The following is a 251,430-nucleotide window of genomic DNA, read 5'->3' on the forward strand; positions in this document are numbered from 1 at the left end:
CACATGGTTTTGATAATTTCTGCACTCCTTCTTTACAAGATATATCATACAATGCTGTGAGGCAGAGCAGAGCCAGCTGGGAGTTGTGGCAGCAGCATCACCTCCCAGCTCTGCTCAAGACTGTGGAAGAGAAACATGAGTCTACAGACCAGGCACTTAGCCCCAGACCAGCTGCACACACTTCCCTGAGGGCACACAGGGTTCCCCCTGCCAGCCAGCAGCTCCTGCCTTCCCTTCATGCTGTCCCCAGCCTGCCATCAGCTGGAGCTCAGCCCACCCTTCTGCAGGGCGAATCCTCAGAACTGTCCCCCAGGACAAGCTCCATCCCCACTGCCTTCCTCTGTCCCTTCAAGTCACTTGTCACCCATGAGCCGCAGGGACCCAATTGCCCCTTGTTTCCATCCTTGCTTATCCTGTTCTCCATCCTGCAAGCCCCATGTCCCCGCTGTCTCTGCCCGGAGGGGACCAACCCTTTGCAGGGGGCGAAAAGCCTGCGCCAGCGCTGCCAAAGGATGTTCCATCACAGTGCAACATCAGGAGCAGCAGCAGGTGTGTAATACCTTCGTCTTCCCTCCTCTCAGCGCCAAAGTTTTTTCATTACTTCCATGCTGCTCAGCTCTCTTATCCCTTATTTTTAGCCATGAGCCCCCCATCCCCATTTATAAAATACTCTTAAGAAGGTACCTGTCATGAAAGCAGCTCCCTCTCTGAGCCCCTGCCGCACGCCAGGGATGCAGACAGCCCCGACTGTGGCATTTCAGCATCAGATTTATTATTAATTATAGGTGTCATTATTACACAGCACCTACGAGCCCTGGCCATCTAGCAAAGCCCCACGCAGAATATTAAAATGCTAATTTCCCTCTGAGATGAGAACTTGCTGGTGTCTCTCTGCTCATTTGTTTGCAAATGTCGTTTTCCTGCTGAGGCTGTATTCCCAGCAGGCACGGCAAGGAAATGTTTGCATAAACAGCCCCTGTTTAAGAAACCATGTATCTCACACACTCATGCATTATAACCCTAATTGGGATTACTGTGACACTATAAGAAAACTGCTTCGTTTTGTCTGATGCATTTTTAAGATCTTGTTGTGCCTTCAGAAACCTCGATGAAAGCTTGAGTATACATAGCGGATGACGTATTAATAATTTTCTTCTGTAAAGCATGGCTTATCTGGCTGTAAAAAAGTTATTTTAAGGCACAGCTAAGGTTTGTGCCCCTCTGCAAGTCTCCAAATGGTGCGCTGGTGTGTGACTGCTGCAGCTGTCCCGGGTTTGCCCTGGTATCTGGTTCTCACTCGGAGGGCAGTCAGCAGCGCGGCTCTTGGCAGTGCTGGCTGTCCTGGGCCAGGAGCCAGCGCTTGCTGTAGCCGATGAGACCCCTTGGACCACTGCCAAAGGGCTCAAGGGCTGCGCTCCTGGACAGAGATACCCTCTCTATTGACGCAAGACAGAAACCCCTCTATTTTTAATGACAGGGATTAATAGGTTATGGTTTTTAATGCTCATGATAAGTAAGTGGGAAGGTAGCTCAGGGAAAGAAGAGTAAAAGGTTTCAATGAGGATTGGGCATGAGGTGAATTTTTTCCAACATGTTTTTACAGTACATCCCTCATTCTACAACAGATTAGAGCCCCTTTGCTCAGTGACAGTTGTGTCAGTACACAGCAGCCATGTTTTACTTCCTGTTTCACGGTATCCTCGCTGCTGGTGGGACACTCTGATGAGCCTCCACAGCAGAGGAGGTAAGTGTGGCAGCTGAGGAGGGAAGTCCCAGCTACTGGTGGGAAGCGTGTAACATCTCAGCTCAGCTACACCAGCTCTGTGGCACATGAGCAAATCTGCTGCTCCTGCTGATGGTGCCAATTGTGCCTGACCCAGCAGGCTAGGCGCTTGGGATGCCTTTGCTCTGCACATTAACTTAGTCTGCAGCATTATCTGACAACTCAGTCATAAAGGAGCCAAAATATGTGCCCACTAATCTAGAAAACAGGTTCCTTGTGCAAGCAGCAAGACTCAGGCAAAACACTGCTTATCTCCATGGCAGAGATACGGGGCAGGGAGGCACTTGCTGTAAATCACGGTGTTGCTCTTCCTGCACTGGGAACACGTACAGATCCTCTTTGCGTGGTTGCCTGGGCCCCAGACCACAAGAGCACTCTGGTATGTAAACAGATTCAGGCACTGCTGCCCAGAGGCACAAAACTCCCAGACAGCCAGTGTGAACCCCCTGACACCTGTCTCATCTCATCGCCGAAGTGTCCAGCTGCCTGATCCCCCCTGGCCCAGACAGACCCCATTGCTCTGACTGCCCCAGCCAGGGTTCTCGGCAGCTCCTGCCCAACCTGCGGGACATCAGCCTCAGCTCTGGCCTTGGTCCCAGTGTGGGCAGGTGAGGAGCCCTTCCCAGGGGCTGCTTCCCTTGGTGGTCTTGCCTCGTTGGCCTCACAGCCAACACTCTGCTGTGGGACCATCCTCATCTCATCCTCCTCCAGCCCTAGAGGAAAAGCACTGATGACATCTGCTTTGGCAAGAAAGTGCTAAAGCCCTGAAGCCAGCACAGCTCAGGGATCCAAAACTCTGGAGAGAACAGGCTGACTGTGGGGTGGTGTGTGTGGGACTGTGTGGTGGTCACTACAGGCCCTGTTGGAGGTGGGCAAATGTTGGACACAAAGGTGAGGTGTTGGCATCAGAACTTTTGTGGTTGCCAGGCAATGGCAGATCAGGCATTTCAGGGCTTATTTTGCCAGGGCCACATCCTTCTGCCGCCCAGCCAGAGCAATGGGATTGTGGAAACAGGTTGGACGGTACTGCAGACTTCATCCTCGCCAGCTGGAAGCATCACTCTGATGGGCCCCTGGCCCCTGGTCCTACTAGAAAAGCATAGCATTGTCTCTGGCCAGAGGGATGCCATCAAACCACAACAAGCTTTCCTTTTTGAGCTCCCTCTGGGCTCCATCCATCCCAAGGGATTTGCCAGCAGATGGCAGGCAACCCCTGGCAGAGGTCCGGCTAGCCACAGAGATCCTGGCAAGTTGCACTTGGCTACTGAGCTCCTCTGTCCCATGCCAACAGCAGAAAGGTCTCCTCCCAGCTCTCCTGTCCCTTCCTCAGGCACCCCCACACCTGTGCCTGCACCGGTCACCGCGCTGAGCCAGACCACATGGACTGTGGGTGCAGTAACACTCTGTGTGAGTTTGCAGCACTGTAAGGAGGTGGACAAAGAAGAGCCAGGGTTTAGCTAAGGCTGCTTGGAGGTGTTCGGTTCCCACACCAGCAGCACAGAGAATAGAGCTGCATTCAAGTACCTGATAGCCATTTAGCCCAGAGAAACACTTTTACATTAAAATTTAGAAGAAAAAAAAGAGCAGGCTTCTGACTCCATGCAGGATTATACAGGTCAGCCTTTGATTTTTTTTTTTTTTTTTTTTTTTAATTTAAGGAAAAAGACACCCATTATCAAAGACACCTTGTCAGCACCAAGGAACAAACAGATACTGCACCACAGACTTCAGATTCAGGGCCCCTGAACCTACTCACCTTGGTCAGGTATTGCCAAAGACACAGGCAAATGACACCACATTTACAAACCCCATCATAACACCGTGGGGGCTGCTGGCAGAGAGATTTGCCAAGCAGAAAACAGCAAGGGCTAGGGACAGGCATTTCAATTTCAAGCCTCAAGAAGCTGTCTGCAAAAGCAAAGTCAGACTGCAACAGCTTTGCTTTGAAGTCTCCCAGTGAAACCAGTGACAAGACTGCTCTAAAAGGCTCTAGGAAAGGAACTGGCTCAAACCTGTGCTCAAATTGTTTGAGATTTATGTGAAGGAGAGCATTTAGAGAAACTCCTGTCAAGAGATGTGAATTTCAATGTTTGTATGTATCTATCTATAAGAGGGAAAAACCCACCAAACAAATCAATTCCACTGCTGGGAGGGCTGCAAATCCTGGCTGTCCTGCAGTGTTCCTGGGCTCATGGTCGGCCACGGCTGGTACCAGTGAGACGGCACCGGCTTCATGGCCATTTTGGCTCAGCTGAGCAGCCCCAGCTCCGCGAGCTGCTGGGCTGGGCAGCAGGGCTTCATGGGTCTTTCCCCTCCTCCAGCTTGCACGTATTCTCACCAGCTGCCAAAGGGCATCGTATGTAGCCTGCATGTTACTCATGGTCTGGCAGCTGGGGTGTGCAGGGCCTGGGTGAATCTCACCGCAGCTCTCCCCTTGCAGATGCACATGTAGCAGCTCAGAGGAGTTAAACATCTCTCCCAGGCTTTGGTTGACCAGCATGGCCAATGGGGTTTCGCCCTCCCGTTGGCACTGCCAGGGCTGGGTGGCACTGCTGACCACAGCATACGCCAGCCTGGCCTTGTCTGCCCCGTCTGCCCGCACACAGCACGCAGGCTGGCGTGCTCCCCGTGCAGCTGTGGGGCTGCTCTCCTCTCCAAGCATGACGAGAGCTGTGGCACAGCCCTTTCAGGGCCAGCTCTGCCCGTACAGGGTGCATGCTACCTCATATCTCTCGTCTTCTACTCATGTTCTCCCAGGACCTTCACCAGCTTCTCCCAGCCAGGACAGCCATCACGCCTGCGGCAGTGCCCAGGGGGCACTCCTCCTCCTAGCAGGTATGGGGTTTGGGACAGTGACATCTCTACTGTCCTGATGAGTGAGCTCATTGTAGCCCAGCCCTGGGCAGACCTACATCTTGTCTCCATGGTCCTGAACCTTCAGTGGCTCAGAGAGATTTCAGGCCCTCTGCTCCCAAGATCAGGTTGCTTTTGGAGCTTCCAATAACCCTCCTGAGAGGGGGTTTGCACCTAGTGACAAGCAGCTTCATGGAGGAGCTTCTAATGAACACTGTCATATTGCTGCTGTGGACATTACCACAAACATCTCTCTTGGCCTGGGCATGCCTCCAACTGAGGTCTTGGAGGTGTGTTCCCCTAAACACAGCAGTGTAAGATGATAATCCCATCTCCTGACTCTAAATCCTCATCCCAAGATGCTGCTGCTCGACACAGCCCTGCTCACGCGTAGGTAAATTTAGTTACGCTCTTAATATTAGACAGGTCAGAACTGACTTCCTCCTTTACACTTCATAATACAACAGGCAAGAAACTTTTAGTCTACATCTCTCTGGGTAGTGGGTGGGAACCACGGGTCTGTGGTGATGACACCACCACTGAGGTCCAACAGCAGTGACTGCTGTAGCTGCCCAGATACACAGCAAGGAGAATCAGCATGCTGATGCTCCAAGAGTCCAGTGAAGGAGTCAAAAAGGGGCTCCTAACCCCTCACTGCAGAACCTCAACCTGTGTGAAAAACAGAAGCTGGGAGAAACTCTTCCAGACTGGCACTTGCTCATGGTTCAAGCTGAGACAAAGTCAGCCCAACCTCTCCCCACCAGGCTCGCTGGGTCACACACACACACACATGCACACACACACACACACACACGGCTGTTAAAGCATGTTCTGCTGATAGAGAAATGTGTGATTCAAAAGAAAACAATGAAGACACTCCCACCTGCCCATGTGAATGTGAATCATACGGGCCAAAACCCTAGCCAGATTCAAATCAACAGATCATAAACAAAATTTAAAGAAGTACCCCCTGAGGCCTGGCAGCCTGTCCCACCTCTCTCCCCCTCCCAGGACGTCAGTGCCTCTAATGGGCTCTGACAAGGTTTGTTCACATCCTCCCTAAATAATGCTGTGCTTGTTCCCTGCCAGCACCTGCACAGGGAAGCAAAAGTGTTGATTTTCCAGGGCTTTCCCAGAAAGGCCCAGTTCTTGCCCTGTTCTGGAGCAGGAAAGTCATGTGGATCAGCGTAGGTCTTTTGCTGGTGTTCCGTGCCCAAAGCAGCTGCCACCTGGGACTTTGGGGTGGGTAGGTAGGGCTGCAGAGGGAGGACAAGAAGATGTCCTCTTGGGTGGGGTGCTAAGGGTCCCTCTCTGCTGAGCAGAAGGGACAGACAGGCCAGCAAGTCATCCTGCAGCCCAGCAACGTGACACTGGAAACTCCCTTCTTGCTTCAGCCCCTCCGCTGCCTCCCCTCCATCATCCGGACGGGGCTGCCAGCCCAGCAGATGATTTAGTGAGGCAGCAGTTTGCACCAGCCGCACTAATCCAGAGGGGCTGGTGGGAGACCTGCATCAGTACAGCATTTGCAGAATTTCTTTTGCTTGTCACAGCCAAGGAACCCAAGTTTCCACCAGCCTTCTGTTTGACTTGCAGGTTGATGAAATGCATTTCCTCAGCAAAACTCATGTCCTACAAGCACAGGTTCCAGCTTCATAGCAGATGTCTGCCATACTGCTGAACTGGCTGGCCGGCTGGCTGCTATGTAAGATTTTTGTCTTCTTTCTAGCTACCTCAGTAGTCTCCCATGAGGCACACAACACTTCCATTCACACTGGTAAAATATGTAAGAAATTCTGAAGACAATAATCCCAGGAGGGCTCAGGCTGAGCTCTGAAATATGTGTTGTAATGTTAGACAACCTGATGGACAAACACCGGAGCTGTCAGACAGCTTCTCAGGACCCAGGCAGCACTGGCAGCAGAAAAAACCTCCCCAGCAGTAAAAACAAAGTGAAATAAACCACTTAAGGGCTCTCTGAATATACCATCTACCATTGACCATAAAATGGCGTCCTCAGGTGCAGGCTGCAGTAGGTCTGGAGAAGAGAGGGTTTGTGTAGGACTGCCCAAGCTGCACCACAGTATTTAGAGGGGTATTTTAGCCAAAGCTTACAGCAGCCCTAGCAGGTGAGAACGAAGTGGGGAATATCAGAGGGGATCACATCTCTCCCAAATCTGAATTTGATGAACTGCCAGTTACTGTGTGACCTTCCAGCAGGACAGACCTTAAACACAGCAAAACGAAGTCCGGATCTGGGACACGGTAAAGAAGCAGTAGGATACACTTCAAAAAACTTCCAAAATTCCTACCCTCACCCACGTGTGGGACTCGTCAGACCCTCTGAGCAATGTCAGAGCCTCAAACGGGTTGGGTACTGCAGACCCACTCCATGGACACACGCAACCACGGAGCTGCGGCAACTCAGTGCATCACCTTTTCACAGTCAGGAGTGAGCTGGTCCTCACGTGGCACCTTCCACCTCTGCCTGTCCCACCTGGAGGCCCTCAGGAGGGGCGTGCGTGGGGAGGAGAGGCAGTGTGCAACATGCCCATCGCTGTGCTGGCTGGCACCTCACTTCTGGCTCCAGCCTTTTCCATGCTTTCAGCTGCTTCTGCTCCAATTTGCAAGGGCGTGAATTGCGATCAGGCTTCGGGGGGTTCAGAGAGTTTTTCTGAAGCACCACATTTTTTCCACAGCATCTGAGAAAGCAGACCCCACTGCCAAGAGCCTCTCTGTACCAGGGAGGAGAGCAGCACAGCAGCAGTGCTACCCTCTCCTGGCTCGCCCCAGGTGCTTCTGGCACCTTCTCGAGACGCCCACTGCCTGCAACATGTACTGACAGCTTGTGTAAGGTGGGTCCATTGCTCCTGGGGGCTGGATAATCTCCCTTCCCATCTCCACACGTGGGCCTCATAGTTGGAGCCGCCCTGTGATGGCACGTTGTGTTCACCACCACTTGCATTCGCCACTACAGCTGCAGCCCAAGAGAGGACCTCTGCATCGACCCCACAACTTCCAGACCTTCTCAGAGGACCCACTCACTCAATACTTTGAAACATTCACAGTAGCAAATATCCACAACAGGTGGGTGCCATGGCCCATGGAGAAGCTGACAAAAAAGCTGAGCCCCCACCTGCCGTTCTGTGTCCAGCTCTGGAGCCTTCAGTACAGAAAAGACACGGACCTGCTGGAGAAGGTTCAGAGGAGGCCACAAAAGTGATCAGAGGGCTGGAACACCTGGGCAGACACCAACCATATGAAGTTCAACAAGGACAAGTGCTGAATTTTGCACCTGGGACACGGGAACCCTGGCTGTACATACAGACAGGGCAACAAGATGCTGGAGGGCAGCTCTGCAGAGAGGGATCTGGGGGTTCTGGATGATGGGGAGTTGAACGTGAGCCAACAGTGTCCCTGGCAGCCAAGAGGGCCACCTGTGTCCTGTGTGCATCAAGGACAGCATTGCCAGCCGGGCGAGGGAGGTGATTGTCCCACTCTGCTCTGCACTGGTGCGGCCTCACCTGGAGCACTGTGTGTAGTTCTGGGCACCACAGGATAAAAAAAGATACTAAGCTACTGGAGAGTGTCCAGAAGAGGTTCACGAAGTTGGTGAAGGGTTTGGAGGGGAAACTATATGAGGTGCAGCTAAAGTCACTTGGTTTGTTCAGCCTGGAGGAGACTGAGAGGAGACGTCATGGCGGCTACAGCTTCCTCACAAGGGGAGGAGGAGGGGCAGGTGCTGTTCTCTTCTCTCTGGTGACCCATGACAGAACGCAAAGGAATGTCAGGAAGATGTGCTGGGGAGGTTTAGGTTGGACATTAGGAAAAGGTTCTTCCCCCAGAGGGTGGTGGAGCACTGGAACAGGCTGCCCAGGGAGCTATCACAGCCCCAAGCCTGACAGTGTTCAAGAAGAGATTGGACAACACCCTCAGGCACATGGTGTGAACTGTGGGGTTGTCATACGCAGGGACAGGAGTTGGACTCGATGAGCCTTGTGGGTCCCTTCCAACACTGTATGATTCTATGAGGACAGGCTGACAGAGTTGGGGTTGTTCAGCCTGGAGAAGATAAGGCTCTGGGAAGACTTTACTGTAGCCTTTCAGTACTTAAAAGGGGTCTATAATAAAGATGGGGACAGACTTTTTAGCAGGGCATGTTACAACAGGACAAGGGGTAATGGTTTTAAACTAAAAGAGGGGAGATGCAGGCTAGACACAAGGAAGAAATTTTTTACGAGAGTGGTGAAACACTGGCACAAGTTGCCCAGAGAGGTGGTAGATGCCCCATCCCTGGAGACATTCAAGGATGGGGCTCTGAGCAACCTGACCTAGTTGAAGATGTCCCTGGTCATTGCAGGGGGTTGGACTAGGTGACCTTGGAAGGTCCCCTCCAACTCAAACTATCCTTTAATTCTATGAAATTTGCCCATGGCATAGATCACCTCTTCTTGCAGGTGGGATGGTTCTGGCTGGGAAGAGGTGAGTCTGGGTCAGGTAACTGTGCTCCCCACCAGCAGCTGCAAGACTGGGAGAATGTCCCACATCCAGCTGAAGGAAGAGGTCATGTTACGTGACGGGGATGCCTGGCCCCTGGCCATCCCAAGCTGTGGTACGTGGTGTAAACCTGAAACCTGCTCGATGAATGCTCAGCACCATTAGATTTAGTACGCACAGCCATTCCGGGTACAGGGGTATCCTGTTCTATCGCGGCATTTCTGGGAAACGGAGTAATCCTTAACTCCATATTCGGATATGTGCGTGAGAGGAGCAAGACATAGGAAACTTGGTTAGTCTTTTTTTTTCAAATTTAAGAGGTGACAGATGACTGTTAATGTTGACATGGTGTTATGAGCCAAGCTGGCCTAAACAAACCTAATAATTAAAATGAGCATAGTGCTGGAGTTCACCTGTCTGGCAAGATCCTGAAATCCAAAAGCAGGAACATGTTTTGTTTTGACATCAACATGCAGCATACCCAGAGACCACCCTTGACCCCACACAAGTGGGGGTCTTTCCCATTCTCTTCCCCCGTCCCCTCCATAAGTAAGCCATGTCGCATGCACTGGAACCTCAGTGCACACGAGAGCAAGTCTGAACACTGTGCTGTGATTTCATTTTCAAGGCAGTGTGGAGACTACACAGAGTCACAGACCAGTGAATTTCTGGTCTCCCTATAGTCAGGTAAAACACCACGAAGGAGCTAGGTAGAACACAAATGGATTACCTCAGCTCTGATACGTGAGAAGCTGTAGTGATAACGCTGTCTTGGAACAGCACAATCACTGTATTTTAATAAAAGCATGACGCACTATGACTGGTACATGAGTTTGGCACGTTATGTGGGAAAGAACACGCCTGTTTCTGATCTAGCTGGCAGGTCGTTTCTTACGTCCTCCAGCACACACGATCCACTGACAAGTATTTTATAAGATTTACATTAACAAGCCACGGTTGAGCATTACTCCACAGACAATATACGTAAATGTTATCATGTGAGATTGAGTTCTTGGAGATGAAAGCATATGGCCACTGTGCAAGTATGATACACTTCACAATCTCAGATGACTCAAATACACTTAAAAAGCTCTAATATCACTCTGGGTGATAACAGAAGTTATAATACTTCATTCCTGCTTCCCAGAACTGACTGTCTCAAAGTCACAGGGGACTTATAGCTTTCATCCAGGAGCAGCACGATGTACAAGCAACTCTTGATAATCCCCGTTGGGACATACCCACCAGGGCATGTTAGTAGATGTCCCTATTGTTTCTTAAATGGGTAGGGATTTATTTCTATGCTTGTGGGATACTGCGAGCTACAAGAAGCTTTTAAATGTTTAAACAAAAGCTCCATTATTACCAGGAGCAGTATTTTGAAACCATAAACTATGCAGATTTTTATGCATTTATGGGTGGCTAAACCCAAAGTCTATAAACTTCTTGACACGATTGAGCCAGCCCGCTTGTTATCTGCAGGGAATTTTGTAAAGGTGACTCACTCCTGTCAGCTTCACTAGTTATACCTTCTACAGTTGCGATGCTGTACTTATGAGATAAACATTTCTCTTTCAAACTCAAATGTTTCCCAAGAACTGTAGTTACTACACAACACTGTGATATGATCTGCCTGCTCAAATCTCCTCTGCTGCAGTGAAAGGAGGCGACCAGCCAGAGAAAAGCCTGATCCCTTTTGGCTCCTCTTTGTTAGCAAGTTAATGTTCTGAGTTTTACTGCCAAAACCAAACCATTGGAAACTGTCCTTTCTTCTGTACCACTGCAAGAACAAATCATACAATAGGTTGAAAGCAGAAAATCATAATTATAATTTCGCAAACTACTCATTCTACTTCACATTAGATAATGGCAAGACTAGCAACAGATGTTTTTGAACTGCACAGCCTAGCAATAATAATGTGATCTGACAATTTACAACCATCTCATAGCACTATCTGTCAAACTGCAGGACTAGTGGAGCGTTTTGCTGTGAGACTTTAAGCCTTGAGATTTGCAGTTCTCTGGCTCACCTTTCAGCCAAGGAAGTATGTTTTCTTTAAAAGCTGATTGCTTTTCCATAGACCTGTGTGACCTGAGCTTACAGGTTAAAGTTCAGTGTCCACTTGTGTAAATTTTCTGCAAGACTCTGAGTTGACAACCGTGTCCCTGACCAGGTCAAGCATGCAGAGTTAGAGGTCATCTTTCCAGAGCAGGGCTGTGCCACGTTGCCCAGATAAGGCTAGAAAGCATTTTTAACAATATAAATGTTAAATTTACACATTTAAATGTATTTAAAAGTTCATAATGTTCTGGAGAACCTCAGACATGTGAATTTGACAGCACTAACACTGTTACAAAATCAAAAGGCTGCACATTTCTACGTCTTTTTAAATTTTACTTTTGCTAACGTGCCAAGGAATTACTACTTGTGGGTGTAGGGAATGATCTTACCAATGTAAGCCATGGAAGGAACGTCTGAGCCATACATCATTCGGCAGGACCTGGTCCATAATTAAACTTTCATCTGCTGATGATAGGTATGAGGAATTCCTTTCTTCAGTGCTTCACGAATTGGGTTTTTTGTTACTTAAGACACATGAGCGGTCTCATGGGATGGAGATCACATAAAATGCATTATGCTAGCTACCATGTCACATGCAAGACTCATTGACAAATACGTGAATTTTTGTTCCTTATTTTTAAAAGTTATATTTAAGAAATAATGCAGAGTCTCCTTTACTGATTTATTTATAATATTAACTGCTAGTGTAAGCAAAGCAAAACTCCATTTTGGCAATGGACTGGGGCAAAGTTATCCTTTCTGCAATGACTTCAAACACTATTTGGAGGCTTCACATAACTTTTTACTAAACATCAAAAGACATTTTAGCTAAAGGACTGTATTGCTGAGTATTTCATCCGGCCATGTGTTCAATGTGTGCAATGTACATATAAAAGTTCCATACTCTCAAGCTCTCTGTCCTCTTCCAGATACTTTGAAGAACACAGTACAAAATAATCACAGAAATGCTCTGTTACAGTTTGTACAATACACTTACCAGTGTGCTGGTATACAAAGCTGGAAAAACGGATCCTACAGCAGTATTCCAAGGCAAGCACGTTATGTAAAAATTATTAGGTAGGCTGGCATTACTTTGAGACTTCAAATAATAACAATCATCATTATTTTTTTAAACACCTACTCTGGATTATCTTGGATCTCTGTTACATAAGAGCCATGGTGCTCCCACAGCCCTTTCAGCAGCTCAGCTGTGACTTTACACACATCTTTCATAACCTTGCTAGTGGTGTTAATCTATCTCGAACAATTACCGTTCTCATAAATATTTCTTGCAAATGAAAGAATCATTGTAGTAATCATGCAATAATATTTTTCTACATTACTATAAAAATACCAAAATAAACCAAAGCTTCTGTTTTTTCTGCGATATTAAACAAGGGCATGAAGTTCTCTGGAATGTAAAAAAGCAGTACCTACCTCTTAGAAAAACATTGAAAGTAAACCATCGTTAACCTTCGCTGGCTATAGAAACAATGCTTGCTCAAGTGCCATGTTTAGCCAGATCAAATTGCTACTTGGCATCAACATGATGCTTTCTGTGGTCAAGCAGCACGTGGAAATTACTCCTCACGCTACTGCTGCGTATTGTCTAGTAGTAAAAAAGCACAATATTACAGTGACTGTTATTTGCACTACAGAGCGCCTGCAAGCGCCAGTCATGAAGTTGCTTTATCCAGACAAAATTACCATTTCTGTCTCAGGAAGCTTCCAACGGGTGTGCAGGGAGGTGGATACAGGTAGACTGGAGGGTGTAGTGAGACATGGGGACAGTTCTCATTAACACAATAGGCACGACTCATAGCACAGCAGTAACTTACAATATTAAATTTTTGTAGACGTCGAAGCCAAAGGGTTTTAATGAGTGATGCAGAAGGTCTTCTGCAACAGGTCTTCAGGAATAATGGGTAATTGGAATCGGACCATAAAAATTCTTATTTGGGAATCTAAAATAGGGGATGTAGAGGCTGACCTGGTGGGATGGTCAGATGAGAAGGTAACTTAGATTAACTTATTGATTTGAGTAAGAGGGATGGGGTAACAGCAGGCATTGGCAATGATGTGCAAGGGAGGAGAGCAGCTTTACATCTAACATACCAGAGATGGCTGAGCCAGGGCAGTAACACAAAGCAGGAAGAAACAAGTCAAAGCAAGAGACTAATAAGCAATCTGCTCTGCAACCTTCTTAATGGATGTGAAATATAAGTTGTTTAACTGTTAAGAGCAGAAAAAGAGATGACACAACAATTCAGATCAGTATAATGAGGCTGGATTAGACAGTAAACAGCATGACCAGGTAGGAAAACTAGTGAGAGATGCTGTAGAAGAACGAAGACTGGGACAGAGGAAACATAGGAGGTTTTAAGGACATTCAAGTCAAAGCTACTGACTAAGCACAGTCTTATCAGCACAGAGGACAGCAGCAGAAGAACGGGAAATATGAGGGGTATAGAGCTGGGGATGCTCAGTTGCGTTCAGGCTGAAACAACAGCTCTTTATTTAGGAGGTATCGGAGGTGCAGAATAAGCTTTTTGGCAAACGGTTACTTCTATTTTCACCCTTGTGCAAAGTGAAGCCTCTTTCTTAACACAATTGGTAGCGCAATTAAATCCCAACCACTCTTACCCATGCAACTGTTATGGAGAAGACAAGTGGGATTTTTGGAAGGAGTGTATAGGGTTTGCATGGCAAGGTTTTGGTAGCACGGGAGCTACAGGGATGGCTTCTGTGAGAAGGCAGTGTTGTGGATTGCTCCTCCCGCGGGAGACCCAGTGTGTTCCTCAAGGAGATTTAACCTTGTGGGAAAAATAATCCACGATGTGTGTTGGATGTTGTAGGATGTAATGTAGCAGGAATGAAGGGTGAGTTCCACAAAGAACCAGATGAGGGCACCGATGACGCAAAACAAGCTGATGCTAGTGTTCAACAATCCAACATACTGCTTCTCCTGTCCTGAGCACTCATCTCGACAGATGGGCCCCAAGTCATAGTCAGTTCTCAATGAACATCTGGAGGAGTTGAGGAAGCCCGTGGAATGGGCTGTTGAAGGAAAGGGGATAATAGTTAATGAGAATATATGAATCTGTATGTTGGGTATAAAGATGGTTTAAGTATGTAGTTTAATTTGTTCAATGTTGGTAAGAAGGGATTTTAGTAATGAGAATTAAATACAATGGGATGGTTAGAAGACAAATACATATGTATTAAATTATGTGTGACCTGAGTATGATGCCAAGGGGTGGATATTGTAATGGGACTGGCTGAGATGAAGTTAATTTTCCCCATAGCAGCCCTCATAGTGCTGTGCTTTGTATTAGTAGCTAGAAAGTGTTTCGGCTCCTGCTGAGCAGTGCTGACACAGCATCAAAGCTCTCTCCAACATTCCCCCACCACCAGTAGGCTGGGGGTGGGCAAGATCTTGGGAGGGGACACAGCCAGGACAGCTGACCCAAACTGCCCAAAGGAATATTCCACACTATTTGATGTCTGCTCAGCAATAAAAGCTAAGAGAAATGAGGAGAAGGGTATGCACTTCTTACTATGTTTGCCTTCCAGAGCAATCCCTACACGTACTGAAGCCCTGCTTCTTGGGAAATGGTTGGACATCACCTGCTGATGGGAAGCAGAGAATAAAATGTTTATTTTCCTTTGCTTCCACACATCCTTTGATTTTGCTTTATTAAACAGCCTTTATCTTGACCCACGAGGTTTTTTCTATCTTCTTTTCTCCTCCGCCCCATCCTGCTGAGGTGAGCAATATGTGGCTTGGTGGGAAGCTGGTGTCCAGCCAAGGTCAACCCACCACAGCCCTTTTAGGCATTGATGGCCTTACTGTGCTGGGGAGCTCTTTTGTGGGGAGGATGAGGGAACTTGGGAACATGCTAGCACAAAGGCTATGTGCTTTGCCCCAGCATTGATGGCCTTGCAGTGCTGGGGGAGCTGGTTTGGGGAGAGGATGAGGGAATACATCTCCCTCTTCCCACCCAGGATTGATGTGGACAGTTGAAGTGTGCCCTGAGGCGGCCAGTCCCTGGGTGACAAGGTGTGTGTCGAAGGATTTGGGCAGGTTGCTAGGGCAGTTATGACCTCTCACAACCTGGGACTTTACACCTGACCAGGTAAGCAACCCTGGCAAACTCACATGCCACCTCAATGAAAATCAGCAGCTTCTAGCACTGTATCGGGGCCTGGCCTGTGCCCATCGGGCCACAGCTCAGTCCTGTCAGGGGACTGTGGTTGAAGCAGGGACCCAAACAACAACTACAGCAATTGCCCCAGTAGCAAAAACGCAATGGTGGATAAGGGAAACAACAGGCCCATATAATCAATCAGCAAGGGGGGAGGAGGGTGAGGAAAGATTTGATCAAGAAGCCGGTCCTTCAACAAAGAAATGGGAGGAAGGAATGAGAGAATTCAGACAGGAAGTGGAATCTACCCAGTCCCTGACCTCATCAGGACTTCAAGACATGTGGAAAGATTACAGCCAAAAAGAGGCAACAATTTGCAGTCTCTGGAGATGGCTCCTCTCAAGTGTGAGGGAAAGATATCCATTCAAGGAAGATCTTGTTAACTCCCCAGGGAAGTGGACTACTGCAGACGAGAACCTCCAGTACCTGAGAGAATTAGCGGTGCTGGACGGCAGCTCCAGTGATCTAGACAATGATGAGGTCTCCAAAGATCCAGAGGACGTCCTGTGCGCATGGGCCATGTGGAAGAAGTGCCTCAGTGTAAAACCAGATTTTTTTCAGAAGACACATCTACAGGATTGACACTTAAGTAATAATGAATCTCAACAAGCGGCACTGGTGTGGCATGCCAGAACAATTTGAAGCAGAGGGCAAAACCTAAAAGAACTACTCCATCGATTCTGTTTTCCATAAGGCTTCGTTCTATTTTGATAGACACATACCCATGAATATCCTTGTGGGCATTTTAAAAGCTGTAATTTCAACTCTGAGGTTTTGCAAGCTTTGTTTTGTGTGGTGTATAATATCATAAACATCCTGAATATAATTACAACTGCAATTTTGTGGGCTAAATTTTCCCTCTTGGTAGCCCAAAGCCAATGTTTATAAAAACTTTCCAGCGCACTTATTTGATTTGAACTTTTTATTATTATTACAAATGTATATTATTTTATTAAAAAAATTCACACTGAAGCAAAGTCAATTCCATTTCATTACAACCGAGAATATAAAATAAATGCAATGAACTCATAGTTTAGTATTAACAGTCATTTCAAGAGTGACATCAGGACAACTTAAAAGCAGTAAACTCTCAACTCTAGAATAAGAAACAAGTATTTTGCTTTGTTGTTTCGCTAGCCCATTGGCACGAGCACTGCCAAATGTGGCCACCACGGAGCTAGAGCGGCAAAGTTTTGTGGCGGCATGAGGCGCATACACGGTCATTTCTAATGAAATTTCTACAAAAAGGAAAGATGCGTGCACAAAAATATTAGAAAAAAATAACTGAATAGAGACAGGCACACTTCCACAAATAGTAAACATGGGAAAATACAACTAGAACAATTTGAAAAGTTACTACCTTACATATATAAAAAGTTATTTAAATTGCTGTTAAAAAGGACATGTTCTGTCCAGATTTTGTGTAATACTTTTTAGTGTCTACACAAGACAATTTTTTAAAAAAATTAAATAGTATTAATTTACTACTAAATATTTAGGAGATAACAGTGCATTAAGGACTTTTTTTTCATATAGTAATACACATCGCTCCTGTCTGGCGACATTTTTAGAAGATTACGTATGGCCTTATGTACAATACATTTATTTAATCCTAAAACAATTCTTTGCTTAATGGTGTTAAAGTACCATTCCTGAAGATTATGAAGGGGAACTAAGCTTATTATGCTTATATAAAATATTATACATATTTGAACACTTCTAGCTTCCCACCACCCCTCCCGCTACCAATGCTCTTCCCTCCCCCTCCCCCAGATACAGTGTCACAGATACAGTGCAGGACTCGCAGCTTTCCCTATATTTTTTCCTTCATTGTGCAGTTTGTGCTACATAAGCTTCACCGATGCAGACCAGGCTGCTCATCCCGCTCGTTCCCCGCATGTTTGTTTCCTCTGAGTCGCGATGGGAAAAGCTCTAACTCTGTGTCCTGCTCTCCCACCAGGAGACCAGGATGGAGAAGACAGCCCTGCCGGTGTCACCCGCCTCTCTCGGCACCGGTGGGAAACACTTTGGTGAGGGTGTAAAGGTTATGGGCAGAGACAGAACTATGCGTACTAAAGAAACTGCACAGGCAAAAAATAACATAAAATAAATGACGTGGTCCTGGCTTCTCACGACACACCGCACAATTCACTTCTGAAAGCGCAGTATTTTGACCTCATGGGATGACCCCTGGGAAGCAAGGCTTCTTCCACCACGACTGCCATCCATCCTGGCAACACACATCAAGCTCCCCAGCAAAGGCAAATTATTTCCCCACCAGGAAGGAACTAGAAGTGTGTGCACAGCCTACATTTCACAGCAAACACTTTTGCTTTTAATCATTCTCCTCCCAGTTGTGAGTTTGAAGGCAATGGAAAAAGTCATCATGGCTTCACGTCTGCACACAGAAGCTGGAGAGGAGCAGCGTGTGGTCATCTGCCAGACCCAACCAACGCAGAAATGCCAGTTCAGCTCAGTCGCACTAGAAACTGGAAGCTCACTCAGTTAAAGCACCTTACATTGCTGTGAAGTTTCACACTCTAAACACAGATTAATCTACACTGTGACTTTGCCTTATTGGCACAAGTGCCCACCTTAATTAACTGTACAGTAACTTGTCTCCCCGCCACCTCCTGATGTTTGTGAATTTTGGTCACAGTAGGGAGAAGAAATGTTAGGTAACTACAATGGAAAAGACAAAAGGATTTTGAGAGAATGGAAGGGTGAAAACAGGGTGAAACCAAAAATTTCTCTGTCAAAGGTTAACTTCTAGAAATGTGACATTCAAGTCACAAAATATAAAACGAATATTACTTTATGGCATTGGCCAAATATCCATTAGCTCAGAGGCACCTCATCCTAACATCAGTAAGAGTGAGACATTCCACTCACAGAACACAACCACAGACTCACTGAAATAAAATAAAGGAATAATTAAAATCTGTTCTTTCAAATATGCTACTATGGTACATATTAAATGTAGCATTTCAAGGGTTACACAGTGAAAGTATCCTTTGGGAGATTATTATTCCTCAGAGCTAATTTTTTCCTTCCAATTGCTCCATTTCTTTTTTGCCTCCTTCTTACCCATTTGATGACAAAAGCAGGTTTTATTTGCTTTTCCAGAGAAGCTGGGTGTTGTCAAAACCACATGATGGTAGATAGGGCCAAAGCAAGCCAACTGTTCACAAAAGGTATGAAAACAACACATCTTGGGGGGGGAAGGGGCGCACCAAAGGTGACCTGGAGATCAAATCCAGCAGAAACATGTATGTGTCTAGCTGTGATGAAAAGCATTCTCCTCAGAGCAAACAGATCTACTCCTCTTGCTAGGTCTGACCACAACTTCAGCGTGAATGTCTATGGGTATATACAATTTTTTTTTGCAGGGACACGGGGCACAAGAGAACAAACACACTGCCGTATAAAACCCTGTAACATTAACCGTTTACATATAAACTCTTCTCACTTCACCTCTTCTCCGGACACCGGTTGCAGCAGCTCGCTGAGGTTACGTTGCCAGGGGTTTTCTAAATGCGTTTTTCCAGGGTTTCTGCAACAAGAGCCAGCCTCATTTCTGAAGGCAAAACGAAGCCGTCCTAAATTACACGTTGTGTCTCTCTGAATAACTGTGGTTGCAGAAGTTAGACAATGATCCTCTGATTATGCTTCTGAACTCTTGCTTATTTACAGGGGATTTTCTGCCAGCTACCCATCCACTTACAGTCCTCAGGCACAAGCAAAACATGTTTGCTCTAGGGAAAAAGAAACATTTCAGTGCAATCAAGCGCATCTGGTGTAACTAATCTGGGTTAATCACAGCAATGTGAGGGACACGGAATATGCATCATAAACATGAAAAAGGAACAATTTTCAACATGCTTTTGAAACTGCACAATAACTTCTCTTAGTCATTAATTCTAACAGAAAACAAAGAAATGCACTTGTTTTCACAAGTCGTAGCATTTCTGTCACCTTTATATTTAGAAAACTGACTCAGGAATGTGAAAGAAAGCTAAATTTATAGAACTCTCACATACATTATTCAGGTGCTTAACAGAAAAACAAGCCCATCATCCACATTCCTATTGAGACGTGAGGGCAGTAAATACATTTTCCTGACTATTTTGGTGTCCAGCCTGGGAAGACATTCCATTCTTCTGTTCCAACAGATCCTGAAAGCATCTCCTTTTTATTTGACTGTCCTGGTTTCACTTAAAATAATGCTTAATTTAAAACTAGTCAGCGCATGATCACTGTGATCTCAAGAATTCAATGTGAATGAGTTAAGAAATACCAGCAATCTTCCGTTTGGCGTTCAGTCCAGTAGCATGAAGCATATTTGTTGCTGCAAAGACCTGGGTGGGTTTTTTTCTTTTTTCCTTTTTCTTTTTTTAATTTTATTTTATTTATTTTTATTTTTTTTTTTAATTTTTAAGACCTCGCCTGAAAACTAGACTAATAAAAACAGAATAGTAAAATACTCTGGAACAGTAAAATTTTGCTGTTCTTGACATCCATGAGCAAAACAGTAATATCCTGTGAAAATAACATAGTGCTTTAAAAAGGTGCAATATACCTGTATAGCTAAACTGGTTTGCCTAGTATAAAACTAACTATATACAAGCTTGAAAGCCTGGGAGTTCAAGATTTTAAAACTTTAAAATCCCATCAAAGAGATTGAAAAGACAGATTTATGGCAATCACTACAGCATAAGGAAGGTGCACCAGGAATCCTTCAAAATTCCAAAGGTTAAAGAAGTTAAGTGCTGGGTTCAGATCAGAAGGGTTCATTAGAGTAACCACAATGAAGCACATGCAAGGGCAGGGAGGAAGGAAAACTTCACGAGGATCTCCTTTATGGCAATAAAGGGACAGGGACGGGGGGGGGAAAGTCTTCAGTGAGTGAAGTTTTCCTTTTGTCATCGCGAATTTTCATTCTGCATCACAATCTGTATTTTTGGTTCTTCTCATTGTTATGAACTTCATATTGCTGGAGTCTTCTGGCTTTTAGTCCGTTCCTTTCCGAGTGCAGTCCGTCAGCTCTCTCAGTACCTGTGAGACTGGTGAGACTGGTGATACTGGGAGCTCTGCTGAGACGACGTAGAATAGCCCATTGTACTCTGGGACTGAGAAGATCCCTGAATGTTGCTTTGGTAACTCAGGCGTGAGCTGGAGTGCTGCAGAAAGAGAGAGTGGCATCAGGGGAATGAAAACCAACCCATCAGGACTATGCAGCTCAGGAAACTTTTAACCTCTCTGAAGCTCATTAAAATGTGGCTGTCGGAGAAGCTGCCTAGTGGTGCTGCTTGAGGTCCCATAAACCAAGTAACTTATCTGATCCGCAGTCAGCTGTAACACAGCACATAAAATCCAGGCATCTAGAAGTACAGCACGTACACACCCATCTTTTGAAGGAAAAATACATAAGACACAAGAGAGAGCAGACCCCATTTCAAAATTCAGCTGTTTCTTAATCTTGCATCTATCATTCTTTTAAGTGTTATTAATGCAAACGCAAGCTGCTAAGGCCACAAACACCCTTTCCTAGATAGGTAATACTAAATGTTACAGGGAAACAATATATTATTTTCCTGAGAAAGAGACAACCACGACCTAAGGGTTACTCAATTTATCTAAACGAAAAAATGCCCAGTAGGATAAAATAATATGATTTTAATTGAGTCCTTCAGCCTGCTGCCTTATCTACTGGAAGCAAGGACAACTGCTTAAAGATGGGCATGTGTATGTGCGATAACATAACATTTATTTTCCTGAATGCTTTTTTTTCCCCTCCACTGTTAGCTCAGTGGTCCCCATTCTCAGCAAGTGAATTCATGGATCACTTGTGATCTCCAGCCTGTTGAATTTGCCCTTTTATTACCATATCCGCTCCCTGTCCAGAATTAATTAGCTGCAATAATGTCAAGCTGCAAAATAATGCAAGCTGCAAAGCCACTTTGCATGAAGAGTACTGCTCAATGGACAGGAGACTCTCTAGCAAGGTCAAACTCACCTCAATCCAGAAGAAAAGTCTACAAAACAACCCAAAACTACTTGGAGTCAGCAAACAGTTTGTTTCCAGTCAGGTTAAGTGCAGGGTCAGACAGCTAGTCAACAGAGTTCTGTCCACTGTCTAATTGATGGTTCTACTTGGCTACATCCAAGGGTCATCAGCGAGACTGTGGCCAACAGCAATCATGTAGGAAAAGTGTTAAGAACCTACATTCTGATTAAATATCAGGATTATGAATTACAGAAGGCCTCGGGAGAAGTTTGAGTTCCAAACGGAAACTCCATGGAGACAGTGGGTCTGTAATACCATCATAACCTCCACAGACCAAGAATCTGCCCCATGAAGGCAAGACCCTGGTCAGTGGTCTCCATCTAACCACTGGATACCAACCAGGTGAGCTGCGAAAGCCTCCTGACAACTTTGCAGCTGGAGGATGAAGAGCAGAAACCTAAGGCTGAGGCAGCGTAAAACACTTCTGCCCTTTATTTCTGTACATAGCTTTACACCTTCAAATTTTACATATATTGTAAAATGTAAAACCCTAAAAATAACAGATTACTTTTTATGTGTTTTGTCTAATGCAGGAACATGAAAGTTGCTTTCAAGGTGAAGTACAGTGAGGCTAACAAGAGAGAGATAACAGCTCAATCTTGCAGACCTCTGTATCTCAATATCATATCAATATAACTAATAGTTGTACACAGTAACCTCACTCATTTGTAAGTGTCAGTTTGGGAGATAACAGCTCAGCACAATGGCTTTGGAAGAGACGTCTCCCAGCAGCATGTATGCTGTTAATAACCACATTATGGCTGGCCTGCATGGTTAGCCTGTTGATGGAGTGTCTGAAACATCAAATTTGTCTTCAAAATTCTGGAAGTTTTTGCAACTTCTCACAGAAAATAAAATGAACTGTGATAAATGCTATGACGTTATAGGAACTCGGTCTGGACGAAAAGCATCAGCTCACCATGCTAAGCAAAACACCCAAGGTCACATAAGGAATGCTCAGTATTAATAAAATTCAACAAGGAATTCACACTGTCATTTGTGGAAGCAACATAGATTGAGGTTGGTGAACTACAAAAAAAATTCAAGAGAGACTTTGGATCATAAGCTTAATGAAACTCAAAGCAAAAGGAATCTTCTTCCTACATCTGAACGCGATATAACAGAGTAAAATTAATGCCATGGACTATAAGAAAGCATTAACTTGCCCATGCTTATTTTTGCTCGACAGAAGAGAACTTGTTTTTAAAGAAGTCAGACTTGGACAAATTGCAGACATTCCTTTCTAGAACAGAAGACCATCAGTTAGAATTTAAGGGCAGATAGCCAAACACAAGTGTAAAAATGGATAATCAGGCCATACAATTTAGCAAGTGACGTAAAGGAAGCATACAGACCATCATTTTGATGCCTGTGCTGTTAAAGCTTAGAAGGAAAAAGTCATAAGCAGCAAAAGAAAAATCTGACTGAAACAAAACGATATTTTGACTGCTAGCAACTTCTAAGGGGGAAGTTTGCCAACAATACAGAGAGCTGTATGAGGGTTTTATAATGGAGATCATCAAATGCAGCACACCAGGCCTCAAAATACAGACCGAAACAGGCCAGCCATAAATACCGTGTAGTCAGACAGCTGTAGTGATCTGTCCAGACCTCAAGCCTGTCTGGAACTTTTCAAAAAAGAAACCTACTTGTCTTTACCCTTAAATTGCCCTCAATGCCTTCATGGTAATTTGTAATTAAAAAAGTAAAACAGAAATGGGAGAAACATGTCTGGCACTAAGAAATCAATTGTCTGTGGAGAAGGTCTGGAGGGCTAAGTCAAAGCAACTCCAGATCCGAGTTTTTTAAAAGCTACTTATTTGAAGTTTAAAGCGGCCTAAAAAGACCATTCTCCAAGGTGGGAACCACTCGAAGGCTCATAGTAGACAGAATCCCTAACATCTTTTAAAATCTGCCTTTAATATCTGCCTTTTTTCTTATTCTGCTTTTAACTCATTACTGTCCCGGCAAGTACAAACTCGCAAGTATTGAAGATCCTGGTAAGTTCAATGCTTTCTATGTTTAGTGTAAGTCACTTTTTCACTGGAAAATATAATTCTAGTAAGCAAAGACAAGTATGTAAATAAAAATAAAATTAAGTGATAGTGCTTTTACTTATGAATGCTACTGTGCTGTCAAACATCAAATCTGTTCACCTTCGGTCACATTAGAAACCTCGTGTGTCTCTGTGCCCTGCTTCGGCATGAATCATACTGAGGAACCAAAACAGCATTCCTGTGCTAACATGCATATTTTATTTTACATTAGAAGTAGACTTAGCAAGATACTAGAACAGACTACAGATCCACCCCATACATGGGATGATATGAGGTCAAATGAAGCAGGAATCAAATGAGAGAGCCCCGTTCTAACTTTGATTCTGCTTCTCAGGACCTTGTCAGATCTGCATCTTGCAGAGGATTTGATGTTGCAAAGAGCTGAGTATCCAGAACTTGCTAACGCAGAATTTACGTGCATGAAATAGTTCCACTGGCTTCAATAAGATTAATCTGAAACATAAAGTTAAGCATATATTCAAGTGCTTTCCTGGTGTGGACTAATCTGCAACGCTTTATAGGGTGCAGCAGATACAGCTCTTACTGGTATTCTATCAAAAATTACTAACCACAGAACAAAACCTTTAAACCCACATTTCTGTCTAATATATCACAGCACGACAGCTCAGGTTACAAGAGAAATTCATTAAAACATTATCTGTTCTTGCAGTGGGGAAGGGTAAAAACGACATTTTGGGCCTATGGTATCAGAAGCAGCAAAAATCCAAGAGGTACCTGATAATCTGAAGGCATGACAGGCCCGCCTGAGTTAGCGCCTGAAGGCCCTATGCGTGGTTTCTTGTTGGGAGGCACCTGGTTGAGGCTGGAGTCTTGGCTGTGCTGGAGCCCTGTGCCCGCGCCCCCTCCTCCCGTGCCGGCACCCCCGGCCGTCCCGTTGGTCTGGGTGCTGTTCTGCTGCTGCGGCGGCTGCGGCTGCTGCGGTGCTGCCTGCGCCTGCTGCTGCTGAGGTGCTGTTTGCTGCTGATGTTGGTTCTGCTGCTGTTGATTCTAGGGGAAGAAGCGACACGAGAGGGTCACTCGGCTCTGATCTAGGCTGGGAGCTTTATGGAGTTGCCCACCCCAGTGCCATCATGCCTGTGGAGAAGGACGCAAATCTTGACAGGCAAACACAGTACGGCTGTGTGTCAGGAGAAACACGTCCTCGGTACCCTCTTGCATACTTTGCGGGGGTCACTCATTTGCGGTCATTTTGTTTTTTTTAACAGAGGGTGGTGGAGCACTGGAAGAGGCTCCCCAGGGAGGTGTCACGGCCCCAAGCCTGACAGTGTTCAAGAAGAGTCCGGACAAGGCCCTCAGACACATGGTGTGAACTGTGGGGTTGTCATATGCAGAGACAGGAGCTGGACTTGATCCTTGTGGGTCCCTTCCAGCTCAGGACATTCTATAATGCCAGCTAGATTAAAACTGGAAGAACAGTCTAGTGCCTCCCACAGCTAGCGAAACACAGAGAGCAGGATGGAAGGAACCATTTATAAAGCAGTAATTGCCTAACTGACTGAATCAAAACCCCCAAAATTTCACTTGTGCTCAGAGGCAGATGTGGTGAACCACAGTAAACTATTCCAAGTGCTTCAACAGCTTTCTTCACTCAGAATCAAAACCACTTTTCAAACTTTCACTAACAAAATTTCACATTATGATAACCAAAGGAGGTTGGCATCATTACTGCCAGAAAGGTAAGCAAATCAACACCAGAGAAACAATACCGTTTCTTCCAGGTTGTGAAGAAATTCTGTGGCAGAATGAAAATTGGGTTTCATTACCATTTTATGTCTCCTGTGCTTTTAAGTACCTTGTAATGAGTGGTATGTTGGGAATACAGTCTAGAATGGTGCACTAGGTATAGGACTAGGTATAGCGTCAGAAAATCTTATTGGAATAGCAGAAAAGTGAAAATTGACCAGAAACAAATAGTTGAATGCAAAAGAGGAGGAAACAACAGGGGGAAGAATCTGGCAAGGGAAGAAGACTAGCAAAGCAAGAGGAGGCAGGCAAGTAAGATGACCTTAGGACCTGGCAGGAAGAAAGACAAAGAGAAAAGTACCACAAAAGGGAGAAAAAAAATTAAGAAGGGGGACACAAGAGCAAAAGACATTGTGCTCTTCTGGCTTCAGAGGGTTAAAGCAAGTACTAGCGAACAGAGGGAAGGAGTGCGAATCTGCCCTCTGTGGTGGGACAGTTGCAAGGAAACACCACCCATGTGTCAGCTTTTGAGCACCAGGGATGGCTCCTCCATCCAAGCACTGAGGCACAAAACAGAATTGCAAAGAAAAGCAATTTCACTCCAAATGTGAGACATATTACTTGTTAATCACAGAAAAAAACTACAGATGTCATGGTTTGAATTAAAAAGCTTTACTGCTCTCTCCCCTCCAATACACTGTATGAAACAGTTCAAGACAGTCTTTTTTTTCCTAGGATATCTGCTTCTATAATTATCAAAGCTTTGAGTATGGCAGTCTTTTATAAAAACCTGACTTTATTAGTTTCTCAGAAATCATGACAACCAGTTACCACTAGTGGAAAAGTCTTGATGCCCCCAATCACCAAAAGGCATTTAGTTACCTCCGAGAAATGACAGAAAACATCTGTATCTATGCCATTCATCACAACAGTCTCCCAAGATACATTTAGATCAAATCTGCAATGATGTATTTATTAAACACTACAAAGCAGCCTTGAGTCTTCAAGTACTTAGAGGTGGTTTGAATTTCCATTTCACATTTAGCAAAACCAATGAAGTATCCTCCTGCTTGTAGTCCTCGAATCTCAGATTCTGTTTCTCAGGAGATTTAAACTTCAATAATTTTTAAAGTTAATCAAGCCAGCTTGTAAAGAAAAACTGTTAAGAAGCAATTTGTCTTTTCATAATGGTTTGAGCTTCACTTATACAAACAAACCTCAATAACTAAGGTGGTATTTGTGCTAGAATTCTGAAAATTGTCTTTTCATAGGGGTGTTTGGATGTGAGGTAGTTGTTACTGTGAGAGCTGACTGCAATTTTGTTACGTGTAGACAAATATTGAAGGAACTCTCACAATTAAAGACAAGGGTATGTCGTAGGTCCCCTGTTTTGTGCTTTGGATATTAGCACAAAATCTACCTGACTAGTCTGAGCTTGCTCTTCTGTGCAGCTATTGCTGCTGCTGCCTGGGCAGAGACCGAGCTCTGCTCTGTCAGACTCCGGCCGGGCTCTACCTGCACCACCTGAGTGCACAAAAACAGCTCATGCAGCAAGAACACTGTCCTCAGGCTGGTCTAGTTCATGGTGTTTCCTAAATAAATAAACTTGTAAAAGGTCTACAGTTAGTAACATATTGCCACCTGTCACCTCCCAGGTACAAATTACCAAAAGGAAGCTTGGGTCCTCCCTAGAAACCAACCCAGTAGAAACTTGCCTAACAGAATCTGAATGAGAAAAGAATCTTTACACTTTGTTTTACAAACATTCATTTTAGTTTTGATGGCTAACAGTTAACCATTTCCAAGAATGGATGCTTACATTAAAGGTTATCCAATTCAGGTATAAGTTCCAATTAAACAGACTCAGAAAACTAATCTAGGTTTCCAAAGGACTACAGAGACATTTATGGTTTTAAAAACAAACCACAAACTAACGCTATTAAAAGCAAAAAACTTTTCTACTTGCAACATTATTATAAAGAAACAAAACATGGCACAGATCCAACTTCCAGAATACCCTTTACCTTCAAATTTTCTACATTGTGGGAACACATTCAATGAGTAATGTGTGACTTATATTACTTAAATGGTCTGAAAATAAGTTTAATTTGGAGTGTACATAAATATGTCACTGTCCCAAACAATCTCAAAGACCATTTATATAATGGCTGTTTTGAATATAAACATGCCATTGTTTCCCACCCACCAACACTCCCAGGAAAAAACACAGATATTTACTTTTAGATACACTGACTTAACAGAAGCCAGAGTCATTTTAATTCTGTGTCCTCTTTTTGGGAAAAAAAAAAAACAAAAAACAAAAAACAAAAACCCAAACCCAAAACTATCTGGACACAAAATTCCAGGATGTTACCACTTGTTCTCAGTACAGAAGAATCTACAATATCTGTTCTAAAAACAAAACTTGCTGTTTCAAATGCATTGTCATAGGTTTACTTTTAAATTTGGCTACTTTCTCATGTTACACAGAAAATCTGAAAACAGAAAATGCATCTAGTCAAATGGTCATTCCAAAAGAGTAACACCCCACGTTGTCCTCAGATAATTACAGTTTAAGGCTGTTTTCTTCACATTTTGCTAGCTGTAGCTTACTGTTGGTGTCTCGCTGTACACTTTTAAGTGAAAATAACAAGCTGTATTGTCTACCCTTCACAGGACGGGGCAATCACTGCGGTCACATAGCACAGCTGAGCTACACGCACAAAGCAGGTCAGATTATGTTGCAAACACACCAAAATTTACTGTGCACACAAACAAGTTCTTGCCCATGTCTACAGGGCTATGGGAAAGGGAGTATTCAGAGCAGATTGTTGCTACCAGAACATTTCATTGTCCTTATTGCTCCTTTGTCTGAGGGCCCTTAAAACACGATCAGGAAACCGCATGCAGAGGGATGAAATGTTCTGATGTAGTGCCAGAAGCAGGCTGCCACTATTGATTTGAGACCCTGACAGCCACCTACTTTCAAATGTCTGGATATATGCCAGTCATACAATGCAAATGCCATTCTTTTCATGTGATCACAATGTATTTTCATCATGCGATGCTGGAGGAGGTAGCAAGGTCCTCTTGGAAGGATGGCAGCTGAAAGCAAGCTACTGTTGACAGACCAACCCGTCCAGCTCATTCCCCACAGGTCAGGGCAAACTGTGCTGGTGATACCGCCTGAGACGCCCCGACGTCATCTGATACTTCTAATCTGCATGGGAAGCAGTTTTAAGAGAGCCTTGCCTGGAGAACACATTTTGGGTTAACTCTTCATGTTTCATTATTTTCAACTGGTAGCACCATGAGTCTTCCTTATTGCATACTTAAAAGAAAAAGGAATAAAATGGTGTTTTTTTAATACCTTATCCCCTTTCTCTTCAGGTTCATCTTCATTGAGGAATTCTCTTTTAGGATATGGAATCTGACAGCCAGCAAATACACTGAAACACAGTGAACAGTAAATACTCAACAAACATGTACACATCACACACATTTACTTCATGCTATATTAAAAACAAGTTATATTAATATGCTGTATTAATAACACAATTTAATTTTTTGTATTTCACGAGTCCTGTTTTCATAAGTGAGCAACACTGTGAGCACCCAGATAGCAGCAGATACCAGCAGTCAGGTGCTGATCATAATGTAGGATCTCTTTGCTGTTGGCACGAGGCCATCACTTAGAAATCATGGCATGGTTGAGCATGCCCAAAAGCCAGAACGACCACTTGTTGATCCAGATGGCAAAATGAACAAACACGGTGTCAGAGGTTCCACAACACCTAGTTGGAACATGCATGGCTCACTGAACAAAGGGCCCGATCTGAAGAGTGTTCGTGTCTTATGAACTCACCTTGGCTTACAACAGGCTTAAATATATTTGCCAATCACAGCTGCAGAGTTACTTTCAATTAGCTTCTCACGTCTTACTTAGAGAAAAAGAGATAGCTTTTAAATTCAGCTGGTTAATAGGATTTGGAACATTCCTTAATGTTTATGGCAGAGACTTTATCATAATGCTACCCTGTAATCCATGGGGAGCTATAGCTCTACACAGGATACTATCAGATAAACACTAGATAGAAAACTACTGGTAGATATGACCACTTAGATTTCTGTGCCAGCATCCAGAATTGCTAAAGGCATTTACAATACAATAAATGTGACATGATTTTTTAAAGTGTGTAAACAGTTCCTAATCTAGCTGCTAAGTAGTGTTTGGCTTATCCAAACAGAGAAAGAAAGTAAAAAAAAAAGCCCAACTAGTCTCAGCTAGACTCCTTTTACACTCCAGTGGCTGTTGCCTCCTTTTAGTGTCGCCTGCTAGCTGAGGAAACAGTGAAAGCGAAGGTGGAAGATCCCCTGCATCCAGCTCCTGTGAACCATAATGCTATGAACCACCATGCTTCTGAAAACAAAGTCAGACAGTAGGAACTGAATATATCTTCCGAATTTTTCATGACAGTAGAATATACAGAGATATAAAATCTGTACTGTCAAGTCTTCCGAACAAGAGACCTGTGGGATTTTTGGCAGACACAGGTCTCTTCACCCTTCTCTTCTCATACTGCTACTGGGTACATGAGGGCACAGGAAGGGGCTGTAGGTCAGAGAACTCTCCTAGTCCTAGGGAGAGGCCCAGTGACACCCGGCAATGGAGAACAGGGCTCTGTGAGGCTGTGTAAGGCAGAACAGAACAGGGCACAGATTAATTCTCTCAATACTGCAGTAATACTGTCACACTAGCTTTGGAAGTACATTCAGAATTAAAACACTAGTGTGGTACTGGGTTATTGTCCATGACGACTTAGTTCTGGCACCAGCAGATGCAGACACTTCAGTACTACACTAATAGCTTCTACTGAGCATGCCTGAGGTACTACTTCTTGTGGATACAGCTAGGTATCTGTGAATTTTTCAGCCATCATCTCATTTCGGGGATTAGCATTTAGCAGAAAGACACTTCTGAAGAGCACAGACGAGGGAATACATACTCTGATGTAGGCAGAGGATCCTCTTGAAAGTAGGGGTCCTGCAAAGCCTGCTCTGAGGTAATTCTCTTTGTAGGGTCCATAGTAAGAAGCTTCTGAAGCTGCAAAGCATAACATTGAAAACAGCAAAAAGTTTATAGAACTATCATTTTTCTAACTATGATTTCTATGTCTTGGATTGTGGATTGTTAGATTATTTGTGGCTTATCTAGACAAGCCCAAGTTAGCATTGCTTGTTCAGAAAAGTTTCCAAGAACTAGCATGTACATCCATCAAAGCACTGTGGTTGTGAAATACTTCTCACGTAAGAACTACAGTTATCAGGCAATGTAAATTGCTAAGGCTGAACCCCTGTGCTAAAGTGACACTAAATGCAAGTACTACGGGTTCATAAGGCATAATTTCTAAATAATGGTGTTTCGTTGTGGTATATGTATAGATTTTATAATGTTCTGTACTGCTGATGCAACAGGAAAAAAGTGTCAGAAGAGAGTGAATGTGATCAGGACTCTCCATATTGCTTTAGGGACAGAAACAATAAATCTTCATCTCTCGTGCTGGTGTCATTCCCCAGTCAGAACCCTCTGCCACTCACGCAAGTTCCCAATCCCAGTCTGATTGGTAATGAAATGAGAAAGAGGAGGAGCAGACCCTTCCTAGTAACCTTTCTTCCCTGCTAGGAGGAAAGCAATAATAAATTTATTAGCTAGAATGCTGTTGACTGCAGCAGGCTTTAAAATAGGATTAGAATATATTAGTCATATAAAGCAGGTATTACAGGGATAATGTGCCATTTCTAGTTATTTATTTATCACATTCTGGTAAAGTCACAGTAAGAGATTTGGTTGCTCAAATTACGTCATACAGGATCCTGCTCTCACACAATACTCTCGTAATTCAACAGTGAAAATTAAACTCCTTCTGCAGAGGGCACCTTAGCTCAAACTCTGTCTTCAAGATCTGCAACAAAATTCCCATGATATTCAGCAAAAGAATGCGATTTTGGTATGGGTGTTTGGGGCTTTTTGTTACAATAAATCAAAAATCTGATATACAATTCTATAGCTATGGTAAACAGCTTCAGTGAAAGCACACATGCTCATCAAGAAAGATAATTCTGTGTATTTCCTTTTTCAACAGTTAATCCTACTTTGTAGATAAGGTCTTAGCAAATTCTCTGTACTTTTGCCACTTCCTTCCCTCCTTAAACCCATACTTTATGTGCCATAGACCCCAACAGACTGACAACACATCAAAGAGTCACTTGGGCTGTCACACCATCTATCAGTTCGCTTGAAACCAGCTCCTGAATTGACTCCTGCATCTTGTCCAGAAAAACACCTCAAGATGGTCCTGCATTGCACACACCTGGAGAATCTGCACGGCACACTTATTTACTGTGGTTTGTGTTGTCAGACAGCCCTTAGCCCTATGTTTCTCGTGTACCTTGACAAAATTCAACCTGAAATGTGCTACCAGCTCTCTACACAGTGACCTCACGTGTAACAATGAACACAAGACAACATTTGGCATCTTTATTTCAAATCACCAACTCTCCCTATGTGTAAAATTTTTGTTAGTTTTAGTGGCTTGCGACACCATTACAGATGATACAAATTTATTCTCCCCTGTTCCTCCACAGTGACAAACACTCATAGAATGTTAGGGAGTGGAAGGGACCTCGAAAGATCATCTAGTCCAATCACCCTGCCGGAGCAGGAACACCTAGATGAGGCTACACAGGAATGTGTCCAGGCGGGTTTCGAATGTCTCCAGAGTAGGAGACTCCACAACCCCCCTGGGCAGCCTGTTCCAGTGCTCTGTCACCCTCACTGTGAAATGTGTTCTGTATAAGGCAACTCCTGGTCTTCGGTACCAAATGTGATCATGGACAGAAGAGTACAGGGCACCAACCTCTGTCCCCTGGACTCCTTCCTCAGAACTGGTTGCTGCAATACTAGTCAACAGAAAGCTCCTCCAACTTTCTGCCATATAGCACCTTCATCACAAGCTGGCTCCAAATGTGACCTGTATTCTTCATTATTCAAAGATAAGGCTGTTGTATCACAGCAGAAGACCTATCTAGAAGATGTTTGACCTTTCAATGATGTACTCATGCCCTTAGTAATCCCCCTCCACCCCAGAGGATATGATCAGTTTGCCCATTCCAGGTGTTACCACACATAACATCACTCCAAGCAAGATAACCTGCCCATCAGTGATGCTACTGTGAACCAACTTTCTTTGACAAAGTCTGGTTTTCTGTAGCTTCTGTTGCTCCTAAAAAAGTGAATAAAAATGTCTGGATACATTTTTTTTTTCAGCGTAGCAGCTCCTACCACAATATAGAAATCCTGTGAGACTGGGCTTCATCAGTCTCATACTTCTCAGCAGCTCTCAAGATTGCTCACTGTCAGGCTTTACTGGCCTGACACAGCTATAAATACTATGCTTGTAACTTTTCCAGTACAGTAAGAACAGATGCCTCTTCCTGGATGGAAAACATTCTGCCCTTCATGTAGCTACTAACATTCAATGTCAATCAGCAGAACAGCACAAAATGCTCCTTTTTGTCAAGAATCACTTGATGTCCTGCACTGGTCTACTTGATGCCACATTTTCTCCATGCATCGCACTTTCTGTACTCATTAGTGTGAAGTCTTGACCAACAAAAGTTACAAAGTAGATGTGTTCTGAGATCACCTTGCAAGATGGAGGTTACCTCAAAAAAATAACAACTACTTTGGATATGAACAAGGAGTTTTAGGGAGTCTGCTTCAGAATACATGTACCTCCAAGCTCATTAGCAGACACATTTCTAGTATCTTGATTTGGGAGAGCAAAGCATACCTTTTCTTCAAGATCTGCTGGGTTTTAGGATCTTTCACAATATAAGGCAGGAACTGAGCCTCTTGGCTACAGCGTGGCTGTGGCAATTTAGGTACATGGACCTCCTCAGTGCAGTAATGAGGTGCTAAGATAATTGCCCATGTTCCTGGGCACTCTTACGCAGAGCTCTGGGAGACTGACCTATTTGAGTCCAGTCTCCATATCTGTGGTTGATGACTAAACCACCATTATCCATCTCTAATTACAAACAGTGAGAAAAAAATGACTCAGGGAACCTACCTTTCTAAGCGAACTGTCTTCACGATGTTCAGAAACAGCCCTTAGATTTCTGGATATCCCACTTCTCATCTTTACAATCATATAGGGGAATACATAGGTAGACAACTATCTGTTTCTTCAGTCACCCTGTAATAACTTATTTTCACTACTTCTCCATCATATAAAGTTCCATTACTTCTATGTATATAAACATACATCCTATGCCATATATTTTGCCACCTTATGGTTAGTTTTATGTTCTTTACAGATCTGGTCAATATTGGCCCCTGGAAAAGTAGCCTACCCACTCAAGATGACTCTAAACTTAGTGTTCATAGCTTTGACGAATTTGCCATATGAGCTAACAGCAACCTACCTGCTTCTTTGCCTTTCCACCAGGCTTTCTGGTGGCTTCCACCCTTAGTGGGTAAACAGAGGGAAATTCAGATGCTAACTAATGAGGTCTCTTATGATTGTTGTCTTTTCAGTTCGACTCTTCCTCCTGATCATTCCAGTATGTGCCCAGTAAGTTGAGTTTCAGAAATTTTAATTATTTTTTCTTGAAGTCTCATACTTCTTATGTCTAAGAGCAAATCTTTGTCAGGATCTAGAGAGAAGACTGCTAAGCTGAATCTGTAACTAGTGATGATCACCCTGATAGCCTTCTATGATGGTATGACTGGCTGAGGAAATGAGGGAAGAGCAGTGGATGTTGACTACCTTGACTTCAGCAAGGCTTTTGACACCATCTCTCACAAACTCCTCATAGGCAAGCTCAGGAACTATGGGCTGGATGAATGCATGGTGAGATGGATCATGAACTGGCTGGATGGCAGAGCTCAGAGGGCTGTAATCAACGGTGCAATGTCTGGTTGGAGGCCTGTAGTTAGTGGGGTTCCCCAGGGGTCAGAGTTAGGTCCAGTCCTCTTCGACTTGTTCATCAATTACCTGGATGAAGAGACTGAGTACACCCTAAGCAAGTTTGCTGATGATACCAAACCGGGAGGAAGGGCTGACACACCAGAAGGCTGTGCTGCCATTCAGCGAGACCTGGACAGGCTGGAGGACTGGGCAGAGAAGACTGTAATGAAGTTCAACAGGGGCAAGTGTAGGGTCATGCACCTGGGGAGGAATAATTCCAGGCACTAGTACAGGTTAGGGGCAGACCTGCTGAAAAGCAGCTTTGCAGAGAAGGACTTGGGAGTTCTGGTTGAGAACAGGTTGACCATGAGTGAACAAGGTGCCCTTCTGGCCAAGAAGGCCAACAGTATCCTGGGGTACATTAGAAGAAGTGTGAACAGCAGGTCAAGGGGTGTTATCCTAACCGTTGACTCTGCCCTGGTGAGGCCACATCTGGAGAACTACGTCCAGTTCTGGGCTCCCCAGTTTAACAAGGGCAAGGAATTACTGGAGGGAGTCCAGCAGCAGGCTATGAAGACAATTAGGGGCCTAGAGCACCTTTCTTATGTGGGGAGATAGAGAGTTGGGTGTGTTCAGCCTGGAGAAGGTTGAGAGGGGATCTCATCAATGTTTATAAATATCTCAAGGGTGGATGTCAAGAGGATGGGACCAGACTCCTTCCAGTGGTGCCCAATGATAGGATGAAGGGGCAACAGGCACAGACTGAAGCGCAGGAGGTTCCATCTGAATATGAAGAAAAACTTCTTCACTTGGAGGTTGTCAGAGCACTGGAACAGGCTGCCCAGAGAGGTCGTGGAAGACATTCAAGACTTGCCTGGACATGTGCCTGTGCAATCTACTCTACGGGAACCTGCTTTAGCAGATGGGGTGGACTAGAAGATCTTCAGAGGTCCCTTCCAAACCCAACCATTCTGTGATTCTGTGATGGAAACAGACCATTAGAACTCAAGCTGCACTAAAGGACTCATTACAGAGGCTCCCTTTTCACTTTGAACTTCATTCCTAAATTTAGACAGCACTAAGTCATCACAGAGGCATCCAGAAATGATGTTGTATTAGACACAGCAACCCTGTAGTCACTTACAATGAATGACTCAACTAGGTAACCAGCAAATACATGTTTAGAGATACTGTTTGGAATCACCACAGAGCAGGGGTGGACTATCATTAGAGGCAAGAAATAAAAAATAAAGAAAAAAAAAGAAAGAAAATTACTGCAGGAAATAATTACATTTCTTCAAGATGTTTTGCCACATGCACATTCTCTTTCTTCACAAAATTCTTTAGCTCTTGGGAGCCTTTGATAGCTCTCTGAAACAAAATGGACTCAAGGGATATATAATACTCATTTTCTTATTTGCACAGCAGACCTAAGGGTAAGGCTGCATATACAAGTGCCTTGCAGATCTTAATTAGATAAAAGCTTCAGATGTTGAATACCGGGAGTTTAAGAACACCTTCAGCGTGAATATATATGAAGAAAACAAATCTCAAAAATGGCCAGTTAGTGAGAACTTGCTTTCTTTAATGCTGGTGTTCATTAGAATGAGATTGAGGAACAGACACAGATATCACCATCAGAAATGCATTTAATTCCTATTATCATAGTGATTCTCAGGTTGTACTTACCAAAAGAAAAACTTTACTGTCAGGCTTGACTTTGTGTTTCTCCATGTATTTTATGAGGCTACTATTGGCATATCTGAAAAATACAGTTAAACAAAGACATTTCTGAAATAATACAGCATTAAGAATATGGAACTGCATCAAGTGATCACAAAACCATTTACCAGCCCTTATTAAGTAAAGCATAAAAAACCTGCTGTCAGAAAAAATGTCAGATATTTATCTAGAAGTTGACACTCTAAGTGTGACACTCTAAGCTTTTCACTAACAGTAATAGTATCAACTGTGTACAGATTATTTCTGTGGAACATGCAGCTTTTATAGTATATAGATAAGTTGTTGATATGGGCATATGACAAAGAAAATCAAACTTTATACGCTAGTTTTCTAAAGCAACTCTGCCACAGAAAGCATACAGCAGTTTGTAACAGCACAACAACTCAGCTATTAAGCTGTTTCCAGTTGCAATTTGGCAGAGCAATTACTTTACCATTCTGTCTCCCTGACCGCAACCTGCAGCAAACCACACAGTCCTTATAGTTCCCTAGTTCAAAAATGTCAAATATGCATGATCTATTCCTTGCCTTCAATCTACAAATCCACAGGATACCTATAGACATTTTCAGAAGGAAGAACCTTCAAGCACAGACAAGCTTCATATCTTGTCTAAAGCCAGTGTAATGAATCCACGGCAGAGCAGGAAACAGAATCTAAAACTCCTGAATTCCTGTCCTCTGCCTTACAACTGAATCTATGTTGCTCCTTACACCCTCTGATCTATCACCACCACTTGACTAATTTAGACAAAGCACCAGGAAACACTAGTAGTGGAAAATTCCCAGACCCCAGATAGGCTTTGGATCACAACCTATTGACAGATCACCTTCCACAGGAATTTCTGCCCTCTGCTTTACTGTCTCCACGTATCTGCTGGTAAAAAGGACCAGGGCGGTGCTTCCCTATTTTTTCCTCTCACAAAATGGATGAAGTAACAGCAAATAAAGTGGTTTAACCAAGCTCATTTGTCTGTGCCTGCCATAGATTAAATGGCACTTACAAGGACCCCTTCTAGGGAAATGAGGAGGCCACTCAGTTGATGCTTTTAACAAGCAGCTGAGGGAGAGAACACCAGTCAAGCAAAACAGCTAATTCAAAACAGATCAGCTGTCACAGTGTGAACCCAAACACTCCAGAATCCCCTCCTTGAAAAGCCAGAGGATCGAAGGCAATATCTGCTACACTCACTGAACTGTTGTTGCATTATCATCACTTACGTTGTTCTCCTGAAATCTTTCTGAAGAGTTGGATATTCTGGCATCTTCCTTATGTCTTCCCAGTCTTTGTCTTTGGTAGAGTGGGAAAAAAGGAGAAGCATTTACAACTCTCAAAGTGTAGTTTAAGTAATACATGAGAAGAAACAACAGCAGCCATTTGACTTTCTGGTTTTTGGCTAGTGAAATTGTTCCATAATTGTCAGCGTTTTCAAATCCGTCAGACTGACATCATCTTCATAACTGCACAAACAACTCATCATTTCCTACAGAAAAAAATCAACTCAGTTGCATTACATCTGACGCTTTAATGAAAATAAATTACCTGCAGGGAATCCCATTACACTGAAAATGCGATCTAGCTGGTCGTGATGAAAAGGATTACTTGTTTTGATGTCCTCCTGACGACAGTGAAATATAGGTTCTGAAGTCAATAGTTCAGCAAATATGCAACCAATTGCCCAAATATCTACGAAAGAAAGGGGATAATGAATGCAAATTTACTGTATTTTGTCACTCTGGTTTTTGTTATGCGCAATTTCTCAACAACCTGTATAACCACAGTAAGATAAAATGCCTCACCATACAATCACATACAGTACTTTAAAAATAATGCATTAATATATTAGATTTTAAAAGGGTAAAATGTGGACACAGAGGTTTTTTTCAGTCAAAGTGAGAGTCTTCAAAATCTTTTTCAAGCTGTACACAGGCAGTCCAGAACTTATATTCACAGCTATGGCAGAAACCTATGTAATATTTGCTGATGACACAGCTTAAAGGGCATTCAACTGACCATCAACACTAAATGATAAATTCTCCATAAAGATACACTGAAATAAAAGTTCTATCACATATTTCAGAACAATTCAAAATAGATAAGTTATAACCAAATAAATACTAATAAGGAAAAGACTAATGACACATATGTTCAGCCAAATAGTGCAGGCTAGTTCAAACGCAGAAACAAGAACCTAACTTCGATCGAGAGTAGAAGAGTAATTACCCAACTTAAAAAAGTCTCCTACTTGACAACTGACTCCCACTGGAACAATACCAGAATTGACTCATCTACATCTCATGTATCTACAGAAAACAACAGCATGATATACTGATGTTTTAGGGAAATAAAGTAACTTGTATTCATGAATTTATCATTAACATGTCTTTCAAAATTAAGTCTGTTGTGGACAAGAGCATTTATTTTGTTTTTAGGAGAAGAAATTTCTAGATTACATGTACTCAGTCTAGTTACTATTATCACCAGCCATCTTAGTGTTCTGTATGGCCCAAATGCTTTATCATTCATCTTAAAATGAAAGTGTGAATTTGTCAGCGAGAAGGTGGTTACTAGCAGAAAATAAATGGATTGACAATGGATTTACAAATACGTGTCTGGGATATAACTCTGGAAAAGATGTTGAGATCAAACAGATTAGGAACGTAGACTGCTGAATACAAGAGTGTGAAGACTTGCTTAGTAGCTGAGATTAAACAAGATGACACTGGGAAACCGTCTGGATTTTATCAAATTTAATATCATAAATACAGAAAACAATTTCCCCCTATTTTATAGGTTTAAGACAGGAGCGTCAAACTAATTTTCACCGGGGGCCACAGCAGCCTCGCGGTTGCCTTTCAAAGGGCCGAATGTACTTTTAGGACTGTATAAATGTAACTACTCCTAAAATGTAACTACAGTTACATGGTCTAAGAGATTAAAAATTACCTTATCGGAGTTTGGTGGTTTTTTGGAATTCAGGCTAAAGAGAACACCAAGAAAAGCCTCTGATTTGTTACCTGCACGCAACTAATGCGAGACTCAGAAGCCCAGTGCGGGTGGTTGGCCCAGGCTGCCTGGGAGATGTGCTCCACTGAAGAAAGAGAAAAGCGTGGCTCTCCTCATTGGTTTATGTAGGGAAGGAAAAAAGAGCCATCGCACTCTCTTGACCAAAAGAGGTCAGTTCTGTTTTGACCGTGTTACAGGTGTGGAGCTGTGGGTGTCCCAATTTATACGCTTTTCTCTCTGCTCCCCTTACAGGAAAGTCTGATAACATTTCACTCATACTTCACAGTTTCAACAGGGTATAACTTGCTCTGTGTATTACATCACTTTCTCAAGGTTTCATCTTCCTTTCATTTTCTTATTAGCATTATCTGCATGAAAACAAGATCTTTAGCTCTTGAGATTTTATCTACTCAAGCAGCTAATGCAGCATATTAATCAAAATTCCTGCCTGGGTAGTAGGCATAAATTATCTACTCCAGCATAGCAATCGCTATTTGAAGAATGGCATCTTCCTTTAACAGTACCTACTCACGCTTTTTCATACTAGATAGCAAACCATTTTGGAGATGTTTTTTCTAGAGGCCAAAGGGCTTGTAGCCCTCCTGGTTTTCATGGCTTTCTGCAGTGCTCACCATCCATCAAATTCTGAGGGAGAGGCTGGGCCACTGCTCATTCTTCTATTCACTACTGCTGTATCCAGACTGACCTTTTCCTCTTAAAGAAAAAAAAAAATCTAGTATTCTTGTTGACAGCAAAGCTGAACTGGGAAATCTCCCTGATGTGACAACACAGCAAACTTCAAAATTCTGGTCCTCCTTCATAAGCTGAACTGTGCAAGAGCAGGACCACTGTGGCAACACATTCCCATCTCCCGACAGAGAGCACATTTGGAGAATTCAGAAAGACAGACATTCTACCAACTGGAAGTTACATCTGAATAAACACAGGTCACCCCCAAGCTGGTGTTGCATTTTCTATGGAATGGCATTAACTGAAGAGACTGGACTCTAATGAGTCACTGTATTATCCACTAGTTCATAGTGCTGGGGTTCAACCCTTTAGGTTTCTTGCCAGATACTCTTCAGCTTCAAAGAACTAATATAAAGTAATCCAAAATACTTACTACAGAAAACCTGAAGCTTTCATTTCCGTAGGCAGCTCAAGCAGGTCAGGGTTTTCTCTCTGCAAATCTAACTTTCATGTAACCTGATCTCAAACACATCCTTGGCACATATTGAAACCATTCTTACATTTAATGATCTGCTGGCAAGTTTGGCTAATCCTTTTTTTTTAAAATAATATTCATAATTTACAGTAATTATTTACCACATGTGGCATGTTTTCTAGCCAGAATGCCTTGTTAAATTCTGGCAAGTTTAAAAGCTTCATCAATACAAGCCCTCCTAAAAGGTATTTATTTCCTGCGTTGTTCATATTAGTCAACCGAATATAGCTCTAACTATGGAAAAATGTGTCAAAAATTATCCATTTCCCTACGCAGTGCCATTTCATACGTTTTCAGTTTATGGTCCCTAAAAGAGATTAATGATTATTACATCTCATCCAAATAATAAGTACTGGCCCTCTGAAATGGACATTTACAGGGGCAAATCTTAAAACACACATGCAGTATTTTTCCAGTATAGTACATGATTAGTCTAGTGCACATCATCTGCCTCTAGCACAAGAGGAACTTCTCATAATGTTGTATAACAATTTCATTACAAATACAATTTCTTTTTAAAAGCAACCACCAAAACTAAGTGGCAAAAATTATCCAATAATTGGTTCTCTGCTCCCCTTGCTACTAATGATCAAGAAGGTGAGTTGTCTCATTGTTCCCGAGCCAAAGCAAAACTACAGACAGTATCCACTTTAACTTGTTATATCCTGGGAAAAGCCTAATAAATTCACCAGAGTAACACAACCATTCCTGTAAGGATAGTTCTGTTTCCTACAGCCTCTTCAACTATCATTAGGTTTCAGGAACAATCAGTGGTTTTTACTGCCCTTTTTTTTGGGTTTGTTTTACTTTGACCTCAAAGACAGATTCCTCAGGTTCAACCAAAATCTATTCACCAGTGAAATATCCTTCCACTGTGACAATATTTCTTAAGTACTACGCAACTTTATAAAAATAAAAAATAGCCCTTTAAAGATGTTTACTTGTGGTTGTTAAACAGACTTTCCATATATATGCCTGGGTGTACAGATTATTAGAATAGTTGTAAGGCTGCCCATGTCCCAGTTTTAAAACCTGTGACTCTAATAGCTTTATAGGTCAGCTACTAAAGCTGAGAAAATCCTGCATGCCCTGCTCTACTTCAGCACTGTAGCCAAGGAGCAAGTACAAAAGGCTGCTGACATAGCTGTTTCAATGATAGGGCTGATTAAGCACATAAATGCTCATGTATTCTTTCCTTTCTATGGCACAATAATCTCATTTCTGTATTTGTTCCAATATTTTGGAAACACTCTTTAAGAATATTATGAGCACTTAGACAATAAGACAATTTATTGAGCAATAGCCTTGATTCTCAAAATGAAACATCTTTTCCCATGCATATTAACTAAAATGTTTCACAGAGTCCAAGATTAAACACTTTGTGTTTCTTAACTACATTCAAGAAAAGAAATACATAAACAAGCTCTTAGTCTCACACAATTCTTTAATGAAATTCCATTAAAGAAAGTAAGCCAAGAATTGCAAAACATCTATTTAGCTGCAATCGATCTGAGGAATTCATCATTAGTGAGGTTTGGTTTAGTAGCATCTGTACGTCAAACAATCTGGGTTTTTTTTTAGTTTTGAACATAAAGTCTAGACTTTAGGACATGTCTGAATGCTGGTAAAGGAAGTGAACAGTGGAGGGACACCAAAATACAGCTTCTCTATGTCCACCAAGGGCTAACGCAACTACCAGGGTAACCAGAAGCCAGTGAGTGAGGCCTTAGCCCAAACAAGGCCCCAGCCAGGTCATCTGAAAGAGCTACAAGATCCACCCAAACTTTCAAACCAAGGCAAGGACAACAAATACCTCAACAGACTGGAAACCTGAATGGGGGCTGTGCAGACAAAAATGATATTTATTCGAAAAAAATAGGCACAATTGGTCTAACAAAAATCTTGCACCTCTTATGCTGAGCACAGCAGCAGTTTCTAAATTTATCTGGAATTCTTATACATGGTCACCTAGGGACATGGAGATACTATAGAAAAAGAGTTTATTAATTTTCACACTGATTTTAAATACCTAAAAGTTAGATTTAAAAGAACAATTTACCTTTAGAGGGGAATTTTTCATTTCTTTGGTCTGATAACATGAACAGAATATACCTGTTGCTATCATACACACAGGGAAGATCTTCTCTTTTGTATGGCAAGGTCTCAATTTTGGTATGTTTCATTTAAACTTCAGTCAAGAAAATAGAAAGTCAAGGAAAGAGTAGTTACTAGCCTTTTAAATTTCTCTGTTTCTATGAAGAACTGAGAATGGGGTCAAATATTTACATGTGACAGGCTTTTCATGGGGAAGCAAAAAACGGTGTCAGTGGGCTAAGGGTCAGAAATTTGCTATCACTCATTGGTAAGTTAGGCAATGTTTACTGATCTTTAACAAAGATGAGTAAACTTGACCGAAGAACAGACATTTATTCTGTAAAGCCACAAAAATGAATGTTCTGCAGACAGAACAAAAAATACCTGCTGGTAATCTGAAGGATGCTCACGGACAGCCAGACACATGTCTAAGAGCAATGTTTTATTTCAAGAGCATGTGATCTCCTGTGCCATGACATAGGGTCAAGGTAATACAAAACTTTTAAAGGCAAAACCATATTCATTCAAATGAGTCATGAAATCTATTATCCTCACACTTTTTTTTTACCTGTGTGCCTCCATCCCAGCCTTTTAAACTAAGCTGCCCTCCTTTCATGTCTGTACTTAGAATTTAATTAATTTCAATTACTACAACCTTAAACATTTTCAAGCATCTTGACGATATTCTGAGTTCACTGAAATCAACTGTAATTTTCTACAGGGCTTTAGTGGGCCAAGACTACTTCATCCTCTCTAAACAGTTACTTTATGTTGTTGAAATATTCATCTTCCCACTTGAATTTCTCCTCCTCTGTATATCAGCATTAATTGAAGATCCTGGATCATATGACTTCAGGCTTCTGCTGTGCATTAGACACATGATCTAGCTTGCAACATTACACTTAAATTACTGTGGTAAGTTGACAACACAGGTACAATAAATTTAATACAGTAAGTGGCAGTAGGACCAGGGGTAGTAATCCTCTCATGCAGCAAAAACATGATTGCAAACAAAGAAATCCTGTTAAAGAACTTAAATCTTTAATGTACAGAACTGCACAATCAAAAATGTGGAAATTCCAGGTTTATGGTTCCATATGCAACCTTGTATTTTCCTTCTGCAGCTTACATACTGAAGCAGACAGGCATCCTCAAAGAGAGGAAGATGCAATCTTAACAACAATTGTACTACAGAGCACAAGAGCTAAACTTTTACCAACATTACACTGCTTTTGTAAGGATTTTCAGTACTTATCTTCCCAAATGCTTACCCCCCTAGATACCCCAAATCCTATATACCACATTTTCATCAGCAATTCTTTCAACTCTTCACTTGCATCTCCACGACTACTACTGTATAAACCACAGATTAACTACATTAGCTAGCAGCAGAGCAGGTTAACATCCTTGAGAGACAGTATAAAGCGATGGTTGCGTGAATGCAGAACAGAATGATGGTTCCCTCTTCCCAGAAACTGAGGTGGGCTCCAGCCTCAGGTGATGTTGCTTCAGGGCAGTGAATTAGGTCACTGGGACAAGCACTGCGTTCTGGCAAGGACAGTGTGTTACAGCCTCATTTTCTTTCTAATCCTAGGACTTCAGGTGCGTCAGAGGGGCTATTATTTTTCTGCCAACTCCAGTATCTCCAAGATGTAGTAAAGAACGTACTGTTAGTTTTGTTCCAGCAACAGCAGTGCTTATACCTCGGAGGGTCCATGAGGTACTCTGGCAGGCTGACAAAGCTCTTCACAGAAACAAAAGTAAAAAGCAAAACGTTCTTTCAGTGACAATTCATGGAAAGCACAAGGAATGTAACAGCTAACACAAAAGGCAGCTTTGTAGCCTCAGGGCTACTTCCCCCTACCAAATATCAAACAACTGCAGCACGTAAAGTAATTATGAAAGCTTCTCATTGCAAAGGTCACAAGCCTCTTTTCTACTGCAAAGTATTAGGCAGGTCTAACACACAAATTGTTACCGTTTCCTCCAGTAATGACAGAATAATTAAGAACAGGCAAGATATGTCACTGTTTGGTAAAACAGTATTTACAAACCTTTTCAGAAACATACACAGCTTTGCATTTACAATTTATCATGTGAAAAAAAAAAGACCGATAGTATCATCTGATCATAGGACTGGAAAGCCAGGAACACCAGGTTCCTAACTATGGTGCTTTAGCAGTAATTTCCCCCCTCCTTCTCCATTTTTTTCCATCTTATTCCACCACCGCAGGTAAGTGTCTAACATAATATAATCTATATTGTACAGATAGCATACCATATTAGCAAATCGTTGCCATTTTTTGTGCTCTTCTGAAGTGTAGTGAATGAGAAGAGAGCAGTACATATTCTTTGAGAGGGAAATATACCTTTTTTTTTCCCCGAAGTAAATGCAGAATATTTTAACAAACCAACTTTTCTGTACACAGTGGAGCTCTTTGGAGGTTAACTGCAAGCTAAATGAAGAGGGACAGTGAGTTTATAACCTGTTGTGTGCTCTCACTCAGCTTGTGTCATTAACTATTACAACTTTTTACTAGGTCCAACACGTCAACAACTTCAGAGCTAATACAAGGTGAGCAAAAGGCCTGCTATCTGGAAGACTGAGTCATAACAAGGACCATGTGTGAAGAGTACTCCCCTGGCCTGTTCCAATCCACAAGGCAAGACAGTCTTTTCAAAGCTTTCGATGTCTACCATATTTCAGTCAACAGAGGAATGCACACAAATAAGCTTTGAGTTTTGGCACAGAGACTTATTTGTCCTCCTAAACAGAGTACTTTACAATATCTTAACATTTCTCTTACTAAGGGGTTCAGCCTAACAGCTATTTCTAATAAGGCACAGAGAATAACTCCTACATAATTACAAGCGAATCTATCGGATGGGCAACAGAATAAACTGCTGTGAAACTTAATCCTGCTGTCAGTCACAGCTATTGCCAAGAAGCCTATTTGTGAAGCAATCCTACCTGTCCTGAGAACAAGTCATTCTACTCAATCAGTGCTGTAGTGATGAAAGTTTCAGTTGATATTGCTGAAATAATCGTACCTCAAGATCAAACTGATGGATTAGCTAAAAAAAATTCCTCTGCATCAGAAGTATGCATCTTGTTACAACAGCAAGTACTTGGTTTTTAGCCAAAATCAACTTTTGTAAGTGAACTTTTCAGACAGGGTAGTAAATAGAGCATATTAAAAGCCTTTGTTACTCCGCTAGTTAGCTAGGGTAAAGTGTTTATGGAACCAAGGTTTTACAACCAACAACCTTTTGGATCTTGAAATGTCAACCTCGTGTTTCATTTAAGAAAATGAAACCAGCCTTTACTCCACTGCTTTGTAAAGAAAGCCTTAAAAAATAAAACCAAATTAAACACCTTGGAGATGCAAGTTCAACTCTGCACCAAATTACTCACATGCTCATATATAAAAGGAACAATATATTCGCAGTATATCCTGAAGAATCACAATATATCCCAACTAACATGTACAGAATGGAATTGAGTATGAAGAGAAAATGGGCAAAATACACCTCCTGACCTTCTCCAAATGCTGAGTCTTGCTTTTTTGTGTCATCATTCATGTTCCATTTCCATATTAGGATCCATTATTTGCTCTGGATTACGTAAGACATTGCGAGAAGAACTCCTGCCTTACTTCCCTAAATATTTCTTTTTTTTTTTAAATTAAGTTCAGTGTAGGTTGCTCAGGGAGCTTAGAGAAACAACTTTGCTGCTGCACAGCTCATCTGCCTGGTAAAGTGAGACACCAGGGAAGGAAAAGCTAATCCATATAAGTGGCCCTATATTTATTAACACTTGGGAAGAACACAGAATTGTAAGGAAAAAACAATTTGAAGGAAAAAGACATGAAACGGGGGGTTTGGCCCACAAATCGCTAATGATTTTCGATGTACATGGAGCTAAGCACAGACAGAGTTTTGAAAGCACCTCTTCTTCAAGGTGATTTTTAATGACAAAGCTCTTACTAAAGAAGATTTTCTGCCAACTAAGTATTTTTATGTTATTTTTCCTGCTCTAAAATAAACCACATACAGTTAAGTCATAGTAATCATCACACAATAGCAAATCTGCCAAAATACTGAATAAAAAGGCAAAAGGTTCTTCTTTTCATATGTTTTGCAAGAGGAAAGAATCATGAACATATGAGAAAGTATTGTGTGACTATGAGTGAAAGTTTACAGGTTAATTTACAGAGCAATCTAAATCAGGACAATTAGCAGATTCTAGTTATGATTGAAGATTCAGTGGGTTTGTTTTAATTTTCTTTTGTAATGTCCAGAATGTGTATATTAATATAACAATCCTGTGGACAACTGAGTTGCTGTCAGCACTCTCAAGTTTCCCAAAATACTAATTAAAATGTAACTTTAAAATGTTCTATTTAAGTGACCTAATAATCCTCTATATAATTTCACATTTCTTACGTGACTGCAGTGATAAGATTGTGGAGTGCAGCATTTTTTTTTTAAAGAAGAAACATGCATAGTATTTTAAAGATCACTGTCAAGCAAGAGGAAAGAGCAGCAATAAATCATCCAGCACCTGCAATAACTAGATAAGACAGCAACAATTAATCTTTGGTATTAAAATATTTTGCCTCTCAGAAAAAGCATGAGAACGGCTGTGATAATCAAAATGAAGAAAGTTTACCACATGCCAAAATAAGTTTACCACAAAGTATCATCTGAATCCAATTACTTCCCATGTCATATAACATTGCCCAGGGCATGAACAAGGCTCCGTTCTTGGCGTAGTCTGAGTTTTTCTTTTCAGAGCGAATAAATGAACATTTTCCAAACTTCTCTACTTCTCTTGTTTTTCCGCAACTCCTCCTCCTCAAATCAAAATCTCTAACAAACAGGAATGTGGATCCCTATGCAGCAAACAGAAGCTGACTGACTATAGATTTACTTTTCTTAACTATCTCTCGTGATGTTTCAAAGCTGTCCCCACAACCCCATGGCTCCACAGACTACAGGTGGGGAACCTTCCCTGTGCATTTTTGCTAAGGACTTTCCAGTCTTCTGGTTGGCTCCATTTGTAATATTTGGTTTACCAGATTTTCCAAATAGGTCTTGTTTTTCCTCCTTCCTCCCAACTCTCCCAGAGTAAGAGATCAGAAGAGCTTCAGGCACCGTTCCAAGATTTCCAGAGGCCCCACAGCCTGGCCAGCGTGCCAACAATCTGTGCGCACACAGTAAGGACATCTGATGCACTCAGAACGTGTGGGACTCGCTGCATAGGCAATATGGAACACATATGCACATATTTCCATCCTAAATCCTACATAATACACCCCTCTTCTCCCTCCCCTCACATAAAGTTGTATGGAGTTGTTAAAACTCTGAGGGATCCCAGCATTCGTTATATAAATTAATTCCCTTTGATACGGCTAATATTTTCCCATGACGTTTGCTTTTAAAGGCATTTGGATATTTGTTTATACCTTTCACACATTTCCAGCTTCCATAACCATATGTTATTCTGGAAATAGGATGAGGTGACAGTGTACTGCCCAAGCTTTAAATTACAGTTTCTCTATACCTAAATCTTTTTCGGGCTCGTGAATGCAGTTGTCACATGGCCATTTATGACATTCCTGACGACTTATGATCTAGACAAGTGAGGAAAGATAACCACGCAATAGAGATTTCTCAGGTTCCCAGACTTTCTTTTTCACAATAAATAATCCCATCCCTTTTTGGAGCAGGACAGTGTTTTATCCTTGCTGGAGGAGCGGCTGGATGATCATTCTGAAGAACTCTTGCCAACAAAACCCAAACCACCGAAAATACTCTAAGCCGTCTGATGCCATTTATCAAATATACTATTTAATTAAGGTAAGTGCTAAAGAGAGGTAAGATAACATGTTCTTGTTTGATAGCACTGCTAACTATACAAGCTGCAACTTGATAAAAACCAAGTCATAATTATGCTATTCCCTTGATGTTATGCTACAAGATGTCCCAGAATGAGTCACAGTAGACTGCCACATGCTTACTTAAAAACCTGTGATGAAAATGAGTTCTTACTACTTTACTTACTAAACCATTCTATTTTAATGCTCTGAGAGTGAAAAAAAATCTGATTCATGTCTCCTTTCAAGCTGGAAGCCAGCTTACCTTTCCCTTCATTTTGCCACAACCATTTCCTTTACTTTCCTTAAAATTATAGTGCAGAAGCCTTTGCCCATCAATGAAAGCAGCATTGTACCTTGTCACTTGCTTCAATCTTGTTTCCTTAGTATTTTGAGTAAAAAAAAAATCATTTTCAGTTGTGCTGCAGACTTTCTAAAAGTTCAGTAATTTCACTAACATTTCCATGATCACAAATATTTTTCATTTTCCCGCATTACTTGGTTTCACCTGAAGCTTGTTCAAGTTACTTTCATTTGCATGTTTTACCTCTTTCCTAGAGTATCTGATGAACACAGAGGAACAGATTCTGCTGTTAAATTATGGTGGTGGAAATGCAGACCAACTTCCACAGGCTGCAATGAATTTAGTACAGATTTATATTGTGGTAACACAGAGTGACCTTTGGCTTCTACAACACTATATTCCCAGTTTGTATATTCACCTGGTAAGTTAGTTGGCTATAACTACAGTACCAGGGAGGAAGCTTTATTAACAAATAGGAAACTTTATTAACAAATAGGGTTTAGATTATAAATATACACAGTTCAGGAAACTAAATATTATTCCCCATGAAAACTTAACATGGACTTTTAATGATCCTTTTAACATGCAGAAAGCAAAAGCTATTTCTGTTTTGCAGCAACAGTATTTCCCTGACTCCTGTATCTCCTTAAAACATGATGTTATACACATGACGAACAACTACTTGTTTGGCAAGCAAATAAATGAGAAGTAGAATATTACACTAGTATGAAGGTACAAATTAAATAAATGGAGAAATGTCACTGAAAAACTACCTCTACAATAATGCAATCTGTTGTTTTGTATAATGCATATAATTATTTCTAAATAGTTTGTATTTAGTTCAGTCTTTCCCCAAAGTCAAACCCACAAGATGCAACTAAGATCAGATTCAGAAAACACAGACAAAAATCCTGAATGAGACAAAAGTCAAATTCTAATTTCATTCTTTGATCATGTATGAGAATTACTTACATGCAAGCAAGCCTACGTCAAGGATTTTTTGCTACAAGAACAAAACCAAATCGGACACTATAGCAGACAGTGTCCAGGATATTATGAATACACTGCTAATAATTATATGTGAAGCTAAGATAACAAAGGGAGTATTAGATACAGTATATAGAAGATATATTTAAAATAAAATCACAGTATCACAGTATGTTTGGGATTGGAAGGGACCTCAAAAGATCATCTAGTCCAATCCCCCTGCTGGAGCAGGAACACCTAAGTGAGGTCGCACAGGAACATGTCCGGGCGGGTTTTTAATGTCTCCAGCGAAGGAGACTCCACAACCTCCCTGGGCAGCCTGTTCCAGTGCTCTGTCACCCTCACTGAGAAGAAGTTTTTTCTCAAATTTAAGTGGAACCTCTTGTGTTCAGCTTGATCCCATTACCCCTTGTCCTGTCATTGCCACCGAAAAATCAAGACTAACCCACTAAAAACCTAAGCAAACATCCAAATTATGTAGCAACTGCTGGACAATGTTCAGCATGTTGCAGTAGAGAACTGATGACAATGCATTCCTTGTAAATTCAAACAAAAATATTTCTCACAATGCCAAAATTGGAAGAGAATAGACTAAAGCTGGCATGACGTTGCTTTTAGCGTTTTATTGGTATTTACTAATTATACAAAATTATATATTATATAAAAGACATAAGAAAATAGCTATGGAAAATAAGCAGCTATATGAAATAGCCTGTCATTTCCTTTTTCATAAATTGTTCTATCTAATCACCTTTCTTCTCAATTATTTCCAAGTGAGGAGTAGTTAAATGAGAATCTTTTATAATTTACAAGTTATTACTAAAAACTATACATAGGGCTCCTGAGAATAATGTAATATTAAGAGATGTTAAAATTATATGTCTTGCACAGAGATTTAAGAGAGAGCTTTAAGCCTTAACATCCTTTGCAAAAAACATTAGCATTCACATTAAACTCTCACTATCACACTTAGCTCATAACAATTTTTTTAAGTGCACATAATGCTAAAAGCAAAACACAAGTCTGGACTCAAACTGCACGAACATCACCGCTGTCATTTTGTTACCCGCTTCTTCCTTTTGCCTTAAAGCTGCACAAAGATCACCTACACGTACCTTTGTTCTTTTCTATTCAGTCACATGCTCCTCCAGTCCTTCAGCCAGCCCACAAATCCCACCTTGCAACTTTCCTTGTTTGCATTTCTGTACTTCTTACTTTCCTGCCCAAACTGTTCTGTGTGTCCTCAGCACCCACACTGCACACCAGGTACTACATGACCAATTTGCACCCCTCCTGGGGATTCACTGAGGTGAGTCTGATACAAAGAAATAAAAGCCCCAGAAATAATAAACTACTAGAAAAAACAAATCTCTCCAAAGTAGCATCATCCCTTAAAGTTTCATAGGGACTCCTCGTCTGTGTTTTAGTGTGTAGCACATATCCCTCAGGGCAAGAACCAAGTAATTTATGACTTAATTAAAGAAAACAATGGCATTATACTAGTTCATTCTTCAAACAGATATCCCGAGATAACGGTACGTATCACGCACCCTAATCTGCAAACAATACGCTATCTATCTATCAAACACAGGTAACTGTCAGTTAAGGTAACTTCCCAGTGCTACACATGCAGGTCACTCAGTAATCTCCTCCACTCACATTGGTGTCTCCCAAATTCAACAGTCAGGGCAGTTTAAGCACCTAATTTGGCATTTCATTAATTTACAAGCATTCAAGGCAATTCTGTTGGTATCTTCTTTGATCACTTCCAGTCACTGTTTTCACCCACTACAGGCTGCAGCAAACAGAGACTTCGGAAGTTAGCAGCCCAGTTTGCATGGTGGCAGATGCAAAGCAAGCCGTCAGAGTCTGCTGCAGACAACATGGGATTGTGCCACAACCCCAGGGGCACGCTACAAGGCTTCATCCCCAGCAACCCCTGGAGAAGACACCCTGGAAAGTGAGAAGCCTCAACTGACCCAGAGCTCCAGAAGGAGGGTGCTGCCACCCAGGACTCAAACAGCAGGGTGACACTGGCCTCACAGCAGGCACAGTATGCTCTGGTTGGAACACTCGATCACCAGCAAAAGGAGCTGTGGGAGGAAGTGAACAGACTCTGTAGCATCAAAGAGAATAAACAGGGTCACCTCAGGGACCTTGCAAAGATTTCTGGAGGATGCTGGGGTAAATTTTTTCACAGAGATACTACATGTGTCTTCTCTCAAATCTGCTACTCAGGAAGAAGGAAGAACTGGTTGGGGGTACGATCATCAACGGCAGTCTTGGCTGTAACAACCATGAAACAGTGGAGTAGTAAGAGCAAGTAGCAGAACACAGGCCTTGGGCTTCAGAAAAAAGCTGGCTGGATCACCAGGGTCTGAGGATGGTGGTTAACGGTTTACACACTAACCTGGAAGTTGATTACAAGTGACGTACCACAGAGGCCTATGAGACCTATCCAACTTAGCATCTTTACCAATGCCAAGGAGGAGGATCTGGAACATCCTCTCACCAAGTTGTGGATGAGAGAAAACTGTGGAAACGGTTGATATGCTCAAGTACAGTGCTGCCATTCAGAATGAACTAGACAGGCAGAAAGAGGAATGGACCACAGGAAACTCATGAAATTCAATGAGGACTAATATAAAGTCCAGCATCTGTGATGGACTAACCCCCTGCAATGTTTCGGGCTGGAGTGACTGGCTGGATAACATCTCTGCAGAAAAAGATGTGGGGGTTCCAGTGGATATCAGGCAAAACATGAGCCAGCAGCATACCCTGGTAATGATAAAGACTAACAGCACCAATAGGATGTATTTGCTGTATCAATAGGAGCGCAGCGCAGCGCAGATTGAGAGAAGTGATTACTCCCCTTTACTCAGCCCTTGTTGGACCATATTTGGGACACTCTGAAGACCTGAATACAAGACAGACTTTGATAACGTGGAGCAAGTTCAGTGGAGAGCCACCAGGATGGACAGAGGCTGGAGAACCTGCTCTGGGAGAGGAGGCTGAGGAACACGGGCTTGTTCAGATTGAAGAGGAACCTATGAGAAGCCTCCCTACTACCTACAGAGGTGACAAAGATGATGAAGCCAGGCTCTTTACCCTGGTATACAGCAAGAGAATGAGAAATTACAGACATAAACAAGAAGTTCTGACTAAGTATAAAGAAAAAAGTATTCACTATGCAGATGACTTAGCAGTGGAAGAGGTCATTCAGAGAGGGTGTGGAATCATTGTTTTAAATGGTTTTCAAGACCTGGCTGGACAGATCCCTCAGCAGCCCCACCTGAATTCAGAGCACATTCTGCTTTGAACAGGAGGATGGACAAGAGACCTCTTAAGGTTCCTTTCAACCTGATTTAATCTACCTGCAATTAGTATTTTACTTGGCCCAGGAGTTTGCTTTAGAAATGGATCTGACTGTCCACACCTATGACACTTGAGCTTGCGCTGCAGAGTTCACTCAGAATACACAACATAAATTCCTTTGGGATGAAACGAAACCAAAAGCTGTGTATCAGCCACTAATGAGCAGCAGTCTACTGGACCAGGCCAGAGGAAGCCCGAAGTACTCCCCATTCTTCAAAACACATACAATGTGGATGCTAGGTACTCAGTACCATTTTGCTTCACGGATGCACTGCTACAGTGTCACACTATTTGCTAATGTAGACATGACCATCTGAAGAGTTACGTTTTTTCATTTCAGCAGGGGAAAGGGAATTCCAGCATATAAATCGCAACTTTTTGGCTTTTTGATGCTGACAAACTTTGTCCAAGGATAGAAACACATTAGTTGTCTTCAAGACTGAACACACTTATCCTCACTAAAGCTATGCAGAAGCCTTTTTGCCCTTCTTAATAGTTCACACACATTCAAGGCAAGATCATCAAACAAAGCTGCATTTTGCCCAACTCAGGTCCTCCTGCATTAGAAGATTCCAAACGGGACAGGAGAGCAATAGAGAAATCTGAAGTGCCAAATCCGCATCAAAGAAGTCAGGTGACAGTTCATTCATTTTTTAAACCTTTTACTGTATATGATAGTTTGATAAACAGGAGTCATATGAAAAAGCCGGTTTCTGAGACTTAATTAAAAGTGTTGGTCAAGCCAACTGAACATTCAACTGATATGTTAGCAAAAAAGTGTTTCACAGCTCTCTGAACAAAGGCCCATGCAGCATCTCTGAAAACTTCTGTAACAGAAAAACGCCTGCAACTACCAAGAAAGCCTCCTCTGTAGACACAGGAATAATTTAACCCTATTAACAGAGGGACAGAGTTTCCTTTGCAGTTCTCTTTAATGTATAATCTACTCATGTAGATAGGACATCTCCTGTGCATCACAGTGTTTTGATTCTCTGACTGTGCTTACGGAACTCACTAAGTGGGTAGGAAGACAAGGGCCTGGCCACCAGCATTTCCTGAACATGGAGCTTCACAAGTGATCAGGAGTGATTGATGGAGGCCTCCCTTCTCCTGATCAAGCCACACACTTCATAGAAGCATCTGGACATGAAGCACCTCAGAAGAATGCCACTTTAACAGCCTTCTTTCCCTTCTGAAGGTTTACAAGATTACAAGATTTCTGAGCCCTTATCAGAAAACCATATAAACCAATGTGAAGAATATTTTTATTTTAAAAACAAAACAAACAACACATGTAAAATGTCTAGCATTAACCTTATCTCATATTGAAAAATAAAATCACGGTTCACAGAAACTTTCAATCTGGGTTAAACTTTTATGGATTGGATCATACTTCATCTGTGGCTACTTCAGGAAAAAAATGAGCTGGTCAGTTGATCATCATATCTACTATAAGGTTACTATCCTTTACAAAACTTAAAGGTAAACCTCTTTCTTACACACAACTTACCAATGGCCTTTGTGTAATGTCTGGCTCCAAGTAACAGCTCTGGAGCTCTGTACCAGAATGTCACCACAACTGGATCCAAGTCTGCCAATGGCTTCAAAGGTGAGTTGAATAATCTTGCAAAACCCATATCAGCTGGGGGAAGGGAAAACAAACAAAAACTTCAAAATTGTAATATAAATACATGAGAATTTAACAGTATTGCAAAAAAGCAATCACAACAGAAGTTCAAAAACATTAAAACTTACAAATCAAAGTTTTCAAGAAAGCAACAACTTTCTCATAACAATACTGAGCCAAATTTATCCAAGGCTAAATTCCATTCACTTCATTTATAAGACTGTGAAGGATGATGTTTGACTTTTAAGTGTTTTCATCGTGGTATTGTAAAACTTCACATAATACAGATGAATGTTTATTTAAATAGAACTGTAACAGAAACCTGGTTAAGTAGAGTCCATAGGAGCATGTCTCTGAAGTACATTTTCTCTTTTATTTTTATATATATTTACAAAAATGTGAGCCCTTACAACTGCTATATGTTTACCCAAAATGACTGCAGTGTAGATTGGTTTACACTATTTTTCAAGGTATGACTCCTCCTTGATTTGGAGGAATAAACTCCAGAATCTGGAAGAAGTTTAAACTGAGAATTAACTAAGTCAGTGAGTGTACACTATTACAGAGATGTATTTCAAATGGAAGCATTTATTTTATATAACTCAAAAATTCTCTCTAGGAACAATCCCGTAAGTAACATTAAGAAATGCCAGACAGGAAGGTACAAAATTTGGATATATATTCAAAACTACATATCTTAACCCAAGTCTGTAGCTTATCGTTTACATTACTTCACCTAAACTTCTCTGGTTCCAAAGTTATGAAATGCGCAGTATCATTTTCTTGCAGTTACCCATACTAATACAAGCATATGAATAGAAAAAATGACTAGTGGAACATTTTCAAATGCAACAGAAGTTGATGAACAGAAAAGATGTTCCAAGATATTACTTCTTTCTTGATGATTGCCACATGCTTTATTATAAAAAATGTTTATATCCACATGACTAATGCTCATGATCTGCACAGGTATTTTGGATAAAGACCATCAGAGTTCTCATGTGTTTCCCACCTTGACATCAAAAAGCCTTTTTCATAACAAACTTTTGGAGACCTACAAACATGTGCATTTATGTTATTTATATAAAAATAATTAAGAACAAATACAACTTATAAGTAACAATGTTATACTAACTAATCATAGTAGAAGTCAGAAGAACCTTGGCCACAGCCATAGTTTTATGTGCTTATTACTTTCTCGTTTCCTGCAGATGCTTTTATCTCACCAAATGTCCTTGGCAAGATGTATAAACATCTAATAATACGCTTTAAATCTCTTAAACTTGTAAACTCAGCGAATGAGATTTAAAAATTGAACTAAATGTTGTGCATTCATATACTTCTACAACAATGAAGATTTGTTTCTATCTTACACTGAAATGCGGCTTTTTAAGTAACTCCTTAGCTGTGAAATGGAAATTTCTCAAAATGTTTACCTATTTTGACTCTTCCTCTTTCAGGACCCTCACCCATTACCAGAATGTTTGCTGGTTTCTGGAAAAACAAAAAGCAGAATATTTAGCCGACCAGCCCTTGATGATTATCTGAATGAATAATAAAAATTTGTACATTTATTTTATAATTGAAACATTTCTATAAATACCCTTGGAAATCTAAAATTATCATACCTTTATGCTTTGCTGACAGTTTTTATCCCTAGTTCCCAATACCACAGTTAGAAAAATAGTACTTTGACATTTCACAGTAAGAAATGCAATTTTAAATCAAATTTTCATTTCTACTGGAATGATCATGTTCATTAGCGAGATTTTCTTCTATAGGAACTTTTTAGACCAGGCTACCATTTATGCCACACATCAATAACCTGGCAAGAACTACTTTTGCTAACATATTGAAAATGATGCCAAATCTTGGTATGCAAATGCATAGATGAGAGTTGCTTTTGTTACCATCATATATAACTACATTTTTAATGCTATGCTTGTTTTTAGTGTATGAATGAAAAAAATCACATTGGTAAAAGCAATTTTTTCCACAAAGCATATCTCATGCTGAGATTTCACTTAAAACAGGCCTATACACAGACAGCTACGTCCACAAGCTTTTGACAGTGTAGACAACAGCTTTACAAATAGAACAAAACTTTTATAGGCATTTTATACAATCTGCAGTTGTTTGCAACCAGCTGCTTGTGAACACCATATAAAATCTGCACATGACATCACAGCAATTGTTCTGCAATTAGGATCTAGGTTCCCTCAGACATCAATAGTCATTCCTTGGGAGCTTTTCCCCCATTGTGTTAACAGCTGTGAAAAAGTAAACAAGATTGAAAACATTAAGTGATTTGAATGAAGAGATGCATAACAAAGTTCCAAAGCAGAATTTTTGGAAGGTTCATCCAAACATTCATTATGTTTAAAATCCCTAATGCCTGAAGAGGTCTGCTCGAGCAGGAATTGTTCAAGAATCTGAAAGAGACATCCAGAAAGCCAACATCACAATCTCACTTAATTTCTCGGTTCTTCACGCTTGCCACTGTTTACCTTGAAATAAGACACTCTAAACTAAGGTTACTAAATTTGGCTCAAAATTGCAAATCCTTAGCTTTTTTGGGGGGAAAACAAACAAACACCACCAAAAAACCCCACCACCACAAACACCAAACAGCACTACTTCACCTGTTCTTCCTCCTGCTCCCCAGGCAGCTGTTCTCCCTTCCCACTTCCCCCCCAGCTCCAGCCATCGCCTCCTCCCTGGCTCCAGCCACAGCCTCTTTCCAACCCTGCTACAGGTGCTCTTGCCTCTTGTACTCATCCTTTTTTAATCTCATCACCATCTCCGACTTCGCATTCCCCAACGTATTTTTGGAACCTTTCAAAGAGGGGAATATGCATTCCACTATTGGAGAAAGTAATAGCTGTTTTAATTGATCTTGGGTAAACACTCACCAGCAAAACTAGGACAGATAAAGATCAAGCTTGCTCTTAGCTAATATTTAATGATAATGAAATCAACACTCCAAAGCAACTGGTCAAACTCTGGTTTCACATTTATGTATTACCTGAATTGAATATTCTGAAAAAAGAGAACAATCCCATTCTGCCTATTCAGAAACCAGGCAGCAACGGAAGCGTGCAAGTTCACACTACATTTTACCCACTAGAAATCACATAGCCAAAATTGTCCCAACCGAGACAGCAAAATTCCAGTCTTCTTGTCAAAATTCTTGTCTGAACTCCTGCCTAGCAACCTCGATTGAGAGTTGAGCATGAATCAAAACAACTTCAATAGACCTTTACATTCAGGATTAGATTTTAGGCACTATAAAATGCATTTATTTGTTAAGTGAACAGAGCTGATAAAATGTAATTATTGCACTGATTTCTAGGGATTTTTTTGTTTTGTATGGGCAGCTATGCAATGCTATGCTGCCCATACAAAACATCTTATAAGATTCATATTTTATATGTATATTACAAGATTCTTCACGCAACAATTTCTTCACAGAAAAAAAGTACTATGTTATTCTCTGACATAAGCCACACCATGCACAGAATAGTTCAGGTCATAAAAGACCTCTGGAGATCAAGTCCAAACCCCTGCTCAAAGCAGGGTCAACTACAGCAGGTTGCTCAGGCCTGAGTGCAGTTGGATTTTAAATATACCAGGGCCAGAGACTCCACAGCCTCTCTGTGAAACCCCAGTGTTTGACCACCCTCATAGTAAAAAAAAGGTTTCTTTGTACATTTAATTTATGCCCATTGTCTCTTGTCCTATCACTGGATAGCACTGAGAACTCTGGCTCAGCTTCCTTTATTCCCACTTACCAGGTATGTACACACATTGGTAAGATGCCCCCTACCCGAGCCTTCTCTTCTTGAGGCTGAACAGTCCCAGCTCCCTCAGCCTCAGAATGACGCCCCAAACCCCTAAGCAACATAGAAACCTTATACATAGCGGGGATACCCTAGGTTGAAAGCTATCGAAGCAAGGAACTCGTCCATTTATGTATTTTTAAGCCAGAATGTTTTGAAGAGATGTTGTTCCATACAAAACTTAAATCTGTACTAATATTTAATCCACTGAGGATCAGAACCCTGCACAGGCAGAGAGAAACATGCTAATTTATAAACTTACTAAATGACACATCCATTAGCTCTTGTGAATCTCTCTGTCTGACAGAGCCATGGCAGGAAGAGGGAGTAAAAACAAAGAAAGAGTGAAGTGTGAAACAACTGAAAGCTTAGTGTTATTTCAAAAGAGCAAGTGCCTCTCCTGAGGCACCACCACTACTGTGGAGACAACAGGTATTTCATGGATGGCAACCTGATGCCTGCAGGATCCCCACCAACCTGCAGACCACTGCCTCAGTGACAGCTTGATGGTGGCAGCTTCCCAAGAGGTGGGAAGTCTTCATTCGAACATGTTCCTTACATCAGAAGGAGAACACACCTGAACTTGCTTCTTATTTCCCACACAAGCAAATTACTGCTTGGTTATCAGCTACCAAAAAGAGGAGAACTTTCCCAGTTCCGCTTTCTAATCAGAGCTGTTCTGGTTAGGAGAGCATTTTCTACTGTATGTATGCTGAATCAGTCGAAAGTAACACTAACTGGAGAGGATCCATCTTTCTGAGATGAGACAAATGATATCCAGCTATGCTGCCCATACATTTTTATTTAATAAAAAGTAAAAGCTTCAGAGGAGCTTAAAACATAGGTAATGTGTTTTGTGGTTGTGTCAGCAGGGGCCTCGGCCATACGAGCGGCACCAAGGCAGAGTAGTAGAACTTTGGGTGCTCAGGTATGGAAGAAAGACTTCGGGTTATTTCAGAGGGATTAATTTGGTATTAGAGATCCTCAGGAAAGTAGGTAATGAACATTTCCAACATGAGGTAAGTCAGAGGACTGCTAAAGGGAATGCAAACAACAGCTGCTTTTTGGAGAAGGGAGAACATGTTGGTCTAATCTCTAGATATGTAGGATTTTAAGTATCAAAACATCTTACTCTGAGACAGTCACTTAATAGTCTACTCTAGAATTGCATTCTAGTATAGTATAGTTTCTGGACAGCTGCAAAAATCAGATTAAAAAGTGAGAATCAGAGACACTGAAAAGCCTCATACTTCATGTATGTTCAGGCTAGATGCAAGTTATAAGCACCAGTCTGGTTCCTGAAACAAATCTTGCTGCTGTTCATGCAATGAATAAAATGGACTTTTAGGTGGAAGAAAACATGAAGGCCCAAGCAGCTAAGAGACCAAAACCTGACACACACTTCAAGTAAATCATGTCTCTTTCTGAGGACAGAATTTTAGTCAAGAAAGTTTGAGAAGCCCTGCTTAAAACAATTAACTAACTCCTCAGTAAAGGTGAGGTAACTCAACTACACTTCTGAGTAGGACTACACTTCTGAGCCTGTTACATCTCAATAAATAACCTCTCTATTTTCCTTGAACCTCCCCTTGCTGAGAACACAAAACACCAGCTGGGAAGCAAAGCGATGCTGCTGCATCTCCACCTATCCAGTTGCTATAGAAACAACAGAAACAGAAAGAGTTAGGAGTCTCACATTTAAGATCAGCTATAAAAATGAACAGAGAAATCCCTGCTGAGAAATGCAGTTGAGGTTTGACTGTCTAAAGAGTATTTGCAAAAAATAAGAAGGTCAATAGCAACAAACAACTGAAGCAAAAACCTGAATTATCTGCAAAAGGAGATGCAGACGGCAATGACTGAAGAGGTTCTCTTTCCAAGTAATAAGCATGGATAATGTATTTACTTTTCTACATCAGTGGGAGAGTGGGAATAAAGCAATTAACAAATCACGGTGGGAGAGAAATGAAAATGTTTGGCTAACAAGTATGTTTTAATAAATAATAGAAGTATCACGAATGGGGCTTACATGGATATTCATGCTACCTTAATCAATATATTCCTATTTAAATATTTAGACAGTAGATTAGAATAAAGGCTGAAGGAAAAGAAACCATCTATGCTTTTGAAAGAGCATAACAGGTCAAAACAGGAACAACAGCCTAACAATAGATGGCAATACTTCAGTTTTAATGGTTATTGTTGTTATCTCCTCAAGTACAGCAGTGACACAATTCTTCAGAGATTTGGTGCAGAATTACATTCTTATGAGAAAATGTCCATAGGGACATACCACTTTCCATACGCCATTCTTTATTGTTTATATCCCAACAAATGTGTTTCCCTTTTGGAAACTGAACAAAGAATAATCTGAAATTAAGAGGTTTCCATTGTGAAATATATTGCAAGTCTTTTAGATAAAAGCTCTCCCCACAATTAAAGAAACTGGCTTGTGATGAGATCTTTTCAAGTCTCCATTATTTAAAACAGCAATTGTAAACAGCACAGTGTTGATACATAGACGTGCTTGCAATATACAAGCTGAAAACAAGAGCAGTGGTGATGTTGTCTCAGCTTTTGGCACACTGCTCTACCAATGACATGGGTCCTAAATGAGATGAGAGTGCTCCACTCCGCGGGCACTGAGCCCTTTCCTGCAAGATTAAGAAGGAGCTGCAGATTGTTCACAGAAATTTGGAAACAAAGCTTTTGCTCTTCTCATCCACAAGGAAATGCGGGCACTTCCCAGCCTTGGGTCAATGCTGTTCAAACGCCGACATTGTGTTCAGATCAATACGCTGGCATACCGGCCCTAACACTTTTGATAACAATCGATCTATTTAATGCAGGTTTTTAAAAAGAAATGGTTCCAAAAAGATTTTACCATGCACTGCAAACCTCCAAATCATTATCACTTCCATCCTCATTACTTCCACATACTGAAAACCATACAGAAAATTTTTTTATCATCATTTCCTTCTCCTTTTTTAGAAAGCCATTTGGTCAACATTTTCCTGACACTGAAGCACCAGACAAAAGTATACCATATAGACTAATATATCTTCACTTCTGCTTCTTTTTACAAGCATTACATACTGTAAACGCATATTAGAGCCGCTGCTCTGTCTACACAGCCTGATTTTCAGCTTGGTTTGTTTCAGCTGCTAGCCTTACCTTTACAAAAAAACCCACCTATTTAATGTTATTGTTTGCCTAGATTTGTAAATCCATACCATTTTCTTCTACTCTTTCTCTGCTCTGTTAAAATGATTGACCTTGCAAAGCGATACCATTAACAGATCTCATCAATACATTTATCATTTGATTCAAATCAATAATGTTTCTACAGATATTATCAAATCCAAAAAATAAAGCTGATTACTATGGCACATCTGAAAAGGCAGTAAAATCACAAGGAATGCAAAATGCTTTGAAATAGTACATAACTCAAATGAAATAAAAACTTGTTTAAATCTAGAAAGGAGGAAAAAAAGAGGCAGACACATTAAGTAAATGTATGGCAACACAGGAATCAGAGAATAACACTAAAGGCTTTTATAGTTAAATTAAAAAACAAAACCAAAACAACCAGAATCAATCAGTCCACAAGATTTTGCAATAAAAAATGAAAATACAAACGAAAGCAGACGTAAAATTTTACAGCTGTCACTAGATTATCTTTAAATTCAAAAAAGTACTTGATTCGCTATCATCAGAGGAATATCATCGACAACAAAAGCACTTTAAAATGTATTCATAGCACATAGGAAACTATATTTAATGCATATAAACATTAATATGATAATAATACATACACAGTAACAGTTCTTTTTCTCTCCACTCTTCTTTCTTATAAAAATAATTTAAAAATGAAACATATACAGAACTGATAAAGACACTGGCAGTGGGTGCCACTGTTTGAGAGGAAAAAATATTTTGCATAATTCTGAGAGATGCAAATGGGATATTCCATCATAAACCATGGTGTCAGATTATCTTAGGGACTTGCATTAACTGTTGAACTGATATGGTCAAAATAATCACTAATTCTAGACATCAGCAATTCTAATAGCAACCAGAAGTGCAGAATGCACCTCAAGCTCTGGAACCAATGGTAAGTAGCTAGAAGCAAGAAAAAACTGTTCAGAAAATATCTGAAATATTTATTGGGAATGCCTTAGATAAATATTTTGGTTAAACAGATTCCTTGCCTGTATCTGTTATGTGTTGAGGAGGGGAAACGTAGCTTTTTCTTATCAAAGCTGGCTATCAAAGAAATCTTTTCATTTTTATATATTCTTATAAAACTCCTCTATGCACAGAGAGCAAAAGCAAGCAGAAATACTAAAACTATGCCTACAGTGCAACCATAGATCTGCACATATTTAAAAAAGAAATAAAAAAAAAAAGTCCCTGAAATAAGATTAAGCTTACAACAACAGCAAAGATGTGACCACGCTGGCTTCATTATGGACTGATTCAAACCAGTCCATGACCCTGGACGCTCTCGGAGAATCAGTCAAAACCATGCAACGCGTTGGGCTGGACGGGACCTCTGGTGCTGCAAACAGGGAGGTCACCCCGCTCAAACCCGTGCCAACTTCCAAGATAGAACTGGCTGAAGCTGCATCAGGACCCTGAGCATCATATCCAAGGCAGCTGCAATTCTCCAAGGATGGAGGTTCCTGAGCCTTGCTAGTGGGCAACCCCGTACCCTGTCTAACCTATCTCATGACGAAAAATTGTTTCCCATCACCTAATCGAAATGCCTCTTGGGGAAATGTGTGTCTGTGCCTCTTCCTTCATCTTCTCTACAACCTCCCACTAGGCAGTTAAAGTCCATGTTGAAACGCTCCATGTGGACGAATGCAGTAGCAGTAAAGCTGACACAGGCAGAGCTCTCTCCATCACCCTGCTGTACTGATATTGCACCTTGGGCTGAACAGTTACGTAGCTGCTATAGTTTTAACACTGGAAACACATATTTAAGATGACAGAGCCAGCCTAGAAGTCCAGACTCTGGAACACACTCAGTATAAACATACTTTACCATGCCTTCCCTTACTCTCATATATAACCACCCTTATGATAATGAAATCAGTAGTCAGGTAAAGCATTCATATCTCTGTTTTGCTTCATTTTTCACTGGCTGGATGTTCTCTTGAGAGGCATACACCTCAACTGACATTAATTCTTTAAATTCACTCCAGGCACTCTCCTGAAACAGCCAAAATATACATGTTCCTTGTAAGAAGACTCTGCTTCAAAAACAATCTGAAACAATGGTTTCTTAGGCAATTGCTAGAAAATATATTTACTTTATAAACTCAAGGTGTTTGATGATTGTTGAAACAGGAAAAGACTATTCAACGGACTCTATTGCCTGGTTAATCAATGGATAATATAGTTACAGTTATGTCACTGGAAAATGGACTGCAGACACAAGGGGAATATGAAATAAGAGCAATCACAAGAGGAGAATGTAACTCTGAGCTACATAAAAGTTCAGAAGTGAAACAATCTTCCTTCCACACACCATTCTTCCAGGTTTCTTACGGCTGACAGAGCACTAAATTACCGCAAGACAAAAAGGAAAATTCCAGACAAATTTGGATGCCGGGCATTGCTTCTATTATAACAATCTCCACAATGTACTAGTGTGCTTGTGGTTCCACCCCAATCAATGACAATAAAGTACAAGTGACAAAGAAAAGAATGAAAAATCCTCACATTAGAAGAATGCCAAAATATTAGACATCAATTAAATTTTATGTTGCTATGCAACATTATCCAAAGCATTCTGCTGGTACTAGTGCTGCAATGGCATATTTGTACTCAAAATGTGACATGTAACCTTGAGAGGGACAAAGAAGGCGGAAGATGGGAACAAAAAGAAAACTATGATCATAAATTATCTATGAAAATTAAAATGTCACAAAGTGAATGTTTAAATAATACACTGAATTCATATTGTCCCTGGGATTTTCAACACATTACAGTACACACTCCAGCAAAGTTCCCATGAAGCCCCTCAGCAATCACCTAGGGCCTTCTCTTCAGGCTTTGTTTGGGCTCTCTGGGAACACCAAGGGGGGCACGGGACAAGACGAACTCAACCTCTGCTGCCCCATGTCTGACAGTGCAGACGTGCAGGCCCATTGTGCATGGGAACAGACAACTCACCTCAGAAGTAATATGGAAGAATGTTCTGCTTTTTAATATATTACGAATAGGAAATGGAGAAATAAATTTCACTCCATAGAAGCACAGTCAAAGTCTTCCCTCTGTTGGGGCTTCAAGAGACACCTTGAATGCCCCAAAATACTGCATCTGAGCCCAGTCTGTGCATTTCTGCTGTCAAGTCCCTATTAGATATTCTTCACGCATGATCTTTACTCTGAATAACAACCCAAAGGCAAATAAACTGAGAAGATATTTGCATGTGTGAAACATTACAAACACTACCACTTTCTTCACCTATTTAAAGGCAAAAGTGAAGAGACAGCAAGTCTGACAGAACTCTAACCTGAGAAAGCCTTCAGCTGTATGAACCTTGGGACTGGAATTTGAGAGGAGGGGGAAATAAGATTATGAGATTCTCACCTGTTCCTGCTGTTAGAACTCTTCATCTATTTGTATGAGTTGGTTTCTATTACAGCAGTGTGAAAATGAGATACCATCAATTCTCTATCTCTAATTCTTTCAGCTGCAGCACTAAATTCCACCATTGCCAAATCCTGGTATTTGTTTTATTCGACTGGTTCTGACTACTCCCAATTTAGTAGGGTTATTAAGACAGGAGGATTAAGCCTCTATCCAATCAAAGGACATATGACTGAAAGTGAGAGTGCTGACACTGTCATAAAACATTTTGTTAATTGCCTTTCACAAAGCATCTTTGGCAGTAAAACTCCAGTACCTCCATTCCCCTGAGAGTCTGGTAGACTCAAAGAATTAACAAAGCTTTTCTGACTGCACTAAATAATATAGTACTAAAAGAATAGATACAAATGTAACCCATTTTCATTACAAATCAGCTTCTGTTTGGATAGCTTAGTTCGAATGTATTAGGTTGAAATAGAAAAGTCCTTTAATGGAAATTTCAAAGGAGGGAAAGAATAAGAATAAGGTAGCATGGTTATCTGAAGAGGTTATTTCCATATTAATTGAGTCTTAAGAGTCCTTTTTTGTCTGCACACAGACATATGAATACAGCTTAAGGGAGTCAAAACTATGGAATATATTTAATTATTATTTTACGGCATAAACTCTTGGTGATATTTAGAAAAGCAATAAATACACTAAGTTTTACACGACCTTAAAGTTTTATGTCTAATAATATTTCATATTGTTTAGTTAGCCTTTGTCAGTTTATTAAGTACATTATTTTGCAGCATTAAGCTACAATATTTATCCACTTTTCATATATGCTCTTTTCCTATACTTATAATCTCAAGGGAAAAAAAGATGAGGACCTATCTTTCCTCCCTGCTCCTTTCATGGTGAGTCTAAAGACTACGAAATCTAATCCTTATATGATCAACTTCAATGTCTGTTATACGATAGCATCAATTTCTCTCTTGTGTGGAAATAATTTATAACATAACCCAAATATTTTCATACTCCTTCTAAGACTATTGTATTGAAACAAGCTCTTGGTTTCCAATGTTTACAGGAATAAGTTACATGCCACCTTCTCACTACGGTTTATCCAGCAGATGAGTGTTCAGGTTTCAGGAAGAAATTTTAACACCCTATCACCAGCCTTGTCACCTACAGCAATACTAATTGGGCTGTAGCAGTCCAGTAGACTCACCATCCAGTTACCACGTTCTAGATGACTTAGTAATGTAGCAGCTGAGGCAGCAAAACCTCACATGGTTTGCAGTGGAAAAAAGCAACTATGGACCACAAAGTGAGCAGAGGCACAAAGTACCTCAGCTGACACATGAATTACAAACAACATTAAGCAAAACATAACCTTTAAAATCCACACTAACACAAACTCTTTTCTTAGTTGATCACCATCACTCTGTTAGTCCCAGGCCCCAGATAGAATCTCTCCATCTCTCAGTCAGTTCATGCTGAAGCTCTTCCCTCACTCCACAGTTTCCTGACTTTTGGGGATCTTCAAGCCCATTCAGGCTCTGATTTTTAAGGAGCTGAGCATCAATGGCCAGGTTCTTTAGCAACAATTATATTTCAAACCCAGACTTGCATCATAAAGCTGCAGAAAACTGATTCTCCTAGTTTTCCCTTGGATGTATTCCCAAGGTGTCACCATCTGAACAAGCAGCTACAGAGTTTTAAAAGTGATCAATAAATGAGGTCTGCCTTTGTGATAACAAAGACTGAGTTCGATTCTCACTGTTATTCAGAAGTGTAATTGTTTCACAACTTTAACCAGAGTTTACAGGAGAGCAGAATCCCCACATCAGAGAATCACAGAATGGATGTGGTTGAAAGGAACCTCTGGAAGGTCATCTAGTCCAACCAACCTGCTAAAGTATTTTCACTGAGAGCAGATTGCACAGGAATGCGTCCAGGTGGATTTTGAATGTCTCCAGAGAAGGACACTCCACAACCTCTCTGGGCAGCCTGTTCCAGGGCTCTGGCACCCTCAAAGTAAATAAGTTTCTCCTCATATTCAGATGGAACCTCCTGTGCTTCAGTCTGTACTGGATGCCCATCATCCTATTGCTGGGCACCACTGAAAAGAGTCTGGTCCCATCCTCTTGACATCCACCCTTGAGATATTTATAAACATTGATGAGATCCCCTCTCAGTCTTCTCTTCTCCAGATTGAACAGACCTGGCTCTCTCAGCCTCTCCTCATAAGAAAGGTGCTCTAAGCCTCTAACTGATCATCTCAAGTGCTGTCCTGCATCACACAGCCCACAGTGCCTCTTCAAGCAGGTCTCCCACCTGGCTGGTCTGCTCGGCCTCTGCTGGTTCCTTTGGATCCAAAGGCACTAATGAGATTTTAGGAGGTGGTTAACATAGCAGGAGACACAGCAAAACATTTTTGAATACACTGCAATATTAGTATTTAGTACCAGACTTCAATATCACAAAGTTGGTAAAAGACCAACACAATATGATGATCCTCTTAAGTCTTTGTAGGCTATTTGCATGTAGAAGAAAAAGTTAGGCAGAGGTCACAAAGGATATGTTTAGAGACAGACTCATAAGTTACAATACTTCTACTTGTTTTTTGAAGCCTGAAAGACTTATTCATTACCTGCCAATTTTAGATACTCCCACATACAAATGAGGTTAAAAGATATCAGGTAGCAGATCTGCGTGTGTTTATGTTAGTGATGAGACTTTATAATGTTTCTCAAGACCAAATATATTTAATGTATGCACCCTCCTCAAAATTTAGAAGAATACTGCATTCCCTTTCTGCTCACTTCATCAGTAAATGCTACAGAAAGGAGCCTAACGTTCAGCTGGCATTCAAAATCTTATGGTATTCCTTCTGCAGAATAAACTCCAATCTTCACTGCAGCATAAGCCCAGTCTAACAATACAGTTCTATACAGTCTAGATCTGACTGAAAAACTGAAGACCTAATGCTTATATCAACACCATATCAACACATTCAGAATTATCAGCATCCCCACTCAATTTGAAACCTTCTTGTCACAACAATTCTTCAGATAAATTAAAGGTCATATGTGCTTAAGCAGATTTTCCACCAATTCAAAATAGTTTTCTAGCAGGTCAGGCAGGAGCAAGAATAAACCACTTGAATCCAGAACGAATTTTCATCAACACCCATAAACAACTGAATGTTATTGATCTAGAATACTGCTATTCTAAACACCGGTGAACACTGCCTCCGCAACAACCCAGTTCAAGTATTTTATTGTTTATTTACGCAACTCTTCTTGTACACAAATGGCGGAATGGATAAAGTACTGAACAAAATGGCTCTCTTTTTAGAAAGCTGTAATCAGAGGCCAGGAGAGCAAGAGGGCACAGGAGCAAACACAATCTGCATATTGGGCAGGGAACAAACAGCAACTGCAGAGACAGAGCTCAGGGGGCTCATGTCAAAGAGAGAGAGAGAGCTTGGAGAACAGAAACTGGAGAGGTTCTTTCAGCCAAAGACCAACCCATAAAACAACAGACATGGCAGGAGCGAGGGACAGAGACCAAGGGAAGTACCTGCAGGCACAGGCAATGCTGGGAGAGGCTGGGAAAGGTATATGGGAAGCAGGGAAAAAGTTGGCTCTGAATACAGAGATTGAAAACTTGAACGTGGTTCAAGAAAAGAAAAAGAATTTAAAGTTAAGATTTAATAAGCCAATTAAAAAGTTACTGAGACCACAAATTATCTCTTAAGAGTCTCAAGCATTTATCCCAGTTACTTAGCTGCTGTACATATAGTCCAAGATAGTTCAGTTTTCTTGTCTTGGGAAAGAGAAATACTCTAGTTTCTCAAATACCATAGTATTAACATAGCCTGACAAACATTGATCTTCTTTTTTATTTTTTAACATTAAACAGTTTCACTTTGTAGAATGGCATTTGCAATTTGTGTTTTAATATCAACAGCCACAGCCCAAGAAGAGCTGGAAGCAAAGGCTGTAAATACTGTTATGTACTCTGCTGTCACGAGCATGAAGTGCGTTTTTCCCTACTTATAACTCCTTCTATGGTTTCCAGGTTTTGCTCAGAAAAACATAACTTCCTTAGCCAGAAAAGTCTTTCTTTCTGCAGAATACTTCGCAGCTGCTCATTTCAAACCAGCACCTCCAAAATTTCATTATAAAGATTCTGCAGATACCAAGGCAAAGCATGCTGGACACAACTAAGAGAGACCCATAAGTCCACAACACTATCACTTAAGTGCTGTGAATACTGCTCCCTCCTTTCACAGATTATCAGGATGGATAGGGTTGAAAGGAACCTCTGGAGATCATCTAGTCCGATCTATCTGCTAAAGCAGGTTCACCTAGAGTAGATTGCACAGGAATGCGTCCAGGCGGGTTTTGAATGTCTCCAGAGGAGAATCCACAACCTCTCTGGGCAGCCTGTTCCAGTGCTCTGGTACCCTCCAAGAAAAGAAGTTTATCCTCATGTTGAGATGGAACCTTCTGTGTTTCAGTCTGTGCCCATTGCCCCTCCTCCTATCACTGGGCATCACTGAAAAGAGTCTGGTCCCATCCTCTTGACACCCACCTGTCGAGGGTTAAGATTGCGGGGTGACAATAAAACCCTGGCAGATGTATTGTTAACCCCCTCTCCCCCACACACTTCCCCCTCCCTCTCCCCCTTTTTCACTAAGGAGAGGCGATTGGAAGGAAAAGAAGCACAGAGTGAAGAGAGTTGGAAAAAATTAAAGATGTTTTACTAATGCTACTAATAAGAATAGAGAAAATAATACAAAATATACAAAACCAATCTTGAAAGTCTCAGCAACTGCAGAGCCAGCACCCAAAGTCCTGGATTGGACTCTGCAGCCAACCGGAGCTGGATTCAGTCTCTCACTAGGCCTCAGTTCGCAGGGACGACTAGCAAGGTCCTCTCCTAATGTCGGCCATAAGCAGAAGGGAAAAGGGAAAAGCACCTGAGATCCTCGTGATCTCCCACTTTATATAAAGTATTCACGTGAATGGAATGTTATACACAGTTGGTCAGTTTCTTGCTCACTTGTTTCTCGTCGCCCCTCTCGCGAGATGTCCATCTGTGCTTATCATTAAGTTTGCATTCCATTGATAGGTTTACCAAAACATGTGTCTGGTGCTCCAGGAAAATGCAGTTAATATGAAGGCTTTAGCTGACAGGCAAAATTCACTGAAAGAGAAACTTGTTTTTACCAAAACCAGGACACCACCCTTGAGAGATCTGTAAGCACTGATAAGATCCCCTCTCAGTCTTCTCCAGGCTGAACAGACCCAACTCTCCCAGTCTCTCCATCTATGAATCTCGTACTAGCAATAAGATAGCATTTGAGGGTAAAAATGTCACAAGAGTTTATGGCATCCTGTTTGTGAACCTACAAACTTCAGCCACAAACAGCTCACACAGCACTTTGGTTCTAGTGAGAAATGCCTCGATGCCTTATACATTTGCTTGAATAACCAAATGCAGTAGGTTTAGTACTTCTCAACAGCATAAACTAGGTGTGAGATTCCACTTAAAAATGGTTTTTATATATATATCTCCATTAAATAGTCACAGTTCTACGGGTATTTTCATGTGCAGAGTAACACACTTGGAGAAGCCTTAGAAATTTGTGGAGCTAGATGAACAAACTAATTTGGCGAAGTGAAAGTGTGAGCTGTCAGCACCTCTGCTAACACACAGGTAAGCACACACAGCATCACAGAATGTCAGGGATTAGAAGGGACCTCAAAAGATCATCTAGTCCAATCCCCCCACGGGAGCAGGAACACCTAGAGCAGGGTTAATACGTCCAGGTGGGTTTTGAATGTCTCCAGAGCAGAAGACTCCACAACGTCCCTGGGCAGCCTGTTCCAGTGTTCCGTCACCCTCACAGTGAAGAAGCTTCTTCTCATATTGAAGTGGAACCTCTTGTGTTTCAGTTTGTACCCATTACTCCTTGTCCTACCATTGGTTGTCACCGAGAAGAGCCTGGCTCCAACCTCGTGACACTCACCCTTTACATATTTATAAACATTAATGAGGTCACCCCTCAGTCTCCTCTTCTCCAAACTAAAGAGCCCCAGCTCCCTCAGCCTTTCCTCATAAGGGAGGTGCTCCACTCCCTTCAACATCTTTGTTGCCCTGCGCTGGACTCTCTCCAGCAGTTCCCTGTCCTTCTGGAACTGAGGGGCCCAGAACTGGACACAATATTCCAGGTGTGGTCTCACCAGGGCAGAGTAGAGGGGGAGTACAACCTCTCTCGACTTGCTAACCACCCCCCTTCTAAAACACACTCTGATCGTGCAGGTATCCTGCAGGAAACACTAAGCACCTCGCTCCTTTTCATGCAGGAATAACGGTATCTTTTATTTACCGAGGATACTGCCGGTAAAAGAGTGGCCACAGGCAGGTAGGGCAGATAAGGAGCTTCAAGTTCATATTGTCATTTGCACCCACCATAAAGTTGTCTCCATCAAGAAAACATGCCCATACTCTGACCTGCAAGTCTTGGATGAAGAGGTTCCTCAGTTTAGTGACTATGCATATGATAACCAAGCTGTAGCAGAGAAGTAGAGAAATCTCTCTGATAAATGAGTTTAGCTATCTGACTCAATTTCTTACAGTGTTTACAAAGTAAATACAGGATTGAGGCAACTATATTTTGTCAAATTCACAATTATTCCACTAAGGATTCCAAAATATTTATGACAGCTTTCCAGTCCTCAAATTTAAAATAACCCAGCTAAAACAGAGTGCTTGTATTGGGCATATTTGATACAGTGACTTGAAGTATTCATAGAAATTACTACAGTTTATTAAAAGCTGCACACTAGATAGTAAAATGTTCATCTTCTGTCCTAAAACTGTCGTGATTTGTGAATATAAACAGATGAAAAAAATTGCTGTAAAAAGCAATGAAGGCAACCAGCTCTGAACAACTTACACAAAAAGCAAGTAATTTCTTTATTTCCTTTCTTCGGAAGTGTATAAAGATTTTTTTAGGGGGAAAATAAGTGCACTAAATACTTTTACAATATTTAGTGTAATGTGCTACTACAAGGTGGTATTTCAGATTCTAAAAGTTTGTTTCTGTAGTATAGTGCTTATATTTTCGTCTTTTTTTCCTACCTAATAAAAATGCATCAAAAGACAATTATGTTAACAGATGCTTTCATTAACAAATTCATCAGGTATTAGTATTACTTGTCCTCATTAATGTGAACCAAAAAGCAGTTCTTGGCAGGATATAAACTGGTGGTGCTTAAATATTTAGGTAGCCAACTTGAGACAAGGTGTGGGAGTCTGATCATTAACCGCTTTTGAAGATTAGGTTCTTTCCAAATGACATATGCAGCACAAAACCAACAAACGATTAAGTCATCTTAGAAAAATTTAACCTAATACACTATCAACTATTCATTTATGTGTTCATGTCTCTGGAGTTATTTGCAACACTTTCATAATAGTTCTATGGCAAGAATCAAGATTCCTCTTACACAGGGAATTGAAGTTGCTGTACTGTACCTAATGCTGTGTGGAAGAGCTAATTAGTTATTGACTTGGAATGCCTACAGCCAGTTTTCAGCACCAGCTATTAAAAGATTTTTCTATCAGTCACCAATTGAGGCCGATTCTGGACTGAAGTCTGTGGTTGAAGATTTTCAAACACATTCACAATCTTGCCATGCAAAATAACTGGGATCAGCTTGACACCTCCAAGAACCCCATGGTCAGCAGCAATACATATACTTCCAATAATATAAATAACAGAAATATTTCTGGGAAGGGGTGTTTTTTTGTTGTGGTTGGTTTTGTTTGTTTTGTTGTTGTTGTTTTGTTTTTTACTTGGCTTTTTTGTTTTGTTTTGTAAGTTGGTTCTCTTTTTACTTTTGAAGTGTAAGGACAAAAAGTTGTCTGCTGTTAAAAAAAAAAGCACCTGCCAAACTGAAAATAGATAGAACTCCTTTTTATTTCACAAGGGATTTTCCCAATAATCTCCACATACTTTACAAGAATTAGATATAAACTAAGACATGCCAGAGCTATAGACTGCAATAGCTCAAACATACATGACTATGATCACACCATTCATGCTTAAAGCTACTAATGGAAGTTAAAAGCTAGAAGGCATAGGGAAAGAAGATTCGGTACATACAATATTGAATGAGGAAACACAGAAAAGCTGTTTTGGGAGGCCACCTTTTCTGAGGCAGAACCACCACAGTAGGGACTGTTACCAACTTCAGAATCTAGAGACCCTCAGGTGCTAATGAGTCTATGAATTTTTTGAATGAGTATGATGCTTTTAACAAGAACCTAAAATAAAGAAGGACCACCCCTCTGTGTCAGTCACGCTATGAAACGTAGTGTTCTACCTGCACCAGCCACAGAGCTCCAAGTTGTGAAGGCCGAAGGGAGGAGCAATAATTAAGGCTGTGAAGATGAAAAGGTGTATTCCAGGAAAGTCAAAGCTGAGTCAAGGTTATATGAGTAATGTTAAAGAGGCGGCAAAATGCAGATCAACAGATACAGGAATGTGGGCAGAGGAGCAGGAAGTTGGAAGCAAATGAAAGATTTGCATCAAGAAAGAAAACAGAGAAGTTGTGAAGAAGGCTCTACGTGCCGAAAACAAAATCTGAAACAGTTCAGAACTAATTATAATATTTTTCCATTCAACAATTATGCCCTTTTTAAAAATGAAAAACAACTTGCATAGACATGCAGTGGCTCTGAGATACCACCAACTCCTGAGAAACATTCTGTGATTCATGCCAAAACCACGAGCCTGTTCAAGTGTGGCAGGTCAAGCTGTCCTATTTTTATTTTTTTTTTTTTTTAAATTAAACAACTTGAAACACATAGTACACGTTCAAAGAAAGATATGATCGTCCTCTACTACAGCAAATTTGCCCCCTTTTGCTAGGAAAAACATCTATGTTTTTAGTGCTTGAGGTTTATGATTTACCTCACAGTTCACAGTTGATGTTGCCAATAAGTCCTTGGACATTCTCACCAAACATCAAGTGTTTCAAATGCAAATAAACTCCCTGTGGGATTTTTTTTTTTTTTCAAACTGCATAAATAAACCAGGCACTCAGCTCCTGGTCCTCCAAGCCAGATTATGACTATTGAAAAATCTCCTGTGCAATGAAAAACCTGTGAGAAAACCTCTAGCTTTCCAAGATACCATCAGAGCACTTTCTAGTCCCTGGTAGTCTGTCCCATGCTTTGTATATGCTATGTCCATCAGCTGAAATTCTTCTCTTACAACATCCATTCTGAATATAGTCACATTACAAAATAAAGACCATGCCGAACGTCTAGGGAAGGTTTATTTTAGAGGCAACAATAGCTTTACTACATATTTAATGGCTGCAATGTCCCTACTATTAAAAATCTAAAGGCTATCAACTCATTCAACAACTTGAAATCTGATATTAATAAGATTAAAAAGGATACTGGCACACCCCCCACCAATTCTGAACGCAACTCTTTTGTAAGACTGAAGTGGGGCTTACATACCAAAGACTAAACTAGACACGCACTTCAGTAACATTGTCCCCAAAAAGCTGAATTGTTCTACAAGCTCAATATACGGGTACTGCAAGTCATTATTACGTTGACATTTTAGTTACCAGCATTTTAATGAAATCATTCTCAGAAACAATGCAAGGCACTTGGAAATTAACACAGTATCTGTTCGGTTTTAATGATGGTCAGTTAGGCAATTTTATCTCGCTCTCATTAAGGAGCAAGATATCAAAGGGCTACGCATTTTCTGCAGGTGAGCAGTTACTACAGAGCAACTAATGCAGAGTAAATCCACACCCTTGACTGCCTTGCTGTAACTTGTTCATGTAGCCATACCCTCTCCTTTAGTTTAATTTTTTTCAACTATATTAAAACTACCTAAATAGCGAAGAAGGGTTCCAAGTCGTGTGCACCAAGAAAAACAGCTGCGCAGTTTCAAGCATTGCTGCATCTAGCAGCCCACGCTGTCTCTCTGCTGGAGATAAGGACCCAGGTGGTCGTGGTGAATGGGCTGCAGCCCTCCATCCCACTTTAGCACCTCAGCAGGAAAATATCCCTTTGTCAAGGGCAAAAGTGAGCACCGGGACCGTGGGCTGGGAGAGCTGCAGCAGAAAGCACAGTGGCATCCACAGTGGCATCTTCTTCCAAGTAGCAAGTGATAGGACAAGAAGAAATGGCCTCAAGTTGTACCAGGTGAGGTTCAGATTGGGTATCAGGAAAAATTCCTTCACAGAAAGGGTTGTCAAGCATTGGAACAGGCTGCCCAGGGAAATGGTAGAGTCACCAACCCTGGAGGTGTTTAAAAGGCATTTAGACAAGGTTCTTAGGGACACGGTTTAGTGCTAGAGTTAGGTTAGGTTATGGTTGGACTCAATGACCCTGAGGGTCTCCTCCAACCGAAATGATTCTAAGATCACTGCCCGTGTGGTACCCAGCATCGCCTCCAGCAATGGAGGGCTGGGCGGGCTGAGACAGCAGCACCTTGCACAGGCACAGCAGAACTGAGCGCAACTCCGTTTTCAGACCACTCAGAATAGCCACAAAGAAGTTGAACACAATTTAGTTAATCTGTTTCAACAGTTAATGCAGACTTTCCTGAGTGTTCCCCAGAGAGAAAAAAAAGAGGGACATTAGCATCTAGTATTTTTCCAACAAAGCAAAAAGTCGTAAATGAGCAGAACTGTGGGGACCAGCACTTCAATAAACTCCTGGTTACGAAGGGATACGTATCCCCATAGACAAGGATAAAATAAGAATCAAAAGGTGCACATTGCAGGAGGAAAAATAGCTTGAAAATTAAGTAAACTGGTAGAAAACAGCTCTATTTGTTTAACGTTTTTTCAAACTGAACATACCACTTGAGTATACACTTAGGTATTTTTATGTTACATAGAAAAGAGAACATTTAGGTCCCCTAAAAGGTTCAGTGCTACTGCAAGCCCTTCCCATCCCACTACAGAAGCTGGCACTGAAGAACAAGCAGCTCTCCACCAGAGCAAGGAGACACACACACACACACACAGAGAAATCAGCTTCCAAGTAAATCCCGAGTCCCAGCAAACTGCAGCAGTCAGCCAGCCACAGCATATGGATTTGGTGACAGTAAAAATCAGTAAGAAGCTACTGCAAAATTATTATACTATCCAGCTAAGTAGAAATTTAAAGCACACGCATTACCCCAAACCTGCATTTCTCTTGGTTTTAGCTATCAAGAATTCAAATTAATATTTACTTGACAAACAATCAGTTTTAGAGCAGAGACTGGAATTCGCATCCTGAATTTCAATAAGAAAAAGCCCAACTATTATATCTCACTTGAGAGACTTAATTTCGGCTGAGCTGACAAACAGCCAGTCGTACCCGCAGTTCAACAGCCACAAAAATATTCTTCATAGCATCAGAAGTCAGTATCAGCTCATTAAAATGTGACCTACTGGAGTTTGCACTTAATTCATAATTCTAAGAATCATCATCCACAACTGTTACATCAAAAACAACCATATGAAAGGCAAATCAAAGTAAAAATGTACAAGCATGTTTCATGGATTAAAGAAAAATGCAGAACAGAAGATATATTTGTGAAAAACCCACTCTGGCAGCAATTACCGCATAAGACAAAATGGCTTGAGTAGCTGAAATCCCCCATTCCAAGAGGAATTTCAGGAATGTAAAATATTGTCTGCAGAATTATTTTCTTAGACAGGAGTTATATTTGAGAAGACCACCTATATAGAACATTACCATGCTAAGTTTTGGGATAACAAGCAAGTGTAAACTCTAAGTACAACCTTACTTCATTTTTATTTTATTTAAATATAAAAAAAAAAATCACACACACACAAAAAAAACTCCAAACACACAGAAGTGGTTAAAATAGAAATAAAGCAGAAATAAAGTGAACTAATACAAAACCAACCAAAATTTACATTTAAGTTTGTTATACCAGTAGAAACCATAGCATCACAGAGGAGGGTTAGCTTGGGGATGGGAGGGGGGGCTTGTCTGAGAACGCAAAACCATAAACCAAATATAAAACACTTTTTTTTTTCAGATGCCATCAACTTACTTAAATAGAAGAAAAGAATTTCCACATTGCTTTTTACTACTTCACAAAGCAGCAGAGGAAGGTTACTGAACTCTTGGGAAGTACTTCTACAAGCCACTGAAAGGAAACCAGTAGGTAACAGGGAGTTGGGCTCTAACACCACTGAGGTGCTGAACAGAGCGAAATGGGGGTCTGTCAAAATGCCCGTCGTATAGTCACAAGTGCTTTAGCATCCAGAAGGCAGGAAAACAACAGAGAAAGAACAGTTAAAAAAATCCTGTTAGCACAGAGTTTTGATATACAGAGAGGTGTATGTGTTTAATACTGACTACTTGCTTGCACTATGATGAGCCTTTCTTGAGTAGAAATCTTCACTACTTCACTGTTAATAGGTGAAAGAATACAATAAATACTTTTACCAGTGGTCCAGACATGCCGAAGGTTTGTTTCTGTATTTATTAAAATGGCTTGAAAATTTATTTTCAAGGTATTTTTAGATGAAATTCAGAAAAACAAGTGTAAGATTACCATAATCCTCCCTAAAGATGAATTTGAAAATCTAGTGTCCAAGTTCTCAGAGGACCACTTCACATAGTTGGTCGCTTCACAGGTTATATAAAGGATTTCCTTCATTTTCATTAACAGACGTAACTGTGGTATTTGTTCTTATAGCTACAGTAAGGCCAATGGTTTCTGAAATGTCAGCCAGAAAGCAGAAAGGATGGAGGTTGGAGAAGACAAACAGGCCCTGAGAGAAGCCACCAGTGAAACACCAGCTGATCAGTCATTTTTGGCTGCAGAGCCAGTTTCTTTGACAAGGTTCACACATAACAAAACTGGAGAATAAAGTAATATCGTTTGTTAGTCACTGCAGCTTGCAAATGGAGAGAAATGAGAAATGCACACGAGAAAGCACATGATGGCAAGCAACATGAAGAACAAATGCAGAGTTTTCATTTTTTTCTTTATTGTATGTTGTTACACTAGTTGTCTTCATTGACTTTCACATACTTCTTTTAAGCTTCATTACTTTCTATTACTGTAAATACGAACATGTCAACAATGTGGTGACAATCTTTAGAGCCTTATTCAGAAGGGGCAATGAATCCAAACAGAAATAATCTGATAGACACAACTTGTAACCAATTCCATTATTCCAAAGGCACTTCCTCCAACAGAAATAAATAAATAAGTAACTAAGTAAGTAAGGTGAAAAGTCTTTTATGAAAGAAAAACTTTTAAAAGCTTCTTCTAAACTTGGCCTTTTTCATTTAGAATGCAAACCCCAGTTTGCTCACTCTGGTCAGCTGCACCAGTAAGGTTAATACATCATGTATTTACTAGAAACCTTCATACAGCAGATGGCATCTGAGTTGGGGCTCTTAGAAAGATGACATTTTCCTTCTGTTTCTTCTGTATCAGGAATAAACCAACTAAATTCTAGAATTACTTTAATACTTTTGCTGCCTTCTCACCCTTTTTCCACCTCAGGAAAAGAGAGATGAAGCTCACAGGAGCCATATGTTCTCTGTTGACTTAAGCAGCAAAACGCGGCCAACAGAACATTAAATCAGTCCCTTTGTTTCTTCTGACTCATCTGAATTTATATCCAGTCAGGTTTTTATGAGCACAAGCTTGTTTCAGAACCCGAGGTAAAACATTTTTCTTCAACTGCAATTATTTTTATTAGTAAAAATTAATCTACAAACATCTTAATACTCTTGCCACAAACCAAAAGGTATGCATTACTCAGTCTTGGAAAAATTGTTGTTTCCACGTACTCAATAGAGGTAATACTCTGTGCAGGTCTTCATAAACCTTTCTGAATCACATGAAGATTGTTTTTAACAACTGAAGGAGAAAAACAAAGTTCTGAGCAATGAGAAATTTTTGAGTAGTTGCCTCTCAATATATGTCTAATATTTAAAAAGAAAATGGAAAAAGAGAAAGGCATATGCTGATAAAACTCAGTTTGCTGAGCACTTGAAATTTCTGGTTCGTTTCCCTATCTAGAAGCATGTGTCCATATAGACACATATGTAAGCACCCACATACTGTTTGTTGTTCCTCAGCAGTAAATAAAAAGGCCTATCCTCTCTAACCAGATATGAAAGAAGAAAAATATGTTAACCTTTCAGCTAATAAATTCAAATCACTTTCTGAAGTCTAGTCTCTCAAAATGCATAGGTTTAGCCTGTATTTCCTTTTTTTGAGAAATCTGCAAGCTGAGGATGATCATGAATAAGGTTCTTTGACACTGTGGGAAGTTCCCTTCACCCCAGAGATATCATGCAGATGGATTAAGAGGCTTAAACCCATACACAGCTAGGGAAGAAGGTGAGTTGGGAGTGCGTGTCCATACACATTTGTGCACCCTTCTCATGCGTGCACACACACACACACGATGACACAGAATGGTGTGGATTACAATTACAGTGTTTTTTAAAAGTTTAAAGAAACTGGCAGACAGATTGACTCACTATTTATTTATAGGAGGTGTGTGCACAGCCCAAAGGGTGAACAGGGCCAAGAAGCTTTTCAAGCCAGTGCAAAATCACTGGCAGAAGGCAGGACCCAACAGTTCCACATTCCCACATAGCAGCTGCTCATCAAGAAAGGGGTGCATGAACCCATGTCTAAATTTACTTTTGATATCAGCACATGAAAATCCTTTTTTAGAACTGCTGGTAAAAGGGGAGTTTCCCACACTTGTCATTATACATTTTATCTTCTCCTTATACGTTTTATCTGCTGCTTTTTAGGTAACTTTCTATTTACTTATTGGCCTGGAAAATCTTCTTGGGAGGGCCCAGAGAGGAACAGGAGAGAGTAGGTAAATAGTATAAACTAGTAATAATAGGCGCTGAGAGATTTTTTTCATTTCTCTAAGGCTTTGACATGAAAGCAGAACTAAAAGGTCAGTATCCACTTAACAAAATTGTAAGAAATTTTCTAGTGCCTTCATACAACATGCCATTTATTATAATCCTTAGTCTTTGTTAACACTTCCAGCTCATTAGAAGAGTATCAAACAACAGAAAAAATAGTTAGCTACATAAAACACAGATATTATACTGCTTTCAGTCAAAGATTTCATGGCACATGAAGCAGTAAGCTATAAATTATTCCCATAAATAGCTAACAGATTGGGAAATAGAGGCAAAGACAGGTCAAGTGGGTCATGTAACGTGGCAGCAAAGTTTCAGAGCAGAGTCCAGGTACCCATCCATAGTAAGAGACTGCAGATTTACATACTGTCTAGAGGACGATTACCATGAGAAAATAATGACTGGGTTTTGGATGAACCCCCAAACCAAAAGTCAACTGGTCAACTAAAAATCTGAAAACTGTTGGAGCTTTATTGAATTTAATATAACTGAATTATTGAAGATTTGCTAAAATATTGATATTCCATACAAACACAGCGATGGATTACTAAAAATACAAATTCGGACTATATTAATAACAAATGACAAATTCTCACTAGAGTTAGAGAATGAAACACTACACAGTTTAATCATTTCTGTGCCTTTGAGGGAGACACAATTTGCTGATTCCCACAGAAAGTCACCTGTTTGGCTCCTTCAGTTTGGGCTTTCCCCTCGTCCTTGCTTCTGACAGCAGAAAACCCACAGCCTCCAGACAGCTACGGTTTCCAGATAACCCTGAGAGAGAACAACTAGTACACTGTCCCCTGCATGCCACTCCCAAGAGATGTGGAGTGGAAACACTGGAGAAGACAGCTTGCCCTGAGTGCAATCACGGCCAGCTGGAGCTGGCACCCGTCACCACACGGGCATCTCACTTGGAAAGGAACTGAGTTTACTGTTACAGCAGTGAGTAGATATTCAGGGGACCCGTTAAGAAGCCTGAATCCAGGAGCTCACGTCTGATACCCCTAAAGGCTGTCTATAGATATTTGCTACATAAACAGACATGCAAAGTCAAAATTATATCAAAGCTCAGATGTCTGCTATGTCCTTCCACCAAAAACGCACAGATTAGCACTCCATGAATTCTGTAGGTGGCAGAAGTGCACAGACACTCCATCATCCCCTCCGAGAAAAAACAAACTGATGAGATTAAGTACGCGATGAAAATAGTTTATGTTAATACAGATGAGAAACTAAAGAACACATATATGATCTTCTCCTGCCTCAAGAGACAAGGATTTGGTAATTAAAAAGCTGGAGATGGAAAACCAGTAGCAAAGTCTTTACCACAGTTTGATTACTCCTCCCAGTCCCCCTTAGTGAAGTCAGAGTGAGAAGGTTGACTTGGAGAAAAAGAGTTACACCGAGAAAACCACACATGGACATGGAAGCATCGCCAGCTTAGCCAACCACGACAACAAAACTTAGACTTTGTGTGTGTTGAGAAATTTCAGGTGTTTATTTTATTCTTACTGGCCAAAAGCTAGACACCAACAAAACAACAAATTTACAGGTGCCAAAATGGTTATGAAGGAGGAGGATTACAGGTCATATACTTCACACCACCAGCAGAATAGGACAATGTCACTGAAAATGGAAATCTACCCTTCCCTTATGTCCCATCTTTGTCCACTTGGCTCCCACATATATATCTATCTTGCCCACGTATTCACCTTATAGAAGCATTTGGGTAATTGCAAGCTGAACCAGATCAGGGAATGAACTTGCATACAGATCGACCTCTTCTTCCTAAGTCTAATTTTAACTCACATTAGTTTGCCAATCCCCAGCTCAGAGGAGGAGGAGCACAGTGGGGCAGAGACGAGTAGAGGCAGCATGGGCTCCTTCTGCATCAACAGCAAGTTTCACAGCCAAACCTGCCCAGGGAACCACATCTAGAATCTACCCTCTGCCTCATTTGTACTTTACACACCTAAAGATTTTTCTAAACAGAATAACACAAATCAATTATTAGAGCAAAGAGTTTTTTTAAAAAAAATCTCTGCAGTTTAAGACTCATGGACACCTTTTGTTCCATCAGGACATGTTAACTCTGCCTTCTGTACGTAAATCAAAATTGTGACTTCAAAGATGTGTCAAACATTGAGTATTTTCACATGTTGCTCTTTAATTTGTAAAACCACACACACAATCAATGTAAACATTCTAAAGCTGTAGAGGAGCACTACAAGAGAAACTGAGAAATCCTTAGTCAAAGTTAGTTTGTACAACTGTTGCAATGAGCAATTGTCTGATTTCAGAGTGCAGAAACCAACCACTTAACACAATCCTAGGGGGAAAAGGAGAAATAAAAAAAAATAAATCTGCATTTCTCTGGCGAGTTCTATTTCAAACACGCATTTTTCAACCAGTAGTTTTAATAACGTTAAACAGTACTCTAAAGAAACGCTCAAGGACGTAAGTGGAATCTTAAATTAATTCCTCAATACGGTTTCTGTGCACTTAAAACATCTCATAGATAATACCTCCCTCCAGGAAAATGCATTCTATTACAAACAGCAATTGCTTTTATCAAGTTCTAAAGCAAATGGTATCTGCCTGCTTTTGTCCTTAAGCAACTAACATCAACTACAGAAGGGTCATTAGCACAAGAAACAGTGCCAAAATCCTTTCTGTTGCTAACATGAAGGCACACTGTGAATGGTGTATGGAATATCTCCATTTTTAGACATCTCTACAAAGGAAGGCCTTTGTTGAACATTCCTGTAGCATCTAAATAATTCACATTTGGGGGAAGAGGGGACAAAGATATCATAATACCCTGAAATATTGTACTCTACATGCTGTATCTTCTAACTTGCTGTTAATTCAAGGTATGGAGCCCAATTTTACATCTCCTTCAAGTGGACAGGCCACAGTGTACACAGAGTACTTCAAAAAACAAAAGCTTAGTATGAAAAGGCTCTTTCTTTAATATCTATCTATATTAACCTCTTGCTCATAATGAAGTGCCCCAGCAGCTAGCGGAGCCAGTAAAGCCTCCCTTGTCTCACTTGTGGCTTTCAGGAATGCTGCTGTCTTGAAAAGGCAAAATTATCGCTGCCCAACAACATGCAATCCAACAACGAAATCCCATTCCAAATGGCTTGACAGGAGAACAAATGTATGGATTTTTATAGACTTGGGTCAACTCCATGGTGTATGAACTGACGCAATGCTATTCAAAGAACCCAAAACTCTAATGCTCCTTTCCCATAATTTGTACTGGTTTGAATCTTGAGGCAAAGAAAGATACTGCTGAATAGGATTTAAATTGACAGAAATTAACAACTTAGCCAAAAAAACTATACCTAAAAAGTCACTTAGCACCTTTCAGCTACCTTCAGGATAAGAAAGATAGAAACAAAATAATCCAAATATTACAAGAAATTGGAAAATACCCTACACTAAATTATTTTAATATTTCTGGAAGTATGAGTGTGAGTGTATATGGTGTTATAATTAGCCTCAGTTTGGGCCCTTTCCTAAATTTGGAATTGTGCTGGGAGAGTTTAAACTGACATAAGTCTTACATCACAAGGGATTCAAGGCAAACATAAAAGCTGTATTGATTTAGAACCACAACTGAATTTGATCTTTAAAAAACACTTGCATTTTCACCTAAGAATTAAAAAGGTGCATTTGAACAGTATCTGACCTAATGGCAGATGATGCTAAAATGACCTGTGGAGCTTTCTGCCACCACCTCCAGCTCCCACACACACGTGAGCTCCCAGTGAGATCCCTCAGGGAGCTAATCCTGCAGAAAACAAGCTCTGCAGGAGGAAAGTGAACACCTTCTGCAGGTCTCACTCCCTGAATGAGCTCACCATGAGCGCAGGTCTGCAAGTTCACCATCTTCACCAGTTCTACTACTCTGTCACGCTTGTGCTGGCTACTGCTAATCTTAAAAATAACTTAAGAGTAACAAACTTAAGTTATCTACAAGTAAGGATCCATTGAGAACTAGGGTGTTTTTAAAAAGCAAATTTGGAAACTTGGCTTCTTTAAAAACTCTTAAGACAGTTCCAAATTCAGATTTTAGCTATGTTCTTCAAATACCTCCAAGCAAGCACTCTCACAAATACCCAACCTCCCATGCTGCTGTTTTTTTCATTGCAACATTTGTTAAATAAATTCCAAAGGTCATTTCCATGGCTCAGGAGAATTTGACTAATAGTAGGATAAATATTATTGGAGAACCTGATTCTTTTAAAAAAACCCAACAAAATAAGCATAATGTTACTTTTATGGATGCCACCATCTTTGGTCTGCATCCAAATGCATGCTAAAAATAGTAAGAACAGAGTTATATTAAGCCAGGAAAGTACAAGGTGTCTTGATGCAAAATTTGGTTTACATAAAATAGAAAACATTTTTTTCAGCGGATGTAAATTAAAACAGCTAAGAGAAAAACACCAGACTGCTCCACATCTTAAGACAACACCGAAGAGCCGGCATTTACATACTAGGTAAGAAATTGACCCCCGCGAAATCATGCCTGAGGTAACACTCTTAAAAGCAAAAATCACAGGTATGAGCATATTAATAGAAATTAGAGATACATAAAATTTTTTGTTAACTGAGAAGTTATATTGGTTACTAAATGATTACATTAACTCTTAATTTCAAGAGCAGGCAAGACACATCCAAAATAATATCTTTTTTTTCTTAGTGTGTACAAGATATAAAATAACTATTTGAAATACCTGAATTCTTCAGAAATCTGCAACATTTTTAAAAAAGGCAAGAGATTTTTAAGTCAACCAGTGTACCAAAGCAATTTTACAAATGGTTTCCTTTCTCTCACCGTAGTATCCCAGAATCCATTAGCTTAAATTTATTTGCATATCAAGAACACATTAAGACTTCACAAATTCCTGTTCTTCTCCCTTCTCCATTATGCCAGTATTGGTCCAGCACACGATTGCAGAGCCATGAAAAACAGTCACCTTTTTCCTTACAGCAACCATCACCTCCCCAAGTTGCAAGAGAAAAGACGGAGGCATAAGACACCAGCTTTGCTGCAACTCATCAACAAGAGATAAGACCTGTAAAGTAGCAGCACCAGAAACACAGAACACCTGGTGCTGGAGCCTGGAAACGGCAACACCAGCAATAAAATTCTCTAGGGTATTTGTTATTAATATCTTAGATACCATCTTGTATTTCCCATCAAGATACCAAGTTCATTTATGGCATGTGAGTGTATACGTATTCAGTAGTTCCATGAACACATACACTTCCCTTCAACACAGCTGAATATAGACTTTTCAGGTGTTCTTCTCAATCTGTATCTAATTACATGGCAGCACTCTGCCAAAGCAACAGCTGTCTCCTTAGGAAAATAATAATTGTAGCATGAAAATAAGCAATGTACCTGCTTCCTGCTTTTGCTCATGGTTACTATTCCAAAGGAAGAAAAAAACAAACCAAAACAAAACACAAAAAACCCCACACCCAAAGAACCTAACATCTGAAATTTAACAGAAAAACTGACAATAAATACCAAGGAGTAAGGTAAAGAACGATCCATACCAAAACCTGGAATCCCCAATTCTGGCCACTGTTATTAGTTATTATGACAGAAATTAAATAAAATTTATTTCAGCAGATGTCTGTGACTTCTATTCCAGGCCTGCCTTGCTTTATTCCTATCTTTTAAGAAAACATTTGCTTTACATCCAAAAATTAATCCCAGCTCCTATTTACTATTAAAGGCTCAAGAACAATCTATGTTGCACAAAACTCAATCAGTGATTTTACATTTCTGGACATGCATCCCTATTTTGATGTACCAGAGAAACTACAAAAAAGTATAACCAAAGAAAAGCAGTGGCTTTATAGACAGATTACACTACATCTCCTGCCATACCTACTACTGATGTTACAATAGCACAACTATTAGAATAGATCTGGTATATTTACCATCATGTTGTTTGTCTCATGGCACAAACGCTAGTTACAATGCAAACGGTAGCAAGCACCATACCCATATTTGTATTCTTCCTTTTGCAACCCTTGGTAGCACTTAGCGTAAGTATGAAGAGTGGTGGGAAAGTTTAAGGGGAAAAAGGGTAACTCAGACAAGGCAACTGGCTGCCCCTGTGATCTGCAGTCAACTTCAAGAGCCACTTCAGGTCATGAGAAATTTCAAGATGACAACTCCTTCGTAGTTCTCTTCCCACGGTCAGAAAAAATGCCACATGGAAAAGAAATACCCTACGAAAAAGCTGTTCTTTCACTAGCTTTTATGGTAACTTGCACGTAAACCAAACAATGTACAAGGGTATCAATCACTTTCCTACTTAAATGTCTTTTCAAAGTCACGCGCAAACTTATAAGAATGTTCAACCAACATATATCAGCTGGCTCATGTACTGTTTTCGGATATTGATATCTGCAGTCCTTTCACCGGATCTAGCATCATTGTCTGAGCTCAGATGACTCAGATAAAAACAATGTGAAAACACAGTTTGTTTTCATGTTTAAAGTCTCCACTGGTCTCCTGCAACAATAACAGGAAGAGCTGTACGGATCGATACGCAAGATTACTAATAGGGACTTTTCTTCTCCTGCCCAACAACACGCACGTGAAACTTTCTTAACCAGGTAATACACGCAGCACTTACCAGATCTCTGTGAAGCACCCAGTTTGCATGGAGGTAATGGATTCCATCGAGGATCTGGTAGAGCAGTGATTTAACCATAGATCTTGGCAACTGCATGGGCTTTTTATTTGCTTTTGAGGCACGGTGAAACTTGATAATATGCTAGAAATAAAACAAGTAGAAACATGAAGCATGTTAGATAAGTCAAAAGGTTTTTTGTTGTATTGGGTTTTTTTGAAACTATTAACACTAAATAATGGAATGAAATACAAAGTTTGTTGAACTTCGCAATCAAAAGTAATAGTGATGTGCTCACGATTTTCTTAAACTGTTTTTATTCTCCAAGTTGCTTTAAAAAACAGCTGTCAAGATCTTGTCAATACCTAAAGATGGGCTACTTACCTCCAGTAAAGGGTCTTAAACATTCTCTACCCTCCCTCCTCCTCACTTGGGTCCTCCTATCCTCAGCTGCTAGAGCAGAAGCTTCCAAACCAGCAATATCTACCAGAAAGAGGACCGCACTCTATGCTTTCACATCTTGCCCCTCCACCAAAACACCCAGGACAGAGTGTCTGCAATTACTTTACTGTTCCCCCCTAAATCAGAATCCCGGTAGAGAGAGAGAGAGATTAAATAAATACTTATATAAATATTTTAGAGTGGGTGAGGGAGGGAGATTCCAAAAACTCCACACCCCCACACCACAACAACAGATCATATTCAAACATCCAAAAATGGTTAAATTATTGCTTTTAGGTTTTGGCTGCATATTTCATTGATGATGACAAGCTAGTGGATCTTGGACTACAGAAGTCAGTCAGCCCACTGGAGGACAAATACCGCTTGAAAACATGGAATGCAGAAAGGGACCCCAGCACTAGTCATTTGAAGGAATGAAAAAAACAGATAATGAAAAGATTGCTAAGAGATCATGAAATATTCATAAGCTAATTAATATTTATTGTGAGATCAGTGTAGAGATGATGGGTTATGTTTGGTTTTGCTACCCTGTACAAGGGATAAAGTGGGGTGAGGCCATTCTACCTTTTCAACCCTCAGACAAGGTGGGGTCATGAGAGGTACAAACTCAATCTTAACGTATTGCCATTCAGGAAACTACTAAATCCATTCATTCAGTTTAAAAATAAAAATAATAAAAAAAAAAAAACAACAACAAAACCAACAACCTCCTTTTTGAAGGCAATTCAAAGATGCATCTCAAATAACAAAGTAGTTTTCAATTATGTGCGTTTTGAAAGAGAAATAATAAAGGCAGTTTGCATTTTCACTGAAAGCGATTCAAAATGCTAATCCGTAGAGAGAACAAGACTACTAATTACCCAATTCTTTAAATAGGATTTGTCTAGTTCAAGATCATCCCCCTCCCCAGGTTAAAGAGGTAGCCAACAGACACGCTTTCATTAGACCTCTGCTCCCTCCACCACCAGCCCCTCCCAAATTTGTCACTACTGTTCCCAATGACAGGGGTAATGGGCTAATGTTTCCTCATGGTAAATGCTCCCTCTGGGTCTCATCTGCACTTCAGCCACTGTCAAATTGTGCTTAGCAAAGGTGTAGAGAATGTTGTTAAAGAGAAATTTTAAAAAGGAAAAAAAAGGCAAATTAATCAGAACAAGAGCCTGCTTACTGCCTATCAACAACAATGTTCCCACTGAGCCTTCCACTACTACATATACAAAAGTGATGGCTGTATATTAAAAAGCAATAAAAAAGAAATCTATTTGATTATCAGTTTTTAATGTGCAAATGAGGATCAGCAAACAAAACAAGCTCTTAGTACCTTATCCTTTAATTGTGCAGTCATTCAAAACCACACTGGAAAGCCTTACGGGATCGCTTCCTTAGAAATATCTTTTTCTTGTCATGTCACAAGTAGATTCTATGTCAAAACTGCAACTGGGAGTCCCTACTTTCCAGTACCACACAATGCTCAGGGGATAATGACCTTCACACATAATTATAATATCATTTATAAAGCAGTAACAATATCATAAACCCACAAATTATTACTAGTATCTTTACTAATACACAGCACGAACAAAATACAGGAGCAAACTTCGCAACAGAGACCCATAAACCTAACTTGGCCTTTTTTCAAGGTACATGTACACTAAAATGGATTTCTATACCTATTTAAAAACTGACTAGGATCCACAGAAAACATTATTCCTCATAATAAAGACTTCTAGAAAATGAAACTGAAAAAGGGTCTTGTGAGACACAATTAACCATGGATGTGTGAACAGGAACACTGGGCCTCTGGTCCTACCGCGGCCCCTGTGGTCCCACTGGAGGACAGGCTGGTGCCCCTGCCCCTGCCCTCCCCCGTGGCTCCCCAATTCCTTCCAACACAACATTGAGAACCTCGCCGAAGGCTTCATCCTGTGCAAAGTAGAGGGCCAAAGCAATGCCAGAACCTGTTCAGGAACAAGACACTATCAATCAAGCAGCTACCAGGATGCCAGCAATGCAAAGCTTGCACTGGGGTAGAGGAGGGGAAGGTTTTTTTCAGCAGTGACTCAAAGGAGCAGCATCCCTCCAGACAATGGCAGAGCTTGCTTTTATCTGCCTCTGAAACACCACTTAGGTATATTCTAAATAATCTTGCTTGTCCCAGTCAGAAAGGCTAAGAAAGCAAGCTCCTTTCTTGAGGCAGTTATTGAATTGCAGAAGTGAATTAAACCTGATAGTTTAGCATTAAGGAAGCAATATCACCACTAGATAAAATTCAATTTTCTTAAAAAGCACCCAAAAATTATTCTTGCCAACCTGCTCTACAGAAGTTTGTAGTCAACAAATTACAAACTTCATCCCATCACAGTTTATAGAACTGAACAAAAATTGAACTAAAAACATATTGCAAGGCCAGGGAAATGACAAGCCGAATTCACCCCAGGCCATTGGAATGAATCCACAGTGCTTGTGACCAAGTCCTGTTCTCAAGAGTTTTGTAAAAGTAGTTCAACCAATTTCTTGTACACAACTAGCCATATGAAGAAAGACCAACACACATAACCAACACTAAACAGCAATTTTAATGTCAGCGTCCATCTAAGAAACAGAAAGGCAAATAGGTGCCATTGCTGAACAGCATCTCTTCTACTGGAGGTAGCAAACTCAAGGTTTTTCTTATTTCTTTATACCTTTACAAAGAAATTTATATGGCCCTACCAATCTTTTGGGAAAATATTCCTCAAATTTAAAAAAAAAAAAAAAAAAAAAAAAAAAGAAATATAAAAGAACATCAAAACAGAAATGAATGGTCATAGCAATTTGACCAAAGTTTCAGAGATCAGACATATCAGGCATACAGTAAGCTCGAAAGCAAAGGCTGCCATTACAGCACAACTAGGCTAAAGGAATGTTTTGACTTGAGCAATTCTGCTGACTCCTGTTATGGCAAGGAGATGTTCTCTTTCCATGTCAAAACATTTATGATTTAATAGTTTAAATCCAAGACCTCGGGTGTAGAAATGGGTGCAGGTGCCAGCACAGACTAGGCTGTTCTTTATACACAACTGCACTGTGCAAGTGAATGAGGGATTCCCAACTCGCTTCTTCAGTTCCTGAAGAGTCCCAAAGTCTCAAGCACAGCATGTAACAGCCATAATCTTAAACCTACTGAAGCTACGGATAATTTACAGGAATTGTAAGCTACATTTCACATTCCCCAGATAACTGCCCTGACCACTTGGCTTCAAAAATCACGCTCCTCCTTTCTCTGATGCTGTAAATCTTTTTGCAGCACAGCACTGAGACTGTCCCATGAGCTGGAAGTACGGACTTCAGCTCAGGAAGGTGCAAAGAACATTCTGCATCTCTCTCTGGGAACCAGGTGCTCTTGGACCTGGTTAAACCTTCTCGCTTTCAGGTACACTCAAGTTCTTTGCCTAGTCGTACACCTAACAGATAACCACTAAGAACAAAGCATGAGGATTTCCACAATCCAGTCAAGTTAGAGAGGAATGTTTGTTGCAAGAAGATGAGAAGGGTCAAACAGCTTCAGCATTCTCCCCATCTTTTTTTCACTGTCACTCCCTAAAGCCACCTTAATTCCCCTATTCTGACAGACCGCATCTGGAAAATACTCAGCCACATTCAGAAAAAGTTTACGGAAGCCTTAATTCTCAGTGTGCATTATATCAGTCACGTAATACAGAACAGAAACCCATCCCCAATGTTATCTAGCCATTATTTCATTTTAATTTGTTCATGAGAACACCATGGATGCAAGCTCTTGTTTTAAGACACTTCAAAACAAAAGAAGAATGCTTATATATGAGGTAAGTGAAACTCCAAGCAACATTCAAATCTATTCAGCAAAAGTAGCAAGTCGCTTTCCCTTTCCATGCAACTGTATTTTCAGATTCCCATATCTTAAAAACACGCTGCCACTGATTGTATTCCAAAAAAACAACGTGAGCCAGTTAGGTATTCACTTTTGAAAATAAACATAATGTAGAAGTATTTCTTTCACATATTTTGTTTTAAATTTAAACAAGGCATCAACTTCATGGCAGTGGTTTTAAGTCTGTATTCTAAATTAAATTAATATTTAATTGACCAACATTAAAGTATATATTTATTAACATTCTAGAAAAGATGCTTCCAGAGGCTTGCTATAATTTGCTGTTTGCAACCTCTGAAACTACTGGTTTTATTTACTAACTGCATGTTCCAAATTTTCAATTAAAAAAAAAAATATAATAAAATTGAAGGGAAAAACTGATGAACTGGCTTATTTCAGCGCGACCATTTTACCTTTAGCAAAGCAAGACCATGTAAACAGTAATAAATAAAGAAGTGAAACAGAGCTAAGCATTCTAAAAGAAAACACAACGGTGATTCAGGGCACAGTCTTCAGTCTAGCACTTTGTCTGCCTTCTGTGCTACGTAATGTGTTGAAATTGGTTTGAATATTGGCTCATGAGGAAGTATGTACATTTTCTAAATCCTCTACCATAATCAAAGTAAACATAATGCACCACAATAAAGAGCAAACTCGCTTAGTTTGTCACATGAAAACCTCTAGTACATACCCAGTAGTTAAACGAGCATCCAGAAAGACCCTAAATGTAGCCTGAGTTTAGTCAGGCTGATGCAAACACACTCTCTCCACATATGTGACATCCCATTCCTGATTACAAGAATTGCTGTTAAGTATGACAGAGGTTAAAATAAACAAACAAGTCATACCTGGAAAGTTTTCATGGATGTAAGAAGCCAGCTAAAGGAGAGATTTTAGACATCTGACTAAATGAAATTACAATGTGAGCTCCTACCTCAGACATGAGATGATCCACAGAACTCAAAACACAACCCCCTAGAAAAGCTGACTCCTTGAGTTCTCTTGCTTAAGGCAATGCTTGTTTCAAAATTACATTGTCTCAAACCGAAACAGAATATCGTAAACACAGACACTTCTCTCTGCTGAAGTAAATTGTCTGTTTGCTCCCACACTTCAGCAAAAAACATTCTTTCTATCCAATCCCTAATCCAGCCTTCAATAATAAAACACAATTACATCAATGCACAAGTAAAAAGTAAAATCATGTTTTAATATTAAAAAGATGGAAGCTTGGATACATGCTAAATACTTGCCAAGGTCAAGAGGAAGATTCAGATTATATGGCTTCAAGTCTACTTTTAAACATAATTTCCACGTTTTCTCTTCAGCAATCAATACCCAAACAAAGGTGACAAATATTGTTGAGCGTTAAAGGTAAAACACTTAAAAGGCTATGAAAAAATAAATCAAAGTCTAACTCATTTCAGACACCAAAGTTTTAGACACTAAAAAAGTTTCAGAAAGGGCATAACACAAGTAAAATAAAATAAAAAGTAGGTAACAGTATTTCTACAGCAATCACTTACGTTTCCAATTTTGGGAGCATTACAGCAATAAACACTTAACAGTCCTTCAAAAGAGGAGGGGGGCAAAAATATGCCTCAAAAGCCCTCCTCTAAATGATGCCAGTACGCTGCCATCGTCAAGCATCTTCTTTAGATTAACCAAAGTGCCTAATGAAAAATCCATTTCTGAGTGAAAAAAGGTCACCACTTTAAGTAACAGTGAAAGGAGCTTTAATACATTAACTTTTGCTAATGCTAACTGGCTTTAAATACCTAAACTTTGAAGCACAGAGCAGACAAACAGACTCAGCATCATTTTCCTGGGTTTTGTTCGGGTCTTTCTAGGCCTTCTAGATCTTTCTGATCTAAATATAACAAAATACCTCCAAACAATGATAATAAAAACCATCAGAATTCAGCTATCCTTTCAGTACACACTTGAAACCCCCTCTCCCCCGCTTCCCACTCAGAACAGGCAATCGGGAGGGAAAGAAGGACAGAGAGAAGAGAGCTGGAAAAATTAACAATGTTTTACTAATGCTACTAATAAGAATAGAGAAAATAATACAAAATATACAGAACCAATCTTGAAAGTCTCAGCAACTGCAGAGCCGGCAACCAAAGTCCTGGACTGGACTCTGCAGCCAACCGGAGCTGGATTCAGTCTCTCACTAGGCCTCAGTTCGCAGGGATGACTAGCAAGGTCCTCTCCTAATGTCGGCCATAAGGAAAAGGGCCAAGATCCTCATGATCTCCCACTTTTATATGAAGTATTCACATGAATGGGATGTTATACTGTGTTGGTCAGTTTCTTCGTCACCTGTTTCTCGTTGTCCCTCTTGTGAGATGTGAATCTGTCCTTATCAATAACCTTGCATTCCATTGCTATGTTTACCAAAACATGTATCTGGTTCTCCAGGAAAACGCAGCTAATATGAGGGCTTTAGCTGACAGGCAAATTCACTAAAAGAGAAACTTGTTTTTAACAAAACCAGGACAAATGGGGGTAACAAGCTTCTTTTCCTTGACCCCCAGAGCCTGTTGGCCAGGGTCATTATGAGAACGAAGGAACGGGGGCATAGAGGCACCAAGAAGCCGCTGGGCACCCACAGCCAGAGTGGGGGGGTTCCCAGAAGCTTCAGGGCACCTCACAGCCAGAGTGGGGGTGCAGAGAAGCTTCTGGAATGCCCACAGTCGGATCTGACTCAGGCATATAAACGGGACCCCCACTGAGGCAGGGGCTTGGCCTGTCCTCTCAGAGTGCAGGCCAAATGTTGTCGCCGAGAGCCCTCCCCTTAGGCAGGATCGCTGCCTAAGGTAAGCTCCTGGGACGGGGATTGCCTCACCGAACTGTGTGGGTGAGTGATAAACTTCTTAATATTTCCTCACAGGATTGCGGGTGTTGTTTTTCCTCACTTAGGCAAAGTGAAGATATTCCATGCCTAAATATGAGCACGTGTATTTGTTTCCTGGAGTCAGGGACTGCTCTGGCATTGTTTTTGGTGAGCCACGTATATGCACACTGTGAATCTCCATTGTTTTACTTGCTGTACCCCAATAATTTCCTCAACTGATACTGGAACCTGTATTTATGTTACTGGAAAGCTAAAAGCCCGTTCTTTACCACTTAATGTGCTGCACCTTTTTGACCAGAATAAAAGTTTGTTTTGGACCCTGTTGTCCACCTAAAACTAACTTTGGGGTGCCTCCATGACATCTTGCCTCCGTAAAAAAACCCTCATACAGTGAGAAAGATATTTTAATGTATATGAAAATATTTGTGATCAGCTAGCATCTGAATTATCCTCATGACTAAAAGGTAAACTGAAGCCTAGTGAAGTGAGAATTACAACTGATTACACCAGATTCTAAAAGACTTTAAAACTCAGATCTATTAGAAAATATTCATATGATTAAACAAATGTGCAAGTTTATTGCATAAATCAGAATGCAATTTCATTTAGCATAAACGAACATTATAGAAATGTTGTTAGCTGAAATTAAGTATATTTATTTGTATATTGAGAAAGTTAGCTAGTTGTATACCTTCTGTATAATACAAAGCCAGTCTGTCCATACATTTTCGTTACTGTCACACAGAATCACAGAATGTTAGAGATTGGAAGGGACCTCGAAAGATCATCTAGTCGAGTCCCCCTGCTGGAGCAGGAACACTTGGATGAGGTTACACAGGAATGTATGTGTCCATGTGGGTTTTGAATGTTTCCAGAGTAGGAGACTCCACAACCTCCCTGGGCAGCCTGTTCCAGTGCTCTGTTACCCTCAACATGAAGAAGTTTCTTCTCAAATTTAAGTGGAACCTTTTGTGTTCTGGTTTGAACCCATTACCCCTCGTCCTATCATTGGTTGTCACTGAGAAGAGCCTGGCTCCATCCTCATGGCACTCACCCTTTACATATTTGTAAACATTAATGAGGTCACCCCTCAGTCTCCTCCAAACTAAAGAGACCCAGCTCCCTCAGCCTTTCCTCATAAGGGAGGTGCTCCACTCCCTTAATCATCTTTGTTGCCCTACGCTGGACTCTCTCCAGCAGTTCCCTGTCCTTCTGGAACTGAGGGGCCCAGAACTGGACACAATATTCCAGATGTGGTCTCACCAGGGCAGAGTAGAGGGGAAGGAGAACCCCTCTCGATCTACTAACCACCCCCATTCTAATACACCCCAGGATGCCATTGGCCTTCCTGGCCACAAGGGCACAGTGCTGGCTCATGGTCACCCTGCTGTCCACAGGACCCCCAGGTCCCTTTCCCCTACACTGCTCTCTAATAGGTTGTTCCCCAACTTATACTGGAACCTGGGGTTGTTCCTGCCCAGATGCAGGACTCTACACTTTCCCTTGTTACATTTCATTAAATTTTTCCCTGCCCAACTCTCCAGCCTGTCCAGGTCTCGCTGGATGGCAGCACAGCCTTCTGGTGTGTCAGCCACTGCTCCCAGCTTGGTGTCATAAGCAAACTTGCAGACAGTGCACTCTATTCCCTCATCCAAGTCACTGATGAATATATTGAATAGTACTGACCCTGAGGGACTCCACTAGATACAGGCTTCCAACTAGATTCTGCCCCATTGACCACGACTCTCTGGCTTCTTCCCTTCAGCCATTTCGCAGTCCACCTCACTACCCAATCACCCAGACTGCACTTCCTCAGTTTAGCAGCAAGGATGCTGTGGGAGACTGTGTCAAATGTTCTACTGAAATCAAGATAGACCACATCCACTGCTCTGCCATCATCTAACTACCTGGTTGTGTCCTCATAAAAGTCAATGAGGTTGGTCAAGCACGACTTCCCCTTGGTGAGGCCATGCTGACTGCCCCTAATGACCCTCTTATCCTTGATATGTCTTGAGACAGTGGCAAGGATAAGTCGTTCCATCACGTCAAAAATAGTTTGAAGACAAATTTCACTCCCAGTTTCTCAGCGGTATTTGATGCTAAGCAGTTAGTTGCTAGAGATCACTGGATCTAATCATAAGAGAGGAACCTTCAACGAAACCTAAAAATACCCAGATCAGGATATAAATGTCTTAGTGAACGTATCATCACAGTCAGTATTATCAAATCACATTTAATAATTTATTTAATCACTTATTGTATTTACTGTGATAAAAATGACACTTTTTCAGAATGAGATAAAAAAATAAAATTGGAAGTTTCTGATTTAAGTTACAACATAGATTAAGTTACAACACAGACATCCAGAATAGGTGATCTTAAAGCTTTTAAGTTACACATTAAATAAGTCTGAGGATTAACTCTGTACCATAGCTAGAAAAGACACATTATCAATTTAGAACATTAAAAAAGTTACAAAAATTATATAATATGTTGCTTAGGAAAAAAAATGCTATTTAAAAATACAGAGAGTGCAGAATTGAAGACTGCTTATCTGCAGTAGCAAAACTAGTAATGTGTTCTTTAGACAGTATTTCCAATACCAAAAAGCTGATGCTGTGAAAGTATGGGAGGCTGGCTGGGAACAAAAGAAAAGCTCTAAGTACTACAGCTTCTCCAATGGCTAAAAGTAACTGCATTGACAGCAAATAGAATTCACCTCCAGAGCAGATCTCATTTGTATCAAACTTCAAGAAAACATCAATTACCTAACCACCATGCATTTAATATATTTAATATAAGTTTGAATTATGCCTTAATGTGTGTGAACTTTACATAGGAATCTCTGGATAGAAGTACACAATTTAAGACTAAGGTAAAGTAAGAACATACATGAAAGTCAAATAGGAAAATAAGTTATTCCTTAGTGATAAACCAGCAAAATTTCATACATTTAAAACAATGTTGTGTTTGTTTCTGTTTTTTAACGTCAATAATGAATACAGCAGAAAGCTACACATATCAGTTGAAGGAATTACATTTTCTTGGAAGGATTTCATCCATTCTTATTTTGTAAGCGTACGAAGTTCTAACCATGTACTGGAAAAGGTAACTTTAAAATAGTATCAGTTCCACTCATGGACTTCAGATTAACTCAGCTAAGTGTTAAGTGAATTATGGTTTTTAATCTCAACATAAATTAATCAAGGCAGAAAAAGTGGACACAATTTGGATTAAAAGCACCTAAGACCTTACAAGTGGACACTGAAAATGAAATGTCCCTCACAAGAGAAAAAACAGGAGGTGGTTGGTTCGTGGCTATGAACACCTGAAGCTGAAAGTTTCAGACAGTTGGAATATAAAGGTGTGGGACTGAAGCAAGTTGCCAGGAATTAAGAAAAGGATGTGGCATATAATGTATAAGATATTCAATGGCGTCTGTGGACATAAACATCTTTAACCTTGTGTCAGATTCTCCTTTTACACTGAGGTGCAAGCTAAGGAATCTTGCATTTACTTTATAGCATAAGCATGTATAAGCAGTGATGACAGTGTAGACAATACACTATAAATTAACACGTGACACATCCAACAGCCTAAGAACTTTACCAGTTGACAGAGTAATAGCCAAGAAAAAACATACGGAAATTATTGTGGATTACACTAAGTATTTTGGTAATTAAAGCAAACTAGAGTTACAAATCAATTGATCAAAATAATGCCTATATTCCTCGACACTCTTTATTGTAATCTCATAAATGGCTTTGCATTGTTTTGTATAATGTAATTTGAGAAGTGATGGAGGAACAATCTTTGATAGGCTTTGTTATTAAATAGTACGTTTGTAGGCAAGGACAACATAATAAGTCTTCACTGATACTTGTCAAAAGTAGTTCAAATTACCATAGCTTTCTTCATCCTTTTGTAATGGTATCAACAGAAGTTATAGCCAATTATAAAGTGTGCTGCTATCTATAATCAAATTTCAGATTTAAGCAGTCTCATCCTTGGGAATTAAATGCAAAGCAAAAAAAAAAAAGTTCTTGCTCACCATAAAAGAACTTTTTAATAAGCTTAATTGGCACCATAATTTTTCTTCATAAGAACAGGACAATTTCTTTCAACATTACAAAAAGAACAGAATGAGATAGCATCTAATACAGTTTATTCATCTCTTGCCAAATGTTTCCAGTACAGAGGCTGAAAATATAATGATTTTGATTAATCTGATGTAAGTGATGAGCATTTACTGTTTTCATTGAAGCCACCAGGAGCTGCTAAAGCTGGGCAGCTTTGGACAGCAGGACGATTCCTATACACAGCCAAATTTGGTAAGTAGCACAGCTACCTACATCTGAAACCTTTGGTCTCTGGGAATCTACATATCTCTAGTAACAGCACAAAACTTAAACCCTTCTAAACTGATACCCACGAAACCAAAATGAGTATTTTCATTATGTAGTGCTGGGGGAGCACATGGTGCTAAGCAATAACAAAATGTTCTGGTCCCCTACTACGATTTCTACCCCGAAGAGCTGGAAGGGCACAAGCTGTAAAGCACAGGAAATGCGAAACACAACACAAAACACAGACAGAATGACAAGTGGTTGTTATTACTGAAATGCGTTACAAAATAAGTGGATTTGCAGGAGTTTTTTGAAGGAGGATAGTGAAGGATCTTTACGTACGTTAATTGGGAGGCTGTTCCATGTGTAGGAGGCAGCGTGGAAAAAGACACAAAGTTGGGAGTGAGCAAAAGAGACAAAAGGGGAATTAAGAGCGATGCTTGGGAAGTGCTGACAGTAAAGGAAATGAGGACCAAGGTTAAGCCAGAACCAAGAGTGCCTTGAACATGTGGCTAACTCTGTGCAAAGGAGGGAAAAGAATTCCTGGCAAAGGCTTAAGAAGCAAGGAAATATGGGCAATTATACAGGAAAGAAGAAATGATTTGTGTAGCATGTCCCATAGAAAAACATGAGAGTTAGGAAGTGGGAGACCAGTTCACATCAAATAACTAGGGCAACAAACATTTCAGTCTCAAATAACAGAAAATAATTAACCTCACTGAGATTATTACCAATACCCAGCCAGATGTGAGGAGTGGTAAGAACATTAGACTGCAGTGATTCTTTATCTAAAACTGCTGGATCACATGAAAAATCATCACGTAGTGTAAAAAACACATACCCAAAAATAATTCAAATTGAAAAGGTTAGGGAAAAAAAAAAGGTGTTTTAAACATGCCATTCAATGTAGCAGTAAAATGTGTTTGCTGTGGTTGTTCTAGAAAATCAGTAAACTCAGTTGATGCACAAATAAATTCTGTCGATACAGAGGTTTAGCTGTTGCCTTCCCATCCATCATCACTGCCACTAGTTGTGAGAAATACACAAACTCTCACTGTCCACTGAACTTTGATGCAGAAAACTTAAAATATAAAGCTGCTATCTCATAAGAGAAATCAAATATTTTTAAAGCATATAAAGGGGAATGAAATACCATTACTTTGCTTGTTCTGAGCCAGAAGTACCTTTTGCATGGTTTAAGTTTACTCTCCTTACACATTACAATTTTGTCTCATTTACAAGTACATATTCATTAGCTCTTGAGAGTTAAGTACAAAAAATATTGAGTAATTTGTCATCAACCTTAGTAATAGCAGTTTCTATATTACTGAATCCTTAAAAAGTAATTTTGGAATCAATAATACCACTTCCTCTCCTTGCCCAACATTTTCAAAAGAATTATAAATATATTGATTACTCTTAGTAAGTGTCTGTTATCTTTTGAGTTTAAACTCAAATGCAGGTCCAAGCAACTCACATCTTATCAATAGGTGTAGAGCTTGAATACTTATCTAAGTTCAACTCACGATGTCATTGATGTCCACCTCTACAGTAGATTAAATCAAATAATATATGACATCATATTTTGCTGGAAACTTAAAATAGACATCTAAGTGTCTACTCCTCTTCCATGTAGTGATAGTCCATCAGTAAGCTCTATCAGCATTGCTTACTTTTTTTTCTTTTCTTTCCACTCATACTGTCACAAATTCACTGTTCAGAATTAGATGACTGAATGTTGGTCACTTCCACTGTATCTTAGTGAGAGGACTCCGTAAAGCAGTCCCTCTCCTTTTTTCTTTTTGTATTTCTGTGTGTGGGTAAAACTGCAGGAAAAATAAAATATTAAATACATTTCCAAACTCTACTTCAGAAGGTCTCAATTTAGGAATTCTTTCTTTAACTCCAGTTAAAGCTTATAGGAAATTTCCTTTAGCTTCAAAATGAGATCTGACTTCAAAAAACTCTACATAGCTTTATGCAGGTTTTAAAGTGTACAAAGAACAGGATGTCAGTTAGAGCAAGAAATCTATGCATCTCTGTGCTCGCTATATGAAGGTACACCACACACACTTCAGTTTGAACAAGCTCCTATCTCACTACCTCAAACACTAAGGAAAATCTGTACTTACCCACAAATCATGTTCAGCGTAATCAAACAGCAGCCAAACCTTTCTGTCGCTGTGAGAAAGGAACACCTTCTGCAACGCAATCACGTTAGGGTGCTTCAACTCTCGTAAAAGCTGCAGAGAAACAGAGATGATCTTGTTACTTCTGTGCATGTTAAGGAAAGCAAACACAACAACAAAAAAACCAAAAAGGGTCTTAGCACAAACAGCAAACAAGTAATCCTAAAAAAGACCCTAGAATAAAAGATGCCACTGATTCAGCACACTATCTTCAAAATGTCAAAATCAGGATACACACAGTCCCCGTGGCACGGGTTGCTGTTCTGCAAGCACAGCAGAGCATCACCAGCTGCCTCTGTTTGTCCCACGCTCAGCACCCAGCTGCCCATCCTACCTATTGATCCCACACACCCTCAGCTTCTCTCCTGAAGGATGTTACTCCACACAAACTAACTGTTTTATCAAAAGGTGAACATTGGGATTTAAAGATGTCAGAATGAAGCTGTGCAGCTGGTCTAGTTCTTTGTATGGACACCACAGTTCTTTATCACCACATAATTACTGTACTACCAATAATCTTCTGTTGCACTGGATCCCTGCCTCACTTTCCTGGAAGTCCATGGGATTGTTCTTCTCAGAGCATAAGGATGTTTTTCAAATCGAAGTTTACCAAAACCCTTTTTTGTAATGGTTGTTTCAACTACTATCCTGTAATCCAGAAATAAACCCAAGCTTACTTACTGCTTGCCAGAAAGAAAACTAGGTCTCATGACTAATTAGACAGCACGTTAAAGCAGGCACTGCTGCTGAAGTCACCCTTCTGCCAGATAAAATCAGTCTTTAGGAGGAGCTAGGAAGCAGTACTCCCAGAAATATAATTGCCATGGACTCCCTGTTTTTTGGGGTTTTTTCCCCTCCATACTGCAGCCACAAAAATGATGGATCACTTTTGTTCTATCTGAAAATTGCCTGCATCTGCAGCACTAGTATATAAATTGCCAAGCATCAATTTACACAGCAAGACAGTAAATGAAGTCAGTTCCAAGACACATTGAGAGAAATTAATCTTCCCTTTTTCCACCTTACAGAAAAGGACTTGAGATGTTTATTTTAAGGGATGGGGGGGAAACGAAAAGGAAATATCATATTATATCATATATTTGGCTATACAGATCTGTCAAGACAAGAAATCTTCTACAAAATATTACAACTGCTTAAATCTATTTCAGTTTTCCAGCAAATGAAATAATTCAAACGTTCTTTCTACCATGCAGGAAATGTTTTCTTTTTGTTTCTTTCTCTCCCCAACACCAAGCATTTCTAGCTCTAAAAGACAGACATTCCTCCCTAATGAACTGATCAGTAGTCATACTCAGGTATCACCTACAAGATACAGTAAAAATCTTTTTGTCACTTAACAAATAGTAACAACTTGCAGAATTATTAACTAACAAAACCCTAGAGATGAAAATCATCTCTTTTTGACATGTGTCAAGAGATGTTGCCATATACCTTGTCTTTATTAACAGTACAAGCTATTTTCCAGTAGGGATTTGATGTGATGCCTCTGCTTCTTTTCTTTTTTAATAAATAGCTCTTGTCATTTTAGGATAATTTTTAAACTAGGGAAAGAAAAAAAACATTATAGTAGGCACTTTTTAAAAATTGCTATTGGATTTTTCTTAAGGATACCATTGACAGAAATAGTAATATAAAATAATTCCAAATTAAAAAAAAAGGAAATAAAAAGGCATTCTCTCAAAATAAGCAAAATTTTGCAGTAAGAAACAGTCAAACAGGATATAGTTCCATATCAAATGCTAGCATATAATAGGTTAACAGAAAACTTCTGTAGAGCCTAAAGTGGTGTGCATTAACAGAAAGGTGCTATAGGAAAATTAAGACAGGAATGTGTCTATTCTGCAGCTCCCAAACACCACTGCTCATGCCAATCCACACTGAGAAACCATCCTTAGCAGTGGTGACCATCAATCAGAACAGCCTGATCCATAAATGAAACTCAAAACCTCTCCTCTTCACACAAGTTGTGAAAAAAGAAACTTTCAGATTAAAGGAAGTAGTAAATTTCTTATCCAAAATGATATGCACTCATTTACAGTAAGCTATTTCTAATGCATTGTTCTGCTCTTTTGAGCCAACTTAGATGACACAAGCAGCATTCTTACCCCAAAACCAGCATTTTTGACGTGATGAAAACTGTTATTGCTATGACCTTAAACACTGCTCTTTGTAAAAAAAACATGAGAACACAAGGAAGAAAACACTATGTTAGTTTTATACTACACATGTGGAGTTTCTAACAGACCATTTCTGTATCTGACCCAAAGCTGAGGAACACAGCACCCTCAGGCCAACAAACAGCCTCTGCAATGATGTTCTGACGCTGCATTTTCCAGCTACTTGATGGCTTTTTATGGCTGTAGCCATAGCCGGCGAGAGCTCCCACCAAACTCACCGTGTCTTCTTAAGCGGGTCACACACTCCCCACCTGACTCCTTCTCAAGTCTGTTCTGCTTGGAAAACCTCGCAGTTTTTCCAAACCATACTGTAAATGAACATGTTAAAAGCAATAAGGTTATTTTTAAAACTGCAATCTAGAAGATGCCATGATGTTCCCTTATCATAGGGGCTATGGCAGCTTTACAAATAACGATTTTTTGGGTTTTGGGTTTTGTTTTGTGTTTTTTTGTTGTTGTTGTTGTTGGATTTTTTTAAGAGGAGCAGTTACAAAGCTGCAAGAAATTTCACACACAAAAGAAACCTTCGGGTGTAAAGCAGTGGCACGCATCCAAACCAGAAGGGCCCTAAATGCTCTTACATTCCAGCTGCCCAGATTCTCAGTGCCCCAGTGGGAGTCGGACCAAGGGAAGGTCAGCCCCAGCGTCCAGCGCAGCAGCTGGAGAACAGCAACTCTGCTCTGCTCCAGCTGCCCTGGGCTTGCAATGGTGCTCGACACCCACCCAACGAAATAAAACTCCATAGTTTACATACAAGTGGCCAGTGTGAGTCACGAACAGAAATATTGGTCAGATTTACGTCTAAAAATGTAAAGCTTCATTAATGTTTACAAACATGTAAAGGGTGAGTGTCATGAGCATGGAGCCAGGCTCTTCTCAGTGACAACTAATGATAGGACAAGGGGCAATGGGTATAAACTGGAACACAAGAGGTTCCACTTAAATATGAGAAGAAACTTCACAGTGAGGGTAACAGACACTGGCACAGGCTGCCCAGGGAGGTTGTGGAGTCTCCTTCTCTGGAGACATTCAAAACCCGCCTGGACACATTCCTGTGTAACCTCATCTAGGTGTTCCTGCTCCGGCAGAGGGATTGGACTAGATGATTTTTCGAGGTCCCTTCCAATTCCTTACATTCTGTGATTCCTCTAGAGATGGACTACAGCAGAAGAGAGGGTGCAAAAGCGATGTTGCTCACAGGAACGAGAAGAGCAGAGATGAGGAGAGTTATTCAAAAAGCACTGGGAAGATGTGATCAGAAGAGAATATAGGGCAGAACCTAATGGAAACCAAAATGTGGCAAATCTGAGACAGCTGTTTCAAAGGCAAGTGTAGATTTAAGGTTTAGCTAAAAATAAATCAGAGACTTCAGAACCAATATTTCATTAAAGCAGCCAGGTTGGAAGCCACTAATGTGAAAACATGGGACGTATCTAAAGCTACTTGCAGCATGGTTGTAGCAACTGCCTACCCTAGTAACTTCTATGTTTGACTAGAATTTTGTCAACATTTAATTTCTAGACCACCCAACTGTATTGTCCCTAATTTTTGTCTTAATAGCTTCAAAATTATGCACTGTTTTAAAGGATGCCAGGTAGCACCCCGTTCTTCAGCTAACTCTCATCTTGAAAACAAAGACCTAACTCATCTCATGTTAGACTTGCCACTTTTGCTTTTCTACTGGCTTCTATGAAGGGCTGGGGGTTCCTATTGCCTTTGTGCAGTCTGAGAACACGCCTGACTTCAAATTCTTTGAATAGTGGAGCAGAAGAACTAATTTTTAAATATACTGTCCAAATAGGAGATACAGTGCAGAAGGGGGGAAAAAAAAGTGTTGTGGGGTATTTAGGTAAGATTTTAGCTTAGTCTACCGGCTCACCTTCCACATTTGCCTTTCTGCTACTCCCTTTATTAGCTATCACACACCACCTAACTATAACAGTTAATTCACGCACCTTTTTCTGAAATGGTTTTATGTCCATTCATCACCATAACCACATTGACAAATGTGCACTTTAGCCATACCTAGAACACCAAGGACAACCTCAGAGAAACAGTAAATCGTTATCTACAGCTTTTCTACACCACAGATTGCCATATAAACTTTAAACATACAAAATGAATAAATGAAACATAACAACAATAGTATCCTTCTTAGGTCTTGCGCAGAAGTAAATCAGCTTGAAGATTTGGTAAGTTCAAGTCTGAAGTTAGAAAGAAAAAATTAATATACTATCATAATAACTGAAAGATTGCAGTGTATCTGACATTTTATTAAAAGATAACAACTTGAACATAAAAAGGATCTGCAACTGCTAGTATTTATTACTAAGTGAACACAGCATCACATTTTAATAGTACTTCAGGTTACTGCTCCTCTAAAATTTGAGTTACATCATACCCAACTTGCAGTAAAATGTTGTTATAATAAAAACCTGTCTCTCAGGTGAGTTACAGTGCATTTCTTTCTTGGTAACAGCATACAAAGTAGGTTAGGCAGAAAGTCATTGAGAAGGACATCATTCTGGACTGTCAACACCTGTGCAACCTTGACCGTCCTGTACAATAACTTTCTTGTAAACATATTACTTTTATTTTATTATTATTATTATTCCAGTCAAGAGAATTGTACAAGCATCTTTGCTTGTTACAGGCTCTTGGTTGATGCCACAGATTTTAAAATGCTGCATTTGGATAGCCCAGATAGCATGAAACAGCTTGTAGGATCCCAGACAGCTACACAGTACATGCAGAATTGCCAGGAATTTCTTCTGCTGTCTGACAAGTAAGTTCTCTCACAGGGGATATTGAGCATTTCCCTCACAAGTGAATGTCTCTTATAGCAGGGCAGGGCTGCAGGCTGTGATGGGAAAGTGTCTGATGAGTGAGGAAAAAGTTAACTTGGCAACAGAATTGCTATAGAGCTTGAAGCATTGGAAATCTGAAATGTCAACAGTCAAGCTAAGCTAAACTTTGCATGGAAAAATCAAAATAAACAGAAGAGATTGTCTAGCCAGAGAAGGAGCACAAGAGTGCACAAGCAGAAGAATAAGAAAGTAAAAGCAGGATATCATATTGTTTAAAGACAAAAATAAAGATCTAAAATATTTTACCTTTGGTTTTAATGACAACTACGATACTGATCATGCAAAGAATGAACACACAGACTCAAAATGTCTCACATTTAAAAAAAGTGAAAATTAGCACAAGTCAGATAAAAGCAGGACTCAGAGGCAACATCATATGATTAGCAAATACAGCACATTTATAAAGGGGACAGTGAAAGGAGACAAGGCATCTGCAGACCTGTTAATCCAAACCATGAAAAAAAAAAACAAAACAAACCAAAACCAAAACAGTTTTGAAACAATGAATATAAAAAAAATATGTGTTAAAAACAAACTACTCAGATTTTCTTCTCTGATAACTGATTTTATTACTTTTTTGTTTATTCGTTTGTTTTTGTTTTTTACAAAGGCAGAAGATCTGAGTTCAAATTTCTTCTTTTTAAGAGCGCTAAGTACTTCATCAGGTGGGAAAGATGACAACTGGAAGAAGTTTGAGGTGAGCAAGAAACTACCTAAAAGGGCAACTGCTGACAAGAAAACATTTAAAGGTAAAGTAGTTCCATATATTAACTATTTGCATATTTGCAGAGTTACCAAAGAATAGGTATTGTGTTTATTAATACAACCAATCTTAGCATCAAAATCGTGAATATGAATGAAATTATGCGATTAAATAAAGGTGGCATTCCCAATGAAGAAGAGGAATGTGATAATACTTTATCTTGTACTATACTTTACGACTGAGTAAACAAAGAGTAACAGAAATGGGATGACATTAACAACACAAAATCTGAATTCACAGGAGCAAATCTGATACTGAATATACTGGTTGAAGTACTTACAGGTGAGAAAGGAACACATTGGCATAAATATATAAAAGATTTCTGTGATATATTGTTAAAATATTACATACAGTTTTCTTTACCTATGCTCAAACAGCTCCCCCTCCACACACACACAAGGATGAACTCACCCTGAAAGCAGCAAAGGGTGATTAAAGGAGGAAACAATCTATCCCTCAACAGGAAAGAAAAGGCTTGCTCAATTACTGTAACTAATCAGATATTGAAAGGAAATAAGATTGCTATCTGCTACAATACAAAGGCCTGAGGACCAAAGATGAAAGACATAATCACGCTAAATGGCAATCGTGGTTCAAGAACAAACAGATACAACTGATAAATTTACCCTGCAAAACAGCATCTCCTGAACAGAAAGGTTCAGGAAGAGGCTGAATGGCTATTCCACATAGAAATGTCAACATTCCACATAGAAATGTGGATCAGAAGAAGTCATATGAAAGACCAAAGTACAAGCTCATAAAAGCAATTGTATGGTACAGAATTTTAAAGCTGCGTCTTGTGTGATTAATATATTCAAAGCCTGTTAGGTCACTGAAGTTTTAAATAGAAGCTGAAGTTTCCAAAGGAAACTATAGGTCATAATTTTACTCCTTCAGCAGCTCTTTAAAAATTCCAACTTATTTAGATGTTATTAATCAAGACTAGACTCTCTCCTCTGTGTTATTAATATTATCCTTTCCACATAGGTCCTCTCATGCCTGTTATCATACTGAGCTCATGCTGGAGCTTCTCCCTCAGGGAGGGATATAGGGGCCTCTCAAGAAAAAGTAAAGCCAGGTATCTATTAATTTTATTAGACTTCTAAGAACAATCCTTGCCTAACTGTGCTACAGGCCTCAAATTTATCAGGAAGAAGAAAGGGGAACTGAAACAGCATACCACATCAAAAAACTGCTCAAAATTCAATCCAATTGATTCTCAAGTCTGGCATTTTCCAATGAGTATTGCCTTTTCTAGCTGGAGAAATTCCACTCAGAGTCACTGCCTAAGTGAAAAAAAAAAGTGTGGGCAACATAAAAATGGAGCTGGATACATACACACACACTCAAAACAAAAACAAAAACGAAACAAACTGCCCAAAGAACCTCAGAAGATGGGTAAAAGTTCAAGTGGCAGCTTTAGCTCTGCTTCACAGAGGACATACTCCTTGTGTGCTGGGCCGCTCAAGCCCTGGCCATGGACAGCCCTTGGTATGCAAAACCAAGTGGGGAAGCAGACTGAAAAGCCAAAAATTAACAACTGCTGGTCTTACATGAACTGCTAGGGGTGTTGCCTCCATTCACAAGGCACACTCCAAATTAAAATCAACAAGCTAAAATATTTTAAAGCATGAGTCCAAGCAGACTCTCGTCTTCCCTCTAATTCTCCTCTACAAGCACCCAATTTTCAGCAGTTTTATCCCAAGCAGTCCTTCATAATGGAACATCCCTCCAAGTCTGCTCCACACTTCCTTCAGCATTTTCCTTTCTTCAGCCTTTCACCTCTCTAGAACACAGAGCCCAAAAGCTGTGAGGGCTCCAAACTCCCACAAGAGAAAGATAAAGTAAAAAGACACTGAGCAGAATCCAGCCGGTAAATCACCAAATGTCAGGACAGGAACAGGACAAAACCCTGCCACACCCTCCTCCTGTGACAAGAATTAAGAAAGTATTTATTCTATAAATATTTTCATTTTAGGAGCTGAAAATGGCCTGGCATTGCTAAATAACTTTATTATTCTGAAACAAAAGCTTGGCAAAAGACTTTTTATAAGTACTACGTTTTAACTAAAATAAAGCAATAGAAACCACGGTAACTGCATTTTTAATTCTTGACATTCCCAGCAAAAGAAAATTAAGTAACTTTAGCATTTTTCTTGAAGAACATAGGCAGAAATACAAGTATCATGATTCTTTGCATCTCTTAGTTACCAACATGGTACTACTATGACACAGACTTTTAAAGAAAGTAAAATTACTTCCGAAACAATAACATTGTTAATTTTTAATACAGCTATATAAGGAAATACCACCATTATGATCATACAATATCAACTTAGCTCCAGTGCATGTATTTAATATGCCATTTATTTTCATATCATTTCTATAAAATACATCTGAATTATTATACAATTTAATTTCTGCATCTTTGAAAAGGAAACTTTGTTTCCTTTAGAATGATCATAATCTATGCTCTCTCTTCTGTCAAAGGCAGCTCTGTTGTCAAATTTGGTCAGTCTGACAGATTTAACAATAACCATTTTCCTGCCAATTGAGAGGTATAGAGAACTTTAAGCTGTGTCTCTCTCAGAGTTCTCTCTTTATTTGGCCTACAACAAAAAATACTCATCCCCTCAGATAACACCAATAACTAAATTGAAAATATCTATATAAAGTAACCTGCTGAAAAGCCATATGGAACGTTGTAGTTCCTGAAGATTTTAAAAGATACCTTGAAGTTGCTTTTTGGTTGACTAGAAAATAAATGTCTTCTGTTACTGAGAAGATAAAAGAAATTTCCCACCAAACTAACACAGACTCTCAAACCTAAAGCTTTATTAGAAGAGTCTTTATGATGGGGCAGTAGGAGCAACACACCACTTTGTTAATATATCTTCAAAATTTCGAAGTAGTTTCACACAAATCCACAAACCTACACATTCAGTCTGGGTTTTTAAACTGCAACTAGTTTTCCATGGCAGTGCTTATTCTAACATTTCAGCACTTTTCTGATTTCCTGGAAACCAGTTACACTTTGGTCTTGCACTGTATCTCACAGGGAATAAACAGTGGTTTTCCAAAAGTAAACAGTGTTTTTTCCAAAAAACAGAGGTTTTCCAAAACCCTTGTAGAAGGGCAAATAAGACTAGACACCAATTCTGATCAGTTGTCCATTTTTCAGAGGTTTTGCTCTCAAAAGACTTCAGAAAGATAAATTTTACATGAGCCAAAGTAAGAGGGATTGTGTTTTAGCAAAAGAATGGCCCAGAAGTATGTTTTTACAACCTCAACATAATTAATTATGGCACCATAGTGATGGATCTCTTGGGAGGCAATAATTTTCTAACCTATGCAAAGGAACGGGCAGTGATTGTAACGCTATCCTGAAAAGAATTCCCATAGAAAATATTTTTACAACCTATTTTTCCCTTTAGTCCCAAAGTTTACTTATTATCTCCTGTACCTAACTGCCTTTTTGATTAATGGTTTTATTATTAAATCCAGCTTTCATTTTTCTGATACTCCTCCAGTTTTCCACAGTTTATACATTACAAACTACACAATACAAATTATCATACAGGTTATTTAACAATCATCATTAAAATAAAATCTAGATCTTGAAAAAACTTCTGTCCAACAACTTCTTGTGTTTAACTAGTGATAATGACCAGACTCACAACTTGGCAAATACGTCTATTGGATTCAGAGAAAAACACAAGTCTGTGCCTCTGCTTTTGATCCTCAAGTTAGCTATTATATGGTATGTAAAATGCCCTTGTTTTGCTTCTGTATAGACCCAGAGCACATCAAGTGTGACAAGGCTGAGCTGCTCAACACCCCTCTTGAACCTATACCCAAGATACAGAAACTATGCCAAAAATCACCCGTAAGATTCAATCCATGAGGGGTTCTCTCATATCATATGTAACAGATTTGGCTCTGCAGGAGCTGGCTGGGACGCTGCCGGCACGTCCTCTTCATCTGACAGCTCAATAACCAAAGCAGTCCCTCCAAGTGGCAAATCTGGCTTCACTCTTCCTCTCTGATGCTCTGACCTGATGAATGGAAGGGGCACAGTGTGGGAAAGGGTACAGCTTGAGCACATGAGACTTGGTGACAATGTTCCAAGTAAACAGAAGTGACTCCTTGCAGCTTGAAGGAAAGCATCCCCGCCCTAGAAAGAGCCTTACCCCGTCTTTAATTTCTGCTCCAAAAGATGCATTAAGGCTTATTTTCAGGGGATGTCTTATTTTTCTATGAAGAAAAATCTACATTTATTCCTGAACAAAAAGAATCAACATTTATTCAAATATGGTCATGTCATCAAATTCTGGAACATCATCATAACTCTCCAAACCCTGAATTCCATCATGAATTTCTTGGTTTGGGTCTCATGGGGTCTTTTGAGCGTGATTCTTTTGAGGGCGTCTGGTTTTCTTGGTGAAGGGTCTATCTGTCCTGCTGCATTCGACTGCAAATTAACTTTACTTTTTTACATGAATAGCTGCCTGGACACTATTTACATTGACTTTTTAAAATTAACTGCAACTAGGGCTTATTTTTGGAGTAGGGCTTATATTTCAAGCATCCTCAAAAATCCTGAAAAATCACGCTAGGGCTCATTTTTGGGGTAGGTCTTGTTTTCAGGGAAAAAGGGTAAAACCTACACAGCTCCTCAAGCACGCATGCTGAATGTTACAAATCCAGATCCAGAATTTAACTCTGCCCCTGCTTTGGAAGGGACTTGGTGTACTATTCAAGGTCAAAGAATATGCTGCTGCCAAATACTATCACATCCAAGACCTCAGCTTGCATACAAGTATTTCTCAGATACAAAAATACACAGGAATACAAATCAAGTGTTATAATTAGGCAGCACTCCAACAAAAATTTAGAAAGTCCAACAGCATCTTAAAAAGGCATTTATCTCATAACATAAAATATAAATCCAACTCTCTCCTGTGATTCAAAACTGTTTGAAAAAGATCTGTGATGGCTTAACTTTGCATCTACTGGTTTTGTGATAGATCAGGTATCAGCTCTCCTGCAGGCAGCATAAAGCAAATGCTTTAAGAAACTGAAAAGCAATTAAATCAAGTGCCTATGCCCCAGTCTGGATCAAACACTGATGGCTGATTCACCAACACAACAGCAACTTCCAGTCAGCATACAATTCTGTTACGTCTTGTTGCCATGATGCTTCATCACAGAAACAAACTTTTCAGGAAGGAATAATTTCATTTTGTACATTACACTAAGTTTTTAATGACAGTACTACGTGGCATAAACTGTGCGTATTTTCATATTCCAGGATTAAAAGAAAAAAAAACCTTCTTACAGTTAAAAAGTGAAAAACAGGAAAAAAAAAAAAGAAAACTTAAAGATCATTCTTCATATGTACTCATTCTCCTTACTCCAGACTGGGAGACATGAGTTCAGATTTATAATTTATAGTTCAATTCTTCTTTAAATGGCAAATTAAATCAAATCAGAGGTATGAATTCAAAACATACTAAGCACATTAAACCTCTGTTCCTTATGGGAATCCAGTTAAAGCTGCTTTAGTTCTGAATGACAGCATCCATTAAAGTTTGATGTACTTCAGCTGATCTGCTTTAATGTCTCACCTCTAGTTAAACAAGCTAATAGACAAGCCTACAGTTGCAAGTATAAATTGAGTCTAATACTATACTTCAAGTGAGAACGTGCCTGCAGACTGGAGGAGAAAATTGAGTATTTTAGGGTTCTCAACTTCCTTTAATTAACTCGGGTCTGTTTAAAATAGCAAAAGTTTTGCACATAGTTTTACAATCAGGTTTCTTGTATACTGTTTCAGGACAAGATTCATTTAAGAATATTACTCTTTCAGAGTTTTTACTCAAGAATTATAGTGGCAATTAGTCTGTTGACATTTACAACAAATCGAGCATTTCACCCTGGAAGCACAAGGCTAGATCATTCTCAATATTTCTTAACACAATAACCCATTAAATTTGTTCTGGTTTTGCTCATAGGTTTTCACTTTTTACCCACATTTTCTGCAATCCTTTTAGCCACACTTGAGACAAACCTAATGTGCGAAGCAAGCTAAAACAAGATGTGCATTGGCGCTCTCCCAAGTTGTTAAACGCCTACTACAAGACTCCTCTCATACTCTCAGGATCAGACTTCAACTGGATAAAGAAAGTCAGTTTGTAATCTAAAGCCTGCTATTTCCTCATTCTTCAATTAAATATGAAAAATTCTTTAATGAGCCAATGACTGCAGCAAACCAGTATTTACCCCAATAAGGACTGATACAGTTCAGGAAGGCTCAAAAGGTGGATTAATCTAATTCACAAAATTTGGAGAGCAAAAAGACGCAAATATAAACAAGATATAATAAGTACACTCTTATGGCAACCTATAAGAACTCAGAACAACATCGGTTTTGTAAGGGAGATTTTGAAACAACAGTAGGTAATCAGATGAAGAAACCAGTAACTAGTAGAAACTACTAACTGGTTAATATTTACCCTCCCGAGAGGTTAGGTACATGGCATTCTGTATTTATCTTCCACTGAATATAATCTTTCTCTAAAGTAACTTTCACTGCAAGCAATTGGGGGCTCAACTGACTTTTTTCCATAGGCAGCAAAAGCCACGTGGCCCTGAAAACAACATACTGTGAACACTCATGTTAGACTTTCTTCCTGAGAACTGAGTGCAGATACTGTCCCAGGTATTATGCAGAAAAGAATAACTGGAACTCACTCTCAAGATCTACAACAGAACTCTTCCAGACCTGGAATATCTCATTAAGCATGCAATTAGTGATAGCAAATAACATTTTTATAATCCTAACCAAAATGACAGAGTTCATTTATGTGCATCTTCCTTCTAGAATAACAACTTCAGACTGCCTAGGGAAAAAGAAATACATCTTTCAGAAGTGAGGAAAATTTCTTACACTGATAGGGCATTCACCCACTGCTAAGAACCTCCAAGACTACAGCAAGCCTCCTGCAGGTGTGCAGCTCCTAACTTTGCCAAACTAATTGTTTGGGCTGTGATTTTCCAGCCTGGGCACCAAGGAACGTCTGATTGTTCACATGAAACATCTACCCATTTACAAGAACACCACCAATGACAAAACATGTAATACATGCGTGTTCCTACTCAAAGCAGTAAGAGCTGTGGTACTTGATTCAGATCTAAGAATCATTTTAATTCTGCTGACTCTCCTGTCCCTGATATAGCTGAGGCAAACACCAAGGAAAAACAAACACACACCAAAACAAACACACCACATAAAGCAGCACATTGACAGCACAAGCCCTTCACAGCATGCACAGTTAGCTTCCAGCAAGCCACCAGATCAGGGACTTGACAACCAGTTTAAATCAAGGCACTTCACCGGCTTTGTACATTTGCTCAATCAGCCCCCAACCACATTCCTCCTCCCCAGTTTAGACTCTATCAGAGGCGGAGCTGTGTTTCCAAATTAAGTTGTACTGAGGAGAGACTGGCTATCTTCCTTCAGTTGTCCAAGCTCTTGTGTTCCAATAAACACTGAATAGCAATTCCCTAATTAACTTTTCCATATAAGTCTGTGATTTCAGACCCCCACGTCTTGCTTCAGCTTCCCCCCTTCCAGCCCACAGATTCCCAGTCTTTGTATCTCTTAGTACAGAAGTAGTACCGATTTTCTTGAATCCCCTTACCTTAACCTTTTCTAGCGCTACTGTATCCTTTCTTTGGTGGAAAGGGATCAAAATGGCACATAGACATTCAACATCTGAACACACCAGGGATTTATGAGGTTGACAGAGTCTGGTTGGCTCTCGGGTCTTAGCTCCAGTAATTCACTTTTAAGTCATTCTAGTGAGTTTGAATTTGCCTTTTTGACTGCTCCTGAACTTGGGAGATGTTTCCAGAAGAATAGTGATGAAGACTCAAAGATTCTCTCTCTCCCCTCAACCTGCACCACAGTAACGAGCGTTCAAGAAGCCACTGCTGTCTGTAAATAGCTAAGGTTGTTTCTCTCCTATTTCCACTACATTAAAATTCAACGCGGATAGATGCAAACATAATTTTATCACATGTGTTATTCAGCATTATGAGATATTTTGCACCTCTGCACGGGTTAGCAAAGAAACACAACCAGGTTAAGCAATTTTGTATCATAAAACTGTCATCTGATGCTTCACTTTCCCTTGGGGGAACAAAAAGTGTTATTTGCGTATATTTGGTGTATGCTCTGTAGAAATGGACTAATAAGACCTTTAGAGCTGTTAAATGACGCATGTTGGAGATAGCTCTGGCACTAAACAAAGGAGAAAGTTTCCCCTATTTTTCTCCTGCCTAATTCAGAGAGGGCTGATTCCTTCTGGGGCAAGGGACATGGAAGTCACTCCAGAAAGGGGAGACGTAGGAAGACAGTGAAGGAAGAGTCGGTCAGGAGAACCACCCCAGGAAGACCGAAACCAGCCAGCAGGAGAGGGACACCGGCTGCAACAGCGGGAGCGAGAGGAACAGTGGGGCCAGAATCAGCAGGGATGAGACACATGAGACCTTGGAGGACACTAGAGAAGAAACAGGACCAGGGAAGAAGATGCATAGAACCATAGAATTGTTTTGGTTGCAAAAGACCTTTAAGATCATTAAGTCCAACCGTTAACCTAACACTGTAAAGTCCACCACTAAACCATGTCCCTAAGTGTCACATCCCACACATCTTTTAAACACCTCCAGGGATGGCAACTCCACCACCTCCTTAGGCAGCCTGTTCCAATGCCTGGCAACCCTTCCCGGGAAGAAGTTTTTCCCAATATCCAATCTGAACATTCCCTGGAGCAACTTGAGGCCACTTCCTCTCATCCATGGGTGAAAGAAAGAAGAAATTACAATAGTAAGTCAGTGGGGAGGAATATGACTGGTTGGGGAAACACAAGGGATGGGGAAAACAAGCAGGGGTCACTAGCAAACCTGAAGAGGAAAAGAAAAACTTCATTGGTGAGGCAAGGAGTGGGAAATAGGACAAAGAGTATCAAAAGGAATGAACTAGGTAGGAAAAACAAGACTAAGGCAAGAAGACCAGAGGAAGGGAAAGCAAAGTGCAAATACAGAAAATATCAAGGAGCGAGAGGCGCACACAAGAGTGTCCAACACAGCAAACACCCCTCCTAACCTTAGCACAAAGTCCAGGGCCCCACAAACCCTCTGGCAAATGTGCCCTCCTCCTTCTTTTAAGCATTAGTTCCCATTAAAGTGAGGTTTCTTAAGATGGCAAACTAATATCTGTGTTTTGAGCACAGGGTCAGAAAGAAAAAGAGAAAATGAGGCATAAGAGAATGGAGGCATTGCAGTGAAATAAAGGGGCATAAGGAAGAAGCCTCTATTTCTAGGACAGAAAATTGAAAAATGTATAGTACCTGTCAAATTCTTTTTTCCTTTCAGCACGACCTTCAGGAATAAAGTCAGTCAGATGTGTATGAAAAGGGAAGACTGAAAAAGACGACGCCTCAAAGAGCATGTCAAATGTGGTAAAAAGAACCTAGGACTGATGATATGTGATACAATTAAACTGTAAAAACAGAGAAAACGCTCATGAAAGCAGGTGAAAAATCCACAGAAGTTGATTGTAGGATTTTATTATAAGCACTCTAGAGGACAAAAGAGGCAGAAAAAGTAGTAAATATTGCTGCTGACAGATCCTGTGATAGAACACGGAAACACAAGGGGAATCAAAAAGTGTATCGGCAGAAGAAAAGCAAGAAGGAACAAAAGGATATAAGTTGTGAATACTTACAACACCAGATATCATAAGGAAGTGTAAGCAACAGAATACAAAGCATACTATACAAAGACAAAATTACACCACAAAGGTTAGAAGACGAATTAGAGACAACAGGACAATAAAAGAGCAGCTCTGCTAGTGAACACAAACATTTAAGCAGTATTGCCCCTGACTGAAGGGGCAAACACGAGCTAATAGAGCCAGCTAAGCAACCAGATGCATCATCTGCATTAAATTACAAAGCATGAATGCAGAAGAGTTCACAGAAAGAGAGCCAGAAGCCAGAGTCAGAGGAAGGATGACAAGCAAAAGATGAGAAGTTACATGCAAGTAGCCTGGTAACAAGGATTAAAAAAACTCCACAAATAATACTTTTTTCTTACTCAGACCACAGATGTTTTACAATGGTTACTGAAATAACTGAATGTAATAAGACATTTTGTCCCAATCAACATGTCACTACTATACAATAGGACAACTCAGCCAAATAATCTAAGAAGTGTAACATGCACTTTGTTTCCACTCATGATGACATTTTCCACAGTTAGATAAAAATCAAAACAGCACGTCCTTTATTGGAGCTGATAAAAAAGAGTAGGTCAAGGATTCTTCCTTTATCCTATTATTGCAAAGACAGAAAACATGTTTTTGCAATGCCCTGCCTAAAAAACATAGACTAGACCTTTTATATTTGGCAAGAAGCATGGAAACGTTCAGGCAACGGGCCAGATGTTTCGTTAAAATGCATAATGGCATGGCTTAGCTTTGTTGAGGACCCACAAACAGCACCCTGAGAATCCTGTCCCAATGTCCTGTCTTCTTACTTAATACCCAGAACCAGACTTCATTACAGGTATAAAAACGTATTTACATAACTCCCCTCCAATCTCTTATGAAATACAAGAGCATATCCTATGCTGTAAAGGCTACAATAATCTCTCAAGAAGACAATTCTATATACATAAGCAATTAAATAGTTTAATTCATACACAAAGTTACTTCAGCACAACCTTTCATAAAAGCAAGGCGTGCTGTTGATGAGTGCTACAGTGACAGAGCTTGGGCACTGCTTGTTCCACACTGTCCCCTTCAGCTCTCCTCTATTTCTTGCCACTGTCCTCACCTACATAAACCACCACGCACATGCTATGTCCCCAACTAAGCAGCACATGGCGGGGTTTCATATATATACATGTCTATATGGCTTCCATTTTGCCCCAGCTTTTTGTAGCACACAAGCTTTATCTCAGTAGCTCTGCCTGGATTCTGATACACACACAAAAAATCATCAAATCTCAGAACAGATTTACATGATTTAGGAAAGGCCCTCAGTCTCTCATTCCACCATGAGCATCCTTTTATTCCATTGACTTCGGATTTTTAGGTATTTTAAATGAGCAAAATAAATTAATGTGATATGACACAGATTTGATGGAACAATGGGACTCAACGATCATAAAAGAGACATTACAAATAGCAAATAAAAAGAGTGAATTATATTGAAGAAAATACAATGCTAAATGGAAGTGTTAAAAGACACACTGAGTACTGTTTTATAAACCACAAATATTTCTTGAAAACCTCATTCAGGAGAAGCTATGCAAGGAAGATTCCTTCCTTTAAATTTTCTTTACTATTCATAGCATATGAATTGGACTGTAAGCAACAACAGAGCAATTAGTTTAAATACTGCCAATATTCTCACTGGTGATAATTGGTTGCTTGTAGCAAGAACATCTGTTCCATCTTTCTTAAGAAATGAAGTACAGACCCTGTTACCTAGACAACAGAATCCTTCTGAGCATCACACACTATAAAAGGGCAATATCAACCTAAGCCACACTTCATATTTATTCTCCCCACACTCCCTTATCGCCGTTAATGCAACCAAATGCCGTGACTTTTTAACATTAAGCCCATATTTATCAGATCTCATAAACTCAGGCCCACTTTCACATGCATTAGAAGTAACAGCTGTGTTACTGTCCTTTGGCCAAGGGACAGTCACTTTGGGGGTTTGTATCCGGCCAGTTTCCACCGCCCTGACTGCCAAGTTGTCAAGATGAAAATGCTGCAGCTTTTGCATACTCCAAGAGTGAGTGCCATCAAATCTAGAAATCTCAGCCCAGTCCCCTTTAATGTGATCCAAAAAACAGTCACCTTCACCACCATGCCCCTGGATTATGAGAGGTATTCAAGTGCTCAGAGGACTTAGCCCATACCAGCACTCACCAGTGCCCTCCAGCCAAATTAAGGAGAGCAGCAGCAGATAAACCTTTGGAAGATGCCTTTTGCTGCCTTAGCAAACTCATCACAATTTTATAAATATTGATGAAATATTAACAACAATTAAGTGCACTAGATGACAAATTCCTCTGTGTGCCTTAGTTAGATGCATGGATTTTTTTTTTCCTGTGTGCATGTGATGGAAGACCAAAGAACATGGAAGCTTAAATGATGTGTGAAACCTAAGGATTAAGCACTCAGAAAGGAGAAGAGAGCTCACTGGGGCAGAACAAGCTGCAAAACAATCATAATCACTCACCTATCACTCTAAATTCATCTCACTTTATCTTCCTTCTGACAACACCCTATATTACTTTTCTTCCTCCTTCACCTTCTTCCCTTCTTCTTGGCTGCAAGAAGAGGAGCAGCATTGTGTATCCTCAAAGGCACATGCTGTAGCTGTCCCTGCCACAGGAGAACCCTATTGCTTTTATGCATTTGGTTTTGCATGTGCAATAGCAATTGTACATTGTGTCCTGGGTATATACTTATGGCTTCAAGTTAGTCTGTACAAGTCAATAGCACCAAAAAATGCCAAGCAAGGAAAGGAGAAAGGCTGTTAAACCAAAATATAAGCAATCAGTTCACCACAGACCACACAAGAGATATGAACACCTTAGGACTTCAGTAATGCAAACACGACTGGTACTTGTATGGGAATGCTCTGACAAGTTATATCTCCACATATTTCTGCTAGTATGCAGAACAACACAGAAATAATTAGCTGAACATCTGATAAGCAAGTAGATGGCATTTTGAGCATTAACTAGAGCAACCAGGAGTATAAAGTTTAACTACAGAAGATAAGCATGGCTTTTATTTGTTTTGCAGATCCTGCAATTTTAGAGGGGACTTCAAGGCCACTTAATTTTATAAGACAGAAATGGAAATGCTTAAAGGAAGGCTTCTACAGCAGCACCTTATACAGCAGCGTTTCACAGAAAAAATATAACATTTTAAATAATCCCAGCAGGACAGGAATATAGATCCCTTTTCCAGGCCCACTTCTGTTGAAGAAAAGCCCACAAGCTCTTCAGTCACTGAAGAAAAAAAAACAAGATCTTGAAAATGGTCTGGATTTGAGACGTCCAGAAGAACAATAAATTAAATGATCCATCTGGCTTCAGACTGAAAATCTAAACAATGGAGATAGCTGAAAACCATTAAAACTTAAAATCACAGTAGAATTCTGTATTTGCTCTGAGCAAGTTTGGTGAATTTCAGATGTGGAACAGTACAAAAGACAATTTGGTAGCAGTAAAATATTTTTCAGGCCAAAAGTATAATAAATACTAAGAGACAGAATGTAAAGCTGCAAGAATCACTCATCCTCAGAAAAATAAAACAGACTAGATAAAACCTAGCCAAGAACAAAATTGCTAATACATAAAAATAACATGTCAAAAAAGAAGGAACAATTATTAGTCTGAAGTGCAAAGATACAAAGGCAAATGAGGATACTGAACAAACCTTAGAGTTTGGTCAGAGAGAGATCATTAATCACAGTAATAAGAAGCTTCTTTAGAGTAGGAGCTTAGAGAAGTCAAACAAAAATGGATCCAAGACAGAGTTAGTGGACAGGGAATCACTGTATTGCTTGTAAATATTAAAAACATCTGGAGATAACTGGAGAAGAAAGCAGGGAAAATAGTACAATAGGCAACTGAGGTTAAAGAGAAACTAGAGTAATCCAATAAGCAAGTGAAAATATGGAAAGACAATGAGAGCTGAGAAACTGCAGGAGCACTGGGATGGGATAAGTTCATTAGCACAGAAAGAAAAGGCAGAGGCTTCCTCAAATGTCTTCAAGAACTGGCAGCAGATCTCATATTTCATAACTGCCTATAGTAAAAATTATTCTACTGATAGCTTCTTGCAATATACTGTTCACATATTCAAAAAACTGACGACTTTTTCCAATAGTATAACCTGTCAGGACTAGCCTAACTTCAGTATCCTTGGGTGGCTGCACATGAAAAAGCGCAAGATCAAGTATACTAAGCATATACATACACCCACAATGAGGTGTTTGTGCTACATACAGGCAACAGGCAGGTTTAAGGAAGCATCCTGACACTGTTAATGAGATGGGAGGGATGAGCACGATGCTCCTTCTACAAGGCAGGAGCATTTTGCCAGTCAGATGGTCAAATGGAACAGAGAACAAAACCACAATGCTCACAACTTTCCTATCAAATTGCAAACTAAGCAAACTCTACATAGCAAAAACCACCCACTGTAAGCCTATGGACAAGATGCATCACAGAATTAAAGACATCCAGGCTACCTATTTAGCTACTATTCTACTGTTAACTATGGTAGGGAAACAGGAAGCCTTCTTGTGTCTTGAAATCCCCACAGAATAATGTATCAAGTCATTGTAAAGACAGGAAAAATCTCAATAAGATACAAGGGAAGCTGTATTTAAAAACAAGGAATTTTTCAGCTTACCATAAAAAGAGGCACAGAGGTTTACAAGAAAGCAAACATCACACTGAAGCTTCTAACACAATGAAATTCAAAATGAATAAAGTTTTAGTGAAAGGTGATGTGACATCTTGCCTTCAACAACAAAGCTGAATACAATTTACATACAAAAACCTGCAGAGTAAAATATGACGGTAGACTAAAACCAGTATCCACTCAGCCACACACAGGGCTGAAACCAATGCCAAACAATGTCTTGAAAAAAGCAACTTTTTTATTAACATTTGATCAAGCCCTGAAGATTTTCCCACTGATGCTCCATTTTCAATGCAGCCAACTCTGCTCTGTATTAATATACTCAGTTTGGGCACTACTAATAACGTTTTATTTCTATCTCACAGATTCACTGGGCGCAGAGAAGCCTCAGACAGCTTGTGGATCAGGATCAGCACAGAGACCTGTAAGGATGACATTGTGTTGGGAGTACATTACAGAACCACCTGATAAGGATGAGGCATCAGATGAAGTCTTCTCTACAACTCAGAGAAGTCCCTGAACCCCAAACCCTGCTTCAGGAGAACAGACCTCAGCTTATCGAAGGAAGTGGTGCATGGCCATGGGAAACAGCTCTGAAGAGCAAAGGAGCTGAGTAAAGCTTGCAGATCTATTAAGAAAATACAAGTATCAAGAGACCAGCTTGGCTACACAGATTGCCAGAGCTCCAGTGCAAGGAGGGCAGTACACAGAGGGGTGCAAAGAGTGACAAGCTACACAGGAGGAGTTTATAAACATTGCCAAGGCATGTAGGGATGGTGTCAGGAAAGCCGAAGCTCACCTTGAATCGACACTTGCAAGCAATGTTGAGGGCAACAAGAAGAGCTTCTGCTACTACATTGGTTGTGAAAGGCTGAACAAGAAAATGTGAGCCTGCTGCTGAATAAAGTGGGCTATTTAGTAACAGTATCTGAAAACAGAAGTCCCAACTTAAAAAGAATCCATCATCTGAAAACCCATGCCATTGCCTCTCAGTTTGAGGCATCAAAAACAGTCACATGTAATACTGAATTAGAGAAAGGCACATTCTAGAGTCACGTAAAGTCAATACACCCTTCAAACAATTTTGTATCTCCACACAGAATAAACTGAAAACACCTATAAACTATTTTCTTGACTATAGGAAAGTACAAACGGAAGAACATAAGGAAAACATGTAATGAGAAAGAGAGAACGAGACACAGAAGAGAAAGATTTATGACACTATAACCCCAAATTTACAAAATATTCCAACTGAGGCTTTGAAACATAAGTAAATGTTCCTATGCGCACACATGCACGCAGTCTTGCAAGCAGTATTTAAGTTTGGCAAATAAGTATTTAAAAATTTCTTTCCTGCATTATCTGCAACTCTGTTCTACGCTATCTGAGTGATAAAGCAGCTATTTGCTTTCAGTGCATTGCTGCCTACAGCTTAACCTGAAGAGGCTTGGCTTCGCTTTTTTGTTCAGTTCTGCCGAAGGCACCATCAGTTGGTTTTGCATTTGTTTGCTCTCAGAATATTCAAGATGAGAAGTGGACAACAAAGCCTGAACAGCACTGAACACCCATTTTGCCCAGTCAGCTGCACTGAGAATTTGGATTATATCCCAACTGATGTCAAGTACCAAATTCATACAAAAGCTTCTTCAGTTCACACTGTATTAGAATGGGGCAACAGCTTCCTTTTTCTTCTTCTTTTTAAAATACTTGCCATATATTTGTTGATATTGCTCTCCTGCTTTGTGCAGAGATACAACTTCAAAAACAGGAAAGTAACTTCTGTATTAAAAAAAAACCAAAACTTCAAATTTTGTATTTAGAAAGGAATCGTGCTAAAAGCAGCATTCTCCCTTTTTCTTTCTTCTCTGCATGCTCTTTTTTGTCATTGAATTGCTGAAGGAGGTGGCTGTAGTTGGGCAATGGAGCTGACGCTGCTTCAGATGCCCTACTTCTGTTACCATCATTATACTTGACACAAACTATATTTCAAGCTGCAAAACTTATTTTCATAAACACTACAGTGCATTTATGGGCCAGTAAGAAAAAAGGCAACTTCACTGATTAAAATGAAAATCTCTTCTTATACTACAGATTTACTACCTGTGTATTTTTTTATTTAATGAAGTTAATTGTTCTTTTAGATGCAACAAAATAATAATTAAAAAAATACTCACAGAACCCTTTTGAAGAATAACCAAAGCAGGAATTTAGGTATTCCCTTACACAAAAAGCATTTAAATTACACAGATTATACAAGATTAGGCCATGTAATGCAGAAAGCTGTTATTCTTCCTATGGCATGCAAAACATGAGTTGTAATGTGGCTAAACCAAAAACCTCCTTCCAACTGATTCATACTTATAAAATCACGATGCACAGACACTTCTAGCCAACACACGCCTTAACTCTTTAATAAAGATCCCTTACAATTTTTGGTTTTGATCTTATACTTATTACACTACCTCCAGCTATTGAAAGAAGGAGTAGAGTTTCAAAGTTTCCACAAACAAATCTGACAATCTTTTCTAATTAGGTAGGAGAGAATTTATGGGGAGTTTTTGCATTGCCAAATATTCTACATATTTATATTATCTTGGCAAGGAAAAAGAAGTTTTGACATTCAAAAGGAATCTCCTACAGCAAATGTACTCAGGGACACAACTTTTTTAAAGTCTCGTTTTACCTAAGCTCGCCTTAAACAAAGCCAGGGACCAAGGTTGAAAACCTATTTTCCTACATAACAGTAAATACGGCAAGCTGTTGTGATAGCCAAGGTCAAATAAAAGGTCAATATAGCCAAAGTAGAGCGCTTGTACCTATTATGAAATTCTATGTAACTGTATTTGGAGAGAGCTAATGGCATTAGAAATCTTCTAAGTGTTTTATTAATAGTGAAAAGTTATCATTATTCCTGTATAGCTGATCTTTTCTGCATTCCTAAGCGATGCAGAGACAGGTCAAATGGGTTATAAGGCCAGCCTGGTCCACAGTCTGAAATTAAGTAGCTTCACATTTAGTTCCTTTGACTAAGCGGTTTCCAACCAGCGAGTTGAGGGCAGCTGTGAGTGACGTGCAACACCTGACAGAGGTAAAAGCAAATAAGCTTTACGAGCTCTACCAGCCCAGCACGACTTGTCCCCTCGAGTGCCCCTGCTGCCAGCAGCAACGGCAAAGGCACAAAGTGCTTCCAGATGGAGACAGCAAGTCTAGCAGGACCTCCCTGGCTCAGCTTCACCATCACAACACCGCACACCCCCAAAGCCAAGAGGAAGGAGACGCAGCCCCAGAAGAGCTGCCTGTGTGCAAAGGGAGGCCGTGGACAGCAGGGAGGTGGAAAAGAAGCCTGTAAATATAGCAAGACGGAGCCTTGCTCAAGAGAGCTGAGAAACACAAAGAGGTTAAAAAAAACTATTGTTTAACCTGTAAGGCTTCTAAAACCCTGGTCACCCTCGGAAACAGAGGATTCCAAAATACTTGCACCCTCTAGCACTTTGTAATATATATTGCATCAATAGGCAAAAAGCCTAGAGAATAATTTGTGCATGCTAGGCTGTTCGAAGGAGCTTTCAGTAACTCATGTAACATTACAGTCTGAATTATTATACCCTATACCCACCAATGCAAGTACGAACACAAACGCCAATTAATGCTCCCACCAGTGTCCCACAGCGCACTGTCAACGTTTCAAGGTCTCCCAGAAGGAACGGCCTCTGGCAGCTGCACTAACGACTGGCACGAACAGGCACGGGATGTGGCTGCTGAAATGGTTACGTGTCCCAGACCCAACATTCACGCAGGGCAAACCCGCAGTAATTCAGGGCATTCTTAAGCAAAGCAAGGAGAGAAATGCTGCTGGTTTGTGGCTCTACTTCTCCCATTTAAATAATCTGTAATAGCTTAGTATAGTTTTTTCCCTCAGAGAAAAAAAGGCTACTGAGCTATAAAAAACCCCACTGATATAGAAAAATCCAAAGAAGTTTTGAATTAAGATCACTATTTACAGAGAAGATGGCTAGAGTTGGTAATTACTCCTTGGAAGAGGGGAAGTTCTAAGTGTTGGGAGTGGGGAGAAAAGCTGGAAAGAACCAGGAGTTGACAGAAGAGCCTCCTAGGACCTAACTCAAGTCACTAGTTCACATTAAGCTTTTAGTGTTTAGTCGTCATCTCTGTCCACAGGCTGAGCTTTAGAAGGGAAAAATGATCTTCTGAAATGACATTCTTAAACCATCCTCTTCTGGGTTAAGAAGAATTGCAGAGCAAGACTTTATTCACTGCAGTGCAAGTGACTGTTACAAATACTTCGTTGGTTTGCAGGACATTTTTCCTACTATATTTAATATACTTACATGCAACTGTCTCAGTAAGAGAACAGCCAGAATGCACTAAAGACACTGACTGTTTGTCAGAGGAAAACCATTTGCCATTGTTTTGGTGCTTTATCTTTTTTAAGAAATATGTGCAACTCATACCAGGGAACTGTTGTACTAGATTAAATGTGTATTTTGGTGACAAACAGACCCCAAAAATAAATTTGGGAATAAGGCTCAGACCCTTCAAAAATTTTCCAGGAACATTGCCTGAGATACCTTATTTCAGTGATCAGTCAAGAGCCTCAGAAGAGCAACTCAGGATACAAGAGGGACTTGAAGTTTTTATTCCAACTTACCAAACCAATGTTTCTGCATTGTATTTCACTGCCAAGTAGTGTATAATGTTATTTTATTAGCACAAAATACTTATCTGCTTATTAGAAATACACCTGAAAGGCATGGCTCTATTTCTACTAAATGGACAGAAATACTAGAAGATTATTTTATAGAATCATAGAATCTTTCAGGTTGGAAGGGACCTCTTGTGATCTAAGCCCAGCCTCGCTGCTCCAGCAAGGTCAGGTAGAGCAGGTAGCCAATGACCGTGTCCAGTCGGCCTCTAAGCATTTCCACAGATGGAGATTTCACAACCTCTCTGGGTAACCTGTTCCAGTGCTTGATCATCCTCACAGTGAAGAAGTGTCCTTTCATATTCAGATGGAATTTCATGTATTTTAATGTGTGTCCATTGCCTCCTGTCCTGTAAACAGGCACCAAGAGGAGTCTGGTTCCCACTGCTTAATTCCCTGTCATTGGGTATTTGATAAGATCCTTAAGCCCTCTCTTCTCCAGGCTAAACAGTCCCAGCTCTCTCAGCCTCTCCTTATTTGTCAGATCTTCTGGTCCCTTTATTATATTTATGGCCCTTCACTGGTCTCAATCCAGTTGCCTCACGTCCTTCTTGCACTAGGGAGGCCAGAACTGGACACAGATCTCCAGATGTGGCCTCAGCAGTACTGAATTAGAGGGGAAGGCTCACATCCCTTGGTTTGCTGGCCACACTCTGCCTAATGCAACCCAGGATGTCGACTGTCTTTGCCAGTGGTCAGCTTGATGTCCACCAGGGCCTCCAGTATCTTCTCTGCAGAGCTGTTTCCCAGCCAGTCAGCCCACATCACGTACTGGTGCCCAGAGTTATTTGACCCCAGGTGCAGGACTTTACATTTCCCTTTGTTGAACTACATAAGTATTCCTCTCGGCCCAGCTCTGCAGCCTGTTGAGGTCCCCTCTGAACAGGAGCACAACCTTCTGGCGTGTCAGCCACTTCTCACAGTTTTGTGCCAACTGCAAACTCACTGAGGATGGACTCTGTCCCAGCATCCAGTTCAAAAATCACATGCTCTTTTGCTGCACAGGCTTCTAATGGATCCTTAAGCTGCCCTGCAATGAACATGCTTGGATGTTCCCCTTCTGAATGGAGAGGAACAGAGTTTTCTCAAGGCCTTAATGTCTAAAAATGTATTTTATTTCTCTTCCATCTTCTACAATGCAAACCAAATTAACACATTCCTAGAGCCATTTTGGTTACAAATAGCTCTAGAAATTCAGGAATATTTTTTTTTACCACATTACAGAAAGAATTAGAAATCCCACCATGATGTTCAAGCAATAAGGAAAACTTTTCATTCATCATTGGTTCCAAAGTAAGCCAACACAAATCTTGAGCTGAAAAAAGTATCACATTTGTTAACTAAATAATCATGTAAAAATGAAAAATCTCTCATAACTCTCATTCATATTTTTCAGCTCTACTCTTCAAAAATTCTATTGCTTAAACCCAGCAATAATCTGCCTCTTAACAAGAACACAGAAGTAGTTGGCATTTCAGTTACCTTCAGAATAGACTCGAGTTACAGGAAATAAATGAGTTTGTTTTTATTTTTTTTTTTCTCTCCACAATTCTTCAGCATAATAGAATCTCCTCTAGTATTGTCATATTCAGTGCAATAGAACTGGCTGAAATATGGATTTCTTCAGCAGGTATCACCCTACAGTTGAAAGAAAGTAGTCATCACTTGCCCCGGGAATCACTGTCCATATGAAGTTAATATTGACATAAGCCTTTTTCCATGAAGAGCTCATATTAATAGTGGTAAAAGAAGTCTTATTTTTTTCCAAAGTCCTAAGCAAAGACAGATCAGCTTGACCTGTAACATCAGAAGAGAGGAGCCATCAGCCCTTTCTCCGAGGGACAGTTGGCCAGCAGATCCTACTAAGAGTGTCTAAGCAATACTACACATCAGATGGTCTCAGACTGTAAAACTAAATGCCTTTTAGTTCAGTAAAGTATTTCTTGAGCACAACATCAAGTGTCCTCAGGCTAATAAAATATTCTGAACACACACACAGAACCATGTGCACTGCTGCTTCTTTCATTTTCTCAGCTCCCATAGAAAGGGTGGGGTTTGGGGATTTTTTGGCATTGGGGAGGCTAGAGGTGGTGGTTGTAAGGGGATTTTTAAACATCAAAAGAACTACTAATGACATTTTATCATAGCCTCTTTTTCCAGGCTGATAATCTTTTATTGAATCAGTAAACATTACCTTCTTTGTTATCTATCTAAGCCTTTAAGTACAAGATTAACTATTAATGCACTAAATATAAGTCTGCTTCTCTTGATGGAAAATGCCTTTGATTCTGCTTGTTTCTGTATGACAAAAAGCTGATATTTCTTTTTCACTATTTCACCTTTACATTTTTCACATTTCTAATACTTTACTAACCTGAAATTTCAGAGGCAAACAGTGATTTGCAACATTATCTCAGGTTTTAGAGTTCTACAGTAAAGTCTGAAGAGTAAAATATATATTCAAGGATGAATTACAGGAAGAACCATTAAGAGGACTCAAGCAACTTACACAGTAGTTGTGAAATTTCCCAGGCTGTTCCGAACTTTGCACAAAGTTTCATCATTAAAAAAAAAAAAGTTTTAAATTAAAATCAAGACAGAAATGGTCATGTATCATCAGAGGAAAAAAAAAAAATTACAGTCTCTACTTCCTCACAATGTTGTGTCCAAGTACGACAGAACCAGCTCCACACCACAATGCTATCATGACAACAAGAAAGTCTCCTTTGGACTGTGCCACACATCATATACATGGTCACACAATTTAAAACAAGCAAAGGACAAGAATCAAAGAAACAAAAAAATCCCCCAATGCTGTCAAAACCAACTTTATAGTAACAAGAATAGACTCTAATAGTGATGTTAAAAGAGAATTTCTTATTTCCTCCAAAGGCAGAAATGATAGCAAAAGGGTCACTGGGTAGCTTCTGTGCAAAGTAACTGGCAGCAATGCAGCCACCTCTCAAACCCATGATTGACCTTGACCTTGTAATGATAAGCAGTTTAAAAGGATAGGAGTTTTAGCTGCTAAGTCTCTTCATACAGAATTACTGTGGGCACTACACTATACAGTGATTTGTTCAGTTCACAGACATCATGAGTTCCTAATGTCTCATATTGCATTGCACACCTGAATCCTGTATTTCAATGCAACACTATCAGATTACAAAAAGCTTTAGGCACAATCCTAACATACATTTCAACAGCCTTCAACATAGTGACAGCATTAAAACAAGGCAAATATTTGATCAAGCTAGTGCACTTCTGCTGCAATGCAAGTAATTCTTGCATTACGAAATTTTACTCTCTATCCAACACTGACAGTAATGCATATTTTCAGCGATAAAATAAACAATTAAAGATCAAATGCTACCTTCATATACAAACACCTAATTTTTACCAACTTTGAAGGAATTATAGGCATTACTGTGCTCAAAAGTGTGCAATTTCTGAATGCATTTTTCTCCTAAGACACACATAATAAAAACACAATTAATGCTGGTTTTAATTTTGCTAAAAAAATTCTCTGTACTTAGCAAAACAAATAAGGAATGAGGAAAACAAATTGTTCTCATGTACTAAAGAAGACTAAGCTACCATTAATCTGAAATAAAATACATTATTAGCAAGCAGACTTGTAATGGCAGCTGTAATTTTTCATAACTTTTCTCACAGTTTCACAGAATGTTTGGGATTGGAAGGGACCTCAGAAGATCATCTAGTCCAACCCCCCTGCCAGAGCAGGAACGCCTAGGTGAGGTCACAAAGGAACATGTCCAGATGGGTCTTAAATGTCTCCAGCAAAGGAGACTCCACAACCTCCCTGGGCAGCCTGTTCCAGTGCTCTGTCGCCCTCACTGAGAAGTTTTTTCTCAAATTTAAGTGGAACCTCTTGTGTTCCAGCTTGATCCCATTACCCCTTGTCCTATCATTGTTTGCCACCGAGAAGAGCCTGGCTCCATCCTCACGGCACTCACCCTTTATATATTTGTAAACATTAATAAGGTCCCCCCTTAGTCTCCTCCAAACTAAAGAGATCCAGCTCCCTCAGCCTTTCTTCATAAGGGAGGTGCTCCACTCCCTTAATCATCTTTGTTGCCCTATGCTGGACCCTCTCCAGCAGTTCCCTGTCCTTCTGGAACTGAGGGGCCCAGAACTGGACACAATATTCCAGATGTGGTCTCACCAGGGCAGAGTAGAGGGGAAGGAGAACCTCTCTCGATCTACTAACCACCCCCCTTCTAATACACCCCAGGATGCCATTGGCCTTCCTGGCCACAAGGGCACAGTGCTGGCTCATGGTCATCCTGCTGTCCACCAGGACCTCCAGGTCCCTTTCCCCTACACTGCTTTCTAATAGGTCATTCCCCAGCCTATACTGGAACTTGGGGTTGTTCCTGCCCAGATGCAGGACTCTACACTTGTCCTTGTTAAATTTCATCAGGTTATTCCCCGCCCAACTCTCCAGCCTGTCCAGGTCCCGCTGGATGGCAGCACAGCCTTCTGGCGTGTCAGCCACTCCTCCCAGCTTTGTGTCATCAGCAAACTTGCTGATAGTACACTCAATTCCCTCGTCTAAATCGTTAATGAATATATTGAATAATATTGGCCCCAGTACTGACCCCTGAGGCACTCCACTAGATACTGGCCTCCAACTAGACTCCGCACCATTGACTACCACTCTCTGGCTTCTCTCCTTAAGCCAGTTTGCAACCCACCTCACTACTCGATTGTCCAAACCACACCTCCTCAACTTAGCAACTAGGATGCTATGGGAGACTGTGTCAAAGGCTTTACTGAAGTCAAGGTAGACCACATCCACCGCTCTGCCATCATCCATCCACCTTGTTACATTCTCATAAAAGGCTATGAGGTTGGTCAAGCACGACTTACCCTTGGTAAAGCCATGCTGACTGCCCCTAATAACCCTCTTATCCCTGATATGTCTTGAGATGGCACCAAGGATAAGCTGTTCCATTACTTTCCCAGGGACAGAGGTGAGGCTGACCAGTCTATAATTACCCAGGTCCTCCTTCTTGCCCTTTTTGAAGACTGGAGTGACATTTGCTTTCCTCCAATCCTCGGGCACCTCCCCCGTTTCCCAAGACTTGGCAAAGATGATGGAGAGCGGTCTAGCAATGACTTCAGCCAGCTCCCTCAGCACCCACGGGTGCATCCCATCTGGACCCATGGATTTATGGATGTCCAGACTATTTAATTGCTCCCTAACCCAGTCCTCATCGACTAAAGCAAACTCCTCCATTGACCTGGCTTCATCCGGGGTCTCAGGGGTACAGGGCTCCCCAGGACAGCCTCCGGCAGAGTAGACAGAGACAAAGAAGGCATTCAGTAATTCTGCCTTCTCTGTATCTTCTGCCACCAGGGCACCCACCCCATTCATCAGTGGGCCTACATTGCCTCTGGTATTAGTTTTATCTGCTATGTATTTGAAAAAGCTCTTTTTGCTGTCCTTAACCCCTTTCACCAGGTTTAATTCTAAGGAGGCCTTGGCTATCCTAGCTGCCTTCCTACATCCTCTAACAGCAGCCTTATATTCCTCCCAAGTGGCCAGCCCCTGCTTCCATGACCTGTAAACTCTCCTTTTTTGCTTGAGCATACCCAACAGATCCCTATTCAACCACGCAGGCCTCCTGGCTCCCTTCCTTGACTTCCTTCGTGTGGGGATGCTCTGATCCTGAGCGTGGAAGAAGCAATCTCTGAATGCAATCCAGCTATCTTGGGCCCCTTTACCTTCAAGCAGTCTTGCCCATGGGATTTCCCCCAGCAATTGCTTGAAAAGGCCAAAGTTAGCCCTGCTGAAGTCCAGGGTTGCAATTCTACTTGCTATTCTGTTCCTGCCACCCAAGATGTTGAACTCCACCATCTCGTGGTCACTGCAACCCAGGCAGCCCTCAACCTTTACTGCTTCGACCAGACCCTCCTTGTTAGTGAGGATGAGATCCAGCAGTGCACCTCTCCTAGTCGGCTCCTCCACCATCTGCATGAGGAAGTTCTCATCAATGCACTGGAGGAACCTCCTGGACTGTGGCTGGCTGGCTGAATGGTCCTTCCAGCAAACATCAGGGAAGTTAAAATCACCCACAACAACCAGGGCCTGTGACTGTGAGGCCACTCTCAGCTGCCCATAGAAGGCCTCATCAACTTCTTCAGCCTGATCCGGTGGCCTGTAACAGACGCCCACAACAGTGTCACCCCTGCCAGCCTGTCCCTTGATCCTGACCTATCCTTCAAGTCATTTCAAAACATCTCTTTTTAAAACAAATCTTCATTAAAGGGTTCACATGTATTTCCCTCTCAACACATGATAGCAGTTAAAACAAAATTACACCAGAAAAAGGCATTAACATTGTCTAGCAAGAACACCTCTTTCCACTACAGAAAAAAAAAAATAATGTATGATTTAGAAAGCATTTTAAGGAAAGCTCATGTTTGAGTAACTTTCATGCTTGCATACTTCAAAGAAAACACATCGATAATCTTTATGTTACTTAATTCAGAGAAAAATAAAATATCTGTTGAATAATAATGTCAGTAAAAATACTTTCATTTATGTAGACTTACTGCAATCTCTCTACAGGCCGACATGGATATCCCTGTACCTTCAATTTGCTTCAGTGCATACTCCTTTTCATCTTTTCTGTACACAAAGAAAAGAAATAGAGAGAAATGTTTTTAGCTCTGACTTAAATGACACCAATCAATACAAGTATAATATAACAATTTATTTTAATTTAGTCTGGATCAAGAAGCTGAAAAGTCAATCTGGTTTTATGGATAAAATACACTTAGATATTAAAAGCAAATTTCCTTTTAACACAGACTTCAAAAATTCCGAACAAAAACTTCCATATAAAGAAACTTTGTTAACTGATATCCATTTCTCTCTGAAACCACACAGATAATTGCAAATATGTCTACAGACAATTTCAGAGGACACTTTTCCTGAAATCCCGGGATACTGTCTACTATCATGAAAAAGCCACACAGTTACATCCCATGCCTGGAAAACTCTCCTAGAAATGACAAGGTTCTTACTTGATTTTACAAGCCACTGTCAGTCCACTTTTACTTCTGAAATACTACTATATTAAATTAATTATACTCATTATATAAGCACTGGCTGCTGACAAAGCCCGACACAGCACATGAAACTGTGTGCTCTGAAGCACAAAGCCGGAGAACGTGAACGTGTTCAGCCCAGACACGGTACTGTCCTCTTAAATAGTCACAGTTTGAAGAGACTTAGGGAAGACCAACAGAACAAGAAAATGATGTAGTACCTCAAAGCCCTTGCGATACAACATAATCAGCTTACTGCCAACAGTAAGGATTTGGCTGTCACAGACAGAAGCTGATAAGCACCGATATACACCTCCTACGCCATTTCTAGTAGACTTCAGTTTCCCCTTCGTCTGTTCCCAAGCCATTTTATTTCGCTGTGCTGAAAAATTAACTTGAATTAGTTTCAGCCTCTCTGGTTTTTAACTAGAGGTCTGTGTCCTGCCCAACTCCAACTTCCGTGCCGTTCCCATCTATAAAATTCATAGCATGAGAAGTGGCTGAGCAGAAGAATGTGATCGACCAGAAGCTCTAACTGCCTACATGTATTAGTAACTACAGTGTTTTTCCTCAGCAATTCTCTGTAGCAGTTAAACCCATAATGCATATCTATAGTTAATATTGTGCTTGGCTCACATTTTGCGCTATGGTTTTTAAGCAAAACTATGACAAGAAAAATTCCAGATGTATTCTGACTGCACATGGAAACTCAACATGCTGCAAGTTCTGCAAAAAGTGAATCCCCCTCTGAAGCAGAGATCCCTCAGCAGCTGTTCCAACCGGGAAACCCGAGTTCTGGTGCTGCACCTTACCTCGGAAATAGTTGCTGTTCCTCTCTCAATTTGCTTTATTTCAAGCAGGTTGTTTCAGTGTGTTTGAGATTTGGTGAAATATTGATCTCTAAGGAAGCAAGCCCAAGCCTGTTTGGCTACAGCCTTGAAGGGCCTCTTTCTCCAGGTAGGTTTGGAGGAACAGAAGATACTTCTGCAGCTGAAACTAAAGGAATGGGTTACTTTGAGGGGACCTAAATGATTTTGGAACTGCCGAAGAAAGAAATACATTATTGCTCTGTGCAGCTTTTCTGTGGAGAAACGGGAAGGATGGCAATTTACAACATGCCTTGCAACTACCCCCAAAATATTCACCCATTCAGATATTTAGATGCAAATCTTAACAACCAACATACAAGACAAATTAATATAACATGATTGGACTCTCCTAAACCAAACTCTTATTCCTCTATGCTAATTAAAAGGACATCACCTCATATCACAGTATTTTAAACACAACTTCCGATTATGGAATGAAGCAGGGGGAGCAGCAGGGAGGGAAAGAAACACTTAAAACTTTTCAAGGGCCAAAGAAAGCCTAAGAAGTTACCATTACTAAAATTAGGCCAAATACTGCAGTAACAGCTTGTAAAACCTGTTCACCAAGTACATTTTCAGAAGTAACTTCAGAAGTGGATATGTCTTCTTCCTAAACAGAAGGATTCACCAGGATCTACTGATGTGATAATTCAGGCTCCTTCTTTGCTCCCCACTAAGCAGCCCTTTATTTTCACAAATTAGTAATTTACAAGAACTTGGCTCAAGAGGCAGACACAGAACCATGAAATATGTAACTTTACAGGTAATAAGCTCATACCTTATCTCACAAATTGCTTTTGACTTCATTAATTAGTTCAAATTTTAAAGAGTAAATAATAAATGTCCATCCCCTCTCATACACGGTTCTGCTACCTATGCAAAATATTTATGTAGATGAGATGTATTAATTCCATAACTCAAATTGCTTAATGAGACTGTGAAGACAAAGTTATATTGTCCACAGAACCAAACCCAACTCTGAGCATTTAAAACTCGTCATGGCTTTTAAACTATAGTCACATTTGAACTATGCATTACAGAAAAATCCCACGTACACATGTCAGCTTGAATCTCAAAACAACGCAGTCACTACAGCACTGCGGCAGACACCCTTCTTTTGGCGCACATCCTTCCCTGGGCACACACCCCACTGACAGAGCTGCCCTTGAACTGGCTGCACAAACACTGGTGCTGCATTCAGCCACTCAGACCTTCCCAGGCTGAAGGTCCCCAGAGAGACCAGGCTGGCGCTGGGCACACAGCATCGCTTCACAGCGCCAAACAGCCAGCCACCCTACGCAGGAATTTAAGATACAAACGAGAAATTATGAAAGATTAAAAATAAATAACAAACAACCAACCCAGCAACTTAAGATATAGTATATGGGAAAAGAAGGAAATCTTACAGAGCTGCAAACAACATACTTCTAGGACGTTGGGTTTTATGAACATTGAGCAAACACAGGAAAAATGAAATACCCAAAATAAATAGGTATTGAGGATACAGAACTCCAAAGACACCACATTCTAGATCCCACATTTTTTTTTTTTTACCAACAGCTTCAGAATCATAAACATAGCATCCTTTAAATAAGTATAATTGACTTGGTTTGGCAGAAATGCAAATCCATACGAATACTTTTCCAAAGTTAACTGTTCTTATTAAGCAAATATAATAGCACTTTCCAAAAGATCTCCAGCAACTGGTATTTTAACTAGTAATATTTCCCATTTAACAATAATCCCAAGATAATTTGAGAGAGAAAGAAATATATTTAAAACTTCAATACCAAGTCAGCCAACGCAATCTGATGAAATACACTATTCTGCTTACTCAATAAAATGGTATTACATGGCCAAAGGAAAAAAAAAAAAAATGGGTACTTTATTAGCTTTTTCCCAGTTTGTAAGAATTCAATAAATAATGTCAAATGGTGTGTGTGATAGGCAAGTATACTGTTCAACCCCCTAAAGACCGATGATCTTATAAAACACTTGTGGCAAAGGGAAGTATTTCTACTTCATGCTGAATATACAGAAAAACTCTAGCGAACTCTGAACTCATTTCAAGAACTTGTGCAGATTTATACAGCAGAAAAGTTTTCATAAATCCTTTCCTGACAGATACCATATCAGTACATTTTTCACTAGAGAGTATAGCAAGTGTGATTCAATTTAAAAACTAAACCTGAACAACAATGAACGACACAGCTCTGGTATGAGGCACAAGGCACTCGTTCTAGGGATGGCCAAGCAGACATGAGGTCTTTGTAATAATTTTCATCTGGTCCATTGAAATACTGGCCTGGGAGCAGGACAACTAACCTGAGAGTCCTGCTGTGTGGGGGTTTGTCTGAGGGCAGGGAGCAAGTGATGTAGACCAAGGTTTAGTCAAGCAGGTTCTATTCAACAGCCAGTCCAGGCTAATGGTGGCAATGTGCTTACTGAATACAAGCAAAAAAAAGAGCAAAGCAGAACTGAAAGGGAACTCTACTCCTTAAAAGGCTGCCACTTAATTTTTATTAAAACTTTTCAAAAATCATGGCAGAAGAATTTGCCTGATAAAACAACTACCACATCGCACCACCACGAGGCTTCTATCTCCATGCTTCAAGTTCCCTTATCCAAAACTAGGGGTAAAGATTAAAATCAACATTGTTCCTAGTTCCAGAAGCATTACAACTCATACTGCTCTGAGAGGAATTCACCTTCTACAGAAAGGAAACTGCTGATATGAGATACTCCCATCCTGAAAACTTCCTGACCCTTTATCTCAGATTGCCATGGGCAGCATCCAAATGCAAGGGTCCTTATGCCTACCAGCAATAATTGAGAGCATCCCTCTGTTATAAAAATCCATAGCAGCGTAAGGCTGTAACTTAGTCTTTGAGATTAAGCTTTTCTCCCTCACCAATAAATATCCCGTTCTGCAATCCTTTATCTTAATGTTGGCATTTTAATTTGTACAGTGCAAAGAAAAATCCTGTGCTCTTGCCCCAGAAAATTTTAATCAGCTGGCTTACGTCCAACTGTGGTATTCAATGCAAAAAAAATGAAAATATGATTACTACTTTTTCTGGGCAACACTTTCAGCTTCCATTTTTCAAATGCTTTGAAAAGAACAAAGTACGAATTACTGAATTCAGAGAAAGGTACAGTTCAGAAGACTTAGAATAATTAAAACATTTCAAAGGAGTTAAACTGTTTCAACTACGGCAATTATACTTCAGAGTGCTCCCATCATACAAGAAACTACTTTACAAACAAGCCAATGGAAAACCAGAAACAACTTGCCCAAAACCGTAAAAAAATAGGAGGATTTTAAAATAGTGTATGGTTCAAACTATTGTTTTAGCCCTATTATTCAATTTTTAAAACTTTTTAATTATGGTCCCTCTTGAATTCACAGATAATTTAACTTACATCTCAACTTCAGAATTAATTATCCACATCAAGGCTTGAAAAACTGCAATCCCACTGAAGATACAACTGTAACTACCACATCAGTTAATATAAACATTATATACTAAAAAATTATTTCTTAAATTAAGTGCACAATATCACAAAATAAATAATAATTGAAGAGCACATTTTCTTAAACAAATTAAGTGCACCACAAAAACATTCGAAGACTGAGATAGAAAAACCTAATAGAAAACAACAATTCGCCCTTGTAAGCAACACTAATGGCCTTTAAACTTTGACTTTGTAGGACAAAGCCTGAGAACACTACAGGATTTCAGTGCCCTTGAAAAACAGTACTGCCCAGAACACGACATTCATACATATATCTTGTTACACTCTAATGACTTTGTTTAATTGCTGCCATACAGCATAAAGTTAATCACTCCGTGGGAGATCAACAACAAGAGTTACTAACTTCCATCTCCAGTCCCCGGTCCCCCCTCCCGCCCCGAGATAAGGCAAAGCCATGACACGGAAGTTAACCTGGAAGTTAACAAAAAAACCCTCTGTAGTATCTGGAACACGGCAGCAAAGCCACTAAATCCATCACATTCAGCACTGACTACCTTATGCAAGCTGCTCATCAGCTCTATACGTAGCACATGGCCATAGCCCTTTACAAAGGTAACAGTACCAGCAAAAGCATCTATGATTTAATGGAAAAAGGGACCTAATCCTTCCCAAAACGCGATGAGTTCTTATGCTTTACTGTTTTTATGCACATAGATATACCCACTAACGCAAAAGAATTACAAGATCAAAAAAATCCACACATGGTGTCACCAGGGTATATGTTCTTCAACAGACTAGGAAAGTAATTTTCTTTGATCATTATCCTCAAACCATACCAAGCCTTATCCAGTCAGCAGCTCAGCCAGCTCCTTTTCATCTACACAGCAACCAGCCACAAATGACAGAGACTGGGAATCTACAGGTTGATCTTAATTTACTTCTAGAGAATGATATACATGCTGAATTCCAATGTATATATATTAGCTCATTCTGAGTGCTAGGTAAGAAACTCAAGATGTGAAACAGTCAGGATAGTGAGCAGAAATTGAAAAGAAATTTGACCACATTTAAAAGGTTTGTCTCTCTTCAGTTTGAAGGGCAGCTGTCTACTGCTCTGCTAAAAAAACCTCATGGCAGCTACAGGTTGCTAGTACAGCCCAGTCCCAGACAAGTTAAACAAGACACGGATACCCCAGTTGTATTGGCTGGTTTGGCCATGAAAATAATGAATAAAACCAGCAGACTTTTACCTCATTGCACTACGGTGAAAAGCTTAACATTTTAGTAATGTCTGTGGAGTGCGTTGCTGGCCTGCCTGCTGACACATTCCTCAGAGCTTCGCTGGGAACCTTCCCAATGTTGCAAACAGAAGAGCAGACGTGTGCAGAGCACAGGGAAGGACTTCTCACACAGAAAGAGCAGACAAGTATGTCACCTCATCTGCTCAAACCTGGGCCTGGGCTCTCCTCTTGGTGGCAGGGTGGGAGGCCAACCTCTCCAGCAGGCAATGACTACACAATCTTTAAAAGCTGAGCTGGCATCTTGTCTGGAACAACACCTAAAAGTAAACTCAGGGAGTGGGAGCAAGGCAACAAACCTACACCAAACAGGACAGTCTTTACTATGCACTATAAAAAGAGCTAGAGGGAAAAGAGAATCTCCAAGGCTGATTCAGGTACAGGTAGGGAAAACACTTTTCAGAATGGAAACTATGCTACACTTCATACTGTGTTTCTGAATCTTTTGTCTCACAAAGTCCTTGTAGCCTCAATTTTCAAAAAGGGGCCTGAATCATAGTATAAAATCACAGAATCATTTTGGTTGAAAGAGACTCTCAAGATCATCGAGTCCAACCGTTAACCCAGCACTGGCACTAAATCATGTCCCTGAGAACCTCATCTGCACATCACTTAAACGCCTCCAGGGACGGTGGAGTCACCCTGGGCAGCCTGTTCCAATGCCCGACAACCCTTTGCCTGAAGAAATTGTTCTCAAGATTCAACCTAAACCTCCCCTGGCGCAACTCGAGGCCATTTCCTCTTGTCCTGTTGCTCGCTACTCCTGTTTTCCCTCCTTCCCACTGCTGCCCAATATGAGCTCGCACACAACCCCAGCTCTCCAGTTAACAAACTCAGCTGAAGTGCATTCAACCGCAGCCAGGAGGTAAGAATAAGAAAACACAACAGGCACTTGGAGGATGGAGATGTGATAGGAAAATGCCCAAAGAGAAAATATTGTATATTCCCTTACCAGTTTGTTGGAATTTCCCACACAGAGAAATATACATCTTACCACATCTGTTCCATTGTCATGGAAAGACCAAAGACTTTGAATGCTTTGATTGCCACTGAAGTCATCAGGATAAATTTTGATGTGTTTCTATGAAAACTGTTAGGGAAAACATCTTCTCCAGCCTGTTGTTAAGGTCAGGGGCTCATCCTCAGCCTCACCTGAGCCCCACTGCTGGTACCAAGAGACACAGAGGGCTCATTCCCTGTTGAAGTCCCCAATAACAGTTTTGCTGCTAAAGCTTCCCATCAGAAGTACCTCTAACATTTATTTTCTGATTCTACTTAATCCATTTTTCAGCAAACTGGCGTAGAAAAAGGAAAAGTCTGATTCTAGGAAAATAGTGGTTCTATGGGAACATAATGTTAATAATGTTAATATCACTCTAATGGTATAGTCCATTAAAATAATTTTCTCTATGTAAATAAACCCCATGGTAGCATCATGACACTTGTGACAGTGTTATGCATATGATAGAATGATGTAGATTTTGCAGAGAGTTTTATATTTTAAAAAAGTCTTCACAGTGTATACACTCGTTCAAAGCAATTGATAGAGGCCTGGAAAGAAAGCAAAACTAGAAAGTTCCCCAAGGAGACACTGACATGAATCCTGCTACAGCTAAAAGGAACAACAGGGGATTAGAGAGGAAAGTGCCTTTGAGTTGAGCAAGCATGGATGTAATACATGTAGTAAGGACTAGAAAAGGATGCTCTTAGAGAGTTTACAGATTTTTTTTCTTTTAATTTCACAGCTACTGGCTTTCTGGCTTCATATCTTCTGGTGTTAGGGTCACAAACAATTAAAAAAAAAAAAAAAAAAAAGGCAGATAAGACAGTCAAGGAGAAAGACACTTGAGGAATTCAGCTTTCTCTGTACTCAGAACAAGCTCCCTCCACCTGCAACAGCCACGGCCCCAGACAAACAAACGCTGCCTCCCACCTCCTGCACATCCTGACCCTGCACTTCCCATGTACCTTCTCATCTCCAGTAATTTTTGTTCTGTCATAGAATCACAGAATGGTTTGGCTTGGAAGGGACCTTCAAAGCTCATCTACTCCAACCCCCCGCCATGAGTTTAGAAACAAAGAGACAATTTTCCAAGTTCTGGATTATTAGAGTGTATTAGATCTATGGAAAGGACAAAAAAGGGGAAAACCAAACCAAATAAAAATCTGTTTCATGGTGGTGTGAACCAACAGGAGGAAACAAGGTTCTCATTCAAGTCACATCTACACAGCTGTGGAAAACCTTCCAGAAAATTCTGTAAGTTAGAGGTGTGATCTCTACTCTCCAACCTTTTCTCCTCAGGTGCCAATATCCCTACAGCCCAACTGGATGTCCCCAGCTCCAGACCAGCGGTGACACCACAGCACAGGTGACATCACCCAGGCTCCCAAGGCCTCTCTGTGTGTTGCCATAATGACCCCACACACTCCCCAAGGCCATCTGGCCCCTGAAAGCCCACCTCTCTGGCCAGATTTCCTGGTGCTCTCCAGTCTCTGTCACTGCAACAAGTAGCAGACAAAGCCAACATCATCCTCATCAATCCTCATCTGTTGTCAACCTCACCCATCCTCCTCTTTGTCTGTCCTCATCATTCCTCCTCCCATTTGACCACCAAAGCCGAGACAGGTGACAGACCAGGACTCGTCCTGGGGGAGGTTTCAGAGCTTCCCTGCCACCGTTTAGCACCAATTATGGGCTCCATTGCGTGTGATAGGAGATTCATCACCAGGCTGGAAGCACTTTGGACACCAGGAGAAATTCTGTCAGACTGCTCTTCATGAGGAGCCAGAACCTCCATGGTGTCAGTCCTCCTCCTGTCTCCCCCACTTGCAGAAAAAGCAGTTTGTGGGTGCACAGGGCAAATGACCCATGCAGGTCAGAGGAAAATGTGATGAGCCAATTAGCCCCTAGAGACTCCTCCTGATGCAAAAAAAAAAAAAACAGGACAGAAAAACTGTAGGTTTTGAAAAAGTGACATCTTTCCTTTCTGGCCCTCTTCACCCCAAGAAATCAGGGTGAGGAAATCCACCTACCCCCAAAAATCACACTTGGGATGGGAAACTGTGGGGACAGGAGAACATCAGGATGTGAAGCCATCGCAGTGCTCAGAAATCATTGCTGGGAAAACACTGTCAGGATGGGAAACCATCATTTAGGGCAGTCCAGGCAATCACCAGCAGGACATGAAATCACTGAGATGGGAAGTTGTGGTGTGAAAATTCAACCCCTCACCCCTCTGTGCTCCCCCCAACAGAGAGGATCCCTCCCTGACCTCCCCAAGTACATGGCAGAGGGCAGCTGTCACAAGGAGACAGTGGTGGTGGTGGGGGGAGCGCTGAGGGATGGTGTCCTCACATCCCCCACTGATGTCCCCGACATCCCCCACTTGACCATCTCCCTCAACAAGCTCCCCCACCTCTTGGAGCGCAGGGCAGAGGGCATCTGCAAGGAGGAGCTAGTGACAGCAGAGATGCTCCTGGATGGGGACAATACCTTCCCTGATGGCCCCGACAGCCTGGCTAGCAGCACCCTTGTCACTGAAGTCCCTGACTTCTGGGAGAATGGGCCAGAGGATGACTGCCCTGAGGACTGCCTGGCAGCAGCCATATTGGGGGACACTGATGTCTTCTGGGGAGTGGCAGCCTCCCCCTCGCCAGCTTCTCAGGGGATGCAGGGGCTGAGGCGACAGACCTGCATCCCTGGCTGCAGATGAGTCCCCTGGAGACCCCTGAGCAGAGGTCTCCAGAGAGTTGCAAGGAACCTTCAGAGGACAGTCCCCTGGCCAGTCCCTGCAGCAATCCCCTAAAGGACCCTCTGGAGAGGCCTCTGCTCAGCCTCTTGTGGGTTCCCATGCTGAGTCCCCTGGCCAGCCACCTATCTGTCCCCGAGCCTCACCTGCCCTCCATGGCCTAACTGATGGAGGAGCTGCAGCACAGGCAGCCCCGGGTGCTGCTCACCTGCCTGCCCCTGCCACCAGGCACCATATCCTGCTGGGTGCTGCCAGGACCAGGAGCACAGGGGCCATCAACACCAAGTGCCTCATGCCAGCCAGAGCCCCCAAGGGCCATGACACCTCTCTGCTTTACAACATCCCACCAAAATGGAAAAGATGATGATGGGGCATCAATGGCTAAACCAACATGGGAGACCTCTCTGCCCACCACAACAGCGCCAGCCCCAGGCCTGCCGAGTGCCAATTCTGCCACCTTCACCTGGCAACCCTGCCATCCCCAACCCTGAAGAGGAGGCCACAGCCCTGCCCAACACTTCACAGTTACCCAGCGGAACCAACAGCAACACCCTAGCCTGGTACCAAGAGCCCTGGGTCCGTCACCTCTACCCCATCCTGCTGCTGACAGACCCACAACAGGCATCACCACCACCTGCTGGAACCAGTATCCCCAGGAGCACTGTCCCAACTGAGCGCTGAGGATGCACCCACCGGGGGACACACTTACTGAACACCGGGGGATCCAAACCACAGCAGCTGAGCTGGCTTTGCCTGCACCCATGGGGCCAAACCCACCACAGGGTCTGTGGCAGCAGCTGCCCGGGCCCCACTGCTGCTGCACCTCCCATCCCACAGACTCCCCACCATCCCTCGGGCCCTGGGGCTTCATGGCTGTGCCAACCACGCTGAGGAGCAGAAGGACTCGGTGCCTATCACACCCCAGCAGAGGCCCCAGCGGCAGCACCTTGAAGAAGTTGGCCGAGGAGGAGCAGAAGCAGGTAGCCCTGTTTATGTCACTGGGTAGCTGCAGGTTTCTGTGCAGAAGGAGATGGACATGGAAACAGCGACCAGTACAGTCACCCGTAACCCACTGCTCCAGCACCATCCTCATGGCACCCACACCCAGAGGAGATGTGGAGGCAAAGACCTGCACCCAGCCCCCCTCTCCAGCCCCAGCCCCCTCCCAGATGCTGCTTTCTTGCTTCATTCATTAAACCGGTTGGATGTTGGCTTTGCAGTGCCTCTGCCTTCAGTCATTTGTGCGGTGGGAGGGGGTGAAGGCAGCCCCTGCCCATCCCAAGGGCGGCTGAGCTGGGCTGGCAATGGATATGGAGAGAGGATGGGAACAGAGGGCATTGCTCCAGGGGATGGTCCACGGTGACTGGCGTCAGTACTGGAATAACAGAGGCCTCCATCACTGCCAGCACCAGCAACAGCATCCCTGCCCCAGCACCGGCGTCACAGGCCCCAAGCTGCTGTCACAGAACATTCGCACCCATCCCACGCTGATCGAGAGAAGAGGCCAGAGTGCAAAGTAGAGAATTACAAGCCAAACACTTTTTCACATGCAGGCTGTGCCCCAGCCCAACTGAGACATCCCAAATGGGGCTTTAAGGGGGTGCTGATGACCTTCAGTTGTTCAGGCACAAGACTTCGCTAACCACCACCACTCATACTACCCAGTGCTGCCATAAATGTCCCTCGGCAAGTCAGCGTGGCAGACAAAAGCACTTCCATGGGAAGATAAATTTTCACTGAAAGCATCTAAAAAACAAAGGAAAAATATTTTGGTGTTGTACCCAATTTTTGCTTGTCTCCCATAATGGTGGTTCACCAACTCAGCATATTCCAGAAACAATTTTGTGGTGTTTGCCCGCACTGTCGAGGCGGCTGCTGTAGCACACACAATGTGTTCCAGTGACATGAGGCAGTGACAGAGAGCAGTGCCACCGTGGCTGCTAGCAGAACAATGTGATTTCAGGGCTTTTTTCATTTATTCAGCTCCTTTAACACACTTTGCAACCAGCCCTGGAATTTTGCAGAGTCCCACAAAAGATGCTAAATACCTATAAAAAGAATCTCCAATCTTCACCTACCATAGGTGATGTGTTCTTTATGTACGAGACGACAGCTGGTTAAAAAGACAAAACAGTGACTCTGAGCACTGATAAGATTTTCTGTTATACAAAAAAAATAAATAAATTCCTTTACCCAGTTATAATTTCATTAGACTGGGACTGGGGAGGAAGAGTCTCTTAATAGCAACACAAGGAGATTGGAACTACCCCAACACCATTACACATAACTTAACCATATTCCCTTTTTTTCCCAGTAGTTTCTAATTCAGAACATTAACAGAAAATCTTTGTAACATAGATAACTGCTAATAACAGTTGCAGACTATTTCACAGTCACAACGACAGACAGATTTTTAAGATGTCTCTAATAAGACAGACCATGGGAAATCTTACCTCAATCTTATTAAAATTTGGCCTTTACACCCTAATAACGGAAGTTTGTATTTGTAAGGAAAGAGAGCACAACTTCAGTCACTGTCACCCCCATTCCAAATCTACTGAATATCCAGAGATCTCAACCAGCTACTGAGTTGTTGCCATTGCTAAAATTAGACTGACTCCAAAATATCTTGAGTGACTGAGAACTGTGAATTTCATACAAGTAGGTTTATAACAGATTGGCATAAGCAGACTTGACAGCTTGTTTATAAAGGTAAAAGCTGAAGTGTTCGCGTTAAACCTTGAAAGCTGTAAAATTCTTCTGCTGCTTCAGGTAATTTCTTCCAGCATTTGCTACATTAAAGCAGGGGATGTATCTCTACCTGATGTTATTTCTTTTTAGACAGGCTTGATTACAGATAAAGAACAGATTTAGGAAATACCCCCCTTCCAGAGAGGATACTGCATGTCAGAATTTGTGGCCCTAAAATAAGGAAAAGCAGCAGCAGCAAGGAGAAAACTACCTCTGAAATACAGAGGAAATAAGCTTTTATTTATCTGTGAATTATTTACCAAGGCTACAGACACAAGGTCCTTCAGACTTTCCCAAAAGATAATCTATCTGCCTTTTGTTCCATCAAATCACTCATAAGAAGAATGTTTGTGGCTTACTTTTCATGTCAAGAACATTTGCTACCTGGCTTTCAGTGATTTAATGAATAGGTCCTGAAGCTGTAGTGTAAAAACATACTGTAACTATACAGTCCAGCTTTATGTGCATCACGTCTTTCTCCGTAGTGCTAAATCTGGGTAAATAGTCCAACTTTGATCGATGGAAAATTACTATTAAAACACCAAATATCAGGAAGCCTATTTCTTCTAGTGCATTATTGCTAATGGAGCATCTACATTTTTCCCCTCACTTCAACATCAGACAATTAGGATTTCACAAAGTTACAGATGTCTTTACTCCAACCACTAAGCGAGTCTTGCTACTTCCCAACAAGGAACAAGGTCTTTAGTCAGCGATCATCATATCTGTTCCCAGGGAAACCAAGTCACATTCTGCCTCCTTTGAACTTTAAAACTGCATGTCCCAAAAGAAGATAGGCTTCTCTCACGCTCTTTCTGTAGCTTAAGAGCATCATTTGGATAAAGTTTTACACTGATCTTTTTTCCCACTACTGAACTCATGCTAAAGGTAGAATAAATAGTATTCAACTTGTAACGGTCTTTTGGTTGTTCTGAATTGAAGGTCAAATTCAATTTGTTAATTTGTCTACCTCTGTTTCTCATTTGGAGCATGACAGAATTGGACAAAGGAACAACTGGTTATCCTGTACAATGACTGGTTTTAATCAAAAGGTATGAACATAAAGCTAACTTTGAAGACTACAACGCCCTCGAGAACAGGGCAACAAGTCATACAGGAACTCTGTTTCAGGAACAGACACATTCACAGACACAGGCTGAAATCCACTGGCAGCTGCACTGACAATAATGAACCAAAGCAATGAATGTGGCATTTTCAAGCGAGCAAAGTGATAAATCTTAGCAGGAATCCGTGGTAACCCATGGAAGTATTGACACAGGTGAGAATTTTCTCTAAACATCTTTGAATTTGCAGAATTCACAAGCCATAACAAGCACCTCTGTCAAAAGATTCTACTTAGGAGTCAAACAGTTAATCTCCTGCTGCTAGAATTTCATGATTGAGCGGCCTTTGCATCATCAGATCTCTTCAGGCACTCAGACCCCAGGACGTACCAAAGTGGTGGGCGAGTCAAGGACAATCACAGTCAGAGCATTCCCATCCTCACCTGTGTGAATGCTTAAAGTGCTCTAGTAAAGGCAGGGAAAGAAAGGGGGGACAGAAGAGGCAGAAAACGTTCTGGACACATAAAAAGCATTGATTCTTCCTGCAATTAATGCATGAGGAAACCAGATACATTGCTTCAAAACAGTGAAACATACCTCTGGATGTAGTTTGCATTTCAGCAGATCTAGCTTCTGCTTCCAAGTCAATTCCCTATAACATTTATTTTCACTTGATTGAAAAAGAAATCAATAGCATCTTCTACTTAAGCCAGCAGGGAATGAATTAAAAAAAAACAAAAACAAAAAAAAAAAACAAAACAAAAAAAAAAAAAAAAAAAAAAAAAACACCACACATGAGGCCCAGTTTGTGGGAACACATGTTTAAGTTTGTGGGAACACATGTTTAAAGCCATACTTTCTGAGACTGTTCCCAGTTTGTATCTGTGCTCTTATTCAGACCAGAACCCTTCAGCAAGCGATCCGACACTCCCAGCAGGCACAGGAAACTGGAGCTGTTGCTCTGCCTGTTGGAAAGCCTGACCTCAGTGTGCTTTAATCTACAAGATGAATGACCCTTGAATATTTCAAAATCACAATCTTTGGAGAAAACAGATGACAACTGAGGGAAAAACAAGCAGTTATGCAGTAGCCTCATCTGAAAACACTTATTTAAAAACTGCTAATCCCAGGAAAGACTGAAGCAAACATGAATAATGCCCTTTAGAGATCCACTATTCCAGTAGTCTTGGCTCCTCTAATCTTTTTCACAACCTGAAAAGTTAGTTTTGCTTTTAAATAAAATTAAAAATAAATAAATAAAACTGACACAAAATTTGCAAAGGTCAGTTAACAATATCTCTATGACATTCCTCCCCTTCCAGACAGCCTTACTAGATACACTAATATTTCATACAGTCTCAAAATAAAATCCACTGATAACTGAAACACTTGTCATCCCATGCAAAAGTCTAAGAAAATATTAATAAGAAACTCAGATACAGAAGTACAGAAGTATCAGTTGACTTAAAGACTCTCACAGGATTTTGTTAACAACTGATTTTGTTTTACAAGGTTTCTGTACTTCTTTTCTTCTTGAATCTGTTGAGATAGCTGAAGTTCACAAGACCTATAATAATTTTTAATATCACAACTAGCATTTTTATCTGTCAATCATCTAACTTATAGTCAAGTGACCCATGTAAACCAAGTCCCCAGACCTGGGAGATCTTTTATAAACCTAAATTATTTAGATATAGGCACTCATAAATCAAGCCAAAACAGGAAAGTTTTTGTATTTGCTATACAAGTAGAAACTGTTGTTCATTTCCTAAAGTCACACGCCAAGTTAGCCAATTTATTCCAAAAGTAGTTGTTCTGGACCAGTTTCAGTATTGCTTCAGGCAAAGACACTGTTATTGAAACAAATAAATCTTTTTAAAGTTCTAATACTTTGCTTCGGTAAAAAAGAATTAAAAATTGCAGCCTGTGTCAGTTCTCAAATGCCAGCAAATAAGCTCAAAAAACAACATATCTTCAGAAGCAGAATGTAAGAGCTGCCAGTCACTTCCACTAACAATCTCTTCCTCAGTCACACATGTGGACCATACAATCTCTTGAACCATACATTAAGCAGCAGCGAGCACATGCAAATAGAATCTTAATTCACAACGTAGAACTCGGCAGCTAAAAATAGAGGAGAAAGACTCGGGTCAGAATGCATCTATGCAAATCATGAGATTGATTAAGGACACAGAGGAAGCAAACACACCATTTCAGTGGGTATTTTCAAAAGATATGGGAAAACTTAATGTTACTAAGAAACCTCTAGAGAAATTGGGTTAGAACATTCCACAGAATTTCTGGTTACTAGTGCAAATACATTTGTAGTGTTCTGAATTACAGCAATTTTATTTTTTTTAAGTCATGCATGATGTGAAAACACTCATCTTCAAAGCAAATCTGTGAAAGAAACTAAAACACTCCTCCCTACAATACAACAGATTAGATTGGATGAGCCAGAAATACACCAACATATTAGATTTCTATGTCAAGTAGTTCACAAGAAATATTTCACTTCTGACCTAGCCTCTATTTTACATTGCTTTGCACTCTCTTATCAAGTGGGGGGCTGAAAAGAATCTCTCCCACCCCCTCAAGCTCTTCCTTCCTTTTCCTGCAGCACTATTGGAAAACTCTTAACCCACTCACTCTGTCACAGGAAACTTCTTATCCTCTTCATCTCTTCAAAATAAACCACCACTAAATCTTGAGAGGTTTTCCTTCACAGCTTATTATGGGCTAATTTATGCACGAGTCGTCTTCTGCAAGCTTGGCAAAAATCTTTTACCTGTTTCTCTCTCAAACACAACTTCTTCTGTGTCTCATCACCCACACTCTCGGCCTTTCTTCCTCAAGCTCCTACCACCACCACACCTCTGTGATTCCCACAGTATGCCTGCTATTTGCTTTCTGAAGGGCTGTGGGCTCTACGTTTCTGCACTTGGTTTCAGGGAGAGTTACGGAAGGAAGGACAAAATCACCACGGGAGAGACCATAGGCCTGTGGGAAGAACTAGAAGTTATTCATCACCACTTGCACTGTTCCCTTGGGCAGGAAGCAAAGCCCCAGTGTAGCTGCACCAGCAGCTCTCAGGAAGGCAGAGTTACGAAATACTAACGACCTCTTCCCTGATTGTTTAGGGGTTTGTGTTTTTTTATTAGAATGCATTGCAAGCAACTAGTTAGACAGGTCTGGTTTAGTTCTACTGCTCCTCCTCACACATATTAAGAGGACTCAGCGCTAACAAGTATTTTCAAGATCTGCAGGTAATTCTAGTATTTAGGTTTACTTAGCTATTGAGAGATTATAGCGAGGCACGAACACTTTCAGCCTTTCTGCCTTCCTCAAGATAAGTCTCATCACACAAAAGAAAATAATGAAAGTGAGGAGCAAAACCTAACTTTTCAGATACCATCATTGGTAGAGATTTTGCTGTAGAGAAAGGTAATTGTTCAGGATCAAATAAACTGCTTTCTGACTTGAGTCGATATTGCTGTGATTTGGCCTCTCACAGGATTACATTAATAAACAGTAACTACAGCTGAAAACTCAAATCACACTCAAGACAATGTCAAATAGAGGAAATAATGAGATGTAAATATGTCAATTGTTAGAGATGCTCAAATATCTACAAGCACATATTTGCATTGGTATATAACAGTCCAGTTTCACATTCAGGAGAGTATAATTCTTGCCACAGTGAGTTGCCTGTCTCATAACAGTGAGTGTAACTGCAGCACACATGCACCCATTCCCCTGTGATTTTACCGCCAACATTATTCATTTGCAGCATTTAGTCAACGTGAGTGCAAGTTTCGTTTCCTGACACACTCGTACTACATGACCTCAGTAATTTAAGTTCTGCAGAATAACAGTATGGGGAGAACAGCACATAAGTTATTGCTACATAAATACCAATTTAAGAGAATAAGCAGATTACCTTTGCCTCTCCTATACTTAAAGGTCTTCTGCCACCAGAGTGATCTTGGTCTTAACTGTGACCAGCTGCAACCGCTGAACAACGTAACAATATTAGCAGAAACTCCAACCATGGCAAGTCAAGTCAGAAGAAAGCCTGTCTTTCCGATACAGCCATGCCTCACAGCACACTATTTTTTCTGTCTTAATCAATATTTTTCTGCTTCAATCAAATAAGATTCTCAAAATAAAAACGCTAAAACAAACAAACATGGCAAGGACCACAGCCAGCATTCCTAAATTAGATTATACGCTTGCCTTGGCTTTGTTCTTCTCCTTCCTTTCTCTTCCATCAGACACATGGTGTGAATTTTGGGGTTGTCCTATGCAGGGACAGGAGTTGGACTCAATGATCCTTGAGAGTCCCTTCCAACTCAGGACATTCTATGATTTTATAATTCCCATGCCTTAACTTTCACTTGACTCATGTGGACTTGGATGCTGTAAGCACTTCAGATCTGCATTAAGAACCTTACTTAATGGTTCTGCAAAACTGTATCAGTCCAAGGAGGAAAACAGACTCTCCTCTTTACTTGCAAGCTTACAGTACTCCAAAATGGGAAGGCGAGGAGGGGGAGAGAAGATTTCATTTGTCTCCCCCTTCCTATGCTTGTATTTTACAGTGATATTTTTGGACTTGCACTACTGTTGCCCAAATTCTAAATGGGAATTCCATATTTGGCAGCCCAGGTGAAGCCTGTTTTATACCAATTCTCTTGTTTGAAAGTTACAGATACATTAACATCAACGCAATCTGACAAGATACAAATAGTGGCTTTCTAAAAAGAAAAAAAAAAATAAATCTCAAGTATATGACCATATTAGCATATAAACCTACACACTTCACTCGGCCAATATGTCATACAGTAAAAGGCAGTGCCAAACCTTTTATTCTTGCAGGCGATGGGCCTGGCAGCTGCCATGGGTACAACTCCTGGCCCTTCTGCTGCCACCATCTCAGAAGCTGATCACTCTGTATTTCTGTCATTCCCTCCATAATAACATCAAAAAGCACATAGCTACTATTTTTAATGGTGTTTTGAAACATGCAGATTAAAAATATTACCTACCTACTTACTTGGAAATAAAAATAAATGTTTGTAATTTCATTTTAATAACCTCTGTTGCCCAAACCCAGGTAGTGAGTGAAAGAAAAATATCATAGCCACAGCATGAGATAAAGCAGCCACCTCAGTTTTTTGTTTAAAGGCAAGCAGAAGCAGCAATAACTAGAAAGGTTTTATTCACAAGAAGATTTCAGCTTTTGCAAGTGTTACATCTGCTGTCACAGCTACAGAACAGAGTGGCCTATTTTCTACTTGACTCGTGCATCCCATTACTCCTTGCGCACACCTAGCTAACCAAGAGCTGTATCTTGTCTGCTTGCTGACTCCTCCAAACATCCTCCTGCGGGTGAGGTGACACCCTGGTGAAGGATCAGAAATACTACGTGGTGGCCTGGACTGATTCAACTGATCTTTCCTGAAGAGTAAAGGGAAATAATTCAGGCATATACAAGAAATAAACAGAATTTCCAACCCTCACTTCATCACAAAAATTGCCTGCCATCTGACAGGGAGATTGATGAAGTGAAACACCTAAGTGCCACATTGTGGCTTAAACTGTGATCAAAGAAGCAGCAAGGAACATAACAAGGAGATATAAGGCATGAAACTAAATCACACTTGCCTAACCATGAGTGGAAAAATTGCATTCTTTCTTTTACTGGGCAGATGTGAACATATGTCCAAAAAAGTGTTAGCAAAAATCAATGATGTTTTGAGGCAGTACTCACACAAAAATCACAAGAGATTTTCCAGCTACATAAAGAGCTAAAAACTCAACGCTGACAACTGAACTGTAATCAAGAGGCTTATATCACTATTTCCCTTTTCAAAGCCGAAATACACTGAAACAAACCATTACACAGCTTGTATAAAGACCCCTATTTTCTAGCCCTTCTGGACAACAAAGATACTCATGAAATTGTTGTACACCCAGGTGCTTAATTTAGCTAAATGCATAATGCAGGCAGTACCACTAGACCTCACCAGAACACCCAAATACTACTAAAGCTGCAGGTGCTCAACATCTTTAAAAATCTGCTCATGCAGTGTATGCAAATGTCACACTGACATTGTTCAAACCTGACTGCCTATTAAAAAAAAAATAACTCTTTTACCTTCCACAGAAATCAATCGGTTCACTAGAAACATGTTCAAATGATATTCCGCTCTAGGCTGAAAAAGCAAAACTAAGCTGTTACTTTGTTGAGAAACTGCTTTTATGCCCAAGCCATTCATGGAGATCTAAGCAATACAACCACTTTTTTTACAAGCATTTTATCGAAGAGCTTGCCAAGCTCCGTATAAACACATTTTACTATTTCATAAAGTTTATATGCCAAGTTTTTGAAACATGAAGTGACAGGCTCTCAGTGGAATTTCTCCAGAGCTACAAGCTTCTTATTGCCCTCAGCCTCCCAAGGCTGTAAATAGACCATAAGCAGCAAGTAGCCAGAATCTTTTCCTTTTATACAAGAATGTCTTGCAAATTTGAAATATTGAAACAGTCTCTATGATCAGACAAAGAAGAATTCCCTTACACAAGGCTCATATCCCCCAGTGATCAGCAAACTGTAAATATACATCACTCACTGCTCAGTGTCTGTGGCCAGCACTAGAAAAAGTTTATCTCCATCAAGGACCCCTTAAATTTAAGAACTCATGCAAAGTATCTTCCAAGCTGCAGAGATATTATATCTAGATGCTTTCATAATTAAATCATCTTGTTTTAATTATTTAGGTTGTTTTCTAACTTGTCCACATCTTATTTTCACCCAAGGTCCTAAAGTTACACAAAAGCAACTGAGAGTGAACTCACCAATACCATAAAAAGGAAAACCAAAAAAAGGAGAATAAGCAAGTTATAATAACCCAGAATAACCCTAACTTCATGAAGTAAAACCCCTGAGTATAGAGTACAGTTGCATTTGTGCCATATTACATTGCATTTCAGTCTGCCTACTGAAACTCTGCACTTCCTTTAACCAGTTAGTTTTCTTATGGTTCAGGGTCTCCCTTTGATTATTCCCAGCTCCGACACATTAGCTATCTTTTTATCATGTTTACTTTTGCATTACTACCCATTTGCCTTTATAATACTATTATTATTGTAGGGATTTTGAAGACATGCCCTTTATGGTGCTTTGTAGCATCAACGTAAATCTTGCAATGGCTTTCCATTGCCAATGATGGAAACAATGCGCTTAAGTTAGAAACAGACATGAAATACCTTTTTTTTTTCATAAAAAGATAAAATCAAAGCTCTGCCTCTTTTATGCTGTTCTTACAAGCAGTAATTTTAGGATTCCTATATCAAACAGCAAAACACATTCAACCAGCACTTTGGGTGTTTTTATTACCGCTTCCTCTCATATATCTCATTATATATAAAAATATATTAAAACTAAAAACCAAACTACTAAACCCACAAGTATTAGAAGAGCTCAGAGGCAGCTATAATACCTAAAAAGGCCTTAACATTTCCTTTTTAAGTTAGGTATGCTCTAGTATTCTCAAGGTTGCAGAGCAAGGTAGCCAGAATCGGAGCTCATTTCCCCAGCATTTAATCCTCCACCTGAACTAGTACGCTTTCAGTTATTAATCACTTTGATACTACATCCTTTGAACTCAAGAGTTTAATTTTCAAGATACACATGAATGCAATTTGCTTATACACAAATATCCCTTGACTTCTCTATTAATCTAAAGCAGCAGCATTCCATTAACCACTTCCAGAACTTTATTTTCTAAATTGCCATTTTCCCATATTCAGTTTTTTTCAAAGTTTCAGTTGCCTGTTACTCTTTGGCTGTCTCTCAGAAAGGTGTCCTCTCCAATTTACAAGTTTATTTTAACTGACCTTTACACTATGCTTAGAACACTTCGATAAATGCAGTCTGTCTGTGTGCTCTTCACACACCTCAGCGAAAAAGTGCTTAACGGCTCTTCTGAAAGAAAAGCGTTGTATTTGGAACGTGCACCTGTGTGAGAGTCTTACTCAGGCCTCAGGACTGCTCCTCTCCAACAACTGCAGCCCCGCAAAGCAAGCCCAAGTTGCAGTCTGAGCTCCTCATCACTCTCTTAACCACAGTACAGTAAAAATGGCATTCATGGGACACCCAGCCCATGATGCCAGCTGTCTTTTTCCCAGGGAAGAGAAGGAAGCCTTGCTTAGCCAACATACACGAGCTTAATGGCTAAATAACCTCTCTGGATCTAGCCAGCGGGCAGGTATTTGGGGACAGTGGCAGGCATCATGCTCTGGCATAGCAAGCCGTGGCGAAGGGGACACACCTCCCACACACCTGTGCGCAGGTACTGACAGCAGCTACCGGCTCTGCCTGCACGGAGCCTCCCCGACACACGGCCAAGCCGAGCGGGCCCGGCTCCGGGCTCAGTGGGGCACCGGGGGCTGGGGTCAGAACAGGGACCAACACACTCCCCGGGGCTGCCCGGGGGCACCGGCCTGAACGGGAGAAGCCAGGGTTGGGGGGCGGCCGGTAGCCAGGTGCTCCCCGCATCGAACTTGCTCGTTTTCCAATCCCCTCCAAGTTCTCGGGGCAGAATGTCAAAGCACGAAGGCAGTCACACAAAAGATGAGAGCGATGACCCGAAACCCGGTACGAAAACCAAAGGCGATCCCAACGGCACAGCCCGCTGACACAGCACCCCTCTCCCGCCGCGCCGGCGGGGGAAGCGGGGGGGGCAGAGCGGGACGCGGCACCGCGGCCTCGGCCACCGCGGGCGGAGCGCTGCCGCGTCCCACGGCCGACAGCACGCAGGGCACACGCCGCGGACAGCGACAGGGGGGCGGCGGGCGCAACCGCGGGGCAGAGGCGGGCGGGCGGGATGGTCTGGCCCCTCACCCGACGCCAGGGCTCGGCGCGCAGCCGGGCACCGGCCCGCGGTCCCACACGCACCACGCCGCAGGGCCGCGAGCCGCCCCCGCCGCGGGGCCGGGACACCGGGGCCCGCTGCCGGCGGGGCGGGGGCTGCCTGGGCGGGCGCCGCGCTCCAGCCCCCCCCGCGCTGCCACAAACTTCGCAGGGAGGGGAGGGCTCGGGCGGTGGGGGGAAGGGAGCTCCGCCGGCCGTTGGCGGCGCGGCCCGGCGGCGCGGCGCGGCCCTTACCCGTCCTTGCGGCGGGCCTTGTAGACGTGCCCGTAGGTGCCTCTGCCCACTTTGCAGCCCTCGTACTCGAACAGGTCCTCCACCCGCTCGCGCTCGGCCGCCAGCTTCGACTTGAACTCGTAGTCCATGTCTCGCCCATGGGCGGGGAGGGACGGGCAGGGGACGCAGCGGCCGGATCAGCACCCCCGGCTGGCGGAGCCCCCTCCCAGCGCCGCCATTTCCGGGGCTCGGCGGCGGGCGAGCCGGGAGTGGGGGGCGGTTTGTTTTTGTTTTGGTTTGGGGCTTTTTGGCGGGGGGAGGGGGTGCGCTCCGCCGCCACCCGCTTCAACTGGGCTCCTCGCGGTGCGGCGCGGGGGATGCCGGGAGTCGTAGTGCGGCGGCGGGCGCCGACTCCGGCGCCGCAGGCGGGACGCGGCGGTGGCAGAACTACAACTCCCGGCATGCCCCGGGCCGCCCGGGCTCTGCGGAGTCGGCGCACTTGGCTCCCCAGGGACACCGAGCGTTTCAGCGGCCGCTGGGAACTTGCTGACTCTTCACATTGCGCGGCAGAGGCGGGAACGGCGAGCGCGGCGCGGCGCGGCTTGGCGCCTCTCGCTGCACAAACCCACGCCCCGCCGCCGCCGCGCCTCACAGCCTACACCGCGCTGCACAGCCCTGAATAGTGCGGCAACTTGTTTATCCCACGAGCTGCCACTCAAGGCCTGGCCCCGCCTCTCTGTTGGATGCCGCCCTCTGATTGGCCTGTATGGCCCCGCCCCCGCGGATGCTCGTTTGAGAGCGCGGGTGGGGCTTCGCCGTCGCCCCGCCCGAGGCTGGCAGAGGCGCGGGCCCGGCCGGGCCGGGCTCGGTGGCCGTTAGAAGCAGTGGCCCGAGTGCGACCGTTTTGCGGCGTTTTGGAGGAGCCGCTGCTCGCCTCAGGGGCGAGGACGCGGCCGCGGGGCTGGCGGTTGCCGCCGCTCGGCCGGGTGACAAGCGGTCGCGTCCCGTGCCGGCGGCGCTTGGGGCCGCGCCCGCCGAAAACTAACAGCGGAGCAGCGGCCTCGGCCCCGTCCGGCTCCCGGTGTGCTGGTGCGACGGGGCCTGGTCACCCTTGTGTCGCTGCGGTTCCTGTTGGAATCCACAGGAATTCTTGGGAAGTGGCTGCATGCGGCCAGGCGCTGCTGAATAAACTCGGGTTTTCGCTCTAAGGACCCCAGCCACACATTGCAACGTTCGCATTCAAACGCTAACCCAGATTTATTGCTGAGGCTTTCTGATTCGATAAAGCATAGAGTTTTTTTAGGCGAACAAGATGCTACTTTCAGGTTCACTTTTCATGCTAATTATTTTCAGATTCTAGAAATACTTAGGCCTTTTAAAATTATGTGTCAGTGTCTCTCATTCAGGAATTTCTTTGTGAAAGAAGTGTCACTCTGCAAGCATATTTGCACTATGGAAACACCACACAGAGCTAAACAAATCATCAAGGTTATATTGTGTCATGCAAGCAAGTAATAATCCCCACCTTGTGCACTCAACCTTAGCTTGTAACAGTCAGCAACAAGTGAATGAAACTGAATGACATTAGCAAATGGAAGAGGTTTTTGAACATAAACCATCTTGGTTCATCACCTGCGCAGCCAGCGTGAGTTGCCTACACGGAAAGTTGTCCCAGTGCCGAACACGCTGGATGGCAGGCGTAGCCGAGCTGATGAGAAGCTGTCATCACTGACAAAGCAGAGGGAGGGGCCAACTGCTCCATAAGGTGAGGCACTATATATGATTACTAGTGCATAGCTAAGTCATGAGGTGCTAACCAGAAGTTTGTTTCTCAAGCAACGGCAGGAGTGTAGCCATTTTTAAGCGATTATTTTTTCCAGAAGGCAATAGATGATTCAGAATTTCCCCTGTGCCAGGTCGCTAACAACTAAAATTCTCATAAAACTTCATCACTTCTTTACCAAAGTAATGTTTTCCAGAGAACTACTAGTGCTTCGCTCTGCAGTTCCAGATATGGATCTTTCTGAACATGGCCGGACCATGAGCTCGCAAATTTCCTAAACACAGGAGATCCAGGACCATTGAACTTTCAGGGTGAACATTAAATATATTTGCTAAAATTAGAGCTAAGCATTTAAATTTTGCAAAGCATTCACATTTTGGGTCACCTAGTAATCAAAGCCAACACTGAGAAAAAAGCAACACAGACTTAAAAAGGCAAGCATGTAGCTGTAGAAGGTTATGCTGCCGAGATGTATTCATCCATTCTCAGAGTCACTAGGAATAAGGACTACCTTGCTGTTGGTAATAATAAACTCTACAAGTAGTTCCCATGGTCCTCTTTGAACACCAAAATAGTTGTTATTGCCCATTTTCATCACTAAGGCTTTTGTTTTCTACTCTTTCAGTTCCACCATGTAATGACAAGACCGTCTTTTACTATTATATAATTGGTTGTATGTGTGCAGACAGGGCGAGAGAGGGCTAACAGCACCCTCCCTTACGGAAGGCCAGCTAGGCTGGCATTTGTAAGCCAAGGCAGCTTAATTCCCCTCTGCCCAATACTGTGCCCAGCTCCCTAGTGTTGCAAACAGCCATTTGATTCTTTCTTCCATAAGCTGAGCATGCTTTGCCAGTAAATGTTTTGGCCATTGCTGCTGTTGCTGGGAGGCTGTCTGAGAGAAACCCCTCTAAGAGCTGGAAGCCATTTTCAGACCTACATTTCGCTGTGACCAGTCAACATCCATCTTTTCTGCCTGTGCAAATACTGTCCTGAAGTAGCCTTTCCCACTCTCATGTGTGTATCCCCCGCCAAAAGTATTTATAGACAGCAATCTCATCCGCAAACAGCCTTTATTTTGCAGGACTAAATAAGCCGTGCTATTCTCATCTCCTTCGTGAGCCGCCCCGGTGGAAGCTGAACTGGTACAAAGCTGGTTATGGGAAACTCAGGACATGATCCGTCCCCTGGTTCCTTCTCTGGTCACACAGTCCTGCTTCCTGTTTCTGAATCCTTATACTGGCCACATAAAAGTCATTTAAAAGCAGCTCCAAGCACAGGCCAGCTCAGAGGACAGTAAGAATGAGGCTGCCTTCTCATTTGAAGCAAAAGTTCTATTTATTCATGCTTGAAAGATGGAAATGGGCACATTCATCTCTTCTAGACATTGGAGCACATGGCAGGATTCCACTTCAAGTTCATAAAGATGGAGAAAATTGTTTGTGTGGGCACACGCTGTCAGGTTTGCTGGAGAACAGCTTCCTGGCATCGCCTCTCTGGGTGGTTCCCAGAGGAGGAGCAGCACTGTGCAACCACCTGCAGAGCAGAGATGGATATTTGAGTGGCAGCAAATGGGCCAAGAGAAAGAGGCAGAATGGCACTGTGACATTTCCATTGCTCTTCCATGTTAGAAGAATGGTTGTGATACCAGTAACACATATTTAGTAGCATTCATGTTTTTTCAAAGTGTTTTATTTATTGTATTATTCACTTCTAGTCAGAAGATAAATGACTGTAACATTTTTAATATGTAATGCTGTATCATTTGTTAATTGTGCTGATGAAGAAAGCCTGAATAGCCCCAACAAAGAAAACAGAAAATTACAGGCTTGCAGATTCCAAGTATGATTTTCTTCAGCCTGCCAGCCTAACTGAAGGTGCTGGGTTGTCTCTCGTTAGAATCACCATTTCTTCCAAATCTCAAGCCACTGCAGTTAAATAGTTCACAGGCTGTTGGCAAGATGTTTCAAGGAAGACTGAAAGCTGCGGAATTGAGTATTCTCACCAGTTCTTTAAACAATTCTCCAAGACAGATAAGACATGAATTTCTAATGTAAAAAGTAAGAACTTGGTCTTTAACACTTCAACGTCAAGAAAGTGACACAAGCTGACGATTTTTCTTCTTTGCAGATTGCCTTGCACATAAAATACACTGTTTTATTTCATTTCCGACTTGTCTTAACTTCATTCCTTGACTTGGAACACTGTATTTTCTGTCATAGGCAATCTCTTACAGTTTTCTCTTCATATATTTGTGAGACCAAAACATATGTGTTTTTTTTCTAGTTTTTCTAAGCCACATCTGGAAGTTGTTGCACCTTTTCTTAACTTATTCTCTTTGTAAGTTTTTATTTGTTAGTCCAAAGAGAAATTTTGGATTCTTAGGGATCAAGACAGCTTTTTTTTTCCTAGCAGATCTTGAATGAGGCATTAATAAACATACGTACAGTATCTACTTATGTCAGTCACATTTAAACTGATGTTGCTTCACTTAAAAGTGGAAGGTTGCATCTCAGAAGTCTGAGGAATAAGAACAGAGAAAATTCAGAATGGATGTCTCACATGAATGGTATCATCATCACAGTATCACAGTATGTTTGGGATTGGAAGGGACCTCAAAAGATCATCTAGTCCAATCCCCCTGCTGGAGCAGGAACACCTAGGTGAGGTGGCACAGGAACATGTCCATGTGGGTTTTGAATGTCTCCAGAGAAGGAGACTCCACAACCTCCCTGGGCAGCCTGTTCCAGTGCTCTGTCACCCTCACTGAGAAGTTTTTTCTCAAATTTAAGTGGAACCTCTTGTGTTCCAGCTTGATCCCACTACCCCTTGTCCTATCATTGTTTGCCACTGAGAAGAGCCTGGCTCCATCCTCATGGCACTCACCCTTTATATATTTATAAACATTAGTAAGGTCACCCCTCTGTCTCCTCTTCTCCAAACTAAAGAGCCCCAGCTCCCTCAGCCTTTCCTCATAAGGGAGATGCTCCACTCCCTTAATCATCTTCGTTGCCCTGCGCTGGACTCTCTCCAGCAGTTCCCTGTCCTTCTGGAACTGAGGGGCCCAGAACCGGACACACATCATCTCTACAGAAGCGGAGAGAAACTAACATTTCTATTAAAAAATGTAGGCATATACTTGGGATTTTTAAACATAGTGTGAGATTGTGAAGAGCCTCATGAAAGTGAGACAACATGTCAGAGGATTTGTAATACAGATAGATCAGAAGGTCTTCAACTGTCTGTTAAGTTCATACATTATAATTCCCAGTAAAACTCTGAATTTTGGAATCTTTTATGTCAATTAACTTCTAAACACCTATAATAACTGTATTGACCTTAATGTATAAGTTTAGAAGATAAAGTACATACCCAAGGGCCTCTACCAAAGTTGTACAGTGAATCTAGAGAGCATGCTAGGAATGGGAGATGGGAGTCCTGACTTCTGCTCTCATGATATAATTATTTGGCTAGCTCTGGGGGGTTTTAAATTCGTTTTTATAGTACCATAATCCAAATAGTACTAAAATAGAAACCTTGTGCTGCTTTTCTTGAATGTAATCCAAGAGCATGGTCTCAAAATAGGCTGTACTGCTCTTCACCATTTTTTTTTCCTGAGAACAAGAAAACTCACAAAATCACAAGAACTATTCCCTACCTTCTCTCTACAGACTGGCACGATTGAACAGTTAACTGAGGAAACCAAGGGAATTCAGCAGCTCCAAAACCATGGGAGACAGCAAAGGAAAGGTGAAAGAATTCTGTGTTACATGGTGTGCCACAGTTTATCGTGGCGCAACTATGACTCACCCTTATTGCTGATCGACTAGCGTAACCGTGTGTATAGCTTTCGTAGCATACCCACTTACTCCTTGTGAATTGTGAAGCAAGATGCATGAGTTTATTTCATTTGGGATACAGCAGGCAGTATAGCAGGCTTGCTTCGGTTTGTCAGAAAAAACAGAGGATACTATTAACTAGTGCCATTATGTTCACATTTCAGAATCACCATGAGAGCTATTTTAGAGGGCCAGACAATACCTCCAAAGCAGAGATTTAGAGAAAGCCTTGAATTCTAAAGATGTAGGAGTTGCCCATAATTATGGAGAAGGCATAAACTCTAATTCTGAATATAGCAGCCCAAACTTTTATACTTTAGGGCTGCACAGGTGGCATAACTGAGTTTCCTTGGCTTCATTGGTATACGTGGTTTCAGTCTTCCCACATTGTTGGCATCCTCATTCCAGCACCACCATATTCCACCTACTTTATTTCCTTGCTGGTTTTTAAAGTTTTTTGGAAGCTAAAATAATTCTCAACTTCCCTGTAGAATCCACTGGTCTTTTTCCATGAACTGGGATGCAGCATGTAATGAAAAAGGAACTATGTTTCTTTAATTATCCTTGAAGAATCTAAAGGAGAATACAGCAAAACTGCACTGTCTGATAGCTTTCTGAAGTGAAATCCATTCCCACAGAAGAAACAGAGCTACGCTAAACAGATAACCTGAACCTGTATCAAATTCTACGGTTATGTTTTCAACTTTTTCCATTGGGTATAATAAGTTTTATACCACAGTACTGACAGAATCCATCCTAAAGACAAGCTATGGCTATACAACAGTATTTTCTGACAAGTCTATAGAACATATGTAATTTATATGTGTCGAACTATTATACTTTAGTGTTGGTCGTAGTGAAATATGTTGTGATACCCTATTATAAGTGTTTTCAACAGCAAATGTTCAAAAGTGCTTTAATAAATTGCCTTTGGATAGGAGACATAGGACAAGAAATATCAAACTTCAGTCGTAACAAATGAGATTTTTAGATAGGAAAACCTTTGAGTGATCAAAGTCATATAATTAAATTGTCTGGAGATACCATGTAATCATCAGACTAAAATTAAAATCATTAGGTGTTTTAAGAAAAGGTTAGATAAAGCTCTATCAGAAATTTTGTTGGTAAGGTAGCAATAACATAACAAGGATAGTAGCTAGAAATTAGATTTCTTATTTTTCTTTCCCGCTCTATTTTTCTATGACTCTCTTATTATATATGACATAAGAAGGAGTCTCATTTTATGGACTAACCAGTTAAAAGACAAAACCTAAAAGACAGAAGCAAACCACGAGTTTTTGTGACAGAAGGGTTATCCTACAAGGATTTGTACTTAAAGCTGAGCTGTTCACAGTTCATAAGTGAACTGGGAAAAGGAATGAATGATGATGTGACAACATTTGAAGAACATGTCTAATAATTCAGATCTAAAGTGGATTGAAAAGTGCTGCAAGAGGCTTCCACGACTCTGTTTGAGTAGTGGTAGTTGAAAAGCGCTGTTCCAAAGTGCAGCCTAATGCACACAGGGGTAAAAAATAGAGTCATGATAATGAACTCTAAAAGCTAGTATCAGTCAGGAAAAGTCTTGAAGTCACTGTGAGTGATTCTCTGAACAAAGGTTCAGTGCCTAGCAGTGGTTAATAGGACAAGAAAGGTGAACTTTTTTAGGAGAACGATAAGAAAACAAAACCAAACCCACACATGACTCCATATAACTATGGTGCACTACTCATGTATTGCTTTCAGTTCTATTAATAGTTGCCCTGTCTCAAAATCCGTATAGTAGGATTACAGTAACATTCAGGCTTGGATAAGCAAAACTCAGAAATATGAAATGGCAAACTGATGGGATACAAATACATTAGCAGCTTTAAACACAAAATACTGCCCTCTGTTTTAGGAAGTATGCAGGACTCAGATTACTGCTATTTGCTTGCCCTTTTCTTACACTCTTCTATTGTGTGCTAGATGATCTTATGATCCTATGATGAGAGGCTAAACACATTTGGATCTGTTAGCTGGGAAAATTAATGATTGGGGGGCTGATAAACGACAAAAAATAAATTGATGCAAAAGACATAATTAATACTGTGTCATTTGTGGCTATTATGTACCATGGTCCAGAGGAAACTTCCAGCTCAGGAAATCACTATGACACAGTTCGTTAGAAGCTGAGAAGATGCACTAACAAAATAAAGGAGTAATCCAAGAGCCAAGTCCCTCGTGCCAGTGAATGATTTTGAGCTTTGTGAGATAACGGTGGGATTAGATTTAGGAAAACCTAAGAAGAACTCAGATCCTGAGAGCCTCGATAGGTTACTGAAGTCTGGTTTTCTTTTTCCCACTCTAATTTTATTATTTCCTAACTCCATCCATGCCTCAGCAGCAAAATCCTAAATTGCCTAAATTCCAGAACTGTATTTACAGCGAAATAGGAAATGACAGCATTGGCTGCTGGCTCGCTGCGCTGAAGAAGTTGAGCAACTCTGAATTTTAAAGGAAAGCCAGATGGTCTAATGAAAGCAGGAACCAGGGGTTCCATTGTCCTGCATGGTTTTATTTATGTTGGGACCAGGTTTTCTGTCTGCAATGCAAAGCAGAATATTTCCCCATCTTTAGGAAAACTTTTGGATTAAAGAATTACTAAACCTATCAGCTTTACAAGCCATGTTCATCAACCAGTAAAGAATTTGCAGTCAGCCAAATTTCAGTCAGCCTGAAAAAGAGAACTGGCCAAAATCTTTTTATACTTCAGGCTATGATCTTACCACTACAACTCTAAAAAAGAAAAAAAAAATCCTGAAGCAAATGCCTGTTGTTCATGTCATATACAGAAAAGACCAAGCACTGACGGTTGAAGCAAAAGTACTTTTTAAACCCTTTTCACCAGACGTCAAACATTTGATTGTCAAACCCCTACAGTGCTTCTGGCTGGATAAAGTGTCATGGAGAAGGTGGCTATGGCTTTGGACTCACAGAAGATGCAGAAACAAGAGGTGATGCAAGAGAAGTGTGGGGATGACGCATCCATAGACAGTTGCTAGCTGCTCTCACTACAAAATGTGAGTACTTTTGCTGCTGAGTAAGACTTCTTATCACTAGCTTCTATGTTGTCCTCGTTCCAATTTTACACATAGGCATTCATCAAAATAAGGGCAATCAAAAGTATTAAATTAATGCACCTAAGCTGAAGTACTTTCAACTGCTGTATTAATGTTTCTTTGAAAGACAAAGTGCCCTTGGTCCCCTGTAGCCTCTGCAAGTGTATTGTAGCTAGTTGGGATGGGCTTAATTTTCTTAACAGCAGATCATATGGTGCTGTGGTTTACATTTGTGACCAAAACAGTCTTGATAATACACCAGTGTTTTAGCTATTGCTGAGCAGTGCTTGCACAGCATCAAGGCCTTCTCTGTTTCTCACTCTGCCCCCACACAGTGAGTAGGCTGACATGAGCTGACCAGAGATACTGCACGCTGTATAACACCATAACATCATGCTCAGTGATAAAACTGGGGGAGAGTTTTTGCAAAGTTGCCACTGCTTGCAGACTGGCTGGGCATCAGTCTGCTGGTGGGAGGTGGTGAGTGACTGCATTTCCATCACTTGTTTCTTTTTTCTTTTTTTTTTCCTTTCCTTCACTTACAAAACTGTCTTTATCTTGACCTCTGCATTTTTCTCACTTTCGCCCTTTCGATTCTCTCCATCATCCCGCTTTGCAGGGAGTAAGAGAGTAGCTGAGTGGATGTTTAGCTGCTTGCCAGGGTCAACCCACCACCCATAGGAAAGCTCTGAGGAAAGACTGAGAAGGAAGTGGGGTGCATCTTTCTGGGCTAATTGCTTTGTCATGGCTTTCATCTTCTACTCGGTGTGTAGAAATTAACAAATCCCTATTTTTAGGACTGGGTGGAAGAAATCATAGTTCATTTTCTCATCCCCATCTACCAGTGTCAGCAAGAAGGCAGTATGGATCTCAGAAGGATGAACAAACTGATAACAGTTCCTGTTGTGGTTACCAACCAACCAAAATGTCCTGCTTCTTCCAACCTCTAATGCAGACATAGGCGACCTATAGCTCTGAAACCACATGAAGCTTGTGTGTGGCTTCTGCGAGTGCTACACCATACGAGAGACAGCAGGCAGCGCAAGTACAGAAGTTCCTGCACATTCTGTATGTTCAGCTGCCAGAAAAAGCAAACAAACTGAAGTCGCTGAAACCAGAATTACCGTGGCCCCTTGGACTAAGTTCTACAGCAGAATGTATACTAGCAGCCTATGATGTCATTTTACAGTTTGCCCTCTCCTTAATGTGATGAGATGCCACATGAATTAGGGCTTTCATCTCTCATCCTCTTCAACCTGAAACTGTTGCATTTGATTCTGCACAGCCACAGTCTGATATCATGACTGCCAAACCAAAGTTTTCCCGTGACTGAAGTTTTCTTACCATTGTGTAAACCTCTGGCAAAACAGGCTCCTCTGCTAACCCTGGTACTTCTGAGGAACTGTAGGAATTTGGAATCTACAGGTGTGTGAGCTTTTCTGTACTGTCTGAAAGCAAAAAAAATATGGAAAGATGTTTATTTGTTATCTCAGAGTATGGAGTAAAATTCATACACTCTTTAAATCAAATGGAGCTTCAACAGTAACTTAATGGAGCCATGTTTACACCAGAGTCTGTTCCAAACCTCATTGTTACCATTGGAAAAAACTACATTATATGTTTCAGTTCTTGTGTCTATAAAGTAGAAACAATTACATTTAGACATCCTTAATAAGACTATCTGAAGTTTTATTGGTAACTTTGGACACTCTGAGTGGTAACTATTATTTGGTTGTTATTACTTTATTATTGCAAAATGATAGTTGCTAGGGAAAACAAAACTTTCTTCATGTAACCGATTGAGTCCATCACTTGCAATGGATTCTTTGATATGAGACAAAACATCAGGAGGTGTGACTTTAGCATGCTTGCTATAGAAGTAAGCATGCTTGAAATAGAAATGGTGATATCAATGGCAACAGAAACAATAGCAGTAGACTAGCATCAGATTACCAAATTGTTCTCAGTAGTGATATCCTGAATACTGTACGCAGTGAACTGGATGCTTCTGGGAAAGGAGATAAATTAATTAAAAAAAATGTTTAAATAGCAGCTGTTGTGCTGATTACAGTAGGAATCCATTTCAGGTGCCGAGCTCGCTTCAGTCTGTTTAATTTTGAAGTGTTGCTTTTGACTCAAGTCATTCCCAGGTATGGATCAAGTTGTGTTGTTAAGAAGTGTCAGAAAGGAATCCCTGGCTTCTTTGGATCCAGATCCCATTCTTCGTCCTTTCCTGGTGTCCACAGGACACCCTGCCCATCATCAATCTTCCCTTCCCCCAGTGTCCACAGCTCCTTCCTCCCGCCTCCCAGCTACCAGCTGGGTGAGAAGCAAGGGGATGTGGCCGCTTTTGAGGTAGGCATGTGCTGGCTGCCAGCAAACTAAACATAACAACTAACCTTTGAGCTCAGGCAGCAGCCTTTCAGTTACAGTAATAATTTGAAGGAAGTGGTCTTTTCTTCACTGAGCTGTTACGTCTCATGAAACTTGGAGGAATTTCATAGCCTGCAGCTTTCTGCTTCTGTGTCAAATGTAACTGAAATGAACTTGTGGGTTCAAAAGTTATTAGAGAGGATCTAACAAGATTGGTAGGCAAACAGCATATCACTTAAACCCTGTTTCCTGAGGCTTACAGATAAATGTCTTCTGACAATATCATAGGTACAATTCTCAGTAGTTTATAAATAAGGTTCGAGGACAGAAGGTCTAGGCAATATGCAAAATGTTGGTCTCAGGAGTTTCCATACCATTTACAACATGCAAAGGAGATCTCCAAAGCCATTTGCTTGCATCACAGCAGAAAAAAGTACAATTTTTCTGATTTATCAGGATTAATACAGGATTTAGTAGAGACTGGGATTGCATTTCAGGAGCCAGAACGTGAGTCTTTGTTAAATGTCTCTGCTCCAGCTGTTAGGCATCATTTCCCAAACATATAAAATTGTAGTCTGTTGTCAGAAACCAGAGGTTATTTGTAAATTTAAATAAAAAACAAAAAGAAAAAAGTATTAATTGGTGTATACTATACAAACTTACTGAATGAAAGATTTTTCACTACCTTTAGGACTTCCTACATATGAAAGATCTTCTATTAAACATCCACAGATGAGAATCATGTGCTTTGTGCAGGAGAGTATTTTCTGCCTTTATTAAGTGCATTCTTTTTTTCACATTTCCAGCGTTCTAGACTGTACCCAACTTGAATTCAGATGCAGAAAGAACTGGGTTTGGCACAGTGCAGGTAGTATGACACTTGTTCTAAAGTCTGATAAAATTTCATGTTTCTTTTGTGTGTAATCTCTTTTCCTTGATATCACTTAAGTATTGATACCACATGTCATCCTTATCCCACCTGGAACACATTAAAAGTTGGGGCGGGGGGGGAGAGCCAAACATCAAATTCACCTTGATTTGACTTCGATGAAAAGAAGATAAGTACATGAGCTGAACTCAGTGGCATTGCAAGTGAACTTATTTCTGTCTGACATGAATTCAGATTTCTTTAAAAGTATGTAAGGTCACTGAAATAGTAGAAAAAGCCATTTAGTGTCAAAAAGGTCTTTAAGAAGAACCTAATTCCTGAAAGCAATCTGGTGGGTATACCAATTCTGGATGAACTGAAAATAGAGGAGTAAATATGGTAAATTACTGATGATCAAACAATAGGCAGTGATCATAGCTTATATCCGTCAGGTAGCAAGGCACATAATACACTTTCACAGTCAAAGGAGGTAATAGAGAAGTTCTGCACGTCTATATGAGAAACAGTACTGAAAATAAATATAAAAGGTGAAGGAAATCCCAGAGAATATGGGGAATTTGATTTCCCAGCTCAATCTGGTCATGCATAAAAAGCAGATCTAAGTGCTGTGCCGTGACTACTGCAAAGCTTTCAGCAGGCCAAATCCCATAAAATCCCCTTCAGGAGTTCTTTCCTGCATACAGAAGCTACATGGACTTAGCTGAAGCGATATTACCCAAGCAAGTTCGATTGTTGTGCACAGTTTCTCTTACATGGACTTTAAAACTATTTTTATGTGTTTGTTTTATGACTGTACATTTCCACCATAAGCACGATTCAAGTTTGCAAACAGTTGCTCCATTCAGAGTTGTTACTATTCCCCAGCCCTTCATCACTGACCTTTTCAAAAGGCCATTTCCACCCACAGTTCTGCCAGGCTGCTCCAAAACGGGTCCCTCAGTGCCAGCAAGGCTGGCGAACAACCTCCAGTGAAGCGTCCAAGGGGACGAGCCAAGAAGCACCTACACAACAAGATGTGTGTGCAGTAACCTGCTGCTGGATGGTGACAAGCAACGAGATGTCATATGTTCACCTGCTCCAGGTGTGTTGGGAAGGAAACTGCAGCCTGTGCCCTGCTGATGGCTGAACCAGTATAAACGGATCTAAACCATGATAAAACCTTGACTGCCCACAGCCTTGTGTACTGTACTTGCTATAGTGATTTGGAGATCAATACTGCTAACCTGGTAACCCCTTTGTGCAAATATATTTATAGCATTCTAAAGGGCTTTTTTTCCATTGAGGCGATATTCCTAGACATTTACCTCTAGTACAGTAAGTTATTTTCTCACCATCTACAGCATGAAGTTGTGTTGCATCCTGAGCCAATATATAAGCTTGAAATTAGTATCTTCTCTTATCTTTATCTACATCTTTTCTTTATGTATTCTCATGAAACCATTGTAATTTAATCTCATCTAATTATACTGTAACGTAAAATAGTGCAATTTTTAAGTAATTCTATGAGGCCTTTATTATTCTAATGCAGCAAAAGGGACACCAGAAAAGGCTACTGAGTAGGGCCAAACGAAGCTGTAACATAATGAAGCTGGGAGGGATGGGCTGTAAGGTATTACGATATTCTTGTGCTATGTGGTGTGGAGTGTGTGACAGTGAGGGGTGCTGATAGCGCCCGACTGTAGCCAGGTCTCCTGAATGCCCTTTTGTGGCGTTTGAAAGGATACAACTTGAAACCAAGTAAAACAGCAGAATAAATGGATAACTTCTGATATTAAAATCCTTCAGTCTCAACATTGTATTTATTACACAATATATTTCTAAATTATGCTCCTTTTTTAAAAAATACCTTCCTTGAAAAACCTATGCAGAAGTCATTACTATGTGTAAATATACATTGAATGAATAAATACATAACATATAAAATTATTATACATTTCTAATTGCAAGATTGTGTTAACAGGGGTACTGCTGCTTACCTGCTTGGATTCTTCTATCTGTGCCTTCACTGTGTGGGTGCGCTTTCTAGCAGTATTGCGTGTTATCAGTTTTATAACTGCTGTATTATTGCCCAAAGTGTGACCCTCAAGTGCAGTGCAGCACCATGCCTTCTGCGTGCTTACATACCGTCGTAAGGGTCTGCTCTTCCCTTTCAGTTTGCCTGAACCACGAAGTCCTCAGAACTCACCGTCCTCCTGAAGCAAGTGAGTTGTGAAGCTACATACAGGCACAACAGACGTGGAGAAATAATACTTGCAGGTAATACATATTCAAGCACCGTGTGCCAGTGGCCACATGGTGGGCAAGGAATCCCATACAGTGGCTGTCAGCCACCCAAGTACCTAGTAGAGCAAGAACTGAAGACAGTCATCCCAAAGGCAGTGTCAGAGACTTCAGAAGTGGCTTAATACTTGCTAAAAGCTCCACCTAGGCACCCTACACCTCTTAGGAATGCAAATATTTTGCAGCACTCTGATCCTGGTAGGAGGTTCCTTCTTTGTAATCTTAGAACAAATCCAAATCCAATCATTTTATCCTGTGGGACAATTTCTGCATTAAAATAGTGAACTCAGATATCTTTCTTAGTCAGAGGATTTGAAGCTTAAGTTATACTGAAAGCTTCACTGTAATTACTATATATATATATATATATATATATATATTAAAAAAAAAAAAAAGAGAGCTGAGCATATGCAGGCAAAAAGCTTAATTTCATGGTTTAAATAATTCAAATACAGCATTAGAAAATTATTAGGTGAGACATAGAAAGACCATAAATTAACATATGAATTTATCTACTTTTTATAGCCAAGGTTCAGTTTACCTGAATAAAAACATTCTGACAGACATACCATAAAGGGGTGACAGAAGCTGATATCCTGATAACGATGGTAAATTGTGTAAGGGTATCCCAGAGAAGAAGCATATGCTGGGATGGTCACTGACAACCATAACAGTTATTTAATCCTGCTGGAATTAATGGGTTTACTGCTTCCCTTTCGTGTTTTTCCTTTAGAATAATCTTGCATAAGAAAGTTCGATGGAAAATGTACATGTCTTCTTAGCTCAGGAATGAGAAACATATGAGAAGGACCCTGAATACAAACCACCCCTGAAGGATAGAAGCAGTGCTTTGTATTGAAAGTCAAGACACGAAGAAAACTTGACATACACCCTGTCTCGGAAAATGTTTGACAAAACATGACTCCATACCATTCTGCAGCTCAAAACAACTGTACAACTTGGTATCCTGGGTGGGAGCCTGCAGCAGATCCCATTGTCATTGTACTCACTTGTGTAGTAAAGGCCACCTTGCACTATGATCTTTGTTGACAGAAAATAAGGGAGTGGTATATCCCTGTTTTACAAAACAGATGATCTCAGCTCCTGGCACAGAGTATTTGACTGTATTTCTCACTGCCCTGAGTTCAAAGAGATCAACATGTGGCTGTGCCTTACCAGAGACCACAGATCCTGAGCCTCCACACTCTCTCAGGAGATGCCTATCTGCTGCTGCTTCTGCATTTATGCAGAAAATGCAGGAACACTCAGCAGCTGGCCCAAGGTGTGTCCCTGACAGATATAAATACCTTGTATCTGTTTGCATAAAGTCTCACAGAATGTGTTAAATCAGTACAGGGAGCAACATTACCCAGAAGAGGTAAACAAACACAGTGCTCAGAGCATCAAATTTGTGTAGAAGCTTTGTCATTCCTTGTTGGAGGTAGGGTTTGATGAGAAAATAGTCAGTCATTTAGCTGACAGGCTTAAGGTGTTATATGAGAGCCAGCTGTGACTTCCAGAAATTTAGCATGAAATCCAGAGAATAAGGAATTTGTTGTCTCTATTGATTTTTTTAACAGACATAGCACCTAAGCTGTGTACAGACATGTTTTTAGAATGGTTTCAACCTTCGTATAGCCCCCCATTATCAGTTATAATTACATGGGAACATTAACCATGTTAGTCTCAAACTAAGAATGCTACTTTTGTATTATGTTTATTACATTATCTTATATACTGATAACAATCAGACATAGTCTTGCTTTTTTATGCTGGTGTTTTCCATTAAATGCACTTGTGTCATTTTTTAAAATCAATAGCTGTATTATCTTCAGATTGCCTCATGTATTGTGGCACTGTAAGAAATTAGGTGTTGGAAATAAAATGTTAAGCCACCCAAAGCCACTGCAGTTAATCATATTTAACACTTGACTCAACCGGACTCGCCAGAGCTTTTGGTAGGATTGGGAATAAACAATCCTGCTCAAGTAATTCTGTTGTATTACGTGAGAGCCCATTAATAGCTGCAGTTTCTACTAAGGCTGGATGTAATTCTAGAAGCCAAAGGCCCTGTTCAAGTTCAGGAATATTTTGTACCTCTCATTTCTCTGGTACAGCAGGTCTTCGGAACGCCTAACATGTATTTTCCTATGACCTACGAACACACTGACTATTGATCATATTTGCCTTTAATTAATACATCATCATGAAAAGCATAGGAGAAGAGATGCAGAGAGTGTGCGCTGCTGGGTGACTTCCACAGTGATGCCAGAGCACTGAGCTGCTTTTTATTTATTCTCCTGAACCTGTAATGAAAATGTACATACTCTACCACAATTAGAGTGTTAACTTTTGTCATATTTGTCCATATTTTCGTTGCCAAACTGATGTGAAAACTCAGCTTTTTTGTTGCCTGAATAATGTAATTCCCCCAAAAAACTCACACTTGAAGTGGAACAAGGGAAAAACACTTCTGAGGAGCAAGAAGAGAGCAGAGTGTTAAGGCAGGGCAGGCACCAGTGTGGAGAGTGAGGGGTTCATTGAAACAGGGTGGGATTAGATACAGATTGCCAAAGAGCCAAGATGAGTGCAGCAAGGAAAGGAGACAGGAGCTGAAGGATGTCCTACTGCGTTTTACTTTAAAAGGTATGCTTTTTCCATGTGGTAACGCTTGAACTTGACTTTTTTTCTTAAAAGGAATAGCCTTTTATTCTGTGGCTTAGCATAACAAAGGAACGAGCTTTTAATGGTACCGTGCTTTTCTTTGGCTTTCAGACAAGGGAAAAGTTCTGATTTCCTCTGAGTATTTATTTTACCCATAGAAATATTGTCTTTTTATCCTCCTGAACCCTTTTTGATCACTCTACATAATTTTCTTGGGTTCCCATGCTTTTCTTATCTTCACTCTGTAGAGATACACTCTTGGATCTTCTCAATACATATGGTTGGGAACCTGCACCTCTGCGTACTTGGGCCTTGGTCACTGCTGGGGACATTATGATGGTCATAACCACTGCATCCTGTGCTGAGTTTAACACTGACTGCACCATTACAGTACTCATACTTCAAGATCCCCTGTATCAGTTCCCCCTTTCATAGGACTCAAAGGCAACAAGGCAGTCCCCAGGAGTTTAGCATCCCTGCAGCAATGCCATTACCCAGAGCAAGCTGTCTGGAAGGATACAGACCTTCCTGCAGGGAAAGACATCTTAGGAATTTCCAAATTCCTCCTCTTTCCTGTTATCAAGCAAATCTAACAATCTCTTCTTTGACAGAGGGTCCTGGCAAAATACAGCCTCCATGATTGCTGAAAGACTGATGCAGATTAAGGGCGTGGAGGGCGGGGAGGCATGGGTTCAACAAGGGATAATACATTTCCAGACCCTTTTTATTCCACAGAGAATGCTGACTGGAAACATACACAGGGGAGGCAGAACATCCTTGGGAAAAAACGACATGCTTCAAGAAAAACAGGCAGATAGGTGCATCTGTTACCAATCAGCTCTTTAGACAACAAGTTTAGCAGTCATGGAGCAAAAGAAACAAGCATTCCCTTAGGCTCTAATTCCTCCTTGGAATTTTTCAAATGTCCATGGCTGCAAAGCTGTAATTCCCAGTCCACCCTGGGAAGAGCAGCCTCTTTACCAGCCTCTTTTGCTGGCCTCTTTACCAGCTTGACAACCCAGCCAGGGAAACCAGCAAAAATTTTACTACTTGTATAGAAACCATACTGGCTAGCTGAGAAAAGTTGCCTTAACTGTACATTAGCAGATTTAGCCCATTAATCTAACACTCCAACAAAGCATTGATCCATTCCTGATTGTGTATGTACTCAATCGCTGTGGTTCTTTGTTTGTTTGCTCTCAGTAAGCATATTTAAATTACAAAATTAACTTCCTGTGAAGTTGTTTATAGTACCGATTCAGCTTTTCTCCGTGAGAATGGAAAACTGCAAAGTACATTACCTCTGCACTGCGTGCTCATATACTAATGTTAAATGCAATCAAACTCCAGCAGTTTCCTTAGCATAAGAATAGGTTTGCTTTGTAATGACAATGCTGACTGAATAGCAAGTTTCTGTAAAAGCACTTGCATTTAAAGCTTGAACACATATCCTTGTACAACACCCTCATCCTTATGGCCCTAAGTGCTGGCTCCCAGCTCCCTCCTCACTCCCAGCTGCCCCAGGTATCCATACACCTTGCTTCTAACTCCAGCAGCCCAACATGCCTTGCTCTTTGCTTGTCCTTCCTGACATTTTGCAGGCAGGGTGGTTCCTGCCACTTGCCACTCTGGCACCAGGCTCCCCTGGCAGGTCTTGCAAGGAGAATGGGACCTGCCGTGATGGATTTGTGGGGGAAGGGAACCTCAGGGAGAACGTTCTGGCCATATGGAGAGTGTATCCCCATTGCTGTTTTTGATTGGAAGAGCTTTTGTTCTGCAGATCCATTCCTGGGGGTGCGCATTGTGATCATGTGTGCAGCAGCAAGAGGAGGACCCCCCAGAAGGGCCCGGCATCTGTGTTGTATGTTCTCTTTGCTTCTAAAGTGTGTTCTTGTGCTCCTGGATATTTCCAAACCCTCCCTCAGCCTCCGGACTTTGACCTCAAACCAAGGAGAATTCAGTAATGAATGTAGTTAATTTGAAACTGATTATTGTTTCTAAGTTCAATAACGGGAAAACTGACTATCAGCAAACAGCCCTCCTGAGAGCACAACTTTACAGGGATCTAATGTTTCCCTTAACCAAACAGTGCTATAGTAACTAACCTCATGTTTGCCTACTCAACCTGCCAATCTACTGCCATGATTTCTGTATTGCTTAAAGCAGGCCTCACAAAACCTGAACTAAAAGCATGCAACAGTTACAACAGCATGATTATTTCACTCATACAAGGCTTAGTAGGTTGTGTTACTTGTGAATTTTAAGTAAATCCTCCAAATTCACCTTGCATTTGCCAAAACAAATGTTGAATCTCTTCTCTTTGGTTCCCGCACCTGGGAAGCAAAGACTAAGTTTACCTATCCACGCTTCAATAAAAAACAATCAAAGAAAAATTGTTCCTGTAAGTACTTCATATCCTCCTTTATCAGCCAAGGTTTACATCATGGACAAATATGCCCATTTGTATTTAGAGGATACAGACTCAGGGTGCGTCCAGCCTATTTCCCTACCACAACCTCGTCATCCCCTGCTTCAGATTCCTCTGTTCCCCAGGCACCACCCTGATTCATAATCTCAAGAAAGCAGGAGACACTTAATGATCTTGCAGATCTGCTTGAGAACTGTTTTCACTGTGGATTTTCCAGCCCCATTGATTGCCCCCTACATGGTAAGCAGGCCAGCATTACTAACTTCTAGAGCACGAATGCTATTTGCTTATCTGTCATCAGAGTGGCTCTCACTCCGGCATCTCTTTGATGAAGGCCAGGGCCAGTAGCTCTTCAGCATACAATTTCTTTATGTGGCTTTCTTCACTCTTAAATCTCTTCATTCTCTGCTAGTCACCTGAAGTCTGCAACACAAAATTTCACCTTCAGGTGTGTTTTTTCAGGCCCAGAAACATTCTTCTGTGCTATTAAATTTGTTTTTATCTCCTCTATAAAATTTCGTCATTCTTGTCCCATCACTTATCACCATTTTAGAAGTGGTTGCTTTAGTTCCACATATATGAAGGATATGCAACCCGGAAATGTGAGGTACATTACCTTTCACAGATCTCATGCTTATGGCAGAGAGAAAATTGAAAAGCATGGATTTAAAAGAAAAACTGTATTTTAGAATGTGCAATGGAGAATTGTGAGAAACTGATTCTAAAATCTTGACACTGGAAAAAATCTGCACAGGAGTGCAGTACAAGTTAGCACAGGGAGACGTCCCCATGTTTTGCTGTGGCTCCACCCAGTACAACCACACTTGGTGAAACTGGGTTGTTTCAGGCTGAGCAGCTATGTATAAACGTACTCTGATGTTGTAGTGTCAGCGGCTGCAGGCTGACAACATACTTTCTCGTGTAGTCATATCTTTAAACCTTGGAATTGGCAGTTACTCTGCTTTGACTTGAAGTTGAGAGAACTAGCTCAGATGCAGACATCAGAACTGCGGACATCTAAAGCCAGACGACACAAATTCCGGTGCTGGTGCTGTGAAGACGGAAGACAAATGCTCTCCGATCAATGTTCAGCATGGGTCTTTGCTGCCATTCTTCCAAAATTTTCTAAGAAACTTATTGATATTTTCTCTCCCATAAAGATACATAAATCTTTCTGTCCCAGAAAAAGAAAGGCATGCTTTTATGCAGCTGTTTCATGCAGCATTCATAGAACATTCTTAGCAGTTTAAATAAATTATATTAATAAAATAAATTCTTTCATAGTTTATGATATATTGTAGCGTAGTTTGTAGCATTCCTGAAAATGTGTAATAAAACTGTTGTCGTTGCTGCGCACACAGTGCAATTCTCTGCTCCCTCTTCCCAGACCGGCCATGTAGTTTCACTGCCAACCTTACACCTACTCTTCCAGTAGAACAAGTAGACCCTTTGGTGTACCTAGAATATTTAATGAATCCTTGTCTAAAATAGGTCAGATGATTCATGCCCTAAACCTACTTGTTCTTCTTCATTGACCACCAAGGGAAGCCCTGGGTGACACATCTTAGTGTTCAACATCTGCATTGCGTATATAAAAGTTAAATGAGATTAATTTTTCTGGTGGTGTCTGTAATTGCTTCAGATATTTCATAGGAAAAATGAAATGACACCTTCCAAAGAGTTCAAATGCATGTTTTTTCAAAGCCAATAAAGGCCTTGAAAATTCTTTGACCAAAGCAAAATAATGGTCAACTTTTTCACAAATGTTTTTGCCATGGAGCGATGAATGTCTTGAAACTGTCCGCAAAGTAAATGCACACAGATGCAGTTGAGAAGAATAAACAGACCGGAAAAGGTGCAGAGATCTGCAGCAGATAATCTGAGGCAGAGGAAACAGGCAGAACCTGGACAGAATTTACTGAAAGTCTATATAAATAAAATTTTCAAGTTTTCTGTGTGAAATTCAATATGAAAAGTTTCTCAGACTGAAATGTACCCTGTTCTAGACTAGCAAATTAAACTGAGAAAACAGAAAAACTTCATCACTCTAGTAGTTATGTCAAATCACGTAGTGTTGGCATCCTGAATTACATTATTTTCCTGGTATAAACAGACCTGGATACAAAGAAAGATAAATACATTCTTAGATTACCTGCATAAATCTTGCCATTTTCCATATAAAACTAGAGATCAAAGAGATTGTCTGAATTGGCTTCTTGCTCTAAATCATGGAAAAAAAAATCTAAAGTAATTTTTGTACCTGATGCTTTACAATTCAAAGAACTAGTTCTAAGTTATTAAGTTCTTGTACCCCAATTATGTTGTAACTGTGAGTCAAGAAAATCTGCACTGTCTCCTACCATTGTCTGTGTGTGTCACTCTTAACTATAAGGAACAGGTTTCCTTGTTGGCAGCAAGTTTGGATATAGAGTATCCAGATCAGAAGAGTTCTTCAGATGAAACGCCTTGAACGCCTTGCTGAAATATGAATTTAAAGAGACCAGAGAGATGGTAGGTGTGAGAACAAAACAATTTTTTTAAAAATAAAAATGTACAATCAAGTTATGTTATATGTTGCAAGCACTAAGTTAAATGAAATTATTGTGATTAAACTGACTGTATTGCTTAAGATGTGCCTTTTTTCAAAACTAGGCAGCATATGTTCTGTAATTGCACACAGAATAAAATCACTAGTAAGAGATACCCTGTTGATCAAGTGACAAAAAGGCTCCTGCACTTCCAGTTAGTAAAAAATGTATAGAAGTTCAATGTGTGTCTTCTACCACAGTTGGCCTAGCTGGTGCACAAATGCAAAACTGCAATCAAAGATAGTTGAGCAATTTAGACTTAACTAGTATTTTGAAAACATAGAGGGTGAGGTAGTGTTAAACTACTAAAGAATTATTTATTAAAACAGGGGCACAAAGCACACTGTGGTTTAAGTGAGGACTACTGATTTGTGGCAAAAAAAAAAGGAGTGCCGTCATGAAAAACCAAGATTTTTTGCCAGCACCCTGTTGGACATTATGATCAGCTCCACTAATGTACAACTCTATGCAAAAGCTTTGCCTCCCAGTCCCTGAAACAGCTAGATTACTTCATCCGAAGATATGCCCTTTGTCACAATTTATCCCAGAGCAACTTTCAGAAATGAGTCGTGACCTTTATTGAAAGGTTTCATTTTTGAAATGCTGACACAAGCTTAGCCGTAGTGTGGTCAACAGGGAATGCTACTACAGAGAGACTTAAATGATGCTGTCAGGTAGAGTAGAAGAAATTATTTCAATTGTAAAACAGCTAATTATACATTAAATCTGGTTTCTACTCCTCTTTGTTATAAGAAAGCCTTTTCCTGCTACGGATGAAATATAGCAGTGTGCATAAAACCACATAAAAAGCCATTTTGTTTTTATCATATCAATATCACTCAGTGTCTTGTTTTGAGATTGGTATTTCTTTTCGTGAGATAGCCCTGTGTTTTCTTTTGGCTTCAGTTTCAGAGTTTTAAGATTTGGAATGTACACATTGACGAATACCCAGAGGTCAAATCGAAATTAATTAATGCCTGAAATGTCATTATTTTTGAACAAATCTCATTAGTTCAAGACCTAACTGGTGATTTTTTTATGCTTAGGCTTATTAAAATTGATAATAATATAATCTATGTAAATCCCTTCTTTATATAGATGAGCAATTAGAAACAATGTAAGCAATTACAAGCTATATAAATATTTTTTTATTACTTTTGTGATACATGTGATGAAATTTTCCCTGTGGAAAGTTGATTATAAATCAATCACAATCAGATGTCTTTGCAGAAGTGACCAGTATAAAGAGAGACAGAGTGGCTTTCCTCAATCAAGTCAACTTTAATAAAGATCTCGTATATGTTCATTTAGTATTTAACTACAGTACCTGCCAATGCAATGAAATAATTTAACTAAAATATTGAATTTTTTGGTGGCGTTTCTCTTGTTCGTGAGAACTGTGGGCAGATGGAGGGGAGAGAGTAGAGCAGATACAACTTGAGTTCCTATTGTAAAAATAAGCAGAATAAAATTTTGTTTTGTCAAAAAAATCATCAATAAGAACAAAGGGCATGGTTCATTTTCCTCCCTGGAAACCCTCTCCGAAGGTCAGTTCTGATGATGCTGTATCCTGGTGACAGATCACGACAGATAATACTGTAAATTACCTTTTCTTCATCTCAAAGGAGCTATGAGGAAGCTGTCTTTCTCATTCTGTTATGCATGCTAATACTTCTGTACATGAATAGCTTCATAGATCTGTGCACCTCTGTTGACGTCAAATTAGTTTAAAAGTTAACATGTAAATGTTTGCAGGAGCAAACATTTGTTTGTGTATTGACTTTCTTTAGGCTGGATTAAAATGACCAATACAACCAGGGGCGATTGGAGATCGTGGAAGGGGAGAAAGTGTGAGTTTTGCTTATATCTGTGTAAGATTTCTGTTGACTGACAGCTTTGTTTTCAAGTGCCACAGGAAGACTGGGGTCATAAGGAAAGCTGTTGGTTTGCCTCATTTAGTAACACAATCTTAGATGTTTTTAGGATCAGAAATGGTAATTTTCTTGCTTTGTAGTGGTGACTGCAAATGAACATTGCTTCAAAGATAAAACTGATGCCACGGGGCAGAATGAGGGAAGTTTAAGTGAGTCTTTTTCTTTTTGGCTACACAACTGAAAAACATCTCAAAGCAGCCGTTTCCATGTAGTTTTTAATCATCCAGATGTAGGGATAGACACAAATTTTCAGAACACTGAAAAAATAACATCAATAAATAAAAAGCAGGATTACCCAGTTCTCTTTCTTCAGTCCCTCTTTGAAGATTACCTGTAATAGTGTAGAATATGTTTATAATACGTATTTAGCAAATTAGGTACAAATAAAAAATGAAATAGAAGGTAAGTACAACTGAGCCAAAACTGTAAGTAATCTTGATGGATAAAGACAAAACTTTTATGTTGTAATCCTTACATTGTGAATTACATTCATTATTGCATTCAACGGATTATATTAATCAAATGCATAAGAAAAAGCGTACAGGCATGATAGTAATTACCTAACAAAGACAAGTTGACGCTGATGACCAAAGAGGGCTACAACAGATATAAACCTATTTGCTTAGATCAAAATTGATTTGGGGAAAGATGGTAAGAGCTTCTACCCCCAAAGTAAACAATATTCTCAATTTCAAAAGGACAAGCTTTGATAAACAAGGGAATTTACTTGTCAACTACAGGACTGAGGAATTCAAATATTAAGAATAATATAATTAATTTAAGCAAAAAGGATAAAGGTGTCTGGACTTTGTGTCTCAGGAATGCAAGGAACGTTCTACTGAAGAGCTTCAGATCTAGTTGAATAAATAACCACAAGCAAAACCCAAAATATTTACAAAATGGCAAAGAGAATTAAGCACAGAGGAAATGTTATCTAAGGGATCAAGAAAAAGAAGGACAAATTGAGAATTGCCAAAAGTCAAGCTGAGCTAGACTTCCAAAAATATAAAAAAAGCAAACAACAACAAAGATTCTTCATCCCCATAACCGAAAGACAATAAAGAAAGGACTGTAGTGCTACGGAATATGAAATGGAGAGAGATGGAAGATAATCTTGGCAAAAGATAAAGTGCACTTCGCTATTGACAGCACAATGACTGATCATGGGAGAAAAGACAGGTGAGATAATGGCAGGAGTGTGTGGAAAAGCAGGATTCAGACCAAAGGTAGAGCAGAACTCAAGAAAATTAATGCAGCCTGTTCAAGAGACGCATCTTCTCCACCCCATTCCTGAAATGAACTGGGACGTGAGCTCATGGGACTAGTGCCAGCGGAATAGAGAGGAGCAAATTTCACACCTTTCACCAAGGAGGTGGTTCATTCCAGCAGTGGTGTTTCTGTAGCCCATCCCCCTGACATCCAGGCCTGCAGAACACACATGAACTAGTAGCAATTACAGTTTAGGCCAAAATTGAAATTCCTAACCTTTTTATTTCATTCACCTCTTCTAAATGTAATTGAGTGATCATTTTATTTGCCAAATATTTGGTGCTGGATAGGTAAGCTAAACTTTGAGAAGCTTCAGGTATTTTTAACAAGACATGATATACACTGTCCAAGTATTAAATGTACACTACTTCTACTATTACTATTTAGCATATAGAGGATTTTATAAGACTCAGTTGTCAAAGCTTCCTTTTTTTTATCGGCAACTGTCATTTGTCAGGAGATAAAATACATGGCAGTACTACACTTGCAACTGTTGGTCAAATCTGAACTAGCTTCAGAGGAAACCATAATGGCATCCTGAAAGGACTTCACAGAAGAGCAATTCTTTGTATTTACTTTCCTCATTTAATGTCGAAGGATATTTGCTGCTTGTAGACAACGAATACATATATTGAGTAGGAAATAACCGTATGAGGTACTTGCAGTCACTATTTTGAGCTAAAAATAGCTCAAGTTACTGAAAGATCATTGCTGCTTGTTACTATACTGACACAATTTAGAATTTCTGTCATGTAGAAGAACAGCCCAGATTTGTTGTTTCACGACTTTTGACCCTCTGAACTGCGAAGCCGGCTGCGGCTGCTGTCCTGTCCGTAAGCAGAAATCTGATAAGCGGGGTGAGTAAATCAGAATGGGAATGGAGGAGCAGGGCCGGGTTGGCAATATTAGAGTTGAGTGCTTTGTTTTTAAAGGGAGGGAAAAAAATGCCTTGAAAGTCATGCATTCTCTGTGCCTACACTGGCTCTGTAGCAACTTGCTTTTCTGTTCTTTTTGTAGCACCCATCAAAATAATTGAGGAAGACAGCAAAAGTGCTCCTCCTCACAGCACTCTACAGTTTTTTGCTTCTCACGGTCACATACCAGGGTTGCATAGAATTAGTGTAACATAACTTTTACATAAATAATAACAATGAATGTTCTCCTTCACAAAGAGTGAGCACAATTCTTTGCTACCCATTGGGTGGAGGGCTGGTAAATGTGGCTTTATTCCATATTTGAAACTTCATTTTTCTTGGCAATGCCTCTCATGTAAGTTGGCAGCTCTAAATTACTTCGCTGCCACAGCCCCCTATGGATCATTGCAGCAGCTCAAAACAGCTGTTCAAAGTGAGGAAACCTCTACATAAGGAGTATTCCCTAGGGAGAAGTTTCAAGAACTCTACAGCCCCTTTGTGCTACTGGGAAAGTGTAAAGAGACTGGATAAGAATACAGAATTCATCATTGTCCTTTCTGTACAATAAAACATTCATACTTTCTCATCTTTCTTTCTGGACTTAATTATTTGTTGACACCAAGCTTGCCCTATTCAAGAATATGGGTAAGAGCGAAGATTTCTTCATGCTAACTCTGTGAGCTCTGTGTTCTGCAGCTGGTTTAGCGATGAAAATGGAGAGCAGCTTCGGCACCATATAGGTGTGCATCCTCTTTCTGACTGCCCAAAAGCTCTGTTTTCATATGTGGGAACGCTGAACCACTCTGGCTGTTGGGCTTGGTTGCTCACCTAATATTAAAAAATGCAAAAAGGAGTTGATATAGTTAAAATATTTTTTTACTACATATTATGTCCTCCTGTGCACAGGGTAATGTACATGGCCAGTTAGGGCCTGTTGCACTAGCAGATTACTGCAAAAGAACCAGATCATAAATGATTTTTGGGCCCATGTATCACAATGGTATGATGATATCTGAGCCTTTCTGTCTTTTCGAGCCTTCCTTTCTCCAAATTCAAATGTTTGACAAATGTTATTGAATCAATTTAGAAATTGTTCTACTTAAGTTAGTGCAATGGCTTTGAATGGGCATTTTCAAACCTGGTAGTCCTTCAACTCCAGTTCTGCCCTTTATCTCCGGGTAATCTCAGTTGTAAACACGAATTCAGCAACCATGTTTCCAATGATGACTCACAGAACCTCCCTCTAATCCACAACAATCTCCTTCTGTCCCTCCTGAAACCTCAGCCTGTCTCTCTTTGTTCATGTTTAGTTGTCAGTCAAGTTCAAAAGAGAGCTTTCAGTGTTTCCCTCCCTTCTCTCCTCCACCTGTTTGATGTGCATCTTTCAGCAATCCAGCCCCTCATGAAGGAAGGTCTGCAGCCTTCAGTGTTAATATAAGCCTCTTTTCAGGTGTTCATATCCATACTCTCTGGCTTCAAATATACTACATCACCCTGCTACTTTTCCTATCACTTTAGACTTTGTTTTCAAATACTTTCACTGTTTCATCTTACTCAGCATTGAGATAATTTCCCTCCTCATGTCAGCTGGTAACTGGGCTGTATTTTCCCTTGTTAAACTTTCAAACAAGTATGTCACACTGTTTTGTAGATTATCCCTCACACTGAGAAGATTCCTAAAAATAGAAAAGAATTAACTTCATTTTTTTTTTTTAATCTTGTCATCCTCTGCAATGTCTTAGAAACATTCTTATGGACGATTCGTGTGCCTTAGAACCAAGAGACAACGGTCACAGCTGGTGGATTAAGCACACTCAGGCTAGTGTTTGATAGCAGGTGAGAAGACATCTTGAAGTCCTGAACTGGATAAAGGCAGAGAAAGCACTAGCTGAAGGGGGCAGACAAGGGCACAGTCAGACTTCAGGAACTGCTGGAGTTTGTGTGCACGCGGTCCGAGACATGGGGTGAGACCACACTACAGTCAAAGATCAGGAAGTCAGAGACTCTGCACATGACAGGATCCAAGACAACAAAGAGACACATCTGGCTGGAGCAATGTCACACAGATTGCTTGCAAAGAGAAAGTAGGATTGAGCACCTGGCTGAAAACCAGGAACTACTGTTAAACCAATGGGAGACAGGACTAGGAACTCCTATTACAGGTCCAGAAACAAGGATGTGAGGGCTAGTATTAACAACAAATGGGGAATATGGCTGGGCAGAGTTCACAAACTCTCAGCTGTAGTTTCATAAGCACCTTAAGCTGATATAACCCATCATGGCTACTGAAACAAGTGGTCCTGCACTCCTCTTCCATAATTCCTTGTGCATGCCCAAGTACAACCTCTTATTTATACCAACACAAGCATTTATGTAGCTGAGACATGAAGTGGCTTAGGAAACTCATGCAAGATAAAGCTGATCACGATTAAACCATTATTAAAACAAAGTAGTTAGCATTAAACCTGATGCAGTCCACTATGTAGCCACAAAGTGCTTGTACTGGCACAAAGAGGCAGATCACAGGCACACATAAATGGTTGAGAACGGAAGACCTTCTTTTTATGGCAGTAACAACTTACACAAAGTTAATAAAAACCAGTGAAACCACAGCACTGGAGAACATGTTTCTCTACCAGCTATAGGGCTGTGTTCAGGATGCACACAGTGGCAACTAGCCACCTAGGGAATGATTCACATGCAGCTGCCTTGGGAATGACTCACTGACTCATGAGTCATTTCTCCACTGGTGGACAGAGCCTACTGCTATCATGCTGTCCGATACGATCTCACTGTCTCCTAGTAGGGACTCATTCATCCATCTTCAGCTATCTGCTGCTGCTTGTCCCATGCGTTACACTCTAAGTTCATTGGGGCAGACAGTACTTTCTGTTCTTCATTTGTTCGGTAGTGAGGGTTTCCTTGGACTATGAAGTATTAATAATACCGGACTATGAGATATAATATTGATGAAAAATGTTTTAAACGACCGTAAACTTGTTTTGTTTGCAAAAATTCGTTCTACAGATTAAAAAAAAAAAAAAAAGGCACGTAGGCAGATATTTACACACGTATATACACTCACTCCCCCAGCAGACACTTTCTCTCCTGTGCTGCACATACAGCTGCCCGTGCTCTCCTCAGTCACTTGCTCCTGCTTCCACACACACAGAGACACGTATAAATAACTTCGTACTTCTTGTTCACACACACACAGCTCCTCGAAGGGAAGAGTGGAACGAGAATTACGTTTTAACGCTCAGTTAAAGCTTCCTCTTTACTAGGTAGCAATACCCACTAGAAAGCGCAGAGGGAAAGCGGTGTTCGGTGCAGAGGGAGCATTGCAGCTTCGGCCCGGAAAGAGCCTTTATTCTCGGGCTTGCGCCTTGCTACGCAAATACTTGTTTCGGGGTTTGCTCCCCTGTCGTCTCTCGGCCATGTTCAGCCCTGCTCCCCATCATATCACCCCTCGATCGCTCACTGCCAACCATAGGCCACGTTTTCCCCCCACCTCTGGGGGCGGCGCGGCGCGGCCCGACCCCAGCGGGGCCGCCACACCGCAGTCCCAGGCGCTGCCCCGGCCCGGCCCGGCCCTGCCGCCGTCCGCGCCCCTCGCTCTCGCTCCCGCTCCCTGCGGGAGGGCGGGCTGGCTGCAGTGGGTGTGGCCAAGGGAACCGGCATATGCCTCGACAGACGTCAGCGCCTTCCAATGGGAAGCGGGAAAGGGCGGACCCGAGCGGCGTTGGCCCAATGGCAAGCGCGATTCTACTTGATACGGTTACCTGAGGGATATAAAAGCTGCTGCGTGCGCGCAAGCCCCTCGCTTACACAGTATGGCCGGCGACATTAGCTAGCGCTCGCTCAACGCTCTTCTCTGTAACAGGGGAACACACGGACTACAAGGAACCGAACCACACCGCATCGCCTGCCCGCCCGCACCCCCGCTCGGACTGTAACCCTCTCACACACGCTCACGCCGCATCCGCCGCTGTGCACTCCGGGTGGTTTTCGCTCGTTTTTTTTTTTTTTTTAATATTTTTCTTTTTCCTTTTTTTTTAAATTAATATTAAAAAAAAAATTCTCTAGAAGGTGAAACCCGCCCAGGACGGACTGGGACCCGGCGGCGGCAGCGCGGCCCGTGCAGCAGCAAACGGTAGCGGCCGGGGGCGGTAGTTTGGTTGTCGTTAATTTCTGTGGTTGTTGGTTGCCGAGTTGTCTCACCATGAAGGAGAACGGTGCACACTTCTTCGAAGGGACCGAGAAGCTGTTGGAGGTGTGGTTCGCCCGGCAGCAGCCCGCGCAGCAGGAGCCGCACCAGAGCAAGGGGTCCGGCGATCTTCGCACCATACCCAGGTCCGTTAACGGCCGGGGCGGAGTTGGGGGACGTGGTGGGGGGGGTGGCGGTTGGGAGCGTGGCTCTTAAATGCCGGGAGGGGCCGGTGAATGGCCGGCGCACGCGGGGCCCGGGTGTGGTGGCGGTGGCGGGCGAGAGTGTGTGAGAGGAGCGGAGCGGAGCGGGGCGGGGATTGGGTTGGCTTGGGGGGGTAATGGCCGTGCGCGGGCTGGCGGCAGCGCTGACGGGAGGCTGGTTCCGGGGTGGCTCGGGGAGAAGCCGTTGGTGGCAACGGCCGTGCGCGCGCGCGCGGCGGGCCCGGCCCGTGCGCGGCCGCTGGGCTGCTGGCCTCCTTCCCCCTCCCTCGCTGACAGCCCCGGCCTCTGCCGCCGCAACGCCGCCGCAGCCGTGCAGTGACCTTCCGCTGCCCTCCAGAGACCCCTCTCAAGGCCGTGGCGCCGGTCCGCGGAGGCGAGGAGCCTCCCTTCGTCCCGGCCGGGCCCGGCGGGGAGCGGTGGCAGTGCCGGGGGCGGCGCGGAAGCCATTCCGTGCCGCCACCTCGTGCAGCCCCGTGCGGTCCCTGCCGGCAACATGTGGCGGCGGGGAGAAGAGAGCAGAGCCGGGCGTGTGCCGCGCCGGCCGGCAGTGCCCGCGGGGGGAGGCGGATGGCGGCGTGTCGCAGTGCTGCTGGCGGCCGGAGCCACGGCAGCGGCGCCCACTCCTGTGCACCAAGCCCCCGCGCACGCTGCGGCTGGCGGCAGCCGTCTGGTAGTGGCTTGCCCCCCCGGCTGTGGGAGCCGTGGGTGTCTTTTTACAGCAGGGCTTCTTGCTCCCGCCGGCTTCGGGATGGGAAGGCTTGGAAAATCCCTGCCCGGTGTGACTGGCTGTGCTGTGGAGACTGGGGGTTAGGAATCTCGCTTCCAGTCAGTGGAAGCTGGAAAGGGGAGATCTCTCTTGCTGTCGCGACGAGGATTGATGGCCTCACATGGCCGGTTTCGCAGCGACCTCTGTCACTACGATAGCTCGACAGGTTCACACAGAGGCTTGCGCGGAGGGAAGCAGGCGGCACACGGGAACCCTGCTGCGTCTCCCTGTGGCGGGGTAGGCAGCGGCGGGGGTGTGTGGGGAGGTGCCCCCCCGGCCTTCTCCAGAAGTGCGGCCGGAGCCACGGTGTACACGTGAGTGTCTTGGCTCTGCTCCCGGATCGCGCTGCCTCTTTTCTCCCCCATTGACAAGTTCAGGCCAATGGGAGCCGGGCGCCGCGGAGGGGTGGGCCCGCGCCTGTCACCCAATGGGCATGTGAAGAATGTGCTGGCGCTTCTTTCACTGCCACCCAGGGTGGGAGGAAGAAAGGCCCGAGGCCCACACCGCTTCTTGTGTACACGTGTTTCAAACTCGGGCCTCTCTGGGAGGGAGCAGCTCTTTTCTCTTGTGGCCGGGGAATGCCTGCTTGGCTTTTGTTAGCACAGTAGCTGATGGCCACCTGCCGGCATACTGGTTGTTCTTGAAACCATGCTGGGCAAGACAGATGTGAGATGGCTTTACTGTAGCTTGCCAGTACAGTATCTTATGGGGGGAGTTCTGACTTGCAGTAATAAGGGGTCCAACTGTAAATCTGCAAAAAATTGTTCTGGCACAAGTGGCCTGGAATTGTCAGAAAATGGACAGTGCAGGCTTGAAGTACAAAGCAAGATCTGCTTATGTACCATAGAATGGCACCAGAACTATGTATTAGTTTGCAGAGATAAAAAGATTGATATGTAGGTGTAACCAGCTGACATAGTTGAAAAAGACAGGCTTGTCTTAAGCATGTAGGGCAAATCTGAAGGTTATACTTAATGGCAGTAGTTTACTTTCAGTATGGTAAACTGTTCAACTTCAGGTTCAGATGGTAGCTTGAGGGTCTGGTGTTTTCCATGTATTCAGATCTGCTTTTGTATATCACTGTTACCCAGTGGTCTTTAGTCAGGGAGCTTGGAGGAGGGCTTGTCATGTTGTATTGATGTTTGGAATATGGTAATGATGGTAGAGTCTACTTAAAGGCATACTTAACATATGCTGTTTGTCTTTTCCTTTGTTTTGATATTTCTCAGCAGATATCCTGTGTGTAAATATTAGAGTTTGCTATCCAAAGATCTGAATTGCCAGTGGGCAGATAACTGCCTTTCCTGAAATAATGAATAGCCCATGTTATATATATATACACATACCACTAGCTCATGGAAGCTTCATTTCTGTCATGCCAGAAACACTGCAGGATACATGTTTAGCTCTGACCTTTTGGTGTAAATGAAGTAGTTTGCTCATGTAACTTTCTGACTTGTGAAGATATTTAGGCTGTTTTGAATAATGTGCTTAACATGGAAATCATCAGATGTGGTTTATACAGTTCTTTGAGATTTAGTAGTATAGCAGATACCACAAGCTGACAACTTGTATATTAAATATTCAGGCAATCCTGGAAGGCTATTATAAATCCAAGGTGAAATGTGTGCAGATGATCTCAGTTATGTAGGCACTTCAGGGTTCCTGTTGTGTTTGACTTTAAATGTGAAGGATTCCAAAAGTACTCCTTTAGCTTAGCATTAATATGCTAGTGTTGGAATATACAGATGTAGTTTAGGGATGGCATTCTGCAGATGCTTTCCTCATTGACACATTCATGCTCTCTAGGGTTCTGTTTGTCAGCTCAGGCTCATGTTTGCAAAATAAGAAATTTTTCAAATTGCTTAATGGCATTTAATGTCATTGCAAGGCAGGTACTGTGACAGTTCCTTTGTATGGTTTAGATATAGCTGTAAAGTTTTAATAGAGTAGATACAAACTGTTAACTGTTGGACATGTGGTCTTTAACACTGTTTCAGAGCTGTGAGCAAGCTTCGAAGGCATTTGTGTTAATTGGCTCTTAATACAAGATGTTAATTGAAGCTGTGTGCTTTTTTGGTAGGAAGCTGTGATGTGTCTGAAAATTACTGTTAACCTGTGTCCAGGAGTAATTATCAGTGGTACTGTGTTGCTAGTATGAAATTAAGTTTCAGAAACTCTTTTAGTGTATTATTGGAATTAATTTATTTACTACACTTGATAGATGCAAAAGAAAAAAATATATCCCACTATGCTAATTCTATAAAGGTAATTGAATAAGCTAGTTTATGTCAAACAGAACTTGAAATCAAAGCTGAAACTGTAGAACAATAGCTAAATTAGAGTCAAGCTGCAAACCAGTTGAGCTTGCCTTTTGTATTGTAATACCTGCTTAGTAGTGAAATGTGAGCCATTCATCTACTGAATGACTAAGCTGATGTTTAAAGCTAAAAATTTCCATGTTGGGTGTGCTTGCTAGGGATTAGATATGTTAAAGTATTTGTTGGTTATCACCAGTGTAAAAAAAAAAAAAAGTTAAAGAATTGATGCAATTAAGAAATTTTTCACGTTTTTTTATCCCTGTTGGCAAGCCTGCCTTCTAGAGAATAATTTGGATTTGTACGAAGTACTTCAGAAAAGACTTGTACTTACTGTTCTAATACATTCAGTAAAGGTCTCAAATTAAAAAAGTATGGAACATGGGTTTTACTTTGCTGTTAAGATTTGGGGGGCTTTCACATGCTAATAAGTTCTGTGGAAATGTCTTGTGGTTGAAACAAAGGCGGGGCTCTGAAGATGCTAACCTTACTCATATTCAAAAGTGAAATGAGATTGTTTTTGTGGTCTCAAAATAATTTGCGTTAACTTTAGTGCTTGTTCTCATGATGCTTTGTAAGGCTTTTTTTTTTAAGAACCTTAAACTATGTATAAAAAGGGAGGGTTTGCTGAAAATGCAGTGAACATGCTTGTGAGGCCTGGAATTCTGTGGTGACTGAATAGTGCATTCACTATCCCAACAGTAAAAATAGCTGTTTAGTCCTTTAGATGATGTGCAACTATGCATTTCCCATCTCAGTAATTATCATGATCTCAAATCATTCAAGTTAGAAGCCATAGGTTAATGATGCAGGTATTTACAAATCCATATCTCAAGCATTCAACCTTGCAGAATACTCTGAAGCTAAGCTTGTTTATGGACCTTTAATATATTTCCTGTTTATATTATGTGAACACTCAAACTGAAGGAGAAAACAGTGCTGTAATGAGGAACATGGAGTGACACTGAGATGCTTATCCTGTGTTACATGAAGTCTGCTAAGCACCTATGCAAGTCCTGTAAATACTTACTTTGTACTGTACCCTATAGTCTGAGTCACTTCACCGCTGTACCTCTGCCCCTTGCAAGAGTTCAGTCTTACCCCTCATCAAAATCAATATTCAGAAACTAGATTTTAGAAACAAATTCAAAATTACAGGTATGTTTCCTTTTAACTATCTCAGTTGTAATTAAAAAATGGAAAGGAAACAAACCCTTTTACCCTCTGGTACTACTGATTGTGATACTGCTTGGGGGAAGTTAAGACTTATGTTGAAGGCTTTTTCACAGAATCACAGGATGTTAGGGATTGGAAGGGAACTCAAAAGATCATCTTTATATTCCAACCTTACCACTGAAACTGTTAAAGAATTTGGTTAGTCACTTTCTGCTAAAGATCTGCTCTCTTAATGAGACTCTATAAGGCATCCTGGTAAGATATGTAGCTACTGGTGTATTCCTAGAAGGCCTTTCCTAATGGCTATTTACTCAGCCTGGAGAACAGGGAGATTTGAGGGTTATGGTACATGGTTACTACCTTATGGCATGTTTCTTCTGGAGAAGTTTACATTCCAACTTGCCCTGAAAGTTGCCTGTAAGGTTTGTTGAAGCCCTGATGTGCCTATTGGGGCTTATGTTTCCTTAAACATCTTTAGTGTCAGGTATGTTTAGTCCTTTGATATGAGACTTAGGAACACCCATCAAATATCTTGGGATGTAAAGGATGGAGTCACCATTCCATTTGTACTGCTGTGACTACAATAACAATAAAATGCCTGTGACAGGAGTGACATGGCAGCCTTCAATGCGTTATCTGTGGCTCTGTGCCATTGCTGAAGTATCTTGGTGTCATTTAGGAATGATTCTCTTAATAGTTGGCTCAGGATCTTATAGGTAATAAGTATTTTCTGAGGTGTACTGCTTGGTATCACTTTTGATATGGATGCAATTTTCCATTCAGGTGCTGGTCTTTAATTCAAGATCAAGTACATGTCTCTGGAAAGTTTAAGATAAGGGAGAACCAGTCTGTTTGTGTATGTGTATTCAAAGCATATAGAGGGTGTGTGGGTTTTGTGCACTTCGCAGATACTGCTGGAGTAAAATTATCAAATTGCCAGTACCTTGTGTCTAAATTTGGGGTGTGAGTATGGTTCCAGATATTCTGTCTTCAGTTGTAATTTATAAACTAAGTCACAGTTCTAATATGAAATAATTCACATGCAGCTGTCTGCATCAAAACATGCCAGCTGTTAGGAGGTGCTTTACAAAGCTTGTGGGTTTTGTAATGTCAGTCTGTACTGTATCAACCTGTTTCAGGATGCTTGTAACAATGTTGCAACTCTGCTGACACTAATATTTAGCCAGCACCCATGTGTCTTAGCTAGAGCTCCTCTGCACAAGCAGTTTAGACAAGACATTAAGTTTGAGTGTTCTAAATCATAGTATTGGTAGGAATTTGCCTGCTAATGGGGTAACTGATATCTCTGCTGGCTCCTAAAAGAATTTATTAGGTAACAGGTGAAAGAATAAAAAGTTGCTCTGCAGTTGAACACTTGATATTATTTTTTTTTAAACAAGGTCAAGTTCTTTATCTTTTAAAATTTGTTGTCCTCTTTCCAGTTGGCTTGAAACAGCGGTATTGTGCTGCTGCCTGATATGCCTGATTACTGTGTTAAAAACCTGTTCTACCTGTGAAGGTAAAGGCTCCAAGTAGACCAGTAACTGGAATTAAAAAGGATGGTTTTATCTGGCAAGGAAAACTTGATTCATAGCTTATTCATAATTTCACAGAAATATGAAATAAGGGAGAAAAAAAGGTTTGGAACTTGGTTGAGAGGGACTGCTGACCATTATATTACACATTTTTAGCATACTTCCTAAAAGTAAATTAAAATGCTTCTCTGTTCTGATAGATTTTCCATGCTGACATACCTGGGTGGCAGTTTGAATGGAAGTTATTTGCACTCCAGTAACAAGTCTGTGCTGATACGGCACTAAACATTGCAACACAGGTATGGGAGTAGGTTGGTAACGTTTTTTGGCTTGTTCTGCTAGTCAATCATAGAACAAGTAGCTTTCTGCCATTCAAGCATGGACAGTTAATCACACTTGTGTAGATGTATTCCAGTTTCATTTGGTGTTTTCTCAGCATGTGCAACCATTTAAGATGCATGTTGCTTACCTATTGGAGAAATTATTTTGGCTTTGAGTAGCTGTCAGTTGAAATTTCAGGAGCAGAATCTCACAGCTTTGGAATGAAGCTGGTAGTAAGCCTACATAACAGCCAGGAACTGGTCTCAAATGCATTTTCAGTTTTGTGTTCAGTTTTGTGATGCATGTCTGCTACAGAACTTGCTGTAGCTACCAGTGATTGTCATGCATCATATTTCCAGTGTGCTTGGCTTGAGTATAGGGAAGCAGTCTCTAAACAAAGTACTTGGTATTGTCCTGTAGGGAATAATTTAGGAAATAGTAATGCGATCCATATACTTCCCATTGAAAGAGGAATTTTGAAGAGCAGAAGCCCATGTTGGCATTTTATAGAGAATTAGTCTCATTGGTTCTCCCTTTTTGGTTGGAGCCTTTGCTTCCAAGTTAAAAGTTCACTTAATTGTGAAATAGGAAGTAATGTTCTCAATTCTTTCAAAGTTACTAACTTGACAAAATAAAGTGGGATTAGCCACAATATATGTGTGGATAATAATAAAAATATTATTTTTAAGGTGGATTTTTTGTTTCCACATTAAGTTTGAGTGAATGTTGATTGTCTATGAATAGTAATACTTAAATAATTATACAGATTAAAGAAAATGAAGAAATGTGAGTTTTAGTGAACTCAAGTCTACTTGGTACAAAGTAGTCCCAGATGTTCTTCCTTAGCTCTGCTTTAAACAATGGAAAATGTCAAATACTAAGGTCGTCTTGTTTAAATAGATTATGCTGAGATAAAATCCAGCATGTTAGTGGCCTTTTGGTAGTTTTCTGTGCTTAACTTTAAAATGCATATAGGTGCAGCCCAGTATTTCTGCAAAACTTTGCCCTAATGTGGTCAAGTCTCATGTTGGGTGCTGCAACTGTTTGTTAGTCTATTTTATTTATGCTTCTGGATCAAGCCTGACATCTTGTCTGTTTCTCAGTTTATAGGCTTTCTTCTTTGGTGCTACTCTAATTAGACCAAATGATGATTTTTTCCTTTATTCTTGCAAAGGCTGAATGCATGAACATTTAGCATATGCTTAGCTATGGTTTCTGTAGTGGAATAGTGAAGAGTTGAGTGAATTTTTAATATGAAAAGGTCTTATGCAACTGCAGATTTAAGCCATAGTACCTAAATACTAATGAGCATACCCAAGGACTGACTTTGCATGGTAGGCTTTGGACTTAACATGCAATATTGTAGTGTTAGTATGCTGTACTGATCCTTCATTGTTGGACTCCTTGAACACCAAAATTGTTACATCTTCCTCTACTAATATGTGACTGAAACTTAAATGAGCCACTTTCCTGAAGTGTCTGGTGCTGCAATACAGTGGTACTTATATAAAGAAAATTCTCACTTGTATACATAAAGCTAAGGTTTTGACTTGTCTGGCCAGGTAAGAAGCTTGTGAAGGCTCAGATGTATGCTCTTGCAAAGCCTGAGATAGTTACATACCATTAATGCTCAGACAAGTACAAAATCAGATTTGTAGTCATGTACAAATGGGGTTACTGCAGCTCACCATCAGGCAGTGTAAGGGAACTCTGCCTCAGCTTTCAGAAGTGCCATGCCAGACACTGAGGTTTTCTTTAATGGCAGATAAAATATCACCATTAATGGTGCTAGAATGATTTGAATAGTTATTTCACCAAGCCAAAGTAACAGATTACTGAATTCAGATTACAGAAAAAACATAATAGGATGTTAGAGGGAAGATAATAAGGCTGGCAAATTTGTGCAGGTGTGCTGTAACTTCTAGAGAAAACAAAATGGTTCAGTCCTCTTCTTAGTAGAATAGTGATACTCTAGGAGCATTAAAAAAAAATAGGTATAATATAAACTTTCACTTTTTGCATTTACCATTTTTTCAGAGGCAAGCAGACATTTTCATGTATACTTGAGTATCAGGAACAGGGCTAAACACATTCAATGACTTAAGTGTACAGCTGAATAAATGTGTTGGACTTTATCTGAGCATTAAAAACAAGGTGTTTTTTATTTAATGTGGAGATTTGAGGGTTTTATACTGTCATGTCTATAGTTGTAGAAAAGTATTTCATCAGGATTCACTAATTAGAATGGTAGAGAAAACTTCACTTTGGTTTTAAGTATCCAGTTATATCACTGAGTTCATAAACTTGTTCAGATGTGCTCTAAATGATGCATAGGATTCTCTTAAACTAATTTTTAATAGCTTCATTCTCACCCAAAAGGAGGCTGTAGAGTGAGTCTAAGTTGACTATATTTTTTCTGGTTGACTCCTGTATAAATATGCCAGTTTAGTGCAATATATACTTTAAAAGGGAAAATCCTCAATTAGTAGTATTAGTAGTAAAGTTTTAGTAGTGAAGGTACAGAATTCTGTTCCAGGAGGCATTCTGAGGTGAGGGAGAAATTAAGGTATTTATTTGCTGGGGTATTCAGAGAAGCAAAGAACATATCTTTTTTTTTTAGTTTTATGTACAGCAAATCTAAAACTTCAACTTTGCAAACTGAGCAGTTTTTTAAGGGCAAAGGTTAGTGACTGCTGGAGGATCCCTGTTGATATAATTAGCAGTGAGTGCTCTATTCTGAAATACAACTACTGAGCTTTTGCAGTGTGAATAAAGGGAGAGGGGTCTGACTCCTGACAGAGAATTGGGTTGACAGCTGTATGGGCAGCAGAGCCAATCAAATAGCTCACTTGGTGATGAAAAAATTGCATTTCTTCTGTACTCCCAGCTCTGAAGGGTCCTCTAGTTGTTCCAGCTCTACTGATGGGCAGCTTAATTTTATGGTGTGTTAGTAAAAGTCTTGGTTCATGACAGGCCCAGCACAAACTACAGGTGGAATATGCTGTGGGAAGGGAGGGATGAGAGAAGTGGGGTGGCTGTCAGTGTTATAATTTTGTGACTTCAGGAAGCTGTATTTGTTTGTCTGCTTTATAGCAAATTTGACTGTATTGTAGTCTGCTAATCCAGTGTAGACATGAGACTGAAGTGACAACCGAAGTAGCTTTTTTGCAAGTCTATCACTTCTCATGAGTATGTTGAAGTATTTAGGCTTATTTTGACCCTTTGATTTTTCCAGTTTCTTAAAATTCCTTGTAGAATGAATAATGACAGTAAAGAATTGAAATATTAAGCCTGTACTAAAATCTAGCAGTGTATCTTCAGATTGTGCTATATGAATATAATTCAGTTTATTTTCTTGTAAGTGTAATATTGCAAACTATTTGCTGTAAGTATTCTGTATCTTCTAGAGGTAGACACAATTCTGTGATCATGATCGATGAATGAGGAATTCAGGTCATTGAGATGTATTAGTTTATAGGTGTGATATTCATGCCTTAAGCTATAACAATTTTATCTTAGTACATATGTGGTACAGGACTTAAGGTTATCCTGACTTGCCTAGTTAGAAATTTGGGGTTGCTGTTTCACAGTTGTCCTCATGCAATAGATTACACTAACAGATCCTGAGGAATACTTAGACATTCTTTGAGAGCTGAGGATATTACTGAATATTACTGTGTTGTGATAGTCCCTATATAAGAAGTCCTAGCCTTTCATGCTCGTAGATCCAGCAGCTCAAGATAAGAGCTATAGTCTTGTTTGGGCTATACTTCTTACCCAGGGTTCCAGAAAGCTTCAGTTTGTTTAACCTGTTATTTGTGCTCTTCTATAATTCTGCACAGGATTGAGTGGGACAAACTTCTGGAGAATGTGCATTGTTTGATCATAAGTGTGACAAAAACTGACAAGCAGGAAGCTTATGTACTCAGGTAAGCCACTGGCTTATTCTTTTCATCTACAAGAGGTTAAAAAATTAAAGCTGTTACACAGGATCCACTTAGCTGAGAATCCAGCCTTGGGTTAAGATCTGCTGTTCATGACTAAAACTTGCAGGTGCCTGCTAAAAAGATTAAGGACAGGGCTGTGGTGTTTCTTCACCTGATAGTTGAATTTTGTCCAGGGATAAAGAAATTTCCCTAGTGAAGAGCTTTAGGATTACTTCAGGAAGATAGTGCATCTGAGTGTCACTTTTTGATCAGCAAAAACTGTATTAGGACATTGGCTTTAACTCCAGATAATGCAATGAAGTTGAACAACTCTTGCAGCTGAGCAAAGGACATCTGTAAAAATGGAGCTTTCCTGAAGTCTTGGAATTCTTGTGTTGTGCAGCTGTTGGCTGTAAGGACACTACTTCTGCTGTGTGTTTTATCTTGCAAAATACTTTCAGGCTTTTCTACATGAACTTTACAGACACTGACATCCTGTTTTACTTAGATTACAGAAACTGAAGGTTTTGTACTCTGAAAGACTGCCTTGAGGGCAAGATTGAGCTAAAAGCAAGCTAGTCAAAGAAACTGAAGTCTTGTTTTGCAAGCTTCAAGTATGTAAAACAAAATTCTGAAAATAATGTAACTAGTTACAACTGTGTCCTAAAGTATAACCTTTACTTTGAATACTTAACGCAGCATTCCAAACTGAGTTATTTAAGCTAACTTCTTCCTATTGATCAGTTACCTGGTGAGAAGATACTTGCTATACATGTTTATTCTGGATATAGTATCAATGCTTATGTCCAGTTGAGTGGGACTGTAGTTAAGTGACTGACTTAAAGGCATATAGTGTAGCTCATTATGAGACTTCCTGTTCCTGTGGGCAGGTGCTGATTTACCAGTTTCCAGTAGTTGCCTTTCCTAGGAGCTGCAGCCAGACAACTTATGAAATTTTGTTATGGCTTTTGCCTTTTGACTTTAGGTTCTCAGTCTTTATTTCAGCTGAGAAAGTCAGATTTCAAGCTTGACCCTGTCATGTGTCTTGGTTAAGAAGTTAAATTACATATCTATGTTGTGTACACACTTCACAGCATGTTCATATTTATTGAATAGATTGAGAATATGTAATGCATGTGGTACCTCTTTTCCTGTAGTATGGTAACTGTGTAATAACATGTTTGCAGCAGGTATTTGTTTAGGGAAATAATAGCTCTCAAATGTTAACTAAAAATCTTTTGTTTTCATCTGTTTGCCAAGCATGCTTATGTACTATATGTTGAATGTTCACTTACAGTTATGGATTTCATTGTGATAGGAACCAAGATCTAACCGTTCTCTACTGGCTTGTTTTATATGGAGCATTTAATATTTAACACTTTTTTGCAGTGAGAGTAGCATGTTTGTCTCCAAGAGACGTTTCATTTTGAAGACGTGTGGTACCACCCTCTTACTGCAAGCACTGGTTCCCCTGTTGGAGCTTGCTAGGGAGTACAGTGGGTTTGACTCAATTCAGGTAAGGTGCCAAAAAATGCTGCATCTTCCTTAGGATGTACAAAAAGCATTTTACTAATATTTCAAATGTAATGCTTTTATTAAATGTTTTGAAACTTCCTTTGCCATTTATGTATGCTTCCCACAATAAGACTGTAATACAAGATTGCTTGCTCGGCTCTAGAATTTAGCCTTTTATTTGCCTCTTGAGGTATCTTAAAGGATGCTAACTTACAAATGCTATTGTGCTGAGTTGGTTACCTAAGGGTGAAGGAATCCCATGCCCATATTGTCAGTGCTGAAGTCACAGTTTTATTGTGGAAAACAAATTCTGAAGTTTACAAATTAAGTTAAAAAAACCCATATGCCTCTGAAATGAAAATACAGGTAGCAGTGTTTTGACAATGAATACTTAGGTCTATTCAATCTCTAAAATGCACCTTATGTTTTTCAGAGCTTCTTTTATTCACGTAAGAATTTCATGAAGCCTTCCCACCAGGAGTACCCACATAGGAATTTCCAGGAAGAAGTAGAGTTTCTTAATGAAATTTTCCCGAGTAAGTTCATGAAACTTCAGCAAAGTTGCACAGCTTGTGTAAAGTGTTGATGTGAATTGACAAGCAGTACAATATATATAGGCTGCCAGGACATTCATTCAGCAGTGCTTGCACTTCTGCAGCCAGCAGAAGTTTTGGCTGCATATAAATACCTGTTTTCTGAATTTCTGACAACTGACTTGCCAAGATCAAAATTACAGTAATATTAAGCTTGACACTCAGCACTTTGTCTTAACTGAGGTCATCTTCAGACTTCCAAATGGAGTGTTGTAAGTCAGTCTGCAGAATCCAGCTCTTACTAACTGCAAAAACCTCATTAAGAAGGTAGAATAGTAATTTAATACACTGAAGAAAAATGTAAGCTTTTCTCAGAAAAGTCACTGCACTAAAGATTGAACACTTATCAAAATCTAAAACCTGCAAGAATAACCTTGAATTTTAACCACTGGCAGAAAAGTTTTTTGATGGAACAGGGGAGCAGTAGTACTGGGATCTCTGGTGCACAGCTGTAATCTGAATTTCATGCTAGTAGACTCTGAACTGGGGTGTCCAGACCACCTTCTGAAGGAGCCTGTTCAGGTTATTGGCTTTACATTCCTGAAGTTAAATGCCTGCTTACTTGATGCAGATGCTGACTGTATCAGTGAATCCTCTTAGTGTTTTGTCAAAGACTTCTCCTATATTTATATATGCAATGAGGGTAATCTCTTTATATGAATGATCAGCTGTGGTACCTTAACTGGAGACTTTTTGTCTTGTCAGATGGAGCAGCTTATTGCATGGGGCGTATGAATTCTGATTGCTGGTATGTATGTGAAGCCTGAAATCTTTGGGGCTTACAGTAGAACTTGGTGCTGATAATATTTATTACATAAGTGATTTGTATTTTATGTAGGTACCTGTACACCCTGGATTTCCCAGAGAGTCGGATATCCAATCAGCCTGATCAGACACTGGAAATTCTGATGAGTGAGCTTGACCCAGTAGTTATGGACCAGTTCTACATGAAAGATGGTGTTACTGCAAATGATGTCACTCGTGTATGTTTGCTTGAAAACTAAGCATTTTGGGGAATTGTGGAAATCGGGCAACAAAATGTTTCACTTACCATTTAATGCAAGATTTATTTTCTGGTAGGAAAGATCTCATAGAAAGTGTCAGGTTAATGTTTTGGGGGCAAAGCAGATTTAAGTCTAGAAATTTTTTTGGAATACAACTTAACATTTTCAATGCCCCTGATTTAATCTATTGAAAGAAGCAATTTTTAGTGCTTTGAGTGATTGGAAGCTTATCCTCTAAAAAGGAGAGAAACAGGAATAAAAACATAAGGTAACTTCCACTGAAGGATGGCAATTGTGAGAAGTAAGACTTTGACTGAAGATAATAAATGCCAAGGGAATCTTGGTATCAAAATGAAGTCATGGAGCCATTTGGATAGTTGTGGGCGAGAGGGACTTCAGCTTGAAGTAGAACTTGGTGGTTTTGCCTCCTTTTTCCAAATAGGAAAGTCCTGTGACATGAACAAGTTTGTCTGACAAGTACATTGACTTCATCTGGTTTTCCATCTTAGGCTTTGATTTTTTCCTACTGTATTTGTTATTGGGATTTGACTGCAGCTCAAGTACTGTGTGGGAAATCAAAGTGCTTGGGATTGCACTTCATTCTGGAGTATAAAGTATGTTCTCACTCTGGAGTAAATGTAAACAGCCTTCACTTTGTGGATGGTGCTTGAACAGGTGCTCTGTTTTCCATTTCAGTTGCAGAAGCAATTATGTATTAGAATTTTAAGTCATTGCCTTGTCTTGGAGGTATGCAGCTTGGTTCTGTAAGAGACAAATATCTGATAACTTGCATGAAACTTGGTCACTTACTTGGTAAGGGACAGGCTGCAAAGCAAGTTCATCAACAGTGGTACAGATTATCAAACTGACTTGTTATTGGGAGAATGCTTTTGTCCTGTCCCCTGAATTGGTCATCTTTCTGCCTTTAAGTTAAATCTAAACAAGTGTAAGGATGCATTATAAACTGAGTGATATAATTTTAACTTTTGTTTCAGATGAGTGGAATTCGTGACCTGATACCAGGTTCTGTTATTGATGCTACAATGTTCAATCCTTGTGGGTATTCAATGAATGGGATGAAATCGGATGTAAGTTTTACACTTATTGGTAATTAATGTTAAAATATATGTTATTACCACCAAATAATTACTTTTTTCTTTTCAGGGAACTTACTGGACTATTCACATCACTCCAGAACCAGAGTTTTCTTATGTTAGTTTTGAAACAAACATAAGTCAGACCTCTTATGATGACCTGATTAGAAAAGTTGTAGAGGTTTTCAAGCCAGGAAAATTTGTGACAACCCTCTTTGTTAATCAGGTGAGTTTTCTTGTGTTGTCTTGTCAGCTCCTGAAATGCATATAGACACAAAGCAAGGCTAGAAACTTCTTACTGGAATGTTAGTTTCCAGATTGCCTCTATATTTGGATGGTAGTTTCTTTGGAAAGTAAAAATACTCTTCAGTATTGCTTTGGCATGCATGAGATCTGATCTCCAGAAAACCTAAATACTGAGATCAGGCAGCCCAGGCTCAGTATTCTAATGACTTCCTGTGTAGTTCTTGTTGATAACAGTATCACAAGAACCAGATATAAAGCATATATTGTGCTAGCCCATCTTTAAATGCTGTTTAAAAATAACTTCTGCTTTTTTATTTTTAGAGCTCTAAATGTCGTACAGTGTTTTCTTCTGCCCAGAAGATTGAAGGGTTTAAGCGTCTTGATCACCAGATTGCCCAATTCAGTGATTATAATTTTGTTTTTACCAGTTTTACAAAGAATCGCCAGCAACAGCACAGTTGATTAAGAATGAAGAAAAAGCGCAAAAAGAAATCCCATATAGAAGGTGGTGGTTGCTTTCTAGTTAATGATTCAGGGGGCCATGCTTTCCACTCCCACCACCTTGTAGTTGTGGAAAGCCCTAGGTGTAATCATAGTATAACCATTTTGAATTGTATGCATTATTATATCAAGGAGTTAGATATCTTGCATGAATGCTCTCTTCTGTGTTTAGGTACTCTATGCCACTCTTGCTGTGAAATTGAAGTGCATGTAGAAAAATCTTACTGTATGAGACATTACAACACTTGTAAAAATAATTCAGGTAGAATTACACACAGTATAGTTTTTCTCCAGGTATCACCAAAAATTCCCCACAGACAAGGCTTTCGTCCTCATTAGACTTTAGCCTCAACCTACTCACTGGGAACAGTTCTCTGTTAAATTGTTACTCTTTTTTATCTCTGTTGTGATTTCAGTCTAAAACAGTTTTTGACAAACTTTATGATTTCTAATGAAGCTGATTCCTAATTAACACTTCATGTTTGGAGAAAGTTCTTAAAACAGTTACAAATTGTTTTGCTACTACAGGTGGTGGTTGATTTATTTTTAAATTGGACTGACTTTTCATGCTCTACTCAAGCTTACAGGAATTTGCTCAGCTATACTGCAGCACTGGGCTAACACATTGGTCTTACACCTTTAGAAACTTGGGTTATAGGTACTAAGGCAAGTTAAATTTCATTCTAAACCTTAATGCTCGTTTATCTGTGCACATCCCCAAGCTGTCACACTGCTACACAATGGCAGAGCTTGAAGAAGGTCCAAGACTTGATAGGGAAAGAGCTGAGTTGGGATGCAAGTGCTTTGACATACTGGTGTGTCAGCTCTGCAAAGTGCAATTTCATATTGGCACCAGACTTTTTCTTTCCTAATCACCAATTATGTCAGATGAAGAAGCTGGTGCTCTTGAGCACTGGCAGGTAATCTAGTGAGGGAGTAGAATTTGCTGGGCTGGGCACATTGATTGGTTTGGATTATTCTCAGTAAAACCTGTGACCTACCACTTCTAACTGTAAAGAGTGCTTCTAAACTGGTCCAGTGTTACTTCATTTTGTTGTTCCAAGCAAAGCTAATGCCTCTGTCTTGTGACAGTCCTGTGACATTGTTGTGCATGTGACTTATGTTGTATTTGAGTGTTGTGACTTCATCTGTTATTTTCCTCCTAATTACTAAAGGTGGTTCCTCTTTACTGTGACTTGAGGGCATTAAGTGAAGGCATAGAACAAGAACTGTCTGGGACACCTGGACAGAAGTAGAATGCTATTCATAGAACATGAATAAGTGTGTAATTCAAAGTCACTTTAATGGGTATTGACTAAAATGCAGGCTTTAAAGAGCTGGCACACTTTCAGCTATGTTTGAAAATACTGGGATTTTAACAGCTGTGAGACCAGCATGTTAAAGACAGAATTGAGATCTCCCCCCCACCCCGCTTCTTGTCCTTGCAGTGTTCTGACTCTTTCTGGTTTGACACAATGTTTTTTTGTTCCTTCTGTATTTATATATGAAGCACTTTTTCAGTGCTTCTAAACTAAAGTCTGCTTGGTTAGAAATCAAGTGGTTGAAACGTTTTGAATTTATTTTAAGCATATTGTTGTTTGTTACCAATGTTATCAATTACATGCTGTAAATGGCACTAATGCTTTTTGCTGTTAATATTGAGGACCAATATTTCAGTGATTTTTTTTTTTTTCTTAAACTTTGTCCCAACTGACCTTTGGCTTGAGGTCCTTTATGTAGACTGAAGATCCCTTTTCAAGTAATACTGAAATACACATTTTACAAATAGATGTATAAGCCTTGGCTATAAAAATGGAAGCTGTTGAATGGATTATTGAACTATCTAGGGTGATCAGGATGGGGGGAGTATGGTGTTTATAATTTCTGTGGTGTTAGACTTTGATCATTTAAAAATACCTGTACCACAACTTAATGCTTCAATAAAAGTTCGCTTACATTGTTTGTAGTGGTGATTCAGCAATTTCTACCCTTCACATTCCTCATGCTTTTTGGTACCAAATGGTTTAATTCTGAAATAGATTTGTGTTTCTTGTCCTGAATTGCAACATTTCGAGCTTGGAGAAGAGTGGCTGGAAAGCTGCCTGGTGGAAAAGGATCTGGGGGTGCTGATCAACAGCCAGTTGAACATGAGCCAGCAGTGTGCCCAGGTAGCCAAAAAGGCCAACAGCATCCTGATGTGCATCAATAATAGTGTGGCCAGCAGGACTAGGGAAGAGATTGTCCCTTTGTACTTGGCACTGGTGAGGCCCCACCTCAAATCCTGTGTTCAGTTTGGGCCCCTCACTACGGGAGAGACATTGAGGTACAGGAGAGAGTTCAGACAAGGGCAACAAAGCTGTTGAGGGGTCTGGAGCACAAGTCTGATGAGGAACGAACAGCTGAGGGAACTGCAGTTGTTTAGCCTGGAGAAGAGGCTAAGGGGAGACCTGACTGCTGTCTACAACTACCTAAAAGGAGGTTGTAGCATGGAGGGGGTTGGTCTCTTCTCCCAAGTAGCAAGTGATAGGACAAGAGGAAATGGCCTCAAGTTGTGCCAGGGGAGGTTTAGATTGGATATTAGGAAAGATTTCTTCAGGGAAAGGATTGTCAGGCACTGGAACAGGCTGCCCAGCAAAGTGATTGAGTCACCATCCCTGGAGGTGTTTAAAAGATGTATAGATGTGGCATTTATGGTTTAGTGGTGGACTTAGCAGTGCTAGGTAAATGGCTGGACTCCATGATCTTAAAGGTCTTCATCCAAAATTATTCTATGACTTATCAAATTACTTTTAAATTTACTTTACCCCTTGTAGGGGATGTATCTCAACTGTAACCATGTTGATAGTTTAAAATGTAACAGCAGGTCAAAGGAAGCTAGGTGAAAGTGTTATGCTGTTCTTGAAGCTAAAAATGTTTGCTTAAATGAACACAAAGATGAGATTTGCTGTCTTCATCTAATGTGTATTTTTTCCATGGCATTAAATATTTAAAATGTTCCTCTGAATTAAGACAACTTCTGCTTCTGCTAGTCTTAACTAACAAATTCTGGCATGCATTTATGGTAGTTAAGCTTAGACCAACTTTGAGAATTCAAGGTGAAGTTTGTCTCAAGATAAAGCAGGCATGTACTGAATTAGACAGTAAACTAGACCAGAAGCTATTAACTAGAATGTCATTGCTAAGCAGATGCAACCAGTACAACTGAAACTGCCTTGATTATGTGTGAGCAGTCCTGCAGGAATAACAGCTGCAGTTTAACCATGGCTACAAAGCTGGTCCCCTGAAGTCACCCAACTAGGGAAAAGTTGAAGGTCAAACACCCTTAAATTGTTCAGGTCTGAATAGATTTCATTAGTCATCCAGAACCTGTTCTGTGATGCCACACTTCTCTAATTGGGCTTTGCATATTAAATAATTGATTCCAGTTATCTCAAGTATGTAGCACTGTTGAAAATGCCCAGCCAAGAAGAAATTCCATCTTACAACATCAAGTGATCTTGTCTAACAATCTCAGCTATGGCAAATTAGCAGTAACCTCCCTCTGAAGAACTGTTTTCTAGACTGACCTCCACAAAACTGAACATTCATCCTCATGTTTTTCTATTTTAATTCACTTTGCCTGAAGTTTGCAGGTTTCCTGTAAAGTTACTTGTCATCTTCACATTTTTTACCTCAGGACTGTTCTTCAATAATACTCCTTTATACAAGGCCTTCTCTTGTGACTGTTGTGATAACTGATGTGAAAATATGGTATTTACATGATTCTGTTATAGCAACAGAAATGCAAAGCTTGCTGTACTCATTAGCTGTGTTAGATGTTTGTATTTCTCATAAACCAATGGAGGAAACAAAACTGGCTGCAAGGCCACTTAATTTCTGTAAAACATTGGAATAACCACTGTGGAGGGGTGGGAAGGGCTTTCTTGTAGATCTCCCACTGCCAGAGAATCCCGTCCAGTCCCAGGGGTTTGTAAGGTCCAGCTTTAATCGTCTCTAACTTGATGCCACCTGTAGTTTAGGGAGCACATCTCATTCCACAAAGTTCACTACTATGAATAAAGACCTATGTGCTTTGACAAGACAGACCCTGCAAAGACTGAGGTTCAGGAGAAGATATTGAGTACATCAGGTATGTTTTTTCTGGTACTAGGTCACCTCATTGATTCAGCTGTTTTAAAACAGCCAAATCAAGTTTTAATTTTATTTGTGTGCTTAGGAAATGCTTTATATTTCCCTTTAGCAGCCTGTCCTTCCCTTCATTTCTTGTGGACTTCCTGGATTCCAGCTGAGTCTGGAGTGATGTGTGCTAGGATCACTGTCCCAAGAAAAAGAAGAGATGAGCTTCAAAGCTTATAGAAGTAACTGCCAGTCTGATGAATGAGGATAATGCTGGTTATTGCAAAGCTGGAGGGGGAGAGGGATGAGCAGACTGCAGAGTGCATCATTAGCAAAGGTAAGGGAACAAGGCAGTTCTGTGTGTCTGGGCACCTCAATGGAATTTCAGCACAGGGTGGAAATAGAGCTGCTGGTACTGAGCCATTAGAACAGGCATTAAAAGCCACTGGGTTTCAGTCCTAGGCCTCTAACATGCTGATGCCAAAGAGTGAATCTGCTCTAATACCTGGGTCAGAATAACTCTAGGGACAGGTACTTGCTGTCTGGCTGCTGCTTTGCTGGTGTGGAATTATGTGTTGGCAGAGAAATGCTGAAGCTTCCCAACTCGGGCAGTGTAAAGTTTAGGTTTCCCTGGTGATAGTCCTAACAGCAATGCCACCACTACCTAAAGGCACAAGGCTTGCAGACAGTGCTGAGGATATGTTCAAGTGTGGAGTTCTCCCAAGCTGTACAGCCAAAACTATGTTAGAGGTGGAAAAATTGCTTCCAAATACGATATGTATAATCTGAAGCTTGTTTGAAGTGTTGAAGCAGAGCCTGTGGCTGAAGCTAGAAAGAACAGGATAGTTCAGTGCTGACCTAGTAAGCTCCCAAGTGACCACAGTAATGACAATTCATTAGAAAAGTTAACAACCAAGGAACAGCACTGACTCAGGTAGATGGAGCTAAGCAAACAGGATTCACATGAAAAGGAACACAGAGAATCACCTACATATTCTTAAATACTCTAAAGTAAAAAAAATATTCCAATTGGAAGTACTTGCACAGCCACACTGCGAATGTACCTACAGACAAGCAGTTGGAAGAGACTGCTGTCGTAAAAGCTACTGAGACAGGCGTTTCCTGACAGTTTGTTCCATCTGACTTTCAATTACATGTTTAACTTCAAGTTAATTTACACTGGCACTTTTTCATCCTGATATATTTCAGATTGTGGAATTGCTGGTGGTGGACTCCATGGAGTATTCTGCATGTTACAGTTCAGGCTGGCCTCTGCTGTCAGGGGGAGATTGGATTAGGGTAAAAAATTGCTCATAACATTCATGCCCACAAGGAAGCACTGCTAGAAATGGGGTTTAGCCAAATTTCAAGTTAACTGTTCTTTTTCTTGTTATATGCTGTACTTAAAATACTGGATCTGCTGTTCTATTTAACAGAACAAAAAAAAAAGAAGCGGGCCCTAGAGAGTCTACTGCTGCAGCTGCCTGAGAGCCACATTCTGATACAAATTTTACATTCTCTGTAGCATGCATAGTTTTGTCTTTTGCAATTGCTATGAATTGTAAATATATGTATGCAGTTAAAATATGTAGAATCACATTTAGGAGCAAATCCAGACATATGAATATTATAATCTCAGCATTTTTCATTCCTAGATTAGCCAGAACATGAAACCACATTTGTGTTATTATGTGGTTCCTAATGTAGGTGCTTTACCTAATCCCTAACTTTAAATTATGTAATTTATAGAATTCCTGCTATTTTCTCCATGTACTTTTTCTAGATCATATTGATCCCCTCAGTCCACCACTCTAAATTTGCCCTAAAATACTGAGATTTCAAAATAGCATGGAAGGTATCTGCCCATCTGAAGACATGCACTGGCATTACTGCTTTTTAAGGCTGGAATGAGTGAGTGTGCCAGTACAGGATTCCTGGTGGTCAAACCGACTCCCAAAAAAGTCCAGTTAGCCCTGAGAGAGGCCAAACTGGATCCTTAGTGACCTTTCCAGACACAGTAAGCAGGGAGCAAAATGTTCTATGACTGATACGCATTTCCTTAGCAACTCGTAGACTTCTACAGGCTTAAATGCAACTCAAGATACAAAAAGTGCAACTTTTTCTTCCTCCATCCCTTCTATCTACTGAATTTTATTTTGCTTGCTCTTAAAGAGTTGCAGAAACAACTGCAATGAACAGGAGTCCAGGTACACCTATCGCATTATCCACAATATGCAACCTAATACTGGCTGACTTGCAATGATGTTTAATTTTTCATTTCTTTAGCAACATTTGAAGATTTATATACTTAGAAAACGAAAAATCCTTGATTTATGATATGCAAGTATTTGACCTCAGCCTAAATTAGAAATCCAATTTTCAAAATTATTCCTGTACTACCCATTTTCCTCAGTTAACTGTTACATGCAATTTAATGGACTCAAGTATCACCTGTAAAATATATTTTGTGTAAATATGTAGTTGCTGGCACATTAATTACTATAAACCCCAAAGCAGCAGTGTGGGTTAAGTGAGAAGATGACTCCCATGCAAGACCATAAGGCATATGCAAGGCAGACAAACCACACCCACAGACCTACACCTCCTAATTTTCTGCATCCATCTGAGCAGAAGCAAAGGCTTATTAAACAGGCAGCCCCAGATGGGCTCTGTAGTGCTTAACCTTATTTTGAAGGTCTCATTGGTCAAAAATGGGTCCATTCTTGAAGGTGAATTACAAAACCAGCTACCTCTTTATAGCTTCTTAAATGGTTCACTCAAAGTTTTCATTATGGATACAGTGCTTGATCTCAGTTATCCAGTTTAGAATATGCCATTTAGACATCACGAGTTAAAAAAATGAAAGTTATGTGAGCTGCTAGTAGCGTAGTTATAAATTGTACCTATTTACAAAAACTATGCAGCAGACTTCAGAGACTCTGAAATAAATTCAGATTCCAGAAGCTGTGTGGAGAACGTATCCAGACATTAGGCATATACTCATGCTGTGAGTTTGTTACAGTCTTGATAACAAGCATGTGGAGGTGGGAAACAATGGGATACTCCTTCCAAACCACCTTTATAATAGATAATTAAAAACTAGTTCATTCCATGATCAGAAGTTGCAGACATCTATGTGTAAGCTTCATGAAGCAAACCCTGTTCTTGCTGTTAAACAAATACACTACTGAATATTAAAACTGAAAAAACCCCAAACAACAACAAGAAAAACACAAATACCAAACAAAAAACAACCACCAGGTATTTTGTAAAACAACAACAAAAAACACCCAAAAATCCCTGTTTAAAACAGTTGAATTTAGAGTCTTAGCTCAGAGTACCCTCTGAAATCATACACTCATTTAACTCACAGATTATACTGCTATTGATTAAAGAGAAAAAGATGCGGCACTGAAGGGTCACGGGTAATGAGTATTTACTCTTGTAACTTCAGACACAGGGAACTCAATGGAATGACTTATATGGGAACATGTTCCACAATGGAATTGTAACTGAGTGTTACAGCTCTCAAGATCTTTCAAATTTCACATTGGTGTCAAAAGTAAGGGTGCATTTTGAGTAAGATTATCCTTGGCAACTATAATTCAGAAATGAAAGAGGACTTCAAAACAAACTTCCCTAAAAATAAACATAACTTGAGAGTGAATGAACTGATAGCATTATTGTTAAATCTATTTGGCCACTTAAATGTCTGTTGAGTCCCTAAAGCAACTAAGTTACAGTTAAACACACTGCCTAGCTGTTATGCAATTGCATATTTCATCTTTCTAAGAACACTTTTTGTACTCTGTTATAATGTGATCATGTTCTTATTTCACAATTTAAAGGAAATTATTATGCAAATGGATCACTATAGCATCACTGCTTTATAACTGCAGATACGTTGATCCGTGTCTTCCCATTACAAAGGTGCAAAGTTCTGGTTTGAGTTTGTAAAGCAGCTGTAGTAGTGGAAGTTCTGACTCTACTTGTTTAACTCCCATCTGTTAAATTTCATGGGCAAACTAAGGTTTTGGTACTTGTTTTACACCGTTAAAAACGCTGTGCCAACAAAGCTATAAAAAGACAAGAGAAAACCAGCACAGGTTTGGAAGGAGTTGTCAGTTGCAGTTCCAGGCCTCAATTCCATCCTCTTTTCTGTGCACAGACCTACTGTGGACAGGAGTTACACAGATGTAACAGAACAAGACAAAATGTTCCAAGTCCATTTTTCTTGCTCATAAACTTAGAGCAATACGGTGCCTCTTCATCACCTGCTTCTTCCAGAAGAGGCACTGGCCTCTGTTCCTAACAGAGATTATTCTTTAAAATGCTCTGTCAACACACGCAATGCAGCTTTACAGCCATCTCCAATCCCTAAATTTGCACTGGTTTCTTTCAAATAACTTACTGCATATCTGTCAGCTTCACTAGACTCATCTTTAACAGCATGTGCTCTTAAGAGTTAGAAAATGTTTAGCCCAATACAAGGTCAGATTTCCAACCACAAAATTAGAATCCAGGCTACACAAAGATAAAACTAGATTATATTTAACCACGAGATTCCTTCTTAGCAGCTCTGGTACCCTGCAGCCAGAATCCTTAACAGCCTAGGCAGCAGCAACGTACATTTTACAGGCTGTTTCAGGATGAAACTTAAAACTACCCAGAAGGCCTAAGCCCTCGAGGGCTGTTCTCTAATGGTAACCCCCTCCAAACTCCCTGTCTTCTTGTTAAAGATGTCGCTCTCCTGTTTTTATCTCATGATGTTGTTCTAAAGCGAAGACAGTGCTGCTGCATTATCTGAGAGGGAAGCATGTGGTTTTATTCAGTTATTAAAGCATTTCAAATACAGTTAAAATATCCTGCAAGGCAAGTATCATAAGGAGTACTCATTGTACGTTCCTTTGAGATTTGTGTTCTTTAGATGCTGTATATTGCCTAAAACCACATGATTAGCTAGGTTATAGATAGGATGCTCTGTACAAACCATACTATGGGGAAAAAAATAAAAGAAAAAAGAAAATGGCTCATTCTCATTGCAGAGAATATATTTTACCTAGCATGCTGTGGTAAAAGCTGGTGTATATGTAAGAACAAGACAAAGCTACAAAGGCTTCAGGGTTTAATTGCCGAAGCTACAGTACTTACAGCTGAAGGGTACTGAGCACAGAGCTGACAAGGACAAGTGAAAACAGTACAGCAAACAAACAACCACAGCTGTAATTCTATGATTCATATTGTTTTAAATGTTAGCATTTAATTTGTTCTGCAGTGCTTTCACTGCTTTTAGGCAGATAATAAACGGTAAATTCATAGTTTTTAATAATCTAGTTTTAAGCTTTGTAAGTTTATTTGGAGCTGTACTCTCTTGTTAAGTGCCATGACACTGGAAAGCAGAACAATTTATATTTGTACCTTTCAGCTCTTCCATGTAGTGTGCTGCTACAGAACAGGAAGATATGTTTTTTGAATACCTGCTCTCTTAACATTGCAATCTCTTAAATTCCTGAAATATTTAAACTATGCAGACCACCCAGAAGGGCTGGGCAGACAAGAAGTTACAAACTAGTGATTTTCTCTTCAATTCTTGATGTTACTATGTCAAACAGTAGGAAAGAAATGAATCAGCTAGTGGGAAAAATCTACCTGTTTATATTTTTCATGAAGCAAATACAATAAAGACACATAGAGGTCACATATTTAAACCAGATTTGTTAAACTGTCCTAACTAATTTTTAAAAAGGAATAATCCTAGTTATTTCTACTAAATGTGGACAACTGCCATCTGATTGAGCCACTTCTCAGTTTGTTACAGTAATAAAGCTTAACTATGGGACTTTAGTGTAAAAGCTGATCTATAGATTATATTTGCTTCCTGATCTTCTAGATCTCTATCAAGTAAAGGCATAAATGTGTGTGTGTATATATATATATTTATATATATATACATATAAATATATACATATAAAAATATATACATATAAAAATATATATATCTCACAAATATACTTCTTCATATGCAAGAGAAACGTGCCAGTACTATTTTTAAGCAACCACTGCTTGTCCAGGCCAAGAGTTCTCAAAATATGTCATTGTCTAAAACAAACACTTATATGAACCTGTTCAGAAATCAGAGGGAGTAAGCGGAGGGTAATGCTTGGTATGATTCTGTATGTATTTATGTGCACATGTGTTTGTCAGAGAGAAGAACTAACACAGGAATATGTACAGAAGGAACAGAGAGCCAGTCACAGAAGGGCACAGAATGTGACTCCCAAAAGAAAGGCATAATGATACAACTATTAGGTTGAGTGCTAATTGAAAAAAGAGTGGAAGCTCGGAACAAAGTAAGTCTCTGCTTGATTCCTTCCATGTTCAGAGAAGCAGGACTCTGTCTACTGTTTTTTTGCAGGATTGTATACAAATCCCTGGCGAATTCAAAAGATTTAGGAAAAAGGATAATTAAATCACAAAAAAATTGATGGTTACAGAAACAGATGGTTAGTCTATACTGAATCTCTCAAAATATTATATTTTTTCAGTTTATATGATATAAACGAACACACAAAATATAAATGATTCTAGAATACCATTTTTGTAACAGTTCGAGTTTTTTTTATTTTTCATTTTTGGAATCCTTAATTCTCAAGATTGTTCAAGACTCTGAAGGCAATTTAAAATTATTTTGAGCACTCAGTATCTGCAAATCTAACCAAATTGCTCTCCAGGAACCATATGTCCCATAGAATTTCTTAATGGACCTTTATCCTTCTGCAGAAAGATATAATGTTTATGCATCTTTTGGGATGGAATGGGAAGATTTGAAGTTATGCCTTTTGCAGATGCTGGATCATTCCTTCCACCACCACAAGGACCCTATAGGCATGTGAGGAACGATTCCTCGTATGCTGATAAGAATACAAATATCACGTGTGTCTCCCCCTTAAAGAATACGCCGAGTGCAGCCAAGCTCCTGAGAAACAACACCTAATGAAGGAACAAAGCATAAGGACAAGTTGCCATACCATCCAAAAGAGACATACAGGATTTTACTGCACTGATAAGCATCCTGGAATATAATACGTTATCTAAAACTACCCAGAGAGACAACTGTCTGTTTAAACTCTTTAAAGACCAAATACGAACGTGACATGACCTATAGGTCTTCATCTTGAAACTTGGACTTCTAGGGAGTCAGTAGGTCTGCCTGCAGGAACACAAGTCCTTACCCTTTTCATGATCTTGTAAACCAGGTATACAGTATGAAAATAAGGATATTCTGCTTCACTTGACAGAGAAGCACCAGTGGCAACTAGAATGTTAGAAAAGGTGGCAACATGCAGAGGCTGAATTAAATGCTCCTTCATTAGTAATTACCCTGACTTCCCAATATATTGAGGATTCTTTTGATAAGACAGTCTTAAGGCTACATAAGTATATATATGTATCCTAAATTAGGTCAAGAGATCTGAACTACTTACCCCCTTCTGAGTAACCAAAATGACATTGATTAAAGTTACCAGCCTAAAGATGTAAAAAATCTTTTTTGAAGTTTTTTGCTGTCTCCAGCAGTGAAAATACTCATCACAGTATCTCGTTTCAGTGCTGTACTAGGATTAGTTTTATAGTTTCTAAAATTCTTGAGAACGCTTCCTGAAAAAAAAAAGGATGCAGCTGGGGAATTCCAGAGAAGCAGCAAAGCCAGCTAAATGAATCATTTACTGCTGGTCACTGTGTTTATCTGCTAATATGGAAGAACTGATTTGAATAGCACAAAAGAAGGCAGGAAAGAAAATTATTTGTTGCTTCTGGTCACAAATTCAGGGCTCTTGCCTGCTAATTCTGAGCTGATTAGAGAAAATGAAGTAAAAGAGAGATGCTGGCAGTCAGCACTGTTCTTGTTAGCAATGCCAGAACTGGCCATTCTGAAGCTCTCGCCAAACACACAATCCCTTGCTCAGACTAGTCCAAAGCTGGCCTGGTATCAGCAGAATCTTTCCATCTGGATTGCTCCCAAAATGAAGATGACAGAAGGGTGTTTGTAATGCTTTGCCTTGCCTTTTCTGCTTTCCAGAACAGTGATGGCTGAATGAGCTTAAAGAAACTGAGATGGTGCCAGTTACACATCATTATGTGTTTTAACACACTGAATATGAGGAAAAGCAAGTCTAAGGTGCTACTCTGTAGCTTCTGCAATGGGAAAAACTTTTCTGCTTCCAAGTGCACAGTGGAAGTGTGCTTTATTCTAGAATAATTACTTAAAGACAGAATGTCTTAGGGTTTGCCATAATATCTTTTTAAAAACTGTCCCCTTAAAAAAGAAAGTATTTTGCTATCTTAAAATTGGTACCTGGTAATTTTTTTTTCATAAGAATATACGCATCTAAATGCCAACATAAACTTCTATTTGTTAAAACAGAAATCTCTTACTCCTTCACAGCATAATCTTGAGTCTATAATAAATAACAAGATGTTCAAGTCTGACCTTTGGAATGTCATGTTAAATCCTTTAGGGAAAATAAATCAGTAATATCAGATCAAAACACAGATATGACAGCTTAAACATACAGGCATCTTCTCTCATCTCCTAAAATCCTATTGCTCAATTAGCGTGAAGGCCTTGACAGATAAAGCAGTACTTAATAGCAATCTTTTTTTAAAAAATTCATGTAACGCATGTTCAGATGAATTACTTTAGCATCAGTCACCATTCAATGAATGATGTTTTATTCAGTATATATATTCAGAATGCAAGAACTGCAATTAAAAAGTTATGAAATTAGTTACAAAGGAAGGTGTAAGAAGCTTTCCCACTGGGCACCTAGTACAAATATACCACCTGCCTGTAAGAGCAGAATTCAGAAAATAAAGTCCTGAGTTAATCATATGTAGAGGGCATAATATATGTGTTGCTGCTGACAGTAACAAATTATCCTTAGTGTAAACAATATGCCTTCAGAATCTCCATGAGAGCAAATCAAAAGACCTAAAAAGGCTAAGGCAAACTGAAATCAATACTCTCCATTTTTATTTTAGACCTGTATAGAGGTACTCAAGTCTATCCACCATTCAGAAATCCACAAGAGAAGAGAGAAAGTCTCTTCTTGGAGCAGATCTCTACAGCAAGAAAAAAAAAAACAAACCACAATCAACAAAAAACAAAAAACCAAATCAGCAGTAAGTACTGCTAAGGCATTTTCAGACAGCTAATAACTAATTCCCTCCAGAGCTGCATAGGTCCAATTTGGAGTCTTCACTGACAATGGCAGTTGCTTGCTGGGAAAAAAATCAGCTATGCTTCCCTGCAAATGTAAGTAATAAAGAATGGTAAGGTCTCCGAGCCTTAAGGCTAAAAGATCTTTGGTTTTTAAAAAGGTGGTCCATCTGCTTTTTTTTTTGGGGGGGGGCGGGGAGGGAGGCAGGACGGGGGAAATATTTAGAATTACCCTTTTTAAAAACAATAATCCGCTCTGGTATAGTTTAGAAATCAAGAGTGTACATTCCTAAATATTGAAAGTATCACAAGCTTACTGTAAACTAAATGAGACAATTGTCAGCATTTATTTTTTTTTCTTTTTTAATAAAGGCAAAAATCTCATTGACACCACCTGTAGAAATACAAGAGACATTTTCTCAAACTTCATCTCCTGACCCACATTTCTGTCTAGCTTACAGACACAGCCATGTCTTTGCTCTATTCATGCTTTGAGCCAGCTGGACGTAAGACCAGCTTCTTTCCAGAAATCATGTGGCCACATTAGCACAGTTCTGAGCCCAAACTGATATATTCTGCCTCGCAGCCAGCCTTATTAACTCACACTCAGCAACACAGGAACCACAGCTACAGAGCTGCTAAACTGGAGCTTGCTCCCAGCTGGCTGGTTCAGGGCACAGGCAGAGTGAACGTGTCATATCCATCCATGTGGCACCTGAGCATGCCTATGAACCAACTTAAAATAACTGAACAGATACACTAACTTGCTTTAGTTTTTTTCATTATCTTTGAAAATACGTACAAAAATTTACATCTTGTCCTGTAGCAGGAAATTGATACTCTCTAGAATGCTTCTATATTGCCATCTAATACCTGTGATCATGCAGTTTCCATTGTGGCACCTAAAACATTTTAAACAGCAATACACGTAAAACCTTGAAAAAAAATCCAACTGTCATGGGGAAGATTATCAGGTTGTCTTGCTTTCCAAAGACATCATCTACCAGCAATGAAGCAAAACAGGAAGGTAAGAATTACTGAAAGAATGTGGTCAACCACAACAACTTCATTCCTTCAGCTTTTTGCTTGGCATTTCTGAACAGTGTTCCTCAAGCAGTGGAAATGGCAGGTGTCCTTTGCTAGAGATTCGGGTCCTTCCCTGTTTATTACCCTCCCTTCCTCTTGAAAACAGAGGTAAGACATGCTGTCTTAATAACATTTTAACTCTGATTTGACTCAACATGCTTTAGCAGTGCAAAAGGCTGGTTTCACATTTCCTACATAGTTTATACACTGGTGTTAGTGTTTATCCTCCTTCCCTCAAATATCTAACATACACAGTATTGCACTATCCCAATTTAAACATGTTATTCTTATTCTCCTATTCTAGGTTTGGGGTTTTGGGTGTTTATGGAGCAATAGATCTTTAGTTCTTATAGAAATGCACACACAGATAAACGAGTCAGTGCATCCTTCTGTTGGTTGTACAACTGGACTTATTTGTTCGACTGTTCTTCACTATTTCCTACGTTACCTTTATCAGTTCTGTCCTGTTCTTTGAAGATATAGAATAGTTTATGATTTCACCCACATTGTATGAACAAACATTGAAAAACCAACATTCTAACACCTTGTAGTAATATCACAGTAAGAAAAACAAATTCATAGAGCATTTACCCTCAGGCTTCAGCAATATGATTCTTACTTTTTATACTGGGTGAGAAACACTTTCTGTAGGTCAGCGGGCATACCTGCAAAAGCACTAAACTACCAGGAATTCAAAACTGCTGCCAAGTTACACTTCGGTAAAAGCCTACTGAATTAAGACTCCGATGTTTCTGATGCAGGTTGACTAATAAGTATTTTTTATTTCCTGCACTGTAAACCACTTTGTCAGTTCTTGAGGTGTGTAAAAAAATGCTTTTAACAGCATTTCACTAACAAGCAAAGCGGTGTTCATGTACAAGGAAAACAAAACACAATTAATTAAAAATATTCCACTTTCATAAAAAGCCCTGGGACCATTGATCAAAATCAGTAAACAAATATGAAACAGAAATAACCTTCTGCTTTTACATAATTGTATGCAAAAAAAATTCCAAATGCCCTTTATATCAACTGGTTTTAAAGATATTTTAAACAAACACAGGACAGCTGAGATTAAATAAGAGCTTGGCCCTGAAAACTAGTGAGTGACCTTTGAAGTCAAGGGATTTCGAGTGCTTTCAGCCCAACAGGTATAAGAATTTACATCTCGGTATCTCAAATAACCGATACCAAATTACCTGAGCTCATGTAAAATACTTCAAACATTAGCATTTCATAAATTAGCAAATCAATTCTAGAGATAGAAATCCCCTTCTGATCCAGCTGGATAACAAGTAACATAATTTACTCACCCAGCAAACTACTGTAGGATCATCTGTGCCCAAGTCTCCCTCCTAGCCCCTCTTCTCCCTCCTCTTACAGGCTCTTACTACGCTCATTGCAGGACAACTGAAGTGATACCATCTAGATTAAGAACTGGTGGAAAAGAAAGGTCTCCTTCACTCAACTTATTCCTTTCCTCCCTCCTACAGTACCGCATCTCACTCCACAGTCAGACTAGACACTAAACAGAATAAGCACTGTGGAAATAAAGCACGCCTTACTTTGCCCTACTCTTCTCTGACTGTGCTTTGACTAATAGAGTTGCTGGGATTTCCTTACATGATCTTTAAGGAGCTTTTTGAAAAAACAAAAGCACAGATGAAAAGGAATCCAGCAGGTCTCTTTTTTTTTTTTTTTTTTTTTTGACATCCATGAGCTAGTTTGGCTTGCAAATTCCTAACTGAAGAGGTGTAGCAACGTAACTGCAGGGAAATGGAAATCACCCTTGTAATACTATCAGCAAATTACTTTCGTCCTGGGACTGAGTTATCTTTGTAACCCTGGCTAGAGACAGAAAAACGCACCAGTCTGTTACAAGCCTTCTTCTACATCTCTCTGCACCTTACAACACTGTATTATTACATTTAGCCACTTCACATGGTAACATTTTACTAAGGAGTCTCTTCTGATATTCACAGCAATCACCTTTTGCCACATCATCAATTTTAGTTACACTTCCAATCTAAAATAAACCCAGAAACTACAACAGCCTTCTCCTGAGGCAGTCAGTTCAGCAAATAGTACAGATTTACAGACCATATACTCTGTGTGAGTGTGTATACACACACATGTATGATCTAATATAATTTTTTACATACTAGATTTTGTTAGTTTTAAATGATACAAAAGGTTTACAACCAGAGGCACTCACAGTCTAAACAGACAGACAGATAAAACTCAAGAATTTAAACAAAGACTCTGTCTTACCCTGTGTTTTTACAAAACATTTAACCTTTTACTTAGACAGACTAGTGCTGGGGCCTCACAAAGAAATTAAGTGCTCAGGAGGGAACAGAGAAAGGGCAATTGCCTTCTGCAAAAGGACTGAGAAGGAATTCCAAGCATGAAGATAAAAATCAAAAGAAAACAGAAAAAATGAGACAAAGCAGAAAACCAGAATTTATTCATTATGTGTTTCAATGAACTTTCTCTGATTTCCTGTAATGTACCTTAACTGCAATAACATTTATTTGCTAAAATAGATAGTTCAAATATCTAATCTATGGACTTCTACAACTAAAATATGCAAATGACAGGGCCCAAAATAAAATACACATTAACGTGCTTAAATTGCAAGTGAGTCCACTGTAACTAGTGCATACATACTATGTATATCGACCTCAAACATGATCATTTATTTTAAATTTACCATTTGGTCATCACTGACTCAAACTGACCCAAGTGCCACCTAGGTACGTGCCTCTGGCAGCATGCACACATAGATCTGTTCAGGCACTGACATGATTGTTAGCTGAGGCCTCAGAAACCCAAAACCTGGATCCTCAAAACATGTATTTCCATATTTATCTTATCAAGCAGTTCAATCTCCCTGGCAGACTCTGGGGACAGTCTCTGGGAAGAGAGAAGTTGTTGAAATACTCTTGCCAGGTTATGATAGACCAAGCAAACCACTAATGCCCACAGCAAGTTCAGCCTGACAATGAAGTAACCTCTTTTAAAATACATCTGGCACTAATGCACCAACAATTTCCCGTCATCCAACTGCATGCCTTGCCTCACGATAACCAGGAGACTGAGATTAGCCCAGATTCTACATGACACTCAGGCTGGTATAAAAGCAAACAAATGTACTGGCTCCTTCATCAGCAGTTCATGCCAGCCTGTTTTGCACAGGCTGATCTGACACACATTTATGTTCTTGTAAGGGCTTCCTCTAGTTCTAGCTAAGTCACTTAACCTCCTCCCATCTATAAAAAGAGAATTACGGCATTCATGTAACATTACAGAAACATGCTCAGTTCTGACAATTAATTTTTAAATATATATATTCAGGATAGAGAGTTTATTCTGCTTTATTCAGGCAGAACTTTTTTTTTAAACAACAAAAATTTTATCTTTAGATAGGAAGACCTGGTGCAAAAATGTAACTGCCAAATACAGTGATTTAATAGAAACCAATAGTTAAGAACTATTAAAAGACTGGGTTTACTACACGTGCACTCATATTATACAGCATAAATAAGATCAACCAGCCAAAGTTAACAGCATTTACATGAAGCTTTAAAAGTCAGATGCTCATTAAAAACATCTACCAGAAATGTTCAACAAGCTCTCTAAGCGTAATTTTATTTATCTATCTCCTTCTAGTGGCAGAACATGAAATCAAATACTCAAAAACTTTTTTTTTTTGGTATTTTCTAAAACCCTTTAACACAGCAGCCCACACCAATCAACTTATACAAGCTATTATTTTAAAATATCTGATAATTAACACTTGTAATATACCAAACATTTGTTCCACAACTATAATCCCCTGCAGTCAAAATTCAAGCCTTTGCAATTTTTCTGACTAAAAGGTAACATGCCCCAGCATCTTTTTCTGTATTTAGAACTAACCTAAATTTATAGGCTGTTCCTACCACAGCAGTCTGCAACATTCTAAGACAAGATCTAAAAAAAAAGGAACTAAAAACATGAAGCTTAATAGGAAATTACATGAAGCCTAAAGCTGGCTTCCCAAAGAGAAATCCTTCTAAACTTACTTGATATGTTTAAAATCAGTGATTTTTCTAGGAAAAGGAGAAACACATTGGATCACACATATCCGGACACTGCTAAACACCTGATATAGCACTACACCTACATTTATGTTTATCTTATATGAGACTGAGGTTAAGTAGGGGCTGAAAGAAAATATACAGTAAACTCCCTTGGGATCAGTTTTTATTTAACATTTTGACAGAATGAGTAGGAAGACACTTGGCACAAAATCAGAAAAATAACATACAGAAGGAAAAAATGAGATAATTACATTACAAAATACAATATAAAACTGAGGATTATGGAGTGCAACGTCCTGCACTTACAAAGAAATAAATTAACAGGTTATGTCAGAAATCCTTATCAGATGGAAATCAGATGAGAGTGTATTCAGAGCTGACAAGATAAACAGAAAGCACCTGGCACAGGACACGAAAATAGCAAATACAGTTTAACCATGCACAAAACAAAACATTTCCCTTTCTTCCTCTGAAGAAGGGTCTGGCAAGATTTAACCTGCAATGGTGCCTATAAGGCCAGCACACAAGGAGAGAGACAAGCGGCACAGGTGTGAAGACGGGATACCGGGATGAGGAGGGAAACCCGGACTCCGTCCAGCAGAGATGAGGCGTCTGGTTCCACCTGGGAAACGAGGCCGGAGAAAGGGCTGTGACTCTGGCAAGGTCTGTGGAAAACCTCAAGTAGTGAGAAATTCGGGCGCAGGCGAGGGGGCACGGGCAGAACTGCTCGCGTACAGGGACGGTGACGGAGGATGACGCAGCCCCCTTGATTAAAAGCTGCTCAGGGCCTGGAAGGCGCTTCCTGCCGCAGCCGCCCCCTCTGTCCCCCAGAGCCCGCCCCCCAGAAACCCCTCCTCCAGTTGGGCTGCCGCTCCTCCCCTCCCGCTGCCACAGCCCCGCATCTCACCGCGGCCTCGGGCGCCTCCCCAGCCAGGCTTCCCCCTCTTCGCCCGGGACCGGCCGCTCCTCACGTTCCACCCGTCAACGGTCGCCACGGCGCGCGCCTCACTCCCGCCTCCTGCTGGGGGCGGCTGGCGCGAGCGGCGGGGGCGGGGCCGCCGCTGCCGTTGGCGCCGTTTCCAACCCCACCGGTCGCTCATCTAAGATGGCGGCGCCGGGTCCACGTGGTGCGCGCTGAGGGGAAGAACGGGAGTGGGGCGCTCGCGGGCGACATGGCGGCGGAGGAGCGGGCGGAGGAGGGTGAGAGGAGCGATGAAGCAGAGGAAGAGGAAGTAGAGGTTGGTGCATGCTGAGACCGGGCGCGCTCCCTTAGAGCTGCGTTCGGGGAAGGGGCGCGGCGTGTTCTACCTGTGACCCGGCCCGGCCCTCTCTCCCCCGGTCGAGAGGAGCGGGATGGCACAGGCTGCCAGGTGGGGCTGTGCCCGGCCCTGTGCCCGCCAGAGCCCAGCGCCTGCTTCCAGGCTCCGCTGAGGGCGAAGGTGGCGGCTTTTCTGCTCCTGCCGCGTCCCTGCGCGCCCTTTCCCGTTCGCCGGTGCCGGCGGTGTGAGGCGGGCCGGGCGCGGGGCTGCCGTGGGGGTCCCCGTGGGGGTCCCCGGGCTGGCGGAGCAGGCCGGTTCTCCGGGGCCTGCCGGGTTTCTCGGGCTCCACAGCCGTGTCGTTAGGGCTGTTTTGTGGAAAACGGCGCTGTCAGGAGGCGTTCTTGCAGTTTCAGTTGCATCCTGCCCCCGGAAGACAATACAAACTATGAATCTAATATTATGTGTATTTATAAGTGTTGAGAAGATGATTCTTGAAAACTCTTTTTGTCCTTGAATAAAAGATTTTTTTCAGGGTGTTGTGTGTCTATTGGTTTGGTTTTGTGTTTTCCTCACCCCAAACTGTAAGAAATTATGAGCAGGAATTGATTTCAAGGCGATGTGTTACAAAGAGTTTAAAGTTACCATGTCAAGCAGCGTGTTGCTTAATTTCACCTCTTGCTTTTGTGTCCTATATAGGTAGGTGCTAAAACTTTTAGGAAATGTATTTTGGAATATGTGACTGGTCATATTGTTATGATTAATTAATCAATCAATCGGTCGCGTTGATTTCACCCTTAAAAAATGATCCCCTTTTCTATGTGGGGAGAGAAGTTCAGGAAATCAGTGTGAAGCAGGTGTATGATAAGAGTAGCGGGTTGCTGCGTTGCCCTGGGTGCTGCAATATCTGTCTGCCATATTTTCTCAACAAAATGCAGACTAAATCAGATTTGGGGTCTGTTTATTCAGAAAGTCTGTGTCTTTGTGTGCTAGGCTTTGCGTTTGGGGTTTTTTGTTGTGGGTTTCACGTTATTCACGTTATAAACTTATCTTGTAGGAGCAGCTGGTCATGGTGGAACTATCAGGAATTATTGATTCAGACTTCTTAGAAAAATGTGAAAGCAAATGCAAGATTTTGGTGAGTGATTACAGCACAATAGGAAAGGGGTAAGTCAGTGTGCATGTGAACAAAGGACTGAGGCTGTTGCTAAATTCCTTGAAGTCGATAACATTTAGATGAAATCTTTCATAGAGATCTATGCACTGTCTTGGCTGTATTTGCCTGCAGGTTGTGAACTCTGTGTCACAACACGTAATACATAGTATTATGTAAATATAAGGAAGAATTTTCAGAAGTATTTATAAGCTAGGACCATTATCCCCTCTGATTTCAAGTTCAGTTTTTTAAATTATGTATTTAGCACATTTCAAAGAATACTGTTAAGCTCATTTCTTGAAATAACTTCAGCACATCTGACAGGTAAACCCCAAATCTTTCTGAATTGCACTGTATTTATGATTTTTGTTTTTTGCAGACACTGCCTGGAAAGTTCAAGTGTTCTAAAGAATAATTGGGTCTTAAGCATTTGGTAAACAGTTTTGGATGTTGTTTCTTAGTTTATTGTGAGAATCTGGCTTACCTGTCCTTTTCCTTTTGAGTTGTTTAATCACCTTATATGGGACAGATTTAATTTACCTTTCAAAATCTACATGGACTATGTGAGCTGGGTAGGTAGACAATTACTACTGATATGCAAATACTTTGTGAAACTGGACCTTTATAAAAGACTGCAAAGGCAGAAGAGAATGTATTGGAATTATGCCCATGATTAGAAATATGTGAGGTGGTGAAGTCAGTTCTGAAAATCTGAACTGTAGAAATACAATCAAAATTCATAAGTTATCAATCCCTGGGTGGATATGCTTATATAAGCAGATTTGCTTCCTGGGTCTGACCTAAGTTGGTTAACATGTGTTGCGTAGATGGTTCATTACTGGTGGCTGAATAGCTACATATTCTTCAGTACTGTTAGATGTGGGTCTTTTAAATTTTGTGCTTTGAGATTCTTTTGTAGTATCTCTAGAAAAACTTTAAAGTATCCATACTGTATCATGGTTGTATCCAAATCTACCTGTGCTCACTCCGCAGAGTAAGCATTCATTGAGATTTTTTGTTATGGACAACTGTTGTTAAAACTCCAATAAAAGATTCGGCTTTGTATTATTCTGTTCAGCAAGTATTCTGTGATGCTGGTCACATAAGGGGAAGACAGTCTTCATTTTTGCATAGTCCAAAAATGAATGCGGTCAGCGAAATAAATAAAGTTTTGAATACTAAGAACCCTAATGCTGCTGCCTAGTACTGCTCATTAATTTTTTTGTAGTAAAAAACAAAACACCACAAACAAGCTCTACCAAAATATGTTCTACATGTTAGCTTAATGCTGTTAGTGTTCTCAATTTATGCAGCAGAGAGAGAATTCCAGAGATTAAATCTTGCTGATCTTAGATATTTCTGTTTGTTAAAAGTATAAGAGGAAAATTGCACAAATTCCTATTAACTTGTGTGGTATTCTGTATTTTATGCAATTTACCACATTGTGCCTCATCTTCTAAACTTGTAGTGTGTGCTTATCTTCATGACCTGAATAACGTTGCTGTTTGCAATGTACTGCTAAAAGATACTTTGCCTTAATTGGTGTATTCCGTTCAGGCATTAATTTTTGTCCAAGTATAGTTTCTAGTTATACTTTATATCAAGAATAATGGGATCCTGGCCTGTGTATTTGGAAGAGCTCTGCTGCAGAGGAAGGGAATGAGCTGATAGAACTGCTGCCTTACTCTCTCTTTGTTTAAAAAAAATATATATATCCAACTCCTTCACAATGTAGACTCAGTAATCACAGGTGTTTCCGTGACCCTCCAGTTGCACCTCTGGTGCTGTTGTGAGGCTTTGTGCTGGACTTCTTCACCTTGTGTCTTTTCCAAATAATATTGTAAGTTCTCCTGTTTTACAGAACTCTTATTAATTGGAACTTAGAAAATAACATTTTTTTCATGCAAATATGTATATTTTTATTTGCTAATTTGAAACCGAGGTTAAATTAATTTCCTAAAGGAAATAAGTGTTTTAAAATTATTTCATGCAACGTAAGTAGACAGTTGGCTGCAGTTTGATCTAAATTTCTTTGGTGCTTTTTAACATACTAGAGCATTTTCTGTACCAGTTCAGCATTGTTTGTTTTGTTGCAATTACTAGAACAGTACTATCTGGTATATTCTTTGTATATAATATACCTAAAGTAACATGTCTGATGATAGACTGAAAAATTATCATTGCATTTTAATTTTTTTACAGTACACTGATCTTACAGTAAGATTGGCTAAACCCTTTGTAACTGTTGTTACCACTGCTTAATCAAGCCACCTACAAATACAGAAAAACTCCTTGTCCCCACACCCCTAATGTTTAACTTTGCAGAAGACCTCAGAGTCAGTTGTGATGACTAAAAGTACTTTTATTACAGTTTTTGAAAACTAAGAAATATTTATTTAATTGTACATCTTGACATTATTTCAGGATTCTGCTGCCTTCTGTAAAATCATAGCCTCTGCTATGCTCTCTTACCCACTTCCATAAATTCTCTTTTAAATATATTGTTTTCTTCATATGAAGTTAATAGTTTGAGAAAGCTTTACAGTCTGGAATTTATTCCTTTTCTCTAATACCAAAATATATGTTTCATTTTACATTTGCAGTGCAATGGAATACTTATTCTACTGCTATTACCTTACGCTGTATTTTTTAAACTATTTATCTTTTCAAGGAATTGATATAATCTGGATTCTGCTGTATCTGTCTTCTATGGTCTCGCAGCAAGAAGTTTGGCTGAACTAGAAGAGACCTGACATCTGTGCAATTTTGTCTCTCTTTTTGTAGGGAATAGAGAGAGAGAGGCCCATTTTACAAGTGGACAGATATGTATTTGCTGGAGACTATGAAGGTAGGAAAAATGGTGTGGATACAATCTCTACTTTTTTGTATGACCCAGAGAACTTTATCGATGACAGTTAATTGCACTGTGGATGAAGAACGTGTGCCTGTGAGTTGCTGAAGTTCTGGGTGGTGTTTGTGTGACACCATATAGAGCAGCACCAGTCTGACATAGCTAAATTAGCCATGCACCTGTGTTACATACTGGATAGTATGGCTGCAGGGTGCACCAGCAGGTATTTCTGCAGAGAGGATGTGGGACATAAAATGCCTGAAAGTAAGACTGTGATACTCCTGGCTGTGTCTGAGTTGGCAGTGTGGTTACCAGTGAGGTCTTGCAAGGGGCTGGAAGTCAGAACGTTTGCAGTGCTGTGCCATGGGGTGCAGTATCTGCAGCTGATATAAATTAGCCTCTAAGACTTTGTCACTTTTTCCCCCATAGATACCTTGGGAACCTGTGTGGTTTTTGAAGAAAACACAGAGCATGGTAATTGTTGTGATTTGATGTCCTGTTCGTTGTGGTAGCCTGGGAGGTTAAAAATAATCTTTGTCTTGTTTCAGCTGATAGTGGTCTTCACTACAGTGATTGGGTTTTGGTTATTGTTTTTTCTCCTCTCTTCATAGTAGATGCAGAAGGCAACCAAAAAGTACAGCTGAAATACAAGTGTCACACAATGAAGAAGTTGAACATGACACGGACACTTTTGACAGAGAAGAAGGAAGGAGAAGAGAATGTCGGTTAGTCCTTCTGCTTTTATGTATAGGGATGTGGATGGCTTATGCTTAGGAGTGTCGTCCTTGGTTGTTTGATTCAAGAGCATGCAGCAAGTTAGAGGAACTTTCTTTTTTAGGCAATAAATGTGTATTTGTAAATAGAAAAACACAAAACAAATGAAGAAAGATACTGCTTCTGACCAGTGCTGCCCCTAGAAGTGGCCAGTAGGAGACTCCTACAGAAGAGTGTAAAAACAGGGCAAACATATGTTGATGTTATCTCGTATGTTTTTCTGTCATCTAAAAGTTTTGACACCAGTTCTGAAATCAGAGGTGCTGTTAGTAGTTCTTCATTGATTTCCCACCCACCATCAATTTTTCTCATCACTTTTTGAGACTCTTAATTGTTGAAAGTCTGTAATATTCTTAGTGAGAAGTTCCATGTTGTGTGTACTACAGTGAGTTATTACTTAATTTACAGTTAATTGTAAATTAATTTAGCTTACTTGCAAAGACAGACCTAGCAGACCATTTCAATTGATTTTCATTCCGTAGGCAGAACTCAGTGCTTTTATGTTTGCTTTATTTTGTACATTTTTGTACGAAAGTGCTCTTATGTAGTCAGATATTGAGTATCCTACCATATATAGTACTATTCATTAGCAGTATCCTGTTGCTTTTAGTTGCTTTTTTCACTCAGGTTGGTCTTACTTCTTCATATTTTAAGAGTATGTAGCAATCAGCTGGACATTGGTCATAGGAGGTATTACATGAAATGTCATCTAGAATGTAACCAAACATCAGTGTTATCAACACCATGTACTGTTTCTTCTCTCCATAGGATTAAGTAGGTAATATTAAACAGAAAGTACTCTTTTTGAAGTACAGTGAAGGAGAGAATATGTTGCTTAATACAAAGGCATGTTTTGTTCTGGGAGAGCAATAATGATGATAACTGCTGAAAAACCGTTTGTTTCTGTACCATGACAGAAGTTTAATGTGCACACAAAGTAACTACAATATCTTCTGAATGGGCCATGTGTCTTGCCTAAAAATCTAAGTGAGAGAGGAATCCCAGTTCTATTTTTGGAGTCTGTTGGATGCATGTTGTAAGAGCTGGATATACTTGAGTTCAGGAGGTGACACAAATTCTTAAACTCTTTCTGATGTAATTTCCTATCATTACCAGATGTTCTAAGACTTAGGTGGACAAACGTTTTATTCGTTTTATTGTAGTTGTAAAATATTTTCTCAGCACTTTGAATTATATTTAAATTAAGAGTCTGAGGCTGGTGTCTGACACAAATACTACAGGAACTGCCATACTGGTTTAGACCAAAGGTGGTGTGGTCCTGTGTTGTATTTCTGACTATGGACAGCAGTAAGAGGGTGTGTGGAAAGTAGGAGGAAGGGGACATAATGTGACTAATTCTTCCTTTTGGCCGTCATTCTGGTGTTCAGCAGGTCGTGAATATCCTGACAGGAGTTTGCTTTTGGTCTATAAAGGCTCTATTGTCTTCATTTGCTTTCTGAACCTGTCTGTGCTTTTGACTTCTGCCACTTTTTATAGCAGTTAGTTTTCAAATCACATTCTCTTGTAGGGAAAAGGTACAACTTTACTAGGGTTTTCTTGATCGTTTGCTTTTGTGGTTGTTAAAATGTGTGATCTGGCGCTTCCAATGAGTGCGAGTTACTTAGATTGTTATCAAAATTAGGAGAGAAGTCGGTATCTACTTGTTTTCTAGTACAGCCTTATAAACATCTGCCCCCTCTGAGCTGTCTCCAAGTAGAATTCTAGTCTGTCATTTTTTTTGTTGTTGTTGCTTTTCTTTGTGGTGGTTGTTGTGTGGCTGGTGTTTTGGTTGGTTTGGGTTTTTTTTAGTCTCTTCTGTTGAGAGCTAACTATTTTCACCAGTTCTTGGTTCTTTTTTTCTAGTTTTACAGTATGGGTTGAGCAGGACACAGTACTCATGATGTGGATGTAGCATGGTTTTCTATCTTGACATTGCTACTTTTCATTACTTTCCTAGTAATTTTATCTCCATTGTGGCAGCTCTTAAGACACTGAGCTGGTATTGTCATTGAACCATGCACAAGATCTCCAGTATCTGGAGCTATATGTCTTGGTTAAGTCAATTTAACCTGTGCGTGTTGGTACGTTTCTATTTAGTTTAAGCTGGTCTTTATCAAATTACTTTCTGTTATTCATAGCCCTGTTTTTCAAGGAAAATTAATGGTTCAAGCCCTATGGTGAGACTCAAAAATTAGTATTGGCCCAAATTCTTGAAAGACATCCTTCTATTCTAAGTGGTTCTTTTACTTAAATGTTGGTCAGGCTCAGCCTTAATAACAGTGAACTCAAACTAAGAAAAATCACTGTACGTCCTTTTGTCACTAATACCAATTTTCCTTCTTTGCATCAGGCGGAGTGGAGTGGCTACAGATCAAGGACAGAGATTTTTCCTACAGCAGGCCTAACACGATTTGCAGTTTTCTGCGTGAAAAAGAGGATTCTGAGGAGTCAGCTCAGGCCCAAGATAAACTGGCTGAAGAGTCAGAGGAAGAGGTGAGTGTTGGAGGAAATTCTGACCTGAATTGTGATCTAGAGAAGCAGCACAGCTTGGAGATGGATGCCCCTGTTCCTCTGCCTGACAGCCCTGCTTCCGGGGCAGAGGATTCTCCTTCTGGAAGTGTTGCCTTAGACGATGCCCCTCCATGAGATCAGCTCTGATCTTTTCAGGATTTCTTCATGGAGTTAATGGGCCAACTTTTAAATGCCAGCCTGTGGTGTGATTTCCAATTTATCTGAGCAATTAATAGTGGAAAAACAGACATTGTGTTCTTGTGCATTGCCTTTATCTTTGGGTTATAATGGGGAGGGCTTAAGTGTTTTTTAAAATGCTAACTGGAAATGTATTTATCTACCTCAAAATTGTAGAAGAGGAAATGGTTACATAACTTTAAAAAGCCCCCTACATTAGGAAAATGTTGATGTATTGTACAGGCTGGGACATTTTGTAAAAAGAAAAAACATTCCTTAAAATAAAGTCTTGAATTTTTCAAGTGCAGCCTTGCCTCGTGTTGTATTCAGGTGCATACTGTGTCTGTTCTTGTACTGCAGTTACTGAAAGAAAATTCAAGTAAGTGTGCTTTTTATGACTTGTTTTGTTACTCATCAGATTCCTTAGTTTGGGTTTTCTCTAGCATCCTTTGTCCCCTGACACATGTCAGAAATCCTTCCTGTGGGAAGGTACTTTAGGAGGTCTCTTGACCATCTTGTTACGTAAAAACAGGGTCAGTGCTGAATTCAGGCAAAGTTGTGCAGGGCTTTGTCCAGTCAGGTCTCAAAACCCCCTGTGGACCAGCTGAAAAATCTAGGTCATAATTTTGTATATAATGTATACTATACAAAAGGAAGTCTGTTTTTCTGATAGCTTATTGGCTCTGATCTGCTGTAACGGTGCATCAGTTGTTCCCAAGCTGGTGCATGTGACTGTGTTGTGGCCCCTCGCTCGTCCGTGGGTCGGTATTACATACGTACATCGTCATGTAGTATTTAATGGAAAAGCTGAGCGAGCGGTGCAGCCATGGTAACGCCTCGCGCATGCTCAGTGCTCCACCCCGTGCGCCTTTTGGCGCCGCCTTGTCCGCGCGGATGTGACGTCCCGGATGCTGCTGCGGGACGGCGGCGGGGCGCGCACGTGAGGCGGCTCCCGGGCAGCGATGGACGCGCTGGACCGGGTGGTGTGAGTGTGGCGGGGGGACCGGTGCCGGGCGGCTGCGGGGCCTGGGCGGCCCTGCGCGGGGGGCGTCGCAAGGGGCGAGGCCGGCGGAGAGACAGGGCCCGTGGAAAGCGTGCGGGGAGGGGGGGAAGCGAGCGCTGCTGGTTGGTGGCCAGGGAGCCCGGCCCGGTGACTGAAAGCAGCCGTGGTGACCGGCCGGTGTGGAGTGGGTGTGTTTCTGTACGCTTGAAAGAACTGCTCGTTTGCAGTTGGAAGTACCGCTGTGGGGGTGTTTGCTTGTTTTAAAAAGAAAATAACTTCTCCGTGAAGCACTGTATTTATTAAAAGCTTCACATTAATCTAGTGGGGAAATGCAGCTGTGTCGTTATTAATTTATGCAGGCTCCGTGGCCCTGCTGAGGCTGGTGTGTTTCACCTGAATAACGCACAGTACTGCAAGTACAGATATGTTATACTTGAGCTTTTCTTCTGGATGCACGGCTCTGACTGGGCCCGGAGCTGGTGCGGGGGAAGCTCTTGGCCTGTCAGAAGTAAAATCACCTTTGCTAGCTTGGGGAGACAGAGAGGAAGGAGAGCGGCAGTAAAACGCATTGATCTCAGACTGAGTCTTTAGTGTTGATTGTGGTTCTGCAGGTTGGGATGAGTTTGAGTCACTGAAACAAGTAACTTGAACATATCTTGTTCCAATTCTTGTTTTGTTTTACTGTTTTCTGTGGTGGTGGATGTTGTTACTGATATTATGTTTTTAACTCTTAATTTAATTTACAGAAAGCCTAAAACTAAGAGAGCAAAAAGATTTCTTGAGAAGAGAGAACCCAAACTTAAAGAAAACACAAAAAATGCTATGCTCATAAAAGGAGGAAATGCAAACTTAACCGTGACAGAAGTGCTTAAAGACATTGTAAGTTGTTGGACATAGTATGCAACCTTTAATTATACAACCTTTGGTGCTACACCAAGAGTACCTTCCTTTCTCTTTTTCTTACGATTTGCGGATTCTCTGCTGCCAGACCAATATTTTCATACTCTCCCCATTCCCCAGATCTTAAATTGACCTGTATTCCAAAGGTGTCATTACCTACCCCTCAATGGAGATTTACTTTCTTCCAATTTCTTATTTGCACAAAGTTTTGAGCTTACTCTCTTTATTATTATTTTTTCCACAATTGTCCAGTATGTAAGGAGAAGTTTTGCAAGTCCATTTGAAAACAAATTCAGAATTGGGACTGGCTCACTCAGCTGAAGTCATGTCCCAGAACCCTGTAAACTGCTTGTGTGCATTGATATGGAGCTTTCAACCTGTCCCAAAACTTGAACTGGACCAATTGTGTCTCCTAACTCCATACCTGAAAATATTATAGCTGTTCATATACTCTTTTTTTTTTTCCTCCGTTCTTTGTTGTTTTCTTACCATCTTATGCTGATGAAAGTCAGGTGGTTGTTCACTCGCTGTTTTTCCTCATGCCCCTAGAAGCAGAGAGATTCTATTATGTAGCTTTGATTTCAGCTGTTTCTCAGTTATTTTGTTATTTTTTAGTTTCTAGAAATAAGTCCTTCTGCAATTAATTTGGCACCAAGATTGCTACTGACTTGAGGGGTATTATTGTGAGCAGGCCTTTTGAAATGACTTCCTTTCTAGGGTGATTTGCGCAAACAGTTACTCGAATTCTTGTGATCGTGTGAGTTGTTGGGTTTTATAAAAAGCAGTGCTGTGCACTTCTATGTGTTAGAGATAATATGTGTTAGAGATAACGTGTGTTTGACTTTGTCTTTTGCAGTATGCTGTGAAGAAGCCTTTTGCTGTACTGTATAAAAAGTAAGTGGTCTCACTTTGATGTCTTTGAATCTTCTGACAAAACAGCTTTGGGTAGTTCTAAGCATGAATAGCCTGGTTCTATGAGAGCAAGGTTCTGTGTCAGATGGGTAGGCTGGAAATTTTCTATCCGAATTCTTATAAATTAGAATTGCAGGTTGCAATGATAGATACATCTTGCTCAAAATGGGAACCCACTATCTGTATGGTTGTGGTGCAGAGACATTAATTGTAATAGCTGCATTTAGTGTTAGATGAACAAGCAGTGGCAGTTGTTTATGAAGTCAGGCTCCAGGGGACAGGAAATGGGGAGGAAGTTACTTAAAATGGCAACTGTGGCACTAAGGAGCTCCTGGCAGGGTTAATATGGCTTATGGCTTGAACTAAAACTGAACCTGTGCTGCTGGAGTTTCCAGTAGAATGCAGAGATTTAATGTTATCCAAGAACTAATTAAATGTGCTTATCTGGGTCCATTCTTTAAAAAAAAATTAAATAAATTTCCTCCTTTCAGGAAAAATATCACTAGGCCTTTTGAGGATCAGACATCACTGGTAAGTATAAACCACATCTTCTCTTGTAATTTTACAGTCTTAAAGTAATGAAAAACTTTATTTTAGGGTAATTTGCTATTAATCTGAGAGGAACTAGATGAGAAAGAAAGAACTAGGTGATGAAAGTTTATGGGGAGTTTGGCTAAGCTGAAGGTAGGGCAATGTCTACATTTCTGGCATCAGTAAGTAAATTCTTCCTCTGGCTGTAAGACAGAAGTGTCAACTTGTGAGTTGTGTGTGTGTTTCTGTGAAGTGATTGGCAAATGTAGAAGTCTGTAATGCTATTCTAAGTAACTGTGCTTAATATGAAAGGAAGAATAAAGTGGTTTATTTTAGTTTTCTAGAAGTCAGCCCTCTAAAGTGCCGTAGCTTATCAAGAACTTGTATTTGATTTGATGAATTCATAGGTTAAAATAGTTAACTGGGGAGGGGGGGAACCCCGGCTTTCTGTGACTTCCTTGTGTTTGAGCAGAGGCAGAGAAGCGCAGCAGAGCACCACATGCATCCTTGTGCATCAGGGTTGCTGAGGGTTCTGTCCCAACGTTCAGTCAAGAGCTGTCAGAGCAATGTGCAGTTTCAGTTGAATATGTGTATTGGGCCTGCAAAGAGGTTGCAAAAGAAGGGCTCTTCAGAAGCTTGGAGGGTATTTTGGACAGCACGGGGGTGTATTTGGAAGTATTTTGGGGATATGCCCCACGTGGATTTGGTTTTGATTCAGTCTGTAAGGTCAGGGTAATTTGTGGGCAGGAAGACTAAAAATAATGGGGACTAATCCTAAGATTATATCTCACACATGTGCGCTTCAATTGAAGCATTACTTAAACTGCTGAAACGCGTCTGTCATAAAAGCAGTATATCTATTTCGTTCAACAAAATGAAAGGAGATAGTGAGGTACAGCTGTGGTTTTACAATAAAGACAAAAAGAATTATCCCAAAATAAGTTGTTTGTTTCCCTGTGATGGTATTTTGGTAACGTTTGCTCTGTGCCACTGCTGACTTACATAGAGAGATAAGGGTCAGCTTTCCAGTGCATGAGGCAGTCGTTGAAATAACTCACTGAAAATGCATGCGAAAGTTGAGAATTTTGGGGAATTGTATTCAGTAACTCTGAAGAAAAAAAAAATCACGTATGCAAGCCGAGCACAAATGCACTTTCTTGTGTGAAAATTATTGTGAAAATAAAGGGGAAACATATCTAAGGAATTCTCTGTAAATAAAAAGGGAGAGGAGGGGAGAGATAGCTAATGATCCTTAATGATCACTAAGGATCCTTTTTTTAAAAATCAAGTGAAGGCAGCCAATAGCGAGCGCTCCAGGAGTAGCTGAGTTGCTTTAAGTCAACTGTCCAACACATTTTTAATGTGTTACGTACAAGAAATCGTTCTTGCAGCGTAGATACATCAACGTAGAAAGTTGCCTAATCTGCATTAATACTGATGCTGAGGTTTTGTAGCGTGTGCTTCTGTTCTTGGCATGAAGGACAGAAATGCAGCCATGCCGAAAATATGGTGAGTGCAATGGAGAACTTACTGTAGGCAGAAAGGGAAGATTTGTGACATTATTTGTTGAGACTAAACCTCTTACAATCCCATAGCTGGATCACTTGGTTTTACAGTCATATAGGAACTAGGTGATCATCAGCTGACCCCTGGTTTAAACTTCTGATAGCTTCTGGGAAAAAGTGGTAGCGGAAACTGTTTGATGTTTTAAAAGGAGGTTCTTCAGGGAACCTCAAAACAGTGGGGCTGGGTGACTGAGAACAGTGTCAACAAATAAACAGAGCCTGGGAAGATGTGGAAAGTCAAATCCAGTTAGTGTGGTGGTTTTGTTTGGGTTTCTTTTTTTGGTTACAGGCCTCTTTTTTTTTTTTTTTTTTTTTTACAAGGGAAATTTTGCAATGTATGTGATGTTGCAGTACATGCAGGACGCATTTGAGACATTTGAGTTTGTTGCATCGAAGTGTAGAGTCTTGCATCTGGGTAGGATGGGGTGTATTAGAAGGGGGGTGGTTAGTAGGTCAAGAGAGGTTCTCCTTCCCCTCTACTCTGCCCTGGTGAGACCACATCTGGAATATTGTGTCCAGTTCTGGGCCCCTCAGTTCCAGAAGGACAGGGAACTGCTGGAGAGGGTCCAGCTCAGGGCAACAAAGATGATTAAGGGAGTGGAGCATCTCCCTTATGAGGAAAGGCTGAGGGAGCTGGGGCTCTTTAGTCTGGAGAAGAGGAGACTGAGGGGTGACCTTATTAATGTTTACAAATATAATATATATAAAGGGTGAGTGTCACAAGGATGGAGCCAGGCTCTTCTCGGTGACAGCCAACGGTAGGACAAGGGGTAATGGGTTCAAACTGGAACACAAGAGGTTCCACTTAAATTTGAGAAGAAACTTCTTCTCAGTGAGGGTGACAGACACTGGCACAGGCTGCCCAGGGAGGTTCTGGAGTCTCCTTCTCTGGAGACATTCAAAACCCACCTGGACACATTCCTTTGTAACCTCATCTAGGTGTTCCTGCTCCAGCAGGGGGATTGGACTAGATGATCTTTCGAGGTCCCTTCCAATCCCTAACATTCTGTGATTCTGTGATCTTCTAAATAAAATATCATACAGCTGTTAGAGAATTTATATATATATATATCAACAGTCAGTGATTAACGGAGCTGTGTGAGCAACTGTTTCAAGGGAATGGTTCTGTTCTTGATCTGTCTACAGCCAGTACCTTTCAGGGACCTTGTGGCAGAGCTCAGTGCTGGGCTGTGCGCTTTGTGTGTGCGGTTAATCCAGGCTCGGCTTGCTCCTGGGGCTGCTGCCTCTCCTGACCTCCCTGAGGGGCAGAGCTGCTGTGTCCTTGCTGAGCAGCTGCTGTTGCAGGGCTGGGAGGAGATACAGAGGCTTTTTCTGCTTCACAGCTGCCAAGCGCAGGTGTGGAAATGCTGGTGCTTCTGTGAAGTGCTGGATAAAAGCGTGTGTATCTAGGAACAGTGGTTGGTACGGGACCAGGGGCTGCCTTGAGGCACAGCAGCACATGAAAAGGCTTTGAGGTTGGATATCCTCAGAAAGAATTGCTGTGATGTTGACTCTGGACATGATACCTAAAGAGGTTCTCTATCTGCTCCACCTGTAGAAAAGCTCCTCTCTATGATAGTCACCACTGGCTTGGTTTTAAGTAGCCTCTTAGTCTTAAATAAGTTGATGTGAGGTTGCTCTATAGTAGGACTCTCATGCCCAAGTGTGAGGACATTAGATATTTGCAGATGCTCCTGGGCTTGCTGGCTGTTCAGAAATTGGTAGGCAAAGCTAATATGCTGCATAAAGCTTAGCTGGGTAACTAAAATGAGGCATTACAACTGCAGTATACTTATTCTGCAGGCAAGGAGAAGTGGTTGAAGGTATCTTGTGTATAAACAAGTAATGAGGAATTATGAAAAAGGGCATTACAGATGAAATGGCAAGAAAAAAATTGCCTGGCTTGATCTTTAAGGCTACAATGGGAAGCAAAAAAAAGAAGTGAATTGTTATTTGAACCTTGAATCCAGCTGTCAGTTTTAGCTTATGTGGACCTGGACATGCTCAAAACTCTTCTGGTTGATCTTCTCATTAAGCAGCTCCTAAACTCACGTGTTTGTGACACAGACCTTCACCAAATATTTTAAGCACTACAAACTGGAACTCATGAGTTTTGTTCTTTTCCTCAATTGTAGGAATTTTTTTCCAAGAAATCAGATTGTTCTTTGTTTCTGTTTGGCTCTCATAACAAGAAGCGACCTAACAACCTGATAATAGGTAATACGTCTCATTTGGGTTTTTATTTTAATGAAAGGTCTAGTTTTCAATGAATAATTTAAATAACTGGATTTTCTTCTTTACTTTCACAGGTCGCATGTTTGACTATCATGTTCTAGACATGATTGAGCTCGGCATTGAGAAGTTTGTATCCCTAAAAGATGTCAAGGTAAGGAGTCACTATGTTGGTATTTCACTGACATCTACTGGTGGATTTTTTTGGTGCATTGACTCTTTCTGTGCTTTGAAGCAAGGACAGGAGTTGCTTAAAAAGGTGTTTCATGCAGTATCTGAGGATTGCAAATTTGTGTACTCTAGAATGTTATTTTTATGCTCTGCTTTATTTTATTTTGATGTTCTGAGCATTGTTGCAACTCTTTTTGCAATTTTTTTTTTAGATTTGGTTTATTCCTAATATTTCCCTTTTTAATTAAAGAGTTACATTTACAAAATTCCTTAGGTTCTGCTCATGGTAGGTTCCTATATCAATTGGCGTAGGCTTTGAAAACTGCAATCCCTCGTCTCAAATATTAACCAAAGATGGTCACTCTGCTGACTGAGATGATTCTGAAGCTTCCTTTAGCTTTCAGCAGTGCATAGATGCCTGTTTTCAGGGAACTGTACTTAATTCACACAGGGACATAAGATCTTGACTATTTAAACCCAGAGAAAATTCGCCTTTTATGGCTATGTTAGGCTCATTTTGGCAAGACTAAAAAATATTTCATGTGTGTGTCCTTCTGTATCAAGCAGTTCATATACTACAAAAATAGGGAATTTTTATGGTCCTTATTCTCATCGCAGTGTATAAATTGGCAGGAAAGTCTAGAGGGATAGTGAAGAAGTTTATAAAGGTGAGTTTTCCCTCACCGGGTGAGTTTTCCCGGATTGTCTTGTGTATCTTCATAACATGGCTTATAGCAGGGCAAGTAGAGTTGAGTAAATGTGTTTGGCCAGAAATAAAATTATGTGATTGACTAAGCTGATCTTTTAGCCTTTTTCATGTACAATCCGGTGTCAGAAGCACAACAGACTTGTTTGCTTCTGTTTTTTTTTTTCTTGTTAGTAGTTGCAGTTAGATTCACTCATTTTCACCAGGAGGTGAAAATTACACATTGTGTAGTAAAGAATCTCATATTTTTAATCTAGCACAAAGAATAATACAGTTCATCCTTTTAAAAAATAAAGTCCTTTCATATACATACAGTGTTGTTCTATGAAAAAAAAAAGGGTCTGTTTTGTCCATATAAATCACAGGTCGTAACAATTTTTCATTCAGTGTTGAATGGCTACCCACTTATTAGGTCAATAACACGTTCCTTAGCATGGTCTGAATTTTTGTTCTGTTTTCAAATTCTTATTCCACAGAACAGTAAATGTCCTGAAGGAACAAAACCCATGCTGATATTTGCTGGTGACATGTTTGAGGTAAATGAAGAATACAGAAGACTGAAGAGCCTTCTTATTGGTCAGTATTTTGATTATTTGAGCAGTAGGATTGCATAAATCTGTAGTAATATCTGTTGGGAAATGCTGGTTTGTCAATAAATGTTTGCTTATGCTCGGCACAGAAAGAACACAAGAACAGGCACTTTTAAGATTCGTGTCTCATGAAATTTAAGTTGATCATGACTGTTAGAGGGGGAAGCAGACTAGCCTAAACGAGTCTAAAGTTGAAACGTTGTGTTCACTAAATTCATTACTTTGATTGTGGGAAAATTCTGGTGTTTTTCAAAAAGTCTTTGCCTTGTAATTGTACTGGATCATCACTTTTCTAGCCAGATATTTTTGAAGTATCTAATTGAAATTAGTGGATTAAATTCAGAACATGAGATACTTTTGCTTACAGAAAAAGTCAATTGTATAATTGAGCTTGTGTTTTTATAATGAAAGGATTTTCTGTTGGAAATTTGACCAATTCTAACAAAAGTGCCATTGAGTAGAGTTCTTGGAAAGAACATGTGCGGTAAAAATCAGCTGTAGATAATATCTGTGTCTAACTTCCAGGCAGGCTTGGAGCTTAATAAACAAACTGGCAGAAAGTTGTTAACTGTCTCAAGGTTGGAGGCTCTGGAAGATAAAGCTCATTGTGGGTTTTTTTCCTGAGGAAATATAAAAAATTATTATGCTTAGGGTAGCTTTTTAGGACATAGAAGTCATATGGTACTGTATCTCTTGATACTTAAAAATGCATCTTGCTTGGTAGAACAAATCTAGTAAGTAGGATGGTGTATTTTTTCTTTTAGTAGGTTTTCTAAAAGTAGATTACTTTTTAAATTTTTTTTAAAGCTCTGGTAAGTTACTGAAACTGGCCCCGTAAGAACAGTCTTGTTCTTTCAGTTCCATTCTTGGATTGTAGCAATTCATAGTCTTACAGTTTTGCAAGATCTCCCTTTCATATAAAGTAAATATTGATTTGGCTCTTTTTTTCTAGACAAACAAAAAAATGATTGCTCTTTAGAAACAGACTTTAAACATAAGATTTTTTTGTTTTTCCCTTAGTATTATAATTTCTTAAAGCAAAATGTTTTATCTGGGATGAAACTGAAATGCAAGCAGGAGAGGGGAAAGCTTGCATCCTCTCAGTACAGCTGACTGATTCTTGGGGACAGATGACAAGATGATAACTGTGCTTATAAACCTTTGAAGGTGGGGTAATACTGAATATGAAGTGAGTTTTAGTACTGCATATTTATGTCACTGTAAATGAATATTTACACTGCAAGAAGCGGGTACATTATTTTCTGAAGTGTATCTTGTTCAGACATCTGCACAGTGTTGTTGATTGGCATCCAGATGTGCTCATGCACCCAACCATCAAGCAGCTTGGTACCTGAAATGGAAGACAGGCATCATTAGATAGCTGCCAAATAACTAGCTAGCTTTCCATGTCCTGTTTCATTTGATGTTCATCTGTCCTTTCTCCTCTCAGATTTCTTTGCCTTTAATGACTCTGCAGTCAAATGCACTCGAACTGACACCCAATCTTTCTTCTTGAATGTACTCCAACCAGTCCAGGTCTTATTGTTCTGCTGACTTGTATTAAATACCCAGATGCAAAACAATGGACAAAAGAAAAGGTTAGGGAATGTAAAGGCTTGAAGGTATCACTAACCAATTGAAATCATTTGGGTAATAATTTGACCTGCTTCAGAACTACCCTTAGCTGATAGAGAGGAACTGATTATTTCTGTTCCTGCAAAAACGGTGCTTTTAAGCTGTCACTCTATTGCTAAGAAAGACAGAAGAAGTCTTTATAGCAACAACAGCAAATATTTTGTTACTGTAGCAGTGTTGTTGGGCTCCCAGAGGGAATATGAGGTAGCTGACAGCTGCTTGTTGCCAAAGCAGTGCGATGCCAGTGATGCTGGTGAACAACCAAGCTTTCGTTGGCTTTTGTGGTATCAAAAATCTTTATGCATGTTTGGAATATCGTCTTACAGCAGCTTCTTTGTAAAATTAAAGGCAAGGGTGAATTATTGTCTTCGTGGTGGCTAAACCCTGTAGTCCACTTAAACTGCGAAGTGCAAGAAGTTGTTTAGGAGAAATAAACAGCAGCTGCATTTTTCTTTAGAGACCTGGGAGACAAAAAGCATCCCATTCTTTCTCTCTTGGTTTTCATTGCCTACTGATGTGGTAGTGTAGGAATTCATTTGCCGTGTAAGTCCTTGGAATGCAGTTCATGAAATTCTAATAACCTTTTATGCTTGCATTTATAAAAAGTTTCATCTCTTAACAACACTTCCTGCTTGCTGGTTGCTATTGCACACCCATTTCATCCTTAAAATGGCTTGTCACTACGGGACTTGCTTATACACCTTCTAAAATGTTGGTTTCCAGGAGACTTCTACGATTTTTAAATTGCCCATCAGCTTGTTCTTCATGCGGCTCTCCTCAGGCAGACTCTTCTGAGTGTCTCAAAGATTTGTGAGGTCCTTCTGGCCCAGAGGGGATGGCTGGGATAGAATTTAAACTCCACTAATGCTAAGCATTGCTACATAGGTTTCAGTGTTACCAGCTTTGGGATACGAATTGAGACAAAAAGAAGTGTATACACTCCTGTTCCAAAATAACTTAGGAATTTAATCTAGAAATGGAAAGGTCTTGTGCATTTCTTTGCAGGAAAAAGTAAATTAAAAGTTCTGGAAACATGGTGAGGACAAGGGGCAGAAAGAACTAGGAATGGAAAGAAAGGAGAAAGCAAGTCTCTAGTCCAACCAAAGCAAGAGTTGTAAATCAAAAGTACATTAAAAAAACTTCAACTCTCTGGGTATACTGAAGTGTAAGGTTTCTGCAGCTGTTCAGCATTGCCAGGAAACAGAAATTCCTGACCACCTGCGTTTGTTTGGAAGAGATCATCCTGTGGGTAAAAAGATGTATGATGCCACAGGAAAATACGAAAGAGAGATGTTGCCAGTAAAACCAGTGTAAATGTGAGCTTGTGTACTCACAGAGAACTTGTCGGAGGGAAAATATATGCCAGAAATAAACAAAATGTTTTATTTGCAACTGTTCTTCTAACTACAAGCTCAACCCACAAGAGGCCATGTGAGAGTATTTAATTGACCAAGGAAGTTTCCTGGCTGGACTCCAGCTGATATCTGCCAGCAAGACTTTGTTTTGGATGTCACTCTTGAAAAAGGTAGCGGAGGAAAAGACAACTTAGCCGAGGGATCTGAAAACGGGACAGAACGGAAAAGACTGATGTGTTTTGCGTCTGTTAGCAGTTCTCCACTGTTTCAGCGTTGCCCTGTCATGTTTATTAGCACACCTTGTTCCCTCGGTCAAGGTCACATTCTTTCTCCACCCTCTGCATATGTTGGACAGATTGCTGTGCTTATTGCAAGCTCTCTGGTTGCACAGTAATTTTTTCATAGCCTGATAAAAGAACCTTTCTAGAGAGAGCTCATTTTGTATTTAACCTGTATTTCAGTGTTCTCTTTGCAAACTAAGCAAGTATTTCAAGTGTCTTATTTTTATAGTTACGTGTTTCTTATTAAATAGGCAAGGTATTAATTGTAAAGACAAATCCTGCTTTACCTAAAGGATAGAAGTGCTTTGTTGTGAGGGAGGTGTGAAAGAAATTATAGATCTAATTTTTTTTCCCCAAGTCAGTGAGAGAAAATGTAGATAAGAGTAGACAAGATACAGTTTTGGTCTGTTTTGTACCTTCTTTGTACTCATTCAAATGTGTCTCTGGTTGAAAATCTGATTAAGTATCAGTTTGTTGAATCATGTCTTTAAATGGATATCTGAACTAATGGCTTCTCTGGGTTGATATGTTTAGCTGAGCATATGACTAGATCCAAACACCAAACAAGATACATTTTGTTTTTCTGACTTTAAGGCTGACTGTTTGGAAGAATAGACAATGCAATTATCCCAATTAGTTTAATGAAGCTAAGTTACTGCTGTGGAAGTATATGTGCTCTTCTCCATGCACTTAGTTTTAAGTAGCGTATTTGTTGCTACTGAATTACCTTTGGAAAGTCACTATTTTCCTGTCAGGATTTCTACACCCAGCTACTTTCACCAGTGTGGGAGCAGACACCCGAAATGTTAAGTTTCTCTCCTGTGTTTTCGCAGAGTGGCTGCTGAGTGGGGTCCCTGTTAAACACACAGGTATCCCATGTACAGCTTTGCTTAGTTAGATGCAACAAGAATATCTATATAGGCAAGGAGTTCACATCAGTGATGTGATGCGGGTCCCTAATTAAATAAACTGATGTCATCTGTTAGTTTGCTTTTCAGCCAAGAAACCTGGAATTTATTCTTTTAAAATATCCTTTCAGATTTCTTCAGAGGTCCTAGCGTGCCCAGTATTCGCCTGGCTGGTTTGGAGTATGTTCTGCATTTCACAGCTGTAGATGGGAAAATTTACATGCGAAGCTATAAGTGAGTATGTGTTTTATCTATTTGTTTGCTTTTTGATATGCTTGTCAACTTTTCCCCAAATTTAGCCTGTAGTTGTGTAATTGAACTGGCTTGAGCAATAGTTTGCTGCATTTGAAACATGTAATGTGCAGAGGTGTTCCAGCGTGAGAGAGAGTAACTTGTACAGCAGAAGGAAAACACAGGAGCCCTAAACGTGCTGCTTCCTTCTGTGTCGAGCTCCCCCTCGTAGTGAGGAGGATTGCTCTTTCGTGTGGTTGTGTTAGTGAGGTGGTGTGACTTAGCTTGTGTGAATTCCCAGCACTGTCTTAGACTTCACAAACTTAGTCAGTTATCCAGCTGCAGCCCACGATAACACAAGGAAAAATGGGAAAAGGCAGGAGAGGACAATCTTCTGGCTGCACTGGAGTTCACCTGTGCAGCTCACAGCCTTGCCTTAGGAGGCTGTGAGCATCCATAGCTTGTGTTCCATGTGATTTTGATTTCTCTTGTAACAAAGTGACTTTTATCAGTATCATTCTTTAAAACAAACGAAAAAGTTTCTTAGTTAGTGCTCAGGTTATTTTGCTGTAAATGACAGTTGATAGTTTTCATGTCTATTAATACCCAGGGCACTATTTTCAGTTTGAGGCGTGATATGGCTTTCAAGGTACTGGCACTGAGTTTTAACAATACTACTGATAATAATAGTTTCATTTTTTAAAAAGTTACCTTTGCCAGATTATATTTTGGGTGTGTTCAAATAGTGATGGAACTACAGGACTGAACCTGCCCTTTAGGAAGACAGTTAAGTCTTTATCACAGAGGACGGCATTGATTTTGGTTGTTTTTCTCCTATAGGGTGCTTCTGAAGAAATCTGGCTGTAAAATACCAAGAATTGAACTGGAAGAGATGGGACCTTCATTAGATCTGGTTATGAGGAGAACACACTTAGCTTCAGATGACCTTTATAAGCTGTCTTTAAAACAACCAAAAGCCCTGAAGGTATGCACCATGGAAAATATATTACTTCCAGATCTATATGTGAAAAAGAGCAAAAGCTGAAGTATTAATTATCCTATATTTGACCAAAGCTTACTTTTATATAGGCTGACTAATATTTCTGGGGCCGTAGCACTTCTGTGGTGAATATCTGGTGTACAAATTCCCCTCTGGTTACAGACAAGAGTAGAACAAATCTTCATCTCTAAGCTCCAAATAGTGTATGTGGCCTTGCTTTTGCCACTTGATTTGGTAGTTTAATTACTGGTGAACTTGGTGATGGTAAGGCTGGATATTTGGCTTCTCACCAGAGCTCCTGGCACCCTCTACTCACAAATACTGATGTTCTTTTTCCTTTACAGCCTAAGAAGAAAAAGAATATCTCTCATGATGTGTTTGGTACAACTTATGGTCGAATCCACATGCAGAAGCAAGACCTTGGTAAACTGCAAACACGAAAAATGAAAGGGTTAAAAAAGAGGCCAGCAGAGAAGGCAGCTGAAGATGGTGGGGTCAGTCCCAAAAAGTCAAAATCAGCTTGATAGTCTGGAACAACTTTGAATACTCTTTGTAGCTTCAAATTTATTATATATATTGTAACATAAATGTGTCAGAGATAAAAGATTCAGCTGCCGTTAACATTAGTTTTCTAAAAAAAAATCTTTTAAATGATTTGTCATTTTAAAGTGAACACGGGGTATTGAGCTTTGACATGGAACTTGATTATTTAAAATAAAAAATGAGATAAAACTTGCTTAGTTTTCCGAAGCTGAGTATTTATTCTCTTGGTTTTGACAAACATACAGTAGTCAAACAGGTGACTCGTTTTCCAAACAGTTTTCTGGCTATTATGTTGGGAACCCTTGATAAATCAACTCATCTTACAAATTATGCGCAGCACCAGAGTAGTATATATGCACAACATACACAACACAGTTTCTCTGTTCATTTATTTGTTATGTATTTCAGGTTTTGCAGAACTCAAACTATAAGCCATTTTCTGAAGCGTGAGCTCACAATATGTGTCTGATGGCAGACTTATGTTTTTAACTATTGCACCGAGCCTTACTTTACACTTGCAGAATCAGGAGTGATTAAGGTGTTTTTACTGTGTTCATCACCATGGTAGCAAAGTACCTGATGTTTGCTTTAGGCATAAATGAAACCTTTGCAGTTTGAATTTCAGTCTTTGATGCTTGATTTGCACCCAGCATGGAAATATTTGAAGCAACCATGAAAGGTACAAGTCTGTTCTTACCCTGTTTTTCTCTGAAGTTTGTGCTTGTGAGTTAGTGATGACCCAATTAAGCACTTGGGTAAAGGGGATGAGAGTTTGAGAGACTTGGTGTGGTGTGTTATGTTTTGGAACATATTGAAAAGCCTTCGTTATTCTTGTGCTTGTCTCTGTGGGAGCTATCGCTCTGCCCTTTAGCATAAGTATGATAAAAGTGTACACACTTTACCATCAACACAGCAAGCTTGCTCATCTTACTTACATTTTTAATACTCTATCTTGTTAGTTTTCTCTGTGTAATCAGCTGAAGTATCATATCAGAAATAAGCGGTTTGTTATTTTTACTTGTCTTCTGCACCCTGGAAGGAAGCAGTTGGGCAGCTTTGCTGTCCTTGTGCGAGAGCTGAGCCATCACGGTGGCTGTGCAAGTGCTATACATGATGTTTCTGCTGTGCTGGTTTGATGGAACTTGCACTGTGAAAAAGAGCTTTAAAAGTCTGGGACCTTTTGGAGGCATAAACATATTTACCCTCAATGTATTACCTTTTTTTTTTCGTATCATTGCATGAGCTGCATGGCTCTCTCTAAATCCTTTTCTCCAATCTATAACCATGTGTTTGAGAAACTGATAATTCCATAAGCTACTTCAGATTTGTATTTCCTATCATATCTTTCTGAAATGCAAATCACTGTGCTTTTGGCTGAAAGCCATCTTTGGTAATAGCTGTAGAAGAAATGTACTAACAGGCCTGCTATCTTTTATGAACTTATGGTCATAAAAGTAATAGTAAAAGACTAAGTGATAGGTTGCCCAGCCTGGGAAGGGTGCAGAGTCCTTGAGCACAGGAAACAGGTCAATGGGGAGAACTCCAGTACTTATATTCACCCTTTGCAGAGTCTTTTGTCTTTGCTGACTAGAGGTGGAAAAACTGAAGTGTGTTGTGTCTCACACCTGTGGCTGTTTGTGTGAGCACCCTTTTATTTATCTATTTATTTATTTACTTACTTACTTACTTATTTTTGTACTTGTGAAATACACTTACATGGTGGACAAAATGCATTTGATTTGGGAGGCAAGGAGAAATTCACCTGGATATAGTGTAAGGATATTTAGGCTATGCTTTTTCGTACAAATAATTTTGAAGTTGTGTTGTTAGCAAGGATTAAAATTTGCTTCATTTCTAAAATACTTTATACTACTCAAAGGGGTGCCATTTCGGTGCAAACTCTAGTGGAAAGGCTGTCTTGTTTTGTTCGCATGGCATAAATGAACCCCTCTGATCTCTGTATGATGAGATAGCATGAAGCCAAATTAGCAACTGAGTTCACCCCATTTCTTTCAGAGACGTTTCAACCTGGCTGTGAAACCACGAGGCTGGTGGATATTGTGGTTTCTGATGTATGGCATGTATAACGGCACCTCTGCGTGGCAGGTGGTTGCTACGTTCTGAGTATCTGATTTAACTCAAGGTGAATGGAGATAGGAGGGCTAAATATAACCGTTATAGTGGTAGTATGTTCTTATTTGTCACAGTCTTTTATAGAGTGAGGAGATGTGTCAGGTGCAGCAACGTAGCCACGTGCGTGGGGAACACAACATGCGGTGCTCAAAGGGCGGCTGATGAAAGGGGCTTGCCTGACCTTGATTGCCTCTTGCTTCCAGAGTTCACCAGCCTCTGAAAACATGTAAACATGGCTCCGGGGTCTGTGTGGCACAGGCAAGGCATAACTGGCATGTTGACCTGTTTCCTCTGGCTTTCATCTTCTCCCAACACCCTGGAGGTAGCTTTGTTTATGGGTTGAGCATAGTAATAAATTCAGTTTCGAGAACATCCCTGTGGGCACAGTGTGGCTCCCCAGGCTGTACCTGTGTGGTAAAATTGAGCTGGAGTTGCAGATCAGCAGTCAAGACTGTGCTGTGTTTACTCCAGCTGGCAGGATGGCAACAGCAGAAAGGGTATGATTTCTGCCTTGTGTGGACTGTATCCTCATGTTGCCCAGCTGTGCTGCTGGCATCTTCATTGCTACTGTCAGAGATGACTAATGATATATATTGAATGTATAGTCTCCCTACACTACAAACTCTTAGAATCAAAGAATAATTTGGGCTGGAAGAGACTTTCAAAGGTCCTCTAGTCCAACCCCCCAGCAATGAGCAGGGACATTTTCAACTAGATCAGGTTGCTCAGAGCCCTGTCCAGCCTGGCCTTGAATATCTTCAGGGATGGGGCATCTAACCCCTCTCTGGACAACCTGTACCAGTGTTTTGTGACCATCGTTGTGAAAACTTTCTTCCTCCTGTATCCTCAATCTCCCCTCTTTTAGTTTAAAACCATTACATTTTGTCCTGTCGTAACATACTCTTCTATAAAGTCTGTCTTATCTGTGGTGTGATTAGGAAAGGAGGAAGAGAGGCAGATATTGTTGAGTGGCACAATGTGCTCCGTTTTTGAGATTCCTACATTTTGGGCAGTCAGTGCTGGGCACATGTAATCACAGCCTGAGCTCTGCACTAGTGTAATGTGACAGACTGAGTGCTGAGGGGACTAAGTGGCTTGTGTTTGAAAAGAGCATATGAACTCCTCTGTATTTCCTGGATTTTGTGGGTTTATCTTTAATGTTCCTTAGCAACCTTATTTGTTTTCACTAAGTGCTTTCTGGGTTTGACTGTGAGGGTTTCCCTCCCCCACTGGCTTGGTTGCAGCTGGAGGGAGGGTTAGAAAAAAGTGTGAAGGGAGGACAGTTAAATCTCACAAACAGATCAGGTATAGCACTGAATGCTGGGTAACTCAGCCAGGGGAGAACAAGCAAGGCTGCGCATTGCTTGTTCTAGATGCTATCAAATCCTGGCTTCTGTTGGAGCTAGTGTGGCCAGCAGGACTAGGGAAGTGATTGTCCTCCTGTACTCAGCACTGGTGAGGCTCCAGTGTTCAGTTTTGGACCCCTCACTACAGGAAAGACATTGAGGTGCTGGAGAGAGAGTTCAGAGAAGGTCAGTGAAGCTGGTGAAGGGTCTAGAGCACAAGTCTGCTGAGGAGCAGCTGAGGTAACTGGGGCTGTTCAGCCTGGAGAAAAGGAGGCTGAAGGGAGACCTTATCACTCTCTACAGCTACCTGAAAGGAGGTTGTAGCATGGAGGGTGTTTGTCTCTTCTCCCAAGTAGCAAGTAATAGGACCAAGTTGCACCAGGGGAGGTTTAGATTGGATATTAGGAAAAATTTATTCCCAGAAGGGGTTGTCAGGCACTGGAACAGGCTGCTCAGGGAAGTGGTAGAGTCACCATCCCTGGAGGTGTTTAAAAGATGTGTGGATGTGGAGCTTAGGGATACGGTTTAGTGGTAAACTTGGCAGTGTTAGGTTAATGGTTAGACTTGATGATCTTAAAGGTCTTCTCCAAACAAAACAGTTCTATGATTCCATTAAATATAAGCGGGGTGGAGAAAGGAGGCTGTAGCAGAACTCTGTTAGAGACATTTTCATTATTAAAGAGGGAAGTGGAAAACATTAGCTGTGCATGATATGTATGGAACATAGCCATAAATAATACATGCTAACATTTGTATTACATGTGGTCTAGATGGGACTCCCCTGTCTCCAGGTATAATTTATCTCCTCCTTATGAACTTTGCTGAAGTGCCTCTAGCAACGCCCTGACACATTCCAGGTGCAATCCAAAGACAGAGCTGAGAAACAGGTCAGTTGTATCAGAAGTCACATTTCCTGAAAACATTCAAGGAAAAGGAAAGACAAGGCTCCTGCTCCTGATATGAAGCCTGTGTAGGATTGCCTTACTAAGCGGATTAACATGGCTAACACTATACAGGATATGGCAAGTGACATGATCTCACTACATCAGAGCATTAATGACTTGCATCAACGAGAGTCCCAATAGTGAAAACTACAGCAAGGATGGATCCTGTATCTCTTTTGTGTTAGCTGCTAGCATTTCAGATTTAAGTTCCAACTTAAACTGACATGCTGTCATGCATCTATGCAGAAGACAAGGGTGAGAAACTGGCAAAGACATTTTAGGTGGACATGGGGCTCCTGAGGGACCTACCTGAGGAGGTTGGGAATCGATTATTTTAGAGATCATGGTAGGCAGGAGGGACCTAAGTGCTGTGTGGGCAAAGAAATGAAAAAAGCTGTTGGAAGAGGAAAAATGCATAGGTAATCTGCAATTAAGCCTTAATCTAAATAAGATGGCAATCATCTACTCAGAGCAATCAGTGAATGCAGTAGACATAAGCTGATTGGGAAAGTTCTAAGGCATCTGTTCCTTGTCTTGTTGGCTTTCAGTCATATTCTGTCTACCTGATTAACTGATGTTTTTTCCCCTGCTTCACTAAAATAAGCACAAAGTAATTAAAGGGAAGTAGAGGTAAAGTTTTGAGCAGAACTTAACAGAAAGCACGTGTGGTTAAGGACATTCCCCCAAATCCTCATTATATTCCCTCTTTCCCCCTTGATAATCCCATCACCCTTTATGTAATGTAACACAACACCTGTAAAATCTGGATTTCTCACTCTATCTGTGATGCCTTAGTTACACCCATATGGGCCCTGCCATCTGTTTTGATTGCTGCAGTTTTCTCCTCTTCCTTCACTCTCACAGCCTCCAAACCAGACACAGCTGCATTGATCCTTTTCTTACTGTTTGTCCAGATCATCTCTTAGTGCTGGTAAGAAGCTGAGTTTCTTCTTCTTTACTGCTTTTGGTGATTGTTATGTTAATCCCTTCTTTCTGCTCTAATAGTTGTCACAATATCGTTGTCACTAGTGTCACTCATCCTAGTTGTCTTCTGTACTCTGCACCAACAATTATTCGCAAGGCGCTTACTAAGAGTATCCAGACAAACTGAAATAAGGAATCAAGAACCACATTCAGCATCAGGAATCAAACTCTAAAGCCAAAGGTCAGAAGCCAGAATCAAAAAAGCAGATGGGATGAAGAGCTGTCCTGTTAACCAGAGTTTTAGGCATGTTGACTGGGCCCACTTCTCCAGTTGTTACCTAGGTGGGAGAATGTGAGGAAGAGCACTGACTGGTTGGTGCTAGTGGAAGGAACGCCAGGCTTCGCTCAGCAAACTCAGGAGGAGATCCTTGATTGATTAACCCCTGCCAGGTCATTACGTACATTTGTCCTGTGCTACATTGCCTGCAAAGATCTGAGTGATGCACTGGATTTTTTCCATATACAGTGCTGCAATGCAAAGTAAGATGAATTTAAAATCTGTCTTTATGCCTCTCTTTTCTGATGTTAATATGTATTCCATGGAGAAGGCAATGCTCACCACGCCACAGTGGAAGGGCTTTCACTTAGTGCTGAGCCCTGTGTGATCAATTCTAAGGCTGTTTTAGGGGCTGATGTTATTTCTCCCTTTTTAAAATCTGCAAAATTAAACCATTGATTGCTGCTGCTGGCCTCTAGGCAGAAGAATTACTGACACTGCATTATGCTCTGGAATTATTGCTGCAACAGTGACTATCTACTTTAGCCATAGATAGGCACTCTGGGGCCTGATATCTGCTGTTGCCAAAAGATAGTTTTAAAGCCTCTCCCTTCCCTGCATGTTTTTCAGATACAGGCGCCTTCCTTGTCCTAGGTCAGGGTTTCCGTTTTCCTAATCCAAAAAAGTCCACGAGTAGCTGTGTCTTTTCAGTTTGGATTGCAAGTTGCTAATGTTTTTCTCCAGTAGAAATTGAGCTCCTTGGCACAGAAGTTGCTTTGGGAGAAGCTGAGAAAAGGAACACAGAAGTGAAGGGGAATAAAAGATTCTGGTGAAATGTCTCCTGTCTCTCCTGGTGTGTCATGTTTTTGCGTGTGACAGAAACCAGCCCCAATGCATCAAAGAAATGTGAAGTATTTAGCAGTATAAATTCACACCAAACAACCAAATGTGTCGTTAAGCAAGGCTGAGCTCTCCTAGTTCTCATAAGTAAACAGCTGTTTGGCCTACATCACTGCAAAAAAGACGGGCAGTCACATCTGCTCTGTCAGAAAGTTAGTATTGGGATGGCTTGCTGCAAAAAGTGCGATGCAGAACTTGCATTCACCTCCCATCACAGCCATTTTATTTTTTAAATTGAAAACAGATTACTATGAAGAATTAATGAGACCCTCCAAAGTACACATGCAGCATGCCAATAAACAGTAATAAGCTTTCAATTCATTAGAGGTGATAGATTTCAGCTCCTGTTGGCTTACTTTGCACATGGGAATAATTCCTTGCTCATTAGGGTTATTTGAATGAAATATTAGGCAGGCTTGACTTTTTGTGTCATGAAAAGAAGTATATACGTGCTTTCTTCTTATTTTTCTTCTTTTTTCTCCTTTCTTCTCTGAACACATCTGAGATACCTAAGGGCTTCTAGGATGTTGTAGCACAAAGGCAAACAAACAGCTGTTCAAGTGAGCTCTGCAGTTGATGAGTGATGGGTTTTTGTTTGTGTTCCAGATGCTCATCTCTTTGGGGCTGAGCAGAAAGGCTCAAACGATTCAAAGATCTAGCAACTGCTGAACTTTTCCTTCTCTCCTTCCAGAAAGAGAGGGATACCCACCCTCCCCGTTATTAGCCTTCTCCAATTTCTCTGAGGCAGCCGGTCATATATAATGATATTTCTTAAAAAAACAAACAAACAAACAAAAGGCCCCCCACAACAACAAAACCACAAACGAACAAACCCAACAAACATGACCAACCACAAACCCAACAACAGAGATAACACCATGTGGGGAGCCCAGCAGCAGTGCTGACATAAGGAGTTACGAAGGCGCAGCTGTTCATGGGACTGACAGCCAGATCAGGGAAGTAAACTGGCTTTAAAAGGTGGAGAGTGGGGGGAAGAAAGGGGGAGTCTCTTTGTTTTGAAGGTAGATCAGTTCCTCAATCTGGCTCACAGCACAACTGGGTGGTGCACTGCTGCACTGGGGAGGAAGCAAAAGGCTGGGAGCAGGATGGGAGACGTGAAGTAACTTCTGCAGCTTTATTGCTGCTTACAGTAATATCTGTAAGACAGTGCCCAAGTTTGAGAATTACTATGGTTTTGAGGCTATTCTTAAAATAAACAAGAGGCTTTGGGAACTGCATTTGCCAGTGAGCTTCATCACAGCCTTCCCTGTGAAGAAGATAACTTTTAACCCCATTTTACAGATGTGACAGTGAAGGTTAATTGAGGTTTTCAGAAGGGATTTGCTGTGGGAACAGAGGTAAAATGGGAAAGTTAGGAGCTCCCTGTCAGTGTGGTCTCCGTTGGTGGCTTTTCTGTACCTTCCCATGGCTGGAGTCTGTGCTGTGGTGCAACCGGAGCAGCTGTCAACAGCACTTGGCCAGAAAGAAGCTGGCCTAAGCAGAACCACTGACATTTTGTGATTTTCTGTGCAAAGAAAACCTTTTATACATTTTGAGAAATTTCTATCAAAAAACACCAGCTCCACCCAGCCCTGGTCAGTAGTAAGCGAGACAGTAATTAATCTGTGTAACTTTAAGCAAAACACAAAGAAATGTCTTCAGATCTGTTTCAAGGCAACCTTCGAAATAATATTCAAGAAACTTGTTTCCATCAGGAGCAACCTTCTGACAAAACTCCTTATGTGACTTCTGTTTTAGCTGGAAGGATTTTCTCCACTATGAAGATTTTTCAACAAGCTTTTTTTTCCTTCTGATGCTATGGTGATGAATAAGACTTTTTGAGCTGTATTGAACACTTTTGTTTAAAGAAGTTTTGCTTGTTCTAGCCTAAGTATGATCAGAAATGCTGCATGGTGGTGTGTTATGCTTGGAAAGCTAACATTGCTTCCTAGCATGAGCCTCAAGTCTTTTGAAGACAGATTTAGTTATTTTCTCCAGTTATGAAAAATATTTTAAATTTCATTTAAATTCCATTAGACCCTTGTTGCTGTTTTCAGGAGGTAATAGCTGATTAGGTTCTCAGTTACTTTTCTTTCAATTCCTGGAAGAAAATCTATTCTGTGGCTTATGTGGTAAAATGACTGAAAAGTTTAAATGCATCAGACAAAGCTGTCCCTGTTAAAGAAGAGCTATAGTTAAAGGAATATTATAAAAAAGTGAAAAGTGAAATGCTTTTTCAGCATGTGGGCCGCATAGGATATGATAAATCTACCCTAACTATGTTTCAGGCAGAGGATTCTGTCAAGGGTAAATCTCGTTCCTTTAGAGACTCATGCTTGTGGTGGGAGACTTCTGCTACCTGACGGGTATGCCCAGAGGACAAGATGCATTAAATTCTAGCAGAGAAGAAGGAGAAAACTTGTCAGGATTTGTGCTTTATTAAAATGGTGCCAGCATTTGGTCAGAGCCAGCTACACTAGACTTGTAATCGATCCTGGGATCTGAGTTTACAGGAAAGTTTTGTTGTTCTATTAAAAAGTAGAACAGGATGAACTTTTCAACCTAGTAGGTAAAGAGCTAGTTTCCATGGGCCTAACTCTGTCAGCAAAACAAATGAGTGTTGAGAAAGAACATGCAAACTATCAAGACAAGGCATTAGCGGAGGTGTTTTCTCACAGCAAAAGCCAGATGACTGAAATCAGAAACTTTCTGCTCTTCTAAGTTCCCTCTTGGACATTGAACTAGACATCTGACTTGGAAGACAGGAAAAGGAGACATAAAAGTTATGTTGTACTTACCCATATCTGCAAAAACAATTTTGAAACCTGTATGAAAAGTGT

The 251,430-nt window shown here is 40.7% G+C and overlaps 3 protein-coding genes and 1 long non-coding RNA gene across 12 annotated transcripts; 2 read left to right on the forward strand and 2 right to left on the reverse strand.

Moving 5' to 3' along the window:
• Nucleotides 1–16,301: 16,301 nt before the first annotated feature.
• CDK19 (cyclin dependent kinase 19) lies at nucleotides 16,302–155,149 on the reverse strand. 2 transcript variants are annotated; one of them, XM_065056657.1, is made up of 13 exons: nucleotides 154,811–155,149; nucleotides 131,933–132,008; nucleotides 100,219–100,329; nucleotides 86,533–86,673; nucleotides 55,871–55,928; nucleotides 54,318–54,449; nucleotides 37,480–37,623; nucleotides 37,158–37,227; nucleotides 35,887–35,959; nucleotides 30,232–30,329; nucleotides 28,596–28,674; nucleotides 24,257–24,529; nucleotides 16,302–20,577 (listed from the first exon to the last, which is right to left on the reverse strand). In XM_065056657.1, exons 1-13 carry the CDS (start codon nucleotides 154,936–154,938, stop codon nucleotides 20,446–20,448), a joined length of 1,515 nt encoding a protein of 504 aa, XP_064912729.1. In that variant the 5' UTR covers nucleotides 154,939–155,149; the 3' UTR covers nucleotides 16,302–20,445. The 2 variants fall into 2 exon arrangements, with proteins under 2 accessions (XP_064912729.1, XP_064912730.1); XM_065056658.1 differs by lacking the exon at nucleotides 131,933–132,008 and having other exon boundaries at nucleotides 154,811–155,094.
• Nucleotides 155,150–184,624: 29,475 nt separating this feature from the next.
• Nucleotides 184,625–202,236, forward strand: AMD1 (adenosylmethionine decarboxylase 1). The gene is made up of 9 exons (XM_065056690.1): nucleotides 184,625–185,201; nucleotides 195,238–195,324; nucleotides 196,711–196,837; nucleotides 197,270–197,372; nucleotides 198,135–198,177; nucleotides 198,268–198,412; nucleotides 199,429–199,521; nucleotides 199,598–199,753; nucleotides 200,095–202,236. Exons 1-9 carry the CDS (start codon nucleotides 185,071–185,073, stop codon nucleotides 200,233–200,235), a joined length of 1,026 nt encoding a protein of 341 aa, XP_064912762.1. The 5' UTR covers nucleotides 184,625–185,070; the 3' UTR covers nucleotides 200,236–202,236.
• A 16,688-nt stretch (nucleotides 202,237–218,924) lies between these two features.
• LOC135579033 (uncharacterized) lies at nucleotides 218,925–219,860 on the reverse strand. Its single transcript, XR_010471292.1, has 2 exons — nucleotides 219,686–219,860; nucleotides 218,925–219,400 (listed from the first exon to the last, which is right to left on the reverse strand). It is a non-coding gene; the product is annotated as an uncharacterized LOC135579033 (long non-coding RNA).
• RPF2 (ribosome production factor 2 homolog) lies at nucleotides 219,851–242,259 on the forward strand. Of its 8 annotated transcripts, none has more exons than XM_065056684.1 (15): nucleotides 219,851–220,016; nucleotides 221,092–221,201; nucleotides 223,975–224,038; nucleotides 224,471–224,515; nucleotides 224,653–224,766; nucleotides 227,166–227,308; nucleotides 229,253–229,385; nucleotides 230,263–230,300; nucleotides 230,810–230,849; nucleotides 234,550–234,631; nucleotides 234,724–234,800; nucleotides 236,000–236,099; nucleotides 240,424–240,526; nucleotides 241,364–241,508; nucleotides 241,868–242,259. In XM_065056684.1, the coding sequence occupies exons 5-15, from the start codon at nucleotides 224,761–224,763 to the stop codon at nucleotides 242,045–242,047; spliced, it is 1,047 nt and encodes a 348-aa protein (XP_064912756.1). In that variant the 5' UTR covers nucleotides 219,851–220,016; nucleotides 221,092–221,201; nucleotides 223,975–224,038; nucleotides 224,471–224,515; nucleotides 224,653–224,760; the 3' UTR covers nucleotides 242,048–242,259. The 8 variants fall into 8 exon arrangements, with proteins under 8 accessions (XP_064912756.1, XP_064912760.1, XP_064912761.1 ...); XM_065056688.1 differs by having other exon boundaries at nucleotides 224,656–224,766; XM_065056689.1 differs by having other exon boundaries at nucleotides 219,877–220,010; nucleotides 224,656–224,766.
• The last annotated feature ends 9,171 nt before the right edge of the window (nucleotides 242,260–251,430 follow it).

This window comes from Columba livia, chromosome 3 (assembly GCF_036013475.1).
Source record: "Columba livia isolate bColLiv1 breed racing homer chromosome 3, bColLiv1.pat.W.v2, whole genome shotgun sequence".
NCBI lineage: Eukaryota > Metazoa > Chordata > Aves > Columbiformes > Columbidae > Columba > Columba livia.

What these genes read in the sequence shown, in the direction of transcription:
- AMD1 (XM_065056690.1), top strand. Translation starts at nt 185,071, where the DNA reads ATGAAGGAGAACGGTGCACACTTCTTCGAAGGGACCGAGAAGCTGTTG. An exon ending in GTGGGTTTGACTCAATTCAG is followed by an intron (nt 196,838 to 197,269) that starts GTAAGGTGCCAA and finishes TATGTTTTTCAG; the next exon opens with AGCTTCTTTTATTCACGTAA. An exon ending in TCTTAATGAAATTTTCCCGA is followed by an intron (nt 197,373 to 198,134) that starts GTAAGTTCATGA and finishes TTGTCTTGTCAG; the next exon opens with ATGGAGCAGCTTATTGCATG.
- RPF2 (XM_065056684.1), top strand. An exon ending in CAGAAGTGCTTAAAGACATT is followed by an intron (nt 229,386 to 230,262) that starts GTAAGTTGTTGG and finishes TGTCTTTTGCAG; the next exon opens with TATGCTGTGAAGAAGCCTTT. An exon ending in TTTGCTGTACTGTATAAAAA is followed by an intron (nt 230,301 to 230,809) that starts GTAAGTGGTCTC and finishes TCCTCCTTTCAG; the next exon opens with GAAAAATATCACTAGGCCTT.
- CDK19 (XM_065056657.1), bottom strand. Translation starts at nt 154,938, where the DNA reads ATGGACTACGAGTTCAAGTCGAAGCTGGCGGCCGAGCGCGAGCGGGTG. An exon ending in AAGGCCCGCCGCAAGGACGG is followed by an intron (nt 132,009 to 154,810) that starts GTAAGGGCCGCG and finishes CTTTGTGTACAG; the next exon opens with AAAAGATGAAAAGGAGTATG. An exon ending in CGGCCTGTAGAGAGATTGCA is followed by an intron (nt 100,330 to 131,932) that starts GTAAGTCTACAT and finishes GTTTCTCTGCAG; the next exon opens with CTTTTACGAGAGTTGAAGCA.